At 39.4% G+C, this 288358-nt stretch overlaps 2 protein-coding genes and 1 pseudogene across 4 annotated transcripts; 2 read left to right on the forward strand and 1 right to left on the reverse strand.

The window, feature by feature from the left end:
* Window positions 1-48991: 48991 nt before the first annotated feature.
* On the reverse strand, window positions 48992-53486 carry Lratd1 (LRAT domain containing 1). 2 transcript variants are annotated; one of them, NM_001127299.1, is given in 4 exon segments: window positions 48995-52164; window positions 52637-52735; window positions 52807-52964; window positions 53177-53486. In NM_001127299.1, coding segments are annotated over 2 exon segments (963 nt in total). In that variant the 5' UTR covers window positions 52685-52735; window positions 52807-52964; window positions 53177-53486; the 3' UTR covers window positions 48995-51249.
* Window positions 53487-53801: 315 nt separating this feature from the next.
* LOC134479342 (uncharacterized) lies at window positions 53802-202055 on the forward strand. Of its 2 annotated transcripts, XM_087554930.1 has the most exons (6): window positions 53802-54010; window positions 70804-70867; window positions 125499-125550; window positions 148951-149033; window positions 200938-201084; window positions 201372-202055. In XM_087554930.1, exons 1-6 carry the CDS (start codon window positions 53926-53928, stop codon window positions 201376-201378), a joined length of 438 nt encoding a protein of 145 aa, XP_087411056.1. In that variant the 5' UTR covers window positions 53802-53925; the 3' UTR covers window positions 201379-202055. The 2 variants fall into 2 exon arrangements, with proteins under 2 accessions (XP_087411056.1, XP_087411057.1); XM_087554931.1 differs by lacking the exons at window positions 125499-125550; window positions 200938-201084; window positions 201372-202055 and having other exon boundaries at window positions 148951-149115.
* LOC148005147 (glyceraldehyde-3-phosphate dehydrogenase pseudogene) lies at window positions 89971-91118 on the forward strand (annotated as a pseudogene).
* Window positions 202056-288358: the final 86303 nt, after the last annotated feature.

Here is a 288358-nt window from a genome sequence, read left to right on the forward strand (position 1 = left end):
TTTTGGCCTATAGATGTTTATTTATTTTCTAATGAGATAATGATGGAGATGATCCACTGGGGAAGGGGTGGGAGTAGAAAGGAACTGGGAGAAGTAGCAGGAAGAGAAACCATGATCAGGATATTTGTGAGGGGAAAAAAGTTCTATTTTCAATAAAAAAATAAGTGAGTGATAAATAATTTAAAATGGTTTTCAATGATGGAGGAAGAGATGTTGTCTACAGGACTGCCTTTTTCCCGGGACTGATGGGGTAGTACCTAATTCATGCTACTTTTCTGAATTCCAATGGCTGACTGGCAGCTTCTGGTATTTCCAGACTTGCCTCTACCTTGTTCCTTTCTCCATCTTCATTCCGTGCTCCCCGTGTGTGGTGTGGTGTGTGTGTGTGTGTGTGTGTGTGTGTGTGTGTGTGTTTGCCTATATGTCCGCACTTTCCTTCTCTATAAGAACACCAGACATGTTGCATTGAGCTTCTACTCTAATAACCTTATCTGGATTTGCTGGAAAGATTTTATTTCTATATAACACCATAGATGTACAGAGGCTAGAACTGATTTGATCTTTTCAGGGAACAAAATTCACACATGACAACCAGCCATAACCTGGGAATAGAAGCACAGCCAACTGTGATCACTGCCAAGTTATGAACAATAGAGAAATCTTTGCTATTATGTATCCTTAAGTGCCCTCAACAAAATAAAACACAAAATCTCCCATGGTATGGTTATGAATTCGAACTAGACCCAGTGCTTGAAGCCTTATGAGTTGTATATCCCTATTTGGAAAGGAAGAATTAGGTGGATTCCTTCTCCAGTCACCTCCTATATCACAAGGAATTGTACCTCCTATTGATGAAAACCTTAGGTGATTCAATTAAAAAGCACTTAACTTGTGAGCCAGAAGGTTCTTCCTATTTTGGATCCACCAGTGCTTGAATTTAAACTATGATTTCTTTCCTCTGGTTTAATTTCCCCACCACCAAAATAAGGCCCCATGCCTCTCAGTCATTCATTGCTCACAGCCACCACTGTTGGTTGTGTTAGATCTCCCTGGTTTGGCTTCAATTCATTTCCCAGCTCGATGTGTGGCTCTCCCGGGCATGTTCCTTTCTGAAGGGCAGCTGTGTCTGAATAGCTAATGGATGTAATCAAAGAGGCAGTAAATACTGCTGAATGAAGATAGGACTGTGTCAAAGGAAAGGAGTTATTTTGGAAATCTCCATCCCAGGAAATGAGTGGAATTGTCTGTTTGAGTCAGAAGTAGCCCCAGTGATTGGCATTTATCTGAAGAACAACATGCTGGGGTAGAAGTGGCCAAGTGTGGGCTGCCTCAAAGAAAATGGGCAGCCTTAGAGCATTCAGCCCAAGAGCCACCTGGAGCTATTTCAGCCCTGAATCCCATGACCTCTATGGCATTGGCAACTTCACATCCAGAAGCTGCAACTTATTCATCTGAAGACTGGTCTTAAAAGTAGTTGGTCATAGGGCTTCCCAGAGCTCAGATATATGGCATGGTCATGAAATTTTAAGTAGCACAAATGTTACTTATATGGGTGTTAGTGCCTTGAAGAGTTACCTTTGGAGCAAATTTTAATCCCAACTCCCATCTACCCTGAGAAAATTGCTCAATGCTTAAGAGCTCAAGTTTACTCATCTATAAAATGGGCACACTTATTCTTACCTACTGAGTTGTAAGCGTGCTTGTACAGACACGTTATCAGAGCTGTTTATACCTAATAGGTCATGCACTTAGTTCATCCAGTGACTTTAATAGACTGAATCTAAGTCATGAATGTGATGAGATCTCAGATATTCTCAGGCTTCTGTTTTTAAAGATGAGCCAACTGAAATGTAAAGGAAAATGAATATATTGTTCCAAGTATCATAGCTAGAAATGCAATAGACATCCAAACCCAAGTGCCCTGTAACCTCTTTTGATGATCTTTCCAGCTCACTAATCTTCCTGTGAACATAAAATTGATCTAAAAAAAAAGAAAATTGTCATGGTTTGGACACCCCCCCCAAGCTCATTTGTATGAATACTTTCCGTTAGTATCATTTATGGTACTTAGATGTTAGTTGTCCTTTAGGAGGCACTGGAATCTTTAAGAGGTGAAATGTAGCTGGATGAAATAGGTTCCTGGGAGCCAGGTCTTGAGGATAAGAGCATAGTCCTGCTTCTGGCTACAGTCTCTCTTCTTCTGTATCTGCTAAGAAGTGAGCAAACATTACATGCTTACTGTCATCATACTGTTGCTGTTTTAATGCCCTGTACCCTTCAACCATCAGCTGATATAAATTGACCTTCCTTATTTTGCTTCTCTTCAATTATTTTGCCATACCAATGAGAAAATTATGCACCAAGTAATATCTTACATATAAATCCTAAACCAGAGCTAACACTGGTTAACAGAATAACATTTGAAATGTAAATAAGAAATACCCAATTTAATAAAGATTGGGGGGGGGAGGAGATCTACATCCAGTTCCTGTCACCCTGTGCTTCTTTGCTTCATCCATCTTATCTAGTTTGGTGGCTGTATATGTATGGGCTACATGTGGGGCAGGCTCTGAATGGGCATTCCTTCAGCCTCTCTTCTAAACTTTGCCTCCCTATCCCCTGCTAAGGGTATTCTTGTTCCCCTTAAGAATGAGTGAAGCATCCGCATTTTGGTCATCCTTTTTGAGTTTCATGTGTTCTGTGCATTTAGGGTAATTCGAGCATTTGGGCTAATATCCACTTATCAATGAGTGCATACCATGTGTGTTTTTCTGTAATTAGGTTACCTCACTCAGGATGATATTTTCCGGTTCCATCCATTTGCCTATGAATTTCATAACGTCATTGTTTTAGATAGCTGAGTAGTATTCCATTGTGTAGATGTACCACATTTTCTGTATCCATTCCTCTGTTGAAGGGCATCTGGGTTCTTTCCAGCTTCTGGCTATTATAAATAAGGGTGCTATGAACATAATGGAGCATGTGTCTTTGTTATATGTTGGAGCATCTTTTGGGTATATGTCCAAGAGAGGTATAGCTGGGTCCTCAGGTAGTGCAATGTCCAATTTTCTGAGGAACCTCAAGACTGATTTCCAGAATGGTTGTACCAGTCTGCAATCCCACCAACAATGGAGGAGTGTTCCTCTTTTTCCACATCCTCGCCAGCATCTGCTGTCGCCAAAGTTTTTGATTTTAGCCATTCTGACTGATGGGAGGTGGAATCTCAGGGTTGTTTTGATTTGCATTTCCCTTATGACCAAAGATGTTGAACATTTCTTTAGGTGCTTCTCAGCCATTCGACATTCCTCAGCTGTGAATTCTTTGTTTAGCTCTGAACCCCATTTTTAATAGGGTTATTTGTCTCCCTGCGGTCTAACTTCATGAATTATTTGTATATTTTGGATATAACCCCTCTATCAGTTGTAGGATTGGTAAAGATCTTTTCGCAATCTGTTGGTTGCCGTTTTGTCCTAACCACAGTGTCCTTTGCTTTACAAAAGCTTTGCAGTTTTATGAGATCCCATTTGTCGATTCTTGACCTTAGAGCATGAGCCATTTGTCTTTTGTTCAGGAAATTTTCTCCAGTGCCCATGTGTTTGAGATTCTTCCCCACTTTTTCTTCTATTAGTTTGAGTGTATCTGGCTTGATGTGGAGGTCCTTGATCCACTTGGACTTAAGCTTTGTACAGGGTGATAAGAATGGATCGATCTGCTTTCTTCTACATGTTGACCTCCAGTTGAACCCCCACCATTTGCTGAAAATGCTATCTTTTTTCCACTGGATGGTTTTGGCACCTTTGTCAAAAGTCAAGTGACCATAAGTTTGTGGGTTCATTTCTGGGTCTTCAATTCCACTTGTCTATCTGCCTCTGTCTCATAATCTCCTTATATCCACTTTCCATTTCAAACAAGCAGTTTGGGCAAATGGAACTTGGCAACATGCCAAAGGTCAAGCTTCTCCAGAAGTTGCATAGAGAGTTTATCTTGTTTTTCATTTTCATTTTGACAAATACACACACACACACACACACACACACACACACACACACACACACACACTCAGGTTATCACAGAGGAAATAGCTGTGAAGTTTGTCTCTGAGAGTTTGAGAAATTACTAAGATACATGGTTCCTTGATACTTGGCAAAAATCTTAAGGTAGAATAAGGAGGAAGTTTCTCCTGAGTGGGGGAGTTTTTACAAGAGACTCTCACCATTATTTTATACCCTCTAGCTTCACGTCTAGTTCCTCCATCCTGACTCAACCCATACCATCCTGAAAGGTTCATGAGTTTTTATAAGACATACCAGAATATGCTATGGAGTCTTTCATTTAGAGGTTATGTCTGAAGAGATGAGTGATGGACAGTAACAGTATACTCACTCTTTCTTCTTTAATATGTCCTGACAACTCATGTAAAAAGATTCTCCAGTTTTGGAAGCCTAGAGAAAAGACACCCATCATTTTATCTACTTGACTCTCTTATGCCCAGAAGAAATGGGGCTGACCTGATTAATTTAAAGTCCTTTTTTTCATTTTCTTCTTGCCTGTTGGATGCATGTATGTCCTTTTTTTTCTGATTGACTAGTCATCAAGAAAAGCTCTTTGCTTAGTGGAGTACCCTAGTTTATCTGACAGTTGTGTGGGCTAAGTGAGTAAATTTAACTATTGGGATGGAGTGGGGAGTAGCTCACAGGAAAAACAAACAACAAACAATGAAAATAGACTGTGACATGTCTTTCATTCAGTTTGTTCAGCAACTGAACTGACATTTTCACTCTGACTCCTGATTATGTTTTTGGTTGGTTCTAAGTAGTGGGGGTGGGGGTGAAGGTATACCCAAAATTTGATAAACCATCCTCCCCCTTTGCACTCGAATATGGGGGAAGGAAGAAAGCTTTTCAAGACTACTGAGCTTGATTCATGATTGGCATTCAAATCATCCATGTTAGGGATGTAACATAATGCTAACAGACATGTAGGTTTACATAAAGAGCTGCCTGAATGGCTTATATATACAACTGGAAGCGATCAGGTGTCATTTCTGAAAAGCCCTGTAGAATTTCTTGGTTGATACAAGGCTCTGGTTCAGGGTCCACAGTGATTTGAGTCTTCATTCTCCACAGCACTAGACATTCTTTAGTGTAATGGCAAGCTAGATCTTTTCCCCTGAGACTGCTGTACACCTGCATTTATATACAAAAATAATGTGTTTCTTTATATATCTAATCAATGTCCAACAAAGTACAGGGGCAATTGCAAGAATAAATGGAGAATAGAAGAGGAAAAACTTTATAAAAGATACTATTAAGGCATATAATTTCTTATTTAATGAGAAAACTTGTAGCACAATGGCTCAATAAAGATTACAACCGAGAACGGAACTTTCATTGTTCTTATTTACTTAAACAATGTTAGTTTTTTTTTCTCATTTGGAGTCCAGTCATGGTAATTCAACTTTTATTTTTTTTCTTAACCAACTTTGGCCTTTTCTCCAACCTGCATCTTTCTTCAGTTACAGAGTAAAGGATTTTAGAACATATTAAAGAACGAAACTTTAGAACTATGATTATCATCAACTACATGGAAAAATTAGGGCCCAGAAGGTGATAGCTTCCTAAAGCACAAAGTTATTAGCTAGAATTAATCAAGAACTCAAGCTCTTTAACTGGCTTTGAAAGGGAAATGTTCATTTTTCTGTTCTGCTAGTTTGGCCTTGTTTTATTACACAGATGTGCCTAAGAACAAGTCTGCAAACTGGACTACCCTAGCTGCCAAGATTCGACCAGCCCGTGAATTTTCTGTCGCTGTATTTCTCTTAGCTGTTCTGTCCTCTGTCTCTGTTCCTTCCTTTCCCATGTTGTCTGATGCCTCCTACTTGCCAAATGATAGAGATCGTAGCCAGTTGCCCTGATTATTTGTTCAGGAAAGTGTAGCCAGATTCACGGGGAGGTCAGACATCATCAGTGAAGTTCTCAGTATAGTGAAGAGATATAAAACTGTACGGGATACAGAGAAATGACATTGGGTGCTGTCAAAAACAAACTGTACTGCAAATAGAGCTATCCTGGAATTGAGAAGTGTAACCCAAACAGCATAGATTAAGGCAGGGATATAAGTGGCACCTGGGTTCGTGCAAAAGTATGATTCTACAAGCTTGCAAGCGTAGCTCATGTTTCATTCATTCATTCATTCATCATTCATTATTTATTTTTACCATTGTGTTATTTTTATGAAATTAAGCTCAGAATTTACTCTCTAATCCCTACTTCCTGTCTTATGCTTCCTACTTGTGCAATCATAGATGCTGGCCAACTGCACTGCTCTGTTATAGCTGTATCAACCAGTAGATGATCACATACCTTTCCCAAATCTTCCAAAGTTGTATGAAAGTAAGGATGAATTCCTATTAAAAAGCAATTGGAAAATACCTAGATTTTAAAAAATAAACAGATATTACATTAGTATCACATTTCACATTTGCGTCAGACTATACTGATGATAGCACACATCTAATTTACTGTTCATCTAACTGAAGTCCACAGAAGGGTCCATTGTACCTGAACAGAGCAGCAGCAGGAGGCCTCTTCTACTCTTTCCTTTGAAGACAGACAGGGGGCCTCTCCAGACAAGAGGAACAACTTGTAAATGGCCATCTGTCATTCTGTGGTCAAGTGAATTTCACTAGCTTGTTCTAGCTAGTCAGGGCATGCAGGTGCTTACACAGTGAGGGTTAGGGGTGGAGAAAGGAAGGTAAGAGTAGTTGTTTACTCTTTCTTTTTTAAAAAAAATAAAGAAATAAATAAGCTTATCAAAGATCTTTCTTAATTTGGTTCCCTGTAAGGTGTTAAAAGGTTTACCATCAACATTTATAGGTAATCAGCTATGAAAACTTAGGAAGTTGCAAATAAAAATTGTATTTACATTTATTTACTGAGGCATGCAGATGAAGGTCAAAGGAAAACTTAAAAAGTAGGTTCTTTCCTTTCACCATCTGTGTTCTCTGGATCAAACGCATGTCTAGGGATAAACTCTTTTAATTGCAGAGCCATTACTCTGGACCAATAAATTCTTAATAAACTCTCCCCAGAAGAAACTATGTTGCTTATTATCTTTTATCTCAGTAGTATATTCTTAGACATAAATGAAAATTATAGTAACAACAAAAGAAAAGATACTACTGAATAGTAAAACCCAAACAGTTCCACTTAAGCAAATGGAAACAAAACACAATAATATGCTTATTAAAAAACACAGTAAAAATAAAGAAAACTCCAAGGCAAAGTAGAGAATATGAAAAAGACTGTATTTAAAATGAAATGAATAATACAGAATAGTTTCCTTACTAAACAGGCCACACAAAATGAAAACAAATTGAGTTCATTAAGCACAAAATTTGGAAAGTTTTATTATGGGTAGGACCAATAAAAAACTAAGAAAATTCAAGAGAAATGGCAACAACAAGAAGGAGCAGAGAAATTTATGAGCCAAGAGAAGAATGGATAGATTGAAAATACATTTTTATTGAGGTAACCAATGGGGGTATTAATATATGTAGAAATCAAAAATATCCAAACACTTTGTGTGTGTGTGTATGTATGTATGTATGTGTGTGTGTGTGTGTGTGTGTGTGTGTGTGTGTGTGTGTGTGTGTGTTTACAGAAAGGATAAAATGTATTACAAAAATAAAAAAGCTGGATAAGACATGAAATTAAAAAAATTGAGAAATTATGTGGCTGAATGACACTAGGTTCTGGTAATTTTGTGTATTACATATTTTCATAATATGCTTCTGTGACTGTATAGGGGTCCTGGTTGGGTTTATTTCCTCTGCTTCTTAAGGAATTAAATGTCTAGAAACTCTCATATACCCAGAGGGACATACACAGACACATAGACACACACACACACACACACACACACACACACACACACACACACACACACACACTCAGCAAGGACATAGACAGAAAGAAAAGCCACTTCTCTTAAGCAAAGGATAGACACAGGAGTCTGAAACATCTAATCTCTCCTTCAGTGCTAATGTTTTCACAGTCTTGAAAGGGTCGTTCCCTAATCTGGAGTTGGTCATGTTGAACTAAGACAGTATGGTTGTTTGACTCACAACTGTTGTGCAAATATATCCTGAACTGGCCTTGAGCCTTGCTAGTTGGTTCATAAGCAGGGGGATTGGTCCTACTGTTGGGAGAAAAAATAATCAGTCAGATTTTTGTTTTAAGTTGCCAAGCTTTTGTCTAAGGTCAGGGGGTCAAGGAATTAGCCAGCCATCTGAGAAATCGGCCACCTGTATTACCTAGTCATAGCCCTTCTTCCTATGTGTCTGCCTATCAGGAGTCTGTCTTACTCCTCTTCCATCAGTTCCTATGCTATTGAAATTATCCAAAGCTACAGGATCTCCATGACACAGACAGCAATAGGATTTCTGAGAGAAGTCCAGTGGGAATCCAGTATTGATAGTGTAGCAGAAGGTAGAGGCCTCAAATCACACAAACGACTCATTGCAAATGTACGATATAGTGACACACCACAGCTTCCATGGTGAGATTTTTTTTAATTTCTTTTATTAATTAATTACTTTTTAAGTTTTTGTTTCCTTTTGGATTGGAGATTGCAAGGGCAGAGGCAGGATATGATGAGAGAAGATCAGAGGGAATGAGGTACATGATGCAAAATTCACAAAGAATCAATAAAAAGTTTTTTTTAAGAAATTATTACTAGCCACAGAAAAGCTACAAATACCCACACATTAATTTCCCCCGAACATGACAAGTTCAGAACAATGAAGCCATTATTCATCTGTACTTTTTAAAATAAACAGGAAAAAGAAACAAACAAAAAGATAAAAAGACACAAAATCACATTTAAGGATTAGTATAGTATCTTAGATTTTCTGTTGCTGTGAAGAGACACCATGACCGAGACAACTCTTATAAAGGACAATATATAATTGGGGCTGGCCTACAGTTTCAGAGGTTTAGTCCATTATCATCATGGCAGGAATCATAGAAGCATCCAGGCTGACACGGTGCTGGAGAAGGAGCTAAAAGTTCTACATCTTGATCCTCGGCAGCCAGAACAAGACTGAAACCCCATGCTGAGCAAAGCTTGAGCATAGAAGAGCTCAAAGCCCACCCCCACAGTGAAACACTTCCTCCAACAAGGCCATGCCTTCTAATAGTGCCATTCCCCGTGGGCCAAGCATTCAAACACATGAGTCTATCTGGGTCACTCTTTTTTAAACCACCACATATAGTATGGGTTGTATTATAAAAATCTTATGTAAAATTAGTAATCTTATTTTTATCATATTTTATTCATTTCAAAGGTGACTGAGAAATCACTTAATAGCATTAATTTCCCATTTCAGATTAATGAGTAAAATTAACAACCCTTCCCAATAATGAGTAGCACATTGTGAGAATAAGAACATTTCTTCAGTATTACAAAAAAATAAATAAAAGAAGTAAAAAACTAACTACATATCACTGTTGATTCATTAGAGTCATTTCCAATAAAATGGGAGTAGGTCAAGCTACACGAGCTCAAATGTAGAAAAAGGAAAAAAGAAAGGCTTCAGAAAATTCTATCAAGCCTCTGTAGGTAGGACAGTGGTCATTCGGCTCCTGCTTTCCAACATCTCATTATTCGGTTGATTTATCCTTTAGCCACTTAAGTTTAGTTCTTTGTATACATCCTGAGGCTGTGAAAATAGTAAGTAACTTAAGAATTCCCTATCCCTGTTTATTGCTATTGCTACCTAGAATATAAGACATGAGTGGCAAATGACCAATCACAATCCTACACCATTCCCCTTGGCCAGTGCAGTTTTAACCAATTTTCTATAAGCACTTAGTTTTCTAAAATCTATAAAATGAAAGCATGGGTGATTAGTCTGAGTATGCTTATTCTGGTGACTGCAATTATTATTACTGTAAAAGTCCTTTGTTCCTACATTTGGCATGTCCCAACTTGCCTATTAGTTTGACAAATATTAGATAATTCACTCATATATGATAAATACACATTATATCTAATTATCAAGATCTTCTAAAATAAATATATAAATTTCAGTAATATAGATTGATTTTGAAACATTGAACTGTTTATCTAGCTCTTAGATATGACCAGGTAAAAGTTACAGGATTGCACCTTTCAGTCCTGATATAGACTAGTTTGTGCCTAGTCTAATGTATCTTGTATGATATCCCTGGGAGTTCTGCTGTTTTCTGAAGGGAAATGAAGGAGGAAAGAGGAGTGAATCTGGGGCAGAGGGCAGATATTGGGGGGTAGAAGTGGAGGGTGGGAGGAGTATATGAAGGAGAAACTGTGGGTTAGAATGCCTTATATAAGAGAAAAATAAAAAAAGTTGGGGCTGGGGATTTAGCTCAGTGGTAGAGCGCTTGCCTAGGAAGCGCAAGGCCCTGGGTTCGGTCCCCAGCTCCGAAAAAAAAAGAACCAAAAAAAAAAAAAAAAGTTGCAGGGAAGAGAAGTAAACTATAACATATCAAACAACAACAAACTAATCTGTGGAAACTCTGAAATACCCAGAAACAATAAGAAACATGTAGAACAACATGAGAAGACTAGATGTTTGCCTGAGAGTATAAAAGACACAGGAATAACTAGACAGCCATTTCATTTCCTCGACTGGGAAAATGAAACATTGGCATTAGTTTTGGGTTTAATTATTATCCCAACTTAAAAAAATCCAACACATTGTGTTTTATACCTCGAAATTGTTCTAACTCAAAGAATTAAGAGCAAAGGAAGTTTTGATACTGAAAACATCTGGATTATTTCTTGACATAATAGCCAAAACTACACACTGTCAATGACTCACATGACAGACAAAAGCTATTTAAATGGAGGAGAGTTTATGAAATGGGCTTTTAAGATGATTCTGGAGATACTACAGTAGAATTAGGTAGAAAGTTCAGGGAAAAGGCTGTGCAGAGTGGGACATGCTTACTCTAGAAATGAAAGTGAAAGAACATACATAATAGTTGGAGGAGGAGTAACAAGAGGGAACATTCACCACAGCTGAACTTCCAGGTGAAAAATTAATCCAGAACCACATGGCTGGGAAGCAGAGGCAATAAACAGTGCCAATCAATGACCCTCCCTCTTCTATCCCCTAACCTAACCAGAACTAGCTAGGGAGGGAAACAGACCCTTGAAAGACCTTAGGAGGTAACTATCGGGGAACAACCATACTGAACAAAGTAGCCAGATTCAGAGAGTAATTCCTGCACTGCCATGGACATCACATTCCAACATGGCAAAGCTGACGATGGGCCTGAAGGGGTGGTCTACAAATTTCCTCTTACAGCTATTGATTCAACCAATATCCATTGAGTACCTATTCGATGCACAAGGTATTAGTATGTTATAAAGTCAATAAGGAAGGCAAGATTGTTGGATAAAAATTGAGTAGCACTTTAGAAAAACTACATTAGCACCTTGTGGGGACTGTGTGAATGGACTCATTCACATTGGCATCTGCTTTTGTTGCAAAGAAAGGAAGCTTAAGTCCCTAGGCTATGCAATGTAGCATAGACACTGGAGACGCACAATTTGGGTAGAATTTCGAGTTGTTGCCTGTAAGCCCTATGATATTAGGAAGTTACTTAGCCTCTTTGTTTCCCAGTTTTCTTATATGTAAAGTGGGAATGATATTCCTACATATCTAAAAAAGTATCATAAAAATTAAATTAGCTGTGTGCCTATAAAAACACTTAAACTAAAGCATCATATAATTTGGGCTATTATTAGAACCCCAGACTTGGGCTGGAGAGATGGCTCAGCGGTTAAGAGCACCCGACTACTCTTCCAGAGGTCCTGAGTTCAATTCCCAGCAACCACGTGGTGGCTCACAACCATCTGTAAAGAGATCTGATGCCCTCTTCTGGTATATCTGAAGACAGCGACAATGTACTCATATATAGAACTCCAGACTTGGGTTTTGTCTTATAGGTACAATTATGATCAGACAGTGAAATAATGACTATGTAGTCAGGGTGGGTCTTGGGGAAGGGGCTACTGTAGTGACAATTTTGGAATTTTTTAAAGCTCAGAATACTATGAGTATATGTTTTCATTTTAATCCCAGTTTATGGGATATGGACCTGCTACAGACTGTCCACAGCAGCTGACTGTGATTTGCTTCGTGCTCTATCAGGGGTGTGATTTTGCCAGCTGCAGATAGTTTCTGTGACATTGGGAAATCTGGAGATGTTTTAGAGTATTAAAAGAGAATTGGTGGGTTGTTGATGGATTGGTTGTGGGTTGGTTGTTGGTTGGTTGTTGTTGGTTGTTGTTGGTCACTGTTTGGTGAGTAGTCCTGCTTAATGAAGAAATAACAAGAAGACATTTGATGTCCTGAGGACAAAGATAAAACTTGCCCTTAGGAACTCAATGTCCCTAATCAACAGGAAGTAGTCTAATAATAATATCACCCTCTCATGACCATCACTGATGTTATTCAGGAATCTTTTTCCTTTTTCTTTATCCTTTTTTCTCTCCTATCTAGTGTTAGAGTGTTGAAAGGGTGGAAGAAAAAGGGTGGAGAAGGGTAGAAGCAAGAATCAACAAAGAAATAAAGGACAGCTACAGGCTACATTTACACCACAGACACCAGTTACAGCCCTGGAGGGATTCCTCAAAATGCACCCACAGTGGGGATGGGTATAGCTTGTTCTCAATTATGTACCACCCAAAATGGGCTCCTTGGTCCTTTTGCTGACTCAGCCACAATTTAGCTTAAACTCAGTGAAAAATCCTTTCAGCTTAAACTAGTTAAAGTACTTGGGCTCTTTGATCAGTGTAGACCTATATCTCCTGCCAAACCCAGATAGGTAAGTACCTGACTATCAGAAACAAAATAATTTAAGTAAAAACAAACAAACATAGCAAACCAAACCCACAAACAAACAAATAGAAGAACTGATGGAAACATCTGAGGTGAGTTCTTAAATGGAGTTCGGGGGGACAAACTGTCAAGATAGTCAGTGAAAGAAAATTCTGAAAGAGGTGATTTCATTGTTCCTATGCTAAGTTCCATTCCAGGATTCAAAATACACACAGCCACTCAAAAAGATAATTTTAATAGGCTAATAATCACTGTTCCTGAAAGAATTTACAGAAATTTTGAAAATATGCAAAGGCAGCAACATAATGAATCTGAAAGGCACCAACACATTCTTCATAAGAAATAAAGATATAAAACTTATGTTTACTGGAAATCGTAACTTGACAACAAATTAAAAGCAAAGAATCATTTTTTTTCTTTCCCAGGCCTTGGACTAAAATAAAATACACATTAAAGGATTTATCTTCAAGCCAGGAGGGAAGGTAGTGACGAACAGTGCTGATTCGCTGCTGGTGGGAATAGAGATCGGTGAGATCAGTCTGGCGGACGATTTGGTAATATTTACTGAAGCTTTATGCATCCCACTCCTGGCTCTGAAAGCTCTGCTTCAAGCTGTGGCTGGAACATGGAAAACAGCTTGAAAACAAATTCTATTTCAGGCAATTGCCCTCAGCCACTCCCTGACTATTCCTGACTCTTGCTCCCTGCAAATCTCTCCAGCCACTAAGCCCCAGCTCCAAGCTCGGATTTTGGATTTGAGAGGGTTTGGAACTTTGGTAATGTCAAAGTATTCAAACTTCAACTTGTCAGATTGTATCTGCTATTTTTTTAAGCTCAAACATTCTAGTTTTCTCTTGTCCCTTTTAGACTTAGATAACCTACCCCACCCCACATGTGTGCCCGGTTCGGCCACGTCCAGCCTTGACCGCTCCAGCCAGGCAGTCTGCCCCCATACATCTTTCTTCTTCCTTCCATTCCTAAAGAGGAATAGTTGAACATCCCTTAACTAATTCAAAGTTAATTCAGTGTTTTTTCAACGCAAAAACTAATATATAAGATTCACAAGCACAGCAATCAAAAGCTATTTATGTGATATGCTGTGGTCTTCTTCTTCTTTTTTTTTTTTTTTTTTTTTTTTTTGATGTAATTGCTATGGCTCAGCCAGTCAGGCACTGGCTCTTTTTAACCACTTTCAAAATGTAATTCCTCTGACTTTGCCTTCTGAAGCTTGATGAAAACTTTTTATGTGATTACTATTCTCTTCTAATAACTTTGGATCCTCCTTTGTCTAGGGAAGTAAAATTCTTTTCTTCTCATTCAGGAATTAGTGGATTTTGTGAAACACGGCTTAGCAATTTCAAAATGTCCTACCTTCTTCCTGTCTAAATTTTGAGCAAAATGTGAGGTGTCTTTAAAGGAAAAAATGTAAAAGGTGTTTTTTATATCCCTGTGCTTTTTATATTGCTGTGGCTTTCACTTAATATGGGTCATTTTGTAAGAGTTAATTCTCTGTAGAAATCAAAATGAATTTTGAAGAGATAGTGAGTGAGTTAGATTAAATGGCAAGTTAGCCAGTCAGCCAAGGATCTTTTCTTTCTCATTTCAGCACCTGTAATAGCCTTTCTGAAGTATTGTATTGACTGTCCTAGGGGAGAGGTGGCAGTTGGGTATTTATCTGAAGATTGCCTACTTTTGAAGTGCAAATAAAATAACAATCCCTCAGAGGTGACTTACTTTACTTTTTAAAATCTCTCTCTGTCTCTGTCTCTGTCTCTGTCTCTGTCTCTGTCTCTCTCTCTCTCTCTCACACACACACACACATACACACACACACACACACACAGACAAACACACAAAGTCACACACAGTCAGATACAAACCCACTCACACACACAAACACCCCTCTTTGGTTAAAGTTACCATACTTTACTAATGTTCTCATTTATTACAGAAATCAGTCTGGATATCTGATCATATTAAAATCTGCTAAGTTTAACTTGAATCAGTGAAACAAGACAGAGATAAGAAATTGTTAAACATATACTCTGTCAGATAGTGTAAACTAGACTGGCCATTATTGTTAGAAGGATATTAAGTTTATCTGCAAGCATTTGTTAAATATGTGTCTATGTATCACCCACTGTGGGAATTAAGAGTTTAATAAAAATGACTGACAGACAGTACACTGGGATAGAGAGAAATGACAAAACTTATACTAGACCAGTGCTACCTTTGTGATGGCCACAATTGGGTATCTACTTACACTCTTAAGAACTCAATGGGCTTTATAAAGAATATTTAGGTAGAGCGCTTACCTAGGAAGCGCAAGGCCCTGGGTTCGGTCCCCAGCTCCGAAAAAAAAAGAACCAAAAAAAAATATTTAGGTTTGAATATGGATGGAGAAGAAAATCCAGAAACCTAATCGGAAGAGTTTACTGAAGATGGCAATCTAAAAGTTAAGATGGCAAAATGAAACTTTCTGGGCTAATTAAAAGTAATAGGTGGGACCTCTTGAATAGTCACGTAGATTGACAGCCAAAATGTGTCTGATTATTTTTATCCAGCAGCACCATCCTTAGAGAATATTCCAAAGTCAGAATATGGAAGAAGTAAAGACAAAACATTGTTCTGAGCTATTTAAATCAGGTTTTATAATATTAACATGTGAGAAACACTGTCAAGATCTGAATAGAAGTCAATAAGCAGATTTGGTTATTGTAAAGTGTTTAAATTGCATATTCATTAGATATAAAAACAATTAGCAAATGTAAATCTAAAGCAATGTGCCTTAAAACATAATTTTGTGAACCATAAAAACAAAAAGATTAAAATGAAATGATTATAAGAGTGCCAAAGCAGGGAATCAGATCAAGTTATTTTGACTTTTATACAGTTTCAAATTAATAATACCACATTCTAAAGGACCATACTCCACAAAAAAGGGTACTCCAGGGCAGAGAGCTCTAAACTTCCCAGTCTGGCCTTGAACTTGTATTGAATTTAATCTCATTTGATATGGCGACCATGAATTCAAGCTAGTTTTACAGAAATGGTAGATATGAGAAATTAGAAAATAAATTCAATAGATTTTAATAGCAGTATAAAATCATGATAAGTTTTGCTGATAGGGAGCTTCGTGTCCCGCTAATTTGAATAAGGTTTTATCAACATGACTTTGTTGCTTTGCTGTACAAGACTGGTAAGTGCTTCGTCTTATTGGCAGAAATGACAGAAAGAACTCAGCTATAATTCAATTATAGGTCATGCCTTGATGCTAACCAGTTTCTCTTTAAGGCTCTAAAAAGAAAGATTGTTGTCTGGTCTATTCTACCACCCTGGGATGATAGGAGAAATTCAAAAGTTACCTGAGACTGCTGTTTATCATGGAGCTCTCAGAGTCTGAACTGGAAATCTAGGACCACCTGGTGAATTGCACCAACATCATGTGCGATGGACTCATCCTCAGATGTTAAGGAACTGAGAAGAGCTTGGAAACTTTACTTCTAAGAACTGCCATCAATATTGACTCTCCTGTACCACAGAATAGTTGGAGTGAACAAATGCATTAGCCCAGGATAATTATAAGATGATAATTATAAACTGGGAAGAGAGGAGGCAACTCCAGCTAGTGATCTTAGGCAGGTGCTGGAACAGGATTCATCCTACGAACAAAGAAATTCTCACAGAAAAAATGACTGCATTTTTATAATGTTCCCACGGGTGTTGGACTCAAACTCCGTAGATGTGGGGATTCAACTCAAGTGTCAGGTGGCAGCATTTGAGAAGTCAGATATTTGGATTAAAACCATCCTGGCTTTTGAGAGTTGAGGGGAAAATGTTAAAGAAGAAGGAGAAGAAGAAGAAGCTAGAAATCAAGCTGCTATAGACATAGCTTTAAAATCCCAACAGTGAAATGACCCATGAAGAGTTGAGAAGCCAAGCAGAGAGTGTGTGAGCATCTGCTACTGATCATGGAGTTTGGGGTTAGGGACCAGACAATCCACATCTGTAAAGCCTATCATCAACCAGTAAATAATGTTCAGGGACAATCAACGATGTAGGTGTAGGGTGGGAGAATTTATGGAGACAAGAAGGTGGAAATAGAAAACACTATTCTAGATTTAATTTGTGTGTGTGTGTGTGTGTGTGTGTGTGTATGTGTGTGTGTATATATATATATATATAAATATACATATATATCAAACAAAATTAAACAGACGGATCAATATTGGAGTTATAACTACAGAATTGATAAAAATAATTCCAGCAAAAGAATGGAAAGTAGAATGAAAAGCTATAAATTGAATTCTATGACCTGTAAGAATTAAGTGGACTAATGGGTAAACAGGCACATAATTGAAGCAGAAGCAAAAATGGGAAATAGAAAGTAAACAATTAATCTCTGATGAATGAACAGTTTCCAATTATCAAAAACTATAAAGCCCAGAAATGTTTGCGACATTCACACAAGATGAACACAAAGAAAACCATCTCCATATCTAGGTGTATTGTACCCAAAGTTCAGAAAATCATTAATTAAAAAAAAAAGTCTTAAAAGGAACTTGGAGTAGAATAAAAGACACACTGTGTTTAGAAAATGAATGGCGAGTTGGTGACAATCTTAGAGACAATGGCAGTAGGAAGAAAAGGAAGCATATTACAAATTGCTGAAGTTTTTAAAGTCTAATACATAAAAGATACACATCAAGAGTGAAGGTGAAATGGATTTGGTAAAATCTCTCACTAGTAGCCCCACCCTCCAGGCGTTTTCCATATGAAGGGTCTGAGTCCTGAGTCAGTCCGCCAGAGGAAGTAGTCATCTGTGGGTGGGAATGGAGGGGTGGAATGGAAAATACGTGAGGAATGTAAAAGGTTTTATTTTAAGTTACTTAAAAAGAGTTGAATATCCCAATGCAAATGTAACGGTGTATTACAGATTCTGCAGTAAATTTAATGGAAAAATCTGTGATCCTAGTAAAGAATGGGAGCGGTGTGTGGTTTTATGTTTATTAGTCAGACAGGAAGAGATTATGTTGATTCTATGTGAAATCCTGACATTATCCACTAGAGCAAGCTCTGGAAAACAGAGAAATTCAACAGAAAAATGAAGACACTGAAAATGATCCATCACTAAAAGGAGGAGAGAGAGAGAGAGAGAGAGAGAGAGAGAGACAGAGACAGAGAGAGACAGAGAGAGAGACAGAGAGAGACAGAGAGAGACAGAGAGAGACAGAGAGAAAGAGAGACAGAGAGACAGAGAGACAGAGAGAGAGGATCAAAGAACAAAAAACAACAATAGTTTTTAAAAAATATGAAAGTGAATTTAAAACATGAGCAGATCGATAACGACATGAAAATAGAGGTGAACAAAACCTCTATTAAAATGCAATGTTTTCAGAGTGAGCTTTAATAGACAGCTGTATAACTGAGGGGCCTGAGGGGCTATGGATATTAGAGGGACTCTTACGGAGGAAGAGTCAGTTTTCTTCAAGGATATATGGATTCTGGTAGATCCACCACACTCCAGTGGATTGTTCCACACGGAGTAATATATGAATAACCAAAGCTGGATTCAATATGTTATTAAATTTTAAAAAGAAGACACATTGGGAAGTATGTAGGTAGCAGTGGACTTTTGAACATTTGAGGGAAGGAGTGTGCGATGAATATGATCAAAAGGCATTGTGTAAAGTACTCAAAGAGTTAATAAAATGTTTATTACATAGAAAAAGTTATATTATATATAATAATGTTTACAATAAATAAACTTTGGGTAAAAATTTCTTGTTGAAATTATCAATGTGGAAATACTGTCCAAGAGAAAGATTGTTGCTGACATAGAAAAGAAAATGCTAGAGAAGTAGATGCAGGAACAGAAGGGACGTCATCATAATAAAAGACCTTTCTCTATATAGGACACATAATCAGTAGGTACATGGAGAATTTGAGTAACATTGTTAAAAATTTTGCTACTAATTGACACTAAGAAGATCACCAGGAAAAAAAAGCATTGGGATAAACAGCTGCAGAACAAGTCACTCTTTTGAAGTTCATCTGACAGATTTATAAACAAACAAACAAAAACAGGGAATTCAATACAAATAATACCTTTTCTAATAAAAGGGGAAAATAAAACTTTCTAAAGGTTTCTTAAAATGAAAACTATGAGCTAGATTTACAAAATACTGTAGTTACAGATTTAAATAAGTAAACAGTCCAAAGATATCAATTTATGATCTTTCCAGTCAGGGTATTTTTCCCATTGTCTAACTTTTCTTTTAAATCTAAATGCCACGATTCTTTGTGGCTTTCCATTATACCCCTGTGTCACAGACAATTACACATAAAAATACAAGCATGGCTATGCTGCAATTAAGAAATTTATTGATATCTAGACAGTTCAGGGAGTTGAGGTTCTAATTTTTATACTCTTAGCCTAGACTATTGCTTAATTCTTCTACATAAAATCTTAATTGCACCAAAACATGTTAAAAACTCAGTACGTTATCTATAGGATACATGAAAATTTGGAGGATATTTTAAAATAGTGCTTGGGTCAATAAGACAACAAGATCAATGAGCCCAGTAAATTATGAACCAGAGTCATCAAATTAAAAGTACACTAAACAAAATTTATCATGACCGAAAAAGGCGGGTTACTGCAGACTCTACAAAAACATTTCGACAGTAAATATAGATTTGTGCTAAGTTCAACAGCTTACTGATGTGGAAAAACTACTTCATCTAACCTCTTCTCAGGTGATCTCACTCTCCCGCTGGGGATCTGCTCTTGTAACTTAAATGAGACTGAGGTGGGTCCCTCTTGTCTCTAGTTTATCCTCTCCAAGGATACAGATTGTGGGCTAAAGAGGGGAACCTAAACTGAGAGAGAGAGAGAGAGAGAGAGAGAGAGAGAGAGAGAGAGAGAGAGAGAGAGAGAGAGAGAGAGAGGGAGAAGCAGCAGTTGGCTTTCTTCCTGGCTTACTCTTAGGGATAGGTAGGGTTTTCATGCAGCTCTGGGGATAGTAGCTACAGTAATACTCTATGGGAGGACAGTAGTGCTCCTGATGTGAATCCCATCTGTACTTGAAAGAGTTCATTCCAAGAGCCTTAGCACTCACTGATTACTCTACTTGGTGGGGTCATCTCTGTGTTACGGCTGTCTGCTACTACTCCCCCACTTAGTTCACATCTCTGTTTAAATGTCATAAAGACATACTTGTCTTCCATTCTAAAATAGCACATTTCTCACCCATTTCCGGTTCACATTTCCTTTCGGGTGCTCCAGTATTAATTACTGCACTTAGCAGCACTTCAGCTCCTCTCAACTCTACATGACATGTTTGGTTTACTTACTCTCTTTCTCTTATGGAATCATACCGACGGCCGATTTTGTTGTCGTTGTTCGTCCAGCTATTGAAAGAATATGCAGCATAAAGCAAATGGTAAATCAATAAAAGATTTAATGAGTGGAATATCCTCTGTGTCCTTTTCCGTCTGTGGTCATAATAGCAGAAGGTAAATGTGTGAGTGAAGATGCTTATGTCCTTCGAGAATTTATTAGACTTGATGCAGATCAATTTTGTAAATTCCACAGCCCCAAAGACTAATTGATTCTGCATTGCGGAAACTGTTTATAATCCTCTTGGTCTTTTCTAGATTTTACTCTCTCTGCTTCTCTTTGTCTTGGGCTTTATCATTTACTTCATCTACTGTTTCTCTGAGAGAGGAAATTCAAAACACTTTAAACTATTCAGGGCAAAGAATCCTGCTATTTATTTTGCTAATTAGATGACTTTAATGAGTTCAGATGGCTAACTTGTACATTTTTAACTGCCCTCTTTCCCAAATACTTCTTGTCGCTCCTCTGAAAACTGTTCCAGCCCTACTCCCCTCTTTCTTATAGCATTGGGCTTCCAGAAGGCTGTAGACTCTATGGTACAGAGTTAATAAGAAGACAAGGGAAGCTTTGGAATGTTGGTACAGTAAAAATGTAGGTACATTTAAAAGCTTTAGTTAGGAGGACAGTCATTTGTCCAGTACCTATATTAAAGATGCTTCTTACTCATGGAGTTTGGGTCCAAAAGCACCTGAAGGAATATATCAGGTAGGATACATTTTCATGGCCTTGTGTCTAGAACCTAGGCAATAGCAGTTGATATAGTGATCCATGCGACTTCACTTTGCCTTATAGATGGATGCATCTCTGGTAACTGTGGGCTGCAGACCTCTCTCTGAAGTTCGACCTCCAACCTTCCTAGTGTTCTTATCTTTATTCACAGTCTTAAACTACACACGTTTTCAGCCCAATTCCAGAAGCTATGAAAAGGGGAACAAAAAGTCTTCCCATACCCCATCTCCTCAGGAACACAGGGAGTTGCAGATCACTTCAGATCACATTTTATCTGTCAGAACCTGGCCATATCACCAAACCCAGCTACAAGGAAGGCTTCCATGCTGCTCGTGGAAAACATGCGGACAGCTCAACTTCGCAACTGACTCTTCTGCAGGAAGGGGCAGTGGTTAGTGGAATACAGGTTCTTAAAGTGAAAGGCGGTAGATTTGTTTTATCTGTTTTTCCCCAAATCTTCATTGCCGTCCTTGAACTTGAGACCCAGCAGCAGAGGATCTGATGGTCTCATTGACCAGTCTCATGGTCCCCTGTGTGTATTCTAATATAAGTAGTTGATCATTTAGAAAGAGTCACTATGGCCTACTTTTTAATTTTGCAAGTGCAAAAAAGAACGTTGTGGGCACAGGTTTGTGCCAAAGAAACTATTGGCCACCGTTTAAACATTTATGTTATGCCTCTTCCTCCCTGATGCATTCATAAGACATTCATCTCAAAATGGAAGTATTGAATAATGAGACCTTTGGTGAGATAATTAAGACATATGAACTCTTTCTAGAAGAATTCTCAGAGAGAATCCCTTCCTGTCAGTCATGCGGGAGTAGGCTTTGTAGGTGGCCACCTTGTATGTAGAAACTCTCACTAGGTTTCCAGACTGCTGGTACCGTGATCTGGGATTTCACAACTCTTGAATTATGAGAAATAATTTTCTGTTCTTCATAATCTATCCAGATTTTTTTGGTTTTAGTACCATGCACAGACTACAATATTCCAATATTCTCAAAAGCCCGATATGTATGTGATATGTGTGTGTGTGTGTGTGTGTGCGCGCGCGCGCGCGCGCGTGCCAGAAAAAAAGAACTTAATTTAGAAGGAGAAAAGTGACTATTGATTTTCCACAAGCTGTTTGTGTTGAAGGATCACAGAGGAAGTCACAAAAAGAGGATGAAAGAAACCCAGGAAGGTAATGCTTGAGTTTAAAGAACAAAGAAGCCAGGTTTCCCTAACAATCAATAGAAGGAACTCGAGCAACTTCAGTGGAAGTTCGGATTTTACAGAATTTTAGGAGTATATTAAGGATCGTTTAGCTCATCCTTCATTTTTTGAGAAATTAGGAACAGAAATTCAAAGTAAGGAAGCGACTGCCCCCCCACCCAATCTCATCGCTCATTGGAAGCAGAACAGGGAATAAACAAAATATGACAGAATAAACTCAGCTCCCTATTTCACAGTAGGATGGTTCCTTTTCAGTTTAATTTACAGCACGTTTCAGCCATCACTTCACTTGCTCATTCAATAAGCTTAAACATTTAAAAGTATGAATATTTATTTTAGCGGAGACAAACACAATCCTATAACAGTCACCCAGATTGAGAAATAGAATGTTATTAATGGCTTCAAGGCCCTTTCCATATCCCTCACATTCACCAGTTAAATTGGCTTAAATAAAACCATTCAATGAGTATTTTAAGAATCTATCAAAGGTAGCTATTATCTTTATACTCATAACACCTTAGATTAATTTAGTCATTTTCTTAAGGTAAACAGTAATATGTACATATTATTTTTTCAATATTATGTTAATATTATTTATCTATATTATTAAACATGAAATCCATTTCATAGCAATTGTGTGTGTCTCTACTGAACATGGAATGCATTATATATACTCTGTATAATACAAATTATTGCTCAGAGCCTTCTAGTAAGTCTAACAATACTGCATTAAAAAGTCTTTCACGTATCTTTGGTTGCATCAGTGTATAAATGCTTGGAATGTACTCCTGAGAACTTTTATCTACAGTAGCTGAATATTTCTTAGCTTTATTGAAATGGTCCAGAGGACAGTGTTACTGAGTAATAAGACATAATTATACTGGGTGCATTGTGTCATAATGGTATTTAGTACTGACTTTCCTTACATTTTAGCTCCTGATTGACATTTATTGAAAAAAAAAACACGAGAGAGCTCCCTTAATATAGAATTTCTACTAGAATAGCTATGAAGAAACTCAGACTTGTGTTAAAATTTTAGAAGTTACTCCTTTGCTATCACAAACAATTCATAGATTCTTGTTACCGTCACCTCTACTTAATCTTGAACTTCATATTATAGCCAGCACAATAAAGGAAAACATTAAGCAAGTGTGCTACTTAATTTTGATCATCAACTTTGTGGGATTTAAAATCACCATGGAAACAGATCCTCTGAGCATATCCTTGTGGGAATATCTAGATTAGATGAACCGTGGTGGGAAGTATACCCTAAATGTGCCCCCGTCCAAGCACGGGATCCAGTACTGAATAAAGAGGAGAAAGCAAAGAAAACAGCAGCATTCATTTCTTTCTGCTTTGTGACTGTGGATGAGGCGTGACTAGCAGCCTCCTGGTCCATGCCCCTCTCACGGTGGACCATATCCTTACAACTGTAAACCAACATAATCTTTTCCTTCCTTGAGTTGCTTTGTTAGATATTTCACAGCAGAAACAAGATGAGTCACTGACACAGCGAGAATATTCATTGAAAAATAATAAACACAGAAAAGAAATAATGATGATCCGTCCTATTCGCTATGAAAGCCACAGTGAAAGTTGCTAGTAATTTATGCCGCCGACAGAGACGGTAGTAACTGTACGTAGACAATGGTACAAATATAAAATAAAAATAAGCCCATATACATAGACTAGGATACAGGAAACAGTTCAGTATTTCAGAGAAAGGTGTCTATTGAGATGAAAAGACATAATCATAAACATAGGCTTATGACTTATGCTGGAATCAATTATTTATTTAATTCAAACAAATGGAAATATAAACCTCCTAGTGGAAAGCCTGAAATAATTTGTTCAAAAGAGGACCTTTCTGAGTGCGATGCTTGGTCAAATAAAGTGTTCATAGATTCTATCCCATAATAATAATATGGCAAAATTCACTACATCATTGATACAAGTTAGCACGACTGACAACCAGAGGCTAATTAGCTTTCTGTACAAGCAAAGAATTAATTTTCCCAACTGGCCGTGAATGTGTAGGAAGTTTTCAGGGTCAAGGAATCTTAACTTTAAAAAGTGATTGCATAAGATATAAAAATCAGATGGTGCCTTTTCAAAATCAAACAATCTTGAGTCAGCTTGGATTCCATTGCTATAAACATAAAACACTGGACTCTTCCCCTAGCTAACCTGGTCTCTACTAGAAATTTGGAATAGAAAATAACTAACAGAGAAATTTGCCTGTAGGCTCATGTGCCTGAAAAATGTTAATAAGCTGGATGTAAATGTAAAAAGGAACCCATGAGCAAAGAAAAATCCATGAAAAGCAAAAAAAAAAAAAAAAAAAAAAAAAAAAAAAAAAAAAAAAAAAAAAACAACCAATCTGAAGTGGCAGGGGAAAGATCAGTCTTCTACAACATTTAAGATCACCCTCTTCATTATTCAGCCAATGAGGAAATGGGTGAAAGGGTCTACGTTAGGCTTATAAAAAACTGTCCTCTGGACTCAATCACTGTGATCCCCTGCCATTGTATGCTGTTACCCAAGTTGTCAAAAAAAAATGTGTCCTGCTTTGCTAGTAGTATTTTAATTATTAAGAAAGCATTTGTCTTTCTCATAATTGCAACTAGTAAAATTAGAAATAAAAAACAAACAGAGGTCCAAATGTCTAAGATTGTTAGGCACTGGGTTACTATATGGGCATTAGTAAACTTTATAAAAAAATCAAGATACGTCAATTTATAATAAATTCAACCAACCTACATATACATGAATCAATCTATTAAACTAGAGGCTTCACTCAGAGAGAACCATATGATTTTAAATATAAACCAGTTAGTTTCTTTTTCCCCAGTGATGCGAAAAAAAAACCTTGTCAGTCAAAAGGATAACAACATAAATGGGCAAATTAGATTGGAGAAATACAGATCGTTAACAAGCATTTAAGTGTGTGCTTAAACTCAGTAGTGATTACAGAAATGCAAAAATATTTAAGCATGAGGAGTTGGTGGATGTCTGGATACAAGGACTTACATGTGTGACTGCTGAGAACACAGCCCAGAAGAAAAGTAGGCAGGACTGGGCAACTTAGATACATGTGTATTCTGTGACCCAATGTTTTGTCTTCCTGCTATTACGGAATGTCTAATACCAAATGATGTACTAAAAGCAGAATTAATTTTATCTCATGCTTCTCAAGGCTATGAAATCCGAGATTGGATGGTCACTTTTGATTAGGTTTTTTTTTTTTTCCAACTCATGGCAGAGACTGGGAGAGGGGCTCGCACAGACTGAGGAAGACATAAGGGAAGACTTCCCTTTACAACTTAAAGTAATTAATCCAGCCTCTCAAAGTGAGAGACAACCTGTTACTATTTAGGGATCCTGATCATCTGTCTAACATCTAGTTGCTCATAATTCACAAAAAAGCTTTAACCCATTGTGAAGTAGGGTTCCATTGCCCAGGCACCTCCCCCTAGGTCCAATACTGGCAACTGAGGAATTAAGTTTCTAAAACAGGAATCTGGAGAGACTCAAACAAAGGAGCCATTGTTATATAGCTCCCTATGTTCCAGAGTAGGAGGGAAATAAGTCCAGGGAAGTTTATCACAGCACTGAGTGTTGTACAGCACAACTGGACACAGCCTATGAGAATCCACTCAATAAAAAAGGGAAGAGTTACATGTTATATGCACAGAATCAGGCACATAGCCTTCAGTAGTCTTAAAACTTAATAGACTGATATGAATGATTCTTAAAATCCTAGAGTTGGGGGGAACAGGAGGGAAGAACAATATATAGTATATAGCATGATGTTATGGGTGTACATTTATAATACATGCAGAAAACATTTATTGGCTGATCTAACACAAAGAATGCATAGCAAGAGCATCAAACTGGAGTCCTATGGTGAGAAGGATGGTAGAAATGGCGACACACATACATATGTGTATGTAAATATATATGTATATATATACTCACACATATATACACATATACAGATATATATGTATATTGCTATATCTACTTATATCTATCATCTATCTATTATGTATTTCTTAGGCCTTTTATATCTCTTTATACAGTAAATCCATACACAGAATTATATTCTGATGAGGTAACTAAAAATAAAAAAATATTTACCCAGCTATTTACTGCAGCATTTTTCAACACTAAGCTGTATAAACTATGCAAATGAACACAATTATTGAATAAACCATGGGATATCCATTAGTATGATCATTTGCAACCACTAAATTCATGTTTACATGGAGTTTGTATTGACATTAGCGATGCTGGCAGTATATTAAATGAAATGTACAATATGAAATTGTATTTATGAATACAGTAGAAAATACGACAGGCTTTGAAATAATATTAAAGAAAGGGCTACATATATAAATAGTGATTTTATGGGCAGTAGAACTATATATAAGTTTTTCTTTTTTGAAATTTCATATTTAATATTCATAATGAATGCATATTACTTCAAAATGGTAGAGCAGATAGACAGATTATACCAAGAAAAGAAAGAATGGCTTCTAGTATAAATACAAATATATTATGAAATATAGATACTTGTGAGTCGTCAGTAGTTTTCTTCAGCATAACAAAACAGGGTGAGTTACAAAGCCACTGAGCTTCCAGGCTGGAAGACCCCTAGTGCATGCTGGTTTCTTTCAATAGGAGGATGTTAAGTGGATGCTTCATCTAAGTCAATTTGATAGAAAAGAAATGAGGCACTATAGTGCAAAGTAGGGAGTCCACTGTGGCACGATGGAGGACTTGTTTAGACAACTCACAAATCAATGCTGTGGTTTGTTTGGACTGCTATAAAAAGCAGCATAAACTGGATGGTTTATAAACAGCATACAGACATGCCTGGGAGCTGGTAAAGTCACAATCAAGGTGCCAGCAGATATCATGTCTGGCAAATGTCTGTCTCTTGGTTTACAAAAAAAACTCTCTTACCTTGTCATCTCACCAAAGAAAAGGGGTGGCTCTTAAGAGTACCCAAGAGAGGAAGAATTGGCTATAAAAATCTGCCACATGGGGTTGGAGATTTAGCTCAGTGGTAGAGCGCTTGCCTAGCAAGCGCAAGGCCCTGGGTTCGGTCCCCAGCTCCGGAAACAAAAAATCTGCCACATATGGGAAGCTTCTTGTACTGAGGATGTGCTACTCACACTACCCAGTGCTCAACTGCTTTACTAGCTTCCTCCCAGCATCCCCTCTACTATGCTACCCCAACCCCCACATATCTGCTCACAACCTGAAGTACTTGGGAGTCACTGTTATGAACATGAAACAACACATAGATTGCATTTTATATATAAAACACTCTAGATTTTACAGATCAGTAGTTCTCAACCTTCTTAATGCTGTGACGATTTAATACAGTTCTGCATGTTGTGATGACCTCTAGTCATGAAATTATTTTTATTGCTACTTTGTAACTGTAATTTTTCCTACTGTTATGAATCATGATGGAAATATCTGTGGCTTTGATGGCCTTAGGTGACCCCTGTGAAAAGGTCATTCAACCCTTAAAGGGTCAAGACCCACAAGTTGAGAACCACCATTACAAACACTCAATGCAGGTTCATGATGTCCCTTTAAAACTAAAAGAATGGACTCTTGAGACAGTGGTTCATCCATCGCCACATGCCAAGAGCAATGAACTAGATTTGTGGCCTTGGTTTCCAAAATCCTTTGTTCATTATATACTACTCGTTCGTCTCTCAACGATTTAATGCCTTGGTTTTATTTGTTGAGATCTCTTTGTTCTTTAGTCAGTCCGTGGTTCATAAGCAATAACTAATCTCATTCAGATATGGAAATATCATATGTTGAGTCATCTGATGTTCTTTTAAGAGACTGGTCATAGATAAACACTGATTCACTGCAGCCTCCCACAGGACTGCTCTCTTAGCTCAGTTAGACAGGCCACTGTGCACATGAAGATGTCCTTCAGGCACACAGCTTCATGTCAAGACTGACTGTTAGCTTAAATTTTGAAAATTTAATATATGCCATATATCTTTGTCATTTCCATACCCACTTCTATACTTCAGGTTCCTCCACCTGCTATTTCTCCCATCTCCCTTCTAATGTCTTGTCTTTTAAAAATAACTCACTATGTTTAATTAGTGCTATCTATATGCACATATGTGTGGGGCTATCCATCAAGGCATCAGCAGCCTACCAATGGCTGTTTCTGTCAACAAAGAAAATTGATTCCCTCTACCCTTAGCTATCAGCTGCCTTTACCTCAAATAAGGGAGAGGCACCAGGAGTCCTTCCTTTGTCTGTATAGAAAAATTTAACTTTCTTATCTTGGGAATGTCCTGTATGGGTAACTGGAGATGGTGTGAGTTCATGTGCATAACACAGATGTCGTATCCAGAGGCCAGCATTTCATAGCACCCTTTCTTGTTCTGTGGCTCTTACATTCATTCTGTCTTCTCTTCCTCCATATTCCCTGAGTCTTGGAAAGTGATGTTGAAATAGATGAACATTCACAGCTTTCTATTCTCTGAATTTGGAACAGTAGTCAGCAATTACTCAGGGTTTGTTTCTGCCACTAAGGTTGTGAGTGACACAAATCAAAAAATATAGACATAAATATTTAAAACTGAGATTGAAACCCCAGTGAATGTAATTGTTGGGAAGGTGGTAATGGGGGGAGGATAGGGAGGGGAACACCTATACAGAAGGGGAGGGGGAGGGGTTAGGGGGATATTGGCCCAGAAACCGAGGAAAGGGAATAGCAATCGAAATGTCAGTAAGAAATACTTAAGTTAATAAAGATGAAAAAAAAAAAAAAGAACAGCACTGTGGGATATCAGGAAGAGAAAGACAATTTCCCTAGGAAATGTGGATTATGGCTAGTAAATCATAGTGGGGACATATCTGCCCAGGATCCAGCTGTAAAAAATAAATAAATAAATAAATAAATAAATAAATAAATAAATAAATAAATAAATAAATCTGAGATTGGTCACATGACCATTCAGTTACTAAACATCATATGCTCATGCATTCACTCAGGGCTTCCTGAGCTCCCCACGGGTAAGTAGAGGTGCTGACAATAGCCTACATTGTGTTGAATACTTCTGAGGCCTTTTTGACCAGTAATTCATAGAGAGATAACCTGTACTTGGCATTGAGACTTTCATTTAATAACTCATGTCTTCTGGGCATTCCTCACCCATGCAGTTGTTTAAACTTCTAATTCTTGCATTATGCCTTAGTTGCTTAAGAACTAGTGAAATATCACATGGCTTCTTCAAACATCTCTAGTTTTGGTTAATCCACTTCTATACCTAAGTTCCATCTCTTTGTTTCCCATACCCGCTTAATCCTTTAGTTTACAGTATGCTCTCTGTTAATTCTGTCACGTCTTTTATTTTTCCTTTTACTAGAGTTTCACATGGGTTTTAAGAGTGCAGATCCCCGCCCAGACCCGGTGAGAGAGAGACCCAACCGCCTGGTCAGGTGGGCACTCCTGAGGCTGCAGAGCGGAAGAGACCACCAACACTGCTCACCCCTGCCCACATCCCTGGCCCAAGAGGAAACTGTATAAGGCCTCTGGGCTCCCGTGGGGGAGCGGCAGGACCCCTGCCAGAGACACCGCCTGACCCTGAAGGAAACAGACCGGATAAACAGTTCTCTGCACCCAAATCCCGTGGGAGGGAGAGCTAAACCTTCAGAGAGGCAGACAAGCCTGGGAAACCAGAAGAGACTGCTCCCTGCACACACATCTCGGACGCCAGAGGAAAAAGCCAAAGACCATCTGGAACCCTGGTGCACTGAAGCTCCCGGAAGGGGCGGCACAGGTCTTCCTGGTTGCTGCCGCTGCAGAGAGCCCCTGGGCAGCACCCCACGAGCAAACCTGAGCCTCGGGACCACAGGTAAGACCAAATTTTCTGCTGCAAGAAAGCTGCCTGGTGAACTCAAGACACAGGCCCACAGGAACAGCTGAAGACCTGTAGAGAGGAAAAACTACAAGCCCGAAAGCAGAACACTCTGTCCCCATAACTGACTGAAAGAGAGGAAAACAGGTCTACAGCACTCCTGACACACAGGCTTATAGGAGAGTCTATCCACTATCAGAAATAGCAGAACAAAGTAACACTAGAGATAATCTGATGGCGAGAGGCAAGCGCAGGAACCCAAGCAACAGAAACCAAGACTACATGCCATCATCGGAGCCCAATTCTCCCACCAAAACAAACATGGAATATCCAAACACACCAGAAAAGCAAGATCTAGTTTCAAAATCATATTTGATCATGATGCTGGAGGACTTCAAGAAAAACATGAACATACTTAGGGAAACACAGGAAAACATTAATAAACAAGTAGAAGCCTACAGAGAGGAATCGCAAAAATCCCTGAAAGAATTCCAGGAAAACACAATCAAACAGTTGAAGGAATTAAAAATGGAAATAGAAGCAATCAAGAAAGAACACATGGAAACAACCCTGGATATAGAAAACCAAAAGAAGAGACAAGGAGCTGTAGATACAAGCTTCACCAACAGAATACAAGAGATGGAAGAGAGAATCTCAGGAGCAGAAGATTCCATAGAAATCATTGACTCAACTGTCAAAGATAATGTAAAGCGGAAAAAGCTACTGGTCCAAAACATACAGGAAATCCAGGACTCAATGAGAAGATCAAACCTAAGGATAATAGGTATAGAAGAGAGTGAAGACTCTCAGCTCAAAGGACCAGTAAATATCTTCAACAAAATCATAGAAGAAAACTTCCCTAACCTAAAAAAAGAGATACCCATAGACATACAAGAAGCCTACAGAACTCCAAATAGATTGGACCAGAAAAGAAACACCTCCCGTCACATAATTGTCAAAACACCAAACGCACAAAATAAAGAAAGAATATTAAAAGCAGTAAGGGAAAAAGGTCAAGTAACATATAAAGGGAGACCTATCAGAATCACACCAGACTTCTCGCCAGAAACTATGAAGGCCAGAAGATCCTGGACTGATGTCATACAGACCCTAAGAGAACACAAATGCCAGCCCAGGTTACTGTATCCAGCAAAACTCTCAATTAACATTGATGGAGAAACCAAGATATTCCATGACAAAACCAAAATTACACAATATCTTTCTACAAATCCAGCACTACAAAGGATAATAAATGGTAAAGCCCAACATAAGGAGGCAAGCTATACCCTAGAAGAAGCAAGAAACTAATCGTCTTGGCAACAAAACAAAGAGAATGAAAGCACACAAACATAACCTCACATCCAAATATGAATATAACGGGAAGCAATATTCACTATTCCTTAATATCTCTCAATATCAATGGCCTCAACTCCCCAATAAAAAGACATAGATTAACAAACTGGATACGCAACGAGGACCCTGCATTCTGCTGCCTACAGGAAACACACCTCAGAGACAAAGACAGACACTACCTCAGAGTGAAAGGCTGGAAAACAACTTTCCAAGCAAATGGTCAGAAGAAGCAAGCTGGAGTAGCCATTCTAATATCAAATAAAATCAATTTCCAACTAAAAGTCATCAAAAAAGATAAGGAAGGACACTTCATATTCATCAAAGGAAAAATCAACCAAGATGAACTCTCAATCCTAAATATCTATGCCCCAAATACAAGGGCACCTACATACATAAAAGAAACCTTACTAAAGCTCAAAACACACATTGCACCTCACACAATAATAGTGGGAGATTTCAACACCCCACTCTCATCAATGGACAGATCATGGAAACAGAAATTAAACAGTGATGTAGACAGACTAAGAGAAGTCATGAGCCAAATGGACTTAACGGATATTTATAGAACATTCTATCGTAAAGCAAAAGGATATACCTTCTTCTCAGCTCCTCATGGTACTTCCTCCAAAATTGACCATATAATTGGTCAAAAAACAGGCCTCAACAGGTACAGAAAGATAGAAATAATCCCATGCGTGCTATCGGACCACCACGGCCTAAAACTGGTCTTCAATAACAATAAGAGAAGAATGCCCACATATACGTGGAAATTGAACAATGCTCTACTCAATGATAACCTGGTCAAGGAAGAAATAAAGAAAGAAATTAAAAACTTTTTAGAATTTAATGAAAATGAAGATACAACATACTCAAACTTATGGGACACAATGAAAGCTGTGCTAAGAGGAAAACTCATAGCGCTGAGTGCCTGCAGAAAGAAACAGGAAAGAGCATATGTCAGCAGCTTGACAGCACACCTAAAAGCTCTAGAACAAAAAGAAGCAAATACACCCAGGAGGAGTAGAAGACAGGAAATAATCAAACTCAGAGCTGAAATCAACCAAGTAGAAACAAAAAGGACCATAGAAAGAATCAACAGAACCAAAAGTTGGTTCTTTGAGAAAATCAACAAGATAGATAAACCCTTAGCCAGACTAACGAGAGGACACAGAGAGTGTGTCCAAATTAACAAAATCAGAAATGAAAAGGGAGACATAACTACAGATTCGGAGGAAATTCAAAAAAATCATCAGATCTTACTATAAAAACCTATATTCAACAAAATTTGAAAATCTTCAGGAAATGGACAATTTCCTAGACAGATACCAGGTATCGAAGTTAAATCAGGAACAGATAAACCAGTTAAACAACCCCATAACTCCTAAGGAAATAGAAGCAGTCATTAAAGGTCTCCCAACCAAAAAGAGCCCAGGTCCAGACGGGTTTAGTGCAGAATTCTATCAAAACTTCATAGAAGACCTCATACCAATATTATCCAAACTATTCCACAAAATTGAAACAGATGGAGCACTACCGAATTCCTTCTACGAAGCCACAATTACTCTTATACCTAAACCACACAAAGACACAACAAAGAAAGAGAACTTCAGACCAATTTCCCTTATGAATATCGACGCAAAAATACTCAATAAAATTCTGGCAAACCGAATTCAAGAGCACATCAAAACAATCATCCACCATGATCAAGTAGGCTTCATCCCAGGCATGCAGGGATGGTTTAATATACGGAAAACCATCAACGTGATCCATTATATAAACAAACTGAAAGAACAGAACCACATGATCATTTCATTAGATGCTGAGAAAGCATTTGACAAAATTCAACACCCCTTCATGATAAAAGTCCTGGAAAGAATAGGAATTCAAGGCCCATACCTAAACATAGTAAAAGCCATATACAGCAAACCAGTTGCTAACATTAAACTAAATGGAGAGAAACTTGAAGCAATCCCACTAAAATCAGGGACTAGACAAGGCTGCCCACTCTCTCCCTACTTATTCAATATAGTTCTTGAAGTTCTAGCCAGAGCAATCAGACAACAAAAGGAGATCAAAGGGATACAGATCGGAAAAGAAGAGGTCAAAATATCACTATTTGCAGATGACATGATAGTATATTTAAGTGATCCCAAAAGTTCCACCAGAGAACTACTAAAGCTGATAAACAACTTCAGCAAAGTGGCTGGGTATAAAATTAACTCAAATAAATCAGTTGCCTTCCTGTATACAAAAGAGAAACAAGCCGAGAAAGAAATTAGGGAAACGACACCCTTCATAATAGACCCAAATAATATAAAGTACCTCGGTGTGACTTTAACCAAGCAAGTAAAAGATCTGTACAATAAGAACTTCAAGACACTGAGGAAAGAAATTGAAGAAGACCTCAGAAGATGGAAAGATCTCCCATGCTCATGGATTGGCAGGATTAATATAGTAAAAATGGCCATTTTACCAAAAGCAATCTACAGATTCAATGCAATCCCCATCAAAATACCAATCCAATTCTTCAAAGAGTTAGACAGAACAATTTGCAAATTCATCTGGAATAACAAAAAACCCAGGATAGCTAAAGCTATCCTCAACAATAAAAGGACTTCAGGGGGAATCACTATCCCTGAACTCAAGCAGTATTACAGAGCAATAGTGATAAAAACTGCATGGTATTGGTACAGAGACAGACAGATAGACCAATGGAATAGAATTGAAGACCCAGAAATGAACCCACACACCTATGGTCACTTGATTTTTGACAAAGGAGCCAAAACCATCCAATGGAAAAAAGATAGCATTTTCAGCAAATGGTGCTGGTTCAACTGGAGGGCAACATGTAGAAGAATGCAGATCGATCCATGCTTATCACCCTGTACAAAGCTTAAGTCCAAGTGGATCAAGGACCTCCACATCAAACCAGACACACTCAAACTAATAGAAGAAAAACTAGGGAAGCATCTGGAACACATGGGCACTGGAAAAAATTTCCTGAACAAAACACCAATGGCTTATGCTCTAAGATCAAGAATCGACAAATGGGATCTCATAAAACTGCAAAGCTTCTGTAAGGCAAAGGACACTGTGGTTAGGACAAAACGGCAACCAACAGATTGGGAAAAGATCTTTACCAATCCTACAACAGATAGAGGCCTTATATCCAAAATATACAAAGAACTCAAGAAGTTAGACCGCAGGGAAACAAATAACCCTATTAAAAAATGGGGTTCAGAGCTAAACAAAGAATTCACAGCTGAGGAATGCCGAATGGCTGAGAAACACCTAAAGAAATGTTCAACATCTTTAGTCATAAGGGAAATGCAAATCAAAACAACCCTGAGATTTCACCTCACACCAGTGCGATTGGCTAAGATCAAAAACTCAGGTGACAGCAGATGCTGGCGAGGATGTGGAGAAAGAGGAACACTCCTCCATTGTTGGTGGGATTGCAGACTGGTACAACCATTCTGGAAATCAGTCTGGAGGTTCCTCAGAAAATTGAACATTGAACTGTCTGAGGATCCAGCTATACCTCTCTTGGGCATATACCCAAAAGATGCCTCAACATATAAAAGAGACACGTGCTCCACTATGTTCATCACAGCCTTATTTATAATAGCCAGAAAATGGAAAGAACCCAGATGCCCTTCAACAGAGGAATGGATACAGAAAATGTGGTACATCTACACAATGGAATAATACTCAGCTGTCAAAAACAACGATTTTATGAAATTCGTAGGCAAATGGTTGGAACTGGAAAATATCATCCTGAGTGAGCTAACCCAATCACAGAAAGACATACATGGTATGCACTCATTGATAAGTGGCTATTAGCCCAAATGCTTGAATTACCCTAGATCCCTAGAACAAATGAAACTCAAGACGGATGATCAAAATGTGAATGCTTCACTCCTTCTTTAAATGAGGAAAAAGAATACCCTTGGCAGGGAAGGGAGAGGCAAAGATTAAAACAGAGACTGAAGGAACACCCATTCAGAGCCTGCCCCACATGTGGCCCATACATATACAGCCACCCAATTAGACAAGATGGATGAAGCAAAGAAGTGCAGACTGACAGGAGCCGGATGTAGATCGCTCCTGAGAGACACAGCCAGAATACAGCAAATATAGAGGCGAATGCCAGCAGCAAACCACTGAACTGAGAATAGGTCCCCTATTGAAGGAATCAGAGAAAGAACTGGAAGAGCTTGAAGGGGCTCGAGACCCCAAAAGTACAACAATGCCAAGCAACCAGAGCTTCCAGGGACTAAGCCACTACCTAAAGACTATACATGGACTGACCCTGGACTCTGACCCCATAGGTAGCAATGAATATCCTAGTAAGAGCACCAGTGGAAGGGGAAGCCCTGGGTCCTGCTAAGACTGAACCCCCAGTGAACTAGTCTATGGGGGGAAGGCGGCAATGGGGGGAGGGTTGGGAGGGGAACACCCATAAGGAAGGGGAGGGGGGAGGGGGATGTTTGCCCGGAAACCGGGAAAGGGAATAACACTCGAAATGTATATAAGAAATACTCAAGTTAATAAAAAAAAAAAACAAAAAAACAAAAAAAAAACAAAAAAACAAACAAACAAAAAAAAAAAAGAGTGCAGATCCCCATGCCACTTGTATACGAATACTTCATTTTGGTTAACTCCTTTCTGGATCCCTCATTTCTCCACTGCCATCCCTTCATTACCTGCTCCCAGTATCTCCTCTTCTCTATTTTCATCTCATGTTTAATCTACTGTATCACTTCCCTAAATGCATCTCTCTGCCCATTGGCCCATTACTCACTTCCTGGATAAACACACAAAACATATAATTTAACTGTATGAGCCAACTATATGAGAGAATATGCAACATTTGTTTTTCTGAGCCTGGGTATCCTACATATGATTTTCTCCATTTCCGTTCATTTGCATACAAATTTCGTGATTTCACTTACAGCTGATTAATATTTTTTGTGTATACCTATCATCTTTCCCTTATCTATCCATCACTTGGTATACACTTAGGTTGATACCATTTCCTAGCTTTTGTGGGTAGAGAGCATCGATGAACACAGATGCTTGTGAATGGAGGATGTAAAGTCCTTTGGGAATATGCTTAAGTGTGGCTTAGTGGAGCCCTATGATTATTCTATTTCTAGTTTGTTTGAAAACCTCCAGGCTTAAGTTTACAAAATGGCTGCCGTAGTTTATTTCCCTAGTAATAGCATGAAAAAGATTGCCTTTCTTCACATTCCGGACAGATGTTAATGTCTTATTATTTAGCTCTTGCTTGCCTTGATCTCAGAAGGATCTGCCTGCCTCTACCCCTTAAGTTCAACATGTAAAGGCACTCACTAACATGCCTCCCTCAAGCACTGTTTAGAAAGCAAAGCTTTTTTCCCCATCCTGTGGGCTCACTTGATTGACAGTTTCCTTTGCCATATAGATAATTTTCCATTTTATGAGATCCCATTCCCCAATTGATATTCTTATTTCCTGTGTAATTGGAGTCCTATTCAAAAAATCCTTACCTGTTCCTACAAGTTGAAGTATGTTTCCTCATTTTCTCTAGCCATTTTGTAGTATCATGGGTTATGTTGAGGTCTTTACTGCAGTTGAATATTTTGAGGTATGAGATTTAAGAATTGAGCTTCACTTTTCTGTATGGTAAAATCCAGGTTTCCCAGAATCATTTGTTGAAGAAACTATCTTTTCTCTAGTGCATATTTTTGGCATCTTTGTCAAAGCTCAAATAGCTACATTTGTGTGGAGTTCTATGTGAATTCGCTATTCCATTCCATTGATTTATGTGTCTGTTTTCTGTAGGAACCATGCTGCTTTATTATTATTATTATTATTATTATTATTATTATTATTATTATTATTACTGTTGCTCTGTAGCACAGTTTAAAATCGGGAATGGAGATACATCTCACAGCATTCCTTTTCCTCAAGTTTCCTTTGACTCTTTTTGGTCTTTGTGCCACTAAACGAATGTTTAAATCATTTGTTTTTATGTCTGCAAAAAATGACATTTGAATTTTTATTGAGCTTTCATTGACTCTGAGGTTATTTTTGGTAGCATAAACATATTCACAATATTAATTTTTCTAATTCGTGAGCATAGCCATAGGGACTCTTTCCATCTTCGGGTGTCTTTAATTTCTTTCATCAGTGTTTTAAAGCTTTCATGGCAGTAGACGCCTTTTATTTCGTTGGTTGGGTTTATTCTCATGTATTTTATACTTGTTTATGGCTATTTTAAAAAGGAGTGGTTTCCTTGATCTCTCGGTTTTGTTTTCGTTGGCATGTAGGAAGGCTACAGATTTTGTGTGTTCATATCTTATCCTACCACTTCGGGTATAGCTATTCCTGGATATCAAAATTAACTGAAACTACATAATACAGTTTATAATCTTTTATAATACTTTTCATAAGAATTTATAAGCACAATATGCAGATATATTTTTCTCTTTCCATTTTTAAAAAGTCTTTTAAAAACGAACTTATTGTGTATGGATGGGGTATGCGTGCCATGGTACAGTTGGAGAAATCAGAGGACAATCCTCTGGGTGATTTTTCTTTTTCTGATGAAGAATCCAGTGCTAAATCTCAAGCCCCTTTACTCACTAAGTCATCTCATTGGCCCCGTTCCACTTATTTTTGAAGGACATTTTGCCAAGACATGATAAACAACCTAATGTTTTGAACAATACATAAGAAACCTGCTGACCGAGACCTTGGTCCCACTGTGACAGACACAGATGCCTTGAATGTTATCCAATAGATACATCTCTGATTCTGAAGCTCAGGATGAAACATAAAACAACCCCAAGATAGAAGCTAGATTCCATTTTAACTCTCGTATGTATTTGTACTTGGACATTTTACTCTAGGAGACTGACAGCCCAATCTAGATGATTCATGTATCTATTACATGGTCTATCCAATGTTTGCCTGGATTAAAAGCCTCTTGTGACTATTTATTTTATGTGCATTGCACATAGTGCTCATTTCTTTAGTGTCCACTATTTCATTATTAAAGGAAAAACATTGTTGTTAACCAAGAGTCTACCTGAAAAGGTGTGTAAAAGCTCTTATATGCACACTGAAAATAATAACTATGTTTTCTCTGCCAGACAAAAAGGAGTTATTAATCGGGCTATGAAATGATATAAAACAAAGGACAGTGACTTCAGATTAGAACATCAACATTAAAGTGACGGTGAACTACCTGAAAGATGGTGACTGTTGATGTGTGGTCAGTGTGCAGTTATGCACACACGTTTCTGTGTGTGAAAGCCAGAGGCCAACTTCTCAGGCTGTTCCTCCGGAGTCTATCCACCTTTTTAGTTGAAACGAGATCTCCCACTAAGTTCTGAGCGAGACTGGCTAGTTAGCAAGCTTCAGGGACAGTTTGTCTTCCATCATCCCAGTGTTTTTATTATAAACACAGATCACAGAACCTGCCTTTCTATGTGCTTGGGCTCAAATTCAGCTCCGTAAACTTGAACGGCAAGCATTTTGCAGGCTGAACCATCCATTTAGCTCTAGGCTGTGTTCTTGAGATTGGTGTTTGCCCTCTACCAAGCCTCAGTGCCCCTATTTGTTCAATAATGATGGGAAGACCCAGCTGATAGAAGGTTCACTGGGACAATGACAACCGATGACCTGACTTTCGGATCTGTAAGTTCATATCCACAGTTACCTTCCTGGTGCTGGGGACTTGTCTTCTCCATTTAGTCCCTTATTATATACACATACATTGGAGACACCTTTGTAGATAATGAGAGAGTTTTCCAAGGAAACAAAATCATTCTAGCCTTATAAGCTTGGAGACTTAAAAATATTATGTTAAGATTTGCTGCTTAAAGTTACTCTGATAGATGGATTCTTCCACTAAGTAGCCCATATTAAATTCCAAACATAATGCTACAGTAAAAATAGGGCTCCAACATCAGCAGTCTTCCTTGGGGGCTCTTGTCAATTTGACAGATTTGACAGGCAGACAAATTTAATTTATTAAAATATTCTGTCTAGCATTTTTAAAAGACAAGGGGTTTTTACACTGAAAATGGACTGTTTTCACAGGCTTATTAAAATAAATGCATAAAGTCAGCTGTTTTCCATTGGACTTCATTAACGTAGATGTGATATAGAAGGAACTGTGGTCTAACACCTGGTACTTTTTATGATACAGTTTTCCATCTTTGCTCAGATCATAGAATTTTCCTTTTTAAAAGATAAATGGGAATTCCATAAAAGAAGGCACTATTTTTTTGTTTGTAGAGTGTTCTAGATTTTGTGGAGATATTTACGCTAATCAGTGAAGGCCTTTAGGAAGTCAAAGCATCACGTCAAAAACAACTTTCAAAATATGAAACGACTTAGTTTCTTTGGACAATAGATTTATGTTTCTTTTAAGTCTAACACTTTTTTTTTTAAATTTATGGGACAAATAAAATATCACAGATTTCTTCTTTCTTTAAACAGAGGCCATTTTAAATTAAGTATAACAGTCTTCATAATTAATGTGATTTTATAAACTGGAAGATAATATCACTTTCATAGTGGCTTGTTCTGGCTTAGCAACTATCCCACCTTAAGAAATGATTACACTTTGGGTAATGAATTTTGATGCTAAATGGCTTTCTGTATGGTGCATCTGACCGGTTTACATCCTGTGGCTGTGTCCTTTTGTCTCTCCTTGAATGAGATGATCCTTTTGCAGTTCGTAACTGTTTTGGGCTCAGCAAACTCCTTGAAACCCCAATATTTGCACATCTTTCTGTAATGGGACTTATCCCAACGCAGTGAACTACGTCTTCATAGATCCATCTACTTGTCAATCAAAGATTCTGTCTACAGTCCATGCTAAACTAATTGGCAAATCATGTGCTTGGTAGCATGCTAACTGTGATAGGTCAACAGCAAAAGGGCTTTGCCTCTACACGTATAAATCTTCCTTCTAAGCTATTTTAGGATCAAATTTACCCTACAAATAGACTTTCACATAGTAATGATAGTTGGTAGACTATTATATTTAAGTAAAGAGAATAAAGTATTTCGATTCCCCAGAACTATTAAAAATCCATCAGAAAGGTATGATTATTTTAGGAACATCATTCAGATCTTCCAGCCAGTCAATGCCTTTAATGTATGCTTTTTTTCTTAGATCCTATAGAATTAAAAAATAATGATACCTTGATAATTATCTATATTCTAGGCAGTAGTGGATTAAGACTAATGATGTTCCTGCCTCCTTGGCCAGAGCTCACATTCTAAATTAATAAATTAACATCAAGGAGTTCAGTGAGTGCCATTCATATGCATATAGGTATTGGGCCATCCACAAGGGCATGATGAATCTACCAGTCTCCACACTGCTAAGGGAAATTGACTGTTCCCACACCAGCAGCCATCAACTGTTGCCAATAGCAGCCTCGGTTAGGGGACCTACCACGTTCACGCTGGATTTTTAACCCATCTGATCCTGCACAGATCTTGTGTGGATCAAAATTGCCATGAGTTCATATGTTAAACAGAAATGTCCAACATTCCTCCCACTATTCTGGATTCTGGCTCTTGTATTCCTCTGGCTTTGCTCCGTGTTCCCTCAGTCTTGAATGGGGAAGAATTGATATAACTGTCACGTTGATAGTTTAGCACAAACTTTTTGCTTATATGTATCATTTTGAATGGTAAAGTGTCTCTGTATTAACCACTGCCTATTGCTTAGAAGGAGAAAAAACTTGCTCAGGATAGAAAGAAATAATTCCCAGGGAGTTTGGCAATGTTGTATTGTACTTTAGATAAGCAATACAAGTAGTTTCTTCCCTAGGGCCTGTGATGTTCCCAGCCATAGGTTTTGGACATGTTTATAGTATTAGGGATGAATTCCCTTTTATGCATCAGGAAAGGCTATTGCCATTGCTTTTGCCTCATGGTGTTAGAAGATACTCTGTAGGGTGATCAAGGAAGACTGTTTATGGGGATGACTAGCTGCCCTCTTGATTGGATTTGAGGCCTGCTTTACATTTTTTGGTTCTTCAACTTGGACTGTACTTCATAATCACATGACTGAAAACAAAGGCCTGGTGTTCAAGCCTCAGCAACTTATAAATTGGATGTCGTGGTGATATAATCTAATACCAGCGACTGGGTGAAAGAAGAAAGAGGATCAGAAGTTCAAGGTCATCTTCGGGTTCACAGTAAATTTGAGAAATGCCTAGGGTGCACATAACCTTGCCTTGAAAATAACAATTTCATGAAGAAATTCATAAATAAATACAGCCTTTGCAGTTGCAATAATAGACTTGTTACTTTTGCATTAACTGGATTGAATCATATCAGCACTGGCTGAATGTCAAATGGGTGACCTGATCCCTGCCTTTAGAGTAAAGCTATCTCAAAAAGCAACGTAGGTTGCTATTAATTTAAACTTTCTTTCATGGATCTTAGGGCCTGAAGATGGGAATAGTATATGACTGAAATGCAAATTCAAAGTTTAGGTCAACTGCCCTGGAACTCAGTGTGGGAGGATTCAGTGGGCTTACTGATTTCTCGTCTCTGGTATAGTAGAATAGAAGGAAGAACAGCTTCACAAAACAGCCAGGGCATGCAGGAGGGGAGGTGGGAGGCTCTTACCAAGACTCAGGACAGAGGTGATTTTGAAATAGGGCCATGTAGGGGAGAAGAATATTCTTCAGAAGTGAACTTGATCATGCAGAGAGACACAGTGACACATTTTGGGAGTCAGGTAATATTCACTGCTTATGGTTCCCAGTAGTGATATGTTGAGAGTGACATTCAGAGGTCAGTGATGTTGAAAGGTTTATAGGGAGACACAGCCAGAATACGGCAAATACTGGGCGAATGCCAGCAACAAACCACTGAACTGAGAATAGGACCCCCGTTGAAGGAATCAGAGAAAGAACTGGAAGAGCTTGAAGGGGCTCGAGACCCCATATGTACAACAATGCCAAGCAACCAGAGCTTCCAGGGACTAAGCCACTACCTAAAGACTATACATGGACTGACCCTGGACTCTGACCTCATAGGTAGCAATGAATATCCTAGTAAGAGCACCAGTGGAAGGGGAAGCCCTGGGTCCTGCCAAGACTGGACCCCCAGTGAATGGGATTGTTGGGGGGAAGGCGGTAATGGGGGGGGGGGAGGGGAACACCCACATAGAGGGCGAGGGGGAGGGGTTAGGGGGATGTTGCCTGGAAACCGGGAAAGGGAATAACGTTTGAAATGTAAATAAGAAATACCCAATTTAGTAAAGATGGAGAAAAAGAAAAAAGAAAAACAAAAAAAAAAAAAGAAAGAAAGAAAGGGCTGTAGGGAGGTTGAGCCGAACCAACTAGAGTATGATTTTCATGCTGTCCAGGAGCCTCTTCCCCCCTACTAAGTTTTGGGAAGTCTTTAAAGGTTCCAGGAAGCAGTAGAGGCAGAAGAGCTTTGGTTTTGATGACTTGTTTTGTTGGTCTATAAAGAATGGAGGAACTTGTCTAGAGTCTGTTCTCCTTTGTCAATCCTGTCTCATAAAGTTTTACACAGACAAAGCAGAAGCATACAAGCGTACAGAGTTCTGAGAGGAGAATGGTAAAGATGCTTTTTGAAAAATCTTCTCTGTCTACTTTGGAAATTGGTCTTTGGGAAAAAAGCTATGCTTCACCAGTATCACTGATTCTTTAGAATTCAAACTTCAAACTAGTATTTGTATTTTATTCTAAAATATGCCATTCTTGAATTTCGATTCCCTCCTCCCTCCCCCCTGACCTTATATACAGCAGGATATCCAGCTTAAAATCCCAAGATGAAATAGCTTTGGTACTGACAACCATAGCATGACCCAAACCATATTAAATTCTATTAAGTGCCTAGGGCTGCTAAGAGAATAATAACTTCCTGGAAAACCCCAGGGCAACTGTCCTAAGAATTCTGGGGAAAATATTAAATATAGAAGCATATATATTTCATAAGACATTAATTTAGTTACATTTTGAGCACTCAACTTCATTTCAGATTACTCTAGCTGCTCAACCAGCCTGGAGGTCCAAAACATATCAAAGGAAGATGATTTTTTTCACTCTTGCCCCATCATGGAAATGCCAAGCAAGCAGCCCTTTTCTCTTTCACAAGTGCTATGAATATAATGGCTGAGGGGTAAGATTTAAAGAGATTTCCTTTTGCAAAAGGAAAAAGGACTTGCATTTTTGTAGACTTTTTTTATACTGGCTGAAACATCTTAGGGCAGTCATGGTTCCTTTTATTAAGGCAGCTCACATGGAAAATTCCTTGTTTCATGTTCATATCTTGAAAGCCAATCCTTTGTTGCCTATAAAATTTGCAGCTGTGTTGTATCGTCAAGGCAGAAGTTTCCTTACCAAAAGGGAAGGAACCTGCAATTCCATAGTAATGAAACTCATAAAGGCCATTCATGAAGAAATGTATATCCTACTGGGCTGAAGACAGAAAGCTTTTAAACTTTATAAGGCTAGCCTCTTACCACTTGTAATATAGTGCAATATGAAATTTCATCATTCTAGCTAGTTTCCTAAATAGAAGTTAGCTTCCTACTGAGTAATATGTAGAGACTATCACATATAAGTTCATGCTAATTTTTTTTGATATTTCTACAGTGGGAAGCCATCTCTTCTATTGTTAGGTTTTTCCATCCACCATCCACTAAGGAAGACTTGATGGTGCTAGGCTTTGCAATGGCAAAAGAAAGAACAAGTTACATAATCTTTGTCCCCCATAGAACAAACAGGTGTGAGAGAAAAGACTTAACTGACATTTATACCAGACCAAAGAGTATGGGACTTTTCTAAGGAAAGTACAATGGAAATTACAAGAATAAAATGATCAAAACCACTCAGTAGGTTTGGCTAGGTCTTGGTCCTTGAAAGATGGATAAATATGAGTTTGTGATTCTAGAATTGAGACAGGAAGATTGAAAAAAAAATAAAGTCATGGAAGCCTGAATTAAAACTACATGTTCTACAAATGTCCTGAAAGTTGTAGGACATGCAACCGAACATGGACAGATTCACACTGTGGAGGATGGTAATTGTCTTACTAAAGTATTTGGTGATAAATCTTGTGAACAATGAAACTGTCTGTGGAAAGATCACCATGGCCACAAGTGTTTAGAAAGAGGGACCATGGAGTAGAAACAAGCGAGGAAACAATAGGAACAACAAGGCTAACATGTGGAGACCAAACAGAGAAAATTGCAGGTATAAATAAAGCTACTGGCATAGAGTACCCCTCACTGTATGTAGGAAATGCTCACCACAGCCAGAAAAGTCAGTGCCATATCCCATAAGGTACAATCAAATTAAAGGGTATATGAAGATGCTTGAAAACCTGTCAATCATCTCTTGCACAAAAATGAATCCAACTCCCTCAGTATTTATAGGTTCTATAAATTAGTGCTCATGATGCTTCTCATGCAATCTTTGCTTGTTCTTGAATATGAACACAGTTTGGGTCAAAAAGATACAAAAGGAATATGGAACCCGTCATGCTGTGGGTATGAAGTAAATGCCTTAAATTGACAACTCAAAACACACAGGGTCTACAGGAAGGTGTCATCTAATTTCACTAAATATAACTTCTAATATGAATATATCCCATATCATATATTGGATTATATTTATCATTACAATATAAAAAATGCACATGTCCTCAAAGAACTGTTTGCCATTTATCTGCAATTTTAATCTCACTGAAACACCTATAGTTTTGTGAGTTGTATCTGAAAACACTGCCCCAAAACTTGTGCTTCCTTTGGCTCAGAACTCCCAACCCTAGAGGCATGTTACCACTAGGAAGCAAAGGACAGAACATGTATACCGCTGTTAGTGATAACCTGTCATGAAATTATCTTCAGGGACTCCCCCAGATTTGTGTAGTGTTTAGGAGAAGCTGAAAACTGAAGACACTGGGCTTCACACTTAATGAATAAGCCAGCACGCTTCAATATTATAGGCAAGAAGATAAATCTTTGAATTTATAATTACCTACTTGTTAACACAAATATCCGTATACTAGCAATAAAATAATTTCATGTTTCCCACTGAGACACAAATCAATTACTAACACCTACATTGATATCACAGACATATTGTGACTAGAAGGAAAACAATAAACTAATTAATTAATAAGCCAAATATCGTCTTACAGTTTTGTGTGAACTTTTGGGTTGATGCCTTGATGGATTTTTAAAGTGTAGTTCAAGATGGTTCCAGCTTACACGTTTTGCCTCAGTACCCAGAGGTTCCACTGCCTCCATTCATACACAATATTTCCTAAGTACCTACCACTTACATAAGACTAAGTTCAGAACTTATGTTCACATACAAAAATAATTGGATTATAAAAGCCAGCAAGCATAGCAATTATTTTACCGTGTACCAATGAGTAATGTTTATTTGAAAAAAAAATGCACCCTGACCAAACGGCATCAAATCTAATTATCCTATCGAGGGAAGCGTGTATTTTCCTCTTTGTCTACAAATGAAAAACATTTTTGCTTCTTATGATTGTAGCAAAAGCTACAATAATGACCCTCCTCTGAAGGAATAATTTTGTCATTTCATGCTAAGAAAAGCTCCCCGTGGGGTGAGAGGGAGAGGGATGTGAGAGAGGCCAGATTCAGAATTACTAGTTTGCTTTCACCCTTCTGACCAAAAGACAAGAGAACATCTTTTAATTTTCTTGGATCCCTTAATAGATGTTTCTAGAGGCAAAACTCTGTATTCCAGACACCCTAAGTGGGAAGCCCCAAGGCCTAATCCTTATAAGAAGGCAGCCCAGGAGCTCTCCAAGGCATCTCTGCCAACTTCAGCTATGGAAGCTCATGTCTCCTTCACCCCTCAGGCCAGTACTTTCTGAGTTTCTGAGTGATCAAGAATTACTGAAACCCATATGATTGAGATACCTTTTATACCTACTATGTGCTCCATACCCTCAGTCATTAGAGAAACAGAGGAAAACCCACAGCTGGGACCTGCTCCCATGGATGTTCAGCCATCTAAAGCACAGATCTTATCCTCCCAGCAAGGGCAGAGAAGACCTTCTTCATCCCAACATACTCAAACCTTGGCAATCTTATACTAGGACACCCAGTGAGGTAACACACATCCTCAAAAGGAAACTTCGAGTTATGCAGCCAGAGAACCTCATAAATTAGTAAAGTGTTGCACCTCAGAGTCAGCTTTTCTCTGCTGTCTTCAGTCAGACTGGAGAGCAGGTATCTCCTGTTGAAACGCTTACCAGGTCAGAAAATTTTATAACCTCAGCAGTTCATTCCCATCCTTATTTGTTCCAGTCCCTCCTGACCTTTTCACATTTCCTTTGAATCTTGCTTTTGCTTCTGGTTTTGCTTTTTTGTTTGTTTATTTGTTTGTTTGTTTTTCATTTTCAAAAAGTGAAACTAAACTGGAGGTTGTGGCGCCATCCTGTAATTGCAGCATTCAGCTGGGGTAGGCAAGAGGAGCATTTTGAGGTTGAAACCAACACCCTGGTCTGCACTGAGAGTTGCAGGCCAGCCAGGGTCACACGGTGAGACCCTGCTTCAAAAAAACAAGCCAAAAGGAAAAGAAAAAGAGAAAGAGAAAAATATGGGGCACATGGGTGGTGGGTAGGTGTGTGCAGGAAAACTACGCCAGTACACGTATTTTGTTTGTGCTTGGTTTTAGCCACAGCACGTTGTGCCCAACTGCCCGTGAACTAAGTTAACCGTTAACCCCTGGGCATTCTGCCTCCTGTATTTATAAAATCTTAAGTCACTTTCCATCTGCTCTTTAAAAAACAGTGTGTGTGTGTGTGTGTGTGTGTGTGTGTGTGTGTGTGTGTGTGTGTGTGAATGAAATGTCTAGCTAGTAGCAGAAAGGTATATATGGAATGAATGTTATTATAGACAGGTACATACCAGCATTCTTCTAATAGCTAAAGCCGTTCAGTGAAAATGAACTCGGTTTGAGGTGAAATATTATCTAACTGAAACTCCTTATTTCAAAGCACCTGGAAATCTGTGGCTTTCCATGCGTACCTTTTGTGTATGCTGCACATGGTCTCTCCACACAAATACAAACCAATACATTCAAGGGAAGCCATGAAGAGCCCATAGCTCCACCATGCACAGGACCCAAGTTCTATCTCAGCACCAACAGCAAAAGCAAAAAGCAGCAGCAGGGAGATTTGAGGACATACATGTGGATTAGAAAAAATTAGGGGCCTTTACTATTACTGTATAATCTACTATTAACTTTACTTCAGTTTGACTTTACCTTGTGTATTAGGTGACTTGGTCCTTTAATTCTTAGAGATGCTGGAAGTAAAACAGATGCAATTACCAGAGGAAACTGGAAGATCACGAGGATAACTAAATTGAGCACTCAAGAAATTATTATTTTTTAAATATCAAAAAAACATTTTTCTGACAAATGTCCTTTTTCGAACAAAAGTGTTCATCAAAGACACGGGACATTGAAAGGGGAAAAGATGAATACAAATCATGTACCATCAATGAACTCAAAATTTGCTTCTGTGCCTGGCAAACTATTCTATTTTCTAAACGCAGATTAATGTGTATAATTCTTTTTCATTTGAAAATGCTGACATAAAAGTCACTTAAATTGTTAAATACTGAAGAAAATTTTATACCTATTAATTTAGCTCATTGATATGGTTGATTTTTTTGTTTGTTTTGTTTTGGTGCAGTAAATGCAACTTCTACAGGATTTCTTCTTCAAATGAAAAATGCACACTTGGAAAGGAATGGCATCGGAGGGCTTTATTTTTCAAACGTTTGCCCAGCTCACCTTTCTCATCTGTTTTATTTATTTTGTTTGTTTGCTTGTTTAATGCAGTAAGTTCATTTACATTTTAAATTTCTTTTTTTTTTCCAGGTATTAGCTTGCTTTTCAGATATGCCTCTTAGCAGGGGAGAAAAGGTAAAGGTGGCCTCTACCCTGGTAAGGGCTGAACAGAGGTCAACTTCACCCTCTTCACATCATGGGAGTTAGTACAGAGCTCCCAAGGACAACAAAAACTAATTGTCCCTTTATTGTCCCTTTGCAAATGTTAGAAAACTCATGGCTTAATTCCTGTAACCAATGCAATCTAGAGAAATGGGATTAGCCCACAATAAAACTCAAGCGATCTGTACAAAGAGATCTTTGACCTTAGAAACCCTTTCCAATTCTTTTTTTTATCGATGTTTTATTATTGAGAATTTGTAAAAGTCCACAAAGACCTAGGCAGATCACTCTAGCAACAAATCTATCCCAATCTGATTTTCACTGCTATTAGTTTTCAGCAAGTATAAAGTTTGTAAACCGTTCCCCTCTGAGGGTGGCCCTCTTAGAAAGGGTTTAAGTACCATCAAAGGAATAATTCAGTTTTGGGTGTGATGGAGACTGATAAGTTCTTTTGCCCACTCATTGACACAGTGTCAAGAAGGAGTCCTGTTAGAACCAGTGCTTAGGATGGTGTTTAATTCAGCAGGGAGCCAAGATACAGTAATAGGACACAGGAAAGGATATGTTGTGTGTAGACACAAGAAAGAATTTTGGTTTATGGTCATCAATCTGTCATTTGCCTAAAGAGTAAGTTAGAGAAATAAATGACTTTCAGTTCTCCATACATGCAAAGGTTAAGTTTAGTTGTTACAAAAGTTTTGCTGTTGTATGTGCTGAAAGAAAAGCATAGCAGTTTCAAAAAATAAATCACTCGATTGGCTTCAGAAAAAATACTTTAGTTCATATTTCATTGATTTGACCTTTTGACTCAGGATCAGAGAATGAATCCAGCATGAAAACAAGATGAAATGAAATAAAACAACAAAAATCCCCAGAAAACAGAAACAAACTATTTACCATTGAAATGGCATTTCCCTGTCGGCTAACTTCCATTAGTTTTTATTGCATCATTTTTGAAATGCCAAGAGAGTGGCTTTGGACGTAGTGTTTGCTGTTCAACTAAACCATAGTGTTCAATTGCTTGCGACCATTAGCTAAACACCATTTTCTGATGAACTCCCTCAAGAGAGAATGTATACCTTCTAAAATGTGTCTAGCACATAGAATCAAGTAACGATCAGTTAGGCTGGGGTTGTACCCCTTGGAGAAAAATCCACAAACTCTTGCCCAAAGGAAGGAGCTTCACATAACCTTCACGTTTTGAAAGACACACATTCTGTCCTGCTTCTAAGAGCGCTTCCCTGTTCTCAGAAATAAACAGCAGGACAAGCTACAAAAGAGGGCCCCCGAATCCCATGAACTCTAGATTCCTTTCAAGGGGAATCAAGAGGTGAGGACAAGGGGGAGGGCAATGCAAAGATGAAATGGTAATGATATACAGCATAAAGAAAAGACCCCTCGTGGAACTTGCTAGCAATTTTCACCAAAGCAGCAGACCCTTGAACTGACAAAAATTCAGTATAATATACACACTAATGAACAGCTCCACCGTTGCAGCCCTGCTTTGTAAAGCCAGGAAAAAAAAGTAATAACTATAATATCCCCCAAACAGAATTCTCATAAGAGTTGAGAAAAACCAGAGTGAAAGCAATGTCAGCTAAGGTCTTAGCTAAATTCCACTCCTAATGGCCCCCGGTATTTAAGCTATCATGGATTAAAGCCATGAAAATAAAAATTTCAATTTGAAATTTCATTAGCATGTTGCTAAAAATGATCAAGAGAAGCGTCGACACTGTAGGCTTTGTTGATATCGTTGGAAAACTGCTGTTTCATTTTACAAACAATCTCCACCTCCCCCCGCCTTCTAAGATCTTCTGGTTAGGAAAAGCCAAACTAAAGACACTGGCTAGGCTGTCCTAATGCTGGTTTCTGGAATGTTGTAGATCTTCCCTGCCTCCCTCTTCTTCAGTCCCTCAGAAAACAGGACTCTGTGAGTGAGGAGGGAAGCAATCATGGGCAAAAAGCCTCCTCCTTCCTAAGTTCAAGTGCCCACACACCAGGTGAATTAGCTCCTTTTCCGGAGCCGGCAAGCCCTCCTCTCCCAAAGAAGTGCTTCAGCCATTTTCCTCCCGGGACCCAGAAGGCTTTCTTTCTGGCAAGTGTTGGTCAAGCCGGGGATGGCATCTACTTCCAGTTGTACAAACGGGAAGCCAAACCTATCTAGCTCAGCCGGAAGCCTGGAATGCTTTGTCAGGAGACTCTGGGGCTGGAGAGCTGCAGGACAGTGCTGGGCAGCCTCAGGGTAACCTGGAGTCCCTGAAGTGCTCCCAAGTACACAGAGACAGGCTCGGTTTCATGGGAATTCTGATATCCCAGGACACACCACTCTCCACTCGGGAGTTGAATTGTGTCCCCAAAAGACTAATTCTCACCTCCGTCTGGTCTGTGTGTGCGCATCTGGGGATAGTGGTGACGGTTCCCTGTGACTAAGGATATTTGCCCTGTCTGCTGAAGAGTCACTGACCCTTGGCTCGCTGGAAAGGTAGTGTCCTTGCTCCCCTTTTGCCCACTCCCTCTTTCCCTTCACAACCCAGGGGAGAGGTGCAGGCTGGGTTACCCTGGCACGGTCACCAACACCCGGGCTGTCTTAGGGGTGTGCAGCTGCGCTCGCCCAGTGCGGGGGTTGGTTAGTTCTTGAAGCTTCTAGACGCTGGTCCTGGGCGGGCGCGTTAGGGGGGCGTGGAGTGCAGAACTGCGGGGACTGGAAGGGAGCTCCGGGCGTGGGAACTGGCGCGCCGGGCGGTCCCTCGGAGGCTACTCCTTGTCATCCACAAAGTCCTCAAGCTCCTGAAGCACTCGAAGGCGGCCACTGGCGTCTATGCGACGCTTCTCGCGGATGAGGTCCTCCAGGCTGTGGAACCGAGCCGTATGGACTTTGTTCTCCTCTAGATGCACCTTGAGATAATACTGCTGTTGCGGAGGCTGCGTTCCTGCGGGAACCTCCCCTCCAGCCTTGAACTCGCGCTTTCCAAAGCGGCACCAGGCAGCGAAGCTCTCGGAGTTCGTCCAGCAGATCTCCTCGCTCTTGAGGCCCAGGTGGCCACAGGCGTTCTGCACCACCAACTCGGCCACCAGCGGGCGGTAGCGGTACCAGCTATTCACCACCCGGCCCACGTTGGCCGCGCCCGCCTGGTACAGGCTGTCCTGGCGGATCTCGCCTTGGTGCAGGTGGATGATCTGCCCGCCGCCCACGTAGACGGCCCAGTGAGGGGCTGGCGCGGGCTGCTCGGTCGCCGGCTGTAGCCACAAGAGCTCTAGCAGATCGCCCGGCTCGCAGATCGCGGGCAGCGCAGTGACCGCGTATACACTCAAGTCGGCGCCCTGAGGGCCGCCGGTCACTTTGGAAAAGATGCATTCCTGGCCTCGGAAGGCGGAGAACTGAGTCTCGTTGAGGACGAGCTGGTGCAGCAGGTGGTGATGGTGGCGGCTGGGGCTCTCTGGGCAAGGGCTACAACCTGGAGGGCCCTTCACACCAAACTTGTCCGGCTGCCCGCGTTCGTCCAGGTCCTCCTCCTCATCCGAGAAGAAGTAGGCAACCCCGACTCGCAGCTCGTCCTTCTCAATCCCAGATGGGTCCCCAGTGGGCAACTCGCTGTAGTTGAGGTGGGTGATGCGATCCAGTTGGTTGCCCATCAATGACGCGGCGAGGCCAGGGCCAGGAACTGAGATCTGCCGAGGGAGAGAGGATAGACACCATCAGAGTCCGGAATGACCCTCCTGGTGTCCCCTGCCCAAGGAGTTCAGTTCCCCAAGTGCCTGCAGCTTGTCTAATCACCGGCACTGAAGTCGCCTGCAACAGCCAACTTTGCAGATACTCCCTGGGGGAAAAAAGGGAGGGGGGGGACAGAAGAAAGCACCAGTCTCAGGGGCCAGAGCAGACACTATACCAGCTCAGCCAGCCTCTGACTCTGCCCAGGAACCCTGCCCCGTAACTTCCACAGGAGAAACCGCAGGCGGGCTAGAGAGCATGTAAGGTTCAAGTGGGCGAAGAGAGCGCAGGTTGTGGCAGGGTAGGAGATGGTTACCCAGAAGGAAGAGAAGAGTGTCAAGAGAAGCCCCAAGGACCGAAGCTAGAGCAAGCTGAGCTCATTGTGGTCGCCATCCTCTGCAGCCCACCTACTCGTTTTGGACTGGGTCACACCCCATCCCTTACAGCGCCTTGCACAATGACAGACTGGTTTGCAGGCATTCAATTGACATCAGCAACATTTTGCACACTTGGAGTCCAGACACTGACAAGCTGGTACATACACCCACAATGCTAATGTCATACACCCACAATGAAACATCTTGGAGACCACACACTGGCACTATCTACCCCCAATTCCTACACAATTCCGGACGTATGCCTGCACACTTGCACGTACACTCAAGCACCGGGGCACACCTGCCCACGCAGGCAGGTACACTCTGCCCTCTCCTTGCTTGCCTTCTCATAGAGCCAATCGGACTGCGCCAGGGCGAGGCTGCTAAAATAACAAAGAGACAGGGGAGGCAAGGCGAAACCCATGGTGAGTATTAGTGGTGTGTGTGTGTGTGTGTGTGTGTGTGTGTGTGTGTGTGTGTGTGTGAAGAGGTCTACTTTCAACCCAAAGAGCCCCTTTCCTTAACCCAGCACACAATCCACACACTCGGACGAAGAAAAACCATTTTTAAGGCAAAGAAAGCGGCTTTTCCGTACCCGTGATTTCCCTGCGCCCGAAACCCCAAACTCCTTTTAAAGTCTCCAGGTCCCCATGGGTGCTGTGGAGGCGGCAGTGGCGAGTGGGTCCTGGAGGCGCGTGGGACTGCGGTTCAGATCTATCCGGAGACAAGCAGTGAGGTGAGGTACCCAGAGCGGTGAGGGTGCGCTCCGTGTCTACGCTGGCTTGGGCGTCTGCTCCACCTGGCAAGTCCTGGCTCCACTCGGCTTTCCTACAGCCGCGCGGACGACTCTTAAATCCCCTGAACAGCCGTTTTCCAGGCCCGCCCCGGAACGCGCCCATTGGCTAGGACTCGCCTCCGAGCCCTGCCAATCTGTGCTGGGGGTGGAATCAGGGGCGGGTTTCCTTTGTGCTCCGCCCTGCCCAGCCCCCAGCATTCCCCTGCCTCACTGCTTTGGGAGCGTAGGTGTGAGCACCCGTGGGGAGCACAAGAGGGGCGTGGCTAGTACACCCAGCTGCTCCTTTGCAACCGAGTCCCTAGTAACAGAACACAGTCCGCCCGCGTTCGTGTTCTGTATTCTAAGGGGACAGATTCCAGAAGGAAAGCTGAGTTTGGAGGTGGAAAAAAAAAAGAACACTCTGCGAGGCCACGGCATTGTGAGTGGCTAGGAACCGGGAACCGCGTATTTGAGGCTGCTTTGATGGGACTTCGGAGTCTTGCTTGGCTCCTGGCTGTCGCGCAGTCGCTTCTGTTCCTGTCAGTCACGGACGCCTTAGAAATTGCAGGATGGCGCTCAGCGCCCGTCCTTTGAGCCAAGTGAAAGTGCTGACCCAGCGCCGGCGCCGGCGCCTGGTTTTAAAAGGAGAACCATGTAGGTGTCAAAGGCTACCAGAAAGTCTGAGTTTAGGCAGGCTGGCACCTTCTCTGAATGTGCCTTTGTCTTCAACCTCCCATTTCCTGTGAAAGGGCTGAATCTCAAACGCTAGCTGATATTATTGCACGAAAGTGCTGTCCAGTTCCAGAACTGTCGGAGCTAAGAGGAGTGTGTGTGTGTGTGTGTGTGTGTGTGTGTGTGTGTGTGTGTGTGTGTGATGGAGAAAGTATCCATTAGTGTTTAAAGATGGAAACTCAGTGAATGAAAGCGCTAGGGACCACTGGATGTCACAAGGTGACTTTCTTTCTTAAAAGGAAATTCTAGACAGTTTTCAAACTTTACTGCCTTAAGCTTCGGAAGAGTTAAGACTTTCTGGGTCAGGTCTTCATGCCCTTTTTACATTGAAGGGCTTCTGAGATGACTGTCTGTCTGTCTTTATCTCTGTCTCTCCGCCCTCCCTCCCCCTCTCCCTCCCCCACCCCTCACCCCCCTCCATTCAGGGATTGGTTGACCAGTGATGCAAACTCAGAACACTTCACTTCATTACAAACCTGAACCACATATGTCCCTTAGGCTTGCAGACTACACAGCTGGGTTCTGGGTCTCCTTGGCAATGGCTGACAGGGGATGGGCTTCATTAGTAGTCACCAAAAAGGAAAACTGATCACAGAGGCCACCTTCCCCGTGCCTAGAGGTTTAAGTAGGCAATTTAAATCCCAGACCTTTCTAGAGTATTCACTAATGCCTGATTTGTATCAAATGGGGAAATATCCTGGGATCAGTCAGCAACAACAGCCTTGTCAAAGTTTATAGGAAGTTTAGTTTTTAAATAAACTACACCGTTTGTTGATGGGCTAAATTCTTGTCTCACTATGTGAGAAACAACAACAGCTAAAGCTAGTGTTTCGAAGAAGTTAGTCGTTTGGCCTAAGTTCATAGAATGTGCTTGCTGTCAACCTTTCTCTCCTGGGCTGTCGGCCTGATTCTTTGCATAGCCTTCACCTCCTGTTCAGGTTTGTGTGGTTTTCATAGATATTGTCTGCCTTCATAGAACACAAGTGCAGTGATTAATCGAAGTACAGACTTGATAAGTATTGCTGGAAAAAAAGGACTGATTTTAAGTCAGTCATCTGGATAGTTGTATTTACTCAAATTGGCTGAGAAAATTGGCCAGTGTCCAAGTGCTTCTGTGAATGGGAATGGCACCCTTAGACTCATATTTTTGTATGCTTGGTCATCATTATTGGTGAACTCTTTGAGAAGGATTAGGAAGTGTGGCCAGGTTGGAAGAGGTGTGTCTCTGTGGGTGGGCTTTGAGGTTTCAGAACCCAGGTCACTCCCAGCTCTCTCTGTCTCTCTGCCTCTCCGTTTCTCTGTCTCTTCCCACCTCTCTCTCTGTCTTTGTCTCTGTCTCTGTCTCTGTCTCTGTCTCTCTGTCTCTCTCTCTCTCTCTCTCTCTCTCTCTGTCTCTCTCTCTCTCTGTCTCTGTCTCTGTCCTTGTGCTTGCAGATAAGGATGTAAGCCCTCAGCTACTGCCCCAGTACCATGCTGCCTTCCTGCTGCCATGCTTCCACCATAATGGTCGAAGACTCTAGCCCTCTGGAACTGTATAATCCCCCCCAAAAAACACTTTTATTTTTATAAGTTGCCCTTGGTTGTTGTGTCTCCTTCACAGCAATAGAAGAGTAACCAGGGCAGTCCATATGGAGCTTGTGAGAAGACAAGTTGCCTTCCTTGAAAGTACTAATTACAGGCTTCAAAAGCACCTTTAATATTTGCTATACATAACCAAGAGCTCATTTTTTGGCTAGGAAGTCAAGAGAGTTAGTTGAACACATAATTTCTGAAATCAAGGAGTGTTACTGTTTTTATTATCAGCCTGGCTTTGATATGCAGGGAAGACATCTGAGCTGATATCTGAGAACAAATTAAAGGTAGCTCAGCTCTTGACTTTGAATCGCTGTATTTTTAGCTCTCTATTCACAAGGTCGATGTTGTACACGGGTGTAGCCTAGTGTAGCCTACAGGCTGTGCCGAATACCTGTTGTGTCTCATACTACCTCAGAGTGCAGAGTGGGCAGGCTGCTCTTTGTTTCTTAGTATCCTAATGTTCCCAAGGGTATTTCATGTAAAACATTGTTACTGCGTGGATTTTAAATGCTAGCATGCAGATGTTGATTCTCTCTTCCATCCCCTCTTTTCTGCCAGGTTAACAAATTGATGTTTTATTCACAATAGGGGAATAACTATCCTGTGGGGGTGGGTACTCTGAGTTATGATGAAACAAAGGAAAGAAGGAAGCTAAGAATAGACTGAGGTCTATGCATCTACTTTGTGTAAACTTTGGCAATTACAAAGAGAATTCAGCATTTGGAAATGGTCATGTTCACCACAAGATATCATTTGTAAATTGTTTTGTGTTAATTCTCTAAACTCCTGTCCCCTGCTTCTACCTAGAAGAATTGCGGAGTCATCAAAACTAGTAGCAGATAGTTGCTAAAAACTCAACTGGAAGCCAACTATGTTTGAGCTGTGCTTCGTTCGATATTGGGAAGCTGACTGTGACTGTCAGTTTCTCATCTGCAAAAGGAGAGATAACAATATTGTCTGCCTCATGGAGCTGCTGCACATTTGTGGATATGAGCACAGCGACCAGCACACAGTGTCTTCATCAGTACTATCTTGTTGGTATTATTATTATTGGTAGAAGCAGGGAGAGAATCCTATGCTTCAGTTATGGTAACAGCTACAGCCTAGGTGTCCGAGGCTGTCCCTAGCCAGGGTGTGGAATTGTTTTCAAGGTCTTGGGGAGTCCTGTGAGCATCCTGAGCAGGTCCACACCTAGATCTCTGTGCATTTGTATATGTGAACTCTGGGCCTAAGAATACCTGCTTACAGATTTTGAATCATTTCAATGAACAATTTCAAGTGTGAGTAATAGGAATGGTGAAATCTTAGAGAGACGTAAGAGTCATCTATCTAAATGTCACTCTTTCTCTTAGTGTCATCTCCTTTCTTTCCCTCCTTGTTCCTCCTTCATCAGCAGAGGAGAGCTTTTCCTTCATATTTTACTGACTTAGCCCTTGGGTCCTTGGGTCCTGGAGTTTTTGGATTAGACTGTCGTCATCTTTCAGCTGACCCTGGGAGAAAGACACAGGAGTGTGTGTTCTCCCTGAGCACTGATTTGTATCATTGTTTGCTAAGCAATGCTTTTGTTCTTAATTATCTGCCCTACTTTTAGCATGTATCACTTAGTGAAATAAACTGCCCCATATCCTGTCCTTGGCTTCCTTAGGCAGTTGGCACACTTACCCTGATCTGTATTGAAGAATACACTGTAGCCACTTGGGAGGTGAGCCTGTACTATAGCTTCCTGGAGCCCATTGCCCTTTCTTTACGGCACTCTACTAAACACCAACAATGCAGTGTGGGGGGGGGGGAGTGAGAGGAAGACATTCACTCTCAGACTGATCTTCTGAAAGGTTAACATGATCACCCAAGAACTTTTCTTTTCTGCTTGGGCAAGTGGAGAGGATACATGTTGAAAAATACTAAGATCTCATAGATGGAAACATCTTTAGATGGGAAGAGACCAGGGTTCCAGGGTTCCTGAGTGGCTGCGTAAACCAAGTAATGTCCCTTCACAAACTAATGTATTCTTTGGCTTTCGTAGAAAGACATGAACTGTATTTGGTGAAGACTCTGGAATATGTGTGCTTATCTGTAATGACAGCTACTCTATATGATTGTTCATCTCAAAATAAGCTATGTTTTTTGCCTTTTCTTCTGTTAATATCTTCTTGTTTTCAAGATCAACATACCTTGACTACTTGTAGCATTTCAGCAAGTTCACATCATCGCGATGAACTCCAGGCATTAAACAGTTTCAGTTTTGATTAATGGTGGTGCTAATGGTGGGACTTGAATTTAGGTCTATGACACTGGTCTGTGACAGAGCTCCAAAGTTTAAGGAATTCACAATGCCTACATTGTCCTCATTAACTCCCATCTCAGATCTCCCCTGTCTGCTCTCTAAATTCCTGTACTATCCCTGTGACTCACTTAATCACACTCACTAAATATCCCATCTGCCATCTTTTTTTCTAGTTACATGAATGGTGGGGTAACCTTATAGTGAAGAATAACAAGAACCCTGCTTTCTGCACTTGTTTTCATGTATCAGTACTCAAATGTTCTACTTTTTCTTAATTGGCCTCCTAGGATTTGAATTTTTCTTCCACCATTTTTTGTTATTTTTGTTTGTTTGTTTCTCTACGATTTCAGTAATCATCTACAAATGAATGTCTGTATTAAACTATCTCTAGTAACATCCAATCATTGAATCCCTACAGACTCCTGAGTACTCTCCAGGAGAGCCTTCAGCAATTGTGTGTTTAGTATTCCTGCAGTATTTGAAAATGTCTTCACTCAGAATATCGCTTCCTGTCTGTTCTCTAGGACCTAAGACATACATTTGGCAGGAGCAGTGGTTCTAACATGACATGTTAGTAACATGTGAGCCTCTTTTTTTAAGGCATATAATTTCTTATTTAATGAGAAAACTTGTAGCACAATGGCCCAATAAAGATTACAATAGAGAACGGAACTTTCATTGTTCTTATTTACTTAAACAACGTTAGTTTTTTTTTTTTTTCTCATTTGGAGTCCAGTCATGGTAATTCAACTTTTATTTTTTTTTCTTACCAACTTTGGCCTTTTCTCTAACCTGCATCTTTCTTCAGTTACAGAGTAAAGGATTTTAGAACACATTAAAGAACGAAACTTTAGAACTATGATTATCATCAACTACATGGAAAAAGTAGGACCCAGAAGGTGATAGCTTCCCAAAGCACAGAGTTATTAGCTAGAATTAATCAAGAACTCGAGCACTTTAACTGGCTTTGAAAGGGAAATGCTCATTTTTCTGTCCTGCTAGCTTGGCCTTGTTTTATTATACAGATGTGCCTTAGAACAAGTCTGCAAACTTTTTTTAAAATATATATATATATATTATTAACTTGAGTATTTCTTATTTACATTTCGAGTGTTATTCCCTTTCCCGGTTCCCAGGCAAACGTCCCCCTAACCCCTTCCCCTCCCCTACTATATGGGTATTCCCCTCCCCACCCTCCCCCCCATTACCACCCTCCCCCCAACAATCACGTTCACTGGGGGTTCAGTCTTGGCAGGACCAAGGGCTTCCCCTTCCACTGGTGCCCTTACTAGGCTATTCATTGCTACCTATGAGGTTGGAGCCCAGGGTCAGTCCATGTATAGTCTTTGGGTAGTGGCTTAGTCCCTGGAAGCTCTGGTTGGTTGGCATTGTTGTTCATATGGGGTCTCGAGCCCCTTCAAGCTCTTCCAGTCCTTTCTCTGATTCCTTCAACGGGGGTCCTCTTCTCAGTTCAGTGGTTTGCTGCTGGCATTCACCTATGTATTTGCTGTATTCTGGCTGTGTATCTCAGGACAGATCTACATCCGGGCCCTGTCAGACTGCACTACTTTGCTTCATCCATCTTGTCTAATAGGGTGGCTGTATATGTATGGGCCACACGTGGGGCAGGCTCTGAATGGGTGCTCCTTCTGTGTCTGTTTTAATCTTTGCCTCTCTATTCCCTGCCAAGGGTATTCTTGTTCCCCTTTTAAAGAAGGAGTGAAGCATTCACATTTTGATCATCCTGTCTTGAGTTTCATGTGTTCTAGGCATCTAGGGTTATTCAAGCATTTGGGCTAATAGCCACTTATCAATGAGTGCATACCATGTGTGTTTTTCTGTGATTGGGTTACCTCACTCAGGATGATATTTTCCAGTTCCAACCATTTGCCTACGATTTTCATAAAGTCATTGTTTTTGATAGCTGAGTAATATCCCATTGTGTAGATGTACCACATTTTCTGTATCCATTCCTCTGTTGAAGGGCATCTGGGTTCTTTCCAGCTTCTGGCTATTATAAATAAGGCTGCTATGAACATAGTGGAGCACGTGTCTTTTTTATATGTTGGGGCATCTTTTGGGTATATGCCCAAGAGAGGTATAGCTGGATCCTCAGGTAGTTCAATGTCCAATTTTCTGAGGAACCTCCAGACTGATTTCCAGAATGGTTGTACCAGTTTGCAATCCCACCAACAATGGAGGAGTGTTCCTCTTCCTCCACATCCTCGCCAGCATTTGTTGTCCCCTGAGTTTTTGATCTTAGCCATTCTCACTGGTGTGAGGTGAAATCTCAGGGTTGTTTTGATTTGCATTTCCCTTATGACTAAAGATGTTGAACATTTCTTTAGATGTTTCTCAGGCATTCAGCGTTCCTCAGCTGTGAATTCTTTGTTTAGCTCTGAACCCCATTTTTAATAGGGTTATTTGTCTCCCTGCGGTCTAACTTCTTGAGTTCTTTGTATATTATGGATATAAGCCCTCTATCAGTTGTAGGATTGGTAAAGATCTTTTCCCAATCTGTTGGTTGCCGTTTTGTCCTAACCACAGTGTCCTTTGCCTTACAGAAGCTTTGCAGTTTTATGAGATCCCATTTGTCGATTCTTGATCTTAGAGCATAAGCCATTGGTGTTTTGTTCAGGAAATTTTTTCCAGTGCCCATGTGTTCCAGATGCTTCCCTAGTTTTCCTTCTATTAGTTTGAGTGTATCTGGTTTGATGTGGAGGTCCTTGGTCCACTTGGATTTAAGCTTTGTACAGGGTGATAAGCATAGATCAATCTGCATTCTTCTATATGTTGACCTCCAGTTGAACCAGCACCATTTGCTGAAAATGCTATCTTTTTTCCATTGGACGGTTTTGGCTCTTTTGTCAAAAATCAAGTGCCGATAGGTGTGTGGGTTCATTTCTGGGTCCTCAATTCTGTTCCATTGGTCTATCTGTCTGTCTCTGTACCAATACCATGCAGTTTTTTATCACTATTGCTCTGTAATACTGCTTGAGTTCAGGGATAGTGATTCCCCCTGACGTCCTTTTATTGTTGAGAATAGTTTTAGCTATCCTGGGTTTTTTGTTATTCTAGATGAATTTGCAAATTGTTCTGTCTAACTCTTTGAAGAAATGGATTGGTATTTTGATGGGGATTGCATTGAATCTGTAGATTGCTTTTGGTAAAATGGCCATTTTTACTATATTAATCCTGCCAATCCATGAGCATGGGAGATCGTTCTATCTTCTGAGGTTTGTCTTACCTGTGGTCCCGAGGCTCATGTTTGCTCGTGGGGTGCTGCCTACGAGCTCTCAGAGGTGGCAGCAACCAGGAAGATCTGCGCCGCCGTTTCCGGGAGCCTCCATGCACCAGGGTTCCAGATGGCGTTTGGTGTTTTCCTCTGGGGTCACAGATGTGGGCAGAGTGCAGTCTCTTCTGGTTTCCCAGGTGTGTCTGCCTCTCTGAAGGTTTAGCTCTCCCTCCCATGGGATTTGGGTGCAGAGAACTGTTTATCTGGTTGGCCCCTTCAGGTTCTGATGGTGTCTCAGACGCAGGGGACCTGCTGCTCCTGTGCCCTTATCTCCAGTAACCCAGAGGCCGTATACAGTTTCCTCTTGGGCCACGGATGTGGGCAGGGGTGGGCAGTGTTGGTGGTCTCTTCCTCTCTGCAATCTCAGGAGTGCCCACCTGTCCTGGCGGTGAGCTCTCACCTGTGAGCCTTTAAGGTCGATCCTGGGTTGCTATTACACACACTGCACTGTGATTTCCTCTTGTTCCCATCTTTATCCAGTTTCCACTCAAGGTGTGTAGACCTTTAGTGCCAGCTATTCTGTTTATGTCCCCTCAGCCCATTCTAATCAAGACCATCCTTTATGTTCCTATAAAACTCTGTGTGGATTGGCCGTAAGTTGTCAAAGACATCAAAACTCTTTCAAAACCAATTCATATTATAGGTGGATTTTCTATTTTATTTTTTTTCCTGGACAGACTAAGGAATGCTTAAGGAAAATTTCCAAGAATAGTCAAATTTGCATGACTTCTGTCAAACTTGAATAAGGCTTACTACCTTCTGGAACTTCACAGAATTGACCTGAATCAATGCATGCATGCATGATTCAGTTTCTGTTTTAAGCACCAAAGTTTCAGTGTTTGTGTTTATTTCATGTTTTACTACTTTGAACACATTAATGTGTGTTCAAACCCATCATATATATGAAATTAGAACATTGAAATACAAGAACACTGGCTATGTGCTGTGTAGCATTGGGCTTTCAAATGATCCTCCAACATCAGTATAGCTGAGAAAAATGCAAATTCTCCATACTGAGGATGGTTCTGTAGGTAAGAGTGCTGTTGAGCAACTATGAGGACCTGGATTCAGATCCCTAGATGCTGCACAAAAATCCAGCCATAGCCTTGTATAATTGTAGGACTATTATGGGAATTGGGGATGGGTGGGAAGGGATGGTGAAGAGAGACAAGGCTTGTGCTGACCAATCAACTTAGTTGGGAAATGCTCCACGTTCAAAAGGAGTCTCTGTTGCAAAGGAACAAGCTAGATAGCAATAGAAACTAACTGATCCTTTCCTCTGACTCTACAGGGGTATATTCATGTGCACATTTGCACACACATATATGTATAGATAACACACACATGCATGCGCATCCACACACTTTTAGAATTCTTTAGCACAGTGCTTTTCATTCTATGGGTCATGACCCCATTGGGGGATTAATGGGAGCCTTTCACAAGGGCTGCATATCAGATGTTTTACATATCAGATATTTACCTTATGATTCATAGCAGTAACAATATCACAGTTATGAAGTAGCAATGAAATTAATGGTTGGTAGTCACTACATCATGATGGACTGTATTAAAAGCTTAGTGTTAGGAAGGTTCAGAACCACTGGTCTAGAGAAAAAGGTCTCAGAATCCAGTAATTGTTTAGTCACCAGACTGTATGTCTCAGCTGGTCCCCAGTATTCTGGGACCCTGAAAATGTAGCTTTAATGCTAGTGAAGGAATGGACTTGCCAATAAAGGGAGAGCAAGGAGAAAACGAGTTGACACTTCTTTCTTTTCCATGTCCTCTATATCAGCTGCCAGCAGAAGGTATGGCCCAGATTAAAGGTCGATCTTCCTACTTCGAGTGATTGATTGAGTTAAGAAAAATTCCTCTCAGGTGTACCCAGCAAGTTGGCTTTTTTATTTCCAGTTGTAGTCAAATCAGCAACCAAGAATAGCAATTACACCACCACCACCACCAGCACCACCACCACCACTACCACCACCACCACCACCACCACCACCACCACCAACAACAACAACAACAACAACAGCAACAAATGCAGATTCTCAGGCTCATTGCCAACCCACTGAAACTCAGCCTCAGGACTGGCTCTAGGAAGATGCATTTTAAATAGCATCATAGGCATGCTGAATAGTGTTTTATAATCACCAGCCAAGTACGAGTCAGATGTAAGACATTGGTTTTTCACTCTCTAGTTCAAGGACTACCCTTCTAGGAGGTGGCCCCTTAAAAAACAGTTGTGATTTTGCTCTCCAATATTTCTGGTCCACTTCAGCAAAAGTGGGAGGCATTTTAGACTCCTTTATCCTAAACTGAATTTAAAAGATATCAGTTTGCAATGCAAATCAGCATGGCAGGTTTGGGCTTTGTTCTTTCCCTTTGCAAGTCCCTTCTACATTGTTCTTTCTTGTCCATTGGCTACTGCATCTGAGTGTGCTGCAATGGTGCAGGCCCTTTAAAGGGCCCATATTTGTAATGATCCTTCTTCTTCTGTCGTCAGTGAGTGTTATCTGGGAGTCAAGAAGAAGGTTAGCACAAAAGAATTAAATTGGCTATATTTGCGACCGGAGCCATGGGTCCCTCCATGTGTACTCTTTGGTTGGTTCCTGGAGCTCTGGGGGGTCTGGTTGGTTGATGTTGTTCATCTTATGGGATTGCAAACTCCTCCTTCGGGTCCTTCAGTCCTTCCTCTAACTCTTCCATTGGGGACTCATGGCTCAGTGCAATGGTTGACTGCAAGCATCTGTCTCTGTATTTGTCAGACTCTGGCAGAGCCTCTCAAGAGATAGCTATATCAGGCTCCTGTCAGTGACGTGAAAAAAAAAGAGAGAGAATTAAATTGGCAGTCCTTAGCAGCCAGGGTTCCCCCCACCCCTTGTTTCTTTCCTTACCCTTTCCCTCCCTTTCCTTGTCTTTCTTTCCCCTTCCTTCATCTTTCCTTTCCTCCCCTCTCCCCTTCTCACCACTTTCCTTCCCCTCCTCTCCCCTTTTTTCCCCTCCTCTCCTTTCTTTCCTCCCCTCTCTCCTCTCCTTCCCTTGTCTTTCCCTTTCTCCTTTCCTCTCCCTTCCCTCCTCTTCTTTTCCCTTCTCTTCCTCCCCTTCGCACGCCCCTTCCCTTCCCTCCGCTTTTCCTCCTCCTTTCCTTCCCCTTCCATCCTCTCACCCCTCTCCACTTCAGCTTCCCCTTTCCTTTCCCACTCCCTGCCTTCAAGTTAATTCCTTTGCAACCTAAACCATAGAGTAGGGAGTCTCTGGCGACTAACTGCGTTAGTTATCGGCAGAGATACTTTCCTGCTAAACAAAAGTGGCTAACTGGGTAAACAACGAAGAACACGGGGGCTGCACGGATGTGCGCTTTACTTACTCATTCATGTTGTTTCCTTATGCCCTGGGATATTTTTTTAATTCCCCATGATGATTTGTTTCTTGCTTAACATTTATCTTGCTCATAATGATATATTCATATGCTTTCAAGATGTCAAAAGTATGACTCTAGCCAGAGACAGCACATAGTTAATACAGCTTCTATTTAAAAACATATACTTAGTAACTACTCCTACAAACACACATTAAGCCTTTGTCTACTTCACCAAAGTCAAGCAGCTAAATTCATGCGAATGCTCTTGTTCCTGCTCCATCATTCCTCCAGCACCGATTTTCTCTTAACTTCCTGGTGTTGGTGCCTTTGCCTCTGATCCAAACCTCAGAGCTTACTTTTTTTTTTTTAAATCACAAAATGGCTTTAGCAAAATGGTTCTACTTTTCCATACATAGTTTCCAGCTGTGATCCTGCTACTTGATAATTGTATGACATTGTATAAAATACTTGATTCCTCATTCATCATACCTATGAAATACAGAGAATAATATCCTTCCATAAGAGCCTCTGATCAACCTTAAATGTGAGACTATATTCATTTATTTAGTGTAGTGTCTGCATCAGAAGAATGACTCAGTAGGTATCAAATCCAATTAAAAAATTCTGCTTTATTCGTCTTTTACAAATGTCTGTATTATCACTAATAATAATGATTAATGATAATTTCACAGTGGAGAAGACACATCCATGTTCTCTTTGGAGCCTTCATAATATGGACAGAAAATGTTAGGACAAGAACAAATGCAGACTAAGCTAATGAAAACCAAGTATTTAAAAGCACAGAGGAGCGAATTATCAGCTGTGTAAGTGTTCAGGTTAAGGCTGTTTTGCAAGGAGACTCTACAAAACAGGGCATTTCTGAGCTTGAAAGAGTAGAAAGGCACAATGTTTTGAAAGAACCAAAGCTCAGTGTTAAAATTTGATTGTGTTAAATTCCCAGTTGGGAATGCAAAGAACACTCCACCTACACGAAGGACATGTTTCTCCATGGAGTAAGCTGTCTGTGAGAGTTCTTGGCTGTAACTTGTGCTCTTTGCGCTCTCCCACACCTCCTCTGTCACATAGGCTTAACCGACTTTCTGGGTTATGGGACATGCAGGTAGGTCCTCACAAACCTTCACTCTTGGACATCTAAATCTCTGGAACTGTGAATTGAAAAGTTTATAATGTGTTCTAGATATAGTAGTCTATCATCACTACAAGAGGGTTTTATATTAAAGAAAGCCCCACATGTAAATAAGTGGATGATTCTGTATGGTATATTGTTGGTTCTGTGTGAGTGAGAAGTAGGCACAGTCATGAAAGAACTGTCTGGGATCCCGCTTGTCCCAAGTTATACTGGAATTGTAACATCAGAGGCCTGGCATTACTAAAGGATCATTGTCAAGATGACAGGAGTCTTAGTCACTTCAGGATACAGTAACAAAGACCACGGGAGAGGTTAGCAACAATAAAGGCTTATTTTGGGGAAGAAACTGGAATTCAATATCTCATCCTGCTTGGGTATGAATCCATTTCCTAGTTCATAATCCATCATTTTCTTGCTATGTATTTACCCATGGAGGAGTTGAGTTCTCTATCCTCTTAAAATGACAATAATCCAATCACAAGAGCCCTCCTTTTCATAATCTAATTATTCCACCCTCCCCCAAAGCATGTCATCTGAATTCAAAATATCACTACTCTGGAAATTATTGTTTCAATATAAGAATTCTGCATGACCATAAATGTTCAATTGGCAGTAGCCTATAAACCAGTCTTACTGGTCTATAGAGGAGTGTGTGTATTTGCAATCTATGTAGAAAATATAATTACTGAGGATAAGTGACTGTGTGGATAATTGGGTTAATGGGATAAGTTCGGAGAGTGAGTGGCTTTGAGTTAACTTTTCCCAGACTCAAATGCTGCTCCTTCAAAATATGGTTTTGCTCTTATTTTTCTTTTCAAAATATGATCCAGCACCAGCTCCTTGTGTATATATTTCTTCCATGTTTCTCCTACTATTTAACAGGGCAGCCTCTTTAACCACCATTTAAAACTCAGCTTACTTTCTCTCTGCCACCACTGTGGGATACACTTCTTAGATCCTGGTTATTGCAACCTTTTCACATGATACAGGCTCTGACATTTCCACTAAGTCTATCCCTGAAAGGAACTCTAATTTTACTTCTTGGAAAACTTTGCCTGTCCACAAAGAGTGATGCTATGCTCTTCTGTGTCTGACTTTTGGGTGGCAACATGCTCCTTCCTGGATAAAGGAGGAGACTGTGTGTCCCCACCTCCTGGATTAGCATTTTAACCCTCGAACCTCATCACTAGGAGCATGAGCAGAACTGCAGACTGACATGTATATCACTTTAGGACACTGGGGAGCTTCCCTTATTTTCCTCCTTCTCTCCCTGCATTTTGAAAGAAGAACTCCAGTCTCATGAGGTTGAAGGATGGAAATGATTGAGAAGGAAGTTTCTGATTTATGCTTCATGCAAGTGCCCAATATCAAAACAGCATAGGAAACCTTCTCTGTTAACTCCTGCCCTTTGGAGAGCACTTATGATCACAGCATGGTGTAGTCTAACATGAACAATTAGACTCTAGTTCTTGGTATTTTCTTAGGCAAATTAAATCATGGATCCTTTAAAAAGAAGTCACATTGGCTTTCTTGATTCATAAATACAACTTGTGTATATTTTATATATAAGCACAACTCACTAACAGATTGTATCACTGGAGTACCATATGGATATAATTTAATAGAATCATCCATGTTTATCCTCTAATGAAACGATTTCCTGAGATAGGTGGTAAGTTGATACCTAAATGTTAGCTTCACCCCATTTCCAACTTCCTGCACTTTAAATATATCAATTTATCGTCTTGTGTACTTGACTTTATATCTTTATTTCAGGTTAGAAAATGGATAATGTTAAGTATAGCAGTTTGATAAACTTTCTTCATTGGGTTCTACTGACGTATACTTTGCATTCATGAGTAGAAGGTAAATACAGGGAACCGAGCTTGTCTACTTCTGACCACTAAGCTCATTTGGGTGATGCAGCCATGTACCAGAACCTTCCAGCTATGCAGAAATGCTAGCCTAAATGATGGCGATAAGTGTTCTTGTGGTTCCATGAGACTAGGCCTTGTTTTACCCGCCTAGTTTGTAACAGTGTCTTCTGTTATGTTTTTCTTTAAAATCTGTGTTAATGAATGTGATGCCACGAATTTAAAATATGTACAGACTGTCCCTTACCCTTGTGCAAGGTTCTCAACATGTAGGTCATGAATCCTTGTAAGGTGACTGCACCTTTCACACGGGTCATCTAAGAGCACTGGAAAACACAGATGTTTACATTATGATTCAGAACTACCAAAATTATAGTTATGAAGTGTCAATGAAAATAATTTTATGGTTGGGGGTTACCACAGCATGAGGAACTGCATTAGAAGGTTGCAGCATTAGGAAGATTGAGAACCACTGCTCTTGTGGATCTTCATCAAAAGGAGATATCTTAACTAAAATAAATCACTAATGGTTTCCTCCTGCCCTACTCTTTATTTTACAAGGAAATCTCCGTGCATCCACATGGGACTTCCTTTCCAAAGGCCATTAACTGTTCAGGGAAAACACTCTCCGTTGATTATGGTAAATGTGTACTCTTAAGATTTTGAATGTATTGCCTTTTTTTTGCTATTTTTTTAACCAATAAAAAGGACCAGGCAGCCCCACATGTGGCCCATACATATACAGCCACCCAATTAGACAAGATGGATGAAGCAAAGAAGTGCAGACCGACAGGAGCCGGATGTAGATCGCTCCTGAGAGACACAGCCAGAATACAGCAAACACAGAGGCGAATGCCAGCAGCAAACCACAGAACTGAGAATAGGACCCCCGTTGAAGGAATCAGAGAAAGAACTGGAAGAGCTTGAAGGGGCTCGAGACCCCATATGTACAACAATGCCAAGCAACCAGAGCTTCCAGGGACTAAGCCACTACCTAAAGACTATACATGGACTGACCCTGGACTCTGACCTCATAGGTAGCAGTGAATATTCTAGTAAGAGCGCCAGTGGAAGGGGAAGCCCTGGGTCCTGCTAAGACTGAACCCCCAGTGAACTAGATTGTTGGGGGGAGGGCGGCAATGGGGGGAGGATGGGGTGGGGAACACCCATAAGGAAGGGGAGGGGGGAGGGGGATGTTTGCCCGGAAACCGGGAAAGGGAATAACACTCGAAATGTATATAAGAAATACTCAAGTTAATTAATTAAATAAATAAATAAATAAATAAATAAATAAAATTAAAAAAATAAAAAATAAAAGAAATAAAGAAAAATAAAAAAAATAAAAAAGGACCAGGCATAAAATTCAGGAGATTTGAGTCATTCTCAGTTGTAATATCTCTTGAATCTCTTCCCTTGGAACTCTCCTTCCCATTGATTTAAAGAAGAGTCTGGCTTCACCCTGAAGTCACAGTATTTGGAGAAATATCCTAAGGTCTTTTGAAGATTGAAAGTTACTAGGCATTCTATGGACTTGGGCATCCATAAAGTAGATGTCTGAAGCATGGTATGAAACAAGAAGGTGGACCATGGGGAAATTGAAGTCAAGGGAAATTGATATCAATCCCTGAATGGCTTGATATCTGTGGAAAAGGAATATCATAGTGCATAGAGGAACTGGTGAGAGTTCTTTAGAGCTAACCCATACCTCCTTTGATGGTTAATATTGTCAACTAACAAGACAAAAATCCAGATTTACTTGGGAGACAAAGCCAAGTCTTAATGACTTCAGTTGATCTGGTAAGACTCATGTTTACTATTATAGGATCGTTCCTTGGTCAGAGGATCCTGGGACTCTGGACTGTATAAAGAGGAGAAAGTGTGCTGAGCACACATGGATTATTTTTTTTCTTTGGTCCTGGTTGTGATGTGATGAGATCAGCTCCCTGAAGCTCTAGCCACTATGATATTCCTGCTGTGATGAATTATAACCTGGAACTGTGATGAAGAGAGAATTTCATCACACCAGAACAGAAATTAAGACACCTGTTAGCATTCTTCTTCCCCATTTACTTGCTTTTGATTGAGGTATCTCTGTAGCATCCCAGCTGAGTAGAGAGAATTCCTGTCTTCCTCATTCCTTAGTATAAAATAGATTTCTAATACAAGTATAGAGACATGAATAAAGTGCAACCAGACTGAAAACTGGCAAGCCTGATCTTTTTCAGGTAGTCAATTCCATTAAATTTATCTATATCCATAAATATCTGAAGGTTATTTTATGTAATTAATGTGTATGTGTGAGTGTTAGTTAAAGGATGGGAGTGAAAATCAATGGCATTTAATGCCTTTCTGGAATGTCAAGAGCAAGGGTAGATTTACAAACAGCTATAAGATAAGTAGAGGGAGTTTAGGTATTAAGAAAGGCCTAGAGGGAACAGTGAGTTTCATGGAAGCTACCAGTTATGACTGGGTTAACTGAAAAGGCTTAATTTGGTTAAGCCTCAGGAAGGTTTCCTAGAGAGGCAAGTCGGAATAGATTTCTGCTATCCTGGTTGGGAGTGTCAACATAAAACCACAGCTCTCAACTCAAAGGGAGTCAGAGATAGTTCATTTTGGAGCTAAAATAAGAGAGATCATGGCCCAGAAACACAGAATTAGGTTTTCTCAGGTTCCATGTTCCAATGTAGAAGCAAGTTTGTGGAGATTTTATGGTAACAGAACAAAGAAAGTTATCAATCAAGGCATTTTAAAAATGCATTAGTGGAAATATTAGGTAGACAGTTAGAGCAGGGTATACAAATCTTAGACACGGCCTCAGATGTAATCTGATAACATTCTTAGTCCTTGGACTGGTAGAGAATAAAATTCCATACAGTTAATTCATTCCATATTTTAAAATCTGTGGTCAGGATGTTAGGTTTGGCCAGTAACAGAACATTAGCTCTGGGAGTGATGAGGGCAAGGAATAACTATATATAAAACTAAACACTGTCTCTGTTAAAAAAATGTATCAGGTTTAGGAATTGCAAAATCTCACCCTCTTCACACCTTTGAAGGTTTAATTAGTCAATCAGCCTATGTAGAAGGCTTCTTTCCAGGAACTTTCATTCACAGAAGGAGCATAGAGGGAGTTTCTAATTATTATTATCTCTTTTATTTGTTCTTTCTGGAACAAGTGGAGAATCTGGCCTCCTCATGGACTAATGAATGTGACACATTGCTTATCATGTTGCCCTACTGGTAAGTACTCTCCTGTCCCCATTCTATTTTATGACCCTTTGTCTTGCAATTCTTTGCTTCTTGAAGGCAGAGAAGAGGTCTTTTCCTTTGGTGCATTTCATCTTTCCATTGAACACTGCACACAATAAGTGCAAAGGTATTGTTAGTTAAATAAACAAAATGATGATGACTGTAGATCAGGGAGATGATAATGAATAATTGATGGGGGCATTGGTAGCCCAAACGTGTTTTCTTTAGAAGAGACCAAGAAGTGTTCCTATCTGCAGATGCCACGGGAGAACTGAGCCCTCCAGGAAGGCACAGGATCTCTGTTTTGCACATAGAGAAACTGAGATACACAGAGGTCCAGTAGCAAAGTAAAATTACATATTCAGTGATAAACACTATAAGGATTTTTTCCTTTCATACTTGCATGTGGAGTAGGAGGCACAGGGATCATCTGCTTTTCTCCAGGTTAGGGCATGAGGTTCAGAGAGCAGAAATTGCAGGTAGAGAGTTACTGGCGGAGGTGGTCACTCTATTGGATAACACTGCATTAGCTAGAGCACACTCACAGATGCTGAGAGGCCCCTGGCAGCCTGCACTGTGGGAGTTGCTTAAGTGCACACAGGTCAGAAGAGCCTCTCTAATGGAAGACAAGATGGTTAACTTGGGTCAGAAGGGACATGGAATTGCTGTTCTTGAGTGTTAGTGCTCATCCTGACTCCCCGCATTGATCTCTGAACACTGGGGAAAGTTTCTTCTTCCCTTTGCTTGGCTTCAACTCTTTCATCCCTCATGCGGCAAAAGAAAGCCTAGAGGTGATAATGCAAAAGGCTTCTCACAGTTGAAACATGCTGAATTGAATGTACACATGTATCATATTACACAAATCATCTTAGAATAATAGTATATTTATCAAGGATTCTAAAAATGCTTTAGCATAAAATTTTGTTTAAATCTAATTTTGTCTATAGGTCACTCAATATTGGAGATATGTAGAAATGACTGAGACACAAATAATTGTGGCTGTTCATAATGTTCTTTGATATCACACAATGATGAGCTAGAGAATAAAACATGTAGCAGTGTCTCCCTAGATCTATTGTGATACCAAGTTTGACAGTGGAGCCGGAGAGTCTCCAGGCTTCAATTTAGTTACATCCTTTAAAAATAAGACTGAAATGTTAACTTGGGCTCTCACGGAGTAATGCCATATTGATCATGTGTGATACCAGGTGTGCAGGTAGTTTGCAAACTGCGGAAAACTTTGCAAGGTACGGAGGGTTGTGTACACTGTAGAGGTGAGAGATTATTATCATTACCTACCCACCAACTTCTGGAACATTCGTTTGGGGACAGGAAGCTATCCTTGGCTGGGTTACTCAATTCCAGCCTCAAAGTTGGGCTTAGGGAAAAGAGCAGATCTATTTCTGTTAGCTTTATCTAAATCCCTGAAGTGACCTGGCTGGCTTCCCAGAACTTCTTCAAAGCAGAGTGTAAACCAATGGAGCTAGGCAGCCTGAAATGTGAAGAAAATCTGTTATGGCTTCCCTTTTGCTGGATGCTTGACACGTTCAAGAGGTTTTACATACTTGGTCCATTTGCTGATTGAATGGTAGCCTACATGTTCAAGATTGAAAGGGTCCCTTTTAAACCTATACTTCTTGATCTGAACACTGTAGTTGAGTTGACAGAATGAAACTGTTTGTAACCCCCTGAAAAGATAAGATTTTAAAATAAGTAATTTGATATAAGTCAGGGTCAGGGCCACTCCCACAGAATGTGATTGAAGTCAGTGTTTCCTTGTAGCAAGTGAACTGTTTTCTGCTTTTTGGGTTTTTTTGTTTTGTTTTGTTTTGCTTTTGTTTACTTGTTTTCCTCTCTCTCCCCCTTCTGTCTCTCCTCTATGTCTCTCTCTTCATGATGTATGTATGTATGCATGTATGTATGTATGTATGTACTTATGAATGTACTTATGACACCAGCTCATTATCTGGAGTGTAAGTTAATATGCAGCTGTACATGGGAGACAACTGGACAGAGATGGCAGATAAAAATGAGACAGTTTACCTTCTGGGCTTCTCATTGCCTCACATTCTAGGCCAGTGTTTTGAACTCTGTGCTGTAGGCGTGTTTCCCCTAGGACATAGTGGTCATTACATAGCCACAGTTTAGAAAACTTACTAATGAGGCAAAGCAAAGCATGGACATAGGAGACAAAACCAAAGACAGACATGGGTATTATCAACATGATGGCAGAAAAGTGGAGTCCACTGGGTAGGAGAGAAGGAAGGAACAGGTATGAATTTCTGATTCTCATGGCATGTAGATGGGGGAGGTGATTGCTTAATAACTAGCCATTAAATGCACATTTACTGAGTCGAATACCTTCCCATTGCTGTCTTTAACCCACATTTCTTTCAAATGTGAAAATCTCAGTGCAGGGGAAGCCTGTGAGATTGCAGGCAATAACTAACTACTTAATACATATTGTTACTGGGGTACTGACAGTGTAATGATGGGGCAAGTGCAGGGTGATGTTTTTCCTTTCACCACCAGACCTCATGTACTAAAAGTGTCCAAAGGCAAAAGGGGGCACAATTTAGTCCCATATCCAAGCCTTATTGTTCCTATACAGTGTGTCTCAGTTAGTCCCTCCCTCCTGATCTTCCTCTTCTTCTATCTAGTGTTTCTCCCTCCTTCCCTCCCTCCCTCCCTCCCTACCTCCCTCCTTCCCTACCTCCCTCCCTCTCTCCCCCTCTCTCTCCTTCCCTCTCTCCTCCCTTCTTTCAAGATCAAACCAGGGAATTTTCCCAGCATTTTGCAAAACACAGAATGATTATGTCCTGGCTCTTACGGCTTTTATTTGAACCCGGATTCTGTTTCCTAGCTCTCCCACTGACACTTTCAATTACTCAAGCCCAGTTTCTGGGCCAGTTGGTTCAGCCCCCACCATTCCAACCACTAAACATGTATACTTGATCTGTAGCAGAACTGATGCCTCATACCTGTTTCTTATCCATTCTTTCCTCAGTTGCTTCTCATGTGCACCTGACATGTAAGGCACACAGCAGATGCTCTGACTTGCTGAACAACCTTAACATTCCAGAAGCCAATGGATCAGTCATGTGAAAATTCAAAGAAAAGTATGAGACTTCTTTTCAAGGAAAATCACACAGAATACTTTAGAATGTTTCTGTAGTCTTAAGGCATCACACCCAAGTCAGGAAGTCCTGTAGGAACCAATGGAGTAGAAACATAGGTGTGGTAGATTGGGCACCCCCACTGCCAAATTCCAATCCATTCACTCAGAGGTTAGTCATGATTATTCTGTGAAGCATGGTAAAATAAAAACCAATGAAAGATAGGATGATAGAAAAGTCTTGGTAGGATAACATGGTAAAGTTCCCGCTGTGCAAGCTTGAGGATCAGAGTCTGAATTATAATACCTATGAAAAGACTGAGCATCATGGCAGATATCTGTAACCCCAGCATGTGGCAGGAAAGCTGGATCTGACTGGTGGGTTCCTGGAACTCACTGGCCAGATGACTTAGGGGAATGAATACATTCCAGGTTCAGTGAAAAACTTGTTTTCAACAAATAAAATAGAGCATGATCAAGGAAAACACTCTTCTTTGACTTGAAACGTCCATAAATGAATTAACACATGTGCATGTGCTTTCACATGAATATTTTCATATACCACACAGACACACACACACACACACACACACACACACACACACACACACACTGGCTTTCATTGCAGCAAAGTAAAATATTTTTTATCAGTTATCAATGAATATTTGAGTTAAAAAATGGACCCGGTGTCTTTAGATAAACATTAGTATTAGTTATTCTCTCCTGTGCATGGAGTAGAACTGTATATGTCAGTCTTCTTGAAGTTGCACAGAACTATATAAGTGTTTTCTCAGGGAGAGGCAATGGAAAGCCACTTGCAATTCTGTAGCCTTTGAGTCTCTTCCCTTCTATGCTAAGGTGATGGAGATGTAATGAAAGTACCAGAATTCATTGCTAAGAAGACAACAATATCACTCAGACCTACTCTATAATTTTCATGCCTGGAATATGAACATCAGTGACATACCTCCACATTTTCAAAGTTGTTTGTTCTTGTAGAATAACCTAACTTTTTCTGAGTAATGACTCTCCCAAGGGTACTGGTTGATGTACATCTCTAAAGAGGATGTTCTTTGTGTACATCCCTTATTGTCTTCCTCTACAAACCATGCAGTAGGGTAATAAAACAGCTGTCAAAAGAAGAGTGGCCTCATTTTGACTTCTCTTATCTGAGAAGTTGGTGAGTCCATCTTTAAAGGCGTAATTGGCTATTCTGTGCGCTGTGGTCATGGATAGCAATGTGTTCTCCAGTTCTTTTCCTAGGACACTGAGTGCATGCAGGAGAAGAGAAGGGTCAACACATGGTTGCTAATGTGATTAATTAAAGTGTTCAGTATAAATGGCTGGTAGTATTTAGTGGTACCTTAGAGGGATTAAAGCTGGTTAAACGTATGGGGGATGTGTGCCGATTAATGAATGAATCAGTAGTGGTGAAAGGGGGTTGGGTTATTCTTCAGCGGAGCAGTTAATAAACATCCCTACTTCCACATTATATGCGAGGGATCTCAGCTTAATCCTTTAAATGCTTTCACCATCTGTAATTAGGTAATTAGTTTGGGGAGAATTGTAGCACATGTACAAGGAGAAAGGAAAGCAACAACTGCATATGAATAAATACGAGCTGTTTGTTTCATAGAAAAACAGTGCTGCTTAATTCTGTTGCTTCAGCATAGCACTGGTCTCAGGTTCAACACTGGCATTCCAGAGAGCAAGGAGATCCGCTTTGCTCACTGAACAGACCTCTGCAGTTACCAGAGAACTCTGAACTCTTGATACAACACTAGATGCCCCTGAATTAATTTCTTTTTTTTTAAAGATTTATTTATTTTATTTATATGAGTACACTGTAGCTGTCCTCAGACACACCAGAAGAGGGCACCAGGTCCCATTACAGATGGTTGTGAGCCACCATGTGGTTGCTGGGATTTGAACTAATTTCTAAGCAGATATCAGAGGGGAAGTTAAGGTTGTACTCTGGAAGGACTTCTAAGAGCAACCAGATCTGAAATGAGTATATATACATACATACATACATGCATGAATACATATATACATATATATATGTGTGTGTGTGTGTGTATGCATGTATGTATGTATATATGTATGTATGTATAAATGAGTGCCTCCGTGTACTACTTAGAAATTCCGTTAGACCTGGTTCTCATCCCCTCTCTCTTTGTTGCTTAATTATTTCTGTCTATAGGACATTCTAGTGCTGTAACCTTTTCATGTTTTAAACTGAGGCTAGCTGTGAGAGGACATTGAAGATATTGCCTTTGAGATGTTTACAATTTGTTGGTAGTTTGATAAATAAGCCATGTGAATCAATGAATAATAAGTCAATGAGAGTAGTTTTACCAAATCAATGGACCATGAGTGAGGAGGTTTCTATGGGCCTCGGAGATGTTGGCTTTGGGTCTTTTTTATTTTTTCTTTTCTAGCCTCCTCCAAAAGATATTTTCATCTTTCTTCTCCAAGTATACAGCTGACCTGTACCTACCTTACTGTACCTTGGGTTTGACATCATGATGAAGCTGAAGATAGTTTTTTTAAATACATGGTTGCTGTGACACATAATGAAAAAACAGTTACTACTTTTCTTACTTATTGTTACCGGAAAGACTATTTTCAATTAGATTCAGTATCATGGAAAAACTGTGGATTGTTCTTTGTTATTTGAGTTTTAAGAGAAAGAATATCTCATTTTGGAGAATGAACAGAAATGCAAAGAACTTTTAAAATAAGGAAATTATGAGAATTAGAAAAGCAAAGAAATTAGATGTGATAGCCTGAGGTACTCAATTATTTGCTTAATAATGGACAGTGAGAATTGGTGGAATAGGAGAGAAGATTTAAAAAGTGACGTTATGGGCTGTATTAATGATGAAAGGACATGTATAAAATATACACTAATTTTGCCTCATAAAGACAATTTCTCAAGAAAGTCAGGTAATTTAAAACTATGTACTCTTCAACATACAAGGGAGTTCTGACTCAAAAAATGCATCATATGTCAGAATGCATTAAATTCATCTATCCTACTCAACGATTCCCATCATTAAGGAACAGAGAGGCATATATGTGTGGTTCCTTTGGTAACTGTAGGTCAGGCTCATTACTGTTCCTTAGCATCAAAAAAGAGCATCAACCCAGGTCATCATGAGAGAATATCATACATATCACTGATTTTGGAAGGTATTATGATTCACAAATAGTTGCTACTTTATCTGTATTGTGTTTGTAACATTGTAAAGCCAAGAAATGGCAAATTCCTGCATCATTAAGTCAGAAAAAGTTAGCACAATGAGTCCTGCATTACGTTATTGACGGTTGACATCATTATGTCCAATCATTTTTATAAAGCAATGGAGGACAAAAATTTTAATCAAGCTTCATAAATGGATGCCCCTTAGTAACTACACACCTAAGATTTCACCACATCATCAGAAAATCAGTCTTACCTTGGTTTATGATCCTACGATTGAATTTGAATGTGTCACATGGTACTCAGAAAGTGAACAGAATTGGAGTATGCATCCAATGAGATACGATTTCTCAACAATGTGGAATTAAGTATTCTAAAGGATAATTTATAGTGTCTTTCCTAGTAAAAGCAAACCTCAAGGATGTTCCCATCAGCTGGTTTAGGTGCTGACCTCTTCTCCTTACATGGTTCAGCAACATTGAGCTATAGAAAATCTACATTATAGCTACATAGGTACTGTTCTACACTAACAATGAGCCAAATTTTCAAGAATTGATAGTCTATGTTATATGGTAGGAATACGATGAAGGGAAACGGAATCTAATAAAAATGGTTCCAACCATTGAGTTGGTTCACCCCTTTTCCAAAATTGTATGTGTATGGGTGTTTCATCTGCATGTGTGTCTGGGTACCACATATATGTCTAGTGCACGAGCAAACAAGAAGAGTGCCTCAGATCTTTTGACTCTGGAGTTACAGGTGGTTGTGAGCCACCATGTTTATGCTGGAAATTGAATCCAAGTCCTCTTTAGGAGCACTCAATACTCCCAAGCCATCTCTTCGGCCCCTTACACCCATTATGTGCCCTTGTGCTGCATATAGGTCAACCTGCTCAACTAGCTACACTTATCCAATAATTCTTGTTCCTAGACTCCATCCTTGATCTCCATTTATTTCTACATTATTTCATTATTTAGTTGATTAGCTTTTATTCCCCTGTCTTATTTTTCCCATCTGTTTAATTTCTCTAATTTTTACTTAGTAATATTATTTTGGGCAGAAATCAATGTTTTCACTCTTTTCTGCATTCATCTATTCAGGTGGTACACCTTGATTAACATTGTATTTAGCCTTGTTGGTAGCGACATGAATGGAAATAAGATGGCATCCTTTAGGAGGCTTACAGTTTGCTAGAAATACTCATAGTTACTTTTGAAGACTATGATTTGGTTGGTATTATGAGGCAACCATAAGCTACTGAAGCCTCTGGAAAGAAAGCTCTAGTGACGACAAGAGAAGAAGGCAGGCATTGAAGAGTGGTGGGAGAAGTAGCCCAATGCCAGTTTGTAAGAATGGTATTTATATCTAGAGTTTTCTATTTTCCTGTCTTAGCCACATCCAGTTAAGTGTTAGCCTAATAAAGCCATTATCTTTAGGACATAATCTTTATTTTTTCTTTAATGATGTAGCAGCATTTTCTCCAAGTGTACTTAGAATTCCATTAGACTGTTTCAAAACATTTTTTAAAGGTTTTGAAAGTCAAGTTTTATTAATTTGCTTCTAATGTTGAGAAATACAATTGATTTTTACAAGAAAGCCATACCCAGTGGTCATCTAAGCTAGTTAATTTTAATAGAGCATATTGTCTTTTGTACTTTCTACACACACAATGTTGTTCCTATTAACAAATAAACTGTGTCCCTTGAGTCTATTATTTACTGTCGTGATCAGTTTTTCATTCCAATATTTTTTCCTCTCTAAAAGTTTGGATATTCTTATGAGCAAGTTATAACTGTGATAAAAACTTACTCTACCATGAGTACATTTCCCTTCATTTTATTTAGCACATTTCATGATGGCTGCTTTAAGTTCGTCTGAGCTATCTCCAATTCTTTTAACTGTTTCTGCTCAGTCTTTCTTCTTTTAAGGTTTGATCACATAGCTCTGTGAAGTTACATGCCTGTTGATTTTAGGTAAGTATCATGTCTGTTTCTAGCCTTCAGTGTAGGCCCAAGATCAACAAATCCATCAGAGGCCTTCATCTTCTGGGTCCCTCTGCCAACGACTTCCTTTCCTAGAGTTCTGAAATCTTTATTGCTCATCAATTGTCTGATTGTTTGAGATACATTTGTGTGCTTATCTGTTTTAATATGTCTTTTATTCCACATGTCTTATTATGTGGAATAATTGCTGTGTCATGATGATTTTCTCAGATCTACAATACTCAAAGGATATATTCAAATTTAATATAACTGGAGATTTCATATCCTTACCTCAAAATAGTAGGCAGCACGAGTTGAAAATAATTAGCAACCCAACCAGAAACCAAATGTTATGGCTAATCTTAGTTGTTAATTGTAGAACCAGTTAAGATTCAGTCAGCTGGGCACCCCTGTGAGGAGTTTTTATTTACTGGCTCATTTGAGGTAGGAAGACCACATTCTCTTGGAAACACAGAAGAAGGACGCTTTTCCTTTTTGCCCGCTTGACCACACTCATGTTGGCAACATCTCTGTGCTATTGCTGCGGAATTTCTTTGCTGATATTAGTCCCTACTTCTGAGAGATTCCACTGGACATGAAGGAACAGCAGTTCTCTAGGACTCTAGCACCACACTGGCACTGCTGAGACATCCCGTGGAACAACTACTTGATTCTTGACCTTCATGCAGGAAGACATCCGCTATTGGACTTCTGGGACCTTAAACAACTCTAATAAATCATAAATATCAGCTCTGGTCCTCCAGAGAGTCCTGATTAATATACTAACCAAACAGAAACTGACCAATCGACAAGTAAGCAAGCAACTAGCCAATCAATAAAAAACTGTGGGAGGGTGGTCAGTCAACATTTCATAGGTTACTAAGAAACTGCCCATTTCAAGGTCAAAAAGTTGGAATACAATTGGAATACAATATTGTTTGGAATGTTTTGAACATTTATTTGGACCAAGTGACACAGTTGTTTTTGTTTTTCTTTTTGTTTTTTTAATTAAAGTATGTATGTGCAAATGATGTAAATTTCTTTCTGACTCTTTTTTTTTTTTTTTTTTAAGGAGAAGGTTAAATAACATAATGAATCAACACCATTTGTTTCACCCAGGACTTTAAAACATCATCCCCCCTTAAAAATAACAAAGAAAACAAATTAAACTATTTAGTATTTCATAGAAGTAAATAGCAACTCCTACTTTCTGATTCCCTTAAGCATCATTTCTTAATTACAAGAGTGCTCTACTCTATGATAAATGGCTAGCATTCTTTCTGAGGGGAGAAAGCATTTTCATTTCTTAGGCTGGGTCTCAATATCCCTTCTTGTAAGATGAAGGAGTAATAGCAAACTATAGCAAAATTGTTATTTTTTTCCTCAATCTTCCTTAGTGGAAGAGGGCGAATCATACTTTTTCTTCATATGTACATTTCAGAATATTTTCATTTATGTAACCAGAGTTACCTTTAAAAATGCTGCATTTAGTGAATTTGAGGCATTCCCCCTTAATTGTATGTGCTATCTATAATACATCTTTTTGTAGTGAGTTAGTCCTAATGCCAAAAAAAAAAAAAACATTATTATCTTTTAGTTTGAAATGACCAGATCCACTTTAGGAACTTTTCTGGGGCTATTCTACCTAACAGTCACAATTGAAAAGAGCTTCACTCATCCAAAGCTAACCAAAGCTGATTCAGTCAGGCAGTGATTAGTTAGATGAAGCAGATATTGAACATTTTTTAATGTTTAACAATTATAATCCACTTGAATCTCCCTCTTGTATTCTGTCACTCTCTTTCTTTTTAAAAATTGAAATAGAGTCGGAACATCAGACGTAAACTTTTGATCTCTGTTAACCTGTGACTACAAATACTCAGAGCCATGGATAGTCTTCTGTGGGACGCTGCTGGTTGCTTCCTTGAAGTAGACCCAGTGGACTAATTGTTTGATGGTGCTGGGATTCATTATGACCCTTTTCAGTCTTCTTTCTCAATAGTGTGTAATGGATTAACAGTTACCAGGCTGGCATGAATGCTAGCGTAGCTTGCCAATAGGACAATATAAAAGCTTTAGAGGATCTTTTCTTCCCTCCTCTGAGTCAGACTTTATTTTTTTCTGTAAAAGAGGGGTGGAAATTGCTGTGCGTATCGTAGTCTATGTTACTTTTAAGAGGGGACAGAAAGGGCCCAGTGCTACTTTCCTAGGAGCTCTGAAAAATGATGAGAGTATTTTAGTTGCTGTCACTACTGGGAGAGGTTACTCAAGGCACTCGGAAAGCCTGGGAAGGACTAGACTGACTTCTACACGCTGAAGGATTGTACGGACCTACGTACCCATATGCCCTTCCTTTATTAGCAAGTGACAACTAATGTTGTTTTCCTGTTATTAGTATTCGTCAAAAGGCTTGTTTTGAGCCTCCCTTTGATGTTGTCATAAATTCATAAGATTTTTCTCATTCATATTCTAAACAAATCACTGCGGAAGTCAGATTCAGGGTGTCAGTCTCTAGCTTCTTGGCTCTGTTGCCTTTGAGTCTGTGGCAAAAACACTGCAACAGTATCACAGAAAACAGAAACCTAGGAGCCAAACTTCCTATGACACTCTCACATTTCCTTATTCAGATATTGGTAACACGATATCAGGAATTCAAAGTATTTTGCCCATGATTATATGATATGCAAATATGTAAAACGATTTCCTTGTCTGGGCATTTTCTCTTCCAGAGTCATCTGAAATGACTTTAGCTTCCTTCCTTCTTTCTTTCAGAGTAGAAGGTCAGGAGGATTCTTCCACTGAAGTAGAGGCAGGTCCAGCATCTAAAATACCCTCACATTGTCCTGCCGACATTGTTTTCTTATATGAAATCTTTTGCTGACTGCCTTCCTGGGCAGCTTAGAAGGAGGCTCAAGGAGCTAGGTGGGAGATTGAAAGTTTGGGGTACAAGTGAGCAACAAGGAACACTTCTAATTCCCCTTCTTTTAATCATTTACTTTTTCTGGTGGTTCTGAAGTTGTAAAAAATCTTTTTCAGAAACTCCTGAATGAGGATACCTATGTATAAAAGTAAAATGGGAAGTAGTGTTTATGTTCTGGTTATGAGCATTGGCTGCTCTTCCAGAGGACCCAGGTTCTATTTTTAGTACGAATATAGTGGCTCACAAACACCTTAAACTCCAGTTCTAGAGAATATAACATATTTTTCAGGCCTGTAGGGGGAAGATACACATGCTTCACAGAAAGAGCCAAGCAGGCAAGACACACACATAAAATAAGTGTAAATAATTATTTTTTAAAGGTGACATGTGGAACAAAGGAAATGAAGCTTGATCTAGTTGCTATGACTTGGATACATTTCCCTAAAGGACCTTGTTAAATTAAAGGTTTTTTGATCCAGCACATGGGAACTGGGCTGTAATGGAATTCAAGAGGTAAAGTCAAAATGGAGGAAGTTTGGCTACTGGGGTAATTTCCCTGAAGGGGTATTGAGACTCCAAGTGTTTCTTTTCTCACCTGGCTTCTTGTCTGCTGCAGTAGGACTAGTAGGTTTCTGTTTTCTGTGATCCTGTTGCAATATTTTCCTTGCCACAGTCTCAAAGGCAGCAGAGTCAAGAAGCTAAGGACTGAAATCTGTGATACCAAGGGTTAAACACATTTTTCTTTCTAAGGTATTTATCTCTTATTTTGTCATTCACTCTTAGCAGCATTTTGAGATTTTGTCATTAATAACTGCTTTCTCCCTTTTCCTCAAATCAGAGTGTTGTGTGTAATGTCATTCAGTCCAGCTGTTAACATGTACACCTCAGGTCCTCCAAAATGTAATTTCTTGAACATTTTATCTTAAAAGTTTAGAGCTAGGGACTTGTAAGTTAGAAGCACTTACTCTGCAAGTACACAGGCTCTCAAGGGAAACAAGAGAGACCCTGTATAAACAAAGTGTAAGGAAAGAAACAACTCTTGAAAGTTATGCTCTGACATGCACTGTGGCACATGCCTAGACACACACACACACACACACACACACACACACAAACATGAGTTCATGCATACACATATACACATATGCATACACACATACACACATATTCATGTGTACATACATACACATATATGTACAGACATACAAACAACACATACACACACATACATATATATATATATATATATGTACAGACATACAAACAACATAAACGCACGCACACACACACACACACACACACACACACACGGGAGCTACCACTGCAAAGTAACTTAGACTTAAGACAGGTAAACATTTTACTATAGAAAAGGCAACTCTAAACATTTCACAAGACCTAGTCTTGTCCCCACCAATGCTCTTTCCCCTCAGCTCCCTTCAAGAGAGCACCTGAAAGAAGAGAACACATAAACACTTGCATACTGAGACACACACACACACACACACACACACACACACACATAGACACACATACATCCAAAGCATACACACGAACACACACACACACACATATATATATATATATATATATATATATATATATATATACATAAGCACACACACACAATGATGATATGCTGATATGCTGATGGTGATATTAACACAATATTTTTCTAAGTGTTTGGAGTTTTGATGAACAAAGTCTGCCAGGGACCAGCCCTGTCAGTTCTTCTTGCAGGTTCTGTCTTGAAGATAGCCGAGGAGGAAGAGCATTATGGGTTTATGTGTGTGGGTGTGGGTGAGAGAGTAAGACTCTATCTGGTGAGCTATTTAGAGTTGCCTTTTCTATAATAAAACATTTAGCTGTCTTAAGTCTAAGTTACTTTGCAGCGGCAGCTCACCTTCCTCTGAATTCCTCTGAGGCCAGAAACTGCAAGTCTCTGGAGTTTAGCACCTCATAGAAAACAGCATGGGGTTGGGGGTGGGGGATTAAGTAAAAGTATTTATGGTTCACGGGCTTCTCAGGCAGAAGCCTCTCTGGCTAAGCTGGTTAACTGTCTGTGAACCACAGAGATAGGAAAAGAAAAGAATTAAGATGCTTCATACAGGGAAATATGCACTGACACATATACATTCAAACATCCATATATCCACACTCTGGCCTGGCCTAACTATCTGTCACAATCAACTCCACAAGTATTCGTACATGCTTACATATATATTCATATACATATATGTATACATATATACATGTAAACATATACATAAGTACATATAGACAAACATACACATTTGGATGGATGGATGGATGGATGGATGGATGGATGGATGGATGGATGGATGGATGAATGGATGGGGCAGAGCTCCCCAAACCAAACCATTCAACCAACAACTTTATTTCTTTTTTCTGGTCTTTTTATACCATCGTAGACAAAAAAGGTTCTTTAGAAAATTACCTCAGAGATAAAATGTTACATAAAATGGGAATTACAGAAGGATGTTGATATTACATTCAAAGCAGTGTTTCATTATAATATACTTATTAAGTTCAAAGCAACAGTTTTTATGTGCCCTTGCCCGATCATAGTGCATACCTGTGACTTTCTCCTTTAACCTAATTGTTCTTGTTTGACCACAAAATTGTCTAAAATCTATTTCTCTTTTTAGTGTGATTATGAGAGCTCACTACATTTCTTATTATGCAGCCTGTATTACCTATTACAAGGACTGGGCACATTCTTTTCTTGATTCTATTATATCTTACTAGCTACTAAGAACATCTCTAAAAACTTTCTCCCTAAAATTATTTGAATCAAGTCAGGAATTCTATAGAATCATGACCTATTTGTCAATTTAGCATCGGTACAAGATAGTACATTTTCATAGGTCTGCAGAATCTGCTCAAAAGGATAGGTCAATATCTAGTGATTGTTATATATTTAATAATAACAGGAAAAGCATATTAATAGCAGGAACCTTTCCTCAAATCAAATCTCCTTGGCCTTGCCTCAAGAAGCAAATTCATCAGAGATTTACAGTCCATGGCGAACCATCTCAGGAAGATCACCTGCTAGTTTTTAGCTTCTCCTAGATACCTCTTGGCAAAAATTTGAGGTGTTCTGAGATAGTCAACTGAGTCAATAACTCAGCAAGGCACTGACTACAGAAATACAAAGCAAGTTGCATCTGTAATTTAAAATTTTCTAGCACCCAATTAAAAATGATGATAAAAGTAAAGAGGAAAAAAAAAGTAAAGAGGAGAGTTAATTTAACTATATATTACTATAAACTCAACATAGCAGAATATTACCATGCTTATGTATTCAACATAAACTTCTCAGTAAAATACTCATATTTTAATATTACAATAAAAATTGGTATTTGTTCCTTACCTGGAGGATTACTGTTTGGTGCTACATTTTAAGCACTTAATTACCGTATGTAGCTATATTAAAATGACTGGGCAGCAAGAATAAATGCCTAATGCCTTGTTTGGAAAAATCTGTGTCCCAGTGGAACAGCACCCCATTGCTTTGACCATCTTTCTTCACCAGTGAAATAGGTGTTAGAAACTCTAGTTTTTAGAGCTTTGTTTTCTAAAATTGTTTCAAAGAACACTTCTCCTAGGAGATACAGTACCAAAAAAATTTAATAGTCATCTGGATTGAGGAATACTCTACAGTGGTAGGTATTCAAATATACAACAGTATTTTAAAGGCATACATAGTACTGCAAAGGCGCAATTTTCTAAATAGCTCATTTCAAATTTTTTTGACTAGGGGATTGTTTCATTTTGTTCTCTTTCCTTACCTACTCCATGGAATAAACCTAGAGAAACATCAAGAGTGTTTGAATACACGACGAGGAAAGATATTTGAAATATATACTGATGTTTAATGATGATTATGAAACCTTGGCTAACACATGACTTTTCAGAATTTCAAATCTATCTTACCATCTCAGTGGCAGTCTATAGATTTTTCCAGCACTATACTTTCTTCCAGTGACATACAGATTTTAATGTCACCATCCTATCTGTCCGTTCTTTATTGCCAATAAGAACATATGGGATGTGAAAGAGAACTTTGACCACAAATACAAATTTTCAATTTTAAGATGGTTACATCACCCCTTTTGGGAGTAACCCAAATGGATGTCGAGGATATGCATTCAGGTCCTTCTGCTTGTGCAGATGAGTCCACCAGTGTGGGTCTGTGGATTTCCTCCCACCATATCTAATCCTCTTCTTTGTCTTAATTTCTCTTTTCTCCTATCTCAGATCATCTAGCATAGTCTTCTGATCCGGATAACCAGCTCTCACTGAGTAGTTATTTTTTGAGACGAGACCTATGCCAAGTCCTCGAATGGAGAAGAATTACTATTCAGACTTGGCTTTCAGGAATGCTGCTTTCTGGTAGAGACCATCATGGGACATTAGATAAGAATGAGTCATGGAGGAGCAGAATCCTCTGGACGTTCCAGGAAGTAGTCCTAGAGATGGAGTGGGGAACTTGCTGGGGGAGGTGGAAAGAGAAGAATACACTGCTGACTGGGACTGTTGACACAAGGGAGGAGGACATAACAGAAGTGCCTTCCAATACAGAGAGCAAAGGTTCCACTGCGGTGGGAAAGAATTGCACCCATGAATTGGGACATGCAAATCTTTCAATATTTAGGAGAAAACATGAAGTGTGACTCACCTGCTCAGTGCCCTTTGGGCAATAACTCTAGGCATTTATAAAGTCTTGAGTAAGACATTTTCCATGGGAGTTCACATTGTCTTCATGTCTCTTGCTCAGACGAGTAAAGAGCTTCTGCCTGGTACCCAGTGAAAGGGACTCTAAGTAGAACACAATCACATTTGTGGCTTCCAGTGACAAACCTTTTTTATTACAGGTGTGAAAAGATAAAATTCCCTCAGACTTAGAGAAAAGCGAAGGGGTAGCTGAGAACATTTACTTTATCAGATGCTGTTTTAGATGAAAGGATGGGGTTCATCTTCATATTCAGCAAGGCATATAAGCAGCTTTCAGGAAAGAGATGTGCTGACAGACATTCGCTCCCTCGACTATTAAATGTGCTGGAACATATTTTAAAAACAGTTTAGAACTAAAATCATGCCCATTTATGTCTTCCATTCCTTTGAGGCCTCTTAGTGATAGACAAGTCCGAACTGCATTTATTCATGTGAGAGAAGAAATATCTTTGATTACTAAATGCTTTCTGCGTGCATAAAAGCTATAATAAACCATTTTTGCCTATGTTGGAGTAGGTGTGTTCTTCTGAAATGAAAGATTGAGAACAGTTAGGGGAAAGAAATTTCCTGAAAGCATAAAAATGCAGTTCATTTCTGCATCTCTCTTTAGTACTGGCTTTAATTTTTAACATGCAACCATCTAGAGGAAAAGCTTTATGTTACTTTTCATTGTTGTTCTTGTATATCTTGATAGGCCTTCCCTAAGGGATAGACCTACACCGATGTAGGTGATTGTCATCTTGGCTTAGAATGAGATGGATCAGTCAGCCAAAGCACTTGCTATACAATCATGAGGACTTGAATTCAGATCCTGAGCAACCATATAGAAGCCAGCTGTGTCTGCCCTGGCCTGAATGGTGGTGGAGTTGGAGGCAGGATGATTGCTGGGCAATCACTGACCTTGCTGGCCAGTCACTCTAGCTAAATACTTAGGAGGATTCAGGTTCAGTAAGAGACCCTGTCTCAAGGGAACAAGGTGGAAGGTAATAGAACAGGACATTTGACATCTTCCTCTGGCCTCTACATGCATAAGCATGCACCCCAGACACATCTGTAAATAAAAAATACAACACACAGACAGACACACAGACATACACACACACACAGATACACAGACACACAGAAACACACACACACATACACAGACATACACACACAGACACACACACAGACACACACAGACACACACATACACACAGACACACACAGACACACACAGACAGACACACACACAGACACACACACAGACACACACAGACACAGACACACACAAACACACACACACACACACACACACACACACACACACACACACCAGGGAGAGAGAAGGGGAATATCTATAAATGGACGCATGTTTGAAATAGATATTCAAAGCTATCTCTGTCCCGTCAATGTCACTAACAACTGTAAAAGACTGCTTCGACCAACTTGATCAGCCCTCTAAGTCACATTTTGACTCTTTTTCACTTATAGAAATACACATGTAAAATGGACTCTCTCATATATGTTATCATATTTCCATCGCTTTGAATTTTTTTCATGAAGCAGTGCAAACTCATTACAAACATTTTGAAGATATATACAATTAAAAAGAAAAAAGATCTAAAGTTACTGGTGATGTTCTACTCCTACAAATAACATCAATAGTCAGGGATTATATTCTATGACTATTTTACACATTTTGCAATGCTGAAGAAATGACATTATGTTACACAAATTATTTTGTAAGCCCAACTTTCTCATTTCAAATGTCTAAATCAAAACTATTTTGAAGTTAAAATTGTTTTTGACAGACAAAATTGGCGTAGATGTATGCTATTTCATTGTATAGATAGATCCCAATAAACTTAAATCAAATATTACTTTTGGGGATGTGATTTCCATTTCTGCCATCTCTCTCTATATATTCTGAATTTATTTCAGGTTATATTGGAATTTTACAATAGCCTACCAGAGAAAATTTATTAAGTGCTTCTCATATTTGTCCTTGATTTTGACATGTTTTGCAAAGTGTCCCCAAGTATTAAAGATATTCTTTTTAATATTTTCCATAAACACTTAATTCCAACCAACATGACCAAATCTAGTAAATATTTTGTTAAGTTTATTTAAAATTCTTGGGACATGCTATTTCTCTATATACTGGGTACAATATAGATTAAGGTGGTATGATTAGGATTAAGTCATTGAAGGGAGGGCTAGTTGGATGGCTCTCAGTGGGTAAAAACATTTGCTCTTCAAGTATGGTGATCTGACTTCAACTCCTCAGTGGCACAGAAAAGTCTTGTCAGGGCTTCATGTGCCTGTAATCCCAGCACATGGGATTTGAGGTAGGCAGACCTGTGGAATTTTCTGGTCAGCTAGCTTTGCAGGCGTGTGAGCTTCTGGTTCAATGAGAGATTCTCCTCTGGCCTCATATGAATATTTATACACGGGGACAGTCATGTACATACAACACACACACACACACACACACACACACACAGATAGAGAGACAGAGACAGAGACACTGAGAGACAGGGAGGGAGAGAGGCTTACTTTCATGGTTTGCAGTGATCCTACAGACATCCTCTGATGAGTGACAGTCTTTCCAGTTGAAATGTATGAATTCCATGAGAAGGACCAGGTAGCTGAGTACACATGTGCCCACCATCAGATAGAGAAAAAGACATGCCTCAGGAACTCTTAGAGTCAATTCAAAATCAAGTGAGACAAATGGACTTGAACAATTGTAGGGCCCTAAAGTTGGGTAATTTAAAGTGAACATAGTCAAATGGTTGGAAAATTATGAAAAACGGGAAAAGGCAAATGATTGCTCATGAGCTGTTTTCATTAAACTGCATTCATCATTGTGATGCTGATCTTTAAAGAAAAATAACCTTTTCCTTTTTCTCCAATCTCTCTCTCTCTCTCTCTCTCTCTCTCTCTCTCTCTCTCTCTCTCTCTCTCTCTCTCTCTCCTCTTTCTTCCTGGTCTGTGAAGTAATAGAACAGAACAGTAGATTATGGTATACATGGACCAGCCTTGTGATAGCTGTTGAATTTGAATTATTCTTCATGCCTGTATTTATGCGCACAAGGGATACTCATGATACTCAATACTCAGTTAAATTTGAGAAGATAAGGCTCTCTGCTCCTCCCTGTTCCAGAGACAGCCGCATCTTCTCCTGCAGTGCCAGCCTCATCTCATAGACAAGATGGTGAAGGTTGGTGTGAACCGATTTGGCCATATTGGGCGCCTGGTTACCAGGCTGCCTTCTCCTCTGAATCTGGCAACAGTGGACACTGTTGCCATCAACAACCTCTTCATTGACCTCAGTTGCATGGTCTACATGTTCCAGTATGATTCTACCCATGGCATGCTCAAAGGCACAGTCAAGGCTGAGAATGGGAAGCTTGTTATCAATGGGAAGCCCATCACCATCTTCCAGGAGTGAGATCCTGCTAACATCAAATGGGGTGATGCTGGTGCTGAGTATGTCATGGAGTCTACTGGCGTCTTCACCAGCATGGAGAAGGCTGGGGCTCACTTGAAGTATGGGGCCAAAAGGGTCATCATCTCTGCCCCTTCAACTGATGCCCCCATGTTTGTAATGAGTGTGAACCAGGAGAAATATGACAACTCCCTCAAGATTGTCAGCAATGCATCCTGCACCACCAACCATTTAGCTCCCCTGGCCAAGGTCATCCATGACAATTTTGGCATCGCAGAAGGGCTCATGACTACAGTCCATGCCATCACTGCCACTCAGAAGACTGTGGATGGCCCCTCTGGAAAACTGTGGCGTGATAGCTATGGGGCAGCCCAGAACATCATCCCTGCATCCACTGGTGCTGCCAAGGCTGTGAGCAAGGTCATCCCAGAGCTGAATGGGAAGCTCACTGGCATGGCCTTCCGTGTTCCTACCCCCAATGTATCTGTTGTGGATCTGACAAGACTCCTGGAGAAACCTGCCAAGTATGATGACATCAAGAAGGTGGTGAAGCAGGCATCTGAGGGCCTACTAAAGGGCATCCTGGGCTACGCTGAGGACCAGGTTGTCTCCTGTGACTTGAACAGCAACTCCCACTCTTCCACCTTTGATGCTGGGGCTGGCATTGCTCTCAATGACAACTTTGTAAAGCTCATTTCCTGGTATGACATTGAATATGACTACAGCAACAGGGTTGTGGACGTCATGGCCTACATGGCCTACAAGGAGTAAGAAACCCTGGACCACACACCCCAGCACAGCAAGGATACTGAGAGCAAGAGAGAGGCCTTCAGTTGCTGAGGAGTCCCCATCCCAATCAGCCCCCAACACTGAGCATCTCCCTCACAATTCCATTCCAGACCCCATAATAATAGGAGGGGCCAAGGGAGCCCTCCCTTCTCTCTTGAATGCCATCAATAAAGTTTGCTGCATCCAAAAAAATTTTTGAGAGGATAAGAGGAGAGGATGTGGGGAGTCAATTATCAGAGCCTGGCAATTAAGAACCATCGACTGTGTAGATGTTATTTTATTTTCTTATGGTCTGTTGCTCTGCCTTGTGTTACACAAAGGACTTACTGACAGAGGACACAGCAATCTGTTGACTGGGCTATAGAGGCCAATGAGCATTAACCCTACCATTCATCACTGTCTGCGAGGTCCTCCTGAGGAAGAGCATCATGGGAAACATTTGCTCCTTGTTTTCTTAAATATAATAGCATGGCTTGTTGTTATTGTCTTTTTCATGCCTTATTTTGTCTTCCAGAGTTACATAGTCTATTGTGTCACCTTTTCTGTACCTGTGACTAAAAAGCTTAGATGAGAATCTATGGCTGATCCCTACCTGATATGTAGTGCTTTGCAGAATGCATTTCATATACCAGCCACACTGCTATCTTATCTTGCTTATATTCATTCTCCCTCTGCTTACATTTTCTCAAATTTAATTCTATCTTGTATATATTTTGTTAGCAACCTTAAATTGCTTTTAGGTCAATGCGCTGTAGAACTAAAGAAATAAAAAGAGTAAAATATAAAAACCTATCTTTGAAGCATCAACTATGAGGTAAATCCTACTTTCAGATCTTTGTAATTTTCTTCTTTGTCCCTTTCCCCATGTGACTGTCTCTATCCCCAACATTCATCTGTCAACTTGTCCATCTATCTCACCTAACGCTCTGATTCACAGCTTTCCTACAATGTTGTGTCATAAATATTTTCTTTCATTATTTACAAATAATTGTAAGCCACTTATGATGAATTCTGCCTATAATCCCAACAAACAGGAGGAGAACTGCCATGAATTTGAGGTTAGCCTGAGCCACAAAGAGAGTTGTAGTTCAGTTTTAGCTACAGAGTGAGCATGTTATCTGGAAAATCAATCAAACAAGCAAACAATCAAAACTCGAACAAACCATAAAATGGCTTTTAATGTCCTCTTTGTTGTCTAGCATATAAATTAACCACAGCTTGGCTATTCCTCTGTCATTAAACTTGTGTTCGGGGTGGATAGGCTTAACAAAGTATTTTCTGTGCAAGTATCAGGGCCTTAGTCCCCATCCCAGGCAACTGTGTTAAGAGCCAAGCGTGGCAGAAGGTGTCTGTCATACAAGGGCTGAGGAAGGTAAGACAGGGATATACCTCGGGTTTGTTGGACAGGAAGACTAATAGGTTAGTTCACTCCAACTTCAGACTGTTTTTCCAAAAAGATGGGGTATAAGCAAAGACCTGGACCTCTGGACTCCACACATACTCTACATAAATGTCTGTACCTCTGGTTGTGTATATGCCTCCAGATATGAACATGTACACATGTAAATTAAACCCTTGGGGTTTGTTTCCCTGATTTTCCCTTTACTGTGTAACATTTATACAAGTTATATATTAACGATCCATTTCTAGTGTTTTTAAAAAATAATTTCTACTATTTAAAAGAATATTTTCATAAGTACTATTTGCAATGTTTACTTCCCATTAAAATAAAATGAAGGTATCCAGTGATATGTGTTTGTCCTAGAGAGCTCAAAAAACAATGCTACTTGAACCTGTCCCCTACAAATGAAGAAATTTATAAAACAGGATGAAAATGCTCTCTCCCTCGACATGGAGAGCTGGCTGGAGAAGTCAGTGATAAGCAGATAAGGCTCTGCAATTAATCTTCGCTGCACCTCACCGCTTCTTGCCCAAGATGCTATCTCTACATCTGATTTCTCTGAGGGATGAGTGCTGTCTTTGCTGCTGTACTTCTCTCCTTCGCTGCCTGGGCTCCCAGGGCTTCCTCAAACCTTCCTCCCAGGCTGGATCCCTCCTCACTTGGGTTTTCAGTTAAAAATACAGTCACCTCACATCCCCAGGTTATTTTGAGGATTCTTGAGTTGGAGATTTCTCCAGCTCACTTGGTGAGGTCTGAAGGGTATTTAAATATAGAAAGGGCTTGAGCTGTTGGCTTTATCTTTAATTAAGGATTAAGAGCAGCATTTGAAATTCATCTATGAACTCCCTGCCTCCAGCTTCCTTGCCTTTTGCCCAGGTGCGAAGCCATCCATAAGCCTCTGTATTGTGTTGTGTCAGTCTCTACTGCTTCATTTTTAGACTGCAATGGAGTCAGGCTTATACCTCTCTCAAAATGACCATGTTTTTCACGTTCATCTTTCTGATGCTAATCTCTGTCATAGAAAACGTGGCTCTTGTTTGTCATGCTTTCCAGAAAGCAAGCTGAGTTGGCTCCAGACCCCAGCATCTGTCACCCTGATCAGCAGTCAGAATTCCTCTTCTCATCTCCACATCAGGGAAATAACTCATTCTTTACAGCGTCATCATGCAAGCGATCTGCAAGAGATGAGACGCCATGCCGTTCCATGTTCAGACACTTAGCAGAAGTCACCTCCATTGTGACAGCTTGTTTTGGATTAGAGAATTTGCCCTGGGCACAGTTGAACAGAGTAATGAGAATATCCTCTCTCCCTCTCTCCCTCTCTCCCTCTCTCCCTCTCTCCCTCTCTCCCTCTCTCCCTCTCTCCCTCTCTCCTTCTCTCCTTCTCTCCCTCTTTCCCTTTCTCCCTCTCTCCCTCTCTCCCTCTCTCCCTCTTTCCCTTTCTCCCTCTCTCCCTCTCTCCCTCTCTCCCTCTTTCCCTTTCTCCCTCTCTCCCTCTCTCCCTCTCTCCTTCTCTCCTTCTCTCCCTCTTTCCCTTTCTCCCTCTCTCCCTCTCTCCCTCTCTCCCTCTCTCCCTCTTTCCCTTTCTCCCTCTCTCCCTCTCTCCCTCTCTCCCTCTCTCCCTCTCTCCCTCTCTCCCTCTCTCTCTCCCTCTCTCCTTCTTTCCCTGTCTCCCTCTCTCCCTCTCTCCCTCTCTCCCTCTCTCCCTCTCTCCCTCTCTCTCTCCCTCTCTCCTTCTTTCCCTGTCTCCCTCTCTCCCTCTCTCCCTCTCTCCCTCTCTCCTTCTCTCCCTCTCCCCCCTCTCTGTGTGTATCTGTTTGTCTGTGGGCATGGAATGCTGTGAGTGTACAGTTGTACATACCCTTGTTAATGCACAGGCTGGTCAGAACAGGATGGTAGGTGTCTTTCTCTATAACCCTTCATCTTCTTGCCCTGAGTCAATGTCACTCACTATGTAAGAAGTTAATCTTTTCACCATGGTTGACTAACCATGGATGGCTGAGGTTCTGCCTGTCTCTGATCTTTACTACTGGGGTTATTCTGGCTATCAAACCTTACCTAGGACTTCAGGAAAGTTTTGTCAGAGTCTAGATGATTTTGTCTGAGCCCTTGTAACCATGGCAGGCTTTTCCCATAAGTATCGAGGCAGCAAGCTTTGTCCCTCCTCCCTGCAATGCAAGTGGTCTTATCCATTGAACCATCTATGTAGTTCCCTTCACCACTTTATTGATATATGTCGCTGTTAGCTTCCTCAGGGCTTTATCACCCCTGCTTCTAGTCAGTCAAATGACTGATTGAGTAGAGACCTACACAAAACCAAAGCCATGATTTGAGCTCAGACAGAAAATTGTATCATCTGTTTTTTGTTTTTTTGTTGTTGTTGTTTGTTTGTTTGTTTGTTTGTTTGTTTTTTGTCCTATTTGAATGTTTTACCTAGAACTTAAAAGAAAGGCTATAGGCATGTTTATCTTTAAAGATGAATTGAAGGCATAACACAGTTATGCATCCCAGTAATGCATCCCACTGCTCCCAAATAACCTCCCTTTGCCTCCCATCCAATTATCCTCCCATCCTGGAACTCATCCCTGTGACCGAGTCTGTTTACTCCCACAGAGTAAAAAGGGGACATGAGCTGCTGTGGCACCAAGTTTATTGTCCTCCCACTAGCTGAGTGAATACGGCCTGAGATCCTAGCTAATGTCAGGCAGCTGGTGTGAGAATAATACTTCTTCAAGACATAGCAGTGGTTGAAGCAAGAACCAGTGTGTCTTTGTATGATGCCATAATTAGTTAATATATTAACTAATGAATTGATTGCTATCCTAATTAATCTATTAATTAATACTGAAATAAATGTGTTCATTCTGAAGTTGAGGCCACTATGGTGTGATTAGAACATTCAATCATTTTAACTATTATGCTTCTAAAATCCACATCTTCAAACACATTGTCCCTCAACTGTACATTAAAATCAAAGAGTAGTAACCATAGTCATTCTTCCGTCTTTTTACTTAGTATCCTCTTCTCCATACTAGGGTTTGGTGTTAAGGATGAGAGGAAAGGGAGTCTTTATTTCTGCTTAGCACAGTAGGAGCTTTGAAGGATGTGACCTTGGTAAATTGTATGCAGACAAAATAACCTAGCAAGTCCTCCTTGCTCAAGAGATCCACATCCAGGACATCAACAGTCGCTGCAGTCGAGAGTCTGATTCAGGGCTTCCCAAGGCCACTATTGAACTTAGATATGAGACAGCATCCAGTTGAAAGGGCATCTTTGATTTATGGTAATGTCTCAGAGGTTTAGGCTGAGACAAGCAAGGGAAATGCTGGCACATGCAGGTTATGGGATGTTAGGATTCTAGCCATTGAACAAAGAGATGGAAGGCAGGTGTTTGAAGCTTGAATTGCCTTAAGTAGGAGCCTTGAAGGTGGACCTACTGCTGGGCTCAGGCTACCTTTATAATATATATGCTTATCTCACATGAAAATAGATCCAAAATCAGTTTGAGATCTCTCAGGAACTTTTGGACTTTTTAGTGTAGTTATGCTTCCCAATGGTACAGGCAGGTTTGGACAAATAATCATGTAGGGAGCATAGGCTCTCACAGCCCCCCTTTGTACAAAGAGCTTTTCCTTTGAAAATTTCAAAAATAATACAAGGGGTCGAATTAAATAACTTTTTCAGAGTAAGTCTGAAAATCACTTTCTGAGTAGGGCACATTTAAGATTCCAATGTGACTCCCACCTCTGCCAATATCATGACTCGATTTATAATTGATCTCTTGCAAAAGAATGAAAAGATAAACATCCAGACAGATGGTGGATCTACCTCCACCAGTCTTCTATCTGTTCACAGGGTAAACTTCAGGCATCAGTATAGAGCAAACAAACAATAAAACTTGAACTGTTACAGAGATGAACTTGTATTTTCTTCACACAATTTTATTCTCTAGAGTCTGCTTATTCCCTGACATTTAAAATATGTTTTCTGGAGAATATCCCCCACACTGGATGACTGTACTTAGTTTCTCTACAGTAATGTTAGGACCGAGTTCATTAGCTCCCCTTGAGATCTCTTCCCTCAGTCTCAGGTCCTCTGACATCACTTGGGGCTAGGTAGTCTCTTTCAGTGCTACTGGACAGGATAGTGCTTGCTAGATTTGCTCTGTTATATGTTGTTCAGAGTATCCTAAATCTCAGGTAACAGATAACTGGTTTGATTTGTGCTAACTGGGTGCCTCTACAACTCATTTCCTAAGCAACAGGAAAAGGTTTTGGCTTGACTTACTGATAGACTGTGAAAAAAGTAAACAAACATTTGAATAAAAATTTTAAGGAATAGTGATTCCCCCTGAAGTCCTTTTATTGTTGAGGATAGCTTTAGCTATCCTGGGTTTTTTGTTATTCCAGATGAATTTGCAAATTGTTCTGTCTAACTCTTTGAAGAATTGGATTGGTATTTTGATGGGGATTGCATTGAATCTGTAGATTGCTTTTGGTAAAATGGCCATTTTTACTATATTAATCCTGCCAATCCATGAGCATGGGAGATCTTTCCATCTTCTGAGGTCTTCTTCAATTTCCTTCTTCAGTGTCTTGAAGTTATTATTGTACAGATCTTTTACTTGCTTTGTTAAAGTCACACCGAGGTACTTTATATTATTTGGGTCTATTATGAAGGGTGTCGTTTCCCTAATTTCTTTCTCGGCTTGTTTCTCTTTTGTATAGAGGAAGGCAACTGATTTATTTGAGTTAATTTTATACCCAGCCACTTTGCTGAAGTTGTTTATCAGCTTTAGTAGTTCTCTGGTGGAACTTTTGGGATCACTTAAATATACTATCATATCATCTGCAAATAGTGATATTTTGACTTCTTCTTTTCCAATCTGTATCCCCTTGACCTCCATTTGTTGTCTGATTGCTCTGGATAGAACTTCAAGAACTATATTGAATAAGTAGGGAGAGAGTGGGCAGCCTTGTCTAGTCCCTGATTTTAGTGGGATTGCTTCAAGTTTCTCTCCATTTAGTTTAATGTTAGCAACTGGTTTGCTGTATATGGCTTTTACTATGTTCAGGTATGGGCCTTGAATTCCTATTCTTTCCAGGACTTTTATCATGAAGGGGTGTTGAATTTTGTCAAATGCTTTCTCAGCGTCTAATGAAATGATCATGTGGTTTTGTTCATGGTATTGGTACAGAGACAGACAGATAGACCAATGGAATAGAATTGAAGACCCAGAAATGAACCCATACACCTATGGTCACTTGATTTTTGACAAAGGAGCCAAAACCATCAAATGGAAAAAAGATAGCATTTTCAGCAAATGGTGCTGGTTCAACTGGAGGGCAACATGTAGAAGAATGCAGATCGATCCATGCTTATCACCCTGTACAAAGCTTAAGTTCAAGTGGATCAAGGACCTCCACATCAAACCAGACACACTCAAACTAATAGAAGAAAAACTAGGGAAGCATCTGGAACACATGGGCACTGGAAAAAATTTCCTAAACAAAACACCAATGGCTTACGCTCTAAGATCAAGAATCGACAAATGGGATCTCATAAAACTGCCAAGCTTCTGTAAGGCAAAGGACACTGTGGTTAGGACAAAACGGCAACCAACAGATTGGGAAAAGATCTTTACCAATCCTACAACAGATAGAGGCCTTATATCCAAAATATACAAAGAACTCAAGAAGTTAGACCGCAGGGAAACAAATAACCCTATTAAAAATGGGGTTCAGAGCTAAACAAACAATTCACAGCTGAGGAATGCCGAATGGCTGAGAAACACCTAAAGAAATGTTCAACATCTTTAGTCATAAGGGAAATGCAAATCAAAACAACCCTGAGATTTCACCTCACACCAGTGAGAATGGCTAAGATCAAAAACTCAGGGGACAACAAATGCTGGCGAGGATGTGGAGGAAGAGGAACACTCCTCCATTGTTGGTGGGATTGCAAACTGGTACAACCATTCTGGAAATCAGTCTGGAGGTTCCTCAGAAAATTGGACATTGAACTGCCTGAGGATCCAGCTATACCTCTCTTGGGCATATACCCAAAAGATGCCCCAACAGATAAAAAAGACACGTGCTCCACTATGTTCATCGCAGCCTTATTTATAATAGCCAGAAGCTGGAAAGAACCCAGATGCCCTTCAACAGAGGAATGGATACAGAAAATGTGGTACATCTACACAATGGAATATTACTCAGCTATCAAAAACAACGAGTTTATGAAATTCGTAGGCAAATGGTTGGAACTGGAAAACATCATCCTGAGTGAGCTAACCCAATCACAGAAAGACATACATGGTATGCACTCATTGATAAGTGGGTATTAGCCCAAATGCTTGAATTACCCTAGATGCCTAGAACAAATGAAACTCAAGACGGATGATCAAAATGTGAATGCTTCACTCCTTCTTTAAAAGGGGAACAAGAATACCCTTGGCAGGGAAGAGAGAGGCAAAGATTAAAACAGAGACTGAAGGAACACCCATTCAGAGTCTGCCCCACATGTGGCCCATACATATACAACCACCCAATTAGACAAGATGGATGAAGCAAAGAAGTGCAGACCGACAGGAGCCGGATGTAGATCTCTCCTGAGAGACACAGCCAGAATACAGCAAATACAGAGGCGAATGCCAGCAGCAAACCACTGAACTGAGAATAGGACCCCCGTTGAAGGAATCAGAGAAAGAACTGGAAGAGCTTGAAGGGGCTCGAGACCCCATATGTACAACAATGCCAAGCAACCAGAGCTTCCAGGGACTAAGCCACTACCCAAAGACTATACATGGACTGACCCTGGACTCTGACCTCATAGGTAGCAATGAATATCCTAGTAAGAGCACCAGTGGAAGGGGAAGCCCTGGGTACTGCTAAGACTGAACCCCCCGTGAACTAGGCTGGTGGGGGGAGGGCGGCAATGGGGGGAGGGTTGGGAGGGGAACACCCATAAGGAAGGGGAGGGGGGAGGGGGATGTTTGTCCGGATACCGGGAAAGGGAATAACACTCAAAACGTATATAAGAAATACTCAAGTTAATAAAAAAATTTTTTTTACCAAATTAAAAAAAAATTTAAGGAAGGAATGCTTTTTCCTCTCTATTAACCCTGTCATGCTTCTGCCTGATGTGAAAAAGACCCTTGACTTCAAATCAATAAATCACTAGCAATATAAAGAAAACTAGAAACTGTCTGCAAGCTTTATCTAGGGTGGATGAGATGTGCACTCAATGACTATGTTGAAAGAGCACTAATCTCTCACAAGGGCTTCCTCAAGCCCAGTCTTCATCACCAAGTAGCTGTGAGGACTGTACTGTCATTAACCCATGGGGACCTCTTAGCTCTTCCTTGTAAACAGAGGGCACAGTATGAATACAGTATACATCTATGAGGATGTCACTTCACAAACAATGTGTTAGAACAGAGAATCAGACGTTCAATTATGCATAATTTTGTTTTTAGTGTAAAGATAGACCTTGATATTTAGAAAATAACAGAATTATGTTACTCTCTGTATAGCCATTTGAAGTTGATTAGGCAGTGAATCTTAATTAGTTACATTAGTTGAGCCTGCAAAATAAAATGAAACAGTTTCTGCACACTGTCTTCCCATCTACTGTTAAGTACATAATCAGAGAATCAAATACTCAAAGTCTTGGCCAACAACCATTGACTCCAGGGTGCCTTCAATCAGGGCCATGTTTTCATCCCAGGCTGACACAGTTTCCAGATCTAATGTAATCTGGAGTTTCATATCAGTGAGCATCAAGTTTGATGGAAAGGCCCTGCCTCAGTGAACAAAGGAGAAGAGAGAGTGAATCCTTCACCATACAATCCAGGCCTCCACATACATGAACACACACATTTACTCATGTGGACAAACATGTAAATGTACGTGGACACACACATAACATGTGTCCCAACAAATGCGAACACATGCATCCACACGTGTACATCTCACACCCATGAAAATGAAAGAAGACAAAAACTGGGTATGCATAAGAAATCATGGCTAGAACTGTGAAATGTCCATGAGTTAAGACCATCCACCTTAGGCTGACGTGTGATTCTTAGTCTCCTTACTGCCTTCTTCTTAGAGCAGAAGGATTTGAAGAACAAACACTGCTTCTTACTTGTCTCCTTTTAGCTATAAGAAAATTGAGCCTTAACAGAGTCAATTATTTTACCTAAAGTTACATAGCAGCTGGCAGCAAACCCACAATTGGAGTATAGGCTCCTGACTTTCAGTGTCTTAGGAAATAGCCGTGTTTCATTTGATAAAATGGAATCTTTCACAAACCTGTGCATTGAAGGAAAATGATTTCCAAAGGTTAGTAAAGTTAACAAAAATGATTTCTCCCAATGGTTCCTAAACGCTTTGATGCAGTTAAGACATCAGAGTGGATGTTGGTAGGCTTTTCATTTTGCCATTGTGAAGGCACAGCCTTTTTATTGTATCTGGAAATAAGGTGCATAAGTCTCTTAAACAGAATAGTCTTGAGACATTGCAGAAAAAAATATTGGTAAAATTTAGAGAAGATAGATTCATGCCTTTACATGGCAGTGGGAAATAGCCATCTGGTGTAAGGGATGGAAACTCGTCCTTTGGAAAGAGGCTCAGACAGGACTATAATGAAAGAAGATATATCCATGAGTCTAGAATCTCACTGCCCAATCATATTCCTTCAGTTCCAATGCTGACTCACACTGGAGGCCCTAATTTTCACGGGTGAAGTAATTTAAGGGCTAGATACTTCAGAAAAATAATTGTCGAATCCATCTGTTAGACATCATTGTATTTTAAACATGAAAAGGAAAATATTTTCATGGTGGAAGATGTTGGAAAGTTTTGATAAGACAGTCATAGAAGTTTTATGAAGGGAGAATGTCTAACAGTGGAAACTCTTAGTGTGATGTCAGGCATTACTCATTAATTAGTAAGTACTTGCTTATAGTCCAGTAAATACCAGGCTTCACCTTATTAAGTATATAGGGCAGGATTTCTCAACAGGTAATCTAAGGACATCTGTACCTGGCCTGCTTGAGGCATATGACAAATGTGACAATCTGGAATGCACCTGAACTTCTGTACTACACTGTAACCCACTTCTCCAGGCTTCTGTTAAAAGAAAGTGCTGTAAAAGATGGAGGGCCTCTCCTTTGCTTCTATTTTTCAAAGCCACCATCTCCATTCGTGGCACAGAATTCAAGAAGACTGTACATTAGGGTGAAGAGATATGTCAGTGTAAGTTTGGACCAGGATTGTTTTAGATTCTAGGTGCTTAGACTTTACTCTATAGGGTTAGCTAACGAGAACCTCTGAATTAGTGAAATACTTGACATGAGTTTAAGGAATATTAGGTTTGTTAGTAACGGGGAGATAAAAGCTATGAGGAAATGGATTCAATGATTCAAAATGGCTCCTAAATACCTTTTTGGCATTCTATAAAAACATCTTACTAGAATAAAAATGTATGTTGTATATGTTTATTTGCTATTGATAAGGGTGCTGTCCTTCTCACTCCATGAAGGGAAAATCTTGGAGTGTGTTTCTTCCCCTCTGACTTTCTTGTCCCTTTCTGTTAGTGACAAAGCAGTTGGCCTTATTAGTATAGTCATGGTCTTAAACCTAGGGCTTCTTTCATTTTAATGTTACTGAGAATTACTCTGAGGTCTGGTGAAAAAGAAAACAGTAGCTATGGACCAACTTCCAGGAGACTTGACTCAGTGGATGTTGGTGAAGTCCAATAGATGTATGTTTCTAACAGGCTGTCAGTTGTCACTGCTTAGCCAGAGATCACAGCATAGAAAGCATCGCTTTCAAAATTTTTTTCTTCCTCCTTGGCTTTTTAAAACCATGTTTTTCATATTTTGCATTCCATTCCAGGGAACAAAATTCACCTTAGGTGGCCCTTTCAAGCCTTGGGGAAGCAGCTATGTCTGCTTTTCAGTCTGATTCTCAACATATAAAGTGGGCTGGTTTGTAGGATCAGTCCCATTGCCTGGGTAGGTAGGACTTGCATCAGGCTGCCCTCCAGCCCCAGAGAACGATCTCTAGAACTTTTGTTGGCATATTTTGAGACTGGAAGACAGGGTAAAGGGTAAATATTATATTTGGGACACCAAACATTCTCATCTGTATGGTCATTAGGACGAAAGTCACCCCACAGGAAATTCTGAATATTTGTCCATATGTGATGATATGTCAAGCATGGATAACACTTTGATTGACAAGTTTATATCAAATGGTTTGAGAATCCAAAGGCATTGTAGTGACAGACTAGTGCTGCCTTTATGGAGAGCTTAGGTTACGGAAGAAGCAACCATGTAATATGGAGAACAATCCTTTGTGATAGATTTTCCTTGGGAGATTTTGCTTTTAGACTGCAGAAGAAGAGTATGTAGAACAATGTTCCTCAATTTTTCCTGTGCTTGAGGGGAAAGGGGATCCCAGTGACTTGGATTGCTTCTAGACTCTGGTGGCCACTCTTAGCCTTGGTCTCAAGTTGGTACTAGCCTGTTTCACTCATAATTCCTGCTCAGGATTATAGGTCTCAGGTCTTACATTGATATCAGTGACAGGAAAAAGTTGCATTATTAAGCAATGAACAGCTGAGAATGAATTGGGTTTTATCCTATTGGTGACATGTTACCAAAATAGATGGAGATGAAAATTTTCTAAAATGCAGGTCTGAGGGGAGTATAAAGAATCCTATGTCTAGAAGATTGTTCTCAGGATTTTGTTACATTGGTCAAGTTGGAGATGAATTAGGACCTTTTTTTAAATCTTCATTGTCAAGTCAGAAAGTAGCAATAGAAAAGTAAAAGAAAAATTGGAACAATATGTCAATTGAACAAGAAAGAGATTTTTCTTAACCAGAAACATGAGAAAAAAAACCAAAAGTCAGATAATATAATTTATGTGTACTTATATACAGCTGCTTGGAGAATAAGAGAAACTGAGGACCCAGGGTATAGATAGATGCTAGGTTTCCCTTTACATTTTAACCAGGTTATGTGGTGTATGTCCTGAGAATAAACTCAAATGTTTCCCTGGACATGAATGGTTTGAATAGCATTACCTTTAATGAACTCCCTCTTAGCATATAGTCAACCAATGTCAAGAGCAAAGGGTATTTCTATATAAAACCTGGAAAAGGTGCCAAGGGGTTACCTGAGGTTTGGCCATGAAAGAAATAGATATGTAACAAATATAATCTGTTGGGTTTTTAAGATAACACAACTATTTGCTGGAAAACGGGCATGGCATGTAGTAGAATAGAAAGAAAGTCATGGATAGATATTTATAAAGTAACTCAGCAAGCACATCCTAAGGTTACCAAGACTGAAAAGAGGTTTAGTTTCCTGTAAATTGCTGTCACAAGATACCTTTTATGTGGCTGTGTTGATATTTCGTGTGCTATCTGGAATGGACAGAATCCATGTTTCTCCTTCTGGGAACAAGACAGAACCTGGAGGCATGTGTGGTTGGCCCAAGAGCAAGATGAAAGGAAGAAAAGCTAATGATCAAACTGAAAGGGTTGGTTCCACATGAGCAGAGAGAGAGAGAGAGAGAGAGAGAGAGAGAGAGAGAGAGAGAGAGAGAGAACAACTCAGAAAGTAGGTTAAAGGCTCTTAAACTTCACTCTTTATTGAGAGAGAAGACAGAGAGGAAGATGACTTGTAGGCTTTGCCATCTATGCTGGAGAAAAGATAGGGAAAATAAATTTGGCTGCAGCAAGAAAAGTTACTTAACAGCTGGAAAATTAAACCATCAAAGGATGGGAAGATGCACAGGGGAGCGTGTGGTCAGGGGCATATTGACTCTTACTGGCGTCTGTAGCCCCAAATGCTCTCGAAGTCTGATAATTTGCTGCAGGTGGTATTTAAACTGAGACTGATAAAGATGATGGACAAGATTACCCTTAAGTCAGAAGCTCCTTAAGTCTACCTACTGTAAGGGCATGAAGCCACTAATGTGCAGAAAAATAAGCCTTGGAATCTTGTTGTTAGTGGAGAATAAACAGCCTCAAGGAAATAAGGAATGAAGGTGGATCTGACAGTTTTAAGCCTCCTAAATGTGAGTAAGTCTCATAAGAGACAGAGTCAGTGAACAGAGTCCTCATAGTTCAAATTCAGTTTTGCAATGCACGGTTCAAGATGGAGAGATGCTTTCTAAGTGGCATATGCGAAGAGGGAGAGTCTAAATCTTGAAAGAAGGCAAGGTATGGCATGTGTCACTTCTGGACAGGCTGTGGGATAGATAGATACATTTTTCTTCAGAAAGGTGGTGGGGGATTGACCTGTGTTACCTGTAAACTGTGTGCAGGGAACAGTAGTGTCATGCTCTAAGCCTTTTCTGACTCTCTGAGGAAGTGGGACTAAGAAAGTTGGATTTGTAAACCTTCCATGGTACAGGGAAGTGAACGTTTATAACCCTTCAGTAGAAGGTGGGCCAGGATCTGTGTTTGAAAACCAGGTTCCCTCTCTGATTGCTACATCTGTCTGAAACAAAAAAAAACTGGTAAAGGAAAGAAAGTCTACTCAATTTGGGACAAATTTAAGACATAGTTACATATGCCATGGCTCCAAACAACTGCAAACATCTTTTGATTCTGTAAGTCTGAAATGAATCTTACTGTGCTAAATTCAGGTTTTAGCAGGTCTATCACTGCCTACTGTTGGCTTCAGGGATAAGTCTTCATCTTCTGTAGCTTCAAGAGGCTGCCTATATTTTGGGCTTCCAGTTCTCTTCCTCTGAAACTTCAGGCTAAGTCCTTCACACATCCTCCACTTCAGATTTCTCCTTCCCTTCATCAGATCCTGACTATTATGTTGGGATTACCAGATAATTGAGGATAATCTATATTATCCTCCAATTCAATCTGCAGCTTTAATGCCTCCTTTCCATGTCAGGAAACATATTCACAGACTCCAGAGATTTGGGGGAATTATTATTTTCTCTAACATGGGCTACATGGACCTCTGAGTTCCATTCTCCAGGCTTTCAGTGACAAGGCATAAGGCATGTTTGTTTTGATTTTACTTCCTTTGGAATGTTAGAATGGGGAGAGTCACATTGAGATGGGGGTATTTTCATGTTAGTATTCAGTGTACATCTTGTCATGCATTACTCAGATGGTGTGTCTAGACCTAATTTGGAATGAGAAACAGAATCTGTGATGAATTCTCAGGTAAGGTGAGGCTTGTTTAACTAATGTACTATTCTGGCCCACTACAAGTACTTCTAGGAAAAGCTGAACTGTTTATGTTGTAGGGAGGAGAACAGCAGTGTGACCTTTCCATGCACCAGTGGTCTTTTTCTCTAGGTATGCCTTCTGACCAAAGTCCTGATCTTTGATTTACTAGTTTAAGAAAATCTGAAATTGGGAGAGAGGAGTCTTTTCTTCCAATGTTAGAGTAGATGTGCTCATTTCCCTGTGAGAGTAGACCACTACATGCAGAAATCTCTGAATTTTGTTTCCATTTTGTTTTGTTCTTCTAGTACTTTCCTTGGGCCTTTCATGGCTGCTGAAAGTTTTATTTCTCTTCCCGGTCCACTAATCAGTGAAATGAAGGCTGAGGGGTTGGGGGTGCATGTGTAAAACTATATTTACCCACTGGACCAGGCAACAAGCAGCTTGTGAGTGGGTAAGAAACAGTATGAGAGTGCATGTATAGACCTTGTTACAGTGAGGAACTTAGGAAGTTCATTGATTTTCAGGTCTGAGTAATAGTCTTCAAATTGGTTTTATCAAGAAACCCCAGGTGACTAGCTCTTATACAATTTCTAAGATTAGTAACAATGTCACATTCACCCTTTTGATTACTGTGTCTTGAAATTACTTTTAAGGGTAAAACTCAGTGGATAGAGGAGTGACTTCTTAGCTTCTGCAAGCCTTAGTCACACCTGGAACAGAATTACAAAGATTTTAAAGAGAGGCATGCAGATGGTATTAAAACCCCTTCCCTGTTTTACCAAACTTGTGACCCATGTTACTAGCCATACCTTCTCACATGTGCATGCACACACATTTCTGGAGTAAATGCAGGGATCTTTTAGCATAATGCTCAAAAAATTATTGGGTTTAAGTGAACGCTGTCCCTTGGGCCACAACACATATGTGACAATCAGGGGCAACTATTAGAGCTAGTTATCTCCTACCTTAATGGAGGTTTGGAGATCAAATTCAGGTCACCAGCCTTGTACAGCAAGGACTTTATTTTTTATTCATCTCCTTAGCCAGTGAAAGATGTGTGCTTCATCATTATAGTCCTCAATCAAGGGAGATAACAACAATGTGCTTCCTCCACGTTTAAAATAAGGTTTAAATACTAGTGGGGAAACCAGCCAACCTAATCAGGTCTTTACAGAGCTGGATTATAATTTAGAGAATTTGTGGTGAACAATTGGGCCAATAGATTACTAAATGGTCTAAGCAGGCGAGGAGTTTCTTAAACACCAGACTGATATACTGTGTACTAAAAGCTTATTAATGTCATGGAGATATATTTTTGAAATAAGTTATTATCTTCCATTTATTTCTTATTACAATGATTTTATTTGTTCTAGGACTTACAATCAAGGAAACTGCTGCTGAGAAATGTGTTGTTATGCCCTAGTTCATAGATAGCCACCCGCCCCTCCTATTCAGTTGAGCCTGTGTGTACTGTTACTGGACTGTGCTGTTCTCTAGGTGTTTTGCTCCAATATGGGCTTCTGATCCAGCTGTCAAGCTTTGCTGTGTGCTTCTCCGTTGAAAAGAAAATGCCGGCTCTGGGGAACATTTGTTAACACTTTTGCTACATCCCTTGGGCTAGCTGACCTCGAAGACAGGGGGTCACTTGGTGCTAAAAAGGAGATGATAGGTGGATGGTTCTACCTGCTGCCCACCCAGGATTTGTGTTATCCAAATTCTGTGTAGTTTCCAGCCAGTTTTCTCTTTTGATCAAACAAGATGCTTTGAACTGTTTGAAACACTCATTATTACTGTTTGTCCAGAACAAATGATTAGCAGATGCTAGCTTGTGTTTGAGATCTTTTCCCTCTACAGAAAGAATGGAATTAAAATATTTTCCCCCTCTATACCACCATTTTGTTTTCTTCTCTTATCGGCTACAAACTGAGCAGAAAATTTTTTTGTATGTATAAATTTGGGGGCTCGCGTACAAAAACCAGTGGCTTCTGCATTGACCCAACTTTAAAATGACCTCCCCCAAACACATTCTGAATTGGATTACATTTTAAAGCCCTTGGTCACGACCTTTCTGCCATCTCTCTCCGGTGCTTCTTTATTCCTTTCTGGGCTGTTCCATCTCTCTCTTCTCTGTTAGTATTTTTGCAAATTCTTTAATATATGCAGCAGCTATTACTGAAACCCAGTGGCACGATCCCAGGTGACTGAAAATGTCATAGGTTGTTTTGTTCAGTGGCTGTCTGCAAGCTCTTTGATGTGATCATTTACATGACCACACCTACTATGGAGACAAAATTAAAGGTGACTTCTCTTTATTCCGGGAGAGAAAAACACATATGTCATTGCTTAACTTTATTTCCCTTGCTTGTTGCCTATGTCTCAGGCTTCTCAGCCACCAAAATTCTTCAGATCTATTACTTGTTGGTTATTACTGCGACCTTATGGCCACACAGCTGGTGAAAGCAGGAGGAGCCTGGGGCTTAATACTTGGGTCCGGTGTTCATTGCTCCTGGGGTCCACTTCACTTTTCCTCCCAAGACAGAAATAGAACTCATTTAAGTGCAGGGAGGTAGAGAATCCTTGACTGTAGTGCTCTCACAGACACTCTTTCTCATGCAAATGCCTCAAACTGCAGGTGTGACTGTGGAGAGGACAAAGGCATCCTGGTATTTCTGAAGGGAGCTGTTAGAAAGTGATTTCCCAGAGCTCTTCATTAGCCAATTCACTATTTATTAAGCACTTTTGTTTGGTCAGGAATATTCTAGTCCTGGAGATACAGGATGAGAGAAAAATACACAAATAGCTTTGAGTCTTGAAGTTCTCACATCTACCCATGGTTTTATTATTGGATTTGTTGCTATTATTTCATGTTTGAGGTAACATTCATTAGACTGCTCTTTCTGTAAGAGATAATTTTGTTGGTGGAACAATTGTTGTTTTTCAGGATACTTAAACCTACTAGGCACCATGCTTAGCACGTTTTATGCCATTTGTTGCTCTGAACTATCCACCTTCTGGGCTGGCTTCATAATATTCACTGTGTACAATTAGCATACATAGACCTGGAGTTTTCACTTAGGACTCTGCTCCTCAGGGATGACCACACTGGTCATTGCTTTACCTCAGACACTGGTGTCTTAGATTTGAGTTTTAAGAAAATATGTTGAAGTGAAAACAGAAATAGCATTTTTTTTGTATCAGTTGAATTCACAATAAATTAGCTTTCAATCAGAGAGTAATGTTTATATGTGATTGAAGGGCCGTTGGGAGGTGGTAAATTAGATGTACAAAGTTCAGGAAAAGCAGCAACACATTTCATCTCTTTCTGAGCTCCTTGTTGGTTTTCTGTTACTGCTGAGCATCACAGATAAACATTGTCAGCAATTGCCTTGGTTCTTTTATTTAGCCAAGAACTCACAGTCGACATTGGCTGAAGTTGCTGCCAATGGATTTTGGTTATTATTGCATTGATTTTAATGGGAAGTACAGGCCTTAGCTTAATTAAGTGTATTCACTGCATTGGACATTCATTGATAAGGCATCGTGAATTATAAGTCGCTAGTGGCTACAGATACAAACATGAGCTTCGGAAACTGTTCCCTAACTGAGGCTGAGAACCCGTATCGCTACTAGCTCATATTTTGTTCTTATGTTCAGTTGTCTATCTGTTTTAATACATGCCAAATACATTTTCTTCATGCTGCTGTAATCAGAAGTGTTTTAGATTACTGTTTTTAAATTTTAGAATATTTGCATTTATATAATGAAATACTGTGGATGTAGAACACAAGAGGAAACATTATTTATATTCCTCAGGTTTCCTTCAAGCCTATGTAAAAATTTGATACCAAGTTTCTACAATACTTTTACGACTCTGACTACATTTTGATTTCAATCTATCCAATAAAGTCAGGTGTGAGGTCTTCTACAGAGATTTTGCTCTCTCTCTCTCTCTCTCTCTCTCTCTCTCTCTCTCTCTCTCTCTGTGTGTGTGTGTGTGTGTGTATGTGTGTGTGTGTGTACGTGTATGGGGGCAGGTACCTGTGAATGTGCGTGTACCTGACTGTGAAGTTTATGGATTGACATCAGCAATCTTTTATAATCACTCTCTATTTAATTAAAAAAAAAACTTCATAGAATTTGTTCTTTGACAGTTTCATACATGTCTAAAATAAAACTGGATTACTGTAATCCCCACTTTCTCCAATCTCTAAACATCAATAACCCCCTTCTTAGTATTCACACTTTCATATATTCAAATATTCCCTTTTAAAAAATTTTTTCAGACCCATTGGGTTTAAGCAGGATTACCTGTGTTAGCATGAGTTTGGGAGAGCTCATTAGGCTTCAAGGGATAGCTTCATGTCCAGCTAACTTTTTGAGACAGGATTTCTCATTGAGCCTGGAACTGTTGATTTAGCTAGGCTGACTGGCCATAGAGATCATCCCGGTCCTACATCCCCAGCCCCAATGTTATAGAACATACATGCCAAGCTTCTCATATGTGTGCTAGGCATCAAACCCTGGTCCTCATGTTTTTGTGCTAAGCACATTACAGACTGAACTATTGCCCCAGCCTTTTTGACTTTTGCTTGATTCTTGCTAGTGCTGATGATGTGTTGAATTCTCAAGTGTTCTGTATCTTCAGATTAAGACCCTAGTCACGTGTCCCCCTTCCCCTTCTTCTATTTCCCTCTCTTTAACCTCTTGACTGGGGTCTTTCTTTTGCTAGTTTTTATCACAGCTACCCCATGTAACAGTGATGGTATTTTGAAATCAAAACCAGACCTTTGCCGCGTGGTTCTGACCATGCACTAGTTAAGATTTTAATATTGTCAGTGGAGCTAGAGAGCACTTCCACTGTGCAAATAAGTCTTACACAATGGAAAATTGCTGAAGATCCGAGGTGATACTAACAATTGCTAATCATGTGAAGAGTGTCGTGCTAGGCAGTCCTGCTGTGTGGCTTGTACACATGTTCCCACTTCATCCCCACAAAAGCCTCCCTGAGAGGTAACCCATGATGAGGGAGGTTCACATCTTGCTTACAGATTCCACTGCTTGCAATTACCAAGTTAGAATTAAAGTCATTTTATTTAAACTCTAGAACTAGGGATCTTCTCCACCAGTCAAAAGGTCAAAAAAAGGGGTTGGGGATTTAGCTCAGTGGTAGAGCGCTTGCCTAGGAAGCGCAAGGCCCTGGGTTCGGTCCTCAGCTCCGATTTAAAAAAAAAAGGTCAAAAAAATTCAGGTTCAGTAAAGTCAGGGGCAGAAAGGATAGATGTTAGAGAAATCATCACAGGGAAAACACCTATATTTCCGAGTGAAATATCCTCCTGACATTCCAAGACCATAGACAACAGGTATACTGTTGCAGATATAATTTGATGGCGTCATACATCTTTCTTAATCGGATTAACTAAACCACACAGCATTACTAATTATACTTAGTTGTCTAATCAAGTAGTTGGAGTGGCCCTACTTGTCTACATATTACATGGCTTATTACCAATCAGATTTATGCCCCTCTGACTGTGGATCTCTCTTGCATCTTTCTTCTCCCCATTGACTTTGAAAGTTGTCCCTTGCTTCCTAGAGTTTTATTCTCAGATTCGGAAATAGCTCAGCTAAGTCACCTATTCCACAGGACAACCCAGGTCTTCCTTGGGAGAGTTAATAGTTTTCCAGCCATCAGGGTCCTGGAGTTCTATGAGTCGCTATGGGTAAATCTAGTTTCTAATTTTCTTTCTTATTTGTAGTTTTCCAGAAAAAACTATAGGCTGTGTGAAACACTCGGAAATGTACATTTCAAAAGAAGGAACCAGCTGTAAATCTGACTTAGTTCTCCCTAGAAACTGGTCTCCTTTAATGCTTTATGTTTGTGCGTTGAACTTTCTTGGGATGTGAATCCAGTTTAGGCTATGTTTTAGTTGTTTAGTTTAGTTTAGTTTTTAATGTCTCAGCTATAGTTATAAACAAAAGAGAGTATATTTGCCATGGATGATTCTTTGAACCTCAACAGAAAGGCATGTCTTGAATCTTAGATCTCCATAGTCTCTATTGCTTCCCTGTAGGTAATAAATCCACCTTGTATGATCCATGTATGTATGCATGTGTCCCATTTCTACAGAGACAGGAAAGTGCCAGAATTGTGGATTAAGATACAGGGGGCTTATGTAGTGGCTAGCCTTCATGACTGTTTTATGAGATCTAGAATTTCTATGGCAGTGCCTCTGGGAGTCTGTGTATCTTTGAGGTTGTTTCCAGAAAGGGTTAACTGAGAAAAGACCTGAATGGCTAGAGCAAAGACTGAATGAAGCAGACATAAGAAACTAGGAAGCAGTGTACCTTCTCTCAACCCCTCCCCTTCTCACTCCTTCCTGAATTTGAATGAGATGTGCCTCAACTTGTGGATACCATGATGTCCCCACCTTGTATACTCTGTGCCTTCTTAAACTGTAAGTCTGAAGGAATCCTCCCTCCTTCCAGTTGTTTCTCCTTAGGTGTTGAGTCATAGCAGGTTCAAGTGTGAACCTTTGGGGAGTGAACCTGCTTCACTAGTGTCTTTTCATTAAAATCCTGCTTTCTGCTTCATACCAGAGCAATGCTGTATCATTGAGTCGATGGGCTTCTGTCTGAAGGGCCTGCTCCTAGTTTTTGAATCCTCCCAGGGGCCTTCAACAGAAAGTTGTGACTGACATTTACTGAAGTCAGGAGAGTGGCAATGGAGACTATGGTGCAGTGCTTAGAGCAACTAGAAGCTTAGTGTTAGTTGTAATCTTTACATGAAAACTCCTTGGCCTCATTTTTCATCTTTGTTCATATAAGCCTCTTCTCTTACTTTTGTTGCATATTTTAATCTCCCTGTTCTCTGTGCTGCTGGGCTGGGGTAAGAAACTAGAAGTTCTATCTAATAGATAACAATTAGTCATTTTTAATCTCGCCCTCACACTTCAGGCTTGTAAACTACTGCTCCTTTTGCCCCCCCCAACAATTGTCCCATTGTGTTAAAGAACGAAGGGAGCATGATTAGACTTAGTAAAAGTTTTGTTTCTGGTTCCTGCTCTAGGAGGCATGGACAGATTTTTGAATACTTTCCTCACATCCTCTGTGTTGAGTGCGAGCACCCTGAATGATAGCATTACCCTGGCCAAGGCCCTTTCTGAGCTATCGTGTATTTTATTTGTTTCTTGGAGCATTTTGCGGATGGAGTCTGTGAAGAAAGGGGGATGGGAAATCAAATGGATCATTTGCAATCAACTGCTTCCCAAATACCATTTGAGATGTAACAGATATGCATGTTAGCTTCCTCTGATAAAAATATTATGATCCATGACTGGTAAAACCCTTTCTAGTTCAGACAGCTAATGCCCCCCCATCTCTAGAGACTCTATTCAGGCAAAGAAATGCCAACTTCCAATACAAACGGGATGCCTATCACTAACGTCCTCTACAAATTGCCTCTTCAGTGGTTGGTAACAGCACTGGATGTAGGTGATAGGAGTTTCCCTTCCCCAGAGAACTCTGCAGACCACGTGTGATAAAGTATACAATTTCTATTTTTACATCACAAAGACAGACTAAAGCCATAAGGTTGAGAAGAAACACGACATATCCAAAGGCATGAGAGGCAATGGGCTGAAAACTATATCTTTAACGAGGAAGATACATACAGGCCCTAGAACACCCTTCCTCGGATCCACTGCTTATAGATCCTCTGTCCTAAGCCTGCCACTTTCTGAGCTCTAACCTAGAAAGTATAACTTTATTTCCTCTTTTCAAGCACAGGACCAAATACTCATGCCTTTGGCACTCTGGGCACTCTAGCATCTTACTGAAGAGTCCTTTCCCAAACCCAGTCGTCTCTCACTGAGTTTGCAGGCACTCTGTCCTCTAACTCAGGAAGCATGCCATTAGTTTTCTTCTTCCTACTCAGGTCCTTCATCCTGGTAATTTCTGAAATTTTCAGTTTGTCTCTCTCTGCCCACACCCCTTAAAGCAATTAACCTCAAACCCCAATTATATTGTTCTTGACATTTCCTTCTGTATCTTTTAAAGTATTTCCTATATGAGACTATGACCCTGCACGAAGCACCCCTTTTTCCAAACAACATCACCAGTAGTCTATTGCAGAGTTAATTCCTTCTGAAAGCCAATTTCAAGATGAACTCCTTTACAGAGGTACTCCAGATTCTCCACTTAGGTTAGAAGCTTCTGGACTGTGTCTTCAAAAGAAGCTATATTTTTTTCCTTCCCATGAAAAATAGCTCTTTTCAGTACAGTGATCCACTTATTCCCTGAGGCAGGAGCTGTGCTCTTAGCTGTTATAAACTTTGTGTGGAGTATATTCCTGGAGCATCATGACAGTCAGTAAACATCCGACTTAGAAATGAAAAGCAAAGTGAGCTCATGATCCCATCTCACCGATGGTCAAGGTGTCCAGTCACTGGACATCTTCTAAGGCTTCACCCACTTCTCTTCTTCCAAAACTCTGATCCTACTCCATATTTTGCAAAAGATGGAAAAACTCTCTTCAACAAATGAACAAATCACTATTAATTTCAAAATTAAAAATAATGAAGTATAATACTGAGGCTTCTTTGTTAGATTAAGTCATTTATCTGGGGGCACTGTAATCTATTCTAGGTTATAAGAAATATCCCAATTAAATTTAGTAAATCCATGTGGCATGAATTTTCTGTCATTATTTGCCTAAAATGGGATTCATTTATATTCTGCCTCATTTGATTTAATTGTTCCTGAAATAGCCTCTATTTTTTCTTTTTTCCTTTTTTTCTTTTTGTAAGTTTAGAGAAATGAATTTCCCCTTGCACATGACAAATCTGTTATTTAGGAATTGAAGGACAAAAGGACTTGAATCCTATTCTCTACATCCGAAACATTTCCTAAGATATTTGTAAAGTTCAGTTAATTTTTAAAAAGTAATACTGTTTCTTTTACAGATTGTAGCATAATTATATCATTTCTCTCCTTTCTAAACAATCCTGTTCACCCCCCCTTACTGATTTCTAAGTTCATGGTCTATTTCTATTAGTTGTTGCTACAAATGTATATGTATATGTACATCTATTCCCAAGTATAACCTCAGTCTACATAATCTATAATCATCATATTATATATTCTTTTAAATAATCAGTTTCCAATCTGGCAATTATCATAATTAATTTTTATGAAGTTTGGTTATTTCTAAGTTGTTTAGATCACATAATTCTTTCAAGTAGCTAAGTCATGTTTGCTTGACAAACAATAGGAGAATGACCTTGAATAATAGGAGTAGCAAAGTCACTTTTATTTCTCAGAGGACAGCAGAAGAAAACGTAAGTGCAATGTAATTCAAGGTGTACATTTGCCATTTCTTCTCTATGATGTGCAGAAAATACATGAAGCTCCCTAGTCCGTTAGTATATTTCACCATCAAGCACACATTAACATAACAGCTAAAATAAGTAGACTCTTCAAAGATAGCTCTGCAAATCACAATGAGAAAAGAAATATAAAGCTTTAGGGTATAATAGCAGAGTCTTTAGAGTATAACTCGATACGATTTTAGATTTTTCTAATATTAAATTAATCAGGAGACTAAATCAGAAAAATATATGAACCAGCCTTCACTTCTAAAACTGATGCTACCTGCTTTCTACAAACAGAAGGCTCAGTTGGTGAACTTTAATCTGTTTTAAGAGTCTCTCTCTCTCTCTCTCTCTCTCTCTCTCTCTCTCTCTCTCTCTCTCTTCCTCTCTCTCTCTCTCTCTCTCTCTCTCTCTCTCTCTGCCTTTCTCTGTCTCTGTCTCTTTCTCTCTGGTGTTAATAGATCTCATATGCATGCGCACGCGCGCGCGCACACACACACACACACACACACACATTTATGGGTTTGGACATAAATCTTTTCTTGAGTGTCTCCTAGGATTATGAAGATTCAACAAATTGCAGTATTTTAGTGATGTTGAATAGATGTCCAGCTTGGGGTCTGGGGAATATTATTGCAAGAATAATGACCAAGTTGGACCCAGAGATTTCATAAGCCAAGTGTGGTAGCAAATGCTGTGATCCCAGAATTGGGGAGAAGAGGAAGGCTAACTTCTGCAGCTCTTGAGCTAGCCAGCCCAGTTTTATCAGGTACTCCAGGACAGTGCACAAACTTTGTATGAAACTCTTCCATTTCTAATAAACCCAATTACCTTTTATTTAAATAGTTAATTTTTCCTCGAGACTTTGAGAATTTTTTAAGAGTTCAAAAAACATATTTCCAGTGTCTGTCTTAAGACCCAGAATTTAGTAACCATCTTGCTATTCTCCACCCCGTATCCCTTTTGTTTGACTGGCTGTGTGCAGATTGTTATTAGGTCATAGTATCAAATGATTTGTGGGGGGCTGAGGGTGGAGTTCAATGGTAGAATGCTTGCCTAGTATGGCAAGATCTTCAGTGTGATGCTTGCAAGCATATACTAAGGAAAAAAAAGATGAGCCGAGGGTATAAAACACTACTGGTACCCCTGCATATGTAGACCGGTAAAGAAAGTGAGACCAGATCAAATGGACCAGCACAACCCCTTCACTTAGAACCGGTATCCCCTGGATCCAACCAGATGCCTCCTACTCTCTACACTACCCCAGCAAGCACAGAAAAGCTGCTCTTTTTTCTTGCCAAATTGAACAGTAGGAAGCTTAAGTGCCCATTAAAATTCTACTCACTAATTCATGATAAGGCATTACAAATTTAAAATCTATCCTTTTTGTCAAGTACCTTTCCTTTATTAATTATCTAATCACGCTAGGCTCAATTGATTAATAACCCTTGCTCCATGCATTTCCAGCTTATTGATAAGGTGCACATGGGCACTATCATGTTCAGGAAGGAAAGTTTATTTAAAAATTATTAGAACACTTAAGACAAAAGCAAATCAAGCTCGGTCTCAACGGAACTGTGGGACGCTAGTGTGCCTTTGCAGTTTTCTTCCAATGGTGACATTAAGGAGGTTCATCTCTCAGCACAGAGCCTGCAGAATATAGCATCTTAAATACAAATTTCATTTTCTGATGGCAGAGGAGCTTAAACAGTTGGAAACCCTAGAAAGAAAACAGCCTTGAGTAGCAAGAAGGGTGTAATTCCAAAGCATGCTATGACTACAAGCACCTGATATCCTTATTGATATAAATTATTTTGAAAGGAAGCAAGTAAATATTGGAAAAAAAAACAATGCCGATAATTTTCTCTCACATTTGCTCAGACAAATGAAAAGGTCACCATCCAACCTCCCCATAATATAGGCTCCCAGGAAATATGACCACCACAGTGAGTGAATTTTCAGCCTGACAACTGCTGTCGGTTTCAAAGAGCATGCACATTTGCATAATATAAAGCAATGTGTTACCAATATAACAACAATTCCGGATGTAACAGCCAGATCTGGAAAAATTAAGTAGACTGAAGGGAGCATAAACTTTTTTAGCATACACTAAATATTCCCAGGCTCTTTAGGAAGTAGGCATGTTTGGAGTGGGTGGTAGGAACAGATGTTTCCTACAATGCCTATAGTCTCTGCAGATGGTATACAAGGTGTGATAAAAACTGATCAGTGACACATTAGAAGTGACCTCTTCTGCTGGGGTTCGGAAGCATTATGGATCTTGCCCAAAGCAATTAGGTATGAAATGGTTCAAGTAGAATGGACACTAGTGCTTCAGGTTAGGCTTGTCTGAGATGTTCCAGTGAAACAAACATGCCTGTTACTCACCATCTTAGGATATCTTTGAATCTCAAAGTTCTCATGTTAAGCATGTGTCATGTGACAGACATCTGACTGTCATGTGACTTGAGGCACATGAACAACTGTCAGTTATTTCAGATACAGGATTAAAAAGCGGACCAAAATAATGCTTCCATTGAATTTCACCTGTGTGAAACAATGAGTTGACTAGGCTTACTTACAGAACTTGAGAGCGGGAGTCAGAGGAACACTCATGGCTTATTGTTGCTGCACCACCACAAAGGTGGTCACGTGGTGACAACTTCCAAAGCTACATATCCTGAGTTCCCTTCATGACTTGTGAGGCTTATCAGTCATTCAAAGATTCCCCTCTTCAAAACTGTTCCTGCTACTAAGACCATGGGGATTTTTCTTAGAGGGCACCTAAGTCTGAGAAACCTCTCAAGACGTGTGTGTGTGTGTGTGTGTGTGTGTGTGTGTGTGGTGTCTGTCTCTGTGTCTGTGTGTCTGTGTGTCTCTGTTTACTTTCTGAATCTTAAAGGAGTCTCCCTCCAGGATCCAGTGTTTCAAATAACAGGAAATTATTACAAAAGAATGGCTAATAATTTCTTCTGAATTATGTCACACCTTTAAACTCAGACTCACACAACTTAGATCTGGGACCATGCAGAAGAGGGTGTGAACCCACAGGCAAGTTCATCCTGTAAATCAAGGGCTGTGAGTTAGGAATACAGCAGAACACACAATTATAAACTTAATTAAAATATGAGATATTTCTGTGTGATTTTGTTAGTTTTTGTAACTATCATGTGGTATTTAAACTTTTATAGGTGTTCATGTGGTGTAACAATATTAAAATGGTGAGCACTTCTGTCAGCCAAGTGATTTCCCAGTCAAGCTTCAACATGGCAACCGTGTGTGTTTGCTCCTAGCTGACTCTTTGTTGACACAGCACATTGTGTTACTTCTCAAATTTGCTTCCATTTTACAAAGTGACTGTTCACACTAGCATTGCTTAACTCTCAGAGGACATAGAAACGACATGTGGTAAATATTTAAGTAAGCATTCAAAGGTACTGATGGCCAAAGCAGATTCTAGGTGCTAGGCTCCCACGTTGCCTTTTAGGCTCATCCCATGACTATGCCCAAACTGCAGATTGCTTGACTTCTGCTACACTTGGTCTTACTGACTGCCCTGTCACTTTTCATTTGCCCTTGTGACTGCAGCCTCATCTTCAAATGTCTTAAATTTTATTTTCTATAAAGTATCCTGTTAAACGTCTTGGCAGATGTCTTTTGCCCTAATAATTGTCAAAAATATTATGACCTAGAACCTGGCTTATGTTTGCATTTTATTTATATTTTATATATATACAAATATATATATAATATATATTTTATATTATATTTATATTTTAAAACAAGAATTGTTAAAGAAAGCAAAATAAGGATTACACTGCAGACTTTTACATTTTTTAAATGAATTGTTTTAATGTTTTTGATTTCAAGTGAGTTCATCTGAAAGTTTTCAGAACTGAACAGAAAAGGATTAAGACCCAGACTGTTGACTCTACAATTCCAGTTCCAGTTTCATCCTGAAGTTATTTTATGATCTGGGCAAGTCATGGAGGTGAGACTAAGCAGTCACTGACTGCTAAGCAGCATGCCAGGCTGTAGCCATTGGACTTTACATCATCCTAAACTATATAGCAGCAGAAGGCATCCCATGAATTGTGGACAGGTGTCTATTGCTCCAGGCTTATCGGAAACAGGCTACATCCAAATACATGGCATACTTGAATATTCTCCACCATATTCATAAAATGATGATGGATTGGGCTATCAGAACATTTTGACAGGTTTGTAGCAGTACTGACTCTGTAAGTGCACAAAAGCTTGGCATCCATGCTGTCATTATTTGTGACTAGTAGCTAGTTAGAGGGTAGCAGATATCTTAACTGTATATTAATGATGTATTCACTGTAACCTCATGCTTTACTGGAAACTCATAATTTTATATTAACTTTAAAAAAATATTTTGAAGTTTTTGAGATTCCATTATTTGACTTTCTCTTTCCTTTTTCCAAACTCTCCCACATGGCCCGACTCTGCTCTCTTTCAAATTTATGTTTTTTATTCATATATGCATGAATGCAACCTTTTTTGCCTTTATAACGTATGTTTTCAAGGCTGACTATTTGATATCAGTCAACCAGTTGGAATGCTCTTCTCCAGGGAAAATTGCCTCCTGTTTTCGGCATTATCAGCTTGTAAACAAAAAGTAATTTTAAAGAAAGGGTAATTTTAGTTTAAGTAGTTCCCCAAGATTTTCATGTTGAGAAAGGGTGAGCTATCAAAGAACTTTAAAGAAGAGAAAGATGTAAACCAGCGATTGATATGTAGGAAGAACACATTCTCTCGGTGCAATTGCTCTGGTCTCCTCTAAGAAAGAAGCCTATTATTGCCATTTTGTGAACTAGGACAAACTATTTGAGCTGAGAATCCTTACTTAGGAAGTTGTCCGTTCTTACCTTACTTGTCCCCACTAGTTATGAGACTCCAATGAGATAAAAGATTCAAAATGCTTGGAAATTATGAACATCTATTCACTACTATACTAATCATTAAGTTGACCTTTTTTCCCATCTTTATTAAATTGGGTATTTATTTACATTTCAAATGTTATTCCCTTTCCTGGTTTCCAGGCCAACATCCCCATAACTACTCCCCATATATGGCTATTCCCCTCCCCATCCTCCCCCCATTACCACACTTCCCCCAAGAATTCTGTTCACTGGGGGTCCAGCCTTGGCAGGACCAAGGGCTTCCCCTTCCACTGGTGCTCTTACTAGGCTATTGATTGCTACCTATGAGGTTGGAGCCCAGGGTCAGTCCATGTATAGTCTTTGGGTAGTGGCTTAGTCTCTGGAAAGTTGATATTATCTGTGAGATATTTCAGAGTGACAGAGTTTTATAAAACCATGAGAGAGTAAGGTGGTCATTTCATAGTGCATGGAATATGGATATGACTTCAAGATAGAAAAGGCAAGAGAGGATTTCAAAAAGAACTCACTTATGCTGAACCCTAAAGGAAAACCTAAGATTCCTGCCTAGTACAGACTAGACACTCTAACATCTGGATCCTTCTCTCCTGTGGTCTCATCTGATTCTTGGCACAGGCTTCTTATCCCAGTGTTCCATAAAACTCTACTTCTGTTTCTTTAGCATTTTTACTCCCTCTAGCAGAAAAGACCTTTTTCTTTGTTGTTATATTTATTTATTTGAGATCAGTGTGTGTGTGTGTGTGTGTTTGTGTGTGTGTGTGTATGTGTTGTGTATGTGTGTACACACTAATTATTGAATGTATATGTGTATTTGCATGTACTAATCACTGTTTACATGTTGGGGGATAGTGCCAGAGATCAATATCTAGGAATCTGTTCTTTTCTTTCATGTGGGTACTAGGGATCAAACTCTGGTTGCCAGACTTGGTGGCAAATGACTTTCCCAATGAATCTATATTACTGGCCCTAATCATGTACATAGCTGTATGTACAGAGATGTTGGGGCTGACCTGATAGTGCATTTGCTGGTTGAATAATGTTGCAGTATGGTAAATACTCCAACTCCGAGTCCTACCAGGGGTAGGGAGGTGTACAGTGGCCTTTTATCTTAGGTTAGTAGAGTTCTAATTGATCTGTTGGGCACCAATTTGTTATGGCAAATACTCCAACCCAAATAACCTCATGCAATGAAAACACAACTCAGTTAGTATGAATACAAGCTGTATGCCTAGATTGGACAGATCTACCACTACACTACTCTAGTCTGCAGCTATGAGATCCCTTATAACTTGTGGTTTCTCCAGGCCATGTGCTTCAGCTCCATTTTCCTTCCACCTTCTCTTCCTCCATTGTTCCCTTCTCTCTCCTCCCTCCTTCTCCCTCAAACTTCTTTGCTCTCACTTCCCTTTCCCTGCCCAATCACCAGCTCTAACCTTTATTTTCCAAGTTAAAATGGGGAGAAGGTTCCAATGAAGTCACCTGTGTACATGATTTACTCCTTGTCCTAGGCAGCCCTTCTTGGGGAAGCAGAATTAGCATTAACATACAAACAGCACCAGGGCAATCCACAACTGAACAAGTCTTAGCATTATTCTGGGTCTATCCACATAGATTAGTTTTAAGTCATATTTCTGTTTGTTCAGGCTGAGACAGAAAGTAATGATTTTCCAAATGGAAGGTGCATAGATGAAAACACCAAACTATGTAGGAAGTCATATCTCATAATCTACATACCCTCTCATGAAACCAGATATGAACACGGAGGCTTGCATTATAGTCCTTCCTTTTCTAGGAAACATTATAATCCTACTTTATTCATCTGTAGCTCTTGAGTATTACTCTCTTGTTCTACACAAAGTAGCTAATTCTTCACACCTTCAAGTTTGATACTAATCCAGATATCTAAAAATTATCTGCCAAATTATGCTTCCCTAGTTTGTCTCCACTCTTCCTGTTCCCTTCTTGTAGCCTACTTCCTGAAACCTTTGGTGACCATTGCTATCCCCATTCCTGTTTCATTTTTCTGATTCTCCTCTTCCTCTTTTCCCTTTCCATAGCAATAATTTTGTCTTTATATCAACATGTCATAATCGGAGAACACATGTATAAAGGAAACTTCTATCTACCAGATGGAATTGTCATCTTAGAGACTTACTGTTGAATAAGGTCACTTTCTAATTCTTTCTCACCTCTAGCTGGCTGATTAGACTCAACTGTTTTGCCTTGAAACTCCTCTCCATGCTGATTCATTCAAACTAGCTTCTCTTGGATTCTCACTGAATTGCTTTGCTTGGAAAATCTGCCTCTGAATTCCATGAACTGAACTACGTTGAGTGAACAAACTCAACTGCATTCAACTGAACTGCACTGAACTGAACGTAACTGATCTCAACTGAACTGCCCTCCATTTCTGACTCATGTTGCACTGTTCTTAAGTAGCCTATCTTTTCTGTTCTTGTGAAAGCTCTAACTCATTCTGTCAAGTATTCTCATCACTTTGTCAGCCCCTCAATTAGATGTCACTTCCAAATATGATTGCTTCCTTCTACCAACTAACTTAACCTCCTTTGTTTGGGATTAAAGGTATGTACTAAGGACTTGTCTGTATTCCAGCCAGTGGGATTTAAGGTGTTTCATTCCAGTCCAATCTCTCAGATCAAGAAGGTCTTTGGCTGTGATCCTTTGCCAGATTAGCCATGTTGCTGGATTCCTATACACCTTGGCAGAGAGATTTTAGATACAAAGACTGATGCCATAATGGAAAAGTGTGGACAATCATCTCCCTTCGTAGGTGAGGAAATTAAACTCAAGAGCTATAGCTAAAGAAAATAAGTTCATATTGCTACTGAAAGATAGAGGGACTAGAAATGTCTGCCCTGGTTCAAAAGTGTGTGTTGTTTTCCACACTTATAGTTCAAGATTATTAGCTACACACTTTTTGTTTGTTCGTTTTTGTGATCTGCTCTTACCTATCTGTAATACTGAGAAGCAATATGGTTTACTTGCTTTGTAGAATTTGTCCTTTGGTTACCTGTAACAGGAGATTGCAATTGAAAGATGGACTTCAGAGTTCTGAAGTCACTGGGATCTCCCTTGCATGGTAGAAATAGAGGACTTGGTGAGCTGTGGAAGTATATATAGGTGCAGAGTCTCTCTGTCAAGTGGTTTATTTATTTTGTGCAGCAGGATAATGATGCCTCCATTGAAGTTTGAGTTCTCAAGATACTTAATAGAAGTAGAAGAACCAATCATGCCATCAATTCTCAGTTGGTCCGCTTGCTTTCTTTACATGATGACCCCAACATCTTGGTTGGACAAATACGCAATGTCCATATTAAGGGTTTGTATGACCTATATCTGAAAAGAAGATCAGCTACATTGCTTTCTCCAACTCATCTCTCTTTCTTGGTCCATGATTTCTTTAACTATTTTAAGATGAACTCATCTTGGACTTATACTCTTACAGGTTTTCAAACCACTATGAGGAATGAATGTGTAGAATTCTTTCTCTCTCTCTCCCTCTCCCTCCCTCTCTCTCTCTCTCTCTCTCTCTCTCTCTCTCTCTCTCATTTGCTCTCACAACTTTCTGTCATGTTGGGAGAATTTTGAGGTGTGGTCAGGACAGGGGATCTTTGTTCTAGTTTATCTCTGAAGCCAGTTTTCTTACACCAATGACTAGCCTCGGCTGCCTATAACAGCACTAGCAGTTTGAATTGCTCATGTGCTCATCCATCCTTCCTGCTAGTCACTAAACCTTTAGGAGGGGGTGACTCTGGCTGGCCCTGTCCTCTCGTGAATGACACAAGATCCTTGTGTGAAAGGAGCTCCTGGAAGAGCATCAGTACAAAGAGGCTGAAGAACTATCATAAAGTGATAACATACATTCTAATGGGATCACGAAGGAATGCATTGATGTCATCTAGGCATTCAAAGGAAAATAGAATTCATTGGGCTTACAAGTGTTGAGGGATGAGTTTATGAGGAAGGCAGCTGAGGTGATGGGCAATGATTGTAGAAAAATCTTGATAAGGAAAGTAACCCAAGATGATGCTAAATGTACTTAATGTGCTTTCTTGTTTAGCATTTTATCTGGACACTGTATCTTTACCTGGACAGGAGCAAAGAGAATGAGGAAGGCAGAAATCAGTTTCGTGTGTGTGTGTGTGTGTGTGTGTGTGTGTGTGTGTGTGTGTGTGTGTGTGTGTGTGCGCGCACGTGTATGTGATAAATAGACATTGAATCACTCATTAAGAAGCCTAATTTCTGAGCGCTAAGACTGAGTTCTCAACCCAGATGGGAACATGCCAGCATGGTGGAATTCTGAATGACAGATAAAAGAAAAACCAAGGATGACAAGCAAATACCAATTTAACAGAAGAGGCCTCCTGGGATTTCCTCTGAGATACTGAACATAGAAATGACACTTCCTAGCTTTAAAGTGTGATTTTTGAAACTTTCTCAGAAGCTGTTCCACTTGTTTTGATTGTTTTAACGGTATGTGAGAAGTGCCATTGATTATGATGGGGATTTATTTTCATGAGAGCTATGAAGAACTATTTCTCCCTATCTACCCATATTCCTATTCTGGGATATGAAACCTTGTTGGTCACATAGAAAACTGAGACACAGAAATGGAGACTCAGGAGATGACATAATATCTTTCAGGTAAGCCTGTGCAGCTTTCTAGGATTTTGCAAAAGAGAATATTAAAACACAGGAAGCTATAACCCCAGGTTTCACTTTGTTTATTTGTTTGAGAGAAAACAGATGAAACTCCTTTTTCCTAGGTAATTAGTAATATAGAGTCATTGTCTAAGAGTAGCTAAAAGGTGGGCTGGAGGTCTATGCATTGGGAAAAAATGGACCAAAATGAGAGACCCACCATCCATGAGTGGCTCTACTGAGAGACAGACCCTTTTGCTTGGATGCTCAGAACAGAGCTCATGTTTAAGTAGCCTCCTGGTAGACATGATATTGGCATTATACGTACGTTCCCATATATGCCTGCTCCATCTGCACATGGCTGTTTCCCTGCCTGAGTGTGCTCCAGACTTCATTACTGTTGCAGGCTAATCCTCCCAGTGGCTGTGTAGCCAAGCAGGACATATTAATGTCAGGCATCAGTTTGATGAGTAAGCTCACCTGTCTGATCATTCTGGACATGAGCCAACATGCTATTCCAGAACTCTGGAATGCTAGAGTTTTAATAGGATTTCGTCATTTGTATGTGACAGAAGTGGTTACTTGATGGAAGCAGTAGGTATTTTTATAGCTTGCAAATAATCAATTGTAGCCTCCAAATGGGGCTATGAAAAGGGAAGATGAACTCAATAGAAATCAAGTTCCTGAAACTTACTTTGAACATTTAATTTTAGGAACAGTCATATCTATTAATTATGAAATTATCATTGGTATATAACCAATGAAATTGCCTCTTAACACTTAGGTGTCTTTATTTTTCCTTGGTTCTAGAACAGAAAATGAAACCCAAAATGAACATTTTTTTTTTCTAGTAAAACTCTCCGGTTCCACACACAAGTCTTGCTGCCTGCACCTACTTTCCAGGTGAGTCTTCTCCCCTGGGCTGTCTTTGACAGGCTTTGAGAGTTTGCCTGAGCAATTAGGATTGTGGAACTGATCCAAAAATAAGTGGATTTCAGAGATATGTTTAACAAGAAAGCAAAACAGTGATCAAAGTAGGTAGCTGATTGGGAAAGCAACAGTAAACACCGGGGAGACAAGGAGAGGCAGAAGTAAAGGGACAGCTTTATGATACGTGTATATGTGATTAAACTTGCTAAGAGACAGCACAGAAGCCTTAGAAGGAATGAGGTGCTGCTAGGAGCCCTGAGTCTAGTGACTGCTGGAGGCAGATGCCTCATTCTTTTCTGGTTACAAAGTTCCTTTGTATTCACTCTTTGATCTCAGCAATCTTCGAGGAGAGCTGGGTAAGCCAGCCATTCCCATGTCACAGACATTGAGAAATATCTTTCCCAGAGAAATTCATCTTGTTTTGAACACAGTAACAATAAAGTCAATTCTTGCTGATAAACTCCATCGAACCTGGACAATTTTCAACCCCAAGTCTATCATCTTTATTAATGACACCCTCATTTTATTGCAGTGAAATGACTTGAGAAGACCTTACACATACTTGAGTCACCTTTACTAGTCCTCAATCCCGACAGCAGAATCCTCAGGCATCTCTCAAAACATTATACTTTTGATTCCCTCCATTCACTTCTAATGGAATCCTAGCTTAAAGGAAATAACAGAGGGTAGTGGGGAAGCTAAGGGGTTGTGTGGACTGATTTTCTGAAATTAACAGTCATGCTGACTGACAGTAGAATCATATCAGATATCATACCTTGATACCAAATCTCAGATTTGCATTTGTCTTCCATTATGGCCTAAGCAAGGCCCCTATCATCATTTTCTGCTTCCCAAACGTGCCTGTCATTTTCTCGTCCCTGCACATTAGAAAGTGCTTTGTACACAAAAATTCAACCATTTTCACATCTATCTCCTTCTTTCTCTTCCCCCCTTTTCTAACTATAATAATAATTCTAATGTTGCTAATATTTATTGCAGTGTCTGCTGGGTTTCCACTTTAAACTTCCACAAACATGGTGACTTAAAAATGGTGCAAATTACCTCATAGTCTGTGTGAAAAGACTGAGATGGGTCCCCCAAGATAAACATCAAGTAGATAGGCTGTGAGTCATTTTCAGGTTGCAGTGAGAATCTGTCTGCTTGCCCCTGTCAGTTTGTAGAGACTACACACACTTCCTGACTGATTCCTTACCTATTCCATATCCAATGCCTTTAATATTAGGTTGTGTCCACACTTTGCTCTGGTTCTTCTTTCTTTCATGTATGTGGTCAATTCTTGATATGTTGGATAGCCTAAGATGCTCTCACTTCTAAAGGTCATCTGATTGGCAAAACAACTCTACCTGCAAACTCAGTTACCTTGGGGTGTGAGATAACAGAGTCCTGGGGTTCAGGGATTTGGATATGGATAGCTTTGGGGACCATAAATCTGCCTTCCATGTGGTGCATAGCACACGGTGACAAGGGTTTTGTGAATGCCATTCCTTTTATCCTCTGAGAAAACATTTAAAAATACTGATAATCCATGTTTTTTCAAGCTGAAAAAGCGAGGTTGCAGAAGGTTATAACTCCCCTGCTCCCGGTACAATAATACCCTTGAGGTTCTTACAGTCTCATTCCTACTCTTGAACCATGTGCAGCATTAGAAGTGACCATTCTCAAGAACACTCTTCTGTTTACCTTAATCCCTTGCAATCCTAATATGTGGCATGACTTTTTCGTTTTTGGGGCCACACAGTCACATGATCCAGAGCATATAGGTCATGTGAAGTAAGTTCGTCTTACCAGCGTTAATACTGACATCAAATACTGATATGTACTTCACACCCTGTAGATGTTTATTGAAAAAAACAGAAGAATGAAATGCTTTGTCAGTGCTTTCCTGTGCATAAGGATTCTGGGTTTGTGTAGTTCTTCTTTACCAAGTCAAAATTGGAAAGTCCATTGGTTTGTTAACTGTTGATTTCAAGGTACACTTATCCAGTGGTTTCTCCTATTCCATTATATCTTCAACGTGCACATCCCTAGTCCGAGCTCCCTCATTGAGCTCAAAAATTCAATATTGAACTGCATGGCAAGAATCTGTGCTTGAATATCAAATATACCCATCAACTTAACATATTTTTGATAATTAATAATGATTTTCAACTGGACAGGGTCTAGAATCGCCTACAAAATGAGTGACAAGTATGTGGACATGTCTGTGAGAGATCAATTGAAATGAAAAGACTTACCTTAAACATGGAAGGCACAATCCCATAGGCTGGGATCCTACACCGAACAAAAAAGGACAAGAAACCGGGCCCCTGCATTCATCCTCTCTGCTTCCTGACTGTTCTCAGACACAGCATCACTGGCCATCTCATGCTCCAGCCTCCATGACTTCTCTGCCACAGTGAACAACATTTTTCACCCTCAGGAAATCCTAAAGAAACCTTTCCTTAATTTGTCTTCACCAGGTATTCTGTCACAGAAACGATATAATTAAAAATTATCGTGGTTAACAGAAAACTCTTCTCCTATTCTTTCAGCCATTCATTCTAGTGCAGGAGCAAATTGTTTCTCTCCAATCTGCTCAGGACAAAGACCTGGACTCTTCTTTGAATCCTTAAGTTTTTCTTTCTGTATCTATAGCCAACCCATCAGCAAGTTCTGTCTGCTCCTCAAGATGATGTATCTCCAGTCGGCCCACTTCTCTTTCTCCCCAACATACTCTATGCGGGCTCCTTTCATTTTCTTCCTGAGTAACTCCAATAGCCCCTTAAATGATCTCTTCTCCCGTCTCGCTCACCTAGCAACTATCCATTCTCCATGCAGTAGCCAGAATGGTATTTTAAAAACCATAAATCAGATCATATCATCCCAACTTCAAATCTTCCCGAGGTTCCCTACTGCATTTAAAGAGATATACAAGCTTATCATCGTGGCCTTCTCTGGCCTTGTGTGTGGCTGCTTTCTCTGCTTATTTCTGTGTCTCCAAACCTTAATTGTATTTCTTCCTTCACTGATTATTTGCTACTGCTTCTGTATTAGTTATTAAATGGCAGGATTTTTTTTAAATGGTGATTTTCCTGTTACTCGGGTTTTTCTTCTTTGTCTGCAAAAAGTACTATTCATACTTCATAATCTGATTATCACCTTCCCAAGTCTGTATTCAAAGTAATCCATACTTGAAAGTCTGACATCCACATAGGCAGCATGGCCATCTCCAGCATCATTAACTCTTTAATAGTAGAGACTAACAATAGCAACTAGAGGCTCAGTGTTATAGGATGCCTCTTACCTTCCACTCTCAGGTTCATTCCATCTTTCCTGGTAGATGTTAGTTCTTGAGGGCTATGTTGGTGCCAGTCCCCAAAGTATACCCCCCAAGACCTAGCATGCTGCATATTCACAGTTCTGTGGTGCTCTCTCCGTACTTAGGGATCCAGCATTAATTTAAGTTTTCCTGTACTTTTCCCAGACACTGTTGGAAACACACCTTAGGGTGTTTTGTCCACTCCTCCCCCAATCTAATAGGTGATAATAAAAAGTGAAAACTTGTGAACTTTTTTTGAGTCTTCTTTATAGCCTATTATCACCTAGGTCCCTTACCAGAACTCAGACCTAAGGAATTCCACATATAAGGCTAATACCCCACAGAAATGCCTGGTTTATATCCTGTTTAAAGACCATAGATTGTATTTTTGCTTGCCAGCTTCCCTATAAGGAAGTCACATATTTGAGTGCTAATCATCTTGAAATCTTTGAAGACAGAATCTGCCTAAAAGCACTTAATAGATATAATAACCACCAGTTTCTTGTAAGTTTTTAAAAATCAATTCCTGATATCTTAACTAACACAGGTATTTAGAGCCATAAAGTCTTATGCTCAAGTCACAGTGGAGGCATTTCCTATGGGTGTTACTTAGGAAGTGACACCATCACTCTAAGCAGGGTCCCTGGGCACAGTCAGTTCTGTTGTCATTGCCCATTGAGTTTCAAGAAATGCAACATCTCCATTTAGACTTCATGGCACTATAAATGTAAATTTTAACAATTACGTTAGATGCTGGTGCAGGCAATGAGTTGAAAATGGTCTTTTAAAAATATTTGGAAGATCACCAGGCCATACTAAATATTAGTGCATTTTTGTATTTTGCATTTAGGTCCTAGGATGTTGTCAGAAACACTGGCCTGAGAAATGTTTTCACAATCATTTATCAGAAGGTACTCTCATCCCTTTCAATCCCTGCAAACATGTAATTTGGCCCTGGGTAGATTGGGGTTGATTATTGTTTATAGTTGAATGTTGTGCTTTCATCTGTGAAGACTTCATTAGGCACAGAGAATGAAGCAGGTGCCACTCTGGTGTGTGTGTGTGGGCACCAGACAGAGCTCTCCTTATTGTTATTCTGGCTGAGGCAAAGTGAGTTCCAGGGCAGAGAGCATTACATGAGTGATCGTACAAATCTTTGCTTCAGTACACTCTGCATATTCATCTCATTTACTGTATCAAGGAACTGACTGTAGTTTACACACGCGACCGTTGGGTATACAGTCCCTCGCCTCCAGTTCTCCTATATCCAAGTAAGCTGATTAGGAAGCCCAGTATATCCTTCATCTGATCCAGAAAGATACTCGAATTATAGAATCCCTATACTAGTTGCAAAAGGTTGTCCTATCACTGCCCCCAAATAGAGGCCAAACTTAAAGCCGCTTGTCCTTCCTTCTATTAGAAGGAGCCTATAGTTGCTTGTGTTTTTGCCTTTCTCTCCTCAGTAAGTTCCAGTACATGAGTAATGCATTGTTTCATAGCATTTGGGTCATGTTTGCAATCATCTATCTTCCCTTTGATGTAGATAGAGACTCTACACTGTAGAGGTATGAGGCGATCTTCTCCTGGGCAACAAGAACAACTTTCCTTTTCAACTTCTGATTTGAAAAAAACAGAAAGAATGAAACACAAATCATGAGGTTGAAAGGTTGAAAGTGAGGCCTGCGCTAGACATTTCTCTGCTGTATATTAGTCATGAAATCGATAGCTTACACGTTTTTAAATATTTGAAATGATATTCTTGAGTTGTAAGGATGTTTGACAAAATGATATGGAAACCCACTAGTCTATTTTGTGAGCTTCATACTGAGAAATGTGTGTTAAATAGAGTTACCTTGTATGAGGGACCATACTTTCCCCAGAAGCTTTGCTTGTCAGACATAGAACAATACTCTTGGAGTTGTCAGTTATGGGTGGCCCAAGGAATACTCAAACTATTGTCTGTTGCCATTATCCTTGGTTTTGCAATACAACATGATGATAAAATTCTATTGCTGAAGACAACACACTTCTGTTAAAGGACATATAGAAATCAAGGTGCCACTGCTCTATTAGTTTCATTTCTCGTGGCTAGCTTTCATAGTACCAGGAATTGCTATGGAGGCTGCTAGGAAGGAAAATCATCAACAGTCTTATTCAACTATGAATTCTGGGAGCTACAGTAATGACTCACTAACCCCATAAGAACAACAATACCAACTAACCAGAGCTCCCAGGGACTAAACCACCATCCAAATGGTACACATGGACAGACCCATGGCTCCAGCTGCATATGTAGCAGAGGATGGCCTTGTTGGGCACCAATGGAAGGAGAAGCCCTTGGTCTTGCCAAGGCTCGACCCCCCAGTGTAAGGGAATGTCAGGGTGGGAGGCAGGAAGGGGTGGGTGGATGGGTAGAGGAACACCATCATAGAAGAATGGGGATGAGGGCTGGGATAGGGGGTTTATGGATGAGAAACCAGGAAAGGGGATACCATATGAAATGTAAATTAAAATCCAATAAAAAAATTAAAAAAAAACGTGCCCATGGGTGAAAAAGTGACATAGATATATAGAGGTAACTAACCACTTTCTGGTTGGATTTCATGATGGTTTTTATATGTCTGGCCCAAGGAGTGGAACTCTTAGAAGGTGTGACCTTGTTGGAGTATGTGTGTCGCTGTGGTCATGGACTTTAAGACCCTTATACTAGCTGACTGGAAGTCAGTATTCTGTTAGAAGCTTTCAATGAGGACGTAGAGCTCTCAGCTCCTCCTGCATCATGACTGCCTGGATGTTGCCATGTTTCTGCCTTGGTGATAATGGATGGAACCTCTGAGCTTGTAAGCCAGTTTCATTTTAATGTTGTCCTTATAAGAGTTACCTTGATCACAGTTTCACAGCAGTAAAAACCTAAGACAGAAGGCGATGACTGGGATAATTGATGCTGGTCAGCTGGAGCTAAGGCATTAGTGGTGATTAAGGAGAGACCAGAATCACTGAGGTGAAATAGTCTGGGAAGTGTTTTCTGAGAGCATAAATAAGCTATGTTTTAGAGATAGTCAAGATTGTACCTTGTACTTGGTTATTTGTACAGGTAGTAGTGGCTCAGGAAAGAAGGGCTCATGATGATCATCTGAGGCTTGGCACTATGGGAGGCCATGGAAGGCCATTGGTGAAGGTACAGCCTCAGTTGCAGTAGATGGCCCAGGACTGAAGGGGTCATGCAAAGGGATTGAGGCTTGGCACTATGAAGAGAGTCTATAAGAAGCTATGGTGATGCCTAGTTGCTGCAGAAGACCCAGGTGTATTAGAGATGCCAGTGCCATGGGATGACCACCAAGAACAACAGCTGCAATAGAATGGATCAACTTTAGTTTAAAGTACGAGAGATAGCAGAGCTGGAAAAGTGACCCCAGCCTTTTGGAGGAGCCCAGAAGATCATGTGTGGATCCCAGAGATTGAAAGAAGAAACTGTAACATTGAAGTTGCTTTGGAGACTCCAACATGTTTGAGATGCCAGAGCCATGGGCTATCTGCTGAGGAAAGCTTCCAAGAGGGATTGGAACCAGTCCAGGAGAAAGAAGTTTGTTGCAGTCCACAAAGATGAAAAAGAAGTCGAAGATCTGAAGACTGCTTTGACATCAGCCATGGAGATGCAGAGTTTGGAGTTTGCCTAGCTGGTTTCCTGTCTTGATTTGTGGATTACAGTTAAATGATTTGGATGGATCTCAGAAGAGACTTTGAACTTTGGACTTTTAACATTGTTGAGGCTGATATAAAGTATGGGGACTTTTGAATTTGAACTAACTGTATTTTGCATTATGCCATGCTTAGGTAAGTCCCCCATAGAATCACATGTTTGAACAAGTCTATGGGGGCAAGAGAATGGAATGTGAGGTTTGTATATGCTTGGCCCAGGGAGTGGCACTTTTAGAAGGCTTACCCTTGTTAGAGTATACATGTCACTGTGGGCATGGGCTTTAAGACCCTCCTCTTAGCTGACTAGATGCCAACATTCTGCTAGTCTTCAGTTGAAGTTGCAGAACTCTTAGCTCCTTATGCACCATGCCTGCCTGAAAGTTGCCATGTTCCTGCCTTGATGATAATGGACTGAACCTCTGAATCTATAGGCCATCCCCAATTATATGTTGTCCTTATAAAAGTTGCCTTGGTCATGGTATTTGTTCACAGCAGGAAAACCCTAAGAAAAGATTTTAAGACCCACTCCACTTAAGAAAACTCATACCTATTATAGTAAATCTAGCGTCAAAGCCATAAGCCATAGGGTGAACCTACTATAATTATTTTTTTCCACTGGGCATAGTTCCAATTGTTTCCTATGTATCTTTATGCCCTTAAATTAGTCTAGCTCAGAGTCTTCATCAAAGAAGCTTCTTAATACAGTGCTGAGGGGTTAATCCAAAGATTAACAACTGGTAAAAGCACAGAGAATAAGTGTCTTAGAATACTCAGCTGTAAATGAGACATCTATCTCACACACCCTTCCTCACCCTAAGACTCAGATGAGAGGTTAAAAAGAGCATAAGGTCTGGGAGCTTTTGAGAAATTGAGTGAAACTTTTCTGGAAATGGCAGGACCATTGTACTCGTAAACTTACAGAAGATATGATTGCCTGTGTGAGAAAAAACTGGTATGTATTAGGGAGGAAACACAAGAGATCTCACACCTACCTAAGAATTAGTGGTAGTTGATTGTTGTTATAGATGGAAAGCTGACTTTTGTTTGTAGGTAGACCATGAGCTGGTAGATGGCCCCAGATTCATGCACAACATCGAAGCATAAATTACTTATTTGTGTAGTGCATTGGCCTGATGTTGCTTATATTCTAATGCTAATTTGGGCCCCCCACATGATGATGAGAGAGTTACCCCAGAGATGAGAGAGTCTGTACATAGATGCTTGCTAAGTGACTCTTCCCCAAGTTAATTGTGTAATTAACTTGGTAAGTTATGGTAAATAAAGATGACAACAGCCAGTAACTGAGCAGAAAAGACATAGATGGGGTTTAGGTTTCTCAGGTTTGGAACCATGAAGAAAAATGTGCAGGAGAGGAAGGAGAGGTTGCCATGGATTAAGGGTCAAGAAAGCATGGCCCTATAGATGCCCAGTTGGAGTTAAGAGCAGTACAGGGGGAACATAGTAAATAGTAAATAATAACTTGGGGGTTATCAATAGAAAAGTGTATTCTAACAGCATGGAGGGCAGGCATCTGCCAAGCTATTGTGCTGATTATGGCTTACTAAAAATACAAAGGCTTGTATCTTTCATCTGGAAGCTCAACTACCAAAAGTGAGATAGAAACCATGGGCCAGCATTTAAATAATTTCTACTATGCATTATCAAGAAAAAAACATAAAGAAGACTTCAAATTGGGAAGAGGGTTTGGCAGGGAGGATTAGGAAGGAGTTGAGGACAGAGAGGAGAAGGTGAATATAATCAAAATATGTCACATACATTTATGAAATTATCGAAGAATAAATAAAACTATTTTATTAAAAGTAAACAATGGCAAACAATGGCAATAATTTCAGAGTCTAATTTCTCTCCTCGCTTCTCTTTCTTCTGGCAATAATTTAAAGAGCCTACTAGGGTATATATATATATGTATATATATATATAATATACACAATATATGTATATGTTTATGTGTATGTGAATGTGCATGTTTAAATAATACATATGTATATGTATATGTATATGATGTATATGTTTATGTATGTATATATACATATATCTTAGAGGCTCAGAAGCCTTAATTCCCAAAAACCCAGTCCAAACTGTTTCAAAATTTGAAACTCACCATTAAAAGTAGACACATTCTATAGCAAATCTCATGTGACAGATCACAGTCAAAGCAAGACATACTAAAAATAGTTTATAAAATTACCTTTGGGCTCAGTGTGTAGGTTGCCTAAGAAATATAAACCTTGTGTTGATGAATAGAATGTGGAACAGTGATTTTTAAAGAGTTTATATTATACTCTAACAGCAGATATTGTACAAAAGTTAGCTCTCTGCCCTCTAGGGTCTCAGTTCTCCCATGTGTTCACTAATAATCTTTAGCCATCTTTGTTTTTCTAGTCATCCCTTCTCAAATCTTGCACATCTTGCTGATGTAACTTTCTGAAAGAAATTTTATTACAAAAGTGATTCCATGATCCCAGTGCACCTAGGGATTGGACACCTGGACTGAGGACACTAGTCTTCCAACTCTCAGGAAGCATTTCTTCTGACTCTATGTAAAAAGAAATCACATCTTGGATGTTTGAGTCAGAGGGAGATTGTCTTAAACAGAGCTTGCATGAACTTCTTCAATTACAAAAGTGTCTATTTGAACCCAGATTCCATAGAAAAACATTCTAGAAGAAAGAGAAGTGAGGAGAGAAATTGGACCCTGAAACGTGTGTAGGCAGGGCCATTAAGGTCTTAAAAGGTAATGGTTAGGCAAGAAGCTGGTAATACTTGACGGTGGTTTTAGATATAAAACGCTATATAATTTAGGTTCTTGTAATTTTAAAGACAGAATCAAGGTAATGACAGCATGAGCTGGTTTTGGTATGAAGCAATCAAGCCATAGATTTTCTAGTTCAGTTTCTCTCAATACCTAATGTTTTGTTGTTTTCAAAGAGGAAATTGGTCACCTCTTTCTTGCCCCCAATTTACACTGACCTTTCTTTAACACAGAGGGAATTCCTTCTGTTCGAAGAATAGTTCTATTTTATGGATGACTCTCTTCTGTAGAAATACAGGTTTTATATTACTAGAGCTAGAATGATCCTTGAGAGTTTCCTCTGTTGTAAGAGATGAGGACACTAAAGTCTAACCTGATTAAATAACTTAATGAAAATAAGACACCAAGCTAATGATTAAATATTTTTCCCATTTATATTTATTTTTTATATAAATTTTACTTTAAAATATAATTTCATCATTTTCCATCTAACTCCATGCTTCCCCCTCTTTGCTTTCAAATTCATGGATTCATTTTCTTCAATTAGTATTATTTTACACACACATACACATGTGCATATTTAAACACAATCTACTAAGTCTTTTAAATACTATATGTATGGATATGTTTTTAGGGCTAGTTGTTTTGACATCGTATAAACTTTTAAGGGCTCATCCCTGGGGGAGACTAACTCTTCTATTCCAAGCAGTCTCTTATTGCCTGTCCCTCTTCATTTGGGGTGGGTCCACATGAGACTCTGTCTATACCCGTTGGCATGTTAACTGATGGTGTTATTGTTTGCATTCTGTTTAACTAGCTATTTTGCTGAGAATTTATGGGTGTAGTTTCACTGTCATATCTAGAAGACAATCTTTGAGCAGACTTCTTGGTCCTTTAGGTCTTGTAGTCCTTCTAGTTCCTCTTCCAGGATGCCCCCTGTGCTTTTGGCATAGCTGTTATGTTGCGGAAAGAGTCAGTTGGGGCCGAGCACCTCATACAGTCAGTTCTCTGCATTTGATCAGTAATTGCTTTCTATGATTGTCTTGCTCTCTGACCTGTCTTATCACATACTCTATAATAGTCATGCTTCTATAGCAGGAGGTAACTCACTGATCCCTATACGTGTAAGATTAAATTGCTCTTTTGGCTATCTTTCCTTTGGATCACTAGTCATTCATTTAACAACTGATCTTGTCATGCTCTGTAGCCTTTCATCAAATCATAAAATTAGAGGACAACTTAAGAGTGCTGTCCTTAACATCTTTCAGAATATAGTCATACTGTGGGTGACATTTCTGGAGAGTAAATATGGTAATCCTCTTTGCCAATCCCAGTGGCAAACAGAGTGAGTCAAGACAGGCTCTGACTTGTTCTTTCTTGCTGTCATTTTAAACACAATAGGCTGTGTCAAAACTGGTCTTACTGCTTTTCACTTTTTGTTTATTTTATTTCAAGACTTTAGTTTTTTATTCTTAAGCCACAAACGTTTTGTTTTTCTCAAGCCTCACTTCCGTCTAATTTCTGTGGACCCTTTTTTTATTGTGTTTATTTGAGGGTGTCCTCAAATGCTTGTGTCTTTTTAAAATTGAAGAGCTTGGTGAACTGCTTGCAAAAATGAGCACTCATATCTCTTTTCTTCCACTGTGATGCTTTGTGATTTGCTATTATCTCTTTTTAGAGCCATAACAACCTCATGGAAGAGGCAGTTTAGGGAATATCATACAAATCATGAAAACAGAGGCTGCTTGGCTTGCAGATATCCATTCAGCTGCTTTCCAGATGAGAACATTTTCTGTCTCTTAAGCGTAGTTTCGTTTTTAACAACAATCTCTATATTCTTTCTATTAAATCAGTGTCTGACCCCTGCGACCACTTCTAAGACACTTTGGGAGAAATATGGGTAGTTGATTTCATCCCTGAGTTCAACCTAGTTTCACCCTCCAGCTTCTATGCTTGTTTCTAATGGGCACTACCTTTGCAGAATCCGTAATATTTCCCATTTCCCCTGTTAACCAGTGTTACCTCATTGGTGTGTCTACCCTCCTGTATATCCCCAGACTCTTAGGATGATAAAGCCAAAATTTCCAGCCTATTTAGAGCTTTCCAAATTGACAGAACATTTCTTCTTTGATTCCCACATTGGAATCATAGCTGTGAAACGTGTCTAACACCTGTTCCTAGGTGATTTCTCAGTTTTAGACTAATTCCAGTCATGTTGAAACAAAACAGACTTGTGAAACATTAGAAGTTAAGAATTGGTGGTGTTTTCTCTTATTCCTTTGTGCCATTCTAGAAGGAGAAATGGCTTGTGGAAGGGATGGGTGTTTTGAGATAGCTCTTTGCAACGGACACATTTGATGGTCAGAGAAGTGGGAGGAAAGCTGTATCTGATTTGATCCCCTAAATTACATTCAGTATCTTCTTCAGTAAAAAAGATGAGATGCAACCATCAACCTGTTATTCTTCCTTGTTGTCGAAAGATAAGACATGAAAAGTTGCAGTTCTGTAAACAGTGGGCACTTCAGAAATGGTGTTTTCCTCTCTTATAATAAGTGATCCTTGCCATGAGATGTTTACTGTGGACTTCAAAGATCTCTCATTGTAAGTTTTTTCTTGGGTGCTCTTTGTTTCACACCTTAATTAAGGACTACTCCCCAGATATTTTCAAGCAACCTCAAATTATAAAGGTTGCCTTTGATCCTCATGATAGGTGACTCCCTGTGTTTTAAATACAGTTATAATCCCTTCCTGACCAGTTCAAATAGTGACGGCCTGCTGCCTTCAGAGAGACAAACTTGGTATGAACCAGGGCCCATACGTCTTCAGCTTCTCCATGGATTCATTAACCTCACAAGAACTGGGAGATAGAACTCTGACTTTTTCCTTTTGAAAATCTTCATACAAACCAGGTCATTCTGGGTGTGGAAATTGTAGTATACTGCTTAGTCCCTGAGGAGTAGGCAGAGAACAGAACCCAGGTATTTACACACTATCATAAATCATGAGTGCCAGAGACAAGTAGGCTGGTGAAATCCAAGACCAGACATCCTGATGTTGTAAAGCTAGTGGCAGGTTATTTTGCTGTCTACACTCTCACTTCTTTTGCTTATGAAAGGGAGATTGTATTACTGGGCTCCCTAGCTGTTGTAAGCTCAAATGATGTAATGTACCTGTCACGTGGTACACGTTGAAGAGATGTCAGTTTCCCTCTGAGACCTTTCATATGCACACTGGTGTCTCTTCCTCCTCAGCCTGTCCATATGTCCCAAGCCTGGGAACTCTCCCCTCTCGATTCCCAAAAAATACTTCCTGTAAAGTAATCTCATTTTCAACCTTACTTCATAAGACAAAAATAAACATGTTCCTCGTGTACTTATTCATTCACTTATTTAGTCTATTATCTCCCCCTAAGGCCCTCACATACAAGATGCAAGACAATTATGGCTGTGTTGCAATGTTAACCAATCTCTAGGAGATACATTAAATCAATAGAGATGTTTTATAATTGAGAAGCAATATAAAGTAGTCAGATGCTCACTTGAGACTTGAATTGCCTGCCAAACTATTTTACTGGAATATACTGTCTTTATGTCTTAGTCCATTAGAGATGTGATAACAAAATACCATAATCTTGGTAGATTGGAGACAAGAAACGCTTATTTCTCATAGCTTCAGAGGCTAGAAACCAAAGAACCAGGCTTAACCAGATTATGTAATTGGTTACTTGGTTAATGGTCAGCTAGTTATTATAAAATTGCTTAGACTTGGGAGGAAGTGAGGAGGGGGAGGGGAAAAGGGGGCAGGATCAGGTATAGGACGAGATAGGGATGATATAGAAAGGGTCAGAAAATTGAACAAAGGTGTGTGGCAAAAGGGGGATGGGGAACTGGGGCCAGCCATCAAAAAGTCCCAGATACCAGGAAAGGAAGAGGCTACCAGGACCTAACAGGGAAGAGATTAGCTGAAATGCCCAACAAAGGAGAAACTGTAGAGACCATATCCAGAAGTTAGGCAAGGCCCCCATTTGGGGGATGATGCCGCCTACTCATTTCCAAATTTTTAACCCAGAATTGCTCCTGTCTAAAGGAAATACGGACACAATGTGTGGAGCAGAGACTGAAGGAAAGGCTATGCAGAGACTGCTCCACCTGGGGATCCATCCCACATGCAGACACCAAACCCAGACACTCTTGCTGATGCCAAGAAGTACTTGCTGACAGGAGCCTGACATAGCTGTCTTCTGAGAGACTCTGCTAGAGTCTGACAAGTACAGGGGCTGATGCATGCAGCGGACCATTGGACTGAGCACGGGGACCCCCAATGGAGGAGTTAGAGAAAGGACTGAAGGAACTGAAGGGGTTTGCAACTCCATAGGGAGAACAACAATAGCAACCAATCTCAGAGCTCCCAGGAATTAAACCACCAATCAAAGAATATACATGGAGGGACCCATGTCTCCAGCTGCATATGTAGCAGAGAATGGCCTTATCTTGCATCAATGAGAGGAGAGGCCCTCCGTCCTAGGAAGGCTCAATGTTCCAGTGTAGGGGAAGGCCAGGATGATCAGGTAGGAATGGGTGGGTGGATGGGGGAGCACCCTCATAGAAGCAGGAGGAAGGAGTTGGGATAAGGGGTTTGTGGAGGGGTACTGTGAAAGGGGATAACATTTGAAATGTAAATAAATAAAATATCCAATAAATAGTTTCATAGATGGTGGAACATGTACAATCTCTCAGATCTCTTTATAAGGAAATGAATCCATGATCCATCATGACTGAGCCACCACTCAAAGGCCAACCACCACCTCCAAATTCCACTTCATGAACTTGGGGCAGGTATCATAAGATACCATAACATGTACAGTAACATTATATATTAGTACATTAACATTATATATTAAATACTTCATATATAAGTAATTTTCTTGTGAACAGTAGAAGATATATTTTAATTATATATATATGTCTGCATAAATAAAGAATACTTTGTTACTTGCTAATAAGAAACTTTGATATTTATCTTACTCAAGATTTATGGCTTGTTTTACTTAAAATTTGCACAATTAGCACACCTTGAAATTATTTCATATAAAATATTCATAAAGCAACCATTACATGGTAATAACTCTATGACTCACTTTGTCTGAATGTTTCATCTACTTTGTCTTTTTCCAAAAATGCACATAGCTGAAGGTTGAAGATTGCTAACATGTTATGGACAGACTATTATAAATAAAATAGGACCTAAAGTTGATTGTTGATCTAAACAAGTAGCAATCTATTTGAATGAAATTATGGTATCAAGTGGTGAATAAGAAAGCGGTGGCAAGACAGATGGAGAAGGTGATCTTAGAATAGTGTTTGTGGCTAACAGGTAAGTCATACTGATCGATCATAACATGGAGGTTTGACATTTCATTTCTTGTCTATAGAATATAATAGCTGACAAAATAACTTTTCAGTGAGAATAGATTTAATTTAATTCATGTGTTTGGAAGATCCAGTCCATGACAGATTAAGACTGTGTTTTGGACCTCTAGAAATATCATATTCATTGGGCAGAATGCATGTTAGAGCAAAGACACTCACCTCTCTAATAGGAGGCTAGTATGATAGAAGAAGGGGGCAGAGCTCCAGAATTCCCCTCAAAAATGTTCTCAATGACCCAAAGACCTCTCATTATCCCTGATTTCCATGGGTCCACCAACTGTTAGTGTCATCTCATGAACCATAGCTTTGACCTATAGACATTTGGAGAACATTCATACTGCAAAGTAAAGCAGGATTAGTGTACATACTATTTCAGCAAATCTTTATTGAAAAGTCTTCGGTACTTACTTTGATATACTAACATAAGAAGACACTTTTCCTCCTGGAGTTTTGTTGACTGGTTGTGCCTAATCTATCTTTTAGAAGAAAATAGATGCAAGATAATGTGGACATAGATGTTTGAGGTTGGCATGACTTTGTGCTATATGGCATTTAAGTGAAGAGTCCTATTTTAAATAAATCTTCATAACAAAAAGCAGGCTAAATTGAACGCATAAAGTGTCTAGAGGATAAAACATGTTGGTCAAAGATAGGAACAGCTGTTTTTATTGAAGGCCATATTTTTCATGTAAAATTTATTAAATGGCTCAGTGTGCTTCCATTTTTGATAAACTTATTCTTTCTTTGTACCCTAAAGGGAAAAATAGGAACTGACAATGAATTAATGAAGCAAATACACATCATGAATTTGTAATAGCAAATTATAAATAACCACCTGGCCCAGTCTTAGAGTTACTGTTGCCTCAGATTTGAATGATAGAGAAAGGGAAGGAATATGGAGGATTTATGGGAGAAGGTACCTTGGGGTCTGACCATGATTTTTAAGATGGTTCTCAGTCTTCATTCTGTCACAAAGATAAAGCAAACATCGATGTAAGTAGCTTGAAACATAACTGAGTTCCTGATCTCAAAAAATGTAATATTTAGCTTGGGTGCAGAGACTAAGCAGGCAGACAAGACTACCTTATCAGAAATCACCAAAGATTAATAAAAATATGTGCTCATAAGCACAGAAATTGGGGTTATTTTCCCCATAGTGAATTTTAGAATCAACTGCAGTGATTTAAACAAATTGTGCACACATAGTTTTCATTTATAATTATTAAAGCAATGGGTTGCCTCACCTACAGCCTCATCTCTTAGCTCCCATGGGCAATAAATGAAAAAAATATGGTGGCCCCCAGAAGAATAGTTTTTGGAAGCATCTACATAAGGTTTCAGTATGATATTTTCAAAATGTTGTATGCATTAGATTTGTACATACATATAAAGGGTTTAAATAGGATTACCCTATAATGGAGCAATGATGCCTGTGCTGGATACTCCAGGCTAACAAAAGAAACTCCAAATGCCATAAATAGGTTACCTCTTTTGAAGTTGTTGTTCATTGAGGTCCCATGGATTCCATGTATTCCAGGCTATTGATAGCGCTCTTGGTTGTCCTCTAGAACTTGTTAATATGACCTTATTACCAAAAGGTTCTATATGCTTGGGTCATAGCTAACAGAGAAATCAAGCTGATATTCACTGGAACGTTTTAGTTCTACTGGCTAGATTTTATAATACTAGAAAGCATTAGGCAAGATACAAAAGGAGACATACATTGCTGATTACATAATCAGCAATCTTATCTAGCTTCAACTGTGAGCTACAACATCTTACTCCAGTATGGTCTCTGGTACAATAGTGGCACAGGTGTCATGGCAGTAGTAGTACCTAATCATTTTATGATGGAATTTAAGACCTATTCTACAAGTTATAGCCCTTAAGTGGCATTAAAATTGGGGCCAATTTTAGATGGAAAAAACACACCACTAATGCCCTTCTAAGTATGTGCAAAGTATCAAACAGTGCCTTAGTATATTTACAGATGAGTACACCTCTTAGTCCTCATCAAAGAAACTACTTTTGTGCAGTAGATTGTACTTAGCAAAGACCCACAATCAATCAAGACCAGAGAATAAGAAACTGAAATGCTCAGCCATCTACACGGCTCAGTATCATAGCTCTCATTTCAAAGGCTCAATGATTCTTAAGGAAAAGGATCAGAAAAAATGTAAGAGCCACAGACAGATTTAAGAGGCCCCTGGTCTACAGAGGCACGTCCAGGTCAGTGGGTCTGTGTAAAGGTTCCTCTGGTGAACCATTCCTTTGTAGGACGTTAAAATCTGTACTAAAAGCTTATGATTCATGGAATCTGTTTGATGTGGAAATAGAATCATGGTTGGAGCTGATGTTGGCGATTTAAGACCTGCTGACTAAGTGAGTGAACAAAATTTGCTAATATCAATTAGTGCCCTGCATGCTTTTCCTTTACCCTTTATCCTTCATTCCTTATGGGTAGGATCAATCTTTTCAGTATTTGCATTCTGGTTCAATTAGCCAGAAAAGGAACTTTGTAGTGTCAGAATGTCATCCAACTGTATATTTACTTTATTGTAAATAATGGTGAACAGTGGTCAATAAATAGTTTTATATTCCTTTAAAAAAAAAGAGCCACAGACAGTAAATGACTACAAGGGAACAGTATTCTCTAGGGCAGTTGTGTAGATGAACTCACAACAGTTGAGATAACACACACAAGACCTGCGTGAGCTCAAGATGGAAGAAATCCAAGCGAGGAGCTCAGAAGTAGGCATGAAGTCCTACCCACAGCCTAGGAACTTTTGGTAACTGATAGCTACTTGGAGGTGGAGAATCAGTTTTCTATATGGATTCAGGCACTTGTATATTGACCACATTCCAGTAGAATGTCATATATCTAAGAGTATTTAGGCAGTACAAATTATATGGTGGGTTTTAAGAAATAAGGACAAAAAGTTGGGCACATGTAAAGAAGTTTCTAGAACTTCTTGGGAAGAGTCAAGGGGTGCATGTGATCAAAATGCATTGTACAGAATCCTTAAAGAACTAATAAAAGCGAGGGGTAAAGGCATAGATTAAAATATTGTTCTGAAACACACAAAACATATTTTCAAATGGTGGCTATCAATAGTACCAAGCAGGATAACCATCTGGCCATTTCAATATGGCCTCTTCTTTCTTTCTTTCTTTCTTTCTTTCTTTCTTTCTTTCTTTCTTTCTTTCTTTCTTTCTTTCTTTCTTCCTTCTCCCTCCCCCCTCCCTCCCTCATTCTCTCTCTTCTTTCTTCCTTCCTTCCTTCCTTCCTTCCTTCCTTCCTTTCTTTTTCTTTCTTTCTTTCCTTCCTTCCTTCCTTCTCCCTCCCTCCCTCCCTCCTTCTCTCTCTTCTTTCCTTCCTTCCTTCCTTCCTTTCTTTCTTTCTTTCTTTCTTTCTTTCTTTCTTTCTTTCTTTCTTTCTTTCTTTCTTTCTTTCTTTCTTTCTTGATCTTCAGTTTAATGACCCATACAATAAATTGATATGAATGGTGGGCCTAATATTTTCCAAAGCTTAGGTACCACAATGAAAAATCTGAAATTGAATTCTGTCTCTAGGATTTATTTTGACCATGTCTCACATTGTTAGCATCTTCCTGTTTTATCTCCTCTCCTCAAAATTGTTATGCACGCAATGTTTAACAGTTCCATTTTCTTATGGTTTACCTCTTTCCTGTCCTGCTTGCAATTAATTATGCAAAGAGATTAGAGTTAATAAGTGTTGAATGGAGAGACACAATCAAAGTTGTGATTGGGCAGTTCTGTCTCTAAAATGTCTGCAAAATGCAATGTCCTAAGGAAATGTCTGTGGGGAGATACTGGAATATTAACTGCCCTGCCAAAGTCATTATAGCTTGCAGAACACTTTTAGAAATGATTTTCAACATGGAAACGTTTGAACTTTCCAACCATTTTGTAAGTCAGTCAGGCATGAATTGCTTTCCAATTTTCTAGGGTTGTATTTCAGGCCCAGGAATGTTAAATTTTTGCAGGTTTATTGTTATTACAGCAATTGTACCTAAATGCCAATCAGGAACTCTCAATACAATTTTGCCTTCTCTACTTAGTCTTTCTGTTTATATCATGATAGGACATTATAAGAGATATGATGGATATGCCAATGTCCAGTGTTGATTCACATATATATTATCATATTGACTGTAAACAATACATTGACAAAGAATTTAATTTACCAACCAAATATTATAGCAGTAGAAACTAGAATATAATTTCTTGAATGAAATTATTTGCCCTACTTATTGGAATAGTAAGTGATAGAGTTACTACTCAATTGTCAAAACTTTCTTGGTGCCTGGAGACAATATACACAGTGTCTTTGCTTAGTGCTGAACTTTCTTTCTTTGATGTTCTTCTTTTCTGGGAGAAGAGACAAAAATTTCACAGTACAAGGCCATCACTACTGAGTCTGATGATCTGAGTCCAGCACTTGATAGTTACATGATAGAAGTAGAGAGAAGATTCTGGCAAGGTATTCTCAGGCCTCCATACATGTATGACAGCATGCACAGATGCAAGAACATCCCCCCCCACACACATGCACACACAGATTCAATGAAAATGTCATTTGTCACATTGTATGTGAGAACACCCACGTATTCTGCAGGAATCTATGTGACAAATAACTTCACCATGAGATTCTGAACTATGAATGTTGGTAATTATGATGGTTAGCCTTATATCAGCAATTTTAATACTTTTTAGTGGTTCACTGAGAATTCTATATATGCATACAATGAATTTTGATTATATATGTACCACTCTTCTCTCTGACTCTCCACACATCCAACTCTTTGCCTTCCACCCCTTCCTCTGGATTCATGTCCTCTTTAATTTTTAAAAACCTACTGAATATAACTTGGGATGTTGATATTTTCACGGATGTTGGAACATCTATTGCAAAATGGGCACCTACCAAGTGTCACACTCTTTCATAAATTCACTTTCTCTTTCTGCAAAGCCATAAACTGCCCATTGCTCCTCAGCTAGGTGTGAGAGATTGTGAACCCTTCAGTATTTCACACTGGAAGGTTGACTGGCTTGATCTTGTACTTTTTTGATGGTACCAACACCACTTGCTGTGAGTTTCTAAGGGTTGCTCCTTTTGTATCAAGAAGATACCGTTTCGATTTAATTTTAATTGGCCACTTGTCACAGCCTAAAATCAACTGGCGTCTCATTAAAGCAATATACACATCAGGTTAGCCTTTTGGGATATCTATGGGTAATTGTCTTTATTGTGTTAATTGAATAAGAACTATGAGGGGAATCATTCTCTACACCATTAGCTCCTGAGCTGTCTGAATGCAGAAATGGAGCTGGGCATAACACACAGGCAGGAGATCATGTGTGCATTCCTTTCTCTCATCTTTTAACTATGTATGAGCTGAAACTAGCTGTTGACATTCCTACCTTGACATTCCCACAATGACTACAGCCTGGGATTGTAAATGGAAATAAACCCCTTTCTCCTCTGCACTGCTTTCTGCTGATTTGTTTTACCCCAGCTACAGAAATGAAACAGGAAGTTTGTTGGTCTGGATTTTATGAGGGTTTATAAGTCCCAAAGTGATTAAAAAAATAAACATGGAAATGAGCCAATTTCAGATTAGTGCCATTCATAAATATTTTCCTTTTCTCTGATGGTAATTCTATTTATCTGAAGTTTTTATTTCATTGTGCTTCTTTCAAACCTTTCTGAAAACATGTTACTAATCATATTATATTTTCTGCACTAACCTATACATACTATAAATGTTAACAGACATTCACTTTAGAGGAAAAACATCTGTGTGTGTCAATTTATGTAGCTCCAACATAGTGGATGAAATAAGAATGAACTTAGTATAAGTCATAGTTCACATGAGAGCAACGCATTGCTAAAAATGACAGGAAACTTTAGAATTAAGGGTGAATTTAGTTCTGCTACTCAGAGGACTAGTATATTTTTATCTACACTATAAACCCCAAATGTACACTAAAATATTGCTTTCTTTGTCAATGATTTCTATGGTCAGTGGATCATACAGTATTTGAGATAGAGTGGACACTTCCCATCTGAACAGTATACTCATAGCTATAGATCACGGTCCAGGCAAAAATACAGTAAGAACTATTCTAGAATGGTTTGTCAGTTCTATAAAGAAAAACGGGCTGAGCATATCCATGTTCCTAAACGTTATGCATTTAATAAAGGTTTCTTTTTATGAGTTTCTGCTCTCTCTTGGAGAATTATTTATGCTGTTCTTTGTTCTACTTATAGATGTGTTTTGTTGAATCTCCAAATAAAAAAAATACCAAAAAAGGTGGAAAAAACCCCCACAGCATTTACATGTTATGATTTATTGTCAAAATGGTTCTGGTGGTGAGCAGGGATTCACTCCAGTTTATGAATAATATATTTACACTATTGAGTCTCCCAGTGAATTCATAAGATTGATGTTCAAATGAGAGACTCTAAGTGTGATGAATTGCTACCACATAAAGGTAGTCAATCTTTATCAGCTTCCCTTCAAAGTGAGAGGCAGTGAGTGCAGGACTGCTGGGAAGTTTCCAAGCACTGCTTTCTGCTATCCTTGCCTTCCTTTCCTTTGGGGAAAAGAAATGGTATTGGACAGCAGACCCAAATGCTGTTCTAACTGAAGAGGCCTCAGAAACAGTATATGTGGGGCTTATTATTAGAGAAAAAGAGACAAAAGTCTAAGACCCAGAATTGGAAATTTGGGAGTGAATGAAGGGCTCCGATTTCAGTACCTCAAAAGAGTCTATGCACAGCACTAGACAGTAAATGTTATCACAATTGTAATTTGGTATTAAAGAAACTCAGGTGATGATTTTTTATAGGGAGAAAGATTAATACTTTCTACTTTGTTCATACAATTGATTCAATACCTACGGTGGCACAAACCTTGCTGCAGGTGTTTTGGAACACACCCAAACCAAAATAAGCTAGGTCCTTGCCTTTAGATTTCTTATATGGAAAAAGGGAATGTAATCAGGGAGAGATTTATGACATTAGAGGATAAAAGTGACTCTGGAGGAAAGCAAAACATTCCAAATGGGATAGAACAAGTGGACTATGGTGGACACAGTAAAGGCCCATTTTTCTACTTCATGTGTTTTAAATTCAATTTGATTTTTATTCACATGTGTGTGTACATGAGACACAATGGGGGTACATATGAGTGTCAGAGAACAACTTCAGGTATTCATATTTTCCTTCCAGATTGCTTGAAACAAGTTCTTCCTTGTTCACTGTTGCTTAATCCCAGCTCCTTGGCTATGAACTGTTGATTTTCCTTCTCTGCCTCCATTATTGCAGTAGTAATGCATTAGGATTACAGATGCTTGTATTTCTGTGTCTGGCTATTATATATGTCTTGGAAATTGGAACTCAGGTTTTCAGGTTTGCAGAGTGAGCATTTTACCCAGTGATCCCTTACCCCCATTCTTTCTTTTTTTATTTCAATTGTGTACAGAAAAGTCTCATTGATAAAAGATACATGCAGGAAGTGTAGGGATGCCAAGCCATAGGCAAGGGCATTTAGGTAATGGAGTGACTGTAAACTCTGTGCATAGAAGTGGGCTGGCTTATCAGAGATGAGTCAAAAGGGAGAAGAATCAGAAAGTGTTAAGGTGTCCTAGTGTGGGTGTTACTAGAAGCAATGAAGAAATGATGGGTTAAAGAAGGCACTTGGGACAGCTCTGTATTGGATATCAAAAGGAATGCACAAAAGCCCTCCTACATGCTGGGCTTTGAGAGTTACAAGTATATCCCTTCCTGTATACCCCCTATAGACTGTTTATTTCCAACTATTTCTGAGTTACATAATAGAGAATACAACTAAAACTGCCCATCAATGACCATGCTCTATGCTTTTAGACTCTGAATCATCACTCATTCCAGATCTTCTCTTCTAAGATTTACCTATCGTTCTTCAAAGTAGTTCAGCCTTTGAATTTAACCTTTGAGTGTCCATACTGTTTGACAGAAGATTTATCCATTTAGCTTAAAGTGACTGTGCTGGTCACCCCTCTTCAGATTTCTCCATCAATGATATTCTTATTCATAATTTCCCCTGGTGTAACTTCAGGGAATTCTTTTTCTGTGTTGTCTCCAGGTCAGCATCTCCCAAACAGGAGAGATCCAAAATGAAAGTACAAAAGAAGCCACCCCTAAAAGGAGCACCTATGAAAACACATGGTATGCTTAATGTCTGTGAATTGCCCTTTCATCTGGGTGGTATTGTCTGGGTATGAGTGGAAGAAGTCATTCTGATGGCATCCAAGTGACAATGAATAATCTCCAAGTCTACACAAGTTCATTAATGGTTTCTCACATGGTTGTAATTGGAATTCTATATGAAACCAATTTACTCTAATGGAATTATTCTTCCTAACATATCTTTAAATTGATTTAAATTTACATTTGAAAAATAATGAGACTTTAGATTATGCCCTGTAGGGGGACTTACAAATTGTAGATCGGACATACATTGATGCTTATATATCAGAAATGTGTCCAAACACTTAAAAAAGAGATGGTCTTATTTATTTCCTACAGAAGGCTGACCATGTGGTACTACTATGATTTTAATATTACAAACAAGGGTTCTGTCACACATAAAGGAGAATTGATGTGTGAGCATGAGAATTATATTGTCAGAACTAAAAGGGGCCTCATTGGATGAGAAAGCTCAAAGAGAAGAGGGACACAGTTCACAGTTTCAAGGCAAATTAAGGCCAGAGTAGAGACACAATGCTGGTTCTTCGGCTCAAGGTTCTGGAATAATGTTGTAATCACTATAATTGTACTACATGTAAACCCATGTTCTATGTCTCCATGCCCTTTTGTCAAAGCATTAGATGAAAAACACTTTTCTCTGTAACCTGAGAAACCTCAAGAAGTTGTCAGTATTCTTAGTAATGATTGACATGTTACCACCAGTGATCAACTCATGGTGATGCTTTCAGATGAGAACAACATTTTCAAGTTTGAGCAACTCAGAGATTGCCACACCCCACTGTTTCTTGCTCCACAAGAGAAAATATGCTGTGTTCTCCTGGCACCCGAGGCTGGTGGGGTAGAAGAAGGCGCAGGGCAAAACATGAAGGCACAGCATATGATTTTTCAGTGGTTTTATATTTAGAGTTGGCACTGGCTGCTGTCTATTTCATGAATTTCAATTCCCTGCATTCCTCCCAGGACACTGTGCTAAGGCCAACTCACCCACACGTCTAGCCCCGCATGATACATTAGCGACAATTTTATATAACTTCATCACATGTATCCTTTGCCCTGGTGTTTTGCCTTCTATTTTCCTTCTTTTCTTTTCTTTTAAAAATTGCATAGGGACTTTGTTATTCCCAAGAAATCTTCCCAAATTTATCTTAGCTGAAAATAAACTTTTTATTTATTGATTTTTTGAGAATTTTACATATGTACATTATATATATAATATATATATCTAATATCTAATATATATATAATTATATAATATATAATTATATATATATAATATATATATAATATATATATCCTTTGTTCCCTCCATACAATACCCTCTATATCCTCCCCCACTTTTCCTTCTCAAATCCCTGAGTCCACTTAGCGCTGCCCGTGTGTGCGTGGGTATAGGACTATCTTTTGGAACATGGGTAGCCTTTCAGGGATTGTGACTCTGAACAGAACTTGGTTGCAGGTGATAGATGCCTGTGTATCACTGTGGGCCCTGCCATCTGTGGGACCTGCAGAGGTAAGTACCATGCAGTGGAGAAACACCTGGTTCTAATGCCAGATCTCATATCATTTACTTATGACAGGCCCTCTCTCTCTCCTGTTAGGTCACTCACCCTGCAGAAGGTGGGAGGTTGTATGAAGGAAGCATCTTATCAATGTTCAATCCCACAGTCAGAGTTCAAGGTTCTGGTGCGTAGCCATATGCTCAGAGAATCAGGGTTTCTGTTGGAGTTTGTTCTAGACTCTGGCCCAGAGATGAAATAACCCAGTGGAAGAAAACTCCACCCCAAAGCTATGGGTTCTGATACTTCTGTGCTCTGTATACCCTACCTTGGACAAAACTCCTGGGTATCCACATTTAAAAATAAGTAAGAATACAAAACTCATGCAGTGTAAAGAAAATTAACCCTGTATTATGCCTATCAAAAAATACTTAGTTACAGACAAACAAAGGGAATTTTCAGTGGTTGTCACCAGCCAGGGTTTATCTGGTTGCACTTGACATAATTGTTAACAAACACTGAACACTTTATGATCTGAAATGAGGAGGTCTTTTGTTACAGAGATTATTGTGATCCACTCAACTCAGTACCAAGGTGACTGCTAAGATCATAAGCAACCTCATGCTAGGGAACCTGTAATTAGCTCATGTTTAGTAAAGTCACATTCATGCTTCAGAGTTAGCACAAGGGCATGTTCAGCTATACTGACAATTCTGCATTTGAAAAACGAAGTCAATGTCCTCATAAACAGATCTATAATCATTGAGATGTTTTCAATAAAACATAATGGGATTTATTATCATTCCACCTAGAAGACTAAGTGGATTTGCAGATGGATAAGGATAAGTGGAGCTCATCTTTTCTGAAATTGCCCATGCAGATCTGACCACTGCAATAGATTTAGAAGTGATTTTGCTGCAAATTAGCTTAAGTGACTCAACATCACCAAGTTCTACTGGAGACATTTTCCACCATGTCCCACTTGTTGGGATTTCAAAGTCGGACTTTGTTTCTGTTCTTGAATTTCAAAAGGGCTTAGTGCAATGTAAAATAGGCCAATAAAGTGTAATGAAGTTGATAAGGCATGTAAAGAAAATGAGCTGTGGGGCCACAAAAATTAAAACTTGATTATGCTTATAGTAAGGTTGAAACTCGAGGCAGCAACGAGGCAGGTGAAAGGGCTGCATGCACCACAGGCGTTGCCCTACACATGTGGATTGAACTCTCTCTGGGTGTTAGAGACTGGAACATGAGTGAAAACTAGCACGTCTTGTCAAGAAGAGACCCCAATCCAGCCAGAGGTACAGTAGTCTCACTTGTGGGGACAATACATCTGAAGGATATAGAACTGGGTAGGGCTCAGTTTTCTATGGTTGCAGGTCTTCAGAGACTTGAGACTAACTCAAAACAACACAATTTGGTAGCAACAGGTTTGGTAGCTCTGAGCAAACATCTAAGTATCACCAGGTCTTCCTTTCTTCCTTTCTTTTTTTTCAATTTTGGCCCATCGCTCCACTGAGTAGTTCTCTTTGTCAAAGTAGGAGGATGACACATTTCAAGGTCATCGCCTTGATTTGAAACTTTCAGGATTGTGTTCCTGCATTTGCAATCTTGCTCTGTACCTTGAAAACATCAGGGTGAGATGTACTCCTTGGTCTAGTCACATGGTTTGCCCTCCAGTAAGTGAACTAGCCAGCACTAGCTAGATGCTCACAGCGGCAGCAGGCAGCCCTCCTAGCACTTTAGCAGATGCCCAGTGAATTGTGTGGAATGCTTGCAGAGAGCAGAGACCTAAAAATGGCTTTCAGCCTCTATGTTTTGTCTGCACTTCAATGCAGCCATATCATAAATCTACTTGTTCATTTCTATATCCAATTTTACCATAGAGACAAATTTACCCTGCTTCTTATAGGATTGCCACGTGAGCTGCTTTCTGGGTGTGGTTTTGTTTTGTTCTCTCTCTCTCTCTACACACACACACACACACACACACACATTCATGTATATGTCGTCTAATCTTAATTTGGTCTATAGAAATAATTAAAAATATTCATATATATATCTTGCTCAATGTATAATGTAATATATATGGATATGATTTAAGGACAGACAACTATTAGATAACCAATATGGGGTATTTACTCTGGGGAAGATAAATTTTCCAACTCTCAGAGTTTCATAGTTGTGAATAGCTTTTTTTTAAACTTATGTTTAAGGCCTCTTGAGACTTCCTCTGATATGCTAGCATGTCTATTGATTTCACTGTTTTTCAGGGTTTTTAGCAGCCATGTCCATGAGACTTCATTCACGTGTGTGTGTGTGTGTGTGTGTGTGTGTGTGTGTGTGTGTGTGTGTGTGTGTGATTTGTTAACAATTAAAGACAAAGAGGTGATGGATTTGAAAGAGAATGGAAATACATGAGAGTGGTTGAATGGGGAAAAGAAAATAAGGGCAATGATGCAGATATAAAGTAAAAAATACAATAATAATTATAAAAATACACATGTAGTTCTTGGGGAAAATGAATAATAGTTTTGGAAATGGCTATGTCCTAACCTTCCCAAATGAGATCATCTTACTGTATGGGGCAAAATAGATTTGCAGTTATGATTAAGAATCATATATATATATATACATATGTGTGTGTGTGTGTGTGTGTGTGTGTGTGTGAATGTGCTTGTGGAATTCATACAACAATCTTGGAAAACATTTAGGGGCAGAGTTTTCCATGAGCCTGGAAGCTAGGCTGGCAGTAAGCTCTGGGAGCTGCCTATCTCTGCTTCTTAGCTCTTAAATTATAAGCATATGCTATGACACCCAGATTTTCCTCTTTGGATTTTCAAATCATTACTTTCTGAGAATTGTTTACATGTATACAATGAAAGGTGGTTATATTTGCCCATATAGCTATTTTGGGTATGCAACAGCAATGGTAATAATCTGTGTTTTTTGGCAACCTCCAATGCTGCCTTGTCCAATAACTCTCTTACCACTGTTTCTATTTAGCATCGATGTTGGCTAATTGTGTTTGATTTTGATATCAGACTACTGACTTATGGATTTCTATAAAGCCTTTAAAAATGGTCTCTGTTTTGGTTACTCTACTACTCTCCTCATTTTCTCTCTCCTTCCTACCTTAAAATGTTGCTAAGTTAACCTCCACTTAACCTTTAGCCACACTCCATTCTCGTCACAGGCATTCTATCACTCAACTGATATTTTTAAAGTTGGGCTATGAAGTAGTAAGCTTTAATGGCATACAGGTAGGTTATGCTCGAAAGGCTACCGAGCACACCATCTCCCGTGGTGACTAAGGGTCTTAAGAAGTGATATTCTTCTGGATTGTGGAGGAAGGTTATACCTAACCACAAGAACCTGGAGAATGAGATTTGGAAAAGGTGACATGATGATGGTGATGTAATAGTTTGGAGCCTAGGAGCCATTGAGCAAAGGAATGACACCCGTCAATCGCTGCTGGAAAAGGCAAAGAGAGTTACCTTAGCCTCCAGGAGGGGTATGTAGTTCTGAGCAAATTCTTTCAGCCCAATGACACTCACATCTGACCCCCAGGCAGTAAGATAACACCCTGTGCTCTTATGTTTTTTTATAGTAGTGATGGAAAGTTAATTCACTAGGTTTCTTATTTTTCTTAGTACTAGACTGTCAAGTTGTAGAATAAAGACCCCTGAATTAGAAAACAAACATGGGCTCCAAAAAAAATACAGCTGACTAACAAGTAAGGAAGTAAACTTGGACATACACTTAGTATTTTGCAGCTGTGTCTTTGTTGGCGAAACCTAATTCCATTCCCTTCCTCAGGAGGGGTTTGGGAGAGGTACGCACTCCAGTACATTATGAAGGCAGTAGGAATAACACCTGATAAACCACTACTGTTATTTTTAAGGCAGTTTCTTCTTGTTCTATTTTTGTCTCTGATTTTTAGAAAATATTTGTCCAGAGCTGATCTCCCCAGAGAGAAGAAAAACAACCTTGAGCGTGTTGCTTTTGGTCATTTACTCTTCTCAATGGGCATGTGAGAGTAGAATTATTTTTCAAGCCTAGACATGATTTTCCAAATTTACCTCCAGATTTACAGGTCAAAGATGAATTTACATTATTAATTCTATATAACTCACATATAGCTATGATAACAAAAGACTTCAAATGACTCTTAAATGTGTATATGTATATTTGTAATAACTGTCATATATATATATATCATCCAGTGTATCACACACAGCTGTTTCAATGACATCCTTCTGTGTATTCACTCCTGTAATGAGTGTTATTTCCATAAATAATTTTTAATTTAAAGAATTTAACTACACAGAATCCAAAGACAACTTCTAGGGTGTTGTTTTTCTTATTCCTTCTACTATGGTTTCTGAGGCTTGAACTCAACTCAGCAGGCTTGGTGGCAACTGGTTTTGTCTGCTGTGCTCTCACGCAGACCCACACCAGCATTTTTAGATGACACACCAGTGAAATCATGTGGCACTTGCATTTCTGTTCCTCACTTACGTCCCTCAACACAATCATATCCAGTTCCGTGTGTTTTGTTGCATAGGTCAGTTTTTCATTGTCATTTATGGCTGGATGCTATTCCACTGTGTCTACACATCAAATACTCTTCATACACCTTGGAATGAGTTGGGTTGTTTCAATTTCGTGACTTTTTTCAATGCTTCTGAGACAAGCATGGAAATACAGACATTTCACAGACTGACTACAATCCTTTGAATTTATAAGGGAGCAAAGCTCCTGGGTCACTTGGGGTTCCACTTAAGTTTGAGAAAACTCTGCTGTTTGCAGAATGGCTGCATTAATTTACTTTCTCACCAACGTGATCAAATGGTGTCTTTTTCTTTCCATTCTCTGGTTGTCTTTTGTCTTATTGATAATAGGCTTTCTTCCTGGAGTATAAGAAAACCCCTTTGTGGTTTTGATTTGCATTTCCCTGATGACTAGTAGCACTGAGAACACTTTATTCATATCCCTGAAAACCATTCATGTACAATCTCTTGAGAAATGTATATTCAGACTCTTCACTCTTTAAAATTTTTATTTTAACAAGACAGGTCTTTTTTATATAACCTTGGAATTCACTGTGTATTCTATGTTAGTCTCAAAATTGCATATTCACCAGCTTTAGCTCTAGCTGCTGGAATTAAAAGTGTGCACCTGTAAATCTGGCCTTACCTCACTTCTCTATATTAGATATTTAAATATTTTTGTTTATGTGTGTATGAATATGTGTGCACATATACACCTTGCACTATTTAGTGTGTCAAATAATTTTATATTCTGCACACAGATCCCTTTTCGTAGGTAGAGTTCAGCTGGTTGAAATTTTCTTCTGCTGTACTTAGTGTTTGATTATGTAATCTCTCTGTCTCTCTGTCTCTGTCTCTCTGTCAGTCTCGCTCTTCATTTGTTTTAGGCGACTTATCCAAATCATCCATCAACTTTCCAATGTCCTGATGCCTTCTTTTTATTTCATTGCTGTGGGTCTAATACGAAAGCCTTCAATATTTTCTGGGTTGTTTTTGTAGCATGAGAGTAAAGGGGTCTAGTTTTATTTTTCTGTATGTATAGCCAAGTTCTTAGCAGCATTTTGAAGAAACTGTCATTTCCTTTAAAGGATCATTTATATCTTTTTTGATTTAATTGTGTGAAGGAAGATGACAACAATTTGTAGGGGTTGGGTTGAGCATCAAGTCATGATGTGGAGGTCATAGGACAACTTACAGTAGTTGGTTGGTTTTCTTTTTGCCACTCATCTGGGGATCAAATTCAGGTCATCGGGCCCATAAGACAGGCACTTTTAGCAGCAGAACCATATAACCAGACCAAGACTGTCTTTTCTAGATGCATATTCTCAGAATGTTTGATAAAAGTCAACTTCTGTAGATGCCCAGGCTTAGTGCTAAGACGTCTGTTGGGTCTCATTTTATATTATCTGTCCTCAATCTCTCTGCCATCTCTTGCTCAGTATCATGTTATTTAGATTATTATAGCCTTATTATAGCTTTATTGTATATTTGGAAGTAGATAGTACAATATTTCCTGCTTTATAAATTTTATTGATTACTGCTGTGCCTACTAAGAGTTTTGGTTCTCTCTCTCTCTCTCTCTCTCTCTTTCTCTCTGTATGTGTGTGTATGTAGTTGCAAACTAATCTTAAGTTTTCTATAATTATGTGATGACCTTTTTAAGCAATTTCAATTAGGTTTGTAGTAACTGTTAGTAATACAATCTTTAAAAATTATTCTTGCCATCCATAAACATGTTATGACTTTCCTTTCTTTAGCATATTCCCTGGTTTCTTTCACTGTAATAAAGATCTTTCAACTTTGACTAAATTTATTATTGGGACTTTTGCTGCTGTTATAAATGAGACTGTTCAGTTTCTACCTTACATAATGTGTCTGTGCATACAGGAACACTACTACTGCGTATCATCCTGCAACTTTTCTGTGCTCCTTGATTGGTTACATCACAGTTTTGGTAGGTCTACATGTAAGACCACATGACATTTAATAAACAATGGCAATTTGATCCATTTTTAAAAAATAACTTCTATGCCCTTTATTTCTCCTGCTTGGTTTTTGTTCTGGCTAAGACTCACTCTGCTCTGCAATATGGAATAAAATTGATGAAATTGTGTCTCTGTCTCTTGCTTAGATAATTAAGAAAGTTTTCAGTTTTCCTCATATAATATGGTGATAGTTGTTGACTTGAAATATGTGACCTTTATATGATAAGGTACATTCCTTATATAACTATTATTCTGTCACTTTTTATCATTAAGAGATGTTGAATTTCATCAAGCACCTTTGTAAAGACGATAATGTGATTTTGTTTTGGATTCTACTGAAATGCTTTACATACTGTTGATTTGCATATTTTAATTCTCACTTTCATCATTTTGATAAATATTATTTGATTATGGTAAAATACTTTTAGTATACTTTTGGATATTTTGTATGCATTCTGGATGTAATTTTAATATCTTTGCTGTTCAAAATAGGCTAACTTACACCACCTTTCTCCTTTATACAGCTATATTTTTGATATCTTGGTAAGGGTGGCTTTATGAAATAAAGAAGGATTTCAGAAGAATTCATTTCCCTTAAAATTTTGGGAGACAATTTAAGAAGATCTGAGTTTCTGCTACACTGTTTCTCTTCCTCCTGTCCCTCTCTGTCTTCCTCCTCTCCTCCCCACCTTCCTCCTTTTTAAAAATTTTTCTTCTTTTATTGGATAATTTATTTATTTACATTTCAAATGTTATCCTCTTTCCTAGTTTCCACTAGGGGAAACTCCTTATCCCATTCCCCTGCCCCTTCTTTGATGACCCATCCACTCCCTCACGCTTCCCCAACCTGGCATTCTGCTACACTGAGGCATCAGTCCTTCATGGAACCAACAGCTTCTCCTCCCACTGATGCCCAAGGAGGTCATCCTCTGCTACAGATGTGGCTGGAACCATGGGTTGCTCCATGTCACTCTTTGGTGGATGGTTTAGTCCCTGGGAGCACTGAGGGAGTCTGGTTGGTTGATATTGTTGTTGTTACTATAGGGTTGCAAACCTCTTCAGTTCCTTCAGTCCTTTAACTCTTTCACTGGGGACCCCATGCTTAGTCCAGAGGTTGGCTGTGAGGATCCGCCTCTGTATTTGTGAGCCCCTGTCAGGAGACAAATATATACTAGGCTCTTGTCAGCAAGCATTACTTGGCATCTGCAATAATGTCTGGTTTGGTGACTGTATTATAGGAAGAATTTCCAGGTGGGCCAGTCACTAGATGCCCTTCTTTTCATTATCCGCTCCACACTTTGCCTTCATATTTCCTCCTGTGAGTATTTTGTACCCCTTTTTAAGAAGGACTAAAGCATCCACACTTTGGTTTTCCTTCTTCTTGAACTTCATGTGGTCTGTGAGTTGTATCTTGTATATTTTGAGATTTGGGCTAATACCTACATATCAGTGAGTGCATACCATCTGTGTTCTTTTGTGATTGGGTTATCTTACTTGAAATGATACTTTCTAGTTCCATCTATTTGCCTAAGAATTTCATGAAGTCATTGTTTTTAATAGCTGAGTAGTACTCCATTGTGTAAATGTACCACATTCTCTGTATCCATTCGTCTGTTGAAGGACATCTGGTTTCTTTCTAGCTTCTGGCTATTATAAATAAGGCTGTTATGAACATAGTGGGGTATGTGTTCTTGTTAAATGTTGGAGCATCTTTTGGGTATATGTCTAGGAGTGGTAAAGATGGTCCTCCATTAATCCAATGTCCAATTTTCTGAGAAACTGTCAGACTGATTTCCAGAGTGGTTGTACCAGCTTGTAATCCCACCAACAATGGAGGAGTGTTCCTCTTTCTCCACATCCTTGCCAGCATCTGCTGTTACCTGAGATTTTGATCTTAGCCATTCTGACTGGTGTGAGGTGTAATCTCAGGGTTGTTTTGTTTTCATTTGCATTTCCCAGTTGACTAAGGATGTTGAACATTTCTTTAGGTGCTCGCAGCCATTTGATATTCCTCAGTTGACAATTCTTTGTTTAGTTCTGTACCCCATTTTTAATAGGATTATTTTATTCTGTGGAGTCTAACTTCTTGAGTTCTTTGTATATATTGGATATTAGCCCTCTCTTGTATGTAGGATTGATTAAAGATATTTTTCCATTTTGTTGGTTGCTGTTTTTTCCTATTGACAGTATCCTTTGCCTTACAGAAGCTTTGAAGTTTTATGAGGTGCCATTAAGAAATGACACCCTTCACAATAGTCACAAAAATGTAAAATACATTGGTGTGACTTTAACCAAGCAAGTGAAAGATCTGTATGACTAGAACTTCAAGTCTCTGAAGAAATATATCAAAGATCTCAGAAGATGGAAATCTCCCATGCCCATGGATTGGCAGGAATAATGTAGTAAAAATAGCCATCTTGCTCAAAGCATTCTACCGGTTCAACACAATCCCCATCAAAATTCCAACTCAATTTTTCATAGGGTTAGAAAGAGCAATTTGCAAATTCACTTGGAATAGCAGCAGCAACAACAACAACAACAACAACAACAACAACAACAACAACACCCCAAGGGTAGTGAACACTATCCTCAACAATAAAAGAACTTCTGGGGGAATCACCATCCCTGACCTCAAGCTGTATTACAGAGCAATAGTGATTTTAAACTGTATTGGTTCAGAGACAGGCAGGTAGATCAATGGAATAGAATTGAAGACCCAGAAATGAACCCACACACATATGGTCATTTGATCTTTGACAAAGGAGCTAAAACCATCCAGTGGAAAAAAGATAGCATTTTTCAGCAAATGGTGCTGGTTCAACTGGTGGTCAGCATGTAGAAGAATGCAAGTCAATCCATTCTTATCGCCTTGTACAAAACTGAAGTTCAAGTGGATCAAGGACCTCCACATAAAACCAGATACAGAGAAGGAATGTGGGGAAGAGCCTCAAATGAATGGGCACAAGGGAAACTTTCCTGAACAGAACACCAATGGCTTATGCTCTAAGATCACCTTCATTTTTCTTTTATCCTCCCCTTCCCCTTTCTTAAGTTGTTAGGGTCTTGTGTGAGTCAATTGCTCCATGACTTCCTATTATATAATGCTGAAGAATCACTTAGATCTCTTAGAATGCTTGCTTGAACTCAGTAGTCATTCTTCTATCCCTGTGATTTTGATAAGGATTCTATAACTGTTTCAATAGTATTACTGATTATTGGTTTGTTTACATTTTTATTTCTACATGATTCTACCTTGGTAAAACATTTTCACAAAAATGTGAAAATGTGCTAAATCATTTCAGAATCTATGTCTTCATTCAATAATTTCATTTCAGATGTTTTAGTGCATTATAATGCTGTATATATGAATATGTTCAAGTGATTAGAATCTATCATGTGCTATTCTATTTCCTGGATACAACAGGTTTTTCTCAGTAGGTTCCCACACTCAAGAATACTTAGGCCCCTGACATTATGAATTGTTAGTAAACCAATGTGCTTTAACAAGCATGTTTAACACTCATTTTTTTAACATTTATGTTTTTGTGGGACTTATTTAGGATACATAATGAGGCCAAGTCAAAAAATTTTTTCTTTGTCTATAAATTTGTATCAGATGGGTCATAATGAACTAATGTATCACGGCCAGTAGGACCATTGCCACGTGTAGGCATCCTCAGCTGCCTAGGCCATCGTCTTGGATCCCTCAGATTTTGAGTCTGAGGTGAGGGCTGAAAGCTGACTCATCAGTGTCTCTCACTCCCAATCTGCTCTGCTGTGAAACTTTGTGAGCGTTTGAATAAAAAACTTAAACTGTTTTGCCTTGAATTTAGAATAACATGTTACACATATCCCTCATTTTAGAACATTCTTTTTAAAGATATGTTTTAGTTGAACATGGATAAGCCCCAAGGGTAAGAAGAACATTTAATTATAGCTTCACAAACATTCTATATTGTTAGTCTTCAATTGTGGGGCTCACAGTGTGACATCTCTTTTTTGTACAGATTAGCTTTATAATTGATATATTGAATGTACATTTAAACGTTTATTTGTGATTTTTATTATTTTAGAGACAGAGTTTCATTATAGAGCAACCTAGCTTTGAAGTCACCATTCCCCAGCCACAGCCTCCCTATGAATCATAGGTACATTCTACCGAGTCCAGGTCTCAATGGTTATTTTTCTTTTAATTTATTTTCTTTTGGTTGCTGTGACAAGTATATAGTCCAGGGCCTCATTAGTGACAGAAAAGTACTCTACCGCTGAGCCACACTGCAGTCCCCATTGGTCATTTTCTAAGTATGTGTGAACATATTTCCATTTTTGCTTATGTATTTTCCCTCCTTTATTTTGGACTGCATGACATTTTCAAATGTACTTCCTCCTTTGAATTACATTTATTGAGATATAATTACTCCAACAGGTTTAATATTACACAATTCATCTACCATACAATTCACAATTTAAAGTATGCAATTCAATATATTGAGTCCTTTGACACATCAGAACAGCCATTGCTATAACCAATTTTAGGGCATTTTTCCTGATAAAAAGAAAAGTTACGTCTTCATAGGAGTCACATCTCCCACGACCTCCCACCTCCCTTGATTTTGACAATCATTAATTTACTTTCTCCCTCTGTATAATTGCTGTGTGTATGTCACATAAATGGAATATATGGGAGTTTTTTGATTCTGCCTACTTTAACTATGGTAAAGCCTATTTTCATGGTTCATTTGTCTTGAAAGCTGTGTCTAGATATCATTTTCACTAACTGTTGGGAATGTCTAATTGTTGGACATGCTGTATATATGTTTGCATGTATCTATCTATTATTAGTTTATTATTAGTTGTTATTATTTATTATCAGTTGATAGAGATTTGAGTTGTCATTATTCTTGGCTTATATGGACAATGCTTATATTTATGTTCATGTATTAGGGTACTTTGTGCACATATTTTCTCTTATTCTGAATTATTCATCAGGACTGGAGGTGGTAAACATGTAATACTCGTGTCTGATATTTCATGAAAGTACAGCAGTATTTCCAAAGCAGCATTTGCACCAATTTACATCCTAATCAATGATTTTTGAGGGACCAAATTTTTCTTCCCCCTTTTAACTTGATTTTATGTTTTGGGGAATGTGGTCTCTTAATAGGTATTTCATTGTGATTTTGCTTTCCTTTTCACAAGGCCTAATGACAGCAATTTTCTTTCCATGTGCTTATCCGTTTGTGTGACCTTTGAGGAATGTCTAGCTGGACAGTCTTGGCTTGGCAGCTGGGTTGTTTATCTTATTGTTATCGAGTCTTAAGGTTTATGCATGTCTTCATGTTCAGATGCTTCCCTGATAAATCATTTGAATTTTTAAAAAAGTCTACATGTGTCTTTACTATCTGCCTTTTATGTTGTGGCACATTAATATTCAACTTTGGTGAAGTCAAATTTGTATATTTTTGAAGCTTTAGTACGTCATCTGCAAGTATAGTTACAAAGGTAAAGTTCACTTTTATAGAAAAAATATCTTTATTACTCGATGTGCTCACATGTGTGACTGTGTGTGTGGGTGTGTGTGTGGGTGTGTGTGTGGGTGCATTTGTGTGTGTGTGTCTGTGTGTGTGAGTGTATGCATGTATGTGTGAGTGTGTGCATGTATGTGTGTGAGTGTGTGTGTTTGTGTGTTTTCAAGATCTTGTTCTCTCCTGCTACTTTATAGGATTTAAACGTTTGACTCAGGGCATCAGAGTGGCATGGGCGGGCCTGCTGAGCCACCTCACTGCTCCTGTACAGGAAATTTATTCAGGTTTTGCCAAACACATGCTTTTCAGCACAGATGCCAAGATTCAGAACTGTTCTGTCAGATATTACCTGTGTCATTTTGATCTATTTTCTCTCCTTAAGTAGTTGTTTTCCCCGAGAATATGAAATCAATGGAGTCACAGACAATAAAATTGTAAGTCTGAGGGGTTTTGTAATGCCGTTTAGTATTAATAAATTCGATCCTACTGAACTGTTCTTTATATTCAAGCCATTTATTCCTGGATTGTCAGTGTTATGATTCCCACCACAATACTCCATGTTTTACACTTTGATCTTAGTCACTAAGTTTACATACGTGGTCAATGAAAATCTTTGCATTTTCTCATTCACATATCTAAATATCTTAGCTAGAAAGTCCCAAATCTCACTTGCAGTCTTGGCATAAAGTAGGTAAGTTTTCATACAGATGAAGGAATTGAAGTTTATGAGCGTGGTGATTGTCCAAGTTCCCCTTTTACTTTGCTTTGCTATGACAATATGTTCTTCCAGTTTGACCACAGACAGAAGTATAGCCATAAACAGAGGAGCAGGGTTTGTGTCTCATGTTATGATTAGAATCCATGTCCATATGTCCTCTTGCCTTCAGAGCATAGTTTGAGTCTCCCCCACATAAAGTTCTTCTATGACTGAGCAGTGCAATGTACATAGGCCTGGATCATCAGAACAGCATCAGGACCAGGAAGAAGTAGAAACGGAGACATGGAGCTTAGTGATGGGATTCCGATCTCACACAAGGCACAAGGCATCTCTACTTTGCTCCTCACTGCTCTGCTGTCACAAAGAAATTAGAAATGATGACTCCTGTCCCAACCCTCTGAAGAACTATTTCAGGACAGCTTACAAGATACTTCACAATCATTTCAAGAAAATAGGTTCAGCATCAGAGTGATTAAATAGAGGGAGGAAAATTGTAGAGCCAAGTTCTATATATCGGAGGTCGCTTTTGCGAGCAGCCTGGTGTGTTTTCCTCTACATTCCCGAGATGTTTTGAGACCAGTGATGACACTTGTTCCTTCCATGACAGAAAGTGACACCCAGCACTCTTCTCCTATCTTTATTTCTCTGCCCAGAACTACAGAAAGAGAATGTCTGTACTGGTTAAATTTTGTCAACTTGAGAGAAATTAGAGTTACCTTAGAGAGAAGGACACTCAACTGAAGAACTGCCACCATCAGATTGGCCTGCGACCATTGTCTCTGTGATGGATGTGACAGTGTCCAGATATTACTGTTGGCAATGCCACCCTGGGAAAGTGCTCAGGGGTTGGAAAAGAACATAAGGAAAGCAAGCGAGGTAGAGCCTGTGGAGAGTATCATTCTTCTGGGTCCTTTGCTTCAGGTTCTGCCCCAGGTTTCCACTTTGACTTACTTCTGTGCGGTCTGTGGCAAAGAGGTGTAGATGAATACAATCTTTCCTCCCCCAAGTCACTTCCAGCCAAGCCATGATTTTAGGATTAAAATGGGAAAAACCTGACCAGGATAGTATCCGGGCAGCCAATAATGGGAGTGTCAGTAAAATAAAATAATTTACTACATTTTTTAATTTCTCACCTGACAGAAATGCAACACCTCCATTAGACTCTCTCATCTATTATATTATGTGATATATATTATCTTAACTTTAGTCCTTTTTTCTAGGATATGTTTATAATTTTCTTCTACCTTCTGAGGATCTGGAGATTGACCCCAGGGCCATGTGCACACCACTCAAATGCTCTACACCGAGGTTCCTCTTCAAGCCTACATATATTTATTTATTTATTTATTTATTTATTTATTTATTTAGCAAAAGAATGTGAAAGGGCATTTGTACTTGTCATGTATTTTTTTTCTCTCTCTCTGTGCAGAGTCAAAGAGAGCCTTCGGGTGATATTTTCTTATTTTCTTTTCTTCTGCCAATGCTTCCCCCTTCATGATATGGGGCTGCCTGACTCTGGGGATCTACCAGGGGCTTCCATCCATTTACCCTTCATGCATTCTTGGATTCTCATGTCTATTGCGACCTCATTAAGAGGGGAGAAAATACCAGTGAGGCTGCTCCGACTTGTCTCTCTAAAGGCTGCTGGCAGCAATGCCTTGGTAAGGAATCTGGGAACTAACGGAAATACTGCAGATAATAGTGAGTGTGAATCGATGCATCTGTATTTCGTTTGGAGTTTGTTGTGCTTTTATTATTTATTTTACCATGGCCTCTTGTGCCTTATAACTCAAATCTCTAATTGTTGAAATATGGAAGTACTTTATAATTTTTTGAAATCTGGTTGATTAGCCATCTGACGGTGGTTAGTTCCTACAGGAGAGGTATTAAGGCAGGGTATTGTGGGATCTCCCATGCTAATTCCTTCACGGTAACCATGAATATGTGAACAGGTCTGCTTTCATGTGACATACACATGGTGATGAATGCCTTTCCTAGCTCAATTTTCTGACAGAACTGATTTTTGTGCCTATGAATGAAGGTTTTAGCTTTTGCTGTCTCAATGCTAGCCTCAAATGTCAAGGCTGCATACAACTCCTAAATACAACAGTTTTGTCCATGTGGCCATTCCTGTTGTTAGGTAGCCAGGACAGGTTCCGACTGTCGTAGTAATTCCTACAGAAGGACAGGTCATCTTCGGAGGACTTAGAGGTAAGTCAATTGACCCAGAAGACAAAGATTCAGTTTGTATTCATTTTCAATGAATCAAGTAGAGACCTTTAATTCCAGTGGTGAAATCACTCAACCCTATTCTTCTATGTAGTCTTAACTTGTACAGCAGTGGTTCTGAACCTGTGAGTGGCAACCCCTTTAGGGGTCAACTAACCCTATCACAGGGTTTGCCTAAGACCATCAGAAAACACAGATATTTACATTATTATTCATAACTGTAATGAAATCACAATTATGGAGTAGCAATGAATATAATTTTGTATTCGGGGTCACCACAACATAGAAATATGTTAAAGGTTTGCAGCATTAGGAAGGCAGAGAGTTACTGTTGTAGAAGGAAGTCACATGTTTTCCCACACTGAGATCCTTTAGTGAATGTCAGGGAACATGGAAAGGTTGCTCACTGGGGGGTCCAGAAAGACTGTCTTGTTAGGGAGGGCTTCCTGTCAAGGTAGTTGTGAGGTAAAGAGTCAAGGAGGAGTGTAGAGAAAGGTCTCTGGGGAAGATAGTGTGAAACTCTGAAATAGATTTTGTGTGAAGGATGAAACAGGAAGGCAGACACTGAATGTCAAAGTTTTCAGTGCAGAGGATTATAGGACATTAAACTGATGGCCAGAGAACGACTGCAGTGTTGGACACTACTTTTGACCCTTTCCTGTGGGCACATCAATTACATCTAGTGCTGTGGACCATTTTTTCCTAAACATTCAATACACATTCTGCCTTTCATTGTGTGTTTCTGACAATACACAGAGAGAACATACTCATTTAAAACTTAACCTGTCTGGTCTCTTAACCAATGCCAAGGTCTTGTGGAGAAGTTCATAGAGGCTGTCACTGAATCTCTGCTCCAAGGGGATATTTTTTTCTTCATTGGAAAAATGGCATGCAATTAGGTCCCAAGCCTATAACAAGAAGAAAGGTATCATAATGTAGAGACGCCTTAAGTTTTGCAGGTAAGCAAATGTAATAATGAGGTCTGCTTCAAGGAGAGATAAAGGAAGTTCATCTGTGCCAGGATCAGAAACTGTGAAAGAGAAGTTAAGCCTTGGTTAATTATTCATTTGATGATGTAGAAGTCTTTTGTTAAAAAAGCATTTGGGCTTTGGCCAGAGGAAGAAGGGGCAAGTTTAAAAAAAGAAAAAGCAAACACTCCCTACAAACGAACTATTTAGTTTCTAGAGTAGAGGAATAACTGCTGGGATAAGAGGGACCCAGAGAACGACTGAAGCACCCATGCTTCCATATGGTCTGCAGATTGTATGTTGGCTATTCTGAGCTTAGGGGCTAACATCCACATCAGTGAGTACATACCCTGTAGATGTTATTTTGTGATTGTGTTACCTCACTCAGGATGATATTTTCTAATTCCATCCATTTGCTTAAGAATTTTGTGAAGTAATTGTTTTTAATAGCTGAGTAGTTCTCCATTATGTAAATATACCACATTTTCTGTATCCATTGCTCTGTTGAAGGACATCTGAATTCTTTCCAGCTTCTGGCTATCATAAATAAGGTTGCTATGAACATAGTGGAGCATATGTTTTTATTACATGTTGGAGCATCTTTTGTGTGTGTGTGTGTGTGTGTGTGTGTGTGTGTGTGTGTGTATGCCCAGGAGTGGTATAGCTGGGTTCTCAGGCAGCACTGCTCCAATTTTTTCTGAGAAACTGTCAGACTGATTTCCAGAGTGGTTATACCCAGCTTGCAATTCCACCAACAATGGAGGAGTGTTCCTCTTTCTCCACATTCTCGCCAGCATCTGCTGTACCCAAGGAAAGGCCTTCCAGAGACTGCTCCACCTGGAGATCCATCCCATATACAGACACAAAACTCAGACACTATTACGGATGCCAAGAAATGCTTGCTGACAGAAGCCTGACATAGCTGTCTCCTGAGAGACTCTGCTACAGTCTGACAAGTACAGGGGCTGATGCTTGCAGCCAAACATTGGACTGAGCATGGGTTTCTCAATGGAGGAGTTAAAGGACTGAAGGATTTGAACCCATAGGAAGAACAACAATATCAACCAACCAGACCCTCAGAGTTCCCATCAAACAAAGAGTACACATGGAAGGACCCATGGCTCCAGCTGCATGTGTAGCAGAGAATGGCCTTGTTGGACATCAATGGGAGGAAAGGCCCTTGGTTCTGGGAAGACAGGAGGTCCCACTGTAGAGAAATGTCAGGGTGTGGAAGGGGAGGGGGAGAGGGTGGGTGGGTGGAGGAGCACCCTCATTGAAACAGGCAGAAGGTGAATGGGATAGGGGTTTCCAGAGGGGAAACAGGGAAAGGGAATCACACTTGAAATGTAAATAAAAAACGTCACCACAGATATTTAATATCTGGGTGTAGGGTAGGCAGGTCTAATAAACCATCACAATCTCACACAGACAGACAGACAGACAGACAGACAGACAGACACACACACACACACACACACACACACACACACACACACACACACACTCATGCATCCCTAGAATATCATTGGGTGCTCACTGTTAGGTGATATTCTATATACTTGAAATTTTCACTTATTTCCAATAACTGTCTCATAAATTATATTCATACCCGTTTTACCAATAACAACCAGTGTCATGGAAAAAATGAGTCATGCAGTCTCCACAAGGTGAGCCTAAAGCAGTACATGTGCTGTCTGTTTCAGCAATGCACTGTGTGTCTGCTTGGCCCACAGGCTTCATCCCCCATCTACCGCCTCCTCCCGGAGTTATGGAGCAATATGCAATAGTGTGGGTAGAAATGCCATCTGGAAGACCTGTCAGGGCATGCTGTGTGTGTGTACATTATGAGAAGGCATGTCAATCTCTGGGGCCTCTTTCTCCCTGAACTGCAGATTGGGAAACATTACCAGGGTGGAGAGCAGTATGGGCTTGAGGGCTGTGTGGTTCTAGACATTTGGTAGCTATTTGTCTGTCGGAATCCTAGGCAGGGGAACACAGAGGAGCCTTAGGTAGTAGGAATCTGCTCTGAGGGCTGGAGGGCAGCAGGCCAAGCTAGGCAGGCAAATGAACTTAACAAGCACTTACCTGTCATGTGTTCAGGCTTGTTGCGAGCTTGAGGAATTTGCCACTGAGAATGCTCCTACCCTGGCATTGTTCCCAAGGTGAGGAGTGTTGTTGGCCATTCAGTCTAAATAGACATTCAGATGCTGATTTTAGTCACACAGCAGACAGATCATTGCTGTAACTACAAATATTTTAAGACAAAATAGGATTGAATTTGTCATAGAAATAATAGCCTTAAGTTTCAGGGAACATTTGAAACAGCTCTTATTAGAGATATGAGATGACCTTGTTCACAATGCTGTTCATATTAAGCTTTGTGTGACATATACAGTTCCAGGGAATGAAACTGCAAGTTCCTTAGGACACAGGGCAATGGGAGGGGGAGGGGAAGGAAATATAACACAATAGAAGGCTATGCTAGACATAGACATGAACTTAATACAGAAATCTTTGATGGTAAGTAAAGAGGAAAGAGGGGCTCATATGTATACAAACCTGGCAATAAAAGTTATTTTACAAGATTCTCTGAAAACTATAATTTGAATGTAAGTCACTGCAGTCTCATACATATATATTACTTCTTGAAATAAAGCTACCAGCAAATACCTGTTCAGTACTGGGTTGATACCATCTTTGTTACTGATCCTCCTAGTTAAGAAGAATTGTTTAAAAAGCAATTTATTAATCCTTTCTACTTCATCTTTAAAACTTTTTTTTCCTTGGGGCTGGAGAGATAGCTCAGTGGTTAAGAATATTTGCTGCTAGACAGACAGATAGACCAATGGAACAGAATTGAAGACCCAGAAATGAACCCACACACCTATGGTCACTTGATTTTTGACAAAGGAGCCAAAACCATCCAATGGAAAAAAGATAGCATTTTCAGCAAATGGTGCTGGTTCAACTGGAGGGCAACATGTAGAAGAATGCAGATCGATCCATGCTTATCACCCTGTATAAAGCTTAAGTCCAAGTGGATCAAGGACCTCCACATCAAACCAGACACACTCAAACTAATAGAAGAAAAACTAGGGAAGCATCTGGAACACATGGGCACTGGAAAAAATTTCCTGAACAAAACACCAATGGCTTATGCTCTAAGATCAAGAATCGACAAATGGGATCTCATAAAACTGCAAAGCTTCTGTAAGGCAAAGGACACTGTTGTTAGGACAAAAGTGCAACCAACAGATTGGGAAAAGATCTTTACCAGTCCTACAACAGATAGAGGCCTTATATCCAAAATATACAAAGAACTCAAGAAGTTAGACCGCAGGGAAACAAATAACCCTATTAAAAAATGGGGTTCAGAGCTAAACAAAGAATTCACAGCTGAGGAATGGCGAATGGCCGAGAAACACCTAAGGAAATGTTCAACATCTTTAGTCATAAGGGAAATGCAAATCAAAACAACCCTGAGATTTCACCTCACACCAGTGAGAATGGCTAAGATCAGAAACTCAGGGGACAGGAAATGCTGGCGAGGATGTGGAGAAAGAGGAACACTCCTCCATTGTTGGTGGGATTGCAGACTGGTACAACCATTCTGGAAATCAGTCTGGAGGTTCCTCAGAAAATTGGACATTGAACTGCCTGAGGATCCGGCTATACCTCTCTTGGGCATATACCCAAAAGATGCCCCAACATATAAAAAAGACACGTGCTCCACTATGTTCATCACAGCCTTATTTATAATAGCCAGAAGCTGGAAAGAACCCAGATGCCCTTCAACAGAGGAATGGATACAGAAAATGTGGTACATCTACACAATGGAATATTACTCAGCTATCAAAAACAATGACTTTATGAAATTCTTAGGCAAATGGTTGGAACTGGAAAATATCATCCTGAGTGAGGTAACCCAATCACAGAAAAACACACATGGTATGCACTCATTGATAAGTGGCTATTAGCCCAAATGCTTGCATTACCCTAGATGCCTAGAACAAATGAAACTCAAGATGGATGATCAAAATGTGAATGCTTCACTCCTTTAAAAGGGGAACAAGAATACCCTTTTGGACTCTGACCTCATAGGTAGCAATGAATATCCTAGTAAGAGCACCAGTGGAAGGGGAAGCCCTGGGTCCTGCTAAGACTGAACCCCCAGTGAACTAGACTGTTGGGGGGAGGGTGGCCATGGGGGGAGGGCTGGGAGGGGAATACCCATAAGGAAGGGGAGGGGGGAGGGGGATGTTTGCCCGGAAACCGGGAAAGGGAATAACACTCGAAATGTATATAAGAAATACTCAAGTTAATATAAAAAAAAAGAAATGAAATGGTGCAACTGAAAAAAAATAAATATGGGTTTCTGGAGAACCCTAAATAAAAAAAAAAAGAATACCCTTTTGAGGGAATAGAGAGGCAAAGATTAAAACAGACACAGAAGGAACACCCATTCCGAGCCTGCCCCACATGTGGCCCATACATATACAGCCACCCAATTAGACAAGATGGATGAAGCAAAGAAGTGCAGGCAGACAGGAACCGCATGTAGATCTCTCCTGAGAGACACAGCAAGGATACAACAAATACAGAGGCGAATGCCAGCAGCAAACCACTGAACTAAGAACAGGACCCCTGTTGAGGGAATCAGAGAAAGAACTGGAAGAGCTTGAAGGGGGTCGAGACCCCATATGAACAACAATGCCAAGCAACCAGAGCTTCCAGGGACTAAGCCACTTCCTAAAGACTATACATGGACTGACCCTGGACTCTGACCTCATAGGTAGCATTGAATATCCCAGTAAGATCATCAGTGTAAGGGGAAGCCCTTGGTCCTGCTAAGACTGAACGTGATTGTTGGGGGAAGGGCGGCAATGGGGAGGATGGGGAGGGGAACACCCATAAAGAAGGGGAGGGGGAGGGATTAGGGGGATGTTTGCCAGGAAACCGGGAAAGGAAATAACACTCGAAATGTAAATAAGAAATACTCAAGTTAATAAAAAAAAAAAGAATATTTGCTGCTCTTGCAAAAGACCTGGGTATAGCCAGAAAAGAAATCTCTGATGATAGATAATTTAACAAAATACTAAACATATACAATGAAGAGAGAATATTAAAAACAAGGAAAAGACCAAGAAACATACAAAGGCTGATCTATTAGTTCCCAACACTTTAACGTAGACTCTAAAAGCCAGAAGGGACTGTGCAAATGTTCTACAAGTTTGAAGAGACCAGAGATGCCAGTCTAGACTACTATACCTAGTCAAATCATAAAACTATATAGATGTAGAAACAGAGGCATTTTCTGATAGAATCAAAGTACTCATCATGTATCTATAAACCCTGCCCAAATGAATGTGTTAGAAGAAAAACTTCACATGAAGATGTTAGCCACAGACCAGAAAGCACAAGGAATGAATAAGCTCAGACCAGAGAGCCAAGGAGGAGAAATAAAAAACTCACGCCACAACAAGATAATGGAATCCATGAACACTGCTTTCCTAGCTCTCTGATCAACGTTTCTCTTTTTATGTCAGAACCATGCTATGTATATTACTATAGCTCTGCAGTACGATTTGAGATCAGCGATTGTGATGCCTTCAGCATTTCTTTCATTCATCACCAACTGAAGCTTCTAAGGTCAGGATTGGGTTACCATGAATTAAGTTGTTGTTCAAAGGTGTCCCATGGTAACCCCAAAACAACCTAGGACATTGTCAAGAGTTGCTCTCCACAAACTGATGGCAAATCCCTATGTCTGAAGACAACATCTATACAAGTCATCAGACATGGAAAATTTGAGTTGGTGCCTGCATAGAGCCTTTGATCTATAATCAAAGTGCCTGCAAGACACACTAGGGTATTTGTGAGATAAAACTTGTGGGAGTGACTGACAAGTATTTCATTGGATTTAACATTCTCTCCATGATTAGGAATACATCATATCCATGGCTCAGGTTGCCCAAACCCTGAGACTGTATAGGCCAGGGACCTAGGTGAAAACCAAATATTGCTGTTCTGTTAAAGGAACATATCAATAAAATGACTCCTTATAATATTCTGCTATTCTCATAGACCAGGGTCTCACTCAGCTACAGTCAGAGATATTTCTTCCTGTAGTAGGAAGGAACAGATATAGAGATCTACAACTGGACACTATGTAGAGAGTGAGAGCTCTTGGAACATTTAGTTCTAAATGGGATGTCTTCATCAATTCCTTTCCTTTAAAGCTCAGTGAACTTTGTGGAAGAAGTAGAAGGGTTGTAAGAGCCAGAGGGGATGGAGGACACCGAGGAAACGCAGCCTTCTGAACACAGCAGAACCAATGCACATATGTATGCATAGAGACTGGGGCCTGCATGCACAGGGCCTGTATGGTTCTGGGCCTGATAGGGCCCAGCATTGAAAAAAGTGGAAACAAAAAGCACCCATCCCTAAATCAGAAGCCATCTCCAAATAATGACTTCCTGGAAATGAAAGATTAATCTTTGCCCAGGGAGTCTCATTCTTAAGGATAGGACCCACACCCAACAGTAGATGGCCAATGCAAAATAAACTCAATGGCTATTTCGAGATTCTTTGTTTTCAAATTCTTTTTCTTAAGCCTTTACAGGTATATATTATGGTTCCCACTTTTGTGCTTTATGGTATTTCTGTGTGTACAAAGAAATGTGTGTGTGTGTGTGTGTGTGTGTGTGTGGGTGTGTGTGTGTGCGCGCGCGCGCGCGCGTGTGTGTGTGTGTGTGTCTGTTTCTTGAGCCTTTTCTTTGCCTCAGTTTCTTCTCTTTGATTTGTCTTATTCTTTGCTTGGTTTTATTGCCTAAATTTATTTTATTTTATTTTATTTTATATATTTGGAAGGAGGGGCAGAGAGAGGGAGAGGGAGGGGGAGAGGGAGAGAGGGAGAGGGAGAGAGAGGGAAAGGGAGAGGGAGAGGGAGAGAGGGAAAGGGAGAGGGAGAGAGGGAGAGGGAGAGGGAGAAAGGGAGAGGGAAAGGGAGAGGGAGAGAGGGAGAGGGAGAAAGGGAGAGAGTGAGAGAGTGAGAGAGTGAGAGGGAGAGTGTGAGAGGGTGAGTGTGAGAGGGAGAGAGTGAAGGAGAGAGAGAGAGGGAGAGGGAGAAGGAAAGGGAGAGGGACAGGGACAGGGAGAGGGAGAGGGAGGGGGAGGGGGAGAGGGAGAGGGAGAGAGGGAGGGAGCAGACAAGAGCATTGACTTGGGTGGGTAGGGCAGTGGGAGGATCTAGAAGGAGTTGGTGGAAGGAAAACCATAGGCAGAATAAAAAGAAGACAAGACCCAGTGGTTTAGAGTGCTGGAAGCCCTTGATGACTTGAGTTTTCATGTGATGACTCACCAGCATCTGTAACTGAGGCTTCAGGGCATCCAGAACAGGGTTCTAGCCTCCATGAGCACTTCAAGCATGTAGTATACTTACATTCATGCCTGCAAAACACTTGTATACATGTAAATAAATAAATATTTTTCCTCTTTTTTTATTAGGTATTTCTTATTTACATTTCAAAAGTTATCCCTGACCATCCCCTATACTGGGTGTCCAAACTTGGCGGGACCAAGGGCTTCTCCTTCCATTGGTGCCCAGCAAGGTGATCCTTTGCAACATATGAAGTTGGAGTCATGTATAGTCTTTGGGTACTGCATTAGTCCCTGGAAGCTCTGGTTGGTTGGCATTGTTGTTCTTTTGGGGTTAACCCCTTCAGCTCTTTCAGTCCTTTCTCTAATTCCTCCAACAGGGGTCCCGTTCTCAGTTCAATGGTTTGCTGCTAGCATTCACCTCTGTATTTGACATGCTCTGGCTGAGTCTCTCAGGAGAGATCTATATCTGGTTCCTGTCAACCTGCACTTCTTAGTTTTATTCATCTTAGCTAGTTTTGGTGGCTGTATACATAGAGGGCTTATGTGGGGCAGGCTATGAATGGCCATTCCTTCAGTCTCTGCCCCAAACTTTGCCTCCCCATCCCTTCCTATGGATATTTTTGTTCCCTTTTTTGGAAGTAGTGAAGCATCTGCATTTTGGTCATCCTTCTTGAATTTCATGTGGTCCGTGGATTGCATCTTGGGTAATTCAAGCTTTGGGGCTAATATCCACTTATCAGTGAGTGCATAGTGTGTGTGTTTTTCTGTGATTGAGTTACCTCACTCAGGATGATATTTTCTAGTTCATTCCATTTGCCTATGAATTTTGTGAAGTCATTGTTTTTGATAGCTGAGTAGTACTCCATTGTATAGATGTGCCACATTTTTTAATCCATTTCTCTGTTGAAGGGCATCTGGATTCTAGATATTATAAATAAGGCTGCTATGAATATAGTGGGGCATGTGTCATGGTTGTATGTTGGAGCATCTTTTGGGCATATGCCCAGGAAAGGTATAGCTGGGTCCTCAGGTAGTAAAATGTCCAATTTTCTGAGGAAGCTCCAGATTGATTTTCAGAGTGGTTGTACCAGTTTGCAATCCCACCAACAATGGAGGATTGTTCCTCTTTCTCCACATCCTCGTCAGCATCTGCTGTCGCCTGAGGTTTTGATCTTAGCCATTCTGACTGGTGTGAGGTGGAATCTAAATATATTTTTAAAAGATCACAAATCCTCATAAAGTTTTTGTCTCTATGAGTATGTATGTTATCTGACATAGCATGTTCATTCATGTATGTGTGTATGAAAAGAAAGTGCAGCTTTCTTTTCATTCCCAAATAATAGCAATTCTTAGGGGACAAGTGGAAATAGTTTTCATTGTTATTCAGATTGAATAATTTTTCCTGAAGATCTAATCATCTTGACAAAGTTTCCAAACCCCTAAACTGGGGACCAGAAAGCAGAATCCAAATCTTCTAGTGTTGTGTTCCTCTCACTGGATTATAACCAAGATTTTTGAAAATCTGTCACATGTTTTGCCTCTTTTCCTTTTAACAATTGAGTCCCAACTTTTAATCTAGTTGCCATATCAATTATACCTAAGTAGCCAGGACCTTTGGCAGGAGTAGTAAAAGAGTTGTCCATTGCAGCAGAGGGAGAGCTCAATTGGCAGCTCCCAATGGCCTAATTCTCTAAGACTGATTGTAAGTTGAGTACTAATGATTTAGTTTATTCTGGAAATATTTCAATTTTATGAAGTAAACATCCATCTGTCCAGTTTAGTTCAGTTAAGTAAGCCCTTACCACATGAGGTGAGAGTGCAAGTTCTGGAACCATACAAGGGAATTAGCTCAGTCATGAGTACTGTCCTGTCTAAAATTCTCACAGTTGGCAACAAGGGTGACTGGCAGACAGGTCTCAATTTATATACTCAGTTACATATGTTTCCTAAAGTATTTCCTCTGGAAAAGCTAGGCTTTACCTTATGCCTTTTTTCATGAACAGTTACCTACCTGGGCATGTACATATTCTAAAAGTTCTTTATTTACTCTTTCTACAACAGTGTAAAATTGCAGACTTTAAAGATGATTCAATGGAGTGAAATGTATTTGTCCATATTTCTACTCAATTAGTGCATCTGAGAAAATATGTTGTTTGGTGCAAATCTTAAAATCTAAGCAACTTCTAACATGACATGTTGAAAGTAATTGTGTCACCCAAATAAACAAATTATAAAAATAGTGTCTATTGCATACTGGGACAGTTTTCTGTAAGAGTTTAAAAAATTATCAGTAGCCATTTTATCACTTCCTGTCAATTATCAGTTTTTATTGATGAGCATTTACAATATCTTTCTTTAAATATTTTAGAAATAGGTAATTATGAGAATGGAGATAGGGTTTTTAGATAAAAATAACTTATGTATGGTGGTAAAAACAGAAAATATCTAGGTAGCATTTTGAAACTTAATATAATTAAGACTTTTGAAGGTCATAGGGACTTAAGGCCAATATAACAGAAATTTTCATTGGTTTTAAATTACTGGAAAAAGCCAAGATTTTGAAAATATAGACATGTTAAATATACATCTTGGATATGGTTTCTAAACTTCATGAACGTATTTCAATTAGTTTATAAGTGGCATTTGTGGAGAGTTTACACAATCATTTAAAATGTCAAATATATTCTTAGTACCATTTTCAAGTAAAACATGTTTAAATATACTCCTTGTCTTTCTCAGGCAGCCTAAGTTACCTAATATTCAGGATATCATGCATCCCAGCATACTCTTACTGTTTCTGGCTCTCCCATATCACAAGAATAGAAACAATTGATTCCATCATTATCTTCAGAGAGTAACTTTTCCATGATAATTTCCATGGTAATTTTCATAAAACCTAAATGGAAATCCAATTTATTAAAAACCCATCTTTTCTTCATGTTCTCATTTTCAATTTAATTGGAACATTAACATGAGTTTGAGACTAGATAAAAAAATTGAATTAAAAACCAAAAAAAAAAGTTTTCAATGTAGTGTGTTGGTATTATCCTGAATGTCATATACTGCTATTTTTGTCCTGTGGAGGGCTGAGTCAATTGTTTCTTTGGAACTCATCCATTTTGGAAACCAAACTCCCATCCTAGTCAGAAGTCATTTGCATCATGTATATCTTCCTTAGAAAAATGTTTCCATTTTCTTTTGAGAATCTCATATCATCTCTAGCTCAATTTTCCTCTTCCAACTTCCTATATTTTCTCCAACATAATTCTTGACCAACCCAACTCTAAGACATTATTTTTTATAATCTTCTACATTCACTCAGTGCTGCCCATATATTCAGGAGGGAGGGGGAATCCAATGGAGGAAGGAGAATGTATAAATGGCAATGCCTCCACAAAAAAGAATGATTTATCCACACTTGCCATACCTTTCTCAGTATGGGGTGGGATCTGGAGATCATCTCTTTCATCTATGTCAAGTTGATTTGCTCTTGTGAGGTCCCATACATCTAATGACAATTTCTGTGATCTATTATTGCGACAGCCAAGTCATTTATTTCCATAGGACTGTTTCACAGTAATCTTGCCCACCCTCCCCCTTTACAATCCTTTCATCCGTGATGTTCTATACGTCCTACAGTGTTCCCTGAGCATTGGCGTTAGTTACCTGGTTAATATAGACAGCATATTTAGGATTGAACCCTTGTTCTCCTAGTCTTCATATTTTTAACATTCATGAGTCCCTGTAGTGACTACTGTCCAATGCAAAAGGAAACTCCTCTGACCAAGTTGTGAGCAGCCATGGTCTATGGGCATAAGCATAAATATCTGGAAGGCAGTACAGCCTGTCCATTTAGCAAAAAAGCAATAGCAGTTTCTATCCTAGACATTAAGACTTCTCCAGCTATGAGCTTTTGAACAGGATTATAGTACCAGGTGTGATAAAGTAGCTTCCTGTGAAGCAGTCCTCAGATCTAACTAGGAATGCACTATCTGCTCTAAAACAGTTATGCCACTATTGTACCAGCAGGCACATCTTCCCTGTGAGGTTAGCATTGCAGCAAGCACAGAGGTCTAGTCGTCAGTAAAACCACTGATGTCTTTTCTTCCTCAGTAGTGAGCATTTTACCTTCTGGAAGTATGGAAGATAGGAGTCAAGGAAGGAATCTGCTGGTTGGTTGAGATTGATCTCTCCATATACTATATACAAAGTATATGGTATCCAGAAGCAGTCTTGCCATGTAGTTATGGTTAGAGACCAAAGCAGTGACAATAACATGTATTGTCTTGGGGACTTCCAGAGTCTCCATGATCAATATCTAGTAGGGAATTATTTCATGTCTTGTTCTAAAGGAAACATTTTCGTAATTCAGCTATATTAAATAAAACCGTTTCACTTTTTACATTATTTAAGTATGCATAATCATACAGATAGATACTAACCCTTATCTTTTTATTTTATAACACTGTAAAGTAAAATTTAAATTAACATGACAGGCTGTGGTGGCACATGCCTTTCATCTCAGTACTCAGGAGGCAGAGACAGGCAGATCTCTGAGTTTGAGGCCAGCCTGGACTACATAGTAAGCTCCAGGACAGCCAGGGTTACACAGAGACTCTGTCTCGAAGGAAAAAAAAAGAAGCTATAAATTGCAAACCAAAGCCCAACAATTATGAAAACCAAAAATTAATTGAACTTTCCTATAGTAATTTATTTTGTTGAACGAAAATTGCTTCTTCCGTGCTGTAGCATGGTCTGTTCCTTCGATTTTTTAATGTATCACCTGACTTTGTTGGATTGAAGTCAAGTTTGTTTCACCATGTCTTCTGCTCTCTCAGAACCTTCCTCCCTGCAGTTCACAGTGATTTCATTTGGAGTTCACACAGCAAGAATGCATCATTTGCCTACTAAATATGCCTCTGTTCTTTTCTCATTAGCCTGGGACAATTAAAGCAGCCCCATTTGACTAGTGACACCTCATTTATAAACATAATTGCAAACTTGGACACTGGAACTGAGGAGGTTTGGGGACGAAGTAGTCATACCAACAATTTAGAACATACCATTTTTTTTAATTTAAAAAATTGTTTAGCCATGATTCTAAAGAAATTAAAGTGTCTTACAGTGAGTTGTAAGACCTCTAAAACATGTCCTTGAATTTCAGTTTATAAAAGCATTCCCAAAATAACTCTGATAGAGTGCTATTTCTCACCCCATGTAATTTCTATCCTCCTTCAGAGTGACTTTGGAGGGGACTGCAGAGAAAAGCTGGAGGCTGGATATCAGGTAGACATATGAGTTAGAACAGCATCATACGGGTGGATGTGGATCACTTAGCTTTGACATCTGGTGGTTACTATAACTAACCAGAGAAAACTGATCAATATATAGGACACAAATTTTCATAACAGCATTGTTTCCCTGAGAATATCCTTTTGGGATTTCCCTCCCAAAGCCCAGTGTTGTCTTGCAGGCCAATTTCTTGCATCACTTAAAATTTCATAATCCCCATGTTGGTGAAGGCTTCATATTCAAAAGTAAAGTGACTCATGTAAAATGGACTTTATACAGAATGCTAAATAGAGGTGAAAACATAGTTTCCAGCAAGCTTTGATTATTTCTGCTTTGGCCATAGATGCCTACCAGTGATAATGATGCTATTAAGCAGGGGACAGATCACAGCTGTGCTGGATAGTTTTATGTCAACTTGACACAAGTTAAAGTCATCAGAGAAGAGAGAGGCTCCATTAATTAAATGCACCCATAAAGTCAGGTTGTAGGCAAGCCTGTAGGGCATTTTCTCAATTAGTTACCAGTGGGAGAGGGCTCAGCCCATAGTAGGTGGTGCTATCTATGGGCATGTGGTCCTGGGTTCTATAATAAATCAGGCTGAACAAGCCCTAAGGAGCAAGCCAGAAAGCAACACTCTTTTATGGCCTCTGCACCAGTTCCTGCCTCCAGGTTCCTGCCCTGCTTGAGTTCAGTCCTGACTTTTTTTGATAATGATGTGATGTGAAAACATCAGTTGTAAGCTGAATAAACCCTTTTCTCCCCAGCATGCATTTGGCATTGGTTCATTACAGTAATAAAACCCTTAAGACAAGTCGGTACCAGTATAGTGGGGTATTGCTATGTTAGGCCCGCTATGTTTTGGGTAGGGTCGTGGAAGGACTTTGCAACTTTCTCCCAGAAGAGCACATTGATTGTTGAGTTAAGTCGGCTGTTCAGAAGGAGCTCGGAGGATAAGAATGTTGAGAGCAGTGCAGAAGTGTGAAGGTTTAGAGGAAAGGAAAAACTCTATTAAGCCATTAGAGTTAATTTGTGGTTTTGGTCAGCTGGGCCTGAAGAAATTAGCTGTGATTAACAAGGTATCAGAACCACTAAAGGGAACTCCTTGCCACACTGGGCTAATGGCTGCTGGTCAGCTGGGGCTGAAGAATTAGCTTTGAATAACAAGATACCAGCATCAATGAGGTGAAATCTTGAGAAAAAATTGATAGACGAAGGCCTGGATCATTGAGGGCATTGCCATCACTGGGTACTTAGGGGTCCTGGGTTCTATAAAATAGCAGGCTGAGCAAGCTGTGATGACCAAGCCAATAAACTGCACTCCCCAATAACCTCCAGGTTTCTGCCCTGTTTGAAGTCCTGTCCTGTCTTTCTTTGATAATGAGCTGTGATGTGGAAATGTAATCAGCATATACACGTTTCTTTCCAACTTGCTTATGGGCATGGTTTTTTATTACAACAATGATAACCCTAAATAAAACAACAGACTAGTAGAGTGCTGGGCTCTACTATGGGCCTGCTATACTAAGACTGTATATCTTTGAGCAAGGGGGGTTAGCTTCTAGGACAGTGATTCTCAACTTTCCTAATGCTGCCACCCTATAATAGAGTTCCTAATGTTGTGGTGACCCCCAACCATGAAATTATTTTCATTGTTCTTTCATTACTGTAATTTTGTTTGGTATGGATCATGACATAAATATCTGATATGCAGGTTATCTGATATGCAATTATTGTGAAGGGACCAGTTGACCCACAGGTCGAGGACTACTGTTCTAAAGGCACCATGTACCTTGCTGCTGAACAGATAGCATTTAGATTTTAAGGCTTCAGTAAGGAACAAACAAACACTGCTGAGAAGAATCTTGATTCTTAGCCCAGAGTGATATGTTATTGGACATTTGCATCTAGAACAGTTGGTTTCGACCTTCTTTGCTCCAGGAATTAGTTCTAAATGGAGTCTACCTCTGGGATTCTGAGCCCCTGTTTAGTGATGGGGCAGGATTCAAAGCTACAAGATCTTCTAGGTAGTTCTAAGAAGTAAAAGGCTGGGGTTCAGTTATTGCTTCAAAAGAGCCTTTGGTAGGTGTGGTTTTGTTTGACAAAGACTAGCGGTGCAGCTCTCCAATTCTAACCTGATAGTTGCTGTCTGGTATCCTTGGGTAAACTACCACCCCATCCATTTTCCCTTTATTTAGAGTAAAGGTGAGATTCCGTAGATTGGAAATTACCTGCTTTATAAGCTCAGAATAGAGAAAAACAAAACCTTAATAAAAACCTTAATAGTCCCAAGCTTCAAGCCCTAATTCCAATTTACAAAATAAAATCTTAAATCAATAAAATAGTTACTACTTAAAGGATTGGCTTGAATGAAATTGAGACAAACATAAAAGTATTCTTTTTTGTTATAAATATACAAGCATGGTTAGATGGTTGGTATGTGCAGATAGGAAAACTAGAATTTTAACTGCATGTGAGACAGAAATTAGAAAAGTTCTATTCAGGACAGCTCCTTGTTAAGCAGTTATCAAACTTCCTTCTACCACTTAACCAAGGAAACGAAAGACTCCAGAATGTCTTGAAAAGCAATGTGGGTCCTGAATTATGTTTAGGTAACCTTTCTGTTCTATATGGTCATGATTGCTAGATGTCTGAATTTTATGGGCAGATATATTTAAACAGGGTTTGCATTCATATTTATGTTGGTATTTGGTTGTAGAATCAGCCCCAATTTGTAATTCTAGTCCTAGACACTCTCTCTCTCTATCTCTCTCTCTCTCTCTCTCTCTCTCTCTCTCCCTCCCTCCCTCCCTCCTCCTCTCCTCCTCCTCCTCCTCCTCCTTCTTCTTCCTCTCTCTCTCTCTCTCTCTCTCTCTCTCTCTCTCTCTCAACTACCTCTTGGTAGCTGAGCTTTAGACATTACCCTAAAGGGCTGGAGAGATGGCTCAGCGGCTAGTAGCACTTGTCCTTGCAGTGGACAACCTGTATTCCCAGATGCCACATGTCAGCTCACAACTACTTGTAACTCTAGTTGATCTGTCTCCTGGCCTCCATGGTGCACAAACATACATTTGGCAAAACATTCATATCATATACATTAAAAATAAACCTATAGAAAAATAGATACTACACTGAAGGAGAAAAATTCAGCACCTGTTAAAGAAGATGCACATCGCTTCCTGGTTGCTGCCGCTGCAGAGAGCCCGTGGGGAGCACCCCACGAGCGAACCTGAGCCTCGGGACCACAGGTAAGACCAAATTTTCTGCTGCAAGAAAGCTGCCTGGTGAGCTTGGGACACAGGAAAGCAGAATTTCTCTAGGACCGGGCACGTTCTGTGTTTACCTGAAGTCCCACACCCGCGGATCCCGGCCCGCAGCAGCTCTCTGCTCCCAGACCCGGTGAGAGAGAGACCCAATCACCTGGTCAGGTGGGCACTCCTGAGGCTGCAGAGCGGAAGAGACCACCAACTCTGCTCACCCCTGCCCACATCCCTGGCCCAAGAGGAAACTGTATAAGGCCTCTGGGCTCCCGTGGGGAAGGGCCCAGGAGCGGCAGGACCCCTGTGCCTGAGACACCACCGGAACCTGAAAGAAACAGACCGGATAAACAGTTCTCTGCACCCAAATCCCGTGGGAGGGAGAGCTAAACCTTCAGAGAGGCAGACGAGCCTGGGAAACCAGAAGTGACTGCTCCCTGCACACACATCTCGGACGCCAGAGGAAAAAGCCAAAAACCATCTGGAACCCTGGTGCACTGAAGCTCCCGGAAACGGCGGCACAGGTCTTCCTGGTTGCTGCCGCTGCAGAGAGCCCGTGGGCAGCACCCCACGAGCGAACCTGAGCCTCGGGACCACAGGTAAGACCAAATTTTCTGCTGCAAGAAAGCTGCCTGGTGAACTCAAGACACAGGCCCACAGGAACAGCTGAAGACCTGTAGAGAGGAAAAACTACACGCCAGAAAGCAGAACACTCTGTCCCCATAACTGACTGAAAGAGAGGAAAACAGGTCTACAGCAATCCTGTCACACAGGCTTATAGGACAGTCTAGCCACTGTCAGAAATAGCAGAACAAAGTAACACTAGAGATAATCTGATGGCGAGAGGCAAGCGCAGGAACCCAAGCAACAGAAACCAAGACTACATGCCATCATCGGAGCCCAATTCTCCCACCAAAACAAACATGGAATATCCAAACACACCAGAAAAGCAAGATCTAGTTACAAAATCATATTTGATCATGATGCTGGAGGACTTCAAGAAAGACATGAACACACTTAGGGAAGCACAGGAAAACATTAATAAACAAGTAAAAGCCTACAGAGAGGAATCGCAAAAATCCCTGAAAGAATTCCAGGAAAACACAATCAAACAGTTGAAGGAATTAAAAATGGAAATAGAAGCAATCAAGAAAGAACACATGGAAACAACCCTGGATATAGAAAACCAAAAGAAGAGACAAGGAGCTGTAGATACAAGCCTCACCAACAGAATTCAAGAGATGGAAGAGAGAATCTCAGGAGCAGAAGATTCCATAGAAATCATTGACTCAACTGTCAAAGATAATGTAAAGCGGAAAAAGCTACTGGTCCAAAACATACAGGAAATCCAGGACTCAATGAGAAGATCAAACCTAAGGATAATAGGTATAGAAGAGAGTGAAGACTCCCAGCTCAAAGGACCAGTAAATATCTTCAACAAAATCATAGAAGAAAACTTCCCTAACCTAAAAAAAGAGATACCCATAGACATACAAGAAGCCTACAGAACTCCAAATAGATTGGACCAGAAAAGAAACACCTCCCGTCACATAATTGTCAAAACACCAAACGCACAAAATAAAGAAAGAATATTAAAAGCAGTAAGGGAAAAAGGTCAAGTAACATATAAAGGGAGACCTATCAGAATCACACCAGACTTCTCGCCAGAAACTATGAAGGCCAGAAGATCCTGGACTGATGTCATACAGACACTAAGAGAACACAAATGCCAGCCCAGGTTACTGTATCCAGCAAAACTCTCAATTAACATTGATGGAGAAACCAAGATATTCCATGTCAAAACCAAATTTACACAATATCTTTCTACAAATCCAGCACTACAAAGGATAATAAATGGTAAAGCCCAACATAAGGAGGCAAGCTATACCCTAGAAGAAGCAAGAAACTAATCGTCTTGGCAACAAAACAAAGAGAATGAAAGCACACAAACATAACCTCACATCCAAATATGAATATAACGGGAAGCAATAATCACTATTCCTTAATATCTCTCAATATCAATGGCCTCAACTCCCCAATAAAAAGACATAGATTAACAAACTGGATACGCAATGAGGACCCTGCATTCTGCTGCCTACAGGAAACACACCTCAGAGACAAAGACAGACACTACCTCAGAGTGAAAGGCTGGAAAACAACTTTCCAAGCAAATGGTCAGAAGAAGCAAGCTGGAGTAGCCATTCTAATATCAAATAAAATCAATTTCCAACTAAAAGTCATCAAAAAAGATAAGGAAGGACACTTCATATTCATCAAAGGAAAAATCAACCAAGATGAACTCTCAATCCTAAATATCTATGCCCCAAATACAAGGGCACCTACATATGTAAAAGAAACCTTACTAAAGCTCAAAACACACATTGCACCTCACACAATAATAGTGGGAGACTTCAACACCCCACTCTCATCAATGGACAGATCATGGAAACAGAAATTAAACAGTGATGTCGACAGACTAAGAGAAGTCATGAGCCAAATGGACTTAACGGATATTTATAGAACATTCTATCCTAAAGCAAAAGGATATACCTTCTTCTCAGCTCCTCATGGTACTTTCTCCAAAATTGACCATATAATTGGTCAAAAAACGGGCCTCAACAGGTACAGAAAGATAGAGATAATCCCATGCATGCTATCGGACCACCACGGCCTAAAACTGGTCTTCAATAACAATAAGGGAAGAATGCCCACATATACGTGGAAATTGAACAATGCTCTACTCAATGATAACCTGGTCAAGGAAGAAATAAAGAAAGAAATTAAAAACTTTTTAGAATTTAATGAAAATGAAGATACAACATACCCAAACTTATGGGACACAATGAAAGCTGTGCTAAGAGGAAAACTCATAGCGCTGAGTGCCTGCAGAAAGAAACAGGAAAGAGCATATGTCAGCAGCTTGACAGCACACCTAAAAGCTCTAGAACAAAAAGAAGCAAATACACCCAGGAGGAGTAGAAGGCAGGAAATAATCAAACTCAGTGCTGAAATCAACCAAGTAGAAACAAAAAGGACCATAGAAAGAATCAACAGAACCAAAAGTTGGTTCTTTGAGAAAATCAACAAGATAGATAAACCCTTAGCCAGACTAACGAGAGGACACAGAGAGTGCGTCCAAATTAACAAAATTAGAAATGAAAAGGGAGACATAACTACAGATTCAGAGGAAATTCAAAAAATCATCAGATCTTACTATAAAAACCTATATTCAACAAAATTTGAAAATCTTCAGGAAATGGACAATTTCCTAGACAGATACCAGGTATCGAAGTTAAATCAGGAACAGATAAACCAGTTAAACAACCCCATAACTCCTAAGGAAATAGAAGCAGTCATTAAAGGTCTCCCAACCAAAAAGAGCCCAGGTCCAGACGGGTTTAGTGCAGAATTCTATCAAACCTTCATAGAAGACCTCATACCAATATTATCCAAACTATTCCACAAAATTGAAACAGATGGAGCACTACCAAATTCCTTCTATGAAGCCACAATTACTCTTATACCTAAACCACACAAAGACACAACAAAGAAAGAGAACTTCAGACCAATTTCCCTTATGAATATCGACGCAAAAATACTCAATAAAATTCTGGCAAACCGAATTCAAGAGCACATCAAAACAATCATCCACCATGATCAAGTAGGCTTCATCCCAGGCATGCAGGGATGGTTTAATATACGGAAAACCATCAACGTGATCCATCATATAAACAAACTGAAAGAACAAAACCACATGATCATTTCATTAGATGCTGAGAAAGCATTTGACAAAATTCAACACCCCTTCATGATAAAAGTCCTGGAAAGAATAGGAATTCAAGGCCCATACCTAAACATAGTAAAAGCCATATACAGCAAACCAGTTGCTAACATTAAACTAAATGGAGAGAAACTCGAAGCAATCCCACTAAAATCAGGGACTAGACAAGGCTGCCCACTCTCTCCCTACTTATTCAATATAGTTCTTGAAGTTCTAGCCAGAGCAATCAGACAACAAAAGGAGATCAAGGGGATACAGATCGGAAAAGAAGAAGTCAAAATATCACTATTTGCAGATGACATGATAGTATATTTAAGTGATCCCAAAAGTTCCACCAGAGAACTACTAAAGCTGATAAACAACTTCAGCAAAGTGGCTGGGTATAAAATTAACTCAAATAAATCAGTTGCCTTCCTCTATACAAAAGAGAAACAAGCCGAGAAAGAAATTAGGGAAACGACACCCTTCATAATAGACCCAAATAATATAAAGTACCTCGGTGTGACTTTAACCAAGCAAGTAAAAGATCTGTACAATAAGAACTTCAAGACACTGAGGAAAGAAATTGAAGAAGACCTCAGAAGATGGAAAGATCTCCCATGCTCATGGATTGGCAGGATTAATATAGTAAAAATGGCCATTTTACCAAAAGCAATCTACAGATTCAATGCAATCCCCATCAAAATACCAATCCAATTCTTCAAAGAGTTAGACAGAACAATTTGCAAATTCATCTGGAATAACAAAAAACCCAGGATAGCTAAAGCTATCCTCAACAATAAAAGGACTTCAGGGGGAATCACTATCCCTGAACTCAAGCAGTATTACAGAGCAATAGTGATAAAAACTGCATGGTATTGGTACAGAGATAGACAGATAGACCAATGGAATAGAATTGAAGACCCAGAAATGAACCCACACACCTATGGTCACTTGATTTTTGACAAAGGAGCCAAAACCATCCAATGGAAAAAAGATAGCATTTTCAGCAAATGGTGCTGGTTCAACTGGAGGGCAACATGTAGAAGAATGCAGATCGATCCATGCTTATCACCCTGTACAAAGCTTAAGTCCAAGTGGATCAAGGACCTCCACATCAAACCAGACACACTCAAACTAATAGAAGAAAAACTAGGGAAGCATCTGGAAGACATGGGCACTGGAAAAAATTTCCTGAACAAAACACCAATGGCTTATGCTCTAAGATCAAGAATCGACAAATGGGATCTCATAAAACTGCAAAGCTTCTGTAAGGCAAAGGACACGGTGGTTAGGACAAAACGGCAACCAACAGATTGGGAAAAGATCTTTAACAGTCCTACAACAGATAGAGGCCTTATATCCAAAATATACAAAGAACTCAAGAAGTTAGACCGCAGGGAAACAAATAACCCTATTAAAAAATGGGGTTCAGAGCTAAACAAAGAATTCACAGCTGAGGAATGCCGAATGGCTGAGAAACACCTAAAGAAATGTTCAACATCTTTAGTCATAAGGGAAATGCAAATCAAAACAACCCTGAGATTTCACCTCACACCAGTGAGAATGGCTAAGATCAAAAACTCAGGTGACAGCAGATGCTGGCGAGGATGTGGAGAAAGAGGAACACTCCTCCATTGTTGGTGGGATTGCAGACTGGTAAAACCATTCTGGAAATCAGTCTGGAGGTTCCTCAGAAAATTGGACATTGAACTGCCTGAGGATCCAGCTATACCTCTCTTGGGCATATACCCAAAAGATGCCTCAACATATAAAAGAGACACGTGCTCCACTATGTTCATCGCAGCCTTATTTATAATAGCCAGAAAATGGAAAGAACCGAGATGCCCTTCAACAGAGGAATGGATACAGAAAATGTGGTACATCTACACAATGGAATATTACTCAGCTATCAAAAACAACGAGTCTATGAAATTCGTAGGCAAATGGTTGGAACTGGAAAATATCATCCTGAGTGAGCTAACCCAATCACAGAAAGACATACATGGTATGCACTCATTGATAAGTGGCTATTAGCCCAAATGCTTGAATTACCCTCGATCCCTAGAACAAACGAAACTCAAGACGGATGATCAAAATGTGAATACTTCACTCCTTCTTTAAATGAGGAAAAAGAATACCCTTGGCTGGGAAGGGAGAGGCAAAGATTAAAACAGAGACTGAAGGAACACCCATTCAGAGCCTGCCCCACAGGTGGCCCATACATATACAGCCACCCAATTGGACAAGATGGATGAAGCAAAGAAGTGCAGACCGACAGGAGCCGGATGTAGCTCGCTCCTGAGAGACACAGCCAGAATACAGCAAATACAGAGGCGAATGCCAGCAGCAAACCACTGAACTGAGAATAGGTCCCCTATTGAAGGAATCAGAGAAAGAACTGGAAGAGCTTGAAGGGGCTCGAGACCCCAAAAGTACAACAATGCCAAGCAACCAGAGCTTCCAGGGACTAAGCCACTACCTAAAGACTATACATGGACTGACCCTGGACTCTGACCCCATAGGTAGCAATGTATATCCTAGTAAGAGCACCAGTGGAAGGGGAAGCCCTGGGTCCTGCTAAGACTGAACCCCCAGTGAACTAGTCTATGGGGGGAGGGCGGCAATGGGGGGAGGGTTGGGAGGGGAACACCCATAAGGAGGGGGAGGGGAGAGGGGGATGTTTGCCCGGAAACCGGGAAAGGGAATAACACTCGAAATGTATATAAGAAATACTCAAGTTAATAAAAAAAAAAAAAAAGAAAAGTAAAAAAAAAAAAAAAAAACGAGTCTATGAATTTCGTAGGCAAATGGTTGGAACTGGAAAATATCATCCTGAGTGAGCTAACCCAATCACAGAAAGACATACATGGTATGCACTCATTGATAAGTGGCTATTAGCCCAAATGCTTGAATTACCCTAGATCCCTAGAACAAACGAAACTCAAGACGGATGATCAAAATGTGAATGCTTCACTCCTTCTTTAAATGAGGAAAAAGAATACCCTTGGCTGGGAAGGGAGAGGCAAAGATTAAAACAGAGACTGAAGGAACACCCATTCAGAGCCTGCCCCACAGGTGGCCCATACATATACAGCCACCCAATTGGACAGGATGGATGAAGCAAAGAAGTGCAGACCGACAGGAGCCGGATGTAGCTCGCTCCTGAGAGACACAGCCAGAATACAGCAAATACAGAGGCGAATGCCAGCAGCAAACCACTGAGCTGAGAATAGGTCCCCCGTTGAAGGAATCAGAGAAAGAACTGGAAGAGCTTGAAGGGGCTCGAGACCCCAAAAGTACAACAATGTCAAGCAACCAGAGCTTCCAGGGACTAAGCCACTACCTAAAGACTATATATGGACTGACCCTGGACTCTGACCCCATAGGTAGCAATGAATATCCTAGTAAGAGCACCAGTGGAAGGGGAAGCCCTGGGTCCTGCTAAGACTGAACCCCCAGTGAACTAGTCTATGGGGGGAGGGCGGCAATGGGGGGAGGGTTGGGAGGGGAACACCCATAAGGAAGGGGAGGGGGGAGGGGGATTTTGCCCGGAAACCGGGAAAGGGAATAACACTCGAAATGTATATAAGAAATACTCAAGTTAATAAAAAAAAAAAAAGACTCCTAAAAAAAAAAAAAAAAAGAAGATGCACATCACATAAAAATGATCATAACAATCTTTATAAAATATCTTCATGCTAAACCCTCACATTTATTAAAAAATGCAAACACTTAAACTATACTGAGGCATTAAATTGCATAAAACATAGGTGATTCTCTGATCAAATATGGAAGATTGTATATTAGTTTCGTAGTAAGTCTGTGGGTGAAAATTTTTATTCTGATTTTTTTTGTATGAGAAAATGAATCCATTAGAGGAAGGGGTTATTTTCTCCATGGTACCCATCCCATAAGTGATTGATAGCAAGGTTCTGTATTTTATAATAAATTCTAGCTATCTCCATGGTAGTATGCAGATTGGGAACTGTGAGTTTCATATGCACCACACACCTCACCTTCAGCAATGCTACATCCCCTCCTTCTCAGATGTTTCTTATGGGTCTTTTTTTCCTATCAACCTCATATCCATTCATGTCCAGGCCATGCTCACCTCTCTGTTCCTGTAGTCTATCTCTGCATTGCTTTAACTTCACTATCTCTGTCCTTTGCCCTAACGAGTCTGATAACTTCACAGGAAGTGAGCCTTTAACTTCCTCCCTGTGTGTCTGGGTCTCCTCTGAAACCTTAGGATTTCCAAGGTGATGATATCTACTACAATCTTGCTTGTTTGTCTAGAAGTGAAAAATCTTCTGAGTTCCCTTGTCAAAGGCTGGTTCTGCATCCCAAATCCCAATTGACCATTTGAGAAGAGGAAACTGTTCACAACTTGGAATCCCCATGGCTCTCTGTACTGGTCCTTTGCTACTTTGGCCCCTGTATATGTAAGACCTGCCTATTACAACATTCGTTTATTCTATTGAAGCTTTTATTTACAAGCCTGAAGCTTTTTATTTAATTCACACATGATTATTTTTTAAATTCTACTCTGCACACTTTAGTCTTTCCAAGTAAAGGCTGCTTTCCCATTGGCTCTTTTCTCACTTCCACACGGGGTTCCAACCACTAGGACACAATTTTCTGAGGCGGAATTCACCTTCCTCTTTCTCTGTGTGCTGAAACATAACCAAAGAAGACTTCAGGAGGGTTTGAGAATGCCTAACTTCTTTAACCTGCCAGTCTTAGATGCTGGAATCTTTCAACCTGTACAATACATTTATTTTAAGATCAAGGATTTTTTTTTCTTGGAAATGTTATATAACCACACTGTTGATCTCAATCCTAGAGGAAGAAAGTAACTACTGTAATTTCCAGAGAACTCTTGATTTTGTTCTACTATTCTCTATAGGGTTTTAGAGAACATGATTTTCCAGATGGTGAGATTATGATAATAACATTTGGATTACACCAGAATTTAATTCTGATATTATTCATGCACAGGACTATTTCTGTTTTAGAATAACTTCAGCCAATAATGGTTTTCCATATTCAGTAAAAATATGATATTTTGTTTCTCATTTCTTGTTATTAGGTATGTATTCATTTATTGAAATTAATGCATTAATTGTTATCAGATACATCTCACAAAAGATGCCTAACCTCCATAGAAATTGAGATATTGCAAGCTATGTACTGTGGGTTATATGATATCACCCTGTCATTCTATTTAATGTCATTCTTATTCCTTCGTTTTTGAGATCTACTCTGCTTTCCCTTTCCTCTTGGAGCAGACTCCAGCGAGACCTGCCTTGTGCATTTGTGTATCTTACTTTCAGTTTTTCCTCGTAACACGCTCGAGTTAAAGCAGATGCTGGGCAATGGCCTTTCCATGTTGGGCAGTTTATTTATTTATTTTTTTAATTTCTACAACTGTCAGTCTAAACAAAAATGTTATATGATGCATGTAAAACACAATCATTCAGCAAAAAATTAGATGCTTCTAATTTCGTTTGAATCCCTCCCCCCCCCCCAAAAAAAGGGACCAAAAACTAAAAGCATTTCCATCACTAGGTAAATAATGTCTCTGTAGTTCACACGAGCTTTTTCTTCTCCTTTACTCTAGTAATTCCTTTTGCATCTCCCTACCCCTTTTTGCTGTGATTAAAATATATTGGCATTGATCCTGTAAGATTTTGGAAAATAGAAAATTAAAATTATGCTGTAATTTTAGAGTAATTGCTCAGTAATACTGATATAGAAACATACCGTATTTTTTTTAAATATAAACCAGTATAACTTTAAAAGATGACCCACATTTGAAAAAACTTTAAGAAATTGTGACTTTACCCCAACCAGATGGTTTAGTGGTCCTTTGGGACCTATGATTGCTTTATATTTAGCTCAATGAAAAGTGTTTGTGCTGGTCCTGTTTGTCGCCCCACCTTCCCTTCAATCAGAATATTTGGTTTTCATTACAACAGTCAACCCCCAGCCCCTGCATATTTCATTCAGTTTAATGTTTAGGGAATTTAGATGCTGGCACATCTAATGGGGACATATGCTCTTGTGAGCCACTCGGGTTTCACAGAGCTCTTTTAATTCTCAAAGGTCCTTCATTTGAAGAGGCAGTCACTAATGCTTTAAATAAGTCCCAATGACCTCTCCATCTGCTTGCTTTAAAATAAGAAAAAATGCTCAGTCTGTTTCCACAGTTCCCACTTGGGAAGTGGACATGATTACAGTCTCCAATACCTAGAAGACACTCGTGTTTGTGTTTGTGGTCTTTCCTCTTTTCAACCTCTTCCTTCAGAACTCACAGCAGACCACCTGTGGAGAGATACTGGAGGGGACGACAGACCAGCAGTAAGCTGCACAGAATTGATGGAAATTTTCATGCAGTTTATAATTGTCCTTTTCTAGGTACTCAACCTAAAGCAAGCGAATTTAGACTTTGCATTTTATATAGATATTCTTTACTGGTAGGTGTGTAAATCTATCTCATAATTAGGGGATTATATTTCTCTTAACCACTAGCAGACTATTCTGGAGTCCCTAGAACTTTGCTTACCAAAAACTCAATGGTATTATTGCAAGTTAGAGACCCCTTTCTTTAAAAGACTCATATCTCATTGAAGATACATTCTTTGTCATATTCATTTATTCCCTGTAGCCCTTAGTACAGTTCTTAAGATGATTTAACTCGAGAAGCCCTGGGTCCTGCTAAGACTGAACCCCCAGTGAACTAGACTGGTGGGGGGAGGGCGGCAATGGGGGGAGGGTCGGGAGGGGAACACCCCTAAGGAAGGGGAGGGGGGAGGGGGATGTTTGCCCGGATACCGGGAAAGGGAATAACACTCGAAATGTATATAAGAAATACTCAAGTTAATAAAAAAAAAAGAAAAGCAATTACACTTTTATTCACATAGAGATTGTAATGTTAAGGCCTAGCCAGGTGTTATTTTTCATTTAATTAAAAATTAGAGGGTTTATGAAAATACCCTTTAGATCTCTCAAAAAAAAAAAGATGATTTAACTCACTTTGATTTGACCAGTTCTGATGCAGTAATGTATTTAACTCAACTTTCTATGGGCAGTTTAGGTATTTGAACCAGACATTTGAGACCAGCAATTTATTCCAATGTTACTCACCCTATATATTTTAATATCTGTCATTACATTATAACACATGTTTATAAAAGAGAATCTATAAAAGAAAATAGTAAACATTTAATTTATCTAAAATTTAATATCTTACTTAAATTGATAAAATTTCTGTTACTATAGAAGAAAGTGCCAGGTAGTGAATCGGGAGAGAATTTGACATGGGCTTGGTGTGTTTAGAGGAGACAAATTCATTTCACTTCATTTGAATTAAAGTATAAGCTAGTAGAGACTAGAACTAGAGAAGAAGAGTACAGTTAGGTGAGATTTTTGAACAGTGATTTCAGTTAAATAAGTATTAGATGTTCCTGTCTGTAAGCACATCACAGCATCAGTAATAATTTCAATCCTTGGAGCCTCCCCTTAGATGGATCCCAAGTTGGGCCAGTCACTGGGGCTCTTTTCTCTTAGTCTCTTCTCCATTTTGTCCCTGCAGTTCTTTCAGACAGGAACAATTCTGGGTCAAATATTTGACTGTGGGATGGCAACCCCGTCTATCTACTTGATGTCTTATCTTTCTACTACAAGTAGACTCTACAAGTTCCCTCTCCCCACTGTTGGACATTTCATCTAAGGTTCCTCCCTTTGAGTTCTGAGAGTCTCTTGCCTCCGAGGTCTCTGGTACATTATAGAGGGTCTCCCCACATTCTACCCCCTGAGGTTGTACATTTTCATTTATTCTGCTGGCCCTCTCTCCTGTTCTTTCCCTCACAATACCTGATTATGTTCCTCTTTTCTCTCCCCCTCCCCTCTTCCACCAAGGTCCCTCTCTCCTTCTGTCTCCTTCTCTGAAAGGGCAAACAAGCAGCTGTCTGAGACAGACACAAATACTTACATCCAACGAACGGACACCTAGAGTTGAATTAGGGAAAGTCTGGAAGAAGCTGAGGAGGAGGGTGAACCTATAGGAAGACCAGCAGTCCCAAATAACCTGGACCCCTGAGATCTCTTCTGAGACACCAACCAGTCAGCATATAGTAGCTGGTCTGAGGCCACCAAGGTATATACAGCAGAGGAATGCCTGGTTAGGCCTCATTAAGAGAAGATGTGTCTAATTCTGGAGAGACTTGAGGCCCTAGGGAGTGGGGTGGCAAGGTTGGGGGGGGGAGACAGGGGAGAGGAGGAAAGGGGTGCAGAACTATGGGAGGACAGACTGCGAGAGTGGTTAATAACTGGATTACAACTTGAGTACCCTGCCTTTAGGAAAGCCAGAGGAGAAATAACTTGATATTTTGTTTTAAGTGCTGAAAATTTACAAAATCATTGAAATTGACATTTGACTAGTTTGAGTTCAGTTTAGGAATAATTTTATACTTTTGATAATTCCTAATCACTGGAGCCAATAATAATGTATCTTCTGCCTTGTTCTTTCTTGCAGACAAATGTCTGTCTAGGAGTTGAGAATCACATGAGGGTAATATTTTGGTTCAAATGCTTAGTTTGCAGCAATTGTTATTGAAACCTCAAAATCACTGGTTTACCTATTAAAACTTTATTGATGTTAAATTAGGAATACAGGACAAGGATAATATTAGGGAATAAAGTTGGTAAAGTATATGAGAAATAATCCATACTTCAGAAGTGACCATACAAGTATTTCTGGTTTCACATTCACTTCCAGAATGTTCTCCCCTCTTTTCAAATGACAAAATCTTCACCTCCCCCACTTGACCTTGGTCTTCTGCTGTTGACCAAAAATGATGAAGCAGAATTACAGTCTTCTGAGACCAGGTCTCCAATTAGAAAACAGTTTCTGTCTCTCTTGGGGCATTTGATTTGTGAACCTGAGTTGTCATTTGTGGAATCTAAGACTCCTGTCTTCCATATAAGTCCTTGCTATTCATCCTCTAAGGGTAGCAAACTAAACTAACTTATGGTGGGGCAAGGCAGGTAGAAGGCTATGCCTGATGCTCAGTGAGTCTTCAGGTGGTCTATCCTCTCACTGTTTCGGCTCCAGCCATTGTCTACTCCTGTCTACAGAAGAGATGGCAAGCTAGAATTGCCAAGTTGTGAGTAGCTCACCAATCCACGCTTATCAAAAATGAGTATTGTTATAGACAAATATATGTGGCAATAACCAGAAAAGACTAAGAACAATCCAGTCCACTGGGAGATATCAGTCTCAGAGATTTTTGTAAGTAGTAAAAGTGGTTAAAGTGTGGTAAAGGCAGTATAGAAGTATAAGAAAAAAGCATGAACTGAGAGTGTGAGATTCATTGTACTGCCACTGACGTTGAAAATTACATGGGACATGCTTGCTCAGTTACCTGAGTCTTGACTTAAGGATACAATTTGAAAACAAAAAAGAAAGTTCCGGCAAGGTTGACTATATCTATAAAAGTCAATAGTAGGATCTTATCCAGTCCTTACAGAAGATCAACCTTTCTCTGTGTTTAAAATTCATGTCCTTTTTACTTGATACTTCCTTATGTGGAAGATGGCAGGATTTGTGACATTCTTTGAGTTTGCCAAAACTAGACTTTTTGAAGCATGTTTCTCAGGCTCCAAGAAAATGGAGAAATGAGACAAAGTCCTTGTTTCAAAAAAAACTCATAACCTAGTCAGAAGACACAAAGATGTTCAGAGTGGCAAAGTAGGCAATGGTATCTTAGGAAGGAGTTTACTTCAGATAAAACAGATAGCAGGCAGGAATAAATGACTAACCATAGAAAGGATTCAACTTTTCCAGGATCAAAAGGAAGTGAAGAGAGAATTCCTGGCAGAGATGACAGGAAGAAAAATAAGCAAGGCTTCTTTGGTGAAGAGCAAATAGTTTAGAATGCAGGGTACAATACACTGCTAGGGCTAAGAGATGAGCCTGGGGATGGTAGCGGGAGGCAGCTCACAGAGAAGCCTGCGTTCCCATTCCTGAGGATGTTGGGCTCTTCTGGCAGACAGTGAAGGGTTTCTGAAAGGTGAAAGGTCCTGGGTGGTAGAGCCTCTCATTCACATCATAATTATTTCTAATTATTTCTTATGTGGGTTTCTTTCCTTTCTTTCCTTCTTTCTTTCTTTCCTTCTTTTTTCTTTTTTTCTTTTTGTTTTGATGTATGCTTTCTGGGCTGGGACATGCTTTCTGATAAAAAATCACTTCACTTTTGCCTACTTTAGATGCCGTCTCCTTTTCCCTGGAGGCTACCCTGTTGGGCCTAATGTAGCCTGAAAGAATTGCCACTGTAGAGGAGGCAATCTGTTTCAGAGTGTTTCCCACTCTCTGTTCTTTCTGGAAATGTGGATTCTTGTGCCATGAACCTTTCATGGTGCCATAAAGACATTAATTGTAATAATTTATGGACTCTAGTTCATCAGAGACCCATTGATCTCCTAGAGATGGATTAATTACAATGTGACAGACCCCTACTCCCCCATTCAAAAGCCACATTATTGGCCTATTCCCACTGTGAGGAAATCTGGTGCTAAATAATTCAAGACAAATGCAATCCCAGTGGAAAATTGCAAATGCCTGGATTGCATGATCTATGACATCCCCCATGACATGTGTGGTTGTGCCGATGGGACCGTGTGCTCCTTAATGAAACTCTCATATTGGTCCTGCTACCATTGGCACAGGCTGTCTGATCCGCCTGAAGCCTTGTAATATATCCTCTACAAAGAATGGCAATTCTTCCAAAAAATACATTTCCATATTTCTTGTCTTCTGTAAGGCTGATAATGTGTGTGTGCATGTGCACATGTGCGTACATTTGTGTATATGTACTTCTCGGATCTTCTAGACTCAATCAACTGCTATTGTTCACAGGTGATTGTTTTAGTCTTATTTAATTCAATAATGTGTTTTGAGCAATTACAACAATAGATTGCATTGTGAACAGAAGATGTGTTTCTAGGTCAGGGAGCCTATTGCCTTAGCTTAGGTTGGCCAAACAAGGAAAGCATTCAAAACAATACAAGACTATTGTAGAATAGATAAACCTGTTTCACACATGATGTCCCTTTTGGACCCTTAGGCACATCAACTGGCTTCAGGTATACTCTGTGCTGGAGGCTGCCATTGGGAGCCTGGATATGTCTGGGTCAGTCTCTGTTGCCTTGTTTACCTGAGGACACATGCTTTCAATGTTTGCTTCTAAAGTAAGCAGTTTGCAATGTGCCATTTAACTCTCACTACAACCTTTTAGGAGAAGCATTGTTAACCACATTTCACCAATAAGGAAATAACATTTAGAAAAGTTTGATAACTTGCCCCAGGTTTCAGGGTGAGTCAGCAGAGGAGCTCAGCTTCCCATCCAGAGCTGCCTGATTTCAAAGACCTCTCTCTCTCTCTCTCTCTCTCTCTCTCTCTCTCTCTCTCTCTCTCTCTCAATCTCTCTCTCTCTCTCTCTCTCTCTCTCTCTCTCTCTCTGTCTCAGGCACTTGCATAAAATGATTTCTAGAAAAGAATTCAGCCTAGGAATTTCAGATTATAGCAGAGGAACTATTTGGCGATTATGAAGTCTTAACATAAAACTTGGTCATTTTCATTATAATTAATATGGAGGATATATCTTAGCTGCAGTCATTTATCTTTTAAGATGTAGATAAAAATTAAGCCATGGTCCTGCTTGTGCTGAGTGTTCATGTCCCATGTTTGCTCTCTCCTTATTCACCCAAGAGTGGAAGGCAATCTCTCCTAGTTTATTCTGCTTAAGGGCATTTGTGTGTCTGAAAGCAGGCATTAATATGCTTTGGACCAGTGCTCGTGTTTTAATTTGTAATTCCACAAACAATATAAAGTGAGCTTATTAAGAATCCTGTCAAACTAAGTATATAAATATATTTATAGGGAGAATTCAGTAGCTAGAATTTATTATAAATAGTTCTAATAAACATTAAGGTTTCCTTTTGCTCAGTGTGCCTCTTGTAACCTCAGTGTGTTATGTCTGAGATATCTGACTTAGTAGTCTCTCACCACTCACATCCTCATGACCTGCTCCTTCCTTACCAGTATCACACCTAGTCATTCTCAAGCTGTTCACTTCCCCTCAAACCTACAGCTCAATCCTATATTCCTTTGTGTGTAGAACAATTTCATTTTCTGCCTTTCTGGATGTTTGACCAGAATGCTCTGCAAAGTAAAGGATTTGTTACTTGCAAATACTTAGGTCTTATAATTTTCATCAATACTGCGCAGTGTTCTCTCACTATCTAAATATCTAAATATACTCAAAATATTCAAAGAAGAATCTTCTACAATAGCATCATATATATATATACATATATATATAATTACTTTTCTAACATAGGCATCAATGAAGGCTATAAGAATTTCACTTCAGGTTTTGTATTGTTGAATTCTTCTGGGTCTTTCCTTCTCACTACTCTATCCCCCCCCCGAGTATTTACAAGTTTATTTCCACCCACTTGAGTCATGCTACACTTACACATTGCAGATCATGACTATCATTGTCTGGACCTTGACAGTGCTGCTCCAAATGGACCAAATATAGTTAGCGTGAGGGTTGTGCCACATTGGGTAAGTACACGACTTTCCCAGCTTTGGTTTCTCATCTATATAATGGGCAAACCAATGATGATGACTTTACTTTGTGTTGTAAGGATTAGAAATGATGTCCTTGTCTCAGTCCTGCTGCTAGTGCCTCTCAGAGGCAGCCATGCCAGTCTCCACTCAGTAAGCACATCATATTTTATCATATTATTAGCAATAGTGTCAGACTTTGGTGCACAGCCCACCCCTAATGAGATGGATCCCAAGTTAGGCCTGCCATTGGACTTCTTTCCTTCAGTCTCTTCTCCATTTTCACCCCTACAGTTCTTCTAGGTCAGAAATGTTGACTGTGACTTAGATATGCTCAATCCTTGAGAGGCTTGAGGCCTGAGGGGAGAGAGAAACCTGGCGGAGGGTGTGCCCTTTCAGAGGCAAGGAGGAGGAATGGGATGAGGAACTGTGGGAGGGAGAACTGGGAAGTGGAGAATGACAGGAATATAAATAAATAAAATTATTTTAAAAAAGAAATGAAGTCCTCTGCATTCCACTTTCCATTGTTGTCATTTTATTTTCTTAAGACAGGGTCTCGCTATGTATCCTTGATGGGCTTACAACGTGTTGGCTTTGAACTTGCTATGCCAGTCAGACTGGCCTTCAACTCCTAGAGATTCCTGTGCTCCTCACACCCAGGTGCTGGGATTAAAGGTGCATACACAAGGCATGATCACTTGTATTTTGATCTATTGTGGTTTCCTGTAGTGATCTGTTTATTGCAAAAGGAAGTCTTTTTGATGAGAAATGAAAGCTGCACTTTCTTTAAGTAAATATTTGGAATGTGTTAGGAATTATCCTGCTTTATTAAAGTGCACCCCAATTTGTTATCAGGTGGTAGTGATCAGCTCTGAAATCTACATATACATGTAACATTATACAGTCCAAGAAGACTATAATTATATATTTAGGAATATATAAATATTCCTAATTATTTCTATATTTAATATAACAATATATAACATTAAATACACTATATATGTATGTATAAATGTATATATTATGGGCTCTATATGTATATATAATTTGTAATGTGTACTGAGCAATGTGTAATATACATGTAAAATATTATAATATTTTATATAATATATAATATATACAATATATAATATATTTAGGAAAAAAGTTTCCATGAATTTGAGATAGGATAAAGTGGGAATAGAGGGAGAAGAAATAGGAGGAGGGGTAATAAAGTAATTATATTTTCATTTCACAAAATTGAGATAATTATGAAAGGAGCATATAAGATGGTACATTACATACTGAAAGCTTTATGTACAGAGAAGCTTCTCCTGATAATATTTTACAATGCAGTTATATATCTTAAGGCTGAGGATATTGTTCAGTGGGTAAAGTGCTCACTGGCGAAGTATCAGGACTAGGGTTTGGATCCCTAGTACTCAGATAAATGCAAGATAAGTGTGATGGTTCGTGTGCCATCCCAGTGCTTAGGATGTAAAGTTATGGGTCCCTGGAACAGTCTTAGAGTGCTAGGTGAAGTATGTATTCAAGTGGGAGAAATTGCCTAAATATAAAAGGTTGAGAGTGATCAAGTAGTAAACTTGACTTCAATCTCTGTGTGTCTGTCTGCTGTCTGTCTGTCTGTCTGTCTGTCTGTCTCTCTCTCTCTCTCACACACACACACACACACACACACACACACGCTAGTGCACATGCACACACATACCAGTGTGTGTACATATACCCACACACATGAAAGTGAATATATACATATTGTACACTCTACATATATATTTTTAATTTAATTATACATCTTAGCTTATATTATTATGTTGGGTATAATTTATCAGTATTTGCAAAGTTCCTCATCTTTGTCTCTCTGTACAACCTCTGACATCTGTGTTCTGGGTCTAAATAAGAAGGATGAAAGGTTGTTCATTCTTCTAGACTGAAACAATTTTGGCCTGGTTGGAAAATGTTTTTACATTTTACACTGTATGATTCCAATTTGCAATTACTTTATTGAGACTTTCTGTGTAGCATTTCAGATTTAAGAACACTGCTGGCTAATCATGTCTTCCAGGTGCTGTGTTTGCTGCACTAATTCTTGCTACCCCCATTTTAAAGAGTCTAAACTGAGAGCTGGAGGGATTGAGTCCCATGAGGGCACAGCCACACAACCAATCAAGCTTGATTCACAAAGAGGACCTCAAACAGATTTGCTTATTGAGTAAGTCATTCAGCAAATACATAGAGTGAACACAAGTAGTTGCTAAATTAGTGAAATCTCAGAGAACTTCTGAAGCCATAGCTCTACACTGTTAGTTAAGGGGGCAGGGGGCTGTAATTTGTCCTGTTCGCAGAGGATCTCTACCCATCTTTTGAAATACTGTCAAGCCATAAGTAAGGGAATGTGAAAATGGATTTACACAGATCCGTGTGTGTTCCTGTGACAAGAAATTCTAAAGACCCTTTTACAAATAATAACATAAAACCTGGTGTGAATTTTATGTGCAGCCCATGAAGACAATGAGAATGCTGCCCAGACTTCCAACTATAGACTTACAGATATGGCTGTTGCTGACCTGAGTTAAATGTGAGCTCCTCCAGTAATGACTAAGGACTGTTGCAAAGACTGCTACAGCTTCTCCATTAAGACGTCTAGTGGGAAGATGACACACTGAAGCAACTGACCCTCCAGTCTGAAAGAGGAGACCTCTGAGGTCACCTTCATGTGCTTCACCACAAGGTATAGGCGCTCCCCAAAAGTATATAGCTTTGCTGGAGGAGGGATTAACTTGACTGGTAGGATTATAAAATCCCCGAATGCTAGTCAGTTTGGTTCCTTATTTCCTTTGTGATATTTCTTCTATAGGATCTCTGTGTGTGATACATCCTTGATTAAAATGCAGTCCCAAACCTCCCTAATCAAAGTTGGCAGATAGTTCTTTAATTGCAAATTTGGTCATGGCAATTCTCAGAATAATTCAAGCCATAGCTTTGCCATCTAAGGACTTTTACCTTTGGGATTCTTCCCATTTATCCTGTCTCATGTTCCTTTCTACATTGTGTATTTCATTCATAGAATATAAACCCTTACCCATTCTATGAAGGATGGCTAAATTTTTCCTTCTCCATGCCACTGTTCTCATCATGCCGAAGGTGTGCCACTCCCTTAGGGAGATAAAAGCTTTGCATTCCGAATGAATATGGTATACTAGTCTTTCCAGATAAATACTTTCTCCTTTAAAAACAACAGATTATCCCTGAACTCAAGCAGTATTACAGAGCAATAGTGATTAAAAACTACATGGTATTAGTACAGAGACATACAGATAGACCAATGGAATAGAATTGAAGACCCAGACACCTATGGTCACTTGATTTTTGGCAAAGGAGCCAAAACCATCCAATGGAAAAAAGATAGCATTTTCAGCAAATGGTGTTGCTTCAACTGGAGGTCAACATGTAGAAGAATGCAGATCGATCCATGCTTATCACCCTGTACAAAGCTTAAGTCTAAGTGGATCAAGGATCTCCACATCAAATCAGATACACTCAAACTAATAGAAGAAAAACTAGGGCAGCATCTCGAACACATGGGCACTGGAAAAAATTTCCTGAACAAAACACCAATGGCTTATGCTCTAAGATCAAGAATCGACAAATGGGATCTCATAAAACTGCAAAGCTTCTGTAAGGCAAAGGACACTGTGGTTAGGACAAAACGGCAACCAACAGATTGGGAAAAGATCTTTACCAATCCTACAACTGATAGAGGGCTTATATCCAAAATATACAAAGAACTCAAGAAGTTAGACCGCAGGGAGTTAAATAACCCTATTTAAAAATGGGGTTCAGAGCTAAACAAAGAATTCACAGCTGAGGAATGCCAAATGGCTGAGAAACACCTAAAGAAATGTTCAACATCTTTAGTCATAAGGGAAATGCAAATCAAAACAACCCTGAGATTTCACCTCACACCAGTGAGAATGGCTAAGATAAAAAACTCAGGTGACAGCAAATGCTGCAAGGATGTGAAGAAAGAGGAACACTCCTCCATTGTTGGTGGGATTGCAGACTGGTACAACCATTCTGGAAATCAGTCTGGAGGTTCCTCAGAAAATTGGACATTGAACTACCTGAGGACCCAGCTATACCTCTCTTGGGCATATACCCAAAAGATGACCCAGCATATAACAAAGACACATGCTCCACTGTGTTCATAGCAGCCTTATTTATAATAGCCAGAAGCTGGAAAGAACCCAGATGCCCTTCAACAGAGGAATGGATACAGAAAATGTGGTACATCTACACAATGGAATATTACTTAGCTATCAAAAACAATGACTTTATGAAATTCATAGGCAAATGGAGGGAACTGGAAAATATCATCCTGAGTGAGGTAACCCAATCACAGAAAAACACACATGGTATGCACTCATTGATAAGTGGCTATTAGTCCAAGTGCTTGAACTGCCCTAGATGCACAGAACACATGAAACTCAAGATGGATGATCAAAATGTGAATGCTTCACTCCTTCTTAAAAAGGGGGAACAAGAATACCCTTGGCAGGGAATAGAGAGGCAAGGATTAAAACAGAGACAGAAGGAACACCCATTCAGAGCCTGCCCCACATGTGGCCCATACATACACAGCCACCCAATTAGACAAGATGGATGAAGCAAAGAAGTGTAGGCCGACAGTTAGCAGATGTAGATCTCTCCTGAGAGGCACAGCCAGAATACAGCAAATACAGCGGTGAATGCCAGCAGCAAACCACTGAACTGAGAACGGGACCCCTGTTGAAGGAATCAGAGAAAGGACTGGAAGAGCTTGAAGGGGCTCGAGACCCCATATGAACAACAATGCCAAGCAACCAGAGCTTCCAGGGACTAAGCCACTACCCAAAGACTATACATGGACTGACCCTGGGCTCCAACCTCATAGGTAGCAATGAATAGCCTAGTAAGAGCACCAGTGGAAGGGGAAGCCCTTGGTCCTGCCAAGATCAAACTCCCAGTGAATGTGATTGTTGGGGGGAGGGCGGTAATGGGAGGAGGATGGGAGGGGAATAGCCATATAGAAGGGGAGAGGGAGGGGTTAGGGGGATTTTGGCCTGGAAACTGGGAAAGGGGATAACAATCGAAATGTAAATAAGAAATACTCAAGTTAATAAAGAAAAAAATCCAACAGTTTGGAAGGTACAGGTCCTTATGTAACTTAGCATATTGCTTTAAAAAAATCCCTTAGAACTTCAGTTTTCATGGCACAGCCCAGGAGATAGTTTGTGGCATAGCTGAACTCTTGAATTTTTAAAGAGGTAAACAGGGCTGAAATGAGATTCCTATTAAATTCTCTTGGTTCTCAAATATGCCCCTTTCCCTTCTCTTTAACATGCAAGCAATACTTCTACATAGGGGCTCTATAAGAATTAAACAGTACAGCCCATAAACAGGACATATTTAATTGAGGGAATGCTAAATATACACTGATCAAGATGTATAAGAGATGATGTGTCTATTACCTTTTTAAAATTCTATTTTTCACTTCTCCAGACACAGACTAATTTCTCTTCATGCATAGCACCTACTTCTTTACCCATAGGATATCAGATATGTGTGGTAAAATCAAGTTGCATGAATGGAAAAATAAACATGGATGGGGAGGTGAGCAGGTTCTTCTAGCAACCAATAAAGAACATTGATTGATTTGAGCAATGACTGTATCCATTATGGAAGGTGAGTTACACATAGGCACTCAGTAACCACATGCTTTACCTTCTCACTCTGGCTCTTTAAAATTGTTTATTTTCTGGAAAACTATTATATAATGTATTATAAAATGTTGTAACAATAGACAGAATTATAATCACCTGGAAATTGTCTACATTTTAATCTGTAGACTCTAGGGATATGCACTGAATTATGCCCAGTAGAGGGAAAATACATGTGGCAGATGTGAAGGCTAATATTCAACTGACCTTGAAATACTGAGATTTTTCCTGGATTATCTGGACTAGCCCAATACAAACGTCATTAGAATATGCAAGAGGGAAGGGTCTGAGCAAGAGGCAACATTTTTAATTTTGAGAATGAAGGAAGGGGCTATGTGCAGAGAAATACAAATGTTCGGAGAATGTAAAGTGCAAATAATAATCGTAAGTTTCGCAGGAGCCCTGACAACCAATGGATTAGTCATAGTGTTTCAGCTATATGACAGAATACACTACCTGGTAATAAATTTGAGAGCGTTTGGTTTATTGTATTGGGGTTAGTTTTGTCCTGAGACCAGTCTAATCATGTAGCTCAGAGTGTTCTGGAGGTCACTATTACAGACCTGGCTGCCCTCAAACTTGCAATCCTATACTACTACCTTGTGCCCACCACCTATGCCTTGGTCAAATGTGTCCTTTTAGGAAAAGCACAGAGCACATGACTATTCGTTACAATCGTATCAGAAGATGGCAATAGAACTAAGGACAAAGCTGTAAGTTTTTCTGACCATCTTTAGGGAGTTGGTTAGCCTTTGGGAGTTAAAAAGAAAATTACTTGTCAACTAAAGGACTGGGTATAATGAGTTCACGAATGTTCTTTTTTTTTTTTTTTTAACTTGAGTATTTCTTATATACATTTCGAGTGTTATTCCCTTTCCCAGTTTCCGGGCAAACACCCCCTCCCCCCTCCCCTTCTTTATGGGTGTTCCCCTCCCCATCCTCCCCCCCTTGCCGCCCTCCCCCCAACAGTCTAGTTCACTAGGGGTTCAGTCTTAGCAGGACCCAGGGCTTCCCCTTCCACTGGTGATCTTACTAGGATATTCATTGCTACCTATGGGGTCAGAGTCCAGGGTCAGTCCATGTATAGTCTTTAGGTAGTGGCTTAGTCCCTGGAAGCTCTGGTTGCTTGGCATTGTTGTTCATGTGGGGTCTCGAGCCCCTTCAAGCTCTTCCAGTTCTTTCTCTGATTCCTTCAACGGGGGTCCTATTCTCAGTTCAGTGGTTTGCTGCTGGCATTCGCCTCTGTGTTTGCTGTATTCTGGCTGTATCTATCAGGAGAGATCTACATCCAGCTCCTGTCGGTCTGCACTTCTTTGCTTCATCTATCTTGTCTAATTGGATGGCTGTATATGCATGGGCCAAATGTGGGGCAGGCTCTGAATGGGTGTTCCTTCTGTGTCTGTTTTAATCTTCGCCTCTCTATTCCCTGCCAAGAGTATTCTTGTTCCCCTTTTAAAGAAGGAGTGAAGCATTCACATTTTGATCATCCATCTTGAGTTTCATTTGTTCTACGCATCTAGGGTAATTCATGCATTTGGGCTAATAGCCACTTATCAATGAGTGCATACCATGTGTGTTTTTCTGTGATTGGGTTACCTCACTCAGGATGATATTTTCCAGTTCCGACCATTTGCCTACGAATTTCATAAAGTCATTGTTTTTAATAGCTAAGTAATATTCCATTGTGTAGATGTACCACATTTTCTGTATCCATTCCTCTGTTGAAGGGCATCTGGGTTCTTTCCAGCTTCTGGCTATTATAAATAAGGCTGTGATGAACATAGTGGAGCACGTGTCTTTTTTATATGTTGGGGCATCTTTTGGGTATATGCCCAAGAGAGGTATAGCTGGATCCTCAGGAAGTTCAATGTCCAATTTTCTGAGGAACCTCCTGACTGATTTCCAGAATGGTTGTACCAGTCTGCAATCCCACCAACAATGGAGGAGTGTTCCTCTTTCTCAGAATCCTCGCCAGAATCTACTGTCACCTGAGTTTCTGATCTTAGCCATTCTCACTGGTGTGAGGTGAAATCTCAGGGTTGTTTTGATTTGCATTTCCCTTATGACTAAAGATGTTGAACATTTCTTTAGGTGTTTCTCAGCCATTCGGCATTCCTCAGCTGTGAATTGTTTGCAGTTTTATGAGATCCCATTTGTCGATTCTTGATCTTAGAGCATAAGCCATTGGTGTTTTGTTCAGGAAATTTTTTCCAGTGCCCATGTGTTCGAGATGCTGCCCTAGTTTTTCTTCTATTAGATTGAGTGTATCTGGTTTGATGTGGAGGTCCTTGACCATTTGTACTTAAGCTTTGTACAGGGTGATAAGCATGGATCGATCTGCATTCTTCTACATGTTGACCTCCGATTGAACCAGCACCATTTGCTGAAAATGCTATCTTTTTTCCATTGGATGGTTTTGGCTCCTTTGTCAAAAATCAAGTGCCGATAGGTGTGTGGGTTCATTTCTGGGTCTTCAATTCTGTTCCATTGGTCTATCTGTCTGTCTCTGTACCAATACCATGCAGTTTTTATCACTATTGCTCTGTAATACTGCTTGAGTTCAGGGATAGTGATTCCCCCTGAAGTCCTTTTATTGTTGAGAATAGTTTTAGCTATCCTGGGTTTTTTGTTATTCCAGATGAATTTGCAAATTGTTCTGTCTAACTCTTTGAAGAATTGGATTGGTATTTTGATGGGGATTACATTGAATCTGTAGATCGCTTTTGGTAAAATGGCCATTTTTTACTATATTAATCCTGCCAATCCATGAGCAAGGGAGATCTTTCCATCTTCTGAGGACTTCTTCAATTTCTTTCTACAGAGTCTTGAAGATTTTATTGTACAAATCTTTTACTTGCTTGGGTAAAGTCACACCGAGGTACTTTACATTATTTGGGTCTATTATGAAGGGTGTCGTTTCCCTAATTTCTTTCTCGGCTTGTTTCTCTTTTGTGTAGAGGAAGGCTACTGATTTATTTGAGTTAATTTTATACCCAGCCACTTTGCTGAAGTTGTTTATCAGCTTTAGTAGTTCTCTGGTGGAACTTTTGGGATCACTTAAATATACTATCATATCATCTGCAAATAGTGATATTTTGACTTCTTCTTTTCCAATCTGTATCCCCCTGACCTCCTTTTGTTGTCTGATTGCTCTGGCTAGAACTTCAAGGACTATATTGAATAAGTAGGGAGAGAGTGGGCAGCCTTGTCTAGTCCCTGATTTTAGTGGGATTGCTTCAAGTTTCTCTCCATTTAGTTTAATGTTAGCAACTGGTTTGCTGTATACGGCTTTTCCTACGTTTAGGTATGGGCCTTGAATTCCTATTCTTTCCAGGACTTTTATCATGAAGGGGTGTTGAATTTTGTCAAATGCTTTCTCAGCATCTAATGAAATGATCATGTGGTTTTGTTCTTTCAGTTTGTTTATATAATGGATCACGTTGATGGTTTTCCGTATATTAAACCATCCCTGCATGCCTGGGATGAAGCCTACTTGATCATGGTGGATGATTGTTTTGATGTGCTCTTGGATTCGGTATGCCAGAATTTTGTTGAGTATTTTTGCGTCGATATTCATAAGGGAAATTGGTCTGAAGTTCTCTTTCTTTGTTGGGTCTTTGTGTGGTTTAGGTATAAGAGTAATTGTGGCTTCATAGAAGGAATTTGGTAGTGCTCCATCTGTTTCAATTTTGTGGAATAGTTTGGATAATATTGGTACGACGTCTTCTATTAAGATGTGATAGAATTCTGCATTAAACCCGTCTGGACCTGGGCTGTTTTTGGTTGGGAGACCTTTAATGACTGCTTCTATTTCCTTAGGAGTTATGGGGTTGTTTACCTGGTTTATCTGTTCCTGATTTAACTTCGGTACCTGGTACCTGTCTAGGAAATTGTCCATTTCCTGCAGATTTTCAAGTTTTGTTGAATATAGGCTTTTATAGTAAGATCTGATGATTTTTTGAATTTCCTCTGAATCTGTAGTTATGTCTCCCTTTTCATTTCTGATTTTGTTAATTTGGATACACTCTCTGTGTCCTGTCGTTAGTCTGGCTAAGGGTTTATCTATCTTGTTGATTTTCTCAAAGAACCAACCTTTGGTTCTGTTGATTCCTTCTATGGTCCTTTTTATTTCTACTTCATTGATTTGAGCTCTGAGTTTGATTATTTCCTGCCTTCTAATCCCCCTGGGTGTATTTGTTTCTTTTTGTTCTAGAGATTTTAGGTGTCTTGTCAAGCTGCTGACATATGCTCTTTCCTGTTTCTTTCTGCAGGCACTCAGCGCTATGAGTTTTCCTCTTAGCACAGCTTTCATTGTGTCCCATAAGTTTGGGTATGTTGTACCTTCATTTTCATTAAATTCTAAAAAGTTTTTAATTTCTTTCTTTATTTCTTCCTTGACCAGGTTATCATTGAGTAGAGCATTGTTCACTTTCCACGTATATGTGGACATTCTTCCCTTATTGTTATTGAAGACCAGTTTTAGGCCTTGGTGGTCCGATAGCACGCATGGGATTATTTCTATCTTTCTGTACCTTTTGAGGGCCATTTTTTTGACCAATTATACGGTCAATTTTGGAGAAAGTACCATGAGGAGCTGAGAAGAAGTTATATCCTTTTGCTTTAGGGTAGAATGTTCTATAAATATCTGTTAAGTCCATTTGGCTCATGACTTCTCTTAGTCTGTCTACGTCTCTGTTTAATTTCTGTTTCCATGATCTGTCCATTGATGAGAATGGGGTGTTGAAATCTCCTACTATTATTGTGTGAGGTGCAATGTGTGTTTTGAGCTTTAATAAGGTTTCTTTTACGTATGTAGGTGCCCTTGTATTTGGGACATAGATATTTAGGATTGAGAGTTCATCTTGCTGGATTTTTCCTTTGATGAATATGAAGTGTCCTTCCTTATCTTTTTTAATGAGTTTTAGTTGAAAATTGATTTTATTCGATATTAGAATGGCTACTCCAGCTCACTTCTTCTGACCATTTGCTTGGAAAATTGTTTTCCAGCCTTTCACTCTGAGGTAGTGTCTGTCTTTGTCTCTGAGGTGTGTTTCCTGTAGGCAGCAGAATGCAGGGTCCTCGTTGCGTATCCAGTTTGTTAATCTATCTATGTCTTTTTATTGGGGAGTTGAGACCATTGATGTTGAGAGATATTAAGGAATAGTGATTATTGCTTCCTGTTATATTCAAATTTGGATGTGAGGTTATGTTTGTGTGCTTTCATTCTCTTTGTTTTGTTGCCAAGACGATTAGCTTCTTGCTTCTTCTAGGGTATAGCTTGCCTCCTTATGTTGGGCTTTACCATTTATTATCCTTTGTAGTGCCGGATTTGTAGAAAGATATTGTGTAAATTTGGTTTTGTCATGGAATATCTTGGTTTCTCCATCTATGTTAATTGAGAGTTTTGCAGGATACAGTAACCTGGGCTGGCATTTGTGTTCTCTTAGAGTCTGTATGACATCTGTCCAGGATCTTCTGGCTTTCATAGTTTCTGGCAAAAAGTCTGGTGTAATTCTGATAGGTCTACCTTTATATGTTACTTGACATTTTTCCCTTACTGCTTTTAATATTCTTTCTTTATTTTGTGCATTTGGTGTTTTAACTATTTTGTGACAGGAGGGGTTTCTTTTCTGGTCCAATCTATTTGGAGTTCTGTAGGCTTCTTGTATGCCTATGGGTATCTCTTTTTTTAGGTTAGGGAAGTTTTCTTCTATGATTTTGTTGAAGATATTTACTGGTCCTTTGAGCTGGGAGTCTTCACTCTCTCTATACCTATTTTCCTTAGATTTGATCTTCTCATTGAGTCCTGGATTTCCTGTATGTTTTGGACCAGTAACCTTTTCTGCTTTACATTATCTTTGACAGCTGAGTCAATGATTTCTATGGAATCTTCTGCTCCTGAGATTGTGCCTTCCATCTCTTGTATTCTGTTGGTGAAGCTCGTATCTACAGCTCCTTATCTCTTCTTTTGGTTTTCTATATCCAGGGTTGTTTCCATGTGTTCTTTCTTGATTGCTTCTATTTCCATTTTTAATTCCTTCAACTGTTTGATTGTGTTTTCCTGGAATTCTTTCAGGGATTTTTGTGTCTCCTCTCTATGGGCTTCTACTTGTTTATTTATGATTTCCTGGAATTCTTTCAGGGATTTTTGCGATTCCTCTCTGTAGGCTTCTACTTTTTCTCTAAGGGAGTTCTTCACGTCTTTCTTGAAGTCCTCCAGCATCCTGATCAAATATGATTTTGAAACTAGATCTTGCTTTTCTGGTGTGTTTGGACATTCCGTGTTTGTTTTGATGGGAGAATTGGGCTCCGATGATGCCATGTAGTCTTGGTTTCTGTTGCTTGGGTTCTTGCGCTTGCCTCTTGCCATCATATTATCTCTAGTGTTACTTGTTCTGCTATTTCTGACAGTGGGTAGACTGTCTTATATGCCTGTGTGTCAGGAGTGCTGTAGACCTGTTTTCCTGTTTTCTTTCAGCCAGTTATGGGGACAGAGTGTTCTGCTTTCGGGCGTGTAGCTTTTCCCATCTACAGGCCTTCGGCTGTTCCTGTGGGCCTGTGTCTGGTGTTCATCAGGCAGGTCACTTGCAGCAGAAAAGTTGGTCTTACCTGTGGTCCCGAGGCTCAAGTTTGCTCGTGGGGTGCTGCCTAAGAGCTCTCCGCGGCGGCAGCAACCAGGAAGATCTGCGCCACCTTTTCCGGGAGCCTCTGTGCACCAGGGTTCCAGTTGGCATTTGGTGTTTTCCTCTGGCGTCAGAGATGTGTGCAGAGTGCAGTCTCTTCTGGTTTCCCAGGAGTGTCTGCCTCTCTGAAGGTTTAGCTCTCCCTCCCACGGGATTTGGGTGCAGAGAACTGTTTTCTGGTCTGTCCCTTCTGGTTCCGGAGGTGTCTCAGGCGCAGGGGTCCTGCCGCTCCTGGGCCCTCCCCCACAGGAATCCAGAGGCCTTATACAGTTTCCTCTTGGGCCAGGGATGTGAGCAGGGGTGGTCAGTGTTGGTGGTCTCTTCCGCTCTGCAGCCTCAGGAGTGCCCACCTGACCAGGCGGTGAGGTCTCTCTCCCACGGGGTTTGGGAGCAGAGAGCTGCTGCAGGCCAGGATCCGCAGGTTTGGGACTCTCGGTGAACACAGCAAGTGCCCGGTCCTAGAGGAATTTTGCCTCTGTGTGTCCTGAGTTCACCAGGCAGGTCTCTTGCAGCAGAAAAGTTGGTCTTACTTGTGGTCCCGAGGCTCAAGTTTGCTCGTGGGGTGCTGCCTACGAGCTCTCCGCGGCGGCACCAACCAGGAAGATCTGCGCCACCCTTTCCGAGAGCCTCTGTGCACCAGGGTTCCAGATGGCGTTTTGCGTTTTCCTCTGGCATCAGAGATGTGTGCAGAGTGCAGTCTCTTCTGGTTTCCCAGGCGTGTCTGCCTCTCTGTAGGTTTAGCTCTCCCTCCCACGGGATTTATCTCTCCCTCCCATGGGATTTCATTCACGAATGTTCTTGGCTCATTCATTCTACTAATTCATGGATTCTCATCTGTTACCTTTAGCTTATCAGCAAATCTCAGGGCCACCTCAAGTATCTTTCTTGACCATGGAAATGCAACATGTGTGTCTGGAGTTCTGGCTTCCGCTGTTATGCTGGCATTTCTGTAATGCTATAGAAAAATCACTTTCTTTATCGTAATGGGCACTGTAATTAGAATCCCTAATCATCTAGTACATCTACCAAAGGAAGACAAGCCATATGAAGTAGAGGTGAGTACCTGTATGTAAAAGAATTTAAGCAAGGCACATTGGTATATACCTATAATCCCAAACTCAAGGATTCTGAGAAAAGTAGATCTCCAGTTCCAAGTTCCTGGACTATTCAAGGAGAGTTTGCTTCAAGAAACAAACAAACAAACAAACAAACAAACAAACATCATCAACAATAGCAAATTAGGAAACTAAAAGCCAGAAATGCCAATTCAATTACTCTGAGGTGTAGAATCTGTGTAACTCACTATGTCTTCTTAACTCTTGGTGGGTGCCAGGTGTTTGATACTCAAGGCTGTGTTTTTCTTGCCACATATACCTCTATTACTGTCTTCCTAACAAGGTACACCTCTCCTTGCCTCTTTCAACAGAAACCCACTAATGCTGTGCTAAAATGTGTATCACACCTTGGTTTTTGGTATCTCCTCTCCCCCTGCCATGAAACCGATGCTATACACAGAGCTGTTTGACAGATTAGACATTCAAAGCTCACTGTTTCCATTAGATGCTGCACGTCAATCTTCTGCTTATGGTACCGGAGAGCTATTATTTCACTACAGTATGATCATATAAAATGCCATTGTGTTTTCCCAGGCACGGGGCTGTGATATGCCGTAACATTGAAATCAGAGGCCATTAGGACATTTTCCCAGAAGAAAATGTGTCCCAGAAGAAACAATGCCACGTGGCTTGTCCTGGTGTGTTATTTTCTACTGAATTGCCGGCTGCCTCCCCTGCAAAGCTCATATATTTTAAGCCTCACAAATAACACTTTCAAGAGGACTGTGAAATAAAAGGCCCACACAGTTATGGAGCACCCTAGGGGGCATGTGTATGTGTTTGCTTTCCTTAGCTAGATTCTGAAAAGGCCCAGAACGTGGGAGGTGTTATGGTAGGGCTTCCTGAGGCCTGGGAAGAATGAAAGGATTCCTTCATCAGCCTTATTGTTGCAAAACTTCAAAGTGAGGCCAAGAGAGAGTAGATGTGGGAGCAGTCAGCCTAGAAATTCACTGTCTCCTCTGTTTGTTCCAATTGTGTTACAAATCTATTGTCCCTGTGACTCCATACAGTGTTGGCAACCCATAAGGGTGGCGAGCACACCTGTCTGTCAATCAGATCCTAATGTCCATTGCTACCTTCATTTTTTCTTTCCTCTGAGGATGTTTGCTGTCATCTAGGAGACAAAATGGTAAACTAAGAACCGGGAAGGAATCATTTTATGATCTAAGTATACATTTTATCCAAGAAGATAAAGAGGAGGAGATTCTAACATTCATTTGCATAACACATTCAAATCACCCCAAATTCAACTCCATCCTGGATTGTGTAGTGTGCTGGCTTTTCTTTCTTCCAGCCCACACTGCTGCATACATCTCCTGGGTTGTATAAACACATTTAATAGCTAGTTCCTTCCCTTGAAGACTTGTCAGCTAGCAGAGGAAAAGAGTTTCCCATGTGGAGAAAGTCCATGGCTTGGCAAAAGTACATTTAATAGTTACCATAGTGGGCCTGGGCAGTAAACAACATATTTTCAAAGCCAGTGTCCAAAGTGCCAGTCAGTCTTTGAGACAAAAGCTAGTTAATACATACAATGATGAATTTTTAAAACTGTTAGGATTTGAAGGACTGAGCAAAGGACTTAGTTGCAGCACTGGTTTATCCATAGTGGTTCTTTTAGCTCCCAAAGAAGAACTGATAATGAGGCCTTCCCTAAAGAAAGTGAGATGTCAAGGACGGCCACTGGGGAGTCTTCAGTTCACAGTTTACCCCTAGTCCTGAGGGTGTTGGACAAGTTGCTCTCCAGCTTTAGCGGTGGGATGGCAGGCTAAGGCTTTGTCGGTGGGCAGTGGCTGCGTGAGCCTAGAATGCTGGGGTCAGAAAAGCAGGAAGCATATCCAGGCTGGCAGAGGTTGTGTGGATGCTGTGTGTAGGTGGAGAAGGGAGTGTGCCAGTCCTTAAGTGCTGAGGCCCACCGGGTGGGAGTGCCGCAGATTCCTGATCAGAGCTGGTCTTCAGTGAGGGCGACAGCTTTCTTCTCTTTACAGCCTGACTTGGAAAGACATAAACACGTGCCTCAAGTCAAAGGACTACTGTTCAGGAAGAGCTGTTCTTGGCTCTGTGTCTGTTGTCGTTTCCATTTTATCGGGCTGTGGGACAATCTAGAGCACAAAGTTACGACATGTCCCAGGTCAAACTCCACATCAAGATTGCAAACAATGGAGCCTATATCCTCTCCCTTCCTCCTTCAGTCCCACAAACACGGTCAAGTCACCCCTCCATTCTCATAAAAGATAAGGGAAATGAACCAGAATGATGAGACAGACAAAGCCTCTGTCAGAGTCAGCAAGATTTTAACTACTAGTTAAAATTACTGCCTTAAGTCCCGCGTGGTGATTCCACCACCTATTGCATTCAGGAACCTTTTCAACACTTAGGTTGCTTTGTGGGGAGGGGTCTTTCCTTCTGGAGTGGCCCTCTTGGAGATTCGGATGGTGGGTCATGGCTAAGCCTTTTTATTTGCTTTCTTATCATCTATTCTCAATGTATAATCATTGCCATGCACACGTTTTTCATGTGACAACTACCATAATGTGGGATGATTCAGTTTGTGTCCTCTCACCATAATACTGAGACACCTTTGAGGATAGGGACGGTGTTTAAATATAAATTCTAGCTCTACCTTAAAATATCATTTTGGCATACTGAACTCAACTGTGTTAAGAAGTCTGACTGTATCATGTAGTATAGAAAACAGCTCACCACTTCAAACATTTCTTATTTAAAGTAAATTGGTGGGTGTAATTATTCACAATGATTAACTAATTGGACTGGAAATTAATTGGAAGGGTTTCATGTTGGGAAGATTTCCTGCCTACTTATCTGAGAAATAAGCAGTTACTAACTGGAATCAAGATACATTTCAACTTATTTTCTATATCAATTCCTACTGACTATTATAATAGCTTAGTTATTTTTATAACTATGCAAGTCATGTAATATGTTTATTGTTTATATATTTCTGTAGTTGTGACTATTTTCATATTCTTTATCATTTCTTTATTTAATTCTTTAGTGATTTATTTTTGATTCTTCCATGGCAGTGTTCTTATGGGATTTCTTTCAAATCATTGCGTTACTGCGGGGACAAGAAGGGTATCAGAAAAGAGTCTAGAGGATATATTTCACAACCTTACCTACTCAAACTCTGGGATCCATCTTAGGCATAAAAAAATCACTCAATGGGAATACAAGTGAGTGAGTTTCCTTGTTCCTTCTCATACACTAATTTTGCAGCATTGCCCAAATCATGCTTTCTCCTGTATAGCAAGCTTATCTTATAAAAAATAAACAATGTGTTCCTTGAAATTAGGGAGAAGAGGTTGTTTTCTACTGGCCTCTAGTATATAGATAAAGAATGGCGTGGGAACTGCATTGGAGGGTCAATGTTTTAACCACCAGGCTTGGAGTTTTTCAGAAGTCATAAGCTAACCAGACAGGTTTGACCTGTTTGATATTTTTGTTTCCTGCCTGCTTGGCACCAGCCCAGGTTGTCTGGCAGTCCTTCAAATGTTCATACACTTTAATGAGGTTGGTAAATAGGACTTTCTAAACCCAACTGGTCTTAATGTAGGTGAGTATGTTAATGTTAGTCTCTTGGTTCTGACTTTTGCCATTAACAACCAGTTTTATTAAGTTGTTAACCTATATATGTTGCCTTCTAAAGTTTTGCCATGAGAACATCATTATTGACATCATGATTCATATTCTGATTTGTGTTAAGATAGGGCTAGCTTACTGTTAATCTAAACCCTGGTCAAACAGTAAATACCAGTGAAACTGACTCTCCTGCTTAACTCAAGCAGACTGTAATTGTTTCATAAGATTTGTTGGGAAGTAAATGGATGATTTCTAATTAGGGCAGAGCTTTGCATAAAGATGATGAAGAAAGATCTGAAGTAATATGAGGCGAGGGAAGGGCCTAGACTGCATGAGTCATTCATCAGAGAGAGAGAGAGAGAGAGAGAGAGAGAGAGAGAGAGAGAGAGAGAGAGCGCCACAGGGGACAGGAAATTCTCAGGGCTGAGCCAGGTGGTGGTGAGACTAGTCTAGATGGCAGCAAATAGGCTTGACATGTATGTGTGCGAGCTTGCTCACCAGCAAAACTCAGAACTACCAAACAAAAGAAGAAAGTGATGCGGAGGATAATGCAAAGTGGAGAGACTTGATTTTCTGAAATGTGCAGTATCCCAGGGTGGCAGTCACGGTGTGGAGTAACTAATTTAGACTGAAAATACTAGACAGTTGTTTTGACAGAGTGGTAACTCAGGGTAAGTAGATGAATTCTACAAAAAGGAGGACTCTGTGCCTGGAGTTAGGTTAGAAATAAGTTGTGAGTGAATGGGGATGGGCTTAGTTGATTGGATTGGGGACAGATATAAAATTTTCATTTTACTAATACACAGTTACTAGAAAATAAATGTTGGTTGACTGTAATTTAGTGGTTGACGTTTCAAAACACAAATAAATGGCTTATTATGTTTTAAATAGTATCAATAGAAACAAAACCCAGAAAAATATGAATAGAATGGGCAGAGCTAACAGGAAGGAGGGAGGAGAGATGTATCATAGATTGAGGCTAAATAGAATAGGATATACTCCAAGAATGCCACAGAGGTGATGACTGTGGAGGAAATGCCAGGGTGCTGAAGGATAAACAGGATAGTATGTCTACTATAGAGTGGCCAACATGTACAGAACTTCAGTGCGGCCAAAGTACTTATTGTGACTTTGCAACTGGTTTGCTTCAGTGGCCTGGATGCTTTCTGCGGGTGGAAGCATGCGAGGTCAGCAAGTGTCTTAGAATCCATAGAGGTCATTACATCAATAAACCACATTGGAGCACACTCTGTGATTTGAGGCCCAAAGGAATCAAATGAGTAGCTCCAGTTCATATTGGCACATTTGTGGCCTCCTCCGGAGCATTCATCCTTTGTCCCACTGATTCATGGCCACTGTCTCACAAGTGAGGACAGTGAGCAGAGACCTTGGGGAGGAAGTGGGAATGTGTAATCTCTGAAGTTTCTACTCTGCAGTGCCAGAACGCGCCCTCTGGAACACTCTCCAAGTGGTTCTTGCGGATCTTGCGCTTTCCCCTGTTGAAGTTAGAAATCTTCTGGTCACATTTGACAAGTGGAGCAGAACTCATTGGCTTTGCAAAGTTCTTCCATTAGCCAAATATAGGGAGGCCTCATTAAGAGGGACTTAGTAAAAGTTTATCAGAATAAGATATTGGAGCCAAACTAAAGTAACCTCAAACCAGAGCAATCCTCTTCATTGTGAAGAAATACAAATAACAATCTACCGAACTCAGCAGTGGAATATTTTCAACTGTATTTTAGGCTTGAATCTCTTGCTGTATCATGAAGTAATATAAATTATGCAATGCCTACATAGGAAAAATTTTCTTAACTTTCTTTAGTTTATATGGACACTATTCTTTGGTATTCATACTCTATTAACTGATAAGTATTCTACCAGGGCCTTCATTAGAGGCTCAATAAAATTATACCCAGAAATATTCATATTTGGGTAAAAAAATAAATATTCATTATTATTTCTCTTTTGTTTTCCACTTGAGATTCACTGGATATTATATGAGAGGAATTCAAGTTCAGGTGATTAAGTACAGTGGTCTTAAAAAAGAAAACAATGCTGAAATCTTATTTACAAATCACCAAACTAATTCAAACTATTTTCAGTGAACAAAATCTGTGTTGTGTCACTTTACATGAAAAATGAAAGGACTGGGCCAATGAGGTTGTAAAATTCCCTCTGTATCTCAGCATCATTTTAATCACAATGATCTTTAGACTTTCCATAAAGAATAGCTATTTAGAATGTGTAGGTCACGTGTTAAACCTCTGATGCCTTGTGTTACCCACCAACCTACTCCAGTAGTCATAATTTATTATCCATTGCATTCTGGTCCCATTGCATCTTGAACACTAGGAGTTACTTGTTTCCTGAAATCTGAGCTTGCCTAGGATCTGACAGGCAGAGATTAATCTTATACAAGTACTGTTGTAAAAGTTTCATTAATCCAACCATTCCTTCAACAAACTGAACTTACTGCGTGATTTATAAAGCAGTGGGATTCTGACATAAAGAATAAAAATTATTACTAAAACAATGGCAATAGACATCACTAGAGACAAGAGTAACCACAGCAGAAAAAAATAGCATGAACCAATGTCTCTTTCAACCCGCATTTAACTTTCTATGGTTTTAGCAGCCTGTATTTCAAAAGGCATGAAAATAACAGGCATATTCCTATAGTAAAACACACTTTTAAATAACGTTCATAATATGTTAGTATAATTATTCTATTTCATGTAGCTATTTTTGTTTATAAGTTAACACGTCCAATAATAATCTTGTCCATAATTATATTTTTAGGGAAAACTATCGTATATGGGGGTTAGCACTATTTATGGTTTATGATATGAACTGGGTGTCTTGAAATATTTGTTCTATGGGTGAAGAGAAGTTGCTAGGTTTATGTAATGTGTTCTCTATGCTGGTCAGTATTGGTTATTTTATATATATATAACTCATGTGATTCAATTTATGAAGTAAACACTTTAGCATCTCAGTGCATAGATGAGAAATTTGAGATGAAACCTCTTTCATCTGAAGCAGTAATACCAACGAAACCTAACTGTGAGGTATGAAAGCTGATGTTCGAATTTAGACAATCACAGTGAATAGGCCCTGGGCCCATGACAACCCCGTGTTAGTATAGTGAGAGTGCCATATGTGCAGTGCAGATTTTACACGCCAGTGCTTCAAGTTATTTATATACATGAATTTTTCATTTGTCGATGAAATGTGCAAGATTGGGAAATAAGGGAATGCGAATGTATGTTTCTCTTTTGATGGGATTAAGTCTAAACCAATTTTCTTTCCGTTCGCATCCACTGTTTATTTGAACAGACTGACTAAAACCAGAAGTCAGACCATGTTAGCAGAAGGCCTTATAGTCCAGACTTTACTAACAACAAATGTTGGAAAATATTTGCCAGTTAGATCCTGGTCTCACTGCATGTATCTCCCGGAACATTTATCCGAGGACCTCTCAGTGATTCTCAACCTTCCTAATGGTCCAACTCTTTGATTCAGTTTCCTCATGTTGCGTGCCCTTCCTGACCATAAACTTCCTTTTCATTTCTACTTCATAAATGTGATTTTACTAGTGTTATGAATTATGATGTAAAGTATTTGATACATAGGAGTCTCATTGCTGCCCCTGTGAAGGGTCATTCAACACCCTGAAGGGGTTGTGACCCACAGGTTGAGAACCATTGATCTATCTTGGTCTATTATTGTTTGAATCTTTTGATGAGTTTCCAAGGATTAATGAAAGCTCCAGGATGAGTTTAAAGTCAGGACTACTTCATGACTACCTTTATTGTATGATCTTGATATACCTCTGTTACAGGAGTATTTCCCCTGTCAATACTAGCAAATACATCATTTTCAGCATTAAGACATTATGAGCCATAACTGTGACTGTGCTTAAGTGGTTTTAAAATTTCTGAACAATACAGGATCACAAGTCTCAGACTGGAGTTAGACTCTCTGTGTGATGCCTTTCTGTGTGACTGTGGAAATGACATTTAACTACTACTTTTATTATCTAAAAGTTGAAACTTTATCTCCTTAATTGAGAGCTCACTATCACAGAGAATAAATAGGTGTTAGCTATTAATCAGGTAATAATAAATTGTAGTCTTTCTCTTCTAACTCCTGGAGAGGAATGGTTGGTGATTTGTTCCTGGTTGAGACACAAAGTCACTAGTAGTGATTTAACTCTCCAGAGAGTAAGTTTTAAGATAAGTCACCAAGTTATAAAAATCACCATTGGGTTGTTCAATGTCTATTTCATCCTGCATTGGTATCATCAGATCAATGCCCCTAAAACACAGATTCAAACATTTCACTGAAGACTTCATAATCTTTCAGTGATGGGTGTTTGACCGCAGGATCAAGACTAAGCCTTTGGCCAGGTATTCAGAACTGCACAACGCTGAACAAAAATTAAAGTGAAAATCTTACTTCTCGCCCTTCCTCCCTGTGCTACTTTTGTTCCAGCAAAGAAGATCTACTTAGTATTTCTAGAAGGAACTTTCCTGATTCCATGTTTTCGTTCATCTTGTATTTCATTCTTGGTATGTTCTTGCTATATTTTATTATTCTGTTCTTAATGCTGCCTTTGAAAGCAGTTACTCTAGATGTCACATCATGTCCTACCAAAGTAGTTTATTTCTTTTTCATTTCTCTGTTGTTTTGTATCCACTGCACCAGTTTCCTGTGTTTCATATTGTAATTAACTACTCATGAAATCACTTGCCTCCCCCACACTTCACCAGGTTCAGAGTTGGGCTAGGCTTTATCACATTTAATCCCTGTAAAATCTTGACCCAGTCCCTAGCACTATTTTCTGTAAACATCTGTTCAATGTACAAAATATGTAATTTTGGCCTCAGGGCTGAGCACCTGTATTCTAATCCTGTGTAACCTTGGAAAAGCTATTTATCCACCCTGCTTTGTTTTACAAAGAAGCTTTATTGACTTGACAGCAATTAGTAAGTTCTGCTGGGAACTTAGTTCCGTTCTGTACTTTGCCCCCCCCCCCCCCGCCCAACACACACACCCATTTTAAGTAGCAATTGTCACCTTTATCTCTTTTCATCAGATTATCAATGAGCTTTCATTGAAAGATGTTCCATAATTTTATGAAATTAAGCTATGAGTGTATCTATTAATAATCGGTGAGAAGCTAATTCTGTTTGCCATTGTCTGAGTTCTCACTCACGTGCATATGATATAAGGCACATTGAAGACCACTGCTCCATTGTTGGTGGGTCAGGTTTTTGACTATTATCCAATTTAGAAATCAAGAGCTATAAATATGACAATTTCTTCAATAATTGATATGGGTCCTGAGCACCTACAATGTGCCGAGACCTTGAAATGTTAGTTTTTATGATGTTAAAAACCAACAGCATGGACAAAGACGTCCCATTTTTTTATAGTCAATGTAATCTGGGGAAAACTGTCTCTGAGAAAATCACCACCTAGATAAAGGCAGGTATGCCAACCCTCAAATGTTGTGATTCTTCCCCAAGATGACATTTAAATTGATAAAAAATGGATTTGGGGGATTAAAAGGCATAGAAGCCTGCACAAAACAGAGTAGTTTTGAATGGACTCCTCTGTTCCCACTCTCTGAGATCCAGTGGTTGTTTGTGGAGTGATGGTGGCTCAGACAGCCTCATTACATTTTCCCATCAGAAGTTTAGCTCAGACCAATGAATGGGATGATTGCAGAGCTGTAGTCGGCTTCTGTGCAGGGAAGGAACCATATGCTGAACCACAAGTTATTCCCATGCTGCCAGCTTGCCTCTCTCTATTGGATAGTATTTGTTACCCAGAAAACACACAGCAGCACTTTAGAAAGAAAAAATCTAGCAGGAAACAATAGGCTATTTTTGTTGTGTAGAGAAAGTGGTGGCACTGGCTTGAAAAGTCACACGAGATTAATTGCTGGCGTAGGAATGACAGGATGGCTCTGCTGGGTTGTTTATTGGGTTAAGGAGGGCTTTGGACACATATAAGGAGGTTGTAAAGTGAACTTTCAGGATTTCATAGGAGACTATTTTGGAAAAATGCTTCTATAGCATCTGGTCCAATGCAGAGCTCTCTGAGCTGTATCCTTCAGGAGGGATTTATGGGAGAATTTTAGTTCTCAAGTGCCAAAGAGTTTTGATTATATCTCATGCTGAGGAGGGAAGTGCTCTGGGCATTGCCAATACAATTTCTGTTTCCTGTTGAAAGTGAACTCATTTATAGCAATATTTGCTCTAACCATAGGCATGAATGATACATGTCACACAAGATCTTTGAGACTATGATTTGAAGCATTTTGCTCAGTGAGGTGTTCCTGTGTGTAGAATAGCACATAGTCCAAAATGATTGCTTTGGAAATAACTTTGCGATTGAAGGAAACTGTGAAATCATATTTTCATATCTAGTTATTGAACAGATAGAAACCTAAATTATTGCTGTACTAAATGTGAATCTCCTTACCTTATACAGTTAATGAACCACACCAATACTCATTACTAACAAAGAAGAATTAAAAGCATTTGCTTGAAAATTTCACTCGTGAGTATAATGCATTTCCATTAGACTCACCTAAATCCTTTGACTAGAGATGATGATTGGCATAGAGACCCAATTGGTCAAGATGCATAGGATAAAAGGATTATGCAGTAGTCAGTATATAAATGGGACATTTATATTACTTCCTCTAATCCCAAGACTCTGGCATCATTGCAAAAGAGAGTCCAGAAAGATTGTAAGAGCCTAATGCTATATGTGACTACAAGAAAACAGAGTTTTCTAGACACCTCTAGGCATTAGCAGATATGAACCCATAGCAATTGTGATAGAATGAGCGAGCTTCATGAATGCTCACAACAGACCAAATCCCAGCATGGCAGGGGAAGGCGCCACAGCCTATCCATGCCTGAGATGTTGATAGCTTCAAGGAGAGGAAGAGTCAGCTTTCTTTAAGGTTCTCGCCCTGGTAAGTTAACATTGTTCCTGCAGACAGCCATGCATATGTGAACAGCACAAACTGTGCTTGATGAGGTTAAAAGAAGAGAGGACAGTAAGTTGGTGGGTAGAAAAGGCAGGATGGATCTGAGATGAGTTAGAAAAGAGTATATTATTTATGAAATTCTCAAAACACTAAGAAAGAATGGAGAAACAGAAATTTCTGTAATGATGAAAGTGTTGTATTTTGAGTTTTCCAATATGATAGGTTCTTGTCACACATTGCTAATGAGACTCTGGAATGTGTATAATGTGACCAAGGATCTGAATTTCTTATTTCACTTAATTAGTTCAACTTTAATGTAAATAATGGTACTTGACATTTTGTTGACTAATGTATTTAGTACCTAGGATCTTATTAGAAATGCCACAGATCTCGTTTAAGATCTATAAAATCAGAACCTACATCTAAATTAGGTTCTCAAATGAGTACAACACATGCTAGAAGTTGACAAGTTCCTCCTCTTCAGTCCCTGAGTTCTGCTTTAGTTTGTGAGTGAGGAAGTTAGGAGGTGAAGTTACATTTCTGAAAAGCTCCCACAGGATGGGGATGGTGGTGGTTCTGTGCATGCATGGTGTGAATCACTGCTCTAGAAGGTAATCCTTTCATAGAAGCCATGAGTTGTCATTGACCACATTATTCTGTAAGACCTGATCACAATGTTAATAGGAATTCTGGAAGTTATTTGAAGATATAAAGAGTAGAGTTGAACGAGTATAAGAACTGACTTGAGCTTCCATCCTTACCAGTATTGATTGAGGTGTTCAACAATCATTTTCTACAAAAAGTGGATCGGGAGTGCTACCAAGTAAGGAGAGCACATAGCTCATAGACATCACCAGACATCGGAAGTTTCTCAGTGCAGGGCACAACATGGGTACTCAGTGGATTATGATTATCTCAGAGTGAAATTACAACTGAAGACACATGACTAAGGAGGCTCTAGCTGAGTGCTGCTGATCTTGTCATTTTTCATTCTCCTTTGTCATTTGTGTCATTTCTTCAGACTCCAAGTGATGAAATTTTGAGTTTCCAGTTTTGTCTGATTTTCCCTTCCTTCCCTTCTTTTGATTTCTAGGTTTTCTTCTTCTTTTTTCTAATTTCATGGCAATTTCCATATTCTTTGAGATCATTACTATTGGATGGCAAACATATGTTATTTATAAACTAAGTAGAGATAAAAATTTGTGTAAACAGCTGGTCATTAGGTGTATTTTTGTGTAGACTTGACGCTTTTAGATTGTTGGAGAGAAATGATATTGGTTGTTTATCTCATTTCTACAGTTCTTATGATTATTTCAATTTTGTTGTGTCACTTGAAAACTTAATGAATTGTTTTTGTATCTCATAGATTGTGTTTCAAAACATTTTTTTTTTGTTGGAAGCAGGTACTTCTTCTCATCAAATCCATTAGTTTACTACACTATTGACTCCCATGTGCTCATTATGAAATCCCACGGGAGGCACTGCCATAAGGACCCTCAGGTAGCAGAACATATCCTAAAAGATTCATAAAAATTATATTCTCCTAGTCCTCACTTGTTCATATTGATATAACAGAAATTTGGTAGACATCTACTCATATAAAGTCATATGTATGTATACTTCAATTGTGTTCAGTTTAGTAATGTGATAGACCTCTTCCTTTTTTAGACAAAAACCAAACTCTTAAAGAAGAATAAGCTAAGAAGAGTCCCTCCTGGTAGGTGATTTACAGAGATGATTGTGCATTAGGTTCATGAAACGGGGAGCTGGGATGGACCTTCTCAGATCGGATCTATCATCTCTCATAACCCTCTGCTCTCAGTGTATGCCAGTGTTCTCATCATTACTAACTACTTTGTAAGGTTACCATGTTATGATTTTATCCTTGATATATAAAAGTGAATATTTTCTAGATCAGACAGTTTGAATAACATTTTGGTTAATTTGTGAAGCTTGGTTCTGTGGTAGGAATGGATTTTGAATGGGATAATTTCCAGTGCCAAATGATACAATGGAAAGAGAAGGACAGCTTCAGGCACTAGAACCATGGTACTTTCAGGTAAAAGGGGGTAAAAATAACAGACCATCTTCATCACTGTTGGTGAAAGTTGACAAATATGATTTAATATTTTAGTAGCGGATAACACTGTTTGAAAACTCACAAATTTTATTGCCTTTTAAACTGAAGTGCTGGTAAACTAACTGAGTTATATATGTACAAGTCCTTGGTCTCTGAGGCAATAGAATTCAGTTGTGTTTATTTTTAAATTACCTCATAAGATTTTGTGACTTAGGCTTAAAAATAAAGTAATACAAGATTCATTAGACTATTATCTTATAAGGATATACCCATTTGTAGATACCTATCTTCATCCAATATGTAATATATTTTAGATGTATCTGCTCCTATAATGTATCCAGAAATAGATCTATAAGCTTCATTTTTTTTACATCTCTTGAGAAGTTAAAAAAGGTCTCAGACATGACTCTTTAATTATACTCTAGGAAAAAAATAGTTAAAGATTTACTTTGAAATCAATGCCTAAATTATAACAGAAATTATATATGCACATGATGTAAATATATCTAATTGTAGACATAAGTATATACCAGAGATATCTAATTGCTGATCTCCAGTGTATTTATAAAACTGTTAAGTAGTTTTAATAAATTAAATAACTCTTATGGTTTTGATCCTGTTTTTCTGGTTACTATTATATTTCTATTTGTTTCAGCCCTTCAAACTTTCATAAAACATATTTTTGTTTCTGTAATGCATATAATGGTGGTAATCTATGATGTCTTTAAATTCAGAAAGTTTTCTCTATCACCACTGAAGATGAAAGTGCTCCAAATTTAAATGAGGTTCTATTTGTGTGCCCTGAGCATGCCCTATGAAGAATGTGTTTCCAGAACATTCAGTAGGGATGCATGCTGAGTATTTCTTCAAATTGGGTGAAAAAGACTGATTTCTTTATTTTTTTATTTGTTTGTAGGCAGATTTCATCTGTGTACCAGTTTGTCCTGGCACTTGCTTTATAGATTAGGCTGCCCTAGAACTCACAGAGATCTGCCTGCCTAGGCCTCCTGAATACTGGGATTAAAGATATGTGCCACCATGCCTGGCCTGATTATTTCTTGTTGCCTTTGTTTCTTTCTTTTTTTTTAATGTTTTTTTTCTTTATTAACTTGAGTATTTCTTATTTACATTTCGATTGTTGTTCCCTTTCCCGGTTTCCGGGCCAACATCCCCTAACCCCTCCCCCCCTTCTATATGGGTGTTCCCCTCCCCATCCTCCCCCCATTACCACCCTCCCCCCAACAATCACGTTCACTAGGTGTTCAGGCTTGGCAGGACAAAGGGCTTCCCCTTCCACTGGTGCTCCTACTAGGCTATTCATTGCTACCTATGAGGTTGGAGCCCCGGGTCAGCCCATGTATAGTCTTTGGGTAGTATTGCCTTTGTTTCTTATTCTCTTAACTCAACTTGAGTAATGAAGAGTAGAGTTCTCACATCTGATTGTGGTTATATAATCTCATAACTTTCACATTTATATTAAACTAGCTGGTGTCTTAGTCAGTGTTGAGTACTGGGGATTTCTTTTAGATTAGGAGCAAGGAAGTCTGACTACTTTAATCATCTTTATTCAAAATTAGATTTAAATCCAAGCCAAATAAATTAGGCAAGAGAAAATAAAAACAATGAAAATTAAAAGTTCAGACCCGCGGATCCCGGTCCGCAGCAGCTCTCTGCTCCCAGACCAGGTGAGAGAGAGACCCAACAGCCTGGTCAGGTGGGCACTCCTGAGGCTGCAGAGCGGAAGAGACCACCAACACTGCTCACCCCTGCCCACATCCCTGGCACAAGAGGAAACTGTATAAGGCCTCTGGGCTCCCGTGGGAGAGGGCCCAGGAGCGGCAGGACCCCTGCCAGAGACACCGCCGGACCCTGAAGGAAACAGACCGGATAAACAGTTCTCTGCACCCAAATCCCGTGGGAGGGAGAGCTAAACCTTCAGAGAGGCAGACAAGCCTGGGAAACCAGAAGAGACTGCTCCCTGCACACACATCTCGGACGCCAGAGGAAAAAGCCAAAGACCATCTGGAACCCTGGTGCACTGAAGCTCCCGGAAGGGGCGGCACAGGTCTTCCTGGTTGCTGCCGCTGCAGAGAGCCCCTGGGCAGCACCCCACGAGCAAACCTGAGCCTCGGGACCACAGGTAAGAACAAATTTTCTGCTGCAAGAAAGCTGCCTGGTGAACTCAAGACACAGGCCCACAGGAACAGCTGAAGACCTGTAGAGAGGAAAAACTACACGCCCGAAAGCAGAACACTCTGTCCCCATAACTGACTGAAAGAGAGGAAAACAGGTCTACAGCACTCCTGACACACAGGCTTATAGGACAGTCTAGCCACTGTCAGAAATAGCAGAACAAAGTAACACTAGAGATAATCTGATGGCGAGAGGCAAGCGCAGGAACCCAAGCAACAGAAACCAAGACTACATGCCATCATCGGAGCCCAATTCTCCCACCAAAACAAACATGGAATATCCAAACACACCAGAAAAGCAAGATCTAGTTTCAAAATCATATTTGATCATGATGCTGGAGGACTTCAAGAAAGACATGAACACACTTAGGGAAGCACAGGAAAACATTAATAAACAAGTAAAAGCCTACAGAGAGGAATCACAAAAATCCCTGAAAGAATTCCAGGAAAACACAATCAAACAGTTGAAGGAATTAAAAATGGAAATAGAAGCAATCAAGAAAGAACACATGGAAACAACCCTGGATATAGAAAACCAAAAGAAGAGACAAGGAGCTGTAGATACAAGCTTCACCAACAGAATACAAGAGATGGAAGAGAGAATCTCAGGAGCAGAAGATTCCATAGAAATCATTGACTCAACTGTCAAAGATAATGTAAAGCGGAAAAAGCTACTGGTCCAAAACATACAGGAAATCCAGGACTCAATGAGAAGATCAAACCTAAGGATAATAGGTATAGAAGAGAGTGAAGACTCCCAGCTCAAAGGACCAGTAAATATCTTCAACAAAATCATAGAAGAAAACTTCCCTAACCTAAAAAAAGAGATACCCATAGACATACAAGAAGCCTACAGAACTCCAAATAGATTGGACCAGAAAAGAAACACCTCCCGTCACATAATTGTCAAAACACCAAACGCACAAAATAAAGAAAGAATATTAAAAGCAGTAAGGGAAAAAGGTCAAGTAACATATAAAGGGAGACCTATCAGAATCACACCAGACTTCTCGCCAGAAACTATGAAGGCCAGAAGATCCTGGACTGATGTCATACAGACCCTAAGAGAACACAAATGCCAGCCCAGGTTACTGTATCCAGCAAAACTCTCAATTAACATAGATGGAGAAACCAAGATATTCCATGACAAAACCAAATTTACACAATATCTTTCTACAAATCCAGCACTACAAAGGATAATAAATGGTAAAGCCCAACATAAGGAGGCAAGCTATACCCTAGAAAAAGCAAGAAACTAATCGTCTTGGCAACAAAACAAAGAGAATGAAAGCACACAAACATAACCTCACATCCAAATATGAATATAACGGGAAGCAATAATCACTATTCCTTAATATCTCTCAATATCAATGGCCTCAACTCCCCAATAAAAAGACATAGATTAACAAACTGGATACGCAACGAGGACCCTGCATTCTGCTGCCTACAGGAAACACACCTCAGAGACAAAGACAGACACTACCTCAGAGTGAAAGGCTGGAAAACAACTTTCCAAGCAAATGGTCAGAAGAAGCAAGCTGGAGTAGCCATTCTAATATGAAATAAAATCAATTTTCAATTAAAAGTCATCAAAAAAGATAAGGAAGGACACTTCATATTCATCAAAGGAAAAATCCACCAAGATGAACTCTCAATCCTAAATATCTATGCCCCAAATACAAGGGCACCTACATACGTAAAAGAAACCTTACTAAAGCTCAAAACACACATTGCACCTCACACAATAATAGTGGGAGATTTCAACACCCCACTCTCATCAATGGACAGATCATGGAATCAGAAATTAAACAGTGATGTAGACAGACTAAGAGAAGTCATGAGCCAAATGGACTTAACGGATATTTATAGAACATTCTATCCTAAAGCAAAAGGATATACCTTCTTCTCAGCTCCTCATGGTACTTTCTCCAAAATTGACCATATAATTGGTCAAAAAACGGGCCTCAACAGGTACAGAAAGATAGAAATAATCCCATGCGTGCTATCGGACCACCACGGCCTAAAACTGGTCTTCAATAACAATAAGGGAAGAATGCCCACATATACGTGGAAATTGAACAATGCTCTACTCAATGATAACCTGGTCAAGGAAGAAATAAAGAAAGAAATTAAAAACTTTTTAGAATTTAATGAAAATGAAGATACAACATACTCAAACTTATGGGACACAATGAAAGCTGTGCTAAGAGGAAAACTCATAGCGCTGAGTGCCTGCAGAAAGAAACAGGAAAGAGCATATGTCAGCAGCTTGACAGCACACCTAAAAGCTCTAGAACAAAAAGAAGCAAATACACCCAGGAGGAGTGGAAGGCAGGAAATAATCAAACTCAGAGCTGAAATCAACCAAGTAGAAACAAAAAGGACCATAGAAAGAATCAACAGAACCAAAAGTTGGTTCTTTGAGAAAATCAACAAGATAGATAAACCCTTAGCCAGACTAACGAGAGGACACAAAGAGTGTGTCCAAATTAACAAAATCAGAAATGAAAAGGGAGACATAACTACAGATTCGGAGGAAATTCAAAAAATCATCAGATCTTACTATAAAAACCTATATTCAACAAAATTTGAAAATCTTCAGGAAATGGACAATTTCCTAGACAGATACCAGGTATCGAAGTTAAATCAGGAACAGATAAACCAGTTAAACAACCCCATAACTCCTAAGGAAATAGAAGCAGTCATTAAAGGTCTCCCAACCAAAAAGGGCCCAGGTCCAGACGGGTTTAGTGCAGAATTCTATCAAACCTTCATAGAAGACCTCATACCAATATTATCCAAACTATTCCACAAAATTGAAACAGATGGAGTCCTACCGAATTCCTTCTACGAAGCCACAATTACTCTTATACCTAAACCACACAAAGACACAACAAAGAAAGAGAACTTCAGACCAATTTCCCTTATGAATATCGACGCAAAAATACTCAATAAAATTCTGGCAATCCGAATTCAAGAGCACATCAAAACAATCATCCACCATGATCAAGTAGGCTTCATCCCAGGCATGCAGGGATGGTTTAATATACGGAAAACCATCAACGTGATCCATTATATAAACAAACTGAAAGAACAGAACCACATGATCATTTCATTAGATGCTGAGAAAGCATTTGACAAAATTCAACACCCATTCATGATAAAAGTCCTGGAAAGAATAGGAATTCAAGGCCCATACCTAAACATAGTAAAAGCCATATACAGCAAACCAGTTGCTAACATTAAACTAAATGGAGAGAAACTTGAAGCAATCCCACTAAAATCAGGGACTAGACAAGGGTGCCCACTCTCTCCCTACTTATTCAATATAGTTCTTGAAGTTCTAGCCAGAGCAATCAGACAAGAAAAGGAGATCAAAGGGATACAGATCGGAAAAGAAGAGGTCAAAATATCACTATTTGCAGATGACATGATAGTATATTTAAGTGATCCCAAAAGTTCCACCAGAGAACTACTAAAGCTGATAAACAACTTCAGCAAAGTGGCTGGGTATAAAATTAACTCAAATAAATCAGTTGCCTTCCTCTATACAAAAGAGAAACAAGCCGAGAAAGAAATTAGGGAAACGACACCCTTCATAATAGACCCAAATAATATAAAGTACCTCGGTGTGACTTTAAACAAGCAAGTAAAAGATCTGTACAATAAGAACTTCAAGACACTGAGGAAAGAAATTGAAGAAGACCTCAGAAGATGGAAAGATCTCCCATGCTCATGGATTGGCAGGGTTAATATAGTAAAAATGGCCATTTTACCAAAAGCAATCTACAGATTCAATGCAATCCCCATCAAAATACCAATCCAATTCTTCAAAGAGTTAGACAGAACAATTTGCAAATTCATCTGGAATAACAAAAAACCCAGGATAGCTAAAGCTATCCTCAACAATAAAAGGACTTCAGGGGGAATCACTATCCCTGAACTCAAGCAGTATTACAGAGCAATAGTGATAAAAACTGCATGGTATTGGTACAGAGACAGACAGATAGACCAATGGAATAGAATTGAAGACCCAGAAATGAACCCACACACCTATGGTCACTTGATTTTTGACAAAGGAGCCAAAACCATCCAATGGAAAAAAGATAGCATTTTCAGCAAACGGTGCTGGTTCAACTGGAGGGCAACATGTAGAAGAATGCAGATCGATCCATGCTTATCACCCTGTACAAAGCTTAAGTCCAAGTGGATCAAGGACCTCCACATCAAACCAGATACACTCAAACTAATGGAAGAAAAACTAGGGAAGCATCTGGAACACATGGGCACTGGAAAAAATTTCCTGAACAAAACACCAAAGGCTTATGCTCTAAGATCAAGAATCGACAAATGGGATCTCATAAAACTGCAAAGCTTCTGTAAGGCAAAGGACACTGTGGTTAGGACAAAACGGCAACCAACAGATTGGGAAAAGATCTTTACCAATCCTACAACAGATAGAGGCCTTATATCCAAAATATACAAAGAACTCAAGAAGTTAGACCGCAGGGAGACAAATAACCCTATTAAAAAATGGGGTTCAGAGCTAAACAAAGAATTCACAGCTGAGGAATGCCGAATGGCTGAGAAACACCTAAAGAAATGTTCAACATCTTTAGTCATAAGGGAAATGCAAATCAAAACAACCCTGAGATTTCACCTCACACCAGTGAGAATGGCTAAGATCAAAAACTCAGGTGACAGCAGATGCTGGCGAGGATGTGGAGAAAGAGGAACACTCCTCCATTGTTGGTGGGATTGCAGACTGGTAAAACCATTCTGGAAATCAGTCTGGAGGTTCCTCAGAAAATTGGACATTGAACTGCGTGAGGATCCAGCTATACCTCTCTTGGGCATATACCCAAAAGATGCCTCAACATATAAAAGAGACACGTGCTCCACTATGTTCATCGCAGCCTTATTTATAATAGCCAGAAAATGGAAAGAACCCAGATGCCCTTCAACAGAGGAATGGGTACAGAAAATGTGGTACATCTACACAATGGAATATTACTCAGCTATCAAAAACAACGACTTTATGAAATTCGTAGGCAAATGGTTGGTACTGGAAAATATCATCCTGAGCGAGCTAACCCAATCACAGAAAGACATACATGGTATGCACTCATTGATAAGTGGCTATTAGCCCAAATGCTTGAATTACCCTAGATCCCTAGAACAAACGAAACTCAAGACGGATGATCAAAATGTGAATGCTTCACTCCTTCTTTAAATGAGGAAAAAGAATACCCTTGGCAGGCAAGGGAGAGGCAAAGATTAAAACAGAGACTGAAGGAACACCCATTCAGAGCCTGCCCCACATGTGGCCCATACATATACAGCCACCCAATTACACAAGATGGATGAAGCAAAGAAGTGCAGACTGACAGGAGCCGGATGTAGATCGCTCCTGAGAGACACAGCCAGAATACAGCAAATATAGAGGCGAATGCCAGCAGCAAACCACTGAACTGAGAATAGGTCCCCTATTGAAGGAATCAGAGAAAGAACTGGAAGAGCTTGAAGGGGCTCGAGACCCCAAAAGTACAACAATGCCAAGCAACCAGAGCTTCCAGGGACTAAGCCACTACCTAAAGACTATACATGGACTGACCCTGGACTCTGACCCCATAGGTAGCAATGAATATCCTAGTAAGAGCACCAGTGGAAGGGGAAGCCCTGGGTCCTGCTAAGACTGAACCCCCAGTGAACTAATCTATGGGGGGAGGTTGGCAATGGGGGGAGGGTTGGGATGGGAACACCCATAAGGAAGGGGAGGGGGGAGGGGGATGTTTGCCCGGAAACCGGGAAAGGAAATAACACTCGAAATGTATATAAGAAATACTCAAGTTAATAAAAAAAAAAGAAAAAAAATAAAATTTAAATTTAAACGTAAAAAAAAAAGTTCAGTCATCTAATTTGCACATGATATTATCTTAAATATAGAAAATCCTGAAGATACCAGTTCGTTAGAACCAATAAGCAGAAAAATTTCAATATATCACACTCCAATATTAATAGTATATTCTTAGTCTAGCCAAATATCAAATACAAGCAATTAAATGGCGATTGAGGACAGAAGCAAGAAAAAATACTTGTATTAGAAAAGACAGAATCTCCACTCAGTGGCTTAAGCAAAGATGGTTGAGTTTGACCCAAAGGCAAAAGCACCAAGACTCGACACGTGAGTGAGTGACATTGAATCAAACTGAAATGATAAAGAGCAACACGGTACAGCGGAACTAATGGCAAACAAGCAGTGTACTTTAAGGACATAGGTCAGACAGAAGTTAAACACCAACATTTGTAATTCATTAATAGCAAGAATACTAATTTTTACTGTTGAACAATGATGACCTTACCTCAAATCCAACACGAGACATACAAATTGCCAAAAGTCATTATGAAATTCAAATTAAAACCAAGAGGAATTATTGCCTTGCAATTGTTAGGATAGTTATTATCTAAGTTACAAAGGATATTAAACATTCATAAGGGACAGAGGAAAGGAATTGTTACATAGTCTTGAAGGAAACATAAATTATTACTGCAGCTTTTTATATAAACTATCATTGGGGTTTCTCAGAGCGCTTGCCTAGGAAGCGCAAGGCCCTGGGTTCGGTCCCCAGCTCTGAAAAAAAGAACCAAAAAAAAAACCAAAAAATAAATAATATTTCAATATTTTCCTCCTGTAACATTGCTTTTGTATATAGCAAAAATGTAAATTGTGTGTGTTTCATATACATATATATGAAAACTATTCAGCCTTAAATAATTAAACAATCATTTACAAGATGAGTAAACATGGAACATATGTTGGATAAAATATATCAAAGATAAATAGAAAAACAGATATGATCTCACTTCTGCATGGAGTATAAAGCAAAGAGCTTACAGACATAAAATGGTCACTAGACACTGATTGAGAGGAATTTTTGAAATGTGGTCAAAAGACACATGATTTCAGTTAAATAGAAAAAGGTTCATGCTGTTGCTGTGTTTCATGATGGCTAAGATCAATAACAGTGTTTTGCATGTCTGAACTGTGCTGAGCAAATTAGATTCAAGTGATTTCAAGAGAAAAATTAATTCAAGCATGGCTTATCTATGGTTGTGCAAAGAAAAAAAAAAGCTTGATGTAAGCCACGGTGGTTGACAAGAAAGTTTTAACCCCTCTTAGGGAAGACATCAGTGAAAGGAAGGAGTCCTTCACACATAGAGAGCAGTAGAAGCACACCCCAATGTTCTTTTGCTTGAAGGAAGGATGACTTAATATATAATGACAGTGGCTATAGGGGTAAGGGCAAATCATCAGACCAGAAAGTACATGAATGAACCTCCATCTAGGCTTCAAAATGTGTGGATCTTTATATCTAAATAGATGGTAACCAATATCAAGAGAACCATTCTGGAGGGGAACTTTATGATCCACATTTAATGAATGTAGGTTACACCCATTTCTATCCATCCAAATAGTTGTGCAATGGATTCACTCAGTCCTTTTAGTGTCTAGTACATTTACTTTCCCACATAAAAGCCAATCTGTAATCTTATACTGCTGAGTGAACAACTTTTCATAAGTAGGAATCAATTCAAGCCACAGGGAATCCATCAATCTCTTGTAGAACCTGTCAGTTATCCAGTTATAGAGATTATATTTAATTATATTTGCCCCCAATCATGAAAGGCACATTGATTGCTTCTTGGAATAAACCTTTAGCTATGTGCATGACTAATATTTCTACTAATATTTCAAAATCATATTGGATAATATTTTTACCACCTTGTATAAGAATATACAGTACCCTCATGGTCTGAATGCATGCTTTCAATTTATCTTGAAACTTGTCAGTATTATGCCATTGTATTTAAGATGTGAAATAGACACCATGGGCTCATGCAAATATTCTGCCTTAGCTGGTGATGATATTTTGAGGGTTGTTGACCCTTTATGAGACAGTGGATTGCTGTGGGATAAACCTTAGGGTCATAGTTGGACTAATTTTTCTGCATTTTGGTTATGTAATATATTAGGGGGCTCCAAGCACATGTTTCTGCCACCATGAAGTTTACCATACTTTCCCTACCAGACACACCATAACTCAAAACACCAACCAAAATAGATCTTTTTTTCCCTTACATTTATTTTGACAGGTAGTTTGTCATAGTAATGAGAAAAGTATCTACTATGGAGAGTACCAAGGTGCAGATTTTACCACGTGGCTATATAAGTGTGGTCCTCACAAACTGGATTAGTGGATTAATGAGAGTTCACAGCTTTTTAGCCCGTTTATCCCTTCTACTTTGTGAAGAGAAAGGGTTTCAACACCTTTGCCCTCTTCATACAAGTACACAAGCAAGGAGGGTCCTTTTGGGAGCAGAAATCACTTCTCAGCAAACAGAGGTGTGCCTGCACCTTGATCCTAGGCGCCTTGAAATTTAAAGATGTGAAATAAAAATCACAGTAGTTGGAGGGTTTGGTGCAGGCAATAATATCATATGATTACCTAGTATGAATTTATTTGCCTTTTGCTTTCTAGTTTCTGTACTTTTGCCGTTACTAATTTATAGACTTTAGTGTCAAAGAAAAGTCAGTAAGGGTTCCATTTTACTTGATTCTTAGATTTCTGCCTCTCATGTCAGACACTTCTTAGTCCTAAAGAGACAAAGTAAAATGGATTACATTGTCTGTTAAGTGTGTTTGAGTCTCGTTCTCCAGGGAACATGGTTGTTGCTCTTCCATGGACCTGATAAGAGAATGAATAACATTCAGAGACTTTCTTAGAACCTGGTACATCCTGGTGTTAAACAGGTTTAGTTGTGCATTGTCAGGACACCGCGGAGTATTCCGATCCATCCATGTGAAACTTCTTGTCACTTACTCAGTTCTTTTTGCTTAGATGGGAAAAGAGAAGTTATAGGTAACAGCTATGTTATAGTGATTGGTAGCATGCTTCAGCACGCCACAGAATCTGCACCTTTCCTTTTATGCATTAATTAGATAATTATAAAATGGAATAGATAACTTTCTGCTTCGTATGCCATACTCTAAATACCTAAAAGGAGTTATTAGGGTAATAGTTATAAGAATATTATAATACAAATAGAACTTACCATTTACAGGAAATGGCTTAATGAGGAGAGACTGGCCATATATTTTGGTGGATTAACCATGGATATTTAATGCTTTCACACTGAAGCATTGGTTTACCAATAAATGTTTTTTCTTTGTTATAGATTGGGGAGGGGGTATGTGTTTGAATGTCCTTTGCTAGTGGACTAATAATATTGACATTTGTCAGTTTAACTGTTTGTCCTTGGAAGTCCTATTTTGATTGAAGATCTCAACAGATGAGAATAGAAAATAGAGAAAGGAAAGATGTCCTCCTTAGCCCCTGACATCAAAAGCATAGGTCTATGACTGAAGACAGTAAACTATTTGTTCTCACTTAGGAAAATGAGTCTTGAAGAAATGGCAAAGGTACAAGGGCTCTGTTAAAGTGTATCTGCAGTGTCTGCAGTAGGGACATAGATGCCTGATGAAGTGATTACTCTTCAAAGACAGTAGGTTTTCCAAATACAACCACCCAGGACTTGATCGCACTCTTTTCTCTTCCTTGATTTATTCCCGAGCCTGGCATGCCAGCTTTCTAATTCTTACTGTGAGCTACTTGGTTCATTTGTAACACATTTCTCTTTTGCTCATATTAACTAGTATCGTATTTTGTTATTTCAAATTGAAACTGCTGCCTTGTTCAGTAGATCAAATCATCAGAAGACTGGGGGTAATACTCATAAAGAAACCTTGGCCCCACTGTCAGGAACTTTGAAGAAGCCTGGGGCAAGAGTTCAAGAGGAGACCATTTGTTCTCAGGAGGACTAAGAACAAAGGACAGTTTCATAAACCAGACTGAGCCTGCCCCAGGTTTCTAAGGCAGTGACTCACAGAACAAGCTATTAATGAGCCAGAGATTAATAAGTAGAATTTGCCCAGCAACTCATATTACAGAAGCAGTCATTGTGCTGACTGCTGATTCTCTTTGAGCATTCTGTAACCAGGTGTTTTATACATTATGATAAATAATACTCAGGTTTTTACAATATGGGAAACAAATGGTCTTTTTCAGCGATCCTGTAAGGTTCAAATATCTTTGCAGTGACACTGAGAAAGTACTTGCCATTTCCAGTGTAGACATTTTCTGGAGAAGCAAACAAAAGGAATCTGGTTGAAAGTATGACTCAAGACAGTGGCACAACTCTTAGCAGTTTGTTGTTGTTGTTGATTAATGAGAGGAAAATAAAAAGCTAATGACTATTGATGTGTTGAAAATAGTATTTTATTAAATATTTCCACTCTTGGTTCACACTTATTTATTGATCTGTGATAATACAAAAAAATTCATACCAAGCATTCTCTTCTAACTTTGCTCGAAAGTGTGCTAGAGATTTTCTAAAATCTTGAGCTCTGGAGCAATCTAAAAACCAATACAATTAGGCATAATTGTGTTGTTTTATTAAGAGGTTCATTCCAACAACCTACAGGAACTAGATAAACGTATTATGTTCCCGTGGACAGAGGTCAGTTCATCACAGGATGTGACCAGTGGGTCACTGAACTGATTCTCAAACCTTGGAGTCAGACTGGGTGTCACCGTCATTTCCTGCTGCACTTTGACTCTGGTGTGGCATCTTACTTCTTATCATGGCAGCTTCAGAAAACTCAATTGCACACATAGGTGACTCTGAGAATGAGTGTGGTGTGACTAACATGAATCTAAGCAATTTCATTTTGGCTGTTGGCCCAGTGTCAGTAGATGTTAGCGCACCTTCCTTGAGGATCCTGCATTGTAGTGCCTATGACTCCCATGGGATTGCTTATTGGGCATTTTGGCAAACATTTTGGGAAATGCACACGTACTTTTTTTTGAGCTTAAGATTAACTGGTGAGTTTTTAAAAGGAACATTCTGACTTGAAAGACCCAGCAGTCTACAATGGCTCCTTGAGATCAGACATTTAACAGACAGGCTTTAAAAGAATGAATGGAACCTATAACATCAGAGGAGAAAAATAGCAATGTGCTTTGCAATTATAAACCTGTTGTTTCAGGTAAGTATTCATTTGAAGCATGTATCTACTACAATGAATTTGATAGCATTGCAGTATTTAGAAAAGAAATGAAGTAAAATTTGTAGACGTGTTTATGAATATTGACTTTTACATGTTGGATAATGGGATCTGTCAGCATTTGATTGTCACAACTCAATATATTTGTATTTGTAAATAGCTCAGTATAGGGAAGGATGCCTTAGTGAATCTGAAGTAAAAGAGCCAAGTGATACGAATGTAAAATGGACGAGTGGTTTTTTAATGTGTCAGATTAATAGACATTCATTGAAGTAGTTTCAGATTCTGAATTTCAGATAACTGTCAAGATCTTTCTTCTTTCCTTTAGTACATCACCGAGACAGAAGAATTTACACAAGTATATGAAAAGCCATCAGCACACCTCACCTTTCCTTAGGTTTTCTTTGTGTATTTCAACCAAACACATCAAATGCAAAAGGAAAGATGAGATTGTAATGCCTTTCTGATTAAGTCAGGTATTAATAAGATGCTTTATTAATGCAAAAATAATCTTCTCTACTACTTTTGAGAAGCACTGTTTGTTCATTTAGTGTGAATAAATTTAGAACATCTCAGTAGGTGAATGAGTAGAAGTTTATATGTTTCAATTTTGATATATTTGGAGATAAATTAATGTGCTATGTGTCTTGGGATTCTCTTCATGTGCATCCCCGTGCTGCTGCCCTTCTGTCTGTCTGTCATTAGTAAATTCCTTCACCCCAGTTAACATTTTAAAGGGTTCCTATGACCAAATATTTGAGAAGCATAGCATTAGCCATTCAGATTAGGCAAAAGAGGAGTGAACATAATTGAAAACACTGATTGCCATGGTTGAAGGGTCAGCCCAAGGTTACAAAGTTTACCAGTAAGAATGTGACTTCATTTCCCAGAGTTTTTCTTTGAATTTCATATTTTTCCATGTTGAAGGGGGACATAAACCAAATGAGCACAGCCAGAAATCAGACTATATCTTACTGAAGTCACTGACTTGTGTATTATTTGTCTGATCAGTGAACCATTGAAGAAAAAAACTGCCTGAGTTGTCTGCTCATAGCATCATGGGAGAATAGAGTTAATCAAGACAATCATGGCTAGATGATGTCATTTCTTAACCAGACTATGGCCAAGAGCCCTGATGTGACAGTACCTGAACACACCCTTCAGAACTCTGGAGTAGCTGACAGTGCTTGGTTGGTAACCAGGTTACCCTGGACTATAGTAGAGTCAGTCTGTCCTTCTGCATTATGTGCCCTGACCAGTGATATGTATGTACATATAAGTATCTCATTGATTCTTCCCTCTAGTTTTGAAAAATTCATACTTTTTTGTGAGATTTTATAAAAAATTATATTTTTATTAAATTACTATATTTATTTACATTCCAAATGTTGGCCTGTCCAGTATCAACTAACCTGGACTCCCCCTCTGAGCTCTCAGAGACTAAGATAACAACCAAAGAGCATCCACAGGCTGGTCTGTGGCCCCCAGGACTGCCTTTCCTGGCTTCAATGGGAGAGGTTGCATCTAATCCTGTAAAAATCATCCTGGTCGTCACCTTTTGCTATTTGCAGAACGCTCATAATTTTTTATCTCCTCATGACTTCCTTTTTGTGTGTGATAGCTATTCTGTTTTTACCCTGTCCACAGTGAGGGGTTAGCATTTGTAGCTTATCTATGAAAATATTCCTTCAAGTTTGTGGAAATGTCCTGGGAAGGAGTTTGAGAAGTTTCAGAGTAGAATATTCTCAAAGACTTTCCTGATACAGCAACAACAAAAGTTTAAGTACAACTTTGCAAAAAAAATCTTTTATTGCAGTATTCTACTTTCCTTAAGCCAAACCTGATATACTGAAGTCTGACGTTTCCCTATCTATTGAGGTATAGTCCACAGATAAAATCATATACATGTGAGGCAGACAACTGGGGGTTCAACATATATCAATATTATGAGCTCATTACCACCATGAAGCTACTCAGCTTACCTGGTACTGCACATAGGGCTGGTTTTCTCCCTTTTATTTTCATTATGTGTGGTGACTTGAGATCTACCACTTAGCAAATGTGAAGTATGTAGCCTATTGGCATTTACATCTATCCTGCAACACCTCAGACATTGGTAAGTAGTCCTAGTAGTAGAAACTTTATACCTCTGGCCATCTATTCATTGTCCCTCCTCCTAGGTACCCACAGTCAGCCTCCTAACTCCATTGTTCAATGCCATTATTTTAGCTTGAACAGTTAACACAGGTGATGTGATACCTCTCTTTCAACTCATCCTTCATTCCTGTTATTGCAAAAGGAAGAGTTCCTTTTAGTTTCAGAATGAATGTGGTGTGTGTGTGTGTGTGTGTGTGTGTGTGTGTGTGTGTGTGTGTGTGTGTGGTGTGTGGTGTATAAACACATACATCTAAGTTGTCTTTATCCATTGATGGACATTTGGAACATCCACCTGTCTTAGCTCTTGTTTTGAATACTATAATTATGACAGGTGTGCCGAGAGTTATTTAAGATAGTGATTTCACTTTTTGTCACAATAAGCCCAGAAACTATGATTTATGGGTCATATGACAGCTCTCTTTTTAATTTGGATGAGAACCCAAAAATTGTTTTCCATACTGGTTATATCAAATTGATTCTCTAAACAACAACAATAGGAGTAGCAAACCAGACAGTATTCTTTTTTCTCCTTACCTTCACTGATGTTTGTCATTTAATATATTTTTTAAATAATATCTATTCTATCAGATGCAAAGCATGTCTTAGTTGTGTTTTGATGTATAGTTTGAAGGAGAAGAGTGATGTGGAAAACCTTTAAAATCTTTCTTTTCCATTTGCACACCTTCTTTTGAGAAAAACATATTTCAACCCTTTGCCCATCTCTACTTGCGTTATTTATTTATTTCTACCCAATTGTGTGACTTCATTGTGTATTATGGACAGTAGTGACTAACCTCTTATTATATAGATGGCTTAGAAATATTCTCTTCCTTTCTGTACGTTCCCCTCCCCCCTCTCTTATTCACTTTACATCTTGTTCACTACCTACTTTCTGGTCAGCCTCTTCCACAATACTGCTCCCATAACCCTCTACACTTCTCCTCTGAACAGATGGAGGCCCTCTTATCTCCCCACATTGGCACTTCAAGTCTCTTTGAGGCTAGGTGCTTCCTCTCCTACTGAGGCAAGACAAGGCAGCCCACATAGAAGAACATACTGCTCATCCAGGCAATGGCTTTTTGGATGGCCCCAGCTCCAGTTGTTTGGGCCCGCGTGATGACCAAGCTGCATATCTGCTGCATATGTGCTATGTGGCCTAGTCTAGGTCCAGCCTGTTTTTGTTCTTTGGTTGGTGTTTCAGGCCCTGAAAGCCCCAAGGGTCTAGGTTAGTTGACTCTGTTAGTCTTCCTGTGGAGTTCCTATCCCCTTTGGGTCCCACACTCCTTCCTCCTATTTTTATATAAAAGTCACAAGCTCCATCTACTGCTTGGCTATGGGTATCTACATCTGCCTGTGTCAGATGGTAGGTGGAATCTCTCAGAGGACAGCCATGCTAGACTCTCTCTGAAAGCATAACAAGTATCATTAATAGTGTCCCAAAATGACATGCTTGGTATGTATTCACTTGTAAGTAGATATTAGCCATAAAATATAGGATGCCCAGGCTATATTCCATGGACCCAAGAAGGTAAGATAGGAATAAGTGCACAGGCAAGGATGTTTGAATGTCACTTGGAAGGTGGATGGAGTGGTCATGAAAGGCAGATAGAGGGAGGAAACTGAGGGGAGATGTGGTGGGGAATTGGGGGTTCAAGGTAGTGTGTGTGGGACGGGGGGGATGGCCAGATGGAAATGAGAATGAATGGAAATCTGCAACTGACTGACTGCTGGTGGGGTGTGGTTATGATTTTCTCAGGAAGAGACAGAGACCTGGGATAGGGGAGACACCCAAGAATCAATGAAGGTGTTCTTAGCTGTGATTTGCAGCATTGGGGTTATAGACCCTGGGGAGGCTGCCTTCTGTGGACAGGCAGGAAACCTGATTGAGCAATAGAGACACTAACCCACCCACAAAATGTTCAAGCAAAATCTTATTCCATCTATAAGAGTTTCAGGGATTAGGGATGGAACAGAAGCCAAGGGAATAGCCTACCAAATTATCTCTTTACTAAGAATTCTTTTAGACATTTATAGTCTTGCTTGCTTTTTCTACTTTGGTTGCCTTTTCTTTGGGAGTCATCATCTAAAGAAATGTTGGCCAAGGATATTTTTCTTGGAGTCCACAGGATGGCTCACAGGTCAAGGTACTTGCCCATACCAAGCCTATCGACCTGACTTTGGTCATGGTGGATTCACATGGTGAAAAAGTATTCACTCACTCAAGCTGTTCTTTTACCTCCATTTGTACACAGTGGCATGCGTGTGTGAATGCACACTCCCATACAACAATTAAATAAATATTTAAGAAAATAATAGTTTTGTATGTTTTATTCAAGTGAGTTAGTGTCCTAGAATTACATTAAAATATCTTTAGTCCATTTTCATTTGTGAGTGTGCATGCCCATGTGTACATTCACATGTTTGTGCATGGATTTCATTTAGTCCAATTTCTTTCTCCATGTGGGTATATGGCGTTCTTCAAAATATTTAGCAAGGAAATGATCTTTTTCTTTGGTTTTCATATTGTTTCTTGAGTATTGGATCATCTTAGGGCATTTTTCTGAATCAGAATAATCAGTTGTCAGGTATAGTAGTACTCTTTGGACTTAACTGGCAGTTTCTGGAAAATAAAAAGTATTTTAAAAGTTATTTAGGGGGCTGGGGATTTAGCTCAGTGGTAGAGCGCTTACCTAGGAAGCGCAAGGCCCTGGGTTCGGTCCCCAGCTCCGAAAAAAAGAACCAAAAAAAAAAGTTATTTAAAGAAAATGGAGGAGTAGGGCTGGAGAGGTAACCAGGAAGTTATTAAGTCACAGGTCATGTGGAACTTCCACAGTAGCAAACCTCTACCCAGCCTAGGTTCTTACAGACAAAATCTATCATTATTTCTTGTTGCAAATAGCGTGGAGAATTCATTCCTTAAAGGTTTTCTTGGGTTGGCCTACTTTTGAAAAATCAGTAGCTACATTGCATAGGGCATTAGGGCATATTGCAATGCCTAAATTACAAATACTTTCTACTGTCATGGATCAGGGTAGTTACTAGGTAATTGTTCTTGACTTCTTTACTTCTCTCAGTCCTGTTACACATAACTCCAACAGCTTGGAGTACAGTTGAGCTCAAAAACAAACACTATCATCCGGAAAGAATCTGAATAGCAAAGAACATTTTATTTCTAGGGTCATAATTTACTGGGGAAGAATCAATTGTCCAAGGCCACCAATCTTAACACTAATCACATTAATAAATAAGGCCTAGTGGCTTCTAAAGTCTTCAGGGGAGATCTAGTATATGTACATGCCAAAAAGTTAGAAAAAGTAATACAGATCAAGGTAATAGGAGGAAAGCATTATATGCTCTGACCATTCTGCTCTTAGTGATTTGTTTTTAAACAGACCATAACCTTGGTTCCTGAAATTTCACCATTCCTAGTGCAGGCTAAGAGTTAAAAGGTCCTGATAAATACTAGCATGCTTCTTTCAAAGTGCTGACATGTTGAGTCGGAGGAAGAATATTAAAGCAAGTTGCAAGAGGACGCAGGGAGATGAGTGTTATAGGCAAATAAATCTTACTGTCTGTGAAATGTATTGAGAATAAAGGAGAGTTGGAGACTGCAGTAATGAACCACCGTGGAATCTATTCATAGCTGTGGTTTGAAATCAATTGGGGTGGACATTTGTTCTCTGGGAGTTATGTTTATGTGGAGAAAGACATATTTATCTCTGTCCAGATGTAGATATGAACAGAAGGAAACTTAAAAAAATCCAGACTGAGCCTCAAGGTTTTTCTATTATTAAAACTTCTATAGAAACATCATCTGGTTGGAAACTTTTATATCAGTAGTAGGGACTTTTGTTCCCCACAAAGTGAAATCAGAGCTCTTTGACTACATAGTCTAGTCAAAGGCACTTCCGTGTCTACTGAACTCTGCTTCAAACTAAATTACTCATGGCACGTGGAGCATACTCAACTTGGATGCAATTTTATGTGCCTGTAATCAACTCTGGTAATCTATAGGATTACTTATGGCCAGGATTTTCAGGGTTAAACCTGAACATATAGGGAGACCCTATTTAAAAAATATAGACTATTTAATTGTTTCAATGACATTCATCTATCTACTTATAAATTAGTCACCTAGGGATTATTACTATTTATGTGCCTAATATCAGATTCTAATGACCATAACACATTGGAATTTTTTTCATACATTTACATTATTATAAAGGTATATGTTTAAGACTATAGAAGTTTTTGCATGCCTATAGGGCTCGATAGTTTGGGTAAAAGTAATAGACAGATATTGAAGGTCTTAATAAACAAAAGTCACCAGAGTCATTAAAATGTTTTAAATAGTTCAGTATGATTTCAGTATTAAAAACATGAAATAAAAGACTAAGGAAAAGGTCCGTTAGAATCCTGTTTAAGTTTAATAGGTAAGAGATCTCAGGAGGTTTCTAGAGCAAAATAGAAGTGATAGATAGAAAGGAAGTAGTAAACTAAATGCCAGACAACATGAACAAAATTTGTGTCTGGATGCTAATTAATTAGATGCTAATTCTTTGAAGTCATTGCCCTATGGCTTCTCTACTAAGTGAGTTTAGTTCTAATAATGTCTTTTTATAATTGATCCACTCTAGACCAGAGTTTTCAAAGTCAAGTTATATGACCCCAAAATGGAGTAATATGAAGTGAAATTACTTCATACTATGATCCACACTAAGATATCACATATGCTGTGCCTTCCTGTTCATTTTCCCTCCAGTTTCAGCTCACTTCACAGTAACCATCCACAGCTGATCACCTTGTTCTCATGTGCACATAAGTGTGTGCATCTTCCTGATTCACTTGCTCCCTATAGCTTTTCCACTCTGGTCTCGTCCCACACTTTAAACAGAACAGTCTAAGAACACTAAGTCCAAGTGTGGAGACTTATTGAGTACTGTCCCAGACCTAATTCTAAAATCTCCCAGGCTATAGGTCATCTGACAACAGATACTATGATGTCATGAGCATGTCTTCTTTTATAGAAAAATTTTCCAGTCTACACATGCTTCTGGCATTTTATCTGTAAACATCTGGCCTACCGTGACCACTGGTAGTGGGAATCCAGGGAGACAATAGAGTAGAATAGAGGAACTGCCATTGTTTCCCTGCCCTGCTGTGTTTTGTGAGCCATCAATCATTACAGTCACTCTTGGTGTGGGTCAGATATTCAATGGTAACAACATTGAAGTTGCGTTTAGATGGTAGTTCTCTCCGGATGGCTGTCCCAGTCTTTGTTATTGTAGGTAACTTCTCAGACAGTTCCAAAAGTATCCTGCCCTTGCCAAATATTTGCTCATTGGTTTAGCATCATTATGGTGCTTATGTGGTGCTTATGTGAATCAATTTTTAAGATAACTAATTTAAATAGTGACATCTTAATGGCATTTATTACACTTATTGGTTAGTGTTCCAGTTAATGAGGAGCTCCTGTATATCTGTGTTTTTGAGGATCAAGCTCTATGTTTATATTATATTGAACGCATTACATCTTCTTATCTTCATTTTCATTATCATTTTAGCACTAGCCAGTAGGACCTCTTCAGCGATGGTCTTGAGTTTAATTGACAATCCATCATTTTTGACTATGTCTTACCTTCAGGATGGTGAAATTAAAATCAACCAAGATTTTTTGTACCTTATGATTACCAGAGGTCTTGAACCAAGCCCCTTTCTAAGCAGAGTTTAATTACAAAAGAGCATTTAGAAGAGAAAATCTGGATGCTTAGCATGTTCATAGCTACTGAGTTATCATTATAGCAATTTATGATGATATAACCTGAAGATAGATATGTTTATGCACATAGATATAACTCTCTAGAATATACATGTGTGTATAATAAGCATGTGATTATAAATATATCACTGTATGTAATATATACATATCTAGACATACTTATATGTATTCCTTTAACTACCTACATGACTTTTGTCTTGGTTTTATTGTTACAAATTTAATTTATTAAAGTACGTATATAAAATGATACATTTTGTTACATGCATATATTAATGTGTATATATATGAGTATTTTATATAGCGAAATGTAATGCGGACAACTCAAATTCCATTAAAAAGAATCACAAGCACTATTATACCATGATATTTGAGGTTCCTTTGCCTGTAAGTGGAAACATAAACCCCATTACCTTTTCTTCATTTAATCATTTCTTCATTCTTTACACAATCAATACAAAACCCCATGGACTGCTCATCAGCTTCAGAACTCACTGTCACAATCCCACCTTTTCCTTTTTATGAGTCTGTGTGTGACAGCCTGGCTATCTCTTCACCCTGGTTGATACTCTTGCCAAAGTTTAGTCAGTTTTGTACTCCTGACTGACTCATGGGATTAACAGGGATCAGAAACAATGCATAGTTCTTTTCTAAATTTATGTATCTACTTTATTTTATGTGCATTGGTGTTTTTGCCTGATTGCCTGTCTGTGTGAGTGTCAGATACCCTACAATGGGAGCCACAGATACTTGTGAACTGTCATGTGAGTTATGGAAATTAAACCTGGGTCCTCTGGACAAGCAGCCTGTGCTCTTAACTGCTGAGCTATTTCTCTATCCCGTGATGCATTAGTCTTATAGAAAGCGATACAGAAAGAAGAAAACTAGAAATAATCTTCTGGAGTCAGTGCTGAAAATGAACAACCCTTAGTTTTGTTATTTTAATAACATATTCTCGGTAAAATCCTTGAGAATGCTTAAATAATATGCTTTAATTAATGATAAATGATAATTACTGTATTGGAGTTAGATTCGAGATAGAAAAAAATGAATGGTCTGATGGAAAATGTCCTCAGCATAAGTAAAGGGGGAAGAAGTCAATTTAGCAATTATCTACTCAAGATCTAACGTCCCTTAGTGTTTCAGGTATTAAAATCCTGACACTAATGACACACGATAGCTATCACCATTCCCACTTTTGTGATGAGCATGTTAATTTCAGTTATCTGTACAATTAGGGAGCAAGTGTGTTATAGAGTATGGATTTAAATCTACATTGTCTGATACTATCAGTTGAACTTTTGACCTTTATTTTTATGATTCCTTATTTGAAAGGATTGCATGTTTAATGAAGCCAATACAAGAGTCAAGGCATTAAATCTTTGTGCAGTGTTACTCTACACTCTGTGGTTGAGTGGGCACTTAGTCAATAGGACCATGTATTTAAGTTCAGCCTAATTAACATAGAGAGCCTCTGCCCCACATAACTATATTGGTATACATTTATGTGCACATACAGATGTTCATCAGCTGTTGAATTGTATCTTTAGAAAAAGTCTTACTAGGTCTTTTGTTTGTTTTATTTTGTCTTATTTTGTTATTCTTTATTGATTTTGTTTTTCAGTTCAGGATTTATTTTCACTTTGTTGATGTCAAATAATAAACAAACCCAGACTTAGTCAAGAAAAGTTTACCCAGAAGGTTACTTGATAAAAGGGACTATAGAAATAAGCAGAAGCTTTGATCAGACGATCCAAACAATGTTTACCACCAAGTATTCAGTGGAAAATTCAAGACTTTTGTTTGTGAGAAATAAACATAGCTAGAAATGAAGTGTGAAAAAATAGAGTGAAAACCTGAATGGGTCAAAGTTCAGACAATATTGTACCCAGAGCCTGGCCTATTATCAGGGCTGTGTGGGAGAAAATATTAATGAAAATCTGTGGTCTAACTCAGGTTTAGGTCAAGATTCGGAGACTTGGAAGAAAGACACCTAAGCAAAACTGGATTAAGACTTTGTTCTGATCAGTCATGGGGGACAAGCATTTCAAGCAGTCCCTTAGAGGCAAAGGATGGATTTGCATCTTGTCCTAGAATAAATAAAATGACAACTATTGTTTAACTAGCAAGCAGATGGGCAAATTTTGCCATTGAGTCCATTAACACAAATGGGTAGGTGGGTGTTGCTTACCTACCTCTGCATTATAGGCTAAAGGACTCAGGTAAAATTAAAGACGGATACCCTATTTAGAGTGTCATAAAGTCATGTTGGTTCTGGTCATAGTGGGACTCTGGCCTCTGTGCTACAGGCATTATGCTAGGGTCAAAAGTAGTTCTTTTTGGCCACGTTTTTTCATTTAGATCTCCATAAAATTGTGTCATAAGTGAATAAAATGGGGGTGCTGGGATCCAAAGGAAATTGCACCTGACTCTCTAGGTTCTAGGCTGGCTACATGTTAGTTTAAGATTCCAAAGGTAGACTGCACTTTCTGTCTCACTCCCAATTCATTCACATGGGCACAATGTTAAGATCCATTCATTGAGATAAAAACCCACTTTTGGACAGTGTAGTTGAGCCAGCAATTGAGTGGCTGAGGAAGAAGGATCCTCACAAGTTTAAGGCCAGCCTTGGGTATTATTTTCTCTCTCTCTCTCTCTCTCTCTCTCTCTCTCTCTCTCTCTCTCTCTCTCCCTCCCTCCCTCCCTCTCTCTCAAAACTCATGCAAATGAGCAATATATTAGAATTAATCTGCCTTTGAATGCCAAGTAAAACTGTTAATATAGTCTGTCCAACAATACCCTGTTATTTGTTATGTCAAGTCAATACTGAACAAGGGTTTTCCTTTCATGAAGCCATCCTTCAAGGTGACACCAACGCATATGCTACCCATATCCTTGATAGCATTACAATCTTTTTCAGTCTCAGTTCATTTCTAATAGCATCTACCTATAAGAGAACACATAATCACTCTGAAGATATAAAAAATATAGAGACACAGTAGCCAACATTCAGTCAGAGAAGACTGTATTAAATGTCCAGGAAAAACTTCATAAAATATTTCATACACATCCTGTTCCTGACTGACCTACCTTGTTTTCTATTGCTATAACCAAACTGTATGACCAAGGAAACTTGGGAGAAAGCAGTTTATTTGGCTTACGCAGGGTACAATTCATTGTGAAAGAGAGTAAGGACAGAATCTCAAGGCAGGGACTGAAACAGAGTATGCTGCTTACTGGCTTATTCCCCATGGCTTGTTTATCCTGTTTTCTTTCTTTCTTTCTTTCTCTCTCTCTTTCTTTCTTTCTTTCTTTCTTTCTTTCTTTCTTTCTTTCTTTCTTTCTTTCTTTCTTGCTTGCTTCCTTTCTCTTTCTCTCTTTCTCTTTCATTTTTTCTTCTCTTATATACTATATCCAGACACAGTCTCCCTCCCCCAATTTTTCCCCCTGACCTTCCCTCTTTCCCATGTGTAAATGGAAACATTAGTGCATCAGAAGTTCCTTTTTCCTAGATGACTAAAGCTTTTTTCATGTTAATAAAAACAAACAAACCAGCCAACTAACCCAGCGCAATGCTGTTCCTCTTTTCAAGCACCCATTATAGAATCTGGGCTCCAATCTCTAAGTATATGGGGCACTTCTTACTGTAATTCTTCTTATTTACATATTACCTTTGGGGTACTTACAAGCATTGATGATTTCTTTAATTTTTGCTTATGTTCTTCTGCTGTTAAGAGTAACCTGTAAATAGTAGTAGTCTTATATGACCACCTGTTAGGATTCTAACTCACCTACTGAAGTGTATCCCTGAGCATTTGTTTAAAAATTAGAACAGAGGACCACTAAGATATCTCCATAGGTTAAGTCACTTATGAGCAAGATCGACAACATGGGCTCAGTCCCTGGAACTCAGCTCACTTAGACGAGATTTGGCTTTAGCAAGTTGTCCTATGACATTGATAGGTATACTATGGGGATGCTTACCCCTACACACACACACACACACACACACACACACACACACATGCACACACACACACATGTGCACAAATACATACATAATCACATACATATGTACACACACAAATACACACATATGCATGCATGCTTACATAATACATATGAACACACATATGTACATACATGCATATATGCATGTTCACACACATACATTTACACACATGTGCACACACACATACAAATACATATGCTCATAGACATGCAAACATACATATACCCACATTTGCACACACATGCATACACTCACGCACATGCACACAAACATACACATATACACACACTCATACAACATACACACTAATGTAATGTTTTTAATTATTAAAGAAAAATTTGACAGTATTTAGATCTAATTATGTCTAGAAGAAATAGAGAGTTTACTGGTCTGAAACATCAGCATTCCAAATGACTCAGACCACATCATTCCCCAAAGCAATAGGTAAAGCCATGGTTTATATTTGTATAACTATATGGCCCTCTCTTGTGCTATTTGGTTGTTCACGTGTATGTGTTTCCCCTGTCCCAAAGCCACTACCTACCTGCATTAAATATAAATCCACCCTAGAGTAGTAAAGAAAAATAAATTCAGAAACCTTTGAAGTGCCTTCTATTCCCATCCCAGTGTTTAAAATAATAGTTTAGTCTCAGCTCGAGATCTGGGTTATGTATGTTATTTTCAGAACTAACGATGTATAGTGTAATTTGAGCTCTGGAAATGATAATACCTATATTCGTAGTATGATTTACCATTTTCAAAGCAATTTCATGTTGGCTCATTTAGTTCTCATGAGTACTTTTTAAGAAAAAATACACTCATTTTAGAAATGAAGAAACTGCCAGCCATACCTATTAACTGATTTTCTGAAACTATACAGAGTCAAGAGCAAATCTTGGGACAAGAGCCAGCTGAGGTTTTTTGACTTTTGTCCAGTGTCCACTCCATGACAGCCTGCTGAGTCAGCCACAGGGGTGACTTGGCCTATTTCTATCTTTGTTTTAAATAGATTGTGTGTTTGGCCTGCTTTTCCAAAGTAGAACCGTCAGTAGGTTTATCTCAGAGTGGATGCTGTTCTTTGGCACAAGACCTTCTTTTCTAGGGAATGTTCTGCATTGGGAAGAAACGCAGCAGTTACTTAGTCCAAGACAACATCCCCACCATGTGGCTGGCTAGTCCAAAGTTGATTGTTTGAAAGGACAGAGAGCTCACTCCTTTATACACTCTCCTATATGTGTCCCATTTGCTTATGATTTATGGCAACTCATAAGACAGATGCTGTGACTGGCTTGACTTTAACAAATGGGGAAACCGAGGTGCCAAAATATGGACCTTGTATAAGATTTTAGCTTTAGTCAATTACAGACCAAAGATTGGACTCATCCAATTTGTATTCCAGAGGCTTCTTTCCTAAGGATCACACTATGCTGCCTATATACTCAAGTTAAATGGTTTCATTCCTAAAAAGGAAGTTTTCCATAGTGTTCTTATATAATGTGAATGTACATAGATGTGTATCCAAATAAATGAGGATTAAGCAAAGAGCTCATTATTCAGAAATTTGGTTTAGACTGTGTTTACACAATGTGTCTATGTCAGGAAAGAATTTTTCTAGTGCAGAGCAAATGTGTGGGTGAGCCACTTTCTTCTTTAAGGACCCTTATCTCTCTATAGCAGTTCTGGAAATTACCCCTTTAGTGTTAGCCAATGATTGAAATCAAGAGTAGAATTATGGCTACATCCCCAGTTTTATTTAGATCATGGACCCAGCCCTTCATCTTCTCTCCAGTGCATTTATCTTTAAAATTGAATGTGAAGTCTAGACTACATGAAGAATCCCTTTGTATTTCTCAATAGCTAAATTAAACTTAGCTCAGATGCCACCTATTTTTACTTCTGATACAGAAAATGGAATTTTGCAAGTGAAGTTAACTCAATCATTTTAATTTTAAACCTAATCCTTCAAATTCATTTATCTAAATAATTTCTCTCATTTTTCTTTATTATTAGGGTACCATCATGGCTAAGAATTAATCTGTGCAGACTCCTGGCTGTAGGTGGGGAATGGAGTGGACAGGGAAGTGACACTTTCATATGGGCTTATTTGGGCTTCTTTCTGACCATTACTAATGTGTACAACCTCTGCCCAATTGTGTTATCAACCTTTGTACCTTTGGAATCCATATGATCTGCTAGCCTGCCTAATCATAGCATTCAGTTGTAGTATCCTTACTTTTTTCTTATCCAACATGCTGTCTGGTAGTATAGCAGTGTGTGTGTGTGTGTGTGTGTGTGTGTGTGTGTGTGTGTGTGTGTGTAGTCTACTTGTCCACTAACACATACAGATATTTCTGAATGTCCCAGCATGGCAGTCAGAGTACCATGGGACCAAGGTTCATTTTGTCTTTTAGTGCAGAATTCTACCTGACCTGCAAAAAGACCAAATATCAATATTCCTCAAACTATTTCCATAAAACAGAAGCAGAAGGAACACTGCCTAATTCATTATACGAAGCCACAATTACTCTGATACCTAAACCACAGAAGGATGCAACAACAATAAAAGAGTTCTTCAGACTAATTTTGCTTATGAATATCAATGGAAAAATACTCAATAAAATTCTTGCAAACACAATCCAAGAATACATCAAAAACATCATTCCCTATGATCAAGTAGGCTTCATCCCAGGGATGCAAGTTTGGTTCATTATATACAAATCCATTAATATAACCCACTATATAAACAAGCTCAAAGGAAAAAAACCCACATGATCATCTCCTTAGGTGCTGAGAAAGCATTTGACAAACTACAACACCACTTCATGTTAAAAGTATTAAACAGATCAGAAAATCAAGGCCCATACCTAAACATAAAAGCAATTTGTGGCAAATCAACAGCCAATATCAAATTAAATGGAGAAATACTTGAACCAATCGCACTAAAATCAGGAGCAAGACAAGGATACTCACTTGCCCCATATCTATTCAATATAGTTCTTGAAGTTCTAGCCAGAGCAATAAGACAACAAAAAGATGTCAAGGGGATGCAAATTGGCAAAGAAGTAAAAGTACCACTATATGTAGATGATATGATAGTGTACATAAGCAACCTCAAGATTCTACCAGAGAACGTTTACAGCTGCTAAGCAACTTCAGCAAAATGGCTGGGTATAAAATTGACTCAAACAAATCAGTAGCCTTCCCTTATACAAATGATAAACAGGCTGAGAAAGAAATTAGTGAAACAGCACCCTTCACATAGCCACAAAAAGTCTGTATGATAAGAACTTCAAGTCTCTCAAGAAAGAAATCAAAGATCTCCGAAAATGGAGAGATCTTCTATGCTATAGATTGGCAGAATTAACATAGTAAAAATGGCCATCCTACCAAAAGCAATCTACAGATTCAATACAATCCCCATCAAAATCCCAATACAATTCTTCAAAGACATGGAAAGAACATTTCTCAAATTCATCTGCAAAAGCAAAAAACCTAGAATAGCAAAAACAATTCTTAACAATATAAGTACTTCTGGGTTAATCAACATCCCTGACCTCAAGTTCCACTACAGAGCAATAATGATAAAAACTGCATGGTATTGGTACAGAGACAGACAAGTTGATCAGTAGAATAGAATTGAAGACTCAGAAATAAAACCACACATGCACACTTGATCTTTGACAAAGAAGTCAAAAATACTCAATGGAAAAAAGCAAGCATCTTCAATAAATGGTGCTGGTCTAATTGGCTGTCTGTAGAAAAAATGAAAAAGATCCATATTTGTCACCTTGTACAAAGCTCAAGTCCAAGTGGATCAAGAACCTCAACATAAAACCAGATATACTGAATCTAATAGAAGAAAAAGAGCCTCAAACTCATTGATACAGGGGAAATTTCCTCATGAGAATTCTAATGGCTCAGGCTCTAAGATCAATAATTGATAAATGGGATCTCATGAAACCGAAAAGCTTTTATAAAGCAAAGGACATAGCCAATAGGACAAACTGGCAACCTACAGATTGGGGAAAAAAACTTCACTGACCCCACATCTGATAGAGGGCTAATGTGCACCCTATGTAAAGAGCTCCAAAAGTTAACCACCAGGAAACCAAACAACCCAGTCAAAAATGGGGGGAAAGAACTAAACAGACAATTCACAACAGAGATTTCTTACTGTTTCAGCAAAAGCTCCATGCAAAGCATATGCATTTTATAAGAGGTCTGTGCTGACTCCAGGCTGCCACCCAAGGACAGGAATTGAGAACCCCGTTTTTGAAATCCTCTTAGTTAAGAATTCGAATATAGCTTATTGATACATTACTTGCCTAGCATGCATGAAGTCAAAGTTTTCATCTCCCTCACTCACATACACACGCTATATTTCTTTAAATTTATCAAATGATTTCTTTTCTATCACGCTTCAGTTTTAGACCAAAGTGGAGCATGAAGTAAGTCTTTCCACTAACTCTCACGTACTGAGACCCATCTCATCTCTAAGCCTTCGGCCTTAGTTGTGTTCAAGGGAGACTTTTGTAATTTACAGAACTGTTTAAAGAACCTTATGCCAACATTTGTTCTTCCCCATCCTACAGTTAATGTTAGAACTCTGTATTCTAAACACATCCCTTAAAGACTTATGAACAGCAATGGCAGTGATAAGAGGCCTTTTCAATTCTCAGAGTTGTTAAAATAGGATACTGAATGGGGCTTTTCCTATTGTCTTAGTGCTTTGGCTAAAGTTCCAATTCTGAGAACAATAAGTTCTGACATTATAAATAGAGCACCACACTGCAGCCAGTTCCCATTCCCATTCCTTGGCCAATGAACCATTGCTACAGTAATCTGTGACTCCCCTATTCTTCCAACCTCCACCCGGAACAACATAGGCAAAGAAGAGATCAGAAATTGTTAGGACAGCTGATTAAAGACCAAGAAAAATTCCAAGCAGGTAGCATCCTTAAAGCTTTTTTTCCTTTCTTAACCTATGGGCAGGTATACACTCTCCTAGGGTCTTACCCAGAAGTTTCCAAGGAATTGAAAAAAGAGGATGGAATTCCCCTTTCATGATGGATATTGAACTGTAAAATCCGTACTTCATTGCGTGCTGTCCATCAGTCTGTTGGGCAACTCTTAGGGAAGTTTGGTGTGGGTGCTTTAGTTACTATAGGGTGGAAAACCCTTCACTAGTTAAGAAACATCAGGTGGACAAGGATGTTATTATCAGAGCAAGGGAAGAGGCAGCCTAACTCCGACTTCTAGGTGCTACACAATATTTGGAGTGACCAAATGAACCCCAGGAATGTGTCTAAACTTGGGTTGTCCCTTAGGTTTTCACTAGCATATCTTCAAGATCCAGGGAACGCTGTCAGGTTCTGTGGGGTGTGTCCCAAGTAGGCAGACGTGAAAGTGAGGGAGACGAAAATGCAAACTGTAAAAATGATAATTCTGTGTGGTGAGAGAAATACAGGGAGGGATTCTGGGAAATCCATGTACTGGCTTCTTAAGAATCTGCCACATAGACACAAGAGGGCATATGGGAGGCACATTAATGACATCACAGCTGAGTAGCATTAGTCTAGGAAAAGCAATAGAAACAAACTTGAACACATTGAAAAGAAGTTCCCACCCATTCAGAGCCTGCCCCACATGTGGCCCATACACATACAGCCACCCAATTAGATAAGATAGATGAAGCAAAGAAGTGCAGGCAGACAGGAACCGGATGTAGATCTCTCCTGAGAGACACACACAGAATATGGCAAATACGTAGGCGAATGCCAGCAGCAAGCCACTGAACTGAGAACGGGACCCCCGTTGAAGGAATCAGAGAAAGGACTGGAAGAGCTTGAAGGAGCTTGAGACCCCATATGAACAGCAATGCCAACCAACCAGAGCTTCCAGGGATTCAGCCACTACTCAAAGATTATACATGAACTGACCCTGGACTCTAACCTCATAGGTAGCAATGAATAGCCTAGTAAGAGCACCAGTGGAAGGGGAGGCCCTTGGTCCTGCCAAAACTGAACCCCCAGTGAACAGGATTGTTGGGGGGAGGGCGGTAATTGGGGGAGGATGGAGAGGGGAACACGCATATAGAAGGGGAGGGGGAGGGGTTAGGGGGATGTTGGCCTGGAAACCAGGAAAGGTAATAACAATTGAAATAAAAAAGGAAATATTCAATTTAATAAAGATGGAGATAAAGAAAAGAAAAGAAAAGTTCTCCTGTGGGACATCAGATCCCCTTCTCAAGAAGGACCCAGAGAGGTAGATGGCTATTGTGCTTAGTCTAAGTTCTCTCAGGTGAGTCAGCCATGAGGCCGAATACCAAGTGCTCACTGGGACTAAAGGGAGTATTTTGGATTTAGCCTCAGAGTTTGTAGCACCTGAAAATCTTGCTGACTAAATCAAAACTTGCTATTAGAATGAGCCCAAGCCATTGGTTGGTTTGAATTCTCACTAGAGACCAAGAAATGCATTTGGAGGAAAAATGTTTTTATTTTTCTTTTTATACAAGATAACAGTGAACCCCTGGTTTCCAAAAGCATACTTAGGGAGTCACTGTTAAGAATTTCACTTATTGATTATTTCTTTATTGATATCTTTATGGACTTTATCACTTGGGGTCAGCTTCACAACTTCTAGTGAGATAGTAGCCATTAAGGAAGAAAAAAGTTGAAATGGAAGGAAAATCAATTATATCTTAAAAGATTTTTCCACACTGGAACTGTGTCCAGCTGTTAGCTAAGAGGTGGCTTTTTAATTTTAGTGCTTTAAGAACACCACTGTTGCCTACTGTAGTTTAGGAATGGGTTGAGAGAAACAAGCAATTTTCTTGGGATGGGGGTTTTCTCCCTAGCTAGCCCACAAATGTTGAGCCAGTTCTCTCTATAAATAATTTGTAGAGAGGCAGGCTCCCTGTTCTTGTTTCTTCTGAACCCTCTCCTAGACTCCTGGCATCAATTATCTGCTCCTGAGGGGAATGCTTCAGTATCAAACAAGTGTTTGTTTCTTGATTCCCCTTTGGGTATATGTGTATGTAGGATAGGGGTGTGGAGGTAATACTCAAATATATGTGTCAATCTGCATGTATGGAAGCCGGAAGAGAGCATGGAACAGCTGCCTCTGTCATGCTCTCTATGGCTCTGAAACTGTCTCAGAGAACTTGGAGCTAGGCTACTAGTCAGTGAGCCTCTGCCTCCCCTCTCTCTGCTCTTCCTCCCCATCCCTGGGCTAAGAGTGAGCATATAATCACATGTGAGGGTTGGTGTGGGTTGGAGAATAGTCGGCCAGGTTCTTATGCTTACAGCACCCTTATTGGCTGTGTCATCTCCCCAGGCCGTCACCATAGGACTGTTCTCGCTAAAATAGCCTATCTTCTGTTACCAGGGAACTGTTCTGACATATATCTTTGTTGAACACTCATCTAGAGATTTCCATTGAAAGGTCTAATATGTGCATTCTATTTTAAGATAACCTTCATATTTAGATAGTTCTCTGTCTCTTCACTTTCTTCCTTTTTATCCTGCCTCCTCTCTATTTAAAGATTTTGTTGCTTTCTGAAAAGCCCATAAATTTAACTCCACTTTCATGGAAAGATCTACTTTCCCTTGTTCTTCTGAATCTTCACCCAGTAGATACCCTACTGCTCTCCTCTCCTCTGCTGCAGCTACTAGCAAACTGCTTTCTAAGATCAAATTTTCAGGCCATTTATGTCAGCCTGTTCATTTTCCAACACAACCCTTCCTCACTGCTGCAATACCATTTACCACTCTGTCAGGCATTTCTCTTCCAGTAACCTGAGAACAGGGCTTTTCCTTTTTTCTTTTTGCATAACTTTATTTCTACAGCCATGTACATTGCCTAGACCTTAGTGGAGGCATCATCCACTTGAGGGAAATGGAACTTGATAGTCACAGGTATCTCAGAATCCTTATTTTGTCAGATACGTACAGACTCTGTGTGACTCTAGAAGCCTGGGAATTTGATATATCCTTTTGCAGTGAATGTATCTCTCTTTGGAGGTTCTGGAATATTATCAGAATTTGTTTGCTTAGTGAGAAGTTAGGTTTTAAAGGAAAGGGACAAAGTAAGGACAGAGCCAAAAGCTTTACAGGACTAAAAGTTATGCAATTAGAAAATATAGACAATGCAGCCACTATTTTTATGTGCTGCCTCTATTGTGAGTATCAGTCAATACTAATAAACTATAGGAACACGAGGGCTGGGGGGAGCTCAAGGCCACATGAAGGTCACCGAACTTATCTTTTTTGATATTTTAATTTGTGTGCATTTGGGTCAAGTTTGTTTGGGAAGAAGACTGATAGTGACAAATCTGAAGTTCATTCTCAGTCCATTGTTACAGGCAGGGAGCTGGGGAAGAAGTTTCACCTCCTATATCCCAGGCTCCATGAGGAAATGACCTTGCACAAGGTGGTCCAGACAGTGGTCCAGTTGCAAAGACCTAAAGCTTCTAAGATAGTAGAGTGAGTACAGGCTGCAACACGGGTGAGACCGAAGGCTGGATAGAGGAAGGGATATCACTAAGGAAAGAAAAGAGAGTTAGCAGTGAGAGCAATGTTACCACTGAAGAAAGGCACTGACAGACCATTTCTTTAAAAAAAAACAAACTTCATAGATTGGGAACAGTGATCAGTTCACTGTGACAACTGAGCAGGATGTGTGAAAATTTGAAATATCCCCCTTGCCTCTAACACCTATAAATTCCCCAGTCAACAGTACCCCACACTCAGGTATTATTCTCAACATGATCCTCTGCTGACATTTAATCATCTCCACAAACATGTAGTTTATTTGCATCAAATCTTGATATCTTACATCCCATACATTGGGTTTGAGAAATGTCTAATGACATGTAGCCACCATAATAATAGAATAATGTCACTATCACTGCTAAACATCCTCTGTGTTCTACCTACTTACCCTCTCACTTCCCCAGAACCAACATTTTTCTTTTGTTTTGTTTTTTGCTATCTCTATAGTTCCTAAATGTTGTATTTTATTCTCATAGCATGAAGCTTTACCTGATAGTCATGTTTAGTTGACACATTCACTTCATTTTCGTTCATATCTTTTTATGACTGTATAGCTCAACTGGGTTATAATATTTCCTTAGTTGAAAGAATAATGGTTTAATTATCCATTTACCTACTGAAGGGCACTTGGGTTATCCAGATGTGTGGAAGTAGTCATGAATGTGCTTTAAACATTCAAGTTGAGGCTGCTTTGTAGTCATAAGATTTTTGTTCCTGGGGCTGGGGATTTAGCTCAGTGGTAGAGCGCTTACCTAGGAAGCACAAGGCCCTGGGTTTGGTCCCCAGCTCCGAAAAAAAGAACCAAAAAAAAAAAAGATTTTTGTTCCTTCATTGAGTATCAAAAGTATGGCTTCTCTACTCTCTGGAAAGATACTTTTTCTAAAGTGTGTGTGTAGCAGGAATGAATGTGTATCAAGACAGCTCACATTTTCATCAGCATTGGTGAACTGGGTTTGGGATTTTCCAGGAGGTGTGCATCAGGAAAGACAGTGCTTTCATGTTGATCCTAGACATAGGAGGAGCTTGTGGATCTTTGAAAAATGAATGATACCTCTTCCTATTACTTCCTCTATTCCCATCACACTAGGAAAGCACACAGTGTGAATCTTTCTCCTCCACAATTTCTTGCAGATTTTGTTTCCTAGCAGGTCTAAATCTGCCTTCATATCCTTTCATTTCCTTTTCCAAAGTATGGTCCTATCAAAATTGGATTTTGCTGACTAATAAACCTCTAAGTTCTAATTTCACCATTATCTAAAAAAGAACACTTATATGACTCACCCTGAGATTTGGGCTCAAAAAATGCTTTTAGAAAAGATTCCACTCTTTCTGAGATAGACAAAAAGGAGATTGGCTTCGCATTGCCATCTACATTAGCTTCAATCTCTGATTTACAATTTTTTTCAATCCTGTTAGACAATGCAGACTTTCCTGTATCACAGGAGTTCTACCCTGAAGATTTTGGTCTTGGTGAATATCAGCAACCACTCAGAGGCAGCGTTTTAAAAGGAAACACTACAGGTACATATTTGTGCATACGTCTTAATTTTACCCTATTTTAGAAATCTGATCATCTTCCCTGCCCCAGAAAATTATGGTTCTGGTTCAGTTGGGTTTATAATCTGTAGCACTGGTGTCCCTTATGCAGTCTCTCTCAGTCATAGGAGGAGACACCTCAATAATCTTCCAATGTGATTCACACAATGACAGCTAAGGAATGAAAGGTCAAAGAGCCCCCGAGAGCTTACATCAGCATTCTATGAGGAGCACTGAACACATAAGCCAGCCCCCGAGCCTTGGAACCCAGTCTCTCTTTAGAACAATAGGGCTAGAATAAGCTTCATAGGAGAAGCAAAATCATAGTTTTTCCTATCATGGCTACCACGAAAGTTTCCTACAGAGGCCTAGAGCAAAGTGCTAATGGGTTGTGTGGTTGAAAACAGTAACATCTTATCACCGTTCAGATTCGGATGCTGGCAGTTTGACATTAAAGTGTCAGCTGGAGATTTGGTGGAAGCCTTCTGTGTATCCTTGGGTTGGAGCCACAGCAGTAGTCCAATCTCTGATTTTGTTCTACTGTTAATAGACAGATGTTAATGATAGATGATGGGTATTTACTTAACATCTGAGACAAACATTAGTCATGTTTATTTAAGTCATCAGACATGTATAATGAACTCACTTGTGTGATACCTGGACATATCTAATCTATTATTTGGTAATTGTGTGCATCATTTTTTTTTTGTTGCAATGTAAGTCTGAGATAGATCAATAGGTGATAGACAGACATTTGGTTGGCTGGATAAAAATGTCAGGTGATAGATAGATGATAGCTTGAGAGATGGATAAAATGATATACATCAAGGGATTTCTCATGGGGTTTGGTACATGATTACGGAATCCAAGAAGACCCATAAGACTATTCTCAGACTTGAACAGGGGAGACAGTAAACATAACTAACATCAAATTCAGTGTCACCTGAGCTATGGGAGTCAATGCAATAAGTCCAGAATTGAGGCCAAAGGCTTGAGAAACGTCAGGGCATTTGGACATTGATATAAGTATGGGGATTGAATGATGAAACTCAAGTTTTTATGTTCCTGGATATAAAACATGTGTCTTGAAAAGAAAGAGTAAACCCCCTGCCTCTTTGCTCTTTATCATGCTTCCAGCAGATAGATATTTTTTGTCTCCAGTGATCTTCTCTAGAGACACTCTCACAGACAATGATTTACCAACTGTCTAGGTATGCCTCAGTCTAGTTAAGTTGGCACTGACAGAGTCCCAACTCTCTCTCTCTCTCTCTCTCTCTCTCTCTCTCTCTCTCATTACTTCTCTGTCTTGTGCTCATGGAAGCTCTTTTATTAATCACACGAACAAGATACCATTTTTGACTTCACTACTAGGAAAGTTGACTGGCCACAGCCTTGCCTTCTACAGCTGTTTGGCACAGTTCCAGCCAAGCTGAACTGAAGGTTATGATCGCTGTCATTCTGCCTTTCACCTTTAGGTTTTTGGTTTCTGCATGTTATAATCTTGGGAACTTTCTGCATTATGGTTAATTTTATGTCTTTCCCCCAGAAAATTATGTCTGAAACTTTGTAGGGAGGTCCTAAACTTATCTGGCTCTATTTGAATGTCTTTCTTATGCCATGGAGGTCATGATAGTACAGATAATGAGGCCACCACTCCAACAATCTTCTTGGGTTATCTGCCCCTAAGCAAATTCAAACAGTATAATTAGTTCAGGGTAAATAAACTTTTACTGACCAGGAGAATTGGTTAAAGATTCAAGGCCTTCTTTTATAATATGCTTAGAGTTCTCCGAAAGTGTAGTTTAAAAAGAGGAGGTTTTGAAGGGTTCATCCCTGAAGGAATAAACCTCCATAAATAAGAGAGTTTGATTAAAACAAACTCTTCCTACTTTATAGCATAGATGATGAAACAATATAGTAAAATGAGTTAGAAATTAATATTTACTATTCATAAAAAGACCAATTCAGATATTTTCTATTTATCTGGAGTGCTTTGAAACTACAAATACTGCCATCATAAAAGCAGGCTGTCATATACCAAATGTGTTTGCTTTGGAGCAGAAATTCTTTAGAATCCTCAAATTGGAGTTAAAGGACTGATAGTGAAAAATAAAATCTATTCTACTTGTACTTTCTAATTGTGATTAAACTTGTAACCCTGGACATGTAATGAGAAATCAAACACATAATCTGTACTCCTTAGTCTTCCCCTCTTCTGTGAAACCTGTATTAAATAAAGAATCAATGAGATTGGTAGTCAGTCAGAGCTGCAAGATTCTCCTGACCATTGTGACTGATTCACTACTCCCTAGCTGATTCCTTATGTCCTTTTGAGGATGACCCTGTCAACAATAGGCTAGAGAGACCCCAAGCAGTCAATCTGAGACAAACAGAAACTATGCATGTTTAGCTAAATCACCAGATATGGATATTGTTCCCTCCCTGGTATTGGGGCACAGGGGTGTATATATATATATATATATATATATATATATATATATATATATATATATATATGTGTGTGTGTGTGTGTGTGTGTGTGTGTGTGTGTGTGTGTGTGTGTGTGTGTGTGTGTGTGTAACCCAACAGACAGAGGACGATGCTGTGTGGCATTGCTTTGCTTGCCATTTTTTGCTGGATTTGTTGGGCTTTGCTGATGCTGGTCTTGGCCGGAGGTACCTGTGGCACTGCTTTGCCTTGCCCTCTTTGCTGACCATCCTTTGTTAGGATTTCATAGAGAGAAACGCGCCAATGAACTTCTTGTGGTATTCTAGCAGCTTGGCGCAGCCTCGTGTTTTCTTCTGTATTGAACTGTCGTTGGTGATTTGTGAATGGTGTTTACAAGTGGAGAGAGCCACCACTGCTGATTCATGGAAACTATCCTGCTGATATCCTGACAACGCAGATTGGATTCACCCCAAAGAGCTATTTCTAAACAGGTCCATATCTTCCTTGGCCCCATTAACCTTTCCTTTCTACTAGCACTGGTGGGTGATGGACTAGAAGGGAAGTTAAAGCATTTAAGTTCTGATACTAAAGTATGTTTTAAAACTATATAAGCCTATATTAGTCTATAATCACTAAGGAGGAAGCATGACAGCATGGAGCTGGAGAAGTAGCTAGGAGTTCTACATCTGGATCCACAGGCTGCAGGAAGAGAGAGCCACTGGGCAGGACCTGTGCTTTTTAAACCTCAGAGCTCTCCCCCAGTGACACACTTACTCTACCTAGGCCATACCTAATCCAACAAGTCTGGATCTCCTATTTCTTCTTTAATAGTGCCATTCCCTGGTTACTATACATTCAAAGGAGCATACGGGGACCATTGGTTTAAACCACCACACTGAGCAAACCTGGACAGAAGAATTTTTAGGTGTTTCCAGTCAAGAGTAGCAATTAACTTGGCTGAGACAAACACATGCCTTTAGAACTGAAAGCAGAATGATAAATACAGGGATAGAAGAGTTTTTCCATGGAAACTGCATTAAAAATGAATTAAAATATTGTTTGTAATTTTGGGAGGGTAAGAACATCAGGACTAGAATTGGCTTGGTTCTAGGGACACACCAGAAAATTAGAAGACAAATTGGCCTCAAAATAGTTTGTGTTCAGTTCCTGGTTGTGCTAAGTTTATGCAAAACTGAATAAATAGTTTATTTCTTCTGAACTTGATTTTTATCATGTAGAGATAGATATTGTCTAAATTGAAACCACTGAATTAACTTTCATATATTTTGCAGAGTATCTCAATAATTTAAAGTTACTATACATATTAGAGCTCATAATTAAGACGTCTGATAAAATAATGAACTAAACCCAAACTTTAAATGCTATCAAATTATAGAGAACTTCACAATCTTAAAATATTTCTGTTGTAATAAAATTATTATGTGAGATATAAAATAGTTAACTGTAGATGTACATTTGAGTTACATATGAATTAATTGTAGAAAATAATAACTATGTAATAATTTGCTAAAATATATGTCATGCAGAAATTGTATGCACAGAGAAAATTAGGTGAATCTCTATGCAAAACTAATAAACTTATCTTCAATTTTTTTTTTTTGGTTCTTTTTTTCGGAGCTGGGGACCGAACCCAGGGCCTTGCGCTTCCTAGGTAAGCGCTCTACCACTGAGCTAAATCCCCAGCCCGTAATTTTTTTTGCTTTATATATATGCATATGTTTCTTGCATGTATGTTGGTATACTATGTAAAGTACATGAAGAGGTAGTAAAATTCTCTGGAATCAGAGTTACAGATGGCTGGGAGTTGTCATGTGTGTGCTGGAAACCAAAGATGAATCCTGTATAAGGCAATAAATGTTCATAACCACTGAGCCATTTCCCTTGGCCCCAAAATTATTTTTATTAAATATTTTCAAAGGCATAATTTATCTCATTAATATATCACCTAGGGGTTATTGCTATGAAAGATGAGAGGATAGGAGAGGTGATCTTGGCCTTCTACGGTCTTAGGCAGAAGGGGGTTATCTGCAATCCAGGCATGATGCTTTCTTGGCCACTTCCATGTTTAGTCTCATCCTGATGAGGAGTCTTTCTTCCATGATGTTATTTCTGATGAACATGAAGCATTTTAAATTTCTCATTTTATAGATGGTTCACTGTTTACCCCATCGTTGGTCTTATATGTATGCCCCGACCTTTGCTTTGTACCTTTGATTTATCTGCTACCAACATCTGCTTACCCTCAAGTTCCTGTTAAGGTTTGAACACCAGGAAGGACTTTCCTGGTTGTAGTCGAGAAACTATTATGGTCTTGAAGCATGGGTCTTTTACCCTAAAAACTTTGGATAGTCATATCTGGTTCATGTTTTCAATAATGCATAATTCAATTCAATTATATTTAATTGATAGTTATAGATAATAGACTAGTTCCTCATTATATAGTCAACCTCATAAAATGTTAACTATGACTTATCTTCCCTGTCTCTATCACCACTCCATTACCCTATAGCTCAAAAGGATAAATGTCATGAACTTGAAGGAGAGCTAGGAGGGATATTTGGGAGGGCTGAGAGGAAGGGAAAGGAAAGGGAAATGATGCAAATTATATTATAATCTCAAAAAATAAAAGAAAAACATTAACTTAAGGAGACAATCTTCTGGAATGCTCTCAGGTAAATTAGCTGCTTACCTCCTGCATATTCCCACAGGCCCATGCTTTTAACAGTTACTCATCAGTAAAAGCTATATTATAATTATGCCTCTGTATCTTCCCTGCTCATGAGTGGATAAAATCAAATCAAAAGGAAAAAATCTTGCATACATCTAGAGAGGGACTGAGGACAACCCTGGAACTAGACTCAACAGACTCTCTGATTGATATTGTTCTTTATAATGCAGCCATGGGAGGCATCAGGGAATAATGCTTAAGGACTTCAGATGCTTTGAATGTAAATGCTGCCTTCAGAACACATGATCTATGCTGCCTTTGTTACTTTTCTGGCAAAACCTCTTTAGTGCTTCAATTGTATTATACGTGAAATAGAGATAAACACATCCTCATATGGTAACGATTCTGAGGGAACAAAATAAATCGAAAGACATAGTATACCTTAAAAGCTCACTCACAAGTTGTAAATATTTAAGAAGTAATTAAACAACCTACAACAGCAATATACATTTTCATCTCAAAATCAATGTAAAACTTTGAGACAAAATGACATTTAACACAATGAGAGAACATAGTTCCCTCATCCTAATCCAATCTATCATTAAGAATATGTAATTTTTAAGAGTAAAGTCTAGTCACATGGTCATATAATAAAATACATATATTGGTATAGAATAGCACAATACTCTTTGGGGCACACTGATAAGAGCCCTTGTAAGAGACCTTGGGAGTAGAATCACAGTTTAAAAGATATACTACCTGATCCACTAGAGATAAATACACATGTTGAAACAATATAAATAATGAGCAAGTGCATTTGTACATAGGAAGCCAAGGGCAGAAGGAGTTTCTGTAATAAAGAATAATGAGTTGAGGGACCTCTCTATACAGAGTTCATGGACAATTTCTTCAGGTATTGTTCTTGTGATACCTAAATAAGAAAGAAACAAAATGTGAAAGAGCAAATGAGTGTCCACGTAAGTGGTGTAGGAGTGACCAAAGCTTTGAAAGTAGAAGACTTATTTGTCCTAAAAGCCAGAAAGAAGAGTTTTGCAGGGGAATGTTAGACAATATGGACAATGAATTGTTGTAATGCTGAAATGGAATCTGTGGACCATTGGTAAGTAGTTGAGTGATAGAGATTCATCTTATGTTTATAGGAGAAGGACACACAGAAGAAAGGTAAATTTAATAGCAAGGGGCCATTAACAGCTAAAGAGATCATATCAGGGCTCAGAAGCAAGAAGGGTAGCTTGACCTGTGTTGATATTGATGTTGAAGTGCAGAAGAGTAAATTAACTTTTACTATTGATCTGTCTTCAATAAATTTCTTGTCTATTTCTCTTCCCTCTTCTATCTATCCTCTCTCCTTTTCTCTGCCTTTTTCTCTCTCTTTCTCTTACACACACACACTCACTCACACACACATATAGCATAGACACACAACACACACACACACACACACACACACACACACACGGACACTCATGCCTATGCCTATCTTTTTAGAAATACAATCAGTGACACTTCATTTGGTATGTAAGGCAAAGGGGGGGGGCGGGATACTAGATACCTCATTACAGTTGCTTGATCAACTGAATGCACAGTGCCACCACTTAATGAACTGTAGAAGTATTTGGTGTCAACCATGCACTGTGTGAAGCTTCAGTGCTTGCCTGGAATCCTGGGTTTGACATTTTCAAATTTTATGCTGTTCAGTGACAACCTATATTCTAATTTTTCCACTTCTAAAATGGGTTAATTCAATATTAAATTAAGTATTCTGTACAATTTTGAAGGCTCAGGACATTATTCAGAATATTCCAAGTAATGGAGAGAAGGTTCTGGTGAAGTCACCAGAGTCTAGGCAGCCATCCTTAGGGCAGTGGAATTAGCATCAAAATACAGATAACTCCAGGGCAAACCACAACAACTCTTTGCCACTTTTACAGTTTAATTTGCATAGACTGTGAAAAACTCAGTGGCTGCAGAGTTGACTAAGAGAAGAAATGAATAAAAAATCAACCTAATTTCACTAAAAGAAACTGTAAACACAAACATAATTAATATTATTAGATTTTAAATTGAGAATTCTGCCTTGTACAATGAAAAATATTTATAAAGCAGTTTTGATGAAGATTAAAGATTTTTTTAAAGAAATAAATTTACATTTTTCTTTCAGGTCTGAGTTAACTAGCCATTTTTCTTTCATGGGACATCAGACTCATCTCAAAGAACAAGGAACAAATGAATTATATTCAATTGTACTTAAATTATTTGGCATGTATTATCTCATAATGTACAAAGTGAGCCTATTAATTCAAGGAAAACAAATAAAATATTTGTCAACAGTGATAAAAATAGTCTAACTTTCTTGTGGAAATCAGTTTGGGAAAATTCATATTCATGTGTGTGACTGCCTCCAAATATCTCTGTTTTCCCTGTAAAGATTAGTAGTGATAAATATGGTGCCTTTTTATGATTCCAGGTGACACATATTTCAAGACGTCAATTCTCGCATAGCTTGATAGGCACACACTCTTCAAATCACCAGTGCTATTGAGTTAGGGGAAGAAGCTGAATATGAACATGACCAAAAGTCAATGTATTCATGTATGACATTCTTAAAGAATGTGTAAAAACATATCAAAATAATAAGCAAATTAACCGAACCACAGAAGCTGGGTGTGGTACCTTGCCACTAAGATCTTACCACTTGGGAAACTGAGATCTGCACTACAGGATGGCTTCTGCTCTAGAAGAAGGATGTGTGAAATCTATTCCAAGTAAAATATAGAGCACCAAATCTTAATGTAGCAGACTTCCAATGTGTTACTCATGCATGCTACTTTTTTCATGAGTGCAACACAGTATTCAGCTCAATCAGTTTAATAAAAGATTGGGTTATTCGGGCTCACAGATAAAGAGTATAGGTCATCATGGCTGTGAAGTCCAAGAACATCCGCAGTCAAGAAGCAGAGGGAGACGGACACACTGTTCAGATACCATTTTTTTCTCTTTATATTTAGTCTAAAACTCCAGGCCATGGAATGTTGCTACCTCTGTTTCAGGTGGAACATTGCACATTAATTAACCTAATCTACATCCTCCTAGGTCATTCAACTTGACCTTAAAAGCTGTCATAGTAAGGTTTCAGATTCATGTCCTACTTTGAGAAATCACCATGAGTCAGTTAGGACTGTAACACAACTGTCATACAAGAGAGAATTCCTCTTATTTCTGAAGTATACAGAGGTGGGTCAGAAAAGCACAGTAGAGGAAACACCATCAGTAATAAGAAAGATATGAGTGTGCCAAAATAACATGCCAGGATAGAGGGAGAATAAGAGTGGGGGATGGCAGTAATCAGACTGCATTTGTACACACACACACACACACACACACACACACACACACACACACACACACACATCTATGAAATTGTCAAAGGACAAGTTTAATAAAAAATTTTTAAAATGGGCATTATTGTATTAAGTTACTCTTAAATAATATAAAACAAACAGTACACACAAATAAAGACAAAAAGTCAGAGAATAAGTCAAATATAGTATATTTTTTAGGGAACCTGAGTGACAGGTACATGGGACTTATTTGGACTATTTTTACTGTTTTCTTCAAAGTTTGAGATTGTTTCAAAATTAAAATGTCCCCCACACTTCTGTAGGTTTTTATAAGGAATAGTATTCTATCTCTGTTCTTGTCTTTGGCTTCATTTTATTTGTGTAGTTTCAAGCCACCTGCTGTGTAGTCCACTTTAGCCTCAATTCAGTCTTCTAAATTATCCTTCCATGTAGCAGTGCCACAGCACACAAGGGCAGTACAGCAGCGCCCTAACCCACAGGGCAGTACAGCAGCGCCCTAACCCACAGGGCAGTACAGCAGCGCCCTGGCACACAGGAACAATGCAACTGTACCCTGGGCCAGGGGCACTGCATAGCACATAGCAGCAGTACCTAGCACACAGTGGTAGTACGGGGCAGTGTTCCAGTATACAGTGGGAGTACAGCAGTACTCTAGCACACAGTGGGAGTACTGCAGTGTTCCAGCACACAGTGGGAGTATAACACTACCCCAGCACACTATTCTGAAAGGACATTTTTGACTTTCACAACTGAGACCAAAACGATATTAAACAAAACAAGAATGGACTAGCTGAGTTCATTATTTTTTTAAAGTTCAGATGGTTTTCCATGCATTTCATCACCATTCTAAGAAATGTTTGCACTTACTTTTCCTTCTGATCTCCTCAACACCATGACCAGAGAAAACAGTACAGCAACAGTTTCCAATGAAGTACACTACAGAGCAGAGTTCCTCTGTATCTGTAGCATGCAGGGCTATAGCAATCTCCCTTCTCACTTATGACGGGAGGATGCCAGATAAGTGGGAGGCAGCACTCTGACAGCCTACCAACTTAATCAGACAGTAACTCAATCTTGCACCACAGGGCTTGTGACAGCAGCTGTTGTCCTTATAATTATGTTTCCTCAGGCAGTGGAGGGGAGTCCTGTGGTCAAGCGAGTGTGACTAGCCCTAGCCCATACTCCTCGCCTCAGGCTCGGATGAAGCTATTCTCAGCTGCCCTTACAACTGGTTATAAATTACTTTCAGAGAGCTAAGGTCAAAGGCATGGGAAGAACGGAAAGTGACAATGGTAAGGATTTATATGGCCCCTTCCTACATGGAGTCCAAGCACTTCAGATATATGATCTAATCTGCCCTCCTCTGATCCCTGGGAAATAGAGGGCTTGTGGAGAGGCAGGTATGAAGCCTTTGGTTAACAACCTTGAATTATCAATAAGGCAGCATGGTTTCCCTTCTCTCTCATTCTCCCCCTTTCTTTTAAGGACAGCAATTCTGATTGTCTCGTTTCCAAAATGTTTCCCTGATCTGTTTGGCCAACGCGGGAAAGGAAGTTAAGATAATCCCATATTTAGCTGAGTGCCTTTGACTTGATTGTTGAGAAACTGCCATACAGAAATCAAATCCACATTTACTATCAGGCTAAACAAACGAATGGGGCATGATATGAAGAAATCTCTGATACGATCACTTAAAATAAAAGCTGTTAAATATTGAAGATTAAATCCTCATGGCTGAAGTATGTGCCCAGGATTGATTTCCATTGTGTTTGTATCTACTGTGAACTTTCTGAATCCCTTCCATGAATAATAATTCCATTTTCTGTTGGTGGTCCACATCTGAGCAGTCCACAGTCACTCATAGTTCTCAGGAACATTGGCTTCTTCTAGTTTTTCTGATTCCTGACCTCAGGCTCTGTCTTAGTGTAGCACTGACTGTTTGCTACTTTTTCTCACACAAAGAACAATGATGTTTAATCAGGTAGAAACAAACAGTGCAGAGGCAAAGCAGAAAGGTAGGATTGGAGAAGTTCATAAGTAAAGACAAGTCAGGCATTTAACTATTTGCATACTCCTTTACTAAGTAAGAGGGTTTGTATGTGTGCTTGTGTGTGCATGTGGGATGTGTGTGCACGTGGGATGTGCACGCGCGCGCGCGCGTGTGTGTGTGTGTCTGTGTATGTTAGATTATTTGCAGTTTTACGGAGTTACAAAATGATTGAAGGAGCCTGAACCTGGCATACAGTATGTGTGCATAACCATATCTTTAGGTAAGTCATCCAAAAGAAGAAATCGGTGAGGATAAAAGGAAGTAAAAGCCAGCAAAGGAGATATTGAGATTGATGGAACATGCTATAAAAATCAGACATGTTTCACTTTAGCTGCTGGGAGAGGGAAGGGGGTGTTTCTATAAGAATATATTTCCTAAGTTTAGCATGCTCCGTGGAAAACCACACATCCAAGAATATTTGTGCAGCACAAATTTGTCTTCATTTTTGCTTTGTAAGGACACAAAATTGGTAGGGTATAGGAAAAAGTGGCTCTGAGAGGAGTTGGGAGGGAATGAATATGATCAAACCAATATGTATGATATTTAACCGTTCACAGAATTGAAAGAAAATTATAAATATACCTATGGTATATGTGGCAAATATATATGACTTACTGTTGATATCCATATTTTTAAATATAAATAATATATGGTAAACATCTGATTTTTATTTATTTACCATACTCGTCTAGAAACATTGCAGTTTTCAAGAAGTAAAAGGTAAAACAAACCACTAGGACAGAAGTTAAGATGCATGTAGCTAACAGCCTCGTGGAATGTGACCAGCTGCTGATGCTGAACTTTAGCTTATCGTGTTTGATATCTAACTAGTGGCGTTCAGAGCGAAGGTGCAGGATGGGAACAAAGGAAAGAAGCAGGAGGAAGTGGGTGTACCAAATGAGCTCTTTGGTCCATGTGTGATACAGAGCTATGTTCTAAGAATTTTTTTTTATATCAAAACTTGCTTGCAAGCAAGAGAATGTATTACTTTTGTTGTTGTTATTATTGTTGTTGTTGTTAATTCTTTTATTGGAGTTTTTTAAATTTTACTTTTCAAATGTTATCCTCTTTGCGGGTTTCCCATCCATAAACCCTCTATCCTATTTCCCCTCCCCTTTCTTCTATGAGAGTGTTACCCTACCCATCCACCCACCCATTCCGACCTCCCTGCGCAGACATTCCTCTACATTGGGTTGTCCAGCCTTGGGAGGACCAAGGGCTTATCCTCCCACTGGTGCCCAACAAGGCCATCCTCTGCTACATATGCAGCTGGAGCCATGGATCGGTCCATGTGTACTCTTTGGATGGTGGTTTAGTCCCAGGGAGCTCTGGTTAATTGGTATTGCTGTTCTTATGGGGTTGTGAACCCTTCAGCTCCTTCAATCCTTTCTCTAGCTCCACCATGGGGACCCTGATCTCAGTTCAATGGTTAGCTGCAAGCATTTACCTCTGTATTTGTCATGCTCTGGCAGAGTCTCTCAGGAGACAGCTATATCAGGCTCCTGTCACTTCTTGGCATCAACAGTATTGTCTCTGTTTGGTGACTGTATGTGTATAGGCTGGATTCCCAGGTGGGGCAGTCTCTCCGTCAGCCTCTGCTTCAAACTTTGTTTCCATATCTCCTTCTATAAATATTTTTGTTCATGCTTCTAAGAAGAACTGAAGTGTCCTTCTTCTTGAGTTTCATTTGTTCTGTGGACTGTATCTTGGGTAATCTGAGCATTTGGGCTAAAATCCACTTATCAGTGAGTACATACCGTGTGATTATGTTACCTCACTCAGGATGATATTTTCTAGTTTCATTCATTTGCCTATGAATTTCATGAAGTCATTGTTTTTAATAGTTGAGTAGTATTCCATTGTGTAAACGTACCAAAATTTCTGTATCTGTTCTTCTGTTGAATGACATCTGGATTCTTCCCAGGCTCTGCCTATTATAAATAAGACTGCTATGAACATAGTGGAGCATGTGTCCTTATTATATGTTGGAGCATCATTTAGGTATATGCCCAGGAGTGGTATAGCTGAGTGTTCAGATAGTACTATATGCAATTTTCTGAGGAACCTCCAGACTGATTTCTAGAGTGGTTGTACCAGCTTGCAATCCCACCAACAATGGAGGAGTGGTCCTCTTCTCCACATCCTCACCAGCATCTGTTGTCACCTGAGTTTTTGATCTTAGCCATTCTGAGTGGTGTTGAGTGGAATCTCAGGGTTGTATTGATTTGCATTTCCCTGATGAGTGGGATGTTGAACATTTCTTTAGGTATTTCTCAGCCATTCGATATTCCTCAGCTGAAAATTGTTTGTTTAGTTCTGTACCCCATTTTTAATAGGGTTATTTGATTTTCTGGAGTCTAACTTCTTAGGGTTTTTTGTATGTATTGGATATTAGCCCACTATCAGATGTAGGATTGGTAAAGATCTTTTCCCAATCTGTTGGTTGCCATTTTGTCCTAATGAATGTCCTTTGCCTTACAGAAGCTTTGCAATTTTGTGAAGTCCCATTTGTCGATTCTTGATCTTAGAGCACAAGCCATTGGTGTTTTGTTCAGGAAAATTTCCCCAGTACGCATGTGTTTGAGACACTTATCCACTTTTCCTTCAATTAGTTTGAGTATAACTAGTTTTCTCAGATTTGACCTTTGTACAAGGTGATAAGAATGGATCGATTTGCATTCTTCTACTTGCTGACTTCCAGTTGAACCAGCACCATTTGTTGAAAATGCTATCTTTTTTCCATTGGATGGTTTTAGCTCCTTTGTCAAAGATCAAGTGACCATATGTGTGTGGGTTAATTTCTGGGTCTTCAATTCTATTCTGTTGACCTAGCTCCCTGTCTCTGTATCAATACCATGCAGTTTTTATCACAATTGCTCTGTAATACAGTTTGAGGTCAGAAATGGTGATTCCCCCAGAAGTTCTCTTATTGTTGAAGATAGTTTTCTATATCCTGGGTTTTTTGTTATTCCAAATGAATTTGCAAATTGCTCTTTTTAACACTATGAAGAATTGAGTTGGAATTTTGATGGAGATTGCATTGAATCTGTAGATTGCTTTTAGCAAGATGGCCATTTTTACTATATTAATCCTGTCATTCCATGAGCATGGGAGATCTTTCTATCTTCTGAGATATTCCTCAATTTCTTTCTTCAGAGACTTGAAGTTCTTGTCTTACAGACCTTTCACTTGCTTGGTTACCGAGGTATTTTATATGATTTGTGACTATTGTGAAGGATATTGTTTCCCTAATTTCTTTCTCAGTCTGTTTATAGTTTGAGTACAGGAAGGCTACTGATTTGTTTGAGTTAATTTTATATCCAGCCATTTTGCTGAAGTTGTTTATCTGGTTTAGGAGTTCTCTGGTAGAATTTTTGGGGTCACTTATGTATACTATCATATCATCTGCAAATAGTGATATTTTCACGTCTTCCTTTCCAGCTTGTAACCCTTTGACCTCCTATTGTTGTCTGATTGCTCTGGCTTGGAATTGAGTACTGTGTGGAATCAGTAGGGAGAAAGTAGGCAGCCTTGTCTAGTCCCTGATTTTAGTGGGATTGCTTCAAGTTTCTTTCTATTTAGTTTCATGTTGGCTACAGTTTTGATGTATATTGCTTTTACTATATTTAAGTATGGCCCTTGAATTCCTCATCTTTCCAAGACTTTTAACATGAAGGGGTGTTGACTTTTGTCAAATGCTTTCTCAGCCTCTAATGAGATGATTATGTGTTTTTTTTTTTTTAGTTTGTTTATATAGTGAATTACGTTGATGGATATATTGAACCATCCCTGAATCCCTGGGGTAAAGCCTATTTGATCATGTTAGATGATTGTTTTGATGTGTTCTTGGATTTGGTTTGAGAGAATTTTATTTAATATTTCAGCATCGATATTCATAAGAAAAAATTGGTTTGAAATTCTTTTTCTTTGTTTCTTTTTTGTGTAGTTTAGGTATAAGAATAATTGTGGCTTGATAGAAGGAATTAGGTAGTATTCTTTTTGTTTCTATTTTGTGGAATAGTTTGGGTAGTATTAGTATTATAATAGCTACAAGCTGGAGGGAACCCAGATGTCCCTTAACAGAGAAATGGGAACAGAAGATGTGGTATATTTACATAATGGAGTGCTGCTCAGCTATTAAAAACAATGACCTCATGAAATTCATAGGCATCATCCTGAGTGAGGTAACCCAATCACAGAAACAAACGAACAAAAAACACATGGTATGTACTCACTGATAAGTGTATATTAGCCCAAAAGCTGGGATTACCCAAGATATAATCCACAGAACACATGAAGCTCAAAAAGAAGGATGACCAATGTGTAGATGCTTCTGTTTTCTTAGAAGTGGGACCAAAATGATTCATAGAAGGAGATATGGAGACAAAGTTTGGAGCAGAGGCTGGAGAAATGGCCATCCAGGGACTGCCCCAACTAGGGACCAGCCTATATACCTACAGCCACCAAACAGAGACAGAATTGCGGATGTCAAATACTACATGGTGACAGGAGCCTGATATAGCCAGAACAAGACAAATACAGAGGAGAATGCTTGCAGCCAACCATTGAACTGAGAACAGGATCTCCATTAGAGGACTTAGAGAAAGCATTGAAAAAGCTAAAGAAGTTTGCATCCCCATAAGAACAACAACACCAACTAACTAAAGCTCCCAGGGACTAAACCACCATCCAAAGAGTACACATGGACAGACTCATGGCTCCAGCGGCATATGTAGCAGACGATGGTCTTTTGGGGCACCAGTGGGAGGAGAAACACTTTGTCCTGCCAAGGCTGGATGCCCTAGTATAGAGGAATGTCAGGGCTGGGAGGCAGTAAGGGGTGGGTGGATGGATGGGGGTACACCCTCCTAGAAGAAGGGGGAATGGTGGATGGAATAGGAATTTTATGGACGGCAAACTGGGAAAGGATATAACATTTGAAATGTTAATAGACAATAGTCAATAAAAAAAGAAATGAAGTCCATCTAGCATATTGTACATCATAAACACACAATACAATAGTGACACAAGAGTGTACCTTTGGGCTCAGTTACCAAAACCTCTAAATTAGGGCTTTGGTGAAACTTTTAGCTTGGACTAGTTGATGAGTTTTCTTCATTTGGGTTATTTTTTATTACTGTCTTTGGTCCTAGTGTTGTTGAGATATTTCTAGACCATTTATTAGTTAATTTTGGACTGTGCTTTTGATTTTAATGTATATTCTAAAATTTTAGACTTTCCATTCATGAATCCTTACACTTATTTAGAACTTTTTTCAGTCACACATCTATTGATCAGGTTAGCCAACTGCCATCCTTCTTCACCTTCATGAAAGTACAGGGACTGGTTGGAGTAAAGGCTGGCTCTTTTTTCATGTGAGTAAGCCTTACCTTGTGGGCCTGTGTATTGGAGAGTTTCCATGGAGATCTCTGGCCTGGCCAGTTAGGAAGGTTCAGAGGAAAGGGAGAGAACTCCAACTGGGGTGGGGGTGGGGGGGAATTGCCTCTGCTGCCTCTGCTGCTGCAGCTGCTCCACCTAGGTCTCTGCCTGCTGTCACTTCAGTTGCTCCAAAAGTCAACTGGGCTGAGGCAGCAGGAAGCTGACTAGCCAGTGAGGCATGCAGAGTAGCTTCTGGGGGCAATTTTGGGAGAGCTTATCTCTTCCCCAAGTGGCAGTGTTACAGCTCTTATGACAGAAATTCTCAGAAGACAGAATAGTTCTCACATACCTTTAATCCTTCTGGATAGGATTCTTATAAACAGTTTTGGGGTTGGTCAGGGTCTGACATCAGGTACTTCCTATTGGTTTGGTCTGAGAGCTTGGGAATACCTTATTACATGTGGGAGGGCATGGTTCTGCTTTTAAGTGACCGATGGCCACAAGCCTCTCTACAGGGGACTGTGGGGGAGGGGCTGTAGCTATGTGAGAGGAGCTTGGCCTCCTGGGAGTTTAGGGAAACATCTACCATCCCTTAGGGTCACTAGGGTTTTGACCTTATCTCGACTGGGAACCAGGATACCTTTCACAGACAGACCGCCTCCCCACAATACCTGGCAAAGATCTAAAGCTGAAATGTTATTTTGCTTTACCAAAGCTTCTTGATGTTCTGTAGGAAACAGTAGCTTCTGTGTGAATGTAGCCAAGACGGGTGTGTGCTCCATCCTTTCCTTCCACAAAAGTTATAGTGATAGTGCCATCTATTTATTCTAGATTTTCATAGGTGTTCAGTGTAGAAATTAAGTCTAGAGATAGCCAGGAACACAATGAATATTTTCTAAGATCATAAGTCATGATAACCTTTTAATATTACTGACCACTGAATGATTTATACTGTTTTGTCTTTTTAAAATGAAAACAGAAAACAAGACATTTTAGATAAATGACCATTGTCATAATTACAAAAAAAAACCACAGCATTATAACATTTTCTCTGTTTGTATCATTTTGAGTTTTACAATGGCCACTTATCTTGCAAAGGATAAATGTGTTATCAGGGTCTATACCTCAAAAGCTTGGCACTCAGGTTGACAACACTGTGAGGTGACAGGATGCTCTGACAGTGAAGACTAGTGGTAAGAGCTAGGTCATGGAGAGTATCTTAGTTAGTTTTCCTGTGATAAAACACCACCCAAAAGTAACTTGTGAGAGAAAGAGTTTATTTTGTCCCTCGTTTGGAAGGTGTGGTTCTTTGTGGTTTGAAAGCTCGGGTGGCAGGAGCTGAAGGAGTTGATCACACTACAAACATAGTCAGAAAGCAGATAATGATAACTCCATTCTCTCTTTTTATTTACTCTATGGTTCATGTTAGTCTTTCTTCCTCAATTAACCTAATGTAGATAATCCCTTATATAATACCCAGACTCTAACACAATCATGACAGTCCCTCACACATATGCCCCACAGCTAACCCAACATAGACAATCCTTTGCTCAGACTCTAACCCAATTTAGACAATCCATCACACACACATGCAGACTATAACAATCTAGATAGTCCCTGCAGGATCACCCAGATATTTGTCTTCTAGGTGACTCTAAATGCATTCTATAAAGTTAATAGCCAATACTAACGGTCACAGGGTGTGTGCCCTTTCAAAGGAGTGTATACCATTAGCTTCTCCTCCTCCCCTTGACCCCTGTTAGACAATGTTTGTGTTTTTCCTTTGTAGCATGCTCTCCAACCAGCAAAGAATATTTGCATCTTCTTTGTCTTGGGCGAATCTTCCAAACCTGTAAGCCCAAAGAAACCTTTTCTTTTCATAAATCAGTTATTTCAGATATTTCGTGATAGTAAGAGAAAACCCACTAACAATTCTGTGCACACTGAAACTTTGCCGTTGACACTATGATGTACTTTGATGTTATCTTAGATTTCTTCACCTTTAGTTTTCTTTGTACTTGGCAGACTCTGGCCACTATAAGCTCTTGAATGTGAATATGTTCCCATTTAAAGTTTTGAACACTCAACAGTCACTATAAACACTAGCAAACTACACCTATTAGTCAAAACCCATGTGGATTGTACTTATGAGCTAAGCTCCTAAGTACACTTAGGCGGACTTAATTTCTTCATTAAGTTAACAACATAATGCATAGGGGAATACCTGATGAGTTGGGAGAAACTTTGGAAGCCTTTGTAGTTACCAACCATTATGACTTAAATGGACATTTCTAATTCAATTAAAAATTATGGGGATATTGCAGCAAGTATGTACCTGAATTTAACTATTTGTAGTCAAATAATTTTGTGCTCTTTTTTTCCTTTCCAGTCAGAGACAATGAAAAGGTACAATCAGAATGTACTGAACAGGAATAGATCATTATCTGAACAATGAAAAGTAAAGTTACTTTAGCTTTTCTTGGAAATTGTTCTTAACATAGTTGCAAGGAGAGCAGTCTGAGTTTTTTTTTCCAATTCAAACAAAAACATTGTGTGTGTGTGTGTGTGTGTGTGTGTGTGTGTGTGTGTCTGTGTGTCTGTGTATCTCCCTAATAACTCTCTCCATGGAAGGTCTCCCCATGTTCCTTTCTCCTTGCCAATTCCTTTTTCTTCCTCCAGGCAGTTATTTCCTAGTAATGGTGAATTCACCATTTCCTGCAGCTCTAAATGCAGCATTCTATTAGCTAATCAATTGTTGCAATTGATTGGCAGATAAGGGTTGACCATAACCAGGGAGAGGAAATGAGAGTCTATGGATTTCCCTTCTTCATTATGTTTGTAAAGTAATTTGGACTTGCTCCTGCCAGCGTTAACAGCCTTGCTCATTTTGCGTTTTGCCTTCCCAAAGGCCTTGCAGAATAGAGGGCAGAGTGCACATCTGACCAAGGCCCTGTCTGGCTCATTCTGCTTTGATTCTTGTCTGCAGCTAATGGCTGTGTTGAACTGTTTCTGAAACATCTTTTACTTTTTCACTCCCATTTCAAGCAGCACCATTGCAGAAATAAGTCCCTTGACTAAGTCTTAAATGATGAGCAGGAGGCAATAACAGAAAGGAGTGGAAAAGAAAGGACCTTCCTGTGACTTTTATAGGCCTTAGATGTTGTTACTGCTGTTGTCGAAGGCCCTATTTCCTATGAAGGTAAATACCTATGTAACTACACTCTTTGTGTATACTTTCCCAAAAGTCGGCCTTATGTATGAACATGTATACAAACATATACATACCTATATACTATATTGGCTAGTTCTTTTGTCATGTTGTCATAAGCTAGATTCACCTGTGAAGAAGAAATTTCAATTGAGGCAATACCTTTACCAAATGGTCTATAAATCGATGTGGGAATTCTCTTGCCTGATACTATGTGGGAAGAGCTGGCTCACTGTGTGTAGTGCTACCCCCCTCGGGAAAATGATACTCTGAAGTATAAAAAACATCTTGAGTAAGCCATAGAGAGCAGTCTATTTCTCTACTCTCTGCTTCAGTCCCTGCCTGCAGGTTCCTGCTTTGAATTCCTTCACTGATGGACTGTGATGGGGAAATGAAAGCCAAGTTAAAACCCTTACTGCTTCAAGTTCATTGTGGTCATTGTTTTATCACAGCAGCCAGAAATCAAACTAGAACACACACACACACACACACACACACACACACACACTCACTCACACATACAAATACACACTCACTCTCTCACACACACACACAAATACACACTCTCACACACACAAACACACACACACACATGACAAAATTGTAAATAAATTTTAAGACATCAAGAAATGACTGATGCCCAATGTCTTCTTTTTAAAATAAAGTTTCCTGGTCATTTTAGGAAAGAAACCTCCAAACTCTTCCACGGGATCAGGTGTTTATGCAAAAGTTTAAACGATGCCTGTTTGTTTATAAGAACTGAGATAAGAGTAATCCTCTTCTAATAAACTATTCAGTCTTCTAAAGCTTTATAGAACATTTCAAGGTACTTCAGCACTAACCCCACTCAAGGCTGCACTTTTATGAAAATTGTGTTGATCTGAATTGATGATGGCAAGGTATACAGCCCAACAGCTGCAAGTTCATGATGAACTGGAGAGAGATTGAGCAGAGAGTTCAAGGTTCTGTGTTTCTTTCTTGTGTTTCTTTCTAACAGTGCTTGGCTTTAGATGGTTCTCCATACAGGTGTGTTTGATAGAGATTAGGGATGCATAGGTTGGTTTTCTTGGTTTCAACTTCAGATCTCTGGACCTCAGCCACCTGCCCCTATCTGGACATGTTAAAAGCCTCCCCTGCCCCCTGCCAAGGTAAAATTTGCAAGAATTCATGAAGGAAGATGTGCCAAGTGACTCCTTTTCTATTAAAATATGTAAGACTTCAGGAATGTTCTCTTTGTTTACTGTCATTAGGTACAAATAGAATATTATTTTCTTTAGCACTGGGTATGTAGTTCAGTTGGAAGTCTGTTTGCCTAGCTCACATTAGGTTCTGGGATTGACTTTGAGCACCTCATAAGCAGGACACAGTGGCAGCTAGCCATTGTTCTAGAATTGTGGACCCGTGGACATACTAGCAAGAGGGTCAGAAGTTCAAGGTCATCCTGAGGGGCAGTACTTTTCAGTGCAGCCTGGGATACTGAAAGCTCTGTCAGAAAGCAAATAAACAAATAAACAAAATAGCAAAAAATCAAGACAAAACAAAACAAATAAACCTTGATTGTATCAGACACCAGTATGATTGAGGAGCAGATTTTCTATAAGGCTAGGAAAAACGGAATTTGCCTTGGATCCTTAGCCAAGGCACAGTATCTTGGTCTGACATTTCCCATTTCCTATCTAACTTTCATCTTCCTCTGGTTCCTGCAGAGCACGTAGAATGAAGTTCTGTCCTTTGGCACTGTCCAGTGTGGTAAGAAAGGGTGAAGCCTTCTTTTTCCAGGAAAGGTTGTCTCAGGTCTCTCTCTTCAGTGTTAGAAGAGTACATTAGAAGGGAGGATCACAAACAGAAAAACTAACTACCCATGATAGTATTCTCAGAGCACCAACTTCATTCTGTTCTGGTCCTCTTGTGGTGATCTCTGTCTTGCCAGGCCACATGTAGTACCCTAATTCCTGTCATCCAAAGATCTCATCTCTTGTCTGTACCCAAAATGCATTCACATCAACTATAAGTTCTATTCCTCTGAACAGAATGTCTATGATTGAAACCTCTTCTCAACGCTAAGTCTCTTTCCATAAAGGAGAGGATGAGGGAGGTTAGGAACTCATGGCCTTTTAGTGAATTTTTATTTGTCAGAAAATAATAATTCTGTTTCACTCAAACAACAGTTGAACTTGCAGGTTGGCAGATTAGATCTCAATGTTTGAAAGGTGTATTTTAAGAGTTTTAGCTCTGTGTATGAAAACACATTTTTGATGGTTTAGAACAGAGTCAAGCTTATAAATAGGAAAAGACTGAACTTTTACTTTGAAAACATGGTTGACTTCCTCACAGAAAACAGTGGTGAGATGTATGGTTTCTTTTCTTCTAGCTGCTGATGAGAAACAAAAAGCTACATTACTTCATGGTTCTCAAATGAATTAACCTCAGAGTGCATCCAGAAATTCCTTCCTGGTGCAAACAGATACATTCAGTAGATCTATAGATGTTTTTGAAAATTTCTGTGTTCTTTTCAGCTTCTGGCCACCATAAATAAGGCTGCCATGAACACAGTGCAGCATGTGTCCTTGTTATATACTGGAGCATCTTTTGGGTATATGGCCAGGAATGGTATAGCTCTGTCCTCAGGTAGTACTATGTTCAATTTTCCGAGGAACCGCCAGACTGATTTCCAGAGTGGTTGTAGCAGTTTGCAATCCCACCAACAATGGAGGAATACTCCTCTTTCTCCACATCCTCTCCAGCATCTGTTGTCACCTCAGTTTTTGATTTTAGCCATTCTAACTGGTATGAGGTGGAATCTCAGGGCTGCGTTTCCCTGATGACTAAGGATGTTGAACATTTATTTTGGTCCTTCGTGGCCAATCGATATTCCTCAGTTGAGAATTCTTTGCTTATTTCTGTACCACATTTTTAATAGGATTATTTGATTTTCTAGAGTCTAACTTCTTGATTTCTTTGTATATGTTGAATATAAGACCTGTATCAAATGTAGAATTGGTACAGATGTCCTTCAAGAGAGGAATGGATACAGAAAATTTGGTACATTTACACAATGGAGTACTACTCAGCTATTAAAAACAATGACTTCATGAAATTCTTAGGCAAATGGATAAAACTAGAAAGTATAATCCTGAATAAGGTAACTCAGTCACAAAAGAACACACATGATATGCACGCACTGCTGAGTGGATATTAGATCAAAAGCTCAGAATATCCAAGATACAATTCACAAACCACATGAAGCTTAAGAAGAAGGAAGACCAAAGTGTGGATGCTTCAGTCCTTCCTAGAAGGAAGAACAAAATAATCAAGGAATGTAGAGGGTTGGGGGACTTAACAAGAAGAGAGGATGGGGAGCTGATAAGGGGGGACAGGATTAGTTATGAGAGGAGACAGATGATATACAATGTCAGGAATTTGAAGAGAGGTGTGTAGTAATGGGGGATAGGGAACTTGGGGTAGCCACCAGAAGGTCCCAAATGTCAGGAAAGCAAGAAATTAGTTGAAATGTTCAACAAGGGGGAAGGAAACCTATAGAGACCATATATCCAGAGATGAGGAAAGACCCCAGGTTGGGGGATGGGGACACCCACTCATCTCCAGATTTCTAACCCAGAATTGCTTCTGCCTAAAGGAAATATGGAAACAAAGTATAGAACAGAGCCTGCCCCATGTGGGGATCCATCCAATATATAGACACCAAATGCAGACATTATTGTGAATGCTAAAAAGTGCTTGCTGACAGGAGCCTAATATAGCTGTCTCCTAAGAGGCTTTACCAGAGCCTTACAAATGCAGATGAGAATGCCCACAGCCAACCATTGAACTGAGAATGGGTTCCCCAATGGAGGAGTTAGAGAAAGGATTGAAGGAGCTCAAGGGATTTGAAACCCCATAAGAACAATAGTACCAACCAACCAGAGCTCTTAGGGTCTAAAATACCAACCAAAGAGTACACATGGACAGACCCATGGCTCCAGCTGCATATAGCAGAAGATGACCTTGTCTGGCATTAATGGGAGGAGAAACGCTTAGTCTTGTGAAGGCTTGATGCCCTGTTGTAGGGGAATGCCAGGACAGGGAGGCAGGAGTGGATGGGTGGGTAGGGAAGCACCCTCATAGAAGCAGGGGGAGGGAGTTTGTGGAGGGGCAACTGGGAAAGGGGATAACATTTCAAATGTAAATAAAAATATCCAATAGAATGATTTCTTTTATTTTTAAAAAATTAAATCTTTAAAAATTACCATAAAAAAGAGAAAATTACTGTGGAACTTTAATTTCTTCTAAGGTAAAACCCGCATTGGATCTGTGGGTAGCTTTTATTCCTCTATAATTTACATATATGACTGTTAACTCTTAAGCAAAGGTATACACTGAAAAAGAACATGAGATTTCAAATAAAGCTAAGGCCTTTTGTTCTTGACTTTATCTTTTTGGGATATGAACGGTGTTAGTGACATTACTTTCCGCCTGAAAGATGTGCAAAGACTTAATGACATATAAGTGGGTTTTATAAACTATATACTTTGAAAATGTTAACAATCTTATCTCCTTTTCTCTTTCAAAATCAGAACGATTTTGTGGTTTAATCTATAAGTTGTTAAAGGTGCCCATACTCTGAGCACTTGGGAGACAGAAGCAGAAGGACCAGGATTTTAAGGGCATCCTTGGTTAAATAGCTTATTGATTGACAGTGGGAGCCACACAGGATGCTGTCCTCAAAGGCTATGCACTGAGTTAAATGTTTATTTCTTCTATACAAAATTTTATTTTTTAAGTACCTCATGCATGTGCAATCGATCTACATTACCATACCTTCCAGCTCATCTATATCTCTTCTTCTCTTTCCCAAACTCATGACCCCTTTAATTATTATTGTTATACTTTTGTGTATACAAACTACTTAGGCCATTTAGTTGCTCAGAGGTAAGGATGTTCAGAAAAATTACTTTAGAATGATCTGTGGAGGAAGCTTATTCTCCCTCTGTCAACAACCATTGACTACCATTAATTCTTCATCTAAGAGTGGGACCTTATGGAATTTCTCCAATATTCATTGACATATCAGCTTATATGGCTATTATTTTTAAATTGTTCAGGCAGCCATATTGATGAAGTTCATGTGTGTATAATCTCTGTCATATCTAGGTAGTAATTTATAGTTCTCCAATGAATTAAATCAAAGGTTACGGGGAAATAGAAATATTTTGTTATTTTACTTCGTGTGTTATAAAATCAGATAATTTAATACTATATCCTAATTGACAGTGATATCATAAACATCTGTATTTGGGAGTATGAATAAGGACTGCTGGAACTAGAGTGATCTCAAAGTTACCCTTTGCTATGTCTATGATCTTACACCAAGAGAAAGAGACATTTGTTTCAAGCTTGTAGGTATTGGTTGACTCAGAGTCATCCTACGTCTGGCCCTTTTCCTCAGTTTTATCCTTCACAAGTACTGTGGATTTGCAAACCGTAAGAGTTTGGACAACACAATAGTTGATGATTACCCTTCCTTAAAGAGAATTCTGAGTTTTTCTGGCTGTCACTCTTCTACCGTATATACCTGCAATTCATTCTTGAGTACTTGGTAGGTTGCTTTTGTATTTGGTGTTTGAGATGGAGGGTACCTGGACATGCCCCTGATTATCTGTCGGTTCTAGAAAGAGGATTGTAAATGACATATACCTGCTGAAATTTACACGTTTGTTTATGAGTGTGTGTTAGATGTGCATGTAGTATGTATGTGTGTCCATCTCTGAGTGTGTGTGCAGACATTTGTTCATAAGTGCATGTGAAAGGCAGAGGCTACCCTTGGGACTTTCTTTCTCTTGCTCTTTACCTTAGTTTTTGAGACAGGGTATCTCTGACTCTGGAACTCACTGATTACCCAGACTAAATTGTCCAGTGAATGTTGGGCATACACTTGTCTTCAATCTCTTGTACTAGTTTTACAGATGTGTATTGCCTTTTCTGGCTTTTAGGAAGATGTTGGAGATTCAAACTCAGATCTTCCAGTTTATCCAATAGGCACTCTATAAACTAAACTATTTTCCCATCCTTTACTCATTTATTATTGATTGATGATTTATCAGTTCTTCTATGTCTCCTTTTAAAGATTGGTATACACTTAAGGGAAGTTTTTGTTTGTTTTTTATTTTGCCTTTGTAAATAAGAATGTAAGAACATTATGTATTGTTTAAGGTAATAAGTAAAGGACTTAAGGACCTCTGGAAGTCTTCACACTCTGCTTGTCATGTCAGTCTTTACACGGGACAGAAAACAGGCAGGTGAGTTCCTGGCTGACCTGTGCCTGGCTATCTAACATACTGTAAAAGCTATGGTTGTCTGGATTTCTGCTTCTGAGTGAGAAAAATGCTTATTGGCTCCCATGGCATATCAGCAGGCTTCTGCATTCCCTAAATGCTAGCTTCCAGTGCACTGATAAGAGTGACAAAGTCATAAATGCACAGAAAAGGTCCCAGAAAGAGTTTCTAAGACATGCCCCCAAGATTCTGTGCTATGGCTAATGGGACTCATTCAAGGTTTCTTTGAAATAACTAATGGCCTCATTCCATTCTGATACTGATAGGAGGAAGTACAGTGTCTTGTAGCCTGACACAGCCACTAATGTACAGGCAAAGAAGCAAAGAAAAGCATAGCCAACATTTAGAGCCTTAACTCTGACCTTTGACTTTGTCTGCTGTGAAATCTTAACATAGACATTTATGAGGTTAATATTGATAGGCTCTAGGATTCCCCACAAGCTTATGGACATATCTGTAATTGCTTGCCTGGATTAGATCATCTTCTGGTTATGCCTGGGAAGGATATCATTGTTTATATTAACTGAAATGGGAAGCCCTACTTGTAATATGTATGGCACTTTGTTCTGCTTGCCCACATATAAAGAGAATGGAAGGAAATTTTTGTTTTTGTCCTGTTTGTCTTTGCGGCTTATTTATGACTTAATGCAGTCTGCTGCTGCAGACACCAGTGATCTCAGAACCTAGCTTCTTCATCTTTCCAATTGGAACTGAAAACCAGCATGTCTCCAGGAACCCACCAAGCCATCAGTACCACATGCATTGACACTGCTGAGTTATCGAGAGTCCCAGGCTAAGCAGCTACCAGGATTTCAGTGACTCTACTATGAAGACATCTACATCGCATCATCCAATCAAATACACTCTCCTTGATACTCATTCTATAGCTCTGTTCTTCTAAAGAACCATGGCAAATATAGCACACTATTTAGCATCTTTCAGATTCAATTATTTTTGTCATCTCTCAGGTGGTGTCAGGAATAGTATTTGTAGTTGTGAATAGGATGTGGGCTTCATAGACCCAAGACCAAGACTGAGGTCCTGCCTGCTACTGGAAGAACTTGTGTATTGAATCAGGATAAGCAATTGAATGAATCATTTTCATATTTAAGCTCCTCATAGTTATCAGTGTCTAGGAGGACTGAGAGCACACAAGTGACACACTTAATATTTAATAAATACATATATGACTGCCAGTTTCCTGTTATAGAAATACTACAAATTGATTTAAAAATTAGTGAATAAAAGTGTACCTAAAGAGTAACTCTTTAATCAATTATCTTTTCACCAAACCAGAGAATAATTTATACTTAGTATAAAATAAATGTTTGTCTTGGAGGTGACAATAATTAATTTTTCTTCTTTTAGCAACTGAAGTTTCAGATATTTTGCTGTAAGCCATCTTGAAATACTCAGAGATACCCTATTAAGAGCTCTCTCTATTATTGAGTGCGGTCTCTTTTATGGAACTGCACAGCAGACAATTGTCTAATATTGCTCAGAAGCAACACTTAATAGAACTCTTTGATCTTTGAAAATTAGAGACACAGCCTCTATGGGGACTTGATCAGTTGGGAGGTGGTGGGTATGGCAATTCTTGACAGCTTCTGACTATTTTTCATCCAGGGACATAGAAATGAAGGCTGTGAAAGACTTTAAACTTGGATAGACTATTTTTTCTTTCCCTACTTCATGTATAGCCAATGGCATTTTGCTTTCATGTTTCTGTAAAACTTTTAAATCTGAAACCTGAGAATAGAAGACTCACTTAGCTTTATTACAGTTGAAATTTGTTTAATGTCACTGTATGTTTTTGACTAAACAGTTAAATTTATTAAAGGAATAAACCACCATCCAAAGAGTACACATGGACAGATGCATGGCTCCAGCTGCATATGTAGCAGAGGATTCCTTGTTGGGCATCAAGGGGAGGAGAGGACCTTGGTCCTGTCAAGGCTCAATACCCAAGGAAGGGGTATGTCAGGGCAGGGAGGTGGGAAGGGGCGATTAGGTGTGTGGGGGAACACTCTCAGAGAAGTAGGGGGAGAAGGGATAGAATGGGATAGGGGGTTTATGGATGGGAAACCGGGAAAGGGGATAACATTTGAAATGTAAATAAGAAATCTGATAAAAAAAAGAGTAAGTTTATAGTTAGTCACATTAAGCTTTCCTTCTATGTGAGACTAATTGCTTACCTTGGCCAGGATTTTGGAGCTTTAAGGTTCAAGCTAGAAATGTGAAAGATGACAGCTGTGCTTTCAGGCTTTCTTAAACCAAACCCATTGACAGCAGTTCAACCATCACCGAATCAGGTGAGAAGAGGTAGGAAAGGAGCTTGCCACTAGTGAAAGGAAGCCAGACTTATTCTAACACCCTAAGTTTCATTTTTTATTTTATTTTCTCT

The sequence above is a fragment of the Rattus norvegicus genome, chromosome 6, assembly GCF_021556685.1.
Source record: "Rattus norvegicus strain SHRSP/BbbUtx chromosome 6, alternate assembly SHRSP_T2T, whole genome shotgun sequence".
In the NCBI taxonomy this organism is placed as follows: Eukaryota; Metazoa; Chordata; class Mammalia; order Rodentia; family Muridae; genus Rattus; species Rattus norvegicus.

What these genes read in the sequence shown, in the direction of transcription:
- Lratd1 (XM_087553128.1), bottom strand. Translation starts at nt 52,128, where the DNA reads ATGGGCAACCAACTGGATCGCATCACCCACCTCAACTACAGCGAGTTG.
- LOC134479342 (XM_087554930.1), top strand. Translation starts at nt 53,926, where the DNA reads ATGGCGCTCAGCGCCCGTCCTTTGAGCCAAGTGAAAGTGCTGACCCAG. An exon ending in CTTATCATGTTGCCCTACTG is followed by an intron (nt 70,868 to 125,498) that starts GTAAGTACTCTC and finishes TTTTTTTTCTAG; the next exon opens with TAAAACTCTCCGGTTCCACA. An exon ending in TGCCTGCACCTACTTTCCAG is followed by an intron (nt 125,551 to 148,950) that starts GTGAGTCTTCTC and finishes TGTTGTCTCCAG; the next exon opens with GTCAGCATCTCCCAAACAGG.